This window comes from Mytilus galloprovincialis, chromosome 10, assembly GCF_965363235.1.
Source record: "Mytilus galloprovincialis chromosome 10, xbMytGall1.hap1.1, whole genome shotgun sequence".
In the NCBI taxonomy this organism is placed as follows: domain Eukaryota; kingdom Metazoa; phylum Mollusca; class Bivalvia; order Mytilida; family Mytilidae; genus Mytilus; species Mytilus galloprovincialis.
This window is the reverse complement of record NC_134847.1, coordinates 45,868,198-46,145,050: the sequence shown is the minus strand read 5'-3', so window position 1 is coordinate 46,145,050 and position 276,853 is coordinate 45,868,198. Positions and strand designations below refer to the sequence as shown.

The window sequence follows — 276,853 nt, the reverse complement described above, 5'->3', positions numbered from 1 at the left end:
TGATTGTTATTAAATCAATCTATATATACAATGTGTAAAAGTAAAAACTTGCAGACGGTGAATATGAAACCTTGATTTTAAAATAAACATAACTATGTTCTTAACTATTCTTCAAATAGCATGTCAAATTTCTAACATATCAAGTCGAATGAGATATGTTTTTTTTTATATTTACGTATAATCTTTGGCTGATGTGTTGAAAATCTGCGGGCTGTGCCGCATCTTATTACTTTTTAAGAAAGCCAATAATTGGAAAAAAGAAAATCTGCGAGTGCTGCAATTTTCATGACGATTAATAATAATATGCTGGGGAGAGTTTTAAGGCCGCTGATTATGTATTTTTTCATGCAATGTTTTAAAGTAATAATAATAATAATCGTGGGTTCACTATGGCTTTCCATACAAGAATGACTGATTTTCAATGTCTAAAATTTCGATAAGCCCGTCATCCTTTATTTTTTTCTAACAGTATGATATTCATTTAGGTGTCAACGCCCACAAAGATTTTTTAACGTTTTGAAATGAGAATTTAGTATATATAATGTTGATGGCGGTGACATAACCAATTTAACAAAACAGAAAGTTGCACTTCCAGACGAATCCATTTTATTTTCACATTAAAAGTCATTAGAGGCATATGATATATACGTCTCTGATATAATCAAATAATCATACAAATTTAATCGTTTTGTCAATAAATGCTTAATTTTCATTTCCAGAAGACTTTTACAACAGGGATTTCAGTATCAACATTAAGATTGATTGCACTGCCAGGAATTCAAAAACAGTAGTTATTTCACACATACATTTTTTTTGTTATATTGTTTATAGGGCAAAGATCATGAAAAATTGTTCTAATATGTCTTCATGGCTTAATAGACAATTGAGAAAGGTTCTTCCTCTATTTTTCATGAAATCAATGCATGAAATTTACCCTGAAGTACGCCCGTCGGTATAAGGGTGTACTGGAGTAAAACTGTTCCTTTGTCGTCAGGTTACTATCTGCCGTGAGTTAGTTTGCTGTCTTTGGTGTAGTTGTTTTTCGAATTGCTTTTACTTTTTCTTTGCTTTTTGGATCAAAGGCAAAGTTTAAAGGGTGTTTATGGAAAACTGTTGGAGTTACACATGACCTCTATATAAAGCAATCAATGACAAAAATGACCAAAAAAAGGGCGACACATGGGAAACCTGAGAAAAAATTGTATCGATGCTGTCAAAAATAAACTATGCACATCTTTATAGTTTGATCAATCAGTATGCAAAGCTTGGGGAAATGCCGATGGTACACTGTTAGTGCTATAAGTCGAAACAAGCGCCTGGCACATATTCAATAATCCAAGCCTGATATCTATGATGAGTTTATATGCATGACTCAAACTTTGCAAAGACTGTATAAGACAAATGTATTTTTTTTACAAAAAATCGATAAAAGTTTGAAAAAATACAATAAGTAGAAGTTCACTTTAAAAATACCGCTCCCAGATTCAAGATAAATATTTAGATTTTTTGTGGATGGGCCTCACTAGCAAAATAAGTATTTTTGAGATGGACGTCCACGGTAAAGGGATTATTATGATCTGGTCCCTGGTTACGCAGGTTTGGATTATATCTTAAAATTGGGAAAATTTCAATTTTGTGAATGTTGGTCGATTGTTAAAGGTGCAGCTAATCGAAACTTTAATTATCATCTTGAACTTTTCCATAGTAAACTCAGAATCATTAAGACCTTTCTCTCCTTACATGTGACCATATTTCATACAGAGGTAGCAATCAAATGTGCAGTATTATATTTACAATGCAGGCACTGGTCTGCACTGCCTTGACCTTTGATGCATCGATTTTCAAATCAATCGGTATTTTCCACTGATTATATGCGACCATACATCTCAGAAATAGACTAAGAGACGGACTATACTTCAAGAATATTAAAATCATAAGGGATATTTCTCTATTCAAATATGGTGATTATATCAAATAAAGATTTCAATCCTAGACACATGAAAGTGTATGTTACAACATATTTGATTTTAACGAAAGAATTCTCTGCATTACTAAAATATCAAAAGACCAGAGTTTTTCGATTTCACAATCTAGTAAAAAAATTTACTAAATTTTATTATCGATCAAGAACATCATTTGTAAATATAAATCAATATTCAGACATATTATGCGTTCAGGTATTTCACAGCGAATGTTTTATGTTAATATTCCTTAAAAATGTCATTATTCACCTCAAAACTAACCAAACCTTTAAACACTCATTTAGAAGTGGCATAGATAAGAAACTGTTGTCAGATGATTGAAGATGGCATACTTTGGTACTACAATTGATTCACTCAAAGGATGATGTCTTTGCATTGGAAATAAAAATAAATTTTGTTACCTTTTCTGACATCGTACTCAAGACTTCTTTTCAACTGTGTTTTACTGCACATACTGCTGTGTATTTGATTTTTCTACATTGACTAGATATATAAGGGAGAATTTGAGACCTCACAAAACATGTGTAGGGACTAGCTAGCTGTGTTGAAGACCAATTGGTGCCCTTGTGCTGTTTTATGTTTTTTGGTAGGGTTATGGTCATATTGACACAATTTTTTATTGTCAATTTTAATAAAAGTTCCCAACATGACAAAATGTGAAACAATTAAGGAAAAAAAATGTCCTAATTTATATGCAAAACAATAAATGACATACAAACATGACCAATAGCTGCCATCAACAACATCCTCTGAATGAACCCCTGTTCTCACTCTTATCATACGGTTTTATCTCCCATGTTTAAGTCAGTATCAACACAGACTTGGTATTTTTCAAAGACAAAATAAAACTTGAGTGGAGAAAATGCATAAATCTAAGTACATTTTGCTGAAAAAATAACAAGATGTTTATCAATTTTTAATATATTTTTAATTCATAAAGTACTATTACATGACAGAGGGATAATGCCAATGATCCTTTAATTCTTTAAGCATACCTGCCATCATTCAAGAGTTGCATTAAAAATTTTCTTTATCAGCTTTCCTTTGGACGACAATTTGTGCAATGATCTTTTTAGACAAACTTGTATTTTACTAAAAAAATATTTAAGAGTATAGTATTTTATAGCCAAAACCTATAGTGTAACACTTTCTTTCCTATGTCCTATAGATATAAGATATTATATGAGTGCCAATGAGACAACTCTCCATCCAAGTCACATTTGTAAAAGTAACCATTAAAATTCAAAGTATGACTTCAATACTATGCCTAGTTGCAAAAAACCTGTTTTTTTTTTTTTATACAATGACAACATGGTATTATTGTTAAAGTTGTTTATCTCCTTTCCCTAGAGGTTCAAACTTTAGATGAGATTAATTCTGTTAGTTTTCGATAAAATGACAACATGTTGGTGCTTATTGTTTAAGCTGTTAATCCCATTTCTTTTGAAGTTCAAACTTTGGAGGAGATAATACTCATTTCTGAAGTCTCGCTCAAGATAAGACAGTGATAGCAGGCATGTTTAAAGAAGTAAGGCTAACAAATCTGTAAATCTCAAAGCAAAAAGAGGTATTCCAAGCAATGAATGTAATACTAAAACATGAATGCTCACTATGTGCAAACTTTTATGAAAACTAAAAGATATCTGATTATTTTTCTAATTATAATCAAACTGTCTGGATCTCAAAAACAAGCATATTATTTTTCCATTATCTTAATGTAGTATGCTTACTCTTGTGAAAAGTATGCCTTTGGCAAAAATATTGCTATTTGAACTATGGCTTCGAAAACATCTAAATATTCTTACAATTGAACAAAAATCCTGATAGATATGAGATCTAACACCTCCAATAAAAAACATCAACAAAACAAGTTATTATTCAAAACAAAAACAATATATTGTCAACAGTCTTAAAAACAAAAATAACTGATTCTAAATGATGAACAGTTATTACAATTCTTCATTGTCATATCTCTATAAAAGACATTTAATCAATAGATCATAATAACTAGAGGCTCTAAAGAGCCTGTGTCGCTCACCTTGGTCTATGTGAATATTAAACAAAGGAAGCAGATGGATTCATGACACAATTGTGTTTTGGTGATGGCGATGCGTTTGTACATCTTACTTTACTAAACAGTCTTGCTGCTTACAATTATCTCTATCTATAATGAACTTGGCCCAGTAGTTTCAGGGGAAAATGTTAATAAAAATTTACAAATTTTATGAAAATTATTTAGTTAGTTTTATAACGTGAATGCATAAAGAAATTAAAAATCGACAATACTATATGTATTCATAAAGCCGATAAAAATAACACGACTGTAATACAGAATAAACGTGATTATCTTAATGAAGGCGAATCCCAATTAAATGACGGTATTCACTATACTAAAATAATAAATATTGACATAGAAAACACCAGAAAAATAGTCAATAAATTGATATACCGTATGAAAGAAAATGATGAAATAGACGAAATGTCTTTCAAATTCTTACGAGAAGGTAAAACTTTTAAAACTCCAAAAGCCTACTTCCTTCCTAAGATTCACAAACTTAGTACGGAAACATTACAAATGTACCAAAACACATGTATGAATAAAGAAAAAGTACATGTACCAGGTCGACCGATTATTAGCCAATGCTCGGGACCATTATTAAATATTGGAAAATACCTAGATTATTTTCTTCTTCCACTGGTGAAGACACAAGATACATATCTATCAGATACTAGCGATTTTATCAGATACATAGAAAATATTCACACGAAACAGAGTGATTTACTTGTTTCATATGATATAAGATCGCTATATACTAATCTTAATTTCAATGAAATTAATACGGCTATAGCAAATACGCTGAAAGACAATGTAAATCTAGAATATGAAATTAAAAGACCATCTACAGAAAGTCTTCTTGATATTCTCAGTATTTTACTGACAAAAAATGAATTTAATTTTAATGAAAACGCATATAAACAAATCGTTGGCGTTTCAATGGGCGGAGTTGCTTCCCCGGAAATATCTGATATTGCTATATTTGACCATATAAATAATATTATAGAACAATATCCATACAAAGATAATATCAAATTTCATAAAGGAATGAGAGATGATGGCTTTATTATATTTAATGGAAGCAGTGAGCAAATTAAACAACTATTTGAAATAGCAAATAAGAAACATAACCTGCTGAAATTTGGTTTGGATTATATCTTAAAATTGGGAAAATTTCAATTTTGTGAATGTTGGTCGATTGTTTAAGTGCAGCTAATCGAAACTTTAATTATCATCTTGAACTTTTACATAGTAAACTCAGAATCATTAAGATCTTTCTCTCCTTACATGTGACCATACTTCATATAGAGGTAGCAATCAAATATGCAGTATTATATTTACAATGCAGGCACTGGTCTGCACTGCCTTGACCTTTGATGCATCGATTTTCAAATCAATCGGTATTTTCCACTGATTATATGCGACCATACATCTCAGAAATAGACTAAGAGACGGACTATACTTCAAGAATATTAAAATCATAAGGGATATTCCTCTATTCAAATATGGTGATTATATCAAATAAAGATTTCAATCCTAGACACATGAAAGTGTATGTTACAACATATTTGATTTTAACGAAAGAATTCTCTGCATTACTAAAATATCAAAAGACCAGAGTTTTTCGATTTCACAATCTAGTAAAAAAATTTACTAAATTTTATTATCGATCAAGAACATCATTTGTAAATATAAATCAACATTCAGACATATTATGCGTTCAGGTATTTCACAGCGACTGTTTTATGTTAATATTCCTTAAAAATGTCATTATTCACCTCAAAACTAACCAAACCTTTAAACACTCATTTAGAAGTGGCATAGATAAGAAACTGTTGTCAGATGATTGAAGATGGCATACTTTGGTACTACAATTGATTCACTCAAAGGATGACGTCTTTGCATTGGAAATAAAAATAAATTTTGTTACCTTTTCTGACAACGTACTCAAGACTTCTTTTCAACTGTGTTTTACTGCACATACTGCTGTGTATTTGATTTTTCTACATTGACTAGATATATAAGGGAGAGTTTGAGACCTCACAAAACATGTGTAGGGACTAGCTAGCTGTGTTGAAGACCAATTGGTGCCCTTGTGCTGTTTTATGTTTTTTGGTAGGGTTATGGTCATATTGACACAATTTTTTATTGTCAATTTTAATAAAAGTTCCCAACATGACAAAATGTGAAACAATTAAGAAAAAAACAATGTCCTAATTTATATGCAAAACAATAAATGACATACAAACATGACCAATAGCTGCCATCAACAACATCCTCTGAATGAACCCCTGTTCTCACTCTTATCATACGGTTTTATCTCCCATGTTTAAGTCAGTATCAACACAGACTTGGTATTTTTCAAAGACAAAATAAAACTTGAGTGGAGAAAATGAATAAATCTAAGTACATTTTGCTGAAAAAATAACAAGATGTTTATCAATTTTTAATATATTTTTAATTCATAAAGTACTATTACATGACAGAGGGATAATGCCAATGATCCTTTAATTCTTTAAGCATACCTGCCATCATTCAAGAGTTGCATTAAAAATTTTCTTTATCAGCTTTCCTTTGGACGACAATTTGTGCAATGATCTTTTTTAGACAAACTTGTATTTTACTAAAAAAATATTTAAGAGTATAGTATTTTATAGCCAAAACCTATAGTGTAACACTTTCTTTCCTATGTCCTATAGATATAAGATATTATATGAGTGCCAATGAGACAACTCTCCATCCAAGTCACATTTGTAAAAGTAACCATTAAAATTCAAAGTATGACTTCAATACTATGCCTAGTTGCAAAAAACCTGGTTTTTTTTTTATACAATGACAACATGGTATTATTGTTAAAGTTGTTTATCTCCTTTCCTTAGAGGTTCAAACTTTAGATGAGATTAATTCTGTTAGTTTTCGATAAAATGACAACATGTTGGTGCTTATTGTTTAAGCTGTTAATCCCATTTCTTTTGAAGTCCAAACTTTGGAGGAGATAATACTCATTTCTGAAGTCTCGCTCAAGATAAGACAGTGATAGCAGGTATGTTTAAAGAAGTAAAGCTAACAAATCTGTAAATCTCAAAGCAAAAAGAGGTATTCCAAGCAATGAATGTAATACTTAAACATGAATGCTCACTATGTGCAAACTTTTATGAAAACTAAAAGATATCTGATCATTTTTCTAATTACAAACTGTCTGGATCTCAAAAACAAGCATATTATTTTTCCATTATCTTAATGTAGTATGCTTACTCTTGTGAAAAGTATGCCTTTGGCAAAAATATTGCTATTTGAACTATAGCTTCGAAAACATTTAAATATTCTCATAATTGAAAAAAAATCCTGATAGATATGAGATCTAACACCTCCAACAAAAAACATCAACAAAACAACAGTTATTATTCAAAACAAAAACTATATATTGTCAACAGTCTTAAAAACAAAAATAACTCATTCTAAATGATGAACAGTTATTACAATTCTTCATTGTCATATCTCTATAAAAGACATTTAATCAATAGATCATAAAAAAAAAAAGTCATGCATGATGTAAAGCAATAAGGTTTTGAAACAATTTTTAACAATATTCACATTCTATTTCTAAGTTTAGTGTTATATGTTTTGAAATAGTGCTGGTCATTGTGAGATTTATTGAAGGGGTAAATGTAAAACATCTTGTTAAAGAACATGGTAAGCTTCTTAAAAAAAAAACACTACCCGTTAAGCAAAATCTAAATAGTGGTCTGAAGAAAACTCAATAATGCATTTTTTAATGTCATTGTGTGCAGTGATCAGGACTATGGGTTGGAGTTTTCTACAGGAAGAAACTCAATGTAATAATCAATTTTGATAAAGAAGCAATGCATTTGATTGAAAATATAATATGAAGGAAGAAACCTGTTTTACAATGAAAAAGATAATGTTACGGTCGCTTATAAAGAGAAAATATTTTGCTATGGTAGTTGTTATTATGACAAGTACAGATATGTAATAAAGATTATTACTTATTCAAATAATTGCAGAATATATTTTGACAATCATGTAGTACCAACAATTACTTTAAAATACCCTGTTGATTTTAATGAACAAATGTTCTGTTTAAAATGGTTTCAATGCTCTTTCCAAGAAATAGTTCATCTGAAAGTTGTAATGAGGGACACACCTATATTGCTATTGTAATAAAGCACATCCTTTGTAAAACGGTCTTACAATTATATAGAATATTATCTACACAAAAAGGTCAAAAATTTGGTCAATTTATATGTTTAGGCTTCCTTCCAAAAAATAATCACAAGGTAGATAGGTCAGGGTTATTTTTTTAGTAACTAAATGGAAAATATCCTATCATAGCAATATTTACACAGCACACTGTTTATAAAGTAGTGTAGTATAGAGCTAAACATTTATCCAATAACTCTTCTGACAAACACATTGTTATATTTGCTTTTTGTATACCTAATCGACTAAATAAATTATTCATCAATACCTTCATTTATCATATGTTCTCCAGAGAATACTAAACCAAGCTTCAACAAATTTTCTAAAAGCTGTGTACAAATAAAAGCTGATAAAATTTCAATCATTTTTAAACCCTTACAATATAAAAACAGTCATTAACGCAATAACAATTATAAACTATAAATGTGCATCTATGCTCAAATATAATAACAAATCACAGAATTGACAAATGATATGACACAAAGTAATAAGTGACCTAGTTGTTGGTGAAACTAGGTCAAAACTTTAGTATTATGTTAACTCATATCCTTTTAAGTATAGTAAAGTTGTTCAATATGAGTCACCATTGAACACTATTTGATTAACAAATCCATTTTACATTGAACAAAACATAACACCAAGCCATGTTCTTTAGAATGCTCCAATGTTCTGAAGTCACAGATGCACCAGTCCTGTGTATTCAAATGCACATCAAATGTGCATCATTAGTTGTAAGTTGATCTTTTAAATTAATCCTCTGGTTGATAAACTATACCACCTGGACCAGCTAGAGAAGAATGTCCCATCAAATCAAAATCTATCTGCCTAGCAGCCTGTCGACCTTCAGTTATTGCCCATACAACCAGTGACTGCCCTCTTCTACAATCTATTAATAGAACAAAAAATTAGTCAAAAAAAAAGGAAATATCAATTTGGTATTTATTCTACAGTCCATTAATAGACCAAATAATTAGTCAAAAAGGAAATATCAATTTCATATTTATTCTACAATCTATTACTAGACCAAATAATTAGTCATTAAAAGGAGATATCAATATGATATTTATTCTACAATCTATAACTTGTAATAGACAAAATAGTTAGTCATAAGAAGAAAATATCAATCTGAAATTCTTATCCTAGAAAAATGTTTTGAAATATATATATATATACAAACTAGTATCAATTGTTGTACCTCAAAGAAAAATATATATATATGCAAACTAGTATCAATTGTTGTACCTCAAAGAAAAATCTAGTTTTTATTTTAAAATAAACCAAGTATGTCAGTATGTCATGGATTATTCATCTAAAATATCTGTAAGAAAAACAATTCCCTTGAGCTAAAATTTACTATATCTACTGTTATTGGGTCATTTGGTTAATCATAGCATAACAGCTGAGATGAAGAAATGTTAAAAGAATTGAGGTCACTTGATATAAAACCTAACGATATCTATAACATTAAATATTTAATCTCACTTTCACAAATTAAAGATTATTTGAGCTCTCAATATCAGGTAATGTGATGTATGTGTGAATTATATGACAATAAAATCTTAATTCAAATGAATAGTACATTCATGATTATATATTCTATTAGTACTAACTTTATTCAAGGTTATCTAATAATAATAACGAAACTGAACTTGTTCCACATACATTCAAATACTGCAAAGAAAGTCTATCTTTTATTGAAAGCCTAAAAGGTCCATCTGAAAAGGCATGTTGACCAATTCTTTTGTTTTTTGTCCCTAATGTCAACCAACTGTACAGACAGTAATACTAACCTCCAGCAGCATATAACCTGGGTACACTAGTGGCATATTTGTTCTTTGGAGTCTGGAAGTTTCCTCTTGCGTCAAGCTTTGCTGCTAATTCATCAGCAATCTTCTTCTCTGGTCCCAAAAATCCCATAGCTAACATTACCATATCACATTTAATTAATTTCTCTGATCCTAAAAAATATTATGGTAGATTATCAATGTCCAGATGGAATGTGGTATAAGAAGAGTTCTCTTTCCTTACACTATTTATCCCTCTTTTCTTGACATGTTGATTATTTTTATTTAATCAAAGTGGTCTGTTTGATCTCAGTTGTTCATTGGTCAAAATCTGATTATGACGTCAAGGTTTATTGCTTTCCTCTGAATTTCTTATTGTTATGTCATGAAACTAGAGGCTCTTAAGAGCCTGTGTCGCTCACCTTGGTCTATGTGAATATCAAACAAAGGAAGCAGATGGATTCATGACAAAATTGTGCTTTGGTGATGGTGATGTGTTTGAAGTTCTTACTTTACTGAACGTTCTTGCTACTTACAATTATCTCTATCTATAATGACATTTGCCCATTAGTAACTGAGGAAATTATTTTTTAAAAATTTAACAAAAATTAACCAAATTAATGAAAATTGTTTAAAAATTGACTATAAAGGGCAATAACTCCCTTAAGGGGTCAACTGACCATTTTGGTCCTGTTGACTTATTTGTAGATCTTACTTTGCTGAACATTATTGCTGTTTACAGTTTATCTCTATCTATAATAGTATTCAAGATAATAACCAAAAATGGCAAAATTTCATAAAAAATTACCAATTTGGGGGGCAGCAACCTAACATCCAGATGTCCAATTCATCTGAAAATTTTAGAGCAGATAGATCTTGACATAAGAAACAATTTCACACCCTGTCAGATTTGCTCTAAATGCTTTGGTTTTTGAGTTATAAGCCAAAAACTGAATTTTACCCCTATGTTCTATGTTTAGCCATGACAGCCATCTTGATTGGTTGGCCAGGTCACCGGACACATTTTTTAAATTGGATACCCCAATGATGATTGTGGCCAAGTTTGGATTAATTTGGCCCAGTAGTTTCAGAGGAGAAGATTTTTGTAAAAGTTAACGACGACAGACGACGGACGACGACTGAAGCCAAGTGATGAGAAAAGCTCACTTGGCCCTTTGGGCCAGGTGAGCTAAAAAGGCCACCATGTCTGATGAAGTTTCATAGAAAAAAAAGTACTCTTTTTCCAGATCAATTGAAAGGAAGGATTGAGTTTGTCTGCCTGCACATCATTTAAAAATCATTAGAGAAACAGATTCCACCAAAGAATTTTGTGCAATACAATATTTATTGACTCTCTACAGTTAAATTTTAAACCTTTAAAACACTCAGCAAGCCTCGTGTTTTAATTTTACAAATTTAACTGTCTCAAAAGAATAATTATTGTATGATTATCTATACAGTGGTATAATCTATATATACACAGCACCGTTTGTCTGTATATTGATCTCTAGATGTTTATTTTGTTTGTTTTTGTTGGTAGTTGCTGTCTCATTGACATATATTACACATCAGATTTAGATCATCAGGAAAGTTTCTGTAAATACAAACTTAAAGAGATTCAAGTGTCCCTCTGGTTACTTTATCAAAACCTTAAAAAGTTGTACCTCTAAAATTGAATCATCAAATTACATACAATCTTGACAATAATATTTGTATACCTTCAACATCTTTCATGTTCCAGCGACCAGCATCATCCTTTACCCATTCTACCAATGCAGTATTTATACCACAAACATTTCCATTTCCATCATCAACAAAATTCTAAAATTACACAATAGAATATCTTTTCACATTAACATAATTCAAACATGAAATATTGACAGGTCATATCCATAAAAGGGGTGGTTCTCCAGAGGTAAAACTAATTCATTAACAAGAATGTGTCATCAGTACACGGATGCCCCATCCGCACTATCATTTACTGGAAATAAGAAAAAATCTCTAATTTGGCATTAAAATTAGAAAGATCATATCATAAGGAACATGTTTACCAAGATTCAAGTTGATTGGACTTCAACTTCATCAAAAACTACTTTAACCAAAAACTTTAACCTGAACTTAACACTATTATTTTTTATGTTCAGTGGACTGCAAAAAAGGGATAAAATCTCTTTTTTGGCATTAAAATTAGAAAGATCACATCATAGGGAACATGTTTACTAAGTTTCAAGATGATTGGACTTCAACTTCATCAAAAACTACCTCGATCAAAACGGGATGAACGGACGGGCAGAGGCACAGACCAGAAAACATAATGCCCATAAATGGGGCCTAAAAACAACATTAGCTTTGATTACACAAATGATATCACAAAACAAACCTTATAAGTTTACTTTTAAATAAAAAAAAGTATGTTAAATAAGGCAAAAAAAATAATAAAAAAATGTGACCCCTATTTTTCAAAAATAATTCAACTGCACGTGTAAAATGCTCATTAAATGTAATTTACGTAATCTGAATGGTTATTCAACTTTAAAAATAGCCAAACCTTGATACAAGTGTATAAACAATGTACTTATTGTGTTTTATTTTTGTACTATCAATTCCAAGTCTACTTTCCACAGCAGTCACTGAGAGTGAGAGAAGGTATTTCACTTCGTACCGTATCGCCTATTTTCCTATGTGAATTCTATAGTCGCTGTCAAGTCAAGAAAACTATATGCATGCGCATAATTACCTAAACAAACCCTAGACTTTTGATTTGTAACAAGGACGTATATTAAATGTTATTTAAACGACCTCCATTTCTTTATGGAAGTACAATATCAAATATCAGTTTCATAATGGTGACATATAAGATACTCCACTTCTGTTCTTATATGACAGAAATAGATTTATCGATCGTAATTCAGAGAACTCTCCCATGTTATCAAAACTGGGGGATTCCCTCTGACGTGTTTCTAAATTTATAAAAACACTAAATATAAATACTGCTGAATTCTGATTTTCCGTGTTGTTAAAAACATGCATACAAGTCAAGAGAAATAGCGAAACATGAAGATTATGAGAAGAACATTAAAGGACAGTTGTTTAAATTCAATCCTTTTGTTTTTATACCATTTAAAGCAAGACAATCTCAAGAATCTAAGGTGTTCCATGATGTTTAGAATAAAAAGGTTGACATGAGGGCATGGCCCCGAGTCAATGGTATAAGTCCACAGATTGCTTAAAAGCAATCGTATCCCAAAAATAGCCTAAACAATTGCAGGAAATAGTTCATTCAAATTTCAAGCATTGACACTTTAAGAACCATGTTGGTATTACTCTTTAAGAATGAGATAAGAAGATCTACAGTTAACAAATACCATAATATCTTCAACTGATCATACTGAACACTTACAGAACTCTTGATATTGAAGATTCTTGGGTCTCTACCAAACTTAAGTTCCACTTCTTCATGTCCATAGTCCATCTTGAAGACTTTGGGCCATGTAGGCCAAGGATTGTTAGGTGCTCTGCTAGGAGGTGGTGGTGGCAAGATTTCAAATGATGTAATGCTTTTAGCACCCTAAAAATATAACAGTAAAACATTATACAATTTGGATTATAACTTTGTTAAATGAAATTTCATAAAACAATATAAATCAAAATAAGAAATCTAAGATTAGAGGGTTCACCTCATTATGGACAATGTTTAAATGATTGAATGTCAGAAAGCTTAGGAAATAGGTAAGAGAGATCTACTTCTGCCTTGATGTTGACCTTCTTTCCTAAGATGCTTTTCTACACAAGCATGGACGAGGTAAAGAGATTTAAACTCATCACTAAAAACTTCAAACGTAATCAAGGTTAATGTTCATAAAATCTAGGTCATATTGACCTTTTTTGCTGAAGCTAACCTACTTTCCAAGATACATCTCAGCACAAGTTCAGACAATCCAACTACTTACAGTTACAAAGACATTAACTCAACACAAAATTTAACCCAGTTCAATATCGGAAAGATAATAGGTCACAACAACCTACTTTTGAAGGCATGGTGACCTTCTATCCAAAATGCATATCATATATGGGGTTAAATACTGTAAATTCAAAAATTATTGCAAGATTTTTATTATTGTGAAAAATGCAACAGAGTTTTAAACGCAATAATTTAGACTTGTAACTTGAAATATTTCATATGAATTAAACAGGATATTTCTCAAAATCGTAAAAATTAAATTGCATTTCAGCCTTTGATGACAAAATCGCAGTAATAAATGCACGCAATAATTTCTGAATTAACAGTATTCCTATTGTTATGCACACATTGGACTCTACTTACATGTCTCAGGGAAGTGGCAATACAATCACAACCTGTGTCCCCTCCCCCAATAATGACCACATCCTTGTCCTTGGCTAACATCTTAGCATATTCTATATCATTTCCTTCTTGCTTCTTCTGCCATGTCTCAAGGAAACTCATGGCATAATGGATTCCATTTAAGTTCCTGCCTGAAAACAAATGTGATAATATTGATATAAACATACATCCTAGTAACTGTTAAGTCTGTAATTCAGTGGTTGTTGTTTAATGCTGTATATCATATTGGTTTGTTTTTTTTACTAATTTAAAAAAAAACTAGATGTGTCAAAGCGACACAAATGGCCCCGTCTCAAAACGTTGAAAAATCTGCAATTTCAAAAACATATGTGGACAGAAACATGATGGTAGTCTCACATATCAAAAATCAGCTCAAAGTCTGGAGGCGTGTAAAAAAAAAACAACCTATAACTGTGATTTTCAACAATTCACAAAGTTGTAAACCCTTAATTTTGGCAAAAATTAGCAGAAGGGAATGAAACTTGAACTTGATCTGTAACTCTGTCACGGAAAAGAAGTTCTTTCATAATATATAAGTTCCAAATGGAAACAATATTCTGGAATTTTATTTCCACTGGAATAAATATTACAGTAAATGTTCCTAACAGAATAAATGGTATAGAATATTTGTTCCAACAGGAACAGATATTATGACATTGTTTATAACAAAGTTTCCATTGGAACTTCTGTTAGGTGGAACAAATATACGTTGACAACTCATCATGGTTAGCTCACATACCAAAAATCAGCCCAATATCTGAACGCATTTAAAAAAAAATGTCCGTATAACTGTGATTTTCAAAAATTTATCAAAGTCCAAAGCCCGAAATTACAGCAAAAATTAGCCGAGCAGAACGAAACTTAAACTTGATCTGTAACTCATCATGAGTAACTCACATACCAAAAAATCAGCCCAATATCTGAAAGAGTTTAGAAAAAAAGTCTCTATAACTGTGATTTTCAACAATTTATCAAAGTCTTTAGCTCCTTAATTAGGCAAAAATTAGCCGAGCAGAACAAAACTTAAACTTGATCTGTAACTCATCTTGGTTAACTCACATGCCAAAAATCATCCCAATATCTGAAAGCCTTTAGAAAAAAGTCCGTATAACTGATTTTCAACAACTTATCTAAGTCCAAAGCCAGTAATTTTGGCAAAAAATAATAGAGCAGAACGAAACGTAAACTTGATCTGTAACTCATCATGGTTAACTCACATACCAAAAATCAGTCCATTATCTGAAGGCTTTCAGAAAAAAAATCTGTGTAATGGTTTGTTGCCGAATGACGGAATGACAGAATAAGGAATTATGGAATTTCGGACAAGGGTAAAACTATATGGCACCGACAACTTCATTGCGGGGCCATAAAAATCAGTTGATAGTTTATTCTTTCGAATTCATTTACATTTGATAATGAAGATTAAATACTCAACTGGTACAGGAAGGTTTTTAAAATATACCCCATGGTCAGGTATCACATACAGCATACAGTTAAATTCCTTGAATGGGTAATATAAAAGTTTGGTATTAAACACTTACCTGTTTTATTTTACCATATATGTGTTAGTATTGTCTTTATGTATTGTATATATTGTGTATTATAGATATAAATATGCTTGATATTTTATTGAATAAAATATTATTAATATTATTATATTATTATATTACCTGGTATAGGTAAATCTCTAGGGTGGGTAGCTCCTAGACACAGCAGTACACTGTCATATTTGTTCATCAGATCTTCAGCAGACATATTCTTTCCTACTTCAAAATTACACTGGAATTCTATTCCCTCTTGTTCCATTAGGTCTACTCTTCTCTGCACAACCTGAAGTTAAAAAGTTAAGTGAAACAGACTGAAATCAATTTTATAGCAGGAAAATGGTAAATGATGAGTTTTCTAAAAAGTAAGCACTTAGTTGAAATCCAAGTTGTTTTCTTAAACTCATTCAAGAACAAGCGATATAAAATCAATTTGTTGATGACCTATGTTGACCTCAAGTTGTCTTTTAAATTTGTGTCAAAGATCCAGATCCAGATCCCAGATTCCGCTTACTGTTTGTCAGATTCCTGTATCCTGCTTACACTATGTACGTAAGCAATTCTAATTTTTTTGTAATTTCCCATGTCCTGCTATACTTTATTTCCCGTTTTCAGGGCACAATAGTTTGTGACTTTCACATGTCACGCTTACAAAAAATTAGCAATTCTGCGTCACGCTTAGGCCCCAATGAGACCCACTATAATGTGGCCTGTATTTCTTTTATGTGGAAACAGTTTTCCAGTTAGCTATTTTAGTTTCCACGGCTCAGTTCTGTAACAAAAACTAAGCAAGTTCTGTAGACCAAATTATCTTAATGGATACTTTTTAAAGTCCTTTCAATCTGGCTTAAATAGCAGCAACTTATTTTCACAACTTTTTAACTTTCTTTGTGTATTTTTATTAGAGAACCTAGTTTTAAACATTCATGATCATTTATTCACATTTTTTTCTACTGGCAAAGTCTCAAAAATTTGTTGTTTTACAGTAAATTAATTGTCTCATTATGATTCAATTTCATATAGCATTAGCTGAGTATTAATATTAAAAAGCATACCAGAACAAAATGTCCTTGTACTTACATCTTTGCCTAACTTCATGGTTGGTATACCATATCTCATTAATCCTCCAACACGATCATTCCTCTCAAATACTGTCACAGTGTGTCCGGCCTAAAATTATAAAAGTTTTGAAGTGATGGTCACTACATGAATCAGAAGTTATCCGTTATTGCAAAATAAATCGGGAGAATATCCCAGGACAGGGGCAGACCATGATGGCAGTTCAAGGAGTTGGAACCTCCATTTGTTCTCAATAGGTTTTAATTATGGGAAAATAGGGCTAAAACCCTTTTCTGGGTACAACAACCTAGAATACCCTTTATAGGTTGCACTTTGTAAATACAGCTGTTTCTCAAAACACGCCTCTTTTGGGGAGTAATTGAATATTCATAGAAAATTGATTTTGTTTACATACTGGTTCCCAGTTATGCTCTCTGTGTTCCATATCGCAGAGACAGAACTTGGGAATGTTACCAGTAAATAAACACGTGCATATTGTTTACATTGAAATCTGTGGTAACCTTTCATTCGAAGTAGGGGTAGTTAAGAAAATTAGTGTAAGTTTAAACTCTGAGAAGTTCAGGGCATATAAACGTTGAAAATATGCCGCACAGCCCTATATTTTGACCTTTGAAAAAAATTGGGAAATTTGTTCTCAAATTTTAATTTTATGATAGAATAATACTTACGTAATTGGAAATTACATTATCTCCCCCTAATTAGTATTCACACCGCCGATCGCGCTTTAAAATATCAATAAAGCGCTCAGGTATATCGACTCCCACCACGCATGCGTGATTCCCCAGTCTCTCTCGGCGAAAAGTGTTCACCAAAAAAGATTCAAAAGGGGAGGTGGGTGGGAGCCAATTACGTAAGTATCATTCTATCATAAAATTAAAATTTGAGAACAAATTTCCCAATTTTATATTAATTCATAATACTTACGTAATTGGAAATTACATTAGGAGATTTCTAAGCTATCCACAGCTGAAGAATCTTTCTGTACTTTGTATACTGTATTTTCTTCACATCAGTTCAGATATAAATAACACAACACTATACAGTTAAAATTTTTTTCTTCCATTTTCTATAAATTTTTCTCCTTTTTTTTTTCTTTTTTCAGAATTTTCTTCCATATATATACAAAATTCTTATTTACACAGAATTTAAAACTTCAACATCTATGTGACGTAAATAAAAACGAGTAAAGGTTGATTCCTTTGTCCAGTCTGCTGTGTCCATAATAGACTTCACAGATGCGCCGTTAAAAAGTGCCCAAGATGGGCCCAAGGCTCTTGTAGAATGAGCACGAAATTTTTTGTCTTTTTCATTGTAAGCACATTTAATTGCATTAACAATCCAAGACGAAATAGTCTGTGATGTAACCGGTTTATGCGGTTCAATAAAAGATAAAAACAACTTGTTCTCAAACTCACTGTCAGAGTTTCTAAAAGGTGCAGTTTTCTTCAAATAATAATAAATAGAACGCTTCGGATCTAATAATTTATCTGATTGATAAGACGGAATAAAAATCTTGCTGCCAAAATGTTTTGGTCTATCCTGTTTTGATAGTCCATGACGAACAAAAGTCACTCCTTTCTTCTGCACAACAATCGACTCTTCTCCAATACACAAAGATTGTAAGTCACTGCATCTCCTGAAAGAAGTAATTGCAATTAAAAATGCAGTTTTCCAAGAAATAAACTTCAAATGAGCATGTTTCATTGGTTCAAAAGGTGCTTGTTTTAATTTTTTTAAAACTAAGGGTAAGTCCCATTCAGGTAAAAGCACTACTTTTGGAGGTCTCGAGTTAAAAACACCCTTTATAAGACGAGTTATATAAGGATGTTGTCCTACTGGAATTTTCCCAATTGGAGCTAGGAATGAGGATAACATAGATCTATAACCAGCTATGGTTCTATACTGAAGACCTTCTGAGAATAAATATGTCAAAAACTCAGCCGCCTCCGTCAAAGAGGCACTATAGGGATCAATTTCCCGTCTACTACACCAGCTATTGAATTTTCGAAATTTGACAGAGTAATCTTTTTGAGTCCCAGAGCGCCATGAGGCTCTGAGTAATTTTCTAGTTTCTTTAGAAAAACCTTTCTCTTTAAACTGTTTGTCGATAAAAACCATGCAGTCAGATTGAATACTGCTGGATTTGGATGAAATATGTTTGTTTTTGGCTGGTGTAATAGATCCTCCCTGACTGGCAGGCTCCTTGGATAATCTATTATGTACTTCAGAAGATTTGTGTACCAATGTCTGCGCGGCCAATGTGGGGCTATTAGAATTAACTGACAATTGTACTTTGTCATGTGTTGTAGTATTTTTGGTATTAGACAAATTGGAGGGTAAGCATATGCATACATGTTGTTCCAAGGAATTGTTAGAGCATCTATTGCATAAGCCTGAGGGTCTGGGTTCCAGGAGCAATAGATCTGTGTTTGTTGATTTTTCGCAGAGGCGAAAAGATCTATGTGAGGTGTCTCCCAAATCTGAAACATTGCATGTGTTATCTCTTTGTTTAATGACCATTCCGTTGGTTGAATTTTTACCCTGCTTAAATGGTCTGCTAGAATGTTCTTTTTTCCTGCAATGTGTGCAGCTTTCAGAAAAATTTGATTTTGAAATTGGTATGTGGAAATAAGCATCTTTCAGATCTAGAGAAATTGCCCAATCTCCTTTTTGTACTAAGTTTAAGACACTGTTTAGAGAATCCATTTTGAAGTGTTTTTTCTGGAGACACTTGTTCAGAGGTTTTAAATTTATGACAGGTCTCAAATCGCCTGTTTTTTTTGGTACTAGAAAAAACGTACTGTAAAAACCGTAGTTTTTTTCTTTTACAGGTACATTTTCTATAGCGTTTTTTCCAAAAAAGTTGATCTATTTCTGTTAACAGAATAGGTAAATCTTTCGCAGGAACATTTGTTTTCTTTATTCCTGTTTGTGGGATTTTCCCCGAAAATTCCAATTTGTAACCCTCTTTTATTATTTTTAAAACCCAACTGTCGTTTGTTATTTTTGCCCAATTTTGCCAAAAAAGTTTTAAACGACCTCCTACAGGTATCTCTGGATTCTGACATAAAATATTTACCTGCTTTTTGTAGTCATTTAGATCTACCATTGCCACGAAAAGAACCTTTCTTTTCACCATCAGCCTCTTTTCTACCAGAACCAAAGCGTCTGAAATTAGGTTTAAATCCACCTTTGTTTTCACTAGGTTTAGCTGCTACCTTAGGAATACGAAAATTGGAAAAGTCATTTTTAGCTACTTTAGGACCATTAGTGTCTTGGCTAGTATGAATGATAGCACTCTTCCTCTTAAAACTTGAAGTTGAGGTAGCTGATTTACGAGTTAACTCTGGTAGTAAATCTTTGATTTGTTTGTTTGTCTCTGAACGATTTTTCAGTTTCTCTTCAAAATCTTTCCCAAGAACACCATCACTTGACAATTTAAGAGATAAAAACTTATCATTAAGCTCAGTTATGTCCTCTAGACCTGTATCTAACAAAGTAGCTTTCCTACGGATCAGATGATGAAATGCACCTGTTCTAGCTGTTTGATCCATAGATTTCACTGACATGGCAAAAATGTCTTTGACCATTTGTACAAGTAAATCAATATTTGGTTCAGAATCATTGAGTTTTTCCATTAATGAACCCAAGGCTTGTTGCATGTATGCCGTTATAATCAAACCCATTCTAGCTGCTGACTGACCTTTGAAAGCCATATTTTCAAAAATTTTCTCGGGTTTAGAAAAAAGTTTATTATGAGCTTTACCAGCATTAGGACCATGTCGTTTACACAGTAAAGTTTGAGTAATGTCATCTAGTTTTGGTAAGTTAAGAATATCAGCTGATTTATCACTCACTGGAAAACTAGCCCTATATTCCTCTTTATAAGTTGACAATAATAAAGGATTATCACAGTGCCATGATTGATTCAAAATATTAATCTGACTTTGATCCAGAACAATACCAGCTTCAGATTTGTCTGGTTTAGTTTTGGCATCTTCACCAAAAATGTCACCAAGGATATCTCTACTGACATTTTCAGTATCAAGAGAGTCCTTATCAACTACCGAATATCTCTGAAAACGGTTGTGTGTACTGTTTTTCACAGAAGAATGTTGGGATTCATTGTCAGAATCTAAATCTAAATCAAGACCCCTTCTTTCGTCTCTATCTGGTTGAAGGGAAATTGCATCATCAATGTCATTATCATGATTTGCAACACTAGCATGTCTGAGAGAATTTTGCCCACCTGACGTGGCAATGTCCCTCGAGTCCTGAGAAATGTTCTGCCCACCTGAAGTGGCAATTTCTCTGTCCGTTTCTATTTGTCCACCTGAAGTGACAGTTTGAGAAATGAACTTCTCGAAAAGAGGTAGAAAAATGTCCATTCGAGAATTCACCGAATTAACAGTCTCTTTGACACTAGAAATTTCTGCCCTCAATTCATTTTCTATGTTTACAGACAAACCTGTTGTTGACATTGTCTCCGGTTCCTCTGATACTTCTTTAGCACACGTGCTGCTAGCTTTACGAGACTTACTTGTCGTCTTTTTACGACTTCCGGTCTGTTTACCTGACGATTTCTCGTTTTTATTATCAGAGCGAGACGGAGTAGCTTTAGGAGAATTTGCTTCTTCACTTGCCGAATTAATGGCCGTAATGAAAGCTTCTGCCATGTTGACAATGAAAAGCGTCTATCTCAAAAACTTAAAATTAAACTATGAAAATACACGATATATAAATCAAAAAAGTTACATTTCCGTGAGGAAAAAATAAAGCGTGTGAACACTTTTCGCCGAAGAAGAAGACTGGGGAATCACGCATGCGTGGTGGGAGTCGATATACCTGAGCGCTTTATTGATATTTTAAAGCGCGATCGGCGGTGTGAATACTAATTAGGGGGAGATAATGTAATTTCCAATTACGTAAGTATTATGAATTAATATAAAATTGTGGTGCATATGAACTTTCAATTCTAGGATAAGATTTTTTTCAAAACTTCATAGTAAAAGTGGTACAGTTTTAGCCGTAAAAGGAGTTCCTATGGAAAAATTGCATTGTCAATATTTACAGAAATGCAACCTAAAAATTTTCTGTGTCTAGATCTGTAGCACTTATGAATTTACATTGTAGGTCAATTTTTTCAACTATTTTCTGTTCACCTAATGTCTTAATAATTAAATTTTGCGACTATGAGTGGTTGTCTGTCAACCCAACATTTCTTTTTAGGTTTCAAAATATTCCTAAAACCAAAAACCAACAATTATTAATTAGATAATTTTGCAAAATGGTAAAAGACGCATACAGAAAAGACCAATGACCCACATTCAATATTAAAATTTTCTTCCTACCTTTCCCCCTTCTAACATTTTAATGGAATAGCCCTAACCATTCTTAAAATGCACAGGAGGGTTCTTACCTTGTTAAGTTGAGCCGCAGCTGCCAATCCTGAAGGTCCACTTCCTACAATAGCCACTGTTTTACCAGTTCTAGTTACAGGAGGCTCAGGCTTGATCCAACCTTTCTCAAAGGCATGGTCAATGATAGCACATTCAATGTTCTTTATGGTTACAGCTGGAGCATTGATTCCTAATACACAAGCTCCCTGGAACAAAGTAATTACTCAAACTAAAGAAATATTATATCTTAAATATACATTGATTCCTAATACACAAGCTCCCTGGAACAAAGTAATTACTCAAACTAAAGAAATATTATATCTAAAATATACATTAACATAAAAGGGAAGTTATTTTATTCAATTTGACCAATAAAGATATTTGATGTATTCTCAATATATATTGGCTGTATCCATGTAGTTAAACCTACATGGGATCTTTCCATATCTTGATTTGGACAATAGTTGTAATATTTCAATGGACTCTTAAATACGTAAATAAAGCCATCCGTGAAATTCAACAAAATTGGTACCACACAAATAAAAGTACTTTCATAGTATTTAGATCAACTCACAAAATTTACTGCCACAAAATGTTAACAGCTAAAATCAAACAAGATAGTAAAGACTTACCTCACAAGGGGCGGGACAAACTCTACCAGTGAATTCTGGGAAGTTGTTTGTCTGCAGCAGCTGATTAAGAGCTTCTTTCCAATTGTTCTAAAAAAAATACATAAAATTCAAGAGACTGTAAATATTCATTAACATAAAGCACTCAATATCTTTCATACTAAAATATAACAAGAGTTTACATGGTGAAGTGTCTTGCCTTCTTTACTGACCATTGATTTTATGTTTGGAGTTTTATATATAAAGCTTTACTACAACTATCATATAAACTTAACACGATCCGAGAAAATAATGTATCACATGCACATTCAGTTGAGAACATATGAATATATCTTGCTTTGCAACTGGCAAACAGGTTCAGTTGGCTATTTCTACTTTTTAATAGACTTTTTGTGTACCCACCTTGAATACTAGATCATTCCATTTAGGAATAATATTACTGAGTGGACATCCATGATCTGATTGGCAAAAAGGTACACCACATTCCATACATCTATAAAACAAAAAATTGGTATTACCTACAAAATCTAACAAGACATTTAAAATAGATTATCATCCCATAATAATTGGCTTACAGAACTTATGAGCAAGGTTGTAGGTGCATAATTCAATTGAGGTGGTACCCAACACTTTCACTAAAATCAATTTCACTCATTTAATTTTCATAAAATTTTGAAAAAGTATTTACTTTGACCCTTTAACAAATTATAAAAATTTCAAAAATTTTGAACCAACCACTTTATCAGAAAAAATACACTGGTTATATAGCAGTTTGACAAACACCAATTTTGATCATCGAGAAGCTTAATATTTCCTTAACAACACAATGTAATTAAAACGTTTAGCTGACTTTATGGAATTATCTCCCTGTAGTGTTAGGTACTACCTTAAGTGTTAAATTTTTAATTTCAAACATTTATCAAGCAGAATACTGAAATAATATTACACTATTAGCAGTAACTTTTATACAAATTTGTCGAAATAAACTCTAAAACAATGGTGATGTAATACTAGCTTGCAAATCAGTAAATTAACCTCACTTGAACTGTATTTATGCAACCTTTGATTTAACCTTATTTGGAGATGGTGTGCACATATGACATGCACGTGCAGTGATTAAAACAAATGTCAACTGAAAAGACTAGAGAAGGCATCAGCAGAAAAAAGAAATCTTATTCAGGTTATGAATAAATGATTCACTTTAATTTATGTTTTTATCTATGTAATGGAACTATGTTGCAAGTGCTTACTGTCTATATTCATGATTTATGTTAACCAGCTGGTTTACATTTATAATTATAACAAGGTCAACCAGTTTCATGGGTAATGTTTTCTATAGAAATTTGGCATATTTGATTTACTCTTAAGTTTATAATCAATTCAAATTCTGAATGAACTTTGTGAGCATAAATTTGGCCGCTGATGGCCCATAAAAGCAAATTTGGAAAACGATCATAAAATGTTTTACCTTGCTGCCTGTACTTTTAGACCTGCCTTGACACCTTTATGATTGTAGATCTCTTTCCAGTCTTTCTGTCTTGTATTCACTTCCCTGTACTGATTTGATGATCTTGGATACTTCATAAAACCTCTAAAACATATAAATTCCCATTAAACCTCTAAAACATATAAATTCCCAATAAATCTCTAAAACATATTAACTCCCATAAAACCTCTAAAACATATAAATTCCTGTAAAACCTCTACATCATAAATTCTCATTAAATCTCAAAATATTTATGTCTCACATTTAAACTTAGCTTAATAATACTTGCAGAACATATGTAGACGACACTGAGGATGACGATGACGACGACGACAACGTTATACCAATATATGACCTCAAAGTTGTATAAAAAGTCTGTATGCTTGAGGAACATAAGAAAATTAAAGAACAGATGGAATAAAAACTATTTTATAAAAATTATTTCATCTGAAACTGTATACAATACACTGTGAATTTATTTAGTTTTTGTATGTACTAATTTGTGGATTAAGGGGAAAAAAAAATTTTTTTTTTTAAATTTCATTTTGTAGTTTTACAATATCTTAAATAAAAGCAACAGAAAATTTGGGGTTCATTGGTACCCATTAAATTCACAAAAATTGGTATCCCAGTAATAATAATGATTTGACAGGATGTATATTGTTATTTCAGAGTAATACTTGCCTTAACTTATCAAGCTTCTTTTTATTCATTTCGCCATCAGGGATTGCATCTTCTATATCTACAACTTTCTTGGCTTCTGGTTTTACCTGAAATTTAAAGTATGATCATGCTGTAAAAAAATTTAGTTCTCAAGATATTTTTTCAGGTATGCAAAATCTTTCGTTCTAATCTACAATATTCACCATGGAAAAGAATCATATTTTCATACTAATCTTCCCCATCTATAGGGCAAACATAACTTTAGAGGTTTAGGCACTCTAACATTTCATTAATATAATTTCACCATAAAATATTCTTTTTAAAAATAAATAAAAATGTTGTCAAAATCAAAATTCTCATGGAGTTATAACTTTGAAGATTATGAAAATAGTGCTGTAATCATACTGAATGTGTACCCCTTTATAAAATACTGTAAATTCAGAAATTATTGTGTTGTGTTTATTATTGCAAAAAGTGCAACAGAGTTATAATTGCAATAATTTAATCTTTTTGAATTATACAGGATTTTTCTCAATATCTCAAAAATTAAAATCGCGTTTTAGTCTAAAAATAAATTGCAATAATAAATGCAGGCTATAATTTTTGCATTTACAGAAGAATTGCGATTATAACCCTCTCGCATTTTTTCGCAATAATAAAACATCACAATAATTTCTAAATTTACAGTATGTAATTTGGTGTAGTTAGATTAAAAATAAAGGAAATGAGGAATGTGTCAGACAACAACCCGACCAAAAAGCAGCTGAAGGCCACCAATGGGTCTTCAACAATAATTGAAGCTTTGAATGATTATTTTGAACGCAGAGTTCTCGCTAGGGAATATACCACCAAAATTTGCAAGAACCAACACAATTTTAGTATTTTGCAATAGAAATAATAGTGAGGACCACCAGGGGGAAAAGATTTCAAGCATTCTGTGAATTAAATACCTTGCTTTCCCCTTCATCATCTTCCTCTATTGTATTTATCATATCCTCATCGTATTCCTTTTCATCTTCCTCTCCATTCACCAATCCATCCTTCATTTCTTGTTCCTTTTTCAACTTTTCAGCCGCCTCATCTGCAGCTTTCTCTTCTACAACTCTTCTGTATTCATGTGGATATACCTGGTTAAGTAAATGGTAATAAAAATATTTCATTCAATTTGATATATCATTTCAGATTAGATTTAATCTAGAATTAATTTTTTTCTAAATAAACCAGATAATTAAATCTAACAGACAACACCTTATTATTGCATATAGGGTAAGGAATAACGGGGGAATAACCAATTTTAATACATTTTGTTTGTAATACTTTAGTACATTTTGAGCTATACAAAAGTAAATGATTTCAAGGTCACAATATCAGTTTACTAATCTGAGATATTTTTACCTTAACAAAACATTTTCTTTCTGTTTCCCAGTTTTCTAGTATGAATGCTGCAACATCTGACCCTGTTTTACCCTTGAACTCTGCCAGAAGGTCCTTCACAAAGGTCAAATCTCTCTGAAGATCTAAAGGATTCAGGCTGACAGATTCCATATTACATTTTTTGGCAAACACTTGTGTTCTGAAAAAGCAAATATGACTCTACTAGTAGTACCCTTATAAATTAAACTATTTTAAATTTATCGTAATAATGTAGTTATGATAAAAATATGTAGTTTTGATGTGAAAATGTCTCTGCCATAGTCAGTGCCTAAAATAACTATGAGAATCCAGCAAATTTCTTCAAAATGTCTTAACAATTATCCAGGAACAGGTCCAGATGTATTTCAATTGGTCTTGAAAGACTTAGTCTAATATCATTCTGGAACTCTTTCCAAAATAAATGCAGCATAAGAAATGAAGACCAATCCTAGATAAGGTCTATTTGTATATATTTTCAAAGTCTATCTATGAATAAATTACTTTCCTGACATGAAAATCACATAACCAAATAAAATCCCCTAACACTGAAAAGTAAAATCTGAAAAATATAAAAATCAAAAGGGAGCTCACATCAATAGATATAAACAATTCACCAAAGTTTAATACAAACTGGTTAAAGCATTTTTGAGTTATTGTTGATGACAGTCATTTAACAGGTAAACAGGCATTTATAAATGAGTTGTTAACATTTAGTACTTACTTATCATATATATAGGCAATTCCACCAGACATTCCAGCAGCAAAGTTACGTCCAGTCAGACCAAGGATGACCACTCTACCACCGGTCATGTATTCACATCCATGATCTCCACATCCCTGACAAATAGATAACACAATTAATTCATCTGTTATATATATCTCAAAGTTGACTAATATAATTCTACAGCTACTTTTTATCATGTCTGTTAGTTGTTCAATCTTAAAAGACTACTTTTCAAAAATTGTATGATTTCTTCCTACTCATAAAAGACTAGGAATTCAAAGTGTTTTAATAAAGAATAATGTGGAATCATTATTACTAGAACACACCCGCGAAATCACGGGTAAATAGAGCGCAAGTATTATATAAAATGTATCAGTGACCGCCGTGAATAGTCAATTTTAAAACAGGCCTAAAGAGCAGCGGAAGTCTTTTATATTACTCAAAAAGTCAGTCCGATAAAGGAAACAATACCTTATTATCATATTCCTCCCAAAACATACAAAATAACCGAAACTGAAATACGTTAAGTAAGGATGATAAATGCTAGAACACACCCGTTAAATCGCGGACATTCAGAACGTGGTTGAAAGTATGTTAAGTGTTGTAGGATGAATTTTTGTAAAAGATTTAATGAATTGAGAATTTCAGGAAAGGTATCAAAAGTCATAGGTACTTTGGGACAGGACAATTGTTTTTCTACCCCTCTTCCTATTTTCCCAAATTCCCATTTTTTTCTGTGTATTTCAATTTGAACATACATTTACAATATAATGAACATGCATTACTATAAATAAAGTGTGTTTGCTTTTTACTATTAATTCTCAGTTTACTAATCAATCCATGGCGGTCATTGATATATTATATAGACCCACTCTATTTAATATACTTGGTGAATGGATGAATTTTTGTAAAATATTTTATGATTGGAGAATTTTAGAAAAGGTATCAACAGTCATAAGTACTTTGAGACATGACAATTGTTATTCTAACCCGGCTCCTCATTTTTTGGCTCCGAAATTCCCATTTTTTTCTATTAATTTCAATAATGTTAGTGCTTATCTGTACATTATGAACATTGAAGGCCATACATTGACCTATAATGGTTTACTTTTATAAATTTGTTATTTGGATGGAGAGTTGTCTCATTGGCACTCCCACCACATATTCCTATATCTATTCATTAATTATAAATAGAGTGTCTCAGGTTAGGGGGAGGGTTGGGTTCCGCTAACATGTTTTACCCCACCACATTACTTATATACGTGCCTGTCCCAAGTCAGGAGCCTGTAATTCAGTGGTTGTCGTTTGTTTTATGTGTTATATATTTGTTTTTCGTTTTTTTTTTATATGAATAAGGCTGTTAGTTTTCTCGTATGAATTGTTTTACATTGTCATATCGGGCCTTATATAGCGGACTATGCAGTATGGGCTTTGCTCATTGTTGAAGGCCGTATGGTGACCTATAGTTGTTAATGTCTGTGTCATTTTGGTCTCTTGTGGACAGTTGTCTCATTGGCAATCATACCACATTTTCTTTTTTTTTATATGTATTTGCTTTTTACTATCAATCCTCATGCAGTTAACAAATCGATCCACAGCGGTCATTGACATATTATATAAACACTCTCTATTAAATAAACTCTGTGGCCGCCGTGGATAGTAAACATGAAAATAATAGCAGATAGCAAATACACTTTATTCATAGTCTTTGTATGCTCAAAGTACCGTGACAAAATTGCAAACCGGAAGTCTAGTCTGACTTAAAATTTCGTCCAATGACAGAAAAATATCCGGACGCATTTTTTTTCGTTTTTCTCCCAAAATAACCCAAACTGAAAAATTATAAGAATGGATGACAAATGCGACTATACGTGATACCTATAGGACACAGAAGTACATTATGATGATTAATTTGTTGTGGAAGGAAGAGAAGCGACACACAAAATGAGGTCTTCTCGTTTAATAGTATAGATTCCTAGGATACCTATTTTTGTGGGTTTCATTGGTATAGGTGAACCACAAATTAAAATGTTCAATGAAATACAAATTTCTATCAGGTTGTATGCAGACTTTGGTAAGACCATAAAATCACATATCCACAAAAAAGGGCAAGCGTTACGCACTATACCAAAATTAGCATCCACGAAACTAAACTAATCCACAGTATATAAGATTCTAATCAGGGGGTATCATTGGGGGTTCTGATCCTAGATCCCGCTTACACTATGTACTTAAGCAATTCTCATTTTTTTGTCATTTCTGGGGTCCCGCTTAACCTCATTTCCCGTTTTCAAGACACAATAATTTGACTTTCACGTGTCCCGCTTACAAAAAATCAGCAATCCCGTGTCACGCTTAGACCCCAATGAGACCCACTAACAAAATCTTTAGGCAAATTAAGCTTACAGTAAGTAAAGATGTTTTTTAACTTCAAAATACCTCACTGACAGCTGTAACTCCAGAATTCCTGACACAGAATCTCTCTGCAGTCTGTCCCCTGAAGAATGCCCTGCCAGATGTGGCTCCATACAACACTACATTACCAACTATAATGTTATTGACAGATTGAAATCCTTCTGATATATTCTTTGGTGGATAGATCACAATCTCTCCTCCAGACAGGCCCTGTAATATATCAATATTGTGCATTGATGTCATTATAGATTATCGTTTATCATCTCAATGAGATTGATTTTCTGGCTGAGCCAGGACGGCAAAAGCGAGAAAGGCAATCGAGTTGAGATGACCAATGATAATCTGTTTATCGCTATTTTACCTATGCCGACCTTGTCAATTTCATGTCAATTTCATTAGCAACGCCACGTGCCTGCTTAGTTTCTAGCGATAATTTTCCATCTCAAGCTAGTGGCATGATATGAAAAATTATCACAAAAAAAGATCAAAGGAAAAATGCACAAAATAGCGATAATACTATTTAAAGTAGAAGTCTTCTTGAATGAATAGAGTAACATTTAACAGTTGTAAGAATACTACAAAGAAATTATTTATTGTAATAATATAGCAGCAGTGTTTTTGTTTGTATTCTTTTAAATTTACAATAGATCTTTGGTATCTGTCTTTGCCTTAAAAGAAATTATTTATTTAAAGTATACAGCATGTTATGTTTGTGTTTACCATCTTCAGTATGGATTCAATATGCATTTTTTTAAACTTAGCTTGTCATTATTTTTTGGGTGAAAATTTTGACATATAAATCACTTGTTTATTTTCAAATTGGTATAACTATGTTAATATTTGCCTCATTCATAGCACAAATAGTTCTTATATCATCACTATCATCACAGTAACTCCAACTTTACCTAAACTGTATTATGTATAAAGACATGTGCCATTTTAAAAGAAAAATCAATATGTGTTTTTTTTTCTGTTGGTGCTGTGTTTGAAGCTTTTAGACAATATATAAATAACATATAGCTGAGACTGAGAGGGTGATAGAGCAGATTGTTACCCCGAGAAAACATTTTGGACTGTGGTGAAGCCATGGTTGACAATGCTTTTTCGAGGGTACCAATATGCTCTATCACCCTATCAGCTATGTGTTATTTAACTTATTACACTGAATGTCCTATCATTAATGTCTTCCAATGATGAATTGAATATAAAAGTATTTTCTATGACATCACGTACATAACCTTACAGGTATTAGAAAAATCAACAGAAGTTAAGCAAAATGTTTTATTTTTTTTTTCATTTTGACAGTCAAATAATAAAATCTGAACAAAAACATAGACCTTAAGCATTGTCTTTAATTATTTGATGTAAATTCAATTCATTGTTCTTTGAATTGTCAATTTTTGATAGGTATGGACGAGAGGGTGACATTCAAATAAATTGTCACCCGCTCAGCCATGTGATGGAGTAAATTAACACCCTCGTATTAGTCAATTCAAATATAGCATTTTAAAGTGAAGAAGATTAATATAAAATCCTACCTTTCCAACATAATCATTGGCATCTCCTTCAAGTTCAACATAAACACCTTTGGCTAGGAAAGCACAGAAACTTTGACCTCCTGACCCCTTCATTTTCAGAACAATACTCTTATCAGGGAGACCTGCTTCTACAGTTTTTCTGAAAAAAAGAATATCAACATGTGAATGTTAAGCAACATTCATTTTCAGAAACTTTAACCAACTCAAGAACCATAAACTTATGCAAAAATCTAACATTTTGATAAGACATGAGGACACGTAGTGAATATGTACAATCAGCCATAGATATTTATCAATTAAAATCTAAACTACCAATAATTAAATCAATTGACAGAAACACTGAATTCTGAACTAGTAAAATAGATTCATTTAACAGAAATATTATTTTGTTGGGTGCAGTATAACACATACTAAAAGCACAAAAAAATACAAAGTTGCAAAATAATTAGGTCAGAAAAGATTTCATTTTCCCAAATTAATAACCAAAGAAAGAATAACTTCGGCAAATCAATGAAACTAGCGTTTCATTATAAACAATAAATTTTAAGTGTTTTCTAAAGTTGCTTATGTTCACAAAAATCCTTTATTTCTTGTAAATAACCTTACTTAGATATGTAGTAACTGAGAGTAGAACCAAATGTTCTATCTTCATTGGTAATATTCATCTCTATTTCAACATTTTTCTTCAGTCCTTCTATCACATCCTTGGCTTGTGCATATACTTTATAGTCCTGGAATCAATCAAACATTGAAAATGTGTGAGGCACAGTTTTCAACAATATTACTTTTAAATCTATATTTTGACTTGAAGGAGAAAATAGATCAAATTTAAACTGAATTTCACAATAGGGATTATCAAGCAGAAATTAAGAACTTATTTTCATTTAACAGAAATGTTATTTTGTTGGGTGCAGTATAACACATACTAAAAGCACTCAAAAATACAAAGTTGCAAAATATATCATAATATAATATCTTATTTTCTTAAGATTTACAATAACACAAAAAGAGTATCATCTTGCATTGCTAAATGATTTGTATGGCTGATTTTGTTTCTCTCCTGATTGTTCATATATAAATTACCTGAGATTCAAGCTCTCACCATAGCCAAACTCTCCACATACTACTTTCAATGACTGCTTAAAATTGAACAACTTATGCTATCATTTACACCTGATGGCAATATGTTCACAAGGGCATGATTTGTTTAATCTACATCCAAAAGTTTATAAGACTTTAAAAAGAAAGCTGTGTTAACCATTTAATTTTAACAGTAAATCATACCAATCGTTTCTCTAGTTCAAAGAGCTGTGGTATACTGCCTCCTTTAATGTTGATTCCGGGTCTCATATCTAATGCATTCTTTAAGATCTTACTGAAATCCAGCAATTTAGCCTTATGATTTTCTGGGTCTGGTGCAAATTTCAATCTATCGGTTTTGCCAATCAAGTCCTGTAACCTTCTAAATCCCATCTTTGCCAGTATACTTCTTACCTTTAATTGATAAAAAGAATTAAAATAGTGCTAAACTTCATGTTAGTTTCTTTTATAAAGTATATATGCTTTGAAGCATAACTATTTGAAACCAATAAAGTCAACTTAGAAGAGGAAAAGGTCATATCTTCTACAACCAAAGTGGCAAGATATCCAGTGTATTATAATTGGACAAGAATTCAATATATAGTTTAGGACATAAGAATATTTGATAAGCAACCCATCTGAAAACAGTATTTGATCATTTTTGTGTCGTCTGGTGAATTTAAAACATGAAAACACTTCACTTACAAAATTTGTATCAACTTGTCTATATCTAGTTACTGAAAATTACTTTCAAAGTTAAGATATAGTTTTATGTTATGAAGTTTAAATATTATTATCAACCAGAAGTACTACTAGCAGTGGTGAAATATGATATAAACAGCTTTAAAAATTTTCATTTGACAATTTATAAAGTATTTACATCTTCTGCAATCAGGAACAAATAGTTGACAACATATTCTGGTTTTCCTGCAAACTTCTTTCTCAATTCAGGATCCTGAAATATATGAATAATGTACTGATACTGAAATATCTTGTTATTATCTTTAAAGCTAAAAGAAATGATATGAAGAAAAGTTTTCATATAACAGGAAACAGAACTGCACCATTTAGACATCTATCAAAGATATAAAAAATATCCTATACAAACAATGAAGTACGCCTCCTGGTGCTGGATTTTCTCACTGTGTTGAAGACCCATTGATGGCTTTCACTTTTTTCTGCTCTTTGGTCGGGTTGTTGTCACTTTACACACTTCCCAGTTCCATTCTCAATTTTAATTTGTTTTCAATGCATAAATATAAACAAACTTAACAAGGACATACAAAAAACTTTATACAGAGACCTGTAAAATATCAAGTTGTTTTCAATGGATAAATAAACAAACCTTAACAAGGACATACTAAAAACTGTATACAGAGACCAGAAAAAATATCAAGTTGAGTCTAGGATTTTGTGTTTACCTGAGTTGCTACGCCGACAGGACAGGTATTGAGGTGACATTTTCTCATCATTGTACATCCCATAGCTATCAATGGTGCTGTACTGAATCCCATCTCATCTGCTCCCAACATGGCAGCTATCACTACATCTTTACCTGTTAAAATTTAATCAAACCATTACTTCTTTTTAATCAAATCATAAATATTTTAAACACATAGTTCATCACCTTAATTGTATTAAAGCTGCCACAGAAAAAATCTTGATTATACATACAAATGGGTGATTTTGAACTACAAAGAAATCAGACCCCAAAACCTAATTTTAAAATTGCTCGCACAATTTTTATACAATATTCTACTATTACCCCCCCTATCAGAGTTACTTTGCAAGGTTTATTGTTACAATGATGATTTAATCTCTCATACTATTATAATTTAATTTAATTTGTAAATATATGAACAAATGACCACAATCAAATGATAATAAAATCCTTTATTAAGTAATCTTGAAATATAATTTTTTCATCTACACCCAATTGTTTTGTTTATTGACTCAATGTCTACAAAAAATACATATTTGGTCTGAAGAATAATTTTTACCAGTTCTGATCTGACCATCAGCCTGTAGCACAACTCTGGATCTGAGATCACTCATGACAAGGGTCTGATGTGTCTCACTGATTCCTAGTTCCCATGGTAACCCAGCATTCTTTATCCCTGTCCAACTACTGGCACCAGTACCACCATCGTGACCAGATATTGTTATGTGCTCAGATTTACCCTATCATAATTAGAAATTAAAACATATTGCAAATGAACTGTATCAATGAAAGAATACAACAAATTTTAATGAATATGCTATTGTAATCTGCAAATAAACTGAAATACTTGAAATATAACTTAATAAATTTGAGATTTTCTTTTTCCGCTTTTTTTACTTTCATCAGGAATATTCAAATAAAACCTATGAAAAATTAAACATAAAAAAAAAAATAGCATTTTGTGTTAAGTTTGCTTAAAATCTTAAAAAGACAATTTAAAAAAAAAAATCTATATTTGCATCCTGTCTTTGAACGTATTCGCCACAATGTTACACAATAACTGAAACTGTAAAACTTTCTGACCAGCTTACATTTGTCAACAACAATTTATTCTCATAATATTCCTCAACTAAAAACGAGTTACAAGATGATGGAAGTTTTTGACGACCCTGACTGGCTAAACAACTCTCATACAAGAGTTACAAGGTCACAAAATAAATTCTTTTTATAGACCAGTACTAACCTTGGCTACACCAGCTGCAATGATTCCTACACCCACTTCTGATACCAACTTCACACTTATACGTGCTTCAGGGTTAGAACATTTCAGATCATAAATTAGCTGTAAAATAAGAATTGTTCTGTTCAGGATACACTTGATGGTAGTATTACAATTATTTTTGAAGGATTTAATAAATCCTACATTTGTATCTGTTTTTTCTGTTTCTTTTTTTTTTTATTAATTTAATTTAGAATTTTCAGGTTGGTTTTATTGGTGCTAATAATTTCATCTTATGATTTTTTCTAAGATTTTTAGGATTGTGGAATCCTTATTACTGTTCAATTTTGCATTCTTATCATAAATTAAATTTTCCAGTTAAAAACCATGCTATTTCATATCATTTTTCTCAAGATTTTGGTAAAATTTGTTCAATTCATTTAAAGAATATAATGTTTTCTCTTACATGCCACCATTAAAAATCAAAAAGGTAGATAAATGTAAAGTGGGCATATGTAAAGGCTATCATTGACATATGCAGACTCTTAAAGAACTGTTAAAAGTATTGTAAACTATTGTAATTCTCACTGCTGAAAACATTAAATGGAATATTTTTTAAATCATTTTTGTAGCTTACATGCCTCAATTGTAGTGGAGTATTTTCAAAATATGACTAAATGTGTTGGTATAGTGCCAAAAGATGATACCATGTTATCATCCAGAATATACTTGTTATATTTGCTGATGAGCATTATTTTGCCATCAATCAATCCATTAATCGTTTATTATACATTTAGCTGGGCTGATTAAAATAAATCCATTTTTTCGCTACCTCCACTGAAACCTCTTGTATTGTTTGTGTTTATTTATGTTATAGCAGTAAAACAAAATTACCTCTGCCAGATCTTCAATGGAATAAATATCATGATGTGGTGGAGGGCTGATAAGTCCTACTCCTGGTATGGAGTGTCTTGTTGTGGCTATTTCCTTTGACACCTGAAATTAAAAAGGTGAGTTAAATCAAATCAATAGTAAACAATATCTTGACTTCACTATAATTATGGACATGTTCATGTTTTAATAAGAAATTTCAAGAAAGCTGCTGTGAAAAGCTTTATTTTTTTAATCCTCCCTCTTCCCTGAAATCCATTACTATTCTCTGGTGTCATTCTACTATCTATCTTCAACCCATGTGTACAATTTTTTTCATTATACATATGTCCTTGTTTTCCTTATGCCATCTTACCTAATTTTTTGGTTCTCCCCTTTTCTTAAGATATCTATCAATCCCTATGCTTTTAAGCTTAACACCCCAAGTGTTTTTACCTTATGTCCAGGTAATTCTCCTCCCTCTCCTGGCTTAGCTCCTTGTGCCATCTTTATTTGTAGTTCATCAGCATTTGCTAGGTAAGAACTGGTAACTCCAAACCTTCCAGAGGCTACCTGTTAAGGTAAAACAAAAAAGTATGTTTTTAAATCTGTTGGAGGAAGGATCAAATTTTTCTGTTAAAGTCATATGAAACGAGTGATCGGTGAAAAATAATGTTATTCCAATTCTTGAACCAATGCATACAAACATCATAAACTTAGTCTTCTGTGCACGATTTTATCATTTTTTTCGCATTTTTTTCGTATAATCATCAATTTTTTTTTTTATTCGGTCAGTGCTGTTGTGAAAATATGGCAGGTAATTAAAGTTCGTGTTTTGAAGACGAAGTTTAACGATTGTCCCCTGTTTGTCAACAATCAACAAAAAAGCATGGATATTGAGCACGTGTTTAACATGTACAATCAGATAATAGTTTATTTTAAGGACATCCATGCTTGTTGTGATCACCGGATTTTTACGAGATGAGTCACACTGAGGTCGCTTTGCATACGGAAAATATGTCGGGAAATTGCTTCCTGGAAAGGAAGCATTAAAATAAAGTAAACTTCTTCTAAATATGAACAAATTAAAGAATTTTCCTCAGAAAAAAGTATATGTACATAAGTTTTATAATGTAAACTATCCATTGAGTTATAAAAAAACGTATGCATTATTTTTTTTAATTTCAGGTTTCTTATGACTTGAAATGAGCTAAGAAAACTGAATTGATAAGTCCTCCCCACCTTCCCCTGTGTTTGATTTCTACCTTTATATCATGTGTTCCTCACCTGTTTGATCTTTGACCTTTTGTTAAACATCGGGTCTTCATTGAGATATCTTTCAGCGTCCTCCCCACCTTCCCCTGTGTTTGATTTCTACCTTTATATCATGTGTTACTTACCTGTTTGATCTTTGACCTTTTGTTAAACATAGGGTCTTCATTTAGATATCTTTCCGCGTCCTCCCCACCTTCACCAGTGTTTGATTTCCCTCCAGCTCTGTTCATAGCTATTGCTAAAGTGGTGTGAGCCTCTATAGATAAACTACCAAAACTCATGGCACCTATAAAATAAAAAAAACATAATAAGCTGAAAATACAAATTTTTCAAATCACAAACTAAATACTGTAAATTCAGAAAATGTTCAACAGTTGACTAACATGCAAGATGCACGATTTCATCAAATAATTATATTAAAATTTAAAATGAATTTTTATTTTTTCAAAACTAATACTTATGTTTGTTGACATAAAGTTTCCCTAAAATAACAAATTTCTGTTAGTTTACAATACAACCTCCACCCCCACCCCCCAAAAAAAAAATCAATAATTTCATGGACTATATTTATCATTATCTATCAAGGAATTAGAGGTTAATTAGCTAAATAGTCCTGAATATAAATGACATGTAGCAAACAATAATATATTGACATTAAAAGTTTGTGCATAAAAAATGTGTATATATTGATTGTGAAATAACTTTACCTGTACAGAATCGTTTAACTATTTCTTTGGCTTCTTCCACCTCTGATATATCTATGGGATTATCACCAAATATAAAGTCCATCTGTCCTCTTAAGGAACATTTCTGGGTACTCTCCTGAGAAGATTCTTTAAATCTATCATAAGCATCTGTGTTATTGTTCTTGGCAGCATCCTTAAAGTAGAAATTTAATTAAACTCAACACAGATACCAGGATTTCGTCTACAAAAGACTCATCAGTGACACTTGAATAAAAAAATGTTCAAATTGCCAAATAAAGTACGAAGTTGAAGAGTATTGAGAACCAAAAATTCATAAAAGTTTTGCCAAATACAGCTAAGGTAATCTATTCCTGAGGTAACTGACATTAACAAAAGTAAATCTTATAACCAGTGGACAGACCAAAATTAATTAAACATATTTGGAATATTCTTTTGAGTATTTTTTTTTTCAAAATTAACATGTATCTTTGGTTTTTCCTAAATTGGAAATGGGGAATATTCAAAAACTATATCAAATTACACTGTGTGTTTAGCCAGTTCTAATTTCTGACAAAAAAGAAATGCTCGTTTTACCGATTAATTATATACAGCAGAGTACTGCTTACAGCTATATTTCAGGGCCTTTTATAGCTGACTATGTGGTATAGGCTTTGCCACTTGTTGAAGGGCATACAGTCATCTATAGCTATTAATTTCTGTGTCATTTGGTCTCTTGTGAAGAGTTGTCTCATTGGCTATCATACCACATCTTCTTTTTTTTTATATATGTTGATTCTGACACTTCAAAATACAGTATCTTTGAGCATTTGGATATCTTTGATTATATTGTAAAATCTGACCAATGGCAAACCTTACCTGTAGATTGGATATAGTCATGTGCTTTTCTCCTCAATAATCCTTACCTGTAGATTGGCTATAGTCATATGGTCATTCATGTGCTTTTCTCCTCAATAATCCTTACCTGTAGATTGGCTATAGTCATAGGGTCATTCATGTGCTTTTCTCCTCCATCTCTCCAATGGTAAAGTCCTGGATTCATCACAACTTGATTGTCACAATTTCTCTCTTCATATGCCAACTGATGTCTGTTGAATGTCTGAAAATAAAAATAAAATTATTATTCATTTTTCTTATATTTCAGAGGGCTTCTTTTCTTTAAAAAAATATTTGTTTTCGATTCTCATGCATTTCTATCTCTGTTTTTAATCCTGGATACAGAAAAACTTTTCTTAGTTTCTTTTTTAATTTTGTAAATAAATTATTCCCAAGAACAGAGTTAAACTTTAAGTTTGCCTTGTGTACCCATAGAAAGCACTGAAGTTTTACTATAAACTGTGGATTCATTTATTTTCGTGGGTATCAATTTTCAGGTATTGAGGAAAACTTGCATTTTCAAGGATATTTGATTTCCAGGTTTTGCCATTCAATAAAATTGAGAATGAAAATGGGGAATGTGCCAAAGAGACAACAACCCTACCATAGAGCAGACAACAGCAGAAGGTCACCAACAGGTCTTCAATGCAACGAGAAATTCTCGCACCCGGAGGCGTCCTTCAGCTGGCCCCTAAACAAATATATACTGGTTCAGTGATAATGAACACTGCATACACAGCCTATTGAAAACATGTTATTTGTTGAACATTAAGGTGAACCACAGAAACCCACAAAAAATAGTATCCATAGAAAAATAATGTATCCACAGTAGGCAAAAACACAAGCTGAAAGATGAAATCAATAGTTCATTCTAAAACTATTTTTGTAATAGCAATGTTCAATACCTCCTTTGCCAATTCTTTGAAAGTGCAACCTCCTATGCGAGATGCTGTCCCCTCAAAACACAAATCAATAACTTCCTTGTGTAGACCAACTGCTTCAAATATCTGAGCTCCCTACAAATAGAAAAACAAACTTTTAACCCAATATATTTATCATTTTCTGTTAAATCTAAGAAAAAAGCTTTGAACATTGTCAAATTTTCTATAAATGATAATTATGATAAGAAAATGTCAAATTTTCTATAAATGATAATTATGATAAGAAAATCTTGTTTTAACAACTAATCCACCTTATACATATTATTATTTCACTTAATTTTCTTTTCATGTATGATGTTTCACTAGAAGCTCAGCCAAAGTAAAGTCACTTAAAAAATTTAAGGTTTATAATACTTATATACCTTGTAACTGTGAAGCGTTGAGATTCCCATTTTAGCCATGACCTTTGATATTCCCCTAGCACAAGCATCTCTGTAGTTGGTATAGATTTCATGATCAGATAATGGAGGGTCTAGAAGTCCATCTTCTCTTACTCGTTTTATTGTCTCAAATACAAGGTAAGGACAAATAGCATCTAATCCATAACCCAGAAGGGTACACAAGTGGTGAACCTCTCTGAAAAAGTAATAACAAAAGAAATAAAATAGTAATACACATTTATAGAATACAATGACTTGTATGGCATCTTCAATATATTCATCTTATACAAAAGATACAAGCACAAAATTAATTCTATGACTTTGGCAAGTTTGACTTTATCACCAATTACGAAAAAAAACTAATCGCAGTATAAAGAAACAAAGCTTTTCAATTTACTGTGGATTCATTATTATTCGTTGGATATCAATTTTTGTGTATTTTGAGGGTATAGGTAAACCTTGAAATTAAATGTTCAACAAATTACAAATTTCCTATAGGCTTGTATGCAAATTTTGGCAAAACCGCGAAATTAAATATCCATGAATAAGTAATGTTTCCTTAATCCACAAATTTGTTATCCATGAAAATAAGTGAGTCCACAGTTTAGAACTATGTTGATATACATTTACAACAATCCTACTTATGAATATCAGCTGCAACATGTTAGACAGATATTTTGGTGTTAAGACCATTTCCATTTTCTTTTTTCTAACATGATTAAAGGCAGATAATTTTTGTGAAGTTTTGGTTTAACATTTTTTTTTTCAGGTTTCAAATATGAATAAAGTGTGGCAAAATTTCAGTTGTAATTGGTGCATGGATTTTGAAAGAATACACATTTTTTCAGACCTGCATATAGAAAAGACAATGTTTGAAAACTATAGTTGTAGAAATCCTAAATGTTTATTCTTACCTAGCTTCTCCTGTCTCCATTATAATTCCAACCTTTAACCTCAGAGTCTTTTCAATCAGGTAATGGTGAACAGCACCAACAGCTAACAAACTCCTGTAAAATATATTTGAAAATAAGGAAGATGATGTTTTAATTCATGGCATAAATATTTCATTGGGTTTGTGTTTTCTTAAGTTATGTAGCTAATTTTTCATATCTTACCCCAAAAAATTAATCAATAAAAAAAAATTAATCACAATATGGCCCAAGAACACAGTTGTTTCATAATGCATTTCTTTTAGACAATAAATTCAAATTAAAACAAGAATGTGTCGAAAGTACACGGATGCCCACCCGCACTATCATTTCTATGTTTAGTGGAACGTAAAAATGGGATAAAATCTCTAATTTGGAATTAAATTAGAAAGATCATATCATAGGGAACATGTTTACTAAGTTTCAAGTTGATCAGACTTCAACTTCATCAAAAACTACCTCGACCAAAAGCACCTGCTCTTTCTCAAAAAGATTTTTACAGTGTAGTGGGACAAATAATATCAAAATTATAGAAACTTCTACCAGCTCTGACTCAAAATATTGACAATTCTGTGATAAGGGGGTCTAAAATTCAGTTTGACAGCTAATCAGACGTACTAAAATTTGACCTTTTTTTAACTGGACCAAATCACCACTTAACATAAAGATTCAGCACCCAAATATTTTTAACATGTAATTTCATCCCCCTTCTTAATATTTCATGCATTAAATATCAAGAAATTTATTGGGAAAGTGTATCAAAAAAAAATTGCAAGTTACACACTGTTCACACTAAGGACTTTATTCGTAGACAACGAAAACCAAAGGACGATAACTGTGTCCTTTGACCATAAAGAATTTTCATTGAAACTATAAATAGCCCTAATAGTACTTACGGTACAGGCACATGGTCCTTAGACGTCTTCCTGTCTGACAACAAGATAAGTTTGTAACCCTGGCTAGCAGCTTCTTCTGCTTCCTTCATGATTCTAGTTAGACAAGGAACCAGTCCTTCAAATCCAGCAGATACTGGATATACGATGTCTATTACCTTTGTCTGTAAAATAAGTTCTTTCCAATTTTTGATAATTTATGGCAATAAATAACAAATTAAAGAACAAATATTTCCAGCTGTTAAACAATATAGATTTTTTTCAAAACTTTCACCAATTATGGAAGCAAACCAGTATATTTTGTAGACTTACAGAGCTATAAGACACCTGTATCTATTTTGTTGTTCTACAGCAAAGCTAACTTATATTTGTTTTCTGTAATGCTATTTTTATACTTATATATTATTTTTGCTAAATGGTCTCTCATTATATTTACAACTTCTTCTAACAACTGTTGCTTATACTATTAGTTCCAGACCAACAATATGTCAAATCAAAATGAAATAAGCATTTGTGTATATGTTTAATGACATTTGTTCAATGCAAACTAAAGTTAGAGAACTGAAAACAATTTTGAGATGTATGTACAGAAAGACAAGAGTAAACCTTAATGCAGAGGTGGCATAAAAATTAATCATCAGTAGTAACTGTTCAGTACCTTCCATCCATTATGATCCACATATTTAAGAACCTCAAGGTCAGGCAATGACAGAATAGGTTGTTCCAGCCAAATCCTCTGACATTGTTGTTCGCTAGGCTCCAATATATTAGCTTCTGGTCCTATTGGACAAGCCTACAATAAAATATTTGTTTCGATCAAAGCACATAATCTGTAACATGGATGCTTATTTATGTTATAAATTGAAAACATATCCAGCTTTGATTACAGTTAATATTCACTTAGGTTTTTAGTAAAAGTATATTAGCAAGAAAACAAGCTACAATACAATCCTGGTAACATAATTTTTTTTACAATCATTTACAAATTATTTTTCTTGTATTGAAAATTAAATTATAATGCATGTTTTTTTTAAAACTCTTACCAATGACATGACAATCTTCTCTCTGAATGGATCTATAGGTGGATTAGTAACCTGGGCAAACAACTGCTTAAAATAGTCAAATATAAGTGGATTGTACTTGGACAGGCAGGCAAGTGGAGCATCATTACCCATCGATCCTAGTGCTTCTTTCCTGTAATGAATAGCAATGTGTATGTTGTAACTTTATACTGTAGGTTTTTTCTTGTACAGTAACTAATGATATACTGTAGATTATTATTATTTTTATTGGTATCAATTTTCGCGGATTGCAGAAAACTTGTATTTTTAAGGATATTTTATTTCATGGCTTTGCTTATCTCTGCTTGCAAAACCCATAGAAAATTTGTTATTCGCTGAATATATGAATTTCATTGTTCACCTGTATCCACAAAACCCACGAAAATTAGACATGTAACAAATATGTTTTGTATAATTAGTTATCAAAGGTACCAGGATTATAATTTAATACGTCAGACGCGCATTTTGTCTACATAAGACTCATCAGTGACGCTCAGATCAAAACAAGTACAAAGTTGAAGAGCTTTTAGGATCGAATAAATTCCAAAAAAGTTGTGCCAAATAAGGCTAAATGTGATACCAATAATTACTTTACAGCTAAATAATAGACCAAATCTACCAAAGCAATTATCAATTCTAAAATTAACCAGATGCTCCGCAGGGCGTAGCTTTATACAACCGCAGAGGTTGAACCCTGAACGGTTGGGGCAAGTATGGACACAACATTCAAGCTGGATTCAGCTCTAAATTTGGATTGTGATTAAATAGTTGACACAGCATAGGTTTCTGACACAGAATGAATGTGTTCTAATGAACTTAAAATTTTTGTTTTCTCTTAGAGCAATTTACTATGCTGTTGAATATTAATCCTCTCAAAAAAATGTTTGAAGAAATTTTCTTTTTTATTTATGAAATTTCAAATGAGAAAAATTGAACCCAATTTTTTTAATCACATCCCCCTTTCCCTTATTCCAAAACTAATCTCAATTAAAATTTCTAATGGAGTTTGCAACAATAACTACTCATTTAAATACATCATAAAATATTAAGATGTAAAAAAACTGCTTGTTATCACTGAATGGTAAAGATTATTTTAATTTATCAGTTGGTAGTAAAAAGTGAATATACATTGTATATTGTATATAACAAAGATTTAAGTTGATTCTGGACAAAGAAAGATAACTCCAATTAAAAAAAATCTTGCTATTGCACAATATTTTGCAATTAGATATTTCTTGCTTACTATTCTGGACAAAGAAAGATAACTCTAATTAAAAAAGAATTTGCTATTTCACAATATTGTGCAATTAGATGCCATTGCGCAATACTGTGCAATTGAAAAGACTTGCTATTGCACAATACTTAATATAATAATTTTAGATCCTGATTTGGACCAACTTGAAAACTGGGCCCATAATCAAAAATCTAAGTACATTTTTGGATTCAGCATATCAAAGAACCCCAAGATTTCAATTTTTGTTAAAATCAGACTAAGTTTAATTTTGGACCCTTTGGACTTTAGTGTAGACCAATTTGAAAACAGGACCAAAAATGAAGAATCTACATACACAGTTAGATTTGGTATATCAAAGAACCACATTTATTCAATTTTTGATGAAATCAAACAAAGTTTAATTTTGGACCCCGATTTGGACCAACTTGAAAACTGGGCCAATAATCAAGAATCTAAGTACATTTTTAGATTCAGCATATCAAAGAACCTAACTGATTCATTTTTTGTCAAAATCAAACTAAGTTTAATTTTGGACCCTTTGGACCTTAATGTAGACCAATTTGAAAACGGGACCAAAATTTAAGAATCTACATACACAGTCATGACAGTTAGATTCGGCATATCAAAGAACCCCAATTATTCAATTTTGATGAAATCAAACAAAGTTTAATTTTGGACCCTTTGGGCCCCTTATTCTGTTGGGACCAAAACTCCCAAAATCAATACCAACCTTCCTTTTATGGTCATAAACCTTGTGTTTAAATTTCATAGATTTCTATTTACTTATACTAACGTTATGGTGCGAAAACCAAGAAAAATGCTTATTTGGGTCCCTTTTTGGCCCCTAATTCCTAAACTGTTGGGACCTAAACTCCCAAAATCAATACCAACCTTCCTTTTGTAGTCATTAACATTGTGTTTAAATTTCATTGATTTCTATTTACTTAAACTAAAGTTATTGTGCGAAAACCAAGAATAATGCTTATTTGGGCCCTAATTCCTAAACTGTTGAAACCAAAACTCCCAAAATCAATCCCAACCGTTCTTTTGTGGTCATAAACCTTGTGTCAAAATTTCATAGATTTCTATTAACTTAAACTAAAGTTATAGTGTGAAAACCAAGAAAATGCTTATTTGGGCCCTTTTTGGCCCCTAATTCCTAAAATGTTGGGACCAAAACTCCCAAAATCAATACCAACCTTCCTTTTGTGGTCATAAACCTTGTGTTAAAATTTCATAGATTTCCATTCACTTTTACTAAAGTTAGAGTGCGAAAACTAAAAGTATTCGGACGACGACGACGACGCAGACGACGACGACGCAGCCGACGACGCAAACGTGATAGCAATATACGACGAAAAAATTTTCAAATTTTGCGGTCGTATAAAAATTCTACAAAATCAGTATAGTCGACAATGAAAAAACCCAACTTACTTGTCTTTAACCATGGGCAGGATCAGTAAGTTGACAATTTCCACCGAGAATCCATGCAATGATAATCTAGGATCTTCTTCCATCCAGCCACCATGTTCTGACTTAACACGTGTGACTGGTACCCTGACTACTTTCTTCTGATCATGTACAGCTCTCAGTTCTTTTATTGTCACAGTCTGAAATATCCAGGAATAATAATAATTATTCAATTTAAGAAACTTACAAAACAAGCATATCAAAAACAAACATTGTTCAACCATGAAATGGTTACCGGTATATGCTCTTTTGTCTGGTTGTTGTCTCTTTGACACATTCCCCATTTCAATTCTCAATTTTATTCTACCATCATTATTGTGAGCTAAGAATTACAAATATATAAACAATATATTTATCACAGGGATGTTGTCATCAAAAGTTTATACAATATTTAAGATCATTTCACTTATTCATTAATCTATATAGCTAGGTGTTTAGGTTAAATATTTGCCGAAAACAGAATCCAGAATTGCATTTTGATATAAGTGGTTTTTGGTCTGATCAGAACAAAATTATCACTTTCTAAGGGCATATATTACATTTTTCCTGACAAAATTTGATCAATCTGAATCTTTTCAGTTTCAGATAAAAATGTCAAAAGTTTATTGATGTTGTTGGAAAACACATACCTAAAGTTATTTTTAATATCAAGGAGATTGATGAAATACAAAGGAGTAGGTCCGGTAAGGGCCGATTTTGGCCCCAAATTTTAGTTTCATCTAACGAGATATTTAGGACACTTTTTAAACACTTAAGTGTCTATTTCAATTGATTCGATAAGTTTATGTTAAAGATTTTAACTGATTCAGTCAAAACAATGCTCCGATTGAAGCTAAAATATGAAAAATCTATCAAATATGCCAAAAAACGTCACTTTTCAGATGGTTTTCGTCAAAAACGAAAGTGGCCGCATCCGTGTTCATCCTCAACCTTTATATATGTTATGTATTATCATCAAATACAACTTACATTTCAATATTATGAATGAACACGAATGCGGCCACTTTCATTTAAGACGGAAACCGTCTAAAATTTAACTAAAATGCTATAATTGTGAAGATTTCAGTAATTTAGCATGACTTAATGATGCTAGTACACGATATATGTGCATTGTATTGTCAAAAACAGCACATATTTATGTAGCAGAAGCATTCTACTTTCTAAAAAATAGCTAAAAGATTACATTTTCACAATTTTGCAAAACTGCTTAATTTTAGGGCCAAAAAGGGGTCTTACTGAACCTACTCCTTTCTCATTCCCTCCCCTTCGTACCATAAGTTTCAATTTTAAATATCAGCTACACATATTTTCTTTAAAAAGTTGATCAGGAAAAGACAAAGATATTTATTACTCTTGACCATAAGATAATTTCTTGACCATAAGATTATTTGATAGGTACCTGTTGTAACCATTTTGCTACTGGTCTCAGATTTGCCATATCTGCTTTCAGTACATCATCATTCATAAAAACTTTCTTTTTGGTGTCGACCAACAACATCCTGCCAGGTTTAAGACGACCTTTCTGTAGAACCTCTGATGGGTCTATATCAACAACTCCTACTTCACTAGACATGTACATATGGTTTGACTTGGTCACATAAAATCTAGATGGACGTAGACCATTTCTGTCCAGAGTAGCTCCAATAAACCTACCATCAGTAAATGTCAACAAGGCTGAAACAGAATAATTATGTTGACATCCAAAACTTATCTATATATGAATAATACTTCTTACAGTTAAGCTTACATTGAGAAAACATTTGAAGAGGTGCAAGATTTTTTTTTTATATGGGGGGGGGGGGTATACATATTTGTTGAATTTATTTAAAGCAGTCAAATTTATTTCCTTAACAGCTTTATTCATACAATCCTGTTAGTTCTTTTTCTAGAAGCAAGGAAACTTAATTCAGGAAAACATACACTGAATACTGCTAGAAGGCACTTACTCTTGATAAAGTAGTTATTCACATTCCCCATTTCCATTCTCAATTTTAGTTAAAACTCTCATATTAGTGCGATAATATTTTAATGGAACAGAACTCATTGTCATTCATTCATTGATTTATTTAATTTCAAATAACTTAACATTACCTGGTCCATCCCAGGGCTCCATAGCATAGGCACTCCACCTGTAATAGTCCTTCTTCTCCTTGGTCATTATATTGTCATTCTGCCAGGCTTCAGGTACCATAGCCATCACAGCCTAATGATATAAAAAACAATGTTACAATACAAGACACCCTATTTATCTTATGGTTATCCAATCACAGCTTTTCAAGTCACAATAGCTTTGGCAAGTTTTTATTTTGAAACTTTTATAATATTTTAATATGAATTAAATATGGATCCAAACTATTCAACAGATTTTATTTATGTTCTAATTGGTACTAATAAATGTGAAATTTAGCTTAAATGACAACTTTCAAAATATATGCAATACTATTAAAGGAGTCTATCAAGTTTTCTGCACATTAAAAGTCAGATACTTCTACATCTTTTTCTGTTCTAACTGATAAATTCAGGACAGAATTTACCATTTTAGGAATGTTGACATTGATACCAAATTTTATGGTTAAAATCATTTTTCAAAAATATTTTAACAAAATTAAACTATGCGTCCTGTAGTGTTTATCAAAAACACTTTTCGTATCTTTTCACATGGAGTGGCTCATATGCAGGAAATATCCAACATTTGATGTTAACAGAAAAGACATTGATTTTACACAACTCTTATACTTTTCTTCAATAACTTTTTCTTCACTCGATGTCTATCTTTTGTATATTATTTTTAAACGATTGTGTGCAGTTAGATTGTAGACATTTTCCACCTAAGGTATAGTCATCTTCTATTCAGGAGATTGTTAAAGCGAGATTGAGTGGGGTTACCAAGGGGTAATTGCAAATGTTTTTCAGACAAGTAAGTACAGATTTTTATATAAAATTCATTTAAGTACCTCAGGTAGTTCTCTTCCTCCAGCAAAACAAAGGAATTCCAGTACATTGTCCACACAGCCAGAGTCTGACTGGGCCTTTTCTACTACAGGATAGAGCAGATTTAACTTATCTCCAAACTTTTCACTATGCATCACTCCTTCTCTGGCCCTCATTAGATTCCTGTTACCTCTTAGTGTGTTTATTTCTCCATTGTGGGCAAGATATCTGACGAAACATTACACATCATTACAGTTTAGGTGGGGTTCGTGTTGCTTAGTTATCTAGTTTTCTATGTTGTGTTTTGTATACAATTATTTGTCTGTTTGTCTTTGTCTTTTTTTAGCCATGGTGTTGTCAGTTAATTTTTTGATCTATAAGTTTGAATATCCCTCTGGTATCTTTCGCACATCTTTTACAGTAAATTTTAATGAGAATGCAATAAAAAAACTTTACAGTTCAAAGACTGAACATTTACCAAAAGGCCCTGGAATAAATAATTTTTTATCAAACCACAAAAATAGGAATGGTCAAATGTAACTTTCACAGTAACTTTCATTTCCATAAATTATGTTACTTCAAAATAATTCTATTATCAATTAATATTGACAATCATATGCACGGAGGTTCATAGCATAACCTGATTTTTTTAAGGATTACTGGTAAACCACTTTTTTTCATCGCGTGAAATTACACAAACTTAACTGTTCGAAAATGATTAAATTTTAAACAGTTTTTTTTTCAACGTTATCTCCCTTAGACTGTTGATATTTGTACATACCTCATTGGATGGGCTCTTTCCCAGCTTATCTCCCTTAGAGTGTTGATATTTGTACATACCTCATTGGATGGGCTCTTTCCCAGCTTATCTCCCTTAGACTGTTGATATTTGTACATACCTCATTGGATGGGCTCTTTCCCAGCTTATCTCCCTTACACTGTTGATATTTGTACATACCTCATTGGATGGGCTCTTTCCCAGCTTATCTCCCTTAGACTGTTGATATTTGTACATACCTCATTGGATGGGCTCTTTCCCAGCTTATCTCCCTTAGACTGTTGATATTTGTACATACTGTGAAAGTACTTTTATTCGTGGGGTACCAATTTTCGTGGTTTTCGTGGATGACTTTATCCACGAATTGAAGTGTCCAACGAAATAAAACAACCATTGTCCAAATCAAAACATGGGAAGATCCCCTATCGTTAGGTCATTTGACTACTGATATGATCTAGAGATTATATTGAATAACACCAAACCTGAGAATACTTTAATAGCATTCACAGAACTACAACCGCATGCAGGATTATGCCCATTTAATCTTTGATAACATAAACTGTACAACTTTTGATCTTTTAATTCTCTTAAAAAATATTTTTTATCGATGAAAGTCAGATTTCCAGTATTGATATGCTAGTATGATAAATTGTTCATTTTATATCCTCATAGTTCTCGTACATAAGGGGAAATAATGATTTCATGCTGGGCTTGATTTTGATAAGAATTATTTGACAACTCAAGATACGTTTATAGCATTTGTTTATGTTACTGTTTTCTTTAGGTGACATGTTTATGACCTAATTAACACCTTTGATGGTCTTTAATCTGTTGACCACTTTATCATGGGTTAATTAGTGTTATCACTACGATTTACACAGGTCAATGTTTACTTTGCAATTTCCTCCAATCCAGACTATTTGTAACCTTCGTATCTAATTTTTTAATTATTTTTTTTTTAGAAATCCACGAATTAAACAACCCACGAACATGTAAATATTGCTCAAACCACGAAAATTGATACCCAGGAATTAAAGAACTTTCACAGTACCTCATTGGATGGGCTCTTTCCCAGCTTATCTCCCTTAGACTGTTGATATTTGTACATACCTCATTGGATGGGCTCTTTCCCAGCTTATCTCCCTTAGACTGTTGATATTTGTACATACCTCATTGGATGGGCTCTTTCCCAGCTTATCTCCCTTAGACTGTTGATATTTGTACATACCTCATTGGATGGGCTCTTTCCCAGCTTATCTCCCTTACACTGTTGATATTTGTACATACCTCATTGGATGGGCTCTTTCCCAGCTTATCTCCCTTAGACTGTTGATATTTGTAAATACCTCATTGGATGGGCTCTTTCCCAGCTTATCTCCCTTACACTGTTGATATTTGTACATACCTCATTGGATGGGCTCTTTCCCAGCTTATCTCCCTTAGACTGTTGATATTTGTACATACCTCATTGGATGGGCTCTTTCCCAGCTTATCTCCCTTAGACTGTTGATATTTGTACATACCTCATTGGATGGGCTCTTTCCCAGCTGGGAAATGTATTTGTTGAAAACCTGCTGTGAACCAAAGCCAAATGAGTTAAGAACTCTGGATTTATCAGGTCTTTGTAATACTTCCATAGCTGACTGGTGTTGAACAGTCCCTGAAAATAGTTTGTATAATAAATGAATGACTTTGTAAATAAATTCAGATCCTATTCTGACATAAGACTTGGACTTCTTTTAAACTGAGTTTTACTGTGTGTATTTCTAGGTGTTTGTTTTTTCTACATTGGCTGGAGGTAAAGGGGGAAAGTTTAAATCTCAAAATACAAGTTTAACCCCGCAACATTTTTTGCACCTCCAGGTGCAAGATTTTCTCGCTGTATTGAAGACCCATTTAAATTTGTGGCCTTAAGCTGTTTTCTGCTCTTTGGTCACGTTGTTATCTCTTTGATCCAACCTTTTTCCATTCTCAATTTTATCCTTGGCAAATGAATAGCAGTATAAATAAATTACCTTGTAAATAAATTACTTTATAATATAAATGTATAACCCTGTATAACCCAACCCTTTAAATTAATTACTTTGTTTAAGTGAATTACCTTGTAAATGATAGTTTGTGGTGATAGATTACAGAAGTAAAATCTCAATCCACGTTCAGGTATCTGATGAGTACTATACTTGTAAATCATTTACTTTGTAAATGATAGTTTGTGGTAATAGATTACAGAAGTAGAATCTCAATCCACGTTCAGGTATCTGATGAGTACAATTACCTTGTAAATGATAGTTTGTGGTGATAGATTACAGAAGTAAAATCTCAATCCACGTTCAGGTATCTGATGAGTACTATACTTGTAAATCATTTACTTTGTAAATGATAGTTTGTGGTGATAGATTACAGAAGTAGAATCTCAATCCACGTTCAGGTATCTGATGAGTACAATTACCTTGTAAATGATAGTTTGTGGTGATAGATTACAGAAGTAAAATCTCAATCCACGTTCAGGTATCTGATGAGTACTATACTTGTAAATCATTTACTTTGTAAATGATAGTTTGTGGTGATAGATTACAGAAGTAGAATCTCAATCCACGTTCAGGTATCTGATGAGTACAATTACCTTGTAAATGATAGTTTGTGGAGATAGATTACAGAAGTAAAATCTCAATCCATGTTCTGGTATCTGATGAGTACTATACTTGTAAATGAATTACCTTATAGATGATAGTTTGTGGAGATAGATTACAGAAGTAGAATCTCAATCCACATTCTGGTATCTGATGAGTACTATACTTGTAAATGAATTACCTTGTAAATGATAGTTTGTGGAGATAGATTACAGAAGTAGAATCTCAATCCACATTCTGGTATCTGATGAGTACTATACTTGTAAATGAATTACCTTGTAAATGATAGTTTGTGGAGATAGATTACAGAATTACCTTGTAAATGATAGTTTGTGGAGATAGATTAACAGAAGTAGAATCTCAATCCACATTCTGGTATCTGATGAGTACTATACTTGTAAATGAATTTCCTTGTAAATGATAGTTTGTGGTGAAAGATTACATAAGTAGAATCTCAATCCACGTTCTGGTATCTGATGAGTACTATACTTGTAAATTAATTACCTTGTAAATGATAGTTTGTGGAAATAGATTACAGAATTACCTTGTAAATTATAGTTTGTGGAGATAGATTACAGAAGTAGAATCTCAATCCACGTTCAGGTATCTGATGAGTACTATACTTCCTCAGTAGGTACACCTGTAAATACACAGAAAAATATTATTTGATCAGTAAGAAGAGACATGCATAATGTAAACCAACTTAATTGGCGGAGACTTTAATTCGCTTTTACCCCTTATCAGCCAATTTCGCTGTGATTAAATTGCATGATTTTCAAGTTTGACTGATGAAGGTTAATAAGGAAAGATCTATGTTTATCATATTCACAGTAATTTATATTTGAGTTATTTTTCTACTCATGAAAGTCTCAAAATTAAAACTTTCACAAAAATAAGTTGATTTACAGTAATCTTTGAGGCAATATGGAGTTATTCACAACTTGATATCATTTTTGACAATTAAAGTCTCACTCCATGAGGAAATTGAAAATATATTATCAAGATGTTTTGTGTAAATTACATTTATTGTTACAGAAAACTTAATTTACATATAGTTTACTCATAATTCAAAAATAAATTCATACCTGTCTTTCAAATTCTTTTGGATCCTCTTTACCAGTGACAAAAACCTGAAAAAGAAAGATGTTTTAGTTTTCCATTCTCTAGTAGGATAGTAAAGCCATCAAACAGCATTCATAACAAATAGTCCTCATCAAATCAAATTAATATAAACTTTGGTTTTCTATAATTCTTTTTTAAATAATACGTGTTTGTCTCACAACATTAAATAATACACTGATGTGCATACATAAGTTTTAATAAGTTTCAATTTTTGAATGTGACCTACATTACATTGCTAGCAATATATAACAATTCTTACTCAATATTGGAGTGTTTGTATTTTTCATGTCACAGGGTGTTTGCTGGTGTTGATGTTTTTATGTTGTGGTTTTAGTAAATCGTATATACTTTATTAAACAACATATAAAAAGATTTCCAGCGACTCAAATTAAGCCAGAGTTACTTCCCTTTTATCAGAATGATGGAATGTTTAACTTAAGGGTGCAAATTCTTTCATAAATAAGCCAAATTCAACCTGTACTGACCACAATAGTTTAGAAAAAAGACTTTTCAAAACAATTTTCATTTCTTTAAGCCTTTGTCAATTTTAAGTAGGGATCTCCAGTCAGATGTGTGTGTATTGCCTGTTTCAATTTGGTTAAACAAATAAGACATCAACATCTCCAAAATGGTGGCTAAGAGAATTATATCAAACTCAAATTATCTCTTTTGAAACCTATCTATAAATGTTCACATTTGGGCATAATCAATATTTAGGATATGTAAACACAAAAATCTGTTTTTTTTTTTCATATTGCTAGGCAACATGATAATATATCCATGTATATTTTCTATCATTTCTAAAACACCTTCACCAAATTATATTGGACAATGATTTTACACACACACAGTGAAGGACAGACAGACAAGGTAACAAAACCACAGACTTTGTGTTTGTTATTAACAAATTAAAACCTTTTTTTTACATAGACAGTGGATTCACTTATTTTCATGGGTACTAATTTTCGTGGATGAAGGAAACCTTACATTTTCATGGATATTTATTTTCGTGGTTTTGCGGAAGTTTGCATTTATGCCTACAAGAATTTGGTTGTTTCTTAGACATTGAATTTCATGGGTCATCTGTACCCTCAAAATCCACGAAAATTGGTATCCAACAAATAATAATGAATCTACAGTATATGTTTAAGTCATTCATGGTGAATTTGAAACTAAATATAAAATGATGCTGTATCTAACCCAGAATAAGTGTGTAGAGCTTAGATTAATGATATGCATTGCATGATGTCAAATAGAAGAAAAGTTAGTGCAATATATATACTGATCCTCATTCAGATATTTTTATGCCTAAAAGTAAGGTAAGTGAAAGACAAAATTACATACTGTTTAGGCTGTTTCTCATTTGAATTGTTTTACATTTGTCTTTTCTCTGCTTTTCATATCTGTCTATGTGGTACGACTTTGCTCATTGTTGAAGACTGTATGGTGACATACAGTTGTTAATTTCTGTGTCATTTGGTCCCTTGTTGAGAGTTGTCTCATTGGTAAACATACCACATCTTCTTATTTCTATATTTACAAAATGATTGACAGATGAAATGAACAAGAATGTGTCCATAGTACACGAATGCCCCACTCACACTATCATTTTCTATGTTCAGTGGACCGTGAAATTGGGGTCAAAACTTTAATTTGGAATTAAAATTAGAAAGATCATATCATAGGGAACATGTGTACTAAGTTTCAAGTTGATGTAACTTTAACTTCATCAAAAACTACCTTGACCAAAAACTTTAACCTGAACTTCGCACTATCATTTTCTATGTTCAGTGGACCATGAAATTGGGGTCAAAACTATAATTTGGCATTAAAATTAGAAAGATCATATCATGGGGAACAAGTGTACTAAGTTTCAAGTTGATTGGACTTCAACTTCTTCAAAAACTACCTTGACCAAAAACTTTAACCTGAAGCGGACGGACGAACGGAGGCACAGACAGACGGACGGACGAATGGAGGCACAGACCAGAAAACATAATGCCCCTCTACTATCGTAGGTGGGGCATAAAAATGATAATTTAGTTTTGACAACTTTATAATATTTTCTTTGAAATGATTGGTTAACAATTATAAATATACATTAATTTACTATGCCAGTTTTTTTAATTTAAAAAGTATTACAACAGGTTTTATAATAGTAATGATTTATTCATCAAAATTGAAGAGCGACCTTGATCTGGCTGTCTTTTTAGTAAATGTTTTGCTTCTAAAACATACAATTGCCTTTTACTACCTTTTTATTCTCAAATTTGAATTTCACTGAATGAGGATTGCAGCAACATTTATATCATTATGTTTCCATTTTAAATAAATCTATTATGTTTTTTTCTCTTCAAAATGTAAATCTGTTTTAAGTGTTTATGTGTATTTAATACAAAGTCCTTGTTTATACATTTATGCTGCAATAGAAAAGTATGGTCATTATTCATTTACTTAGTAAACACTTATTTCTGAGTTGCCTCCCTTCCTTGGAACTCTTCACCGCCAGATATGATGGCTGGCTACTCCTACAAAGAAACTTTTCATGTGCTAAGGGCATATCTCAACAAAAATGAACATGTAGAACACAATTATCAGATAGCAGTACATAATAACTTCAATAAAACACTTTAAATGTGTGAAATATGGACATTTAATAAGGATGCTCATATTTTCAAATCAGTAGATGAAAACTATATCGTAGATGATTGTTGCATTTTGCATAGTAAACAATTTTTAGCTTTAATTTGCATCAAATAAGACAACAACTGGTTCCTTGCATATGCAAGGGCAATGGAAGGAATTCAATTTCTGTAAATTGTTTCTAGATATTCTTAAAAGATTGAAACTGTGCAATGTCTTTTTCACTACAAAACATTGCTCGTTCAAATATTTTCATTTAAAATAAGTTTAAAGAGAAAATAGTGTTCTTTCCATAGCTCTTCCTGGACAGGGATCAAGTTGCCAATACTTCAAAGAAAATAATTTGGTTATCCTAATATTTTAGAATCAAGTCCATTTCAGATAGATGGATTTTCCTTTTATATCAGCATACTTAATGTCCAAATTATTAACAATAAACAGATCCAGAATATATTTTGTACTTTCAGAATAACAGAAAAACATCAATATAATCTATTGTTAACAGTAATGATTAATAAAAGAAGAATTCAATAACACAATTTAGACCACAAGATTGCTTTCATAATTAAACAAGTTCATGTCAGAAGTATTCGAAATATTTCAAAAATCCAATGGAAAACAGCCTGAATATTTTCTTTACTGGAATAAATAAAATTAATTTTTCCCTTATAATTTGGAAATATTGTTACACATGTTAATACAGAAAAAAAAAATCATTTGCAGATAAAAAAAATGGAGGTTACACAACTCAGAAACAGTGTGCTCTAGTAGTAACTTTCTAAAGTTTTAGTCTAGTTATTTTTATGTAATAGTGGATTGAACATCATTGATATGTTTGCAGTGGAAAATTTATATCACCTATGTATAACATTAAAATCATGACTGCAACAGCTTGTATGTTTAATTTACTTTGTACATTCTTCATAGGGATACAACATATTTTATTGAGATTTAAGGCAGATAAGGGCAAAGTGGAAAGCTTATGAATACAAGGTTTCTTTTAACATACAATATTATGATACAAATTAATGCAAGTTTTGCTAACTAATAGGAATAAAAAGTTATGAAAAAATTAAAACTTTAGATGTTGAGGTAAATGAAGATGCTAAATGCAGTTTTATGAAAATGAAATGAATGAACATACAAATTATTTTAATGGTCCATGTATTATACTTTAGATATAAATCTGGAGTATTAACATGAGGTCAAGAGTTCAAAACATTAACAAGTGTATCATTTTTCAGACAGACATATATTGTTCATAATTAACCAAATGGTGTTGACACATCATTGTATCATGTTTAAGTTACAAAAGGGACCTACATGTAATTGTTAAACAGAACCTGACCAGGAGAGCATGATAATTGATAGTTTAGTCTTAGATCCATGATTTTTTTTATTAGTGGCTTTGAACTAGCTGTCAAATAACTGCGAGTACTCTCAGATCTGTTCATTGTGTCTTTTTGTATCAGGATGTATCAGTACCCGGCCACGTCCACTTGTCTTTTTGTCCATCTGATGAGTGAAGCCTTTTTCAACTGATTTTTATAGTTCGTTCTTATGTTGTACTGTTGTACTGTTATACCACTGTCCCAGGTTAGGGGAGGGTTGGGATCCCGCTAACATGTTTAACCCTGCCACATTATTCATGTATGTGCCTGTCCCAAGTCAGGAGCCTGTAATTCAGTGGTTGTCGTTTGTTTATGTGTTACATATTTGTTTTTCGTCCATTTTTTTATATGGGTATACATTTACAATTAATTCTCCATAGGCCGTAATGGTAACGTTTTCCTCCGTTGCTCAGTCCATATCGTTTACTTGAACATGTATGATGGCTCATATCGAAGCTGATACATTTATACATGTCTGGTTAAATTTTCGGGGTGGCAAGTGAGATTACTTTTTTCGCAAATTGCTGGACCCCGGAAGATGGTGAAAAATGTCACTCTCCTCATGAAATAATCCCAAAATTCTGATCATAAAATTCAATAAAAAAATTGTCCTTTCTAATAATTTATTTCAGGTCAAATCTACATCTTTCTTTTCTCATCACATCAGCTCTATAAAACAGTTCTTATTGTTCATTTATGTCCATTTTTAAAATCACAGCATCCACAATTGTATTGCGGACTAATATTTTTTTTTAATTACGTCATCTGAGTTCCTCATCTCAAGGTCTATTAGGGATCCTGACCCATATTGAAATCAATACTTCTGATTTTTCCAAATATTTTTATGTGATCTTCATCGGTATAACATTCTGAATAAATCTGTGTATTTTTGTCCATTTCTGAAAAAAAATAAAGTTGTTTTAGCACTATAAGGCAATGACACTTTCGTCGCTATATTCATTTATTTTGAATACAATGTGTATGTATAATTAATTTCTTCCAGAATACATTCACTAGTCAAAACAAGGACAAAACTTCTGATTATAACCTTTAATTACAACACACAGACCCTGTTAAAGCATTCTATAAAATTTTCTTGTGTCTTAAAGTGCATTTTGGCAGAGAAATTATGCAAAAATGAAGATTTTATAAAAAAAACCAACACCAAAATAATTATTCTTACTAGTGGAAATCTTGTATTTAAAACTGTGGAAAGCACTCTAAACTACTGGGAAAGTCATCCTTATCATATAATTAGAGTGCAATATAGTGCAAATTTTCAAAACTTGTCCTTTCACATAATTCTATTTGAGAAAAAATGTTTTTAACATGTATTTCAGTGAAAACCTTTTATCAGTGAGAAATCCACATGAGGTTTTAAAGGAAACATTGTGACATCACATGTATTATGGCGTCATTAAATAACGACAGATCAAAATAGTGCTAAATATAGTTTGCAGTGTTACGTGAGAAACAGTTGCCGCAAGATTTAACTCGAAATATTGAGTCGAAACGATCTGTAACTAAGCCTTTCCATTCGATATCAAGACCATAGCAACAGTTTTCATATTTGCATATTTTTAACATACCGACTGTAATTTCAATTGCATAAATACCATAAATAAACAATTTAGAGCTTGCCTAACAAAACAAAATGCTTACCAGTTATTCAGGACTTTTTAAAACCTCTAGTTTGCCATCTCAGGTTAAAAAGTAATGATATGTCTGGAACTGAAATAAGACAAAAAAAAATTACTCAGGCTGTGTTATCATTTGATTTAAATACATAAGTATTATTGAGAGAGAAAAATCTATTTCTTGAAAGTTTAATTACAAAGAAAGACAAATGCTTCTCCCTTGTGGCTTAGTAACCTTCATTTAAACCTTTTATATTAGAAGCAATGGGTAGTAGCTTACTAGCTTAATAGTTGAATCGGTGCAGAAATATTGTTTTCAAAAAGGTTTGACCCTCCCCCTTTTTCACTGAGAAATGACAATATCTTTTGTTTTGCTCAAGTGCATTAAAAATAATAATTCATGATTTTCTTAAAACATGTACATGTGTTTTCTGTTTTTTTGCATATATCTACTGACCAGGGGTCAAATCATTGGATAAAAGCACATGCGATGATGTATCTCACTTTACTCGTATGAAGTGTGTTATCTCCCATGATTATCAGGTATTCCTGTAGACCGAAGTGATAATTACATAACAAAGACTATATTGTGTCATGTTTACTTACAATTTAATAATATTTAAAAGTTATTTCTTGCCTTTTTCAATATAGTAAACAAATTCCTTTCGGATATCGCGGAAGTAAACAAAGTTATGATTGTGCCTAAAAAAAGTGTTCAGCCCCGTGCCAGTAATGCATTTTAAAAGCGAAAATTTCATTGAGTTTTTGCTGATCTTTATCAATAATATTTATCTTAAACCATTTATAATAACTAGGTATAAATAAAAAACTACTAACCATCATTTTCGGTGGTGTACAAGGTGAAATCATCCATAAATCAGCCTGAAAACTTCTGGAATTAAGCTTCTAATTTGGGTATACATTTACAATTAATTCTCCATAGGCCGTAATGGTAACGTTTTCCTCCGTTGCTCAGTCCATATCGTTTACTTGAACATGTATGATGGCTCATATCGAAGCTGATACATTTATACATGTCTGGTTAAATTTTCGGGGTGGCAAGTGAGATTACTTTTTTCGCAAATTGCTGGACCCCGGAAGATGGTGAAAAATGTCACTCTCCTCATGAAATAATCCCAAAATTCTGATCATAAAATTCAATAAAAAAATTGTCCTTTCTAATAATTTATTTCAGGTCAAATCTACATCTTTCTTTTCTCATCACATCAGCTCTATAAAACAGTTCTTATTGTTCATTTATGTCCATTTTTAAAATCACAGCATCCACAATTGTATGGCGGACTAATATTTTTTTTTAATTACGTCATCTGAGTTCCTCATCTCAAGGTCTATTAGGGATCCTGACCCATATAAATAAGGCCGTTAGTTTTCTCGTTTGAATTGTTTGACATTGTCTTATTGGGGCCTTTTATAGCTGACTATGCGGTATGGGCTTTGCTCATTGTTGAAGGCCATACAGTGACCTATAGTTGTTAATGTCTGTGGTCTTTTGGTGGTCTTTTAGTCTCTTGTGGACAGTTTTCTCATTGGCAATCATACCACATCTTCTTTTTTATATGAACTTCAAAACTGACCAAAACCAAATATCATTGACCAACGTTGACCAATCATGTAAAGATACTGAGAAATCCTCATAACTTATTCTGACCTCTAGGTATGAAAATTAGGTCAAGGTTGTATGACAAGGTGTCATATTACACCAATAATATTTTGTTAATCTTAGGTGAAAGTTTGTCTTAAAAAGTTATATATGTTTTAGGAATTTTCTACATCACGAGGCTAAAGAATGCAGACAGACATGATATAGACAGTCATTCATACCTGCCAACACACCATTTCTATGAGGAAGACATCCTCTTTTTCCCCTTAAAAAACCTGGATATCTCCCCCTATGGACATGCTTTATTTGAGTGAGATAGAAAAATATAGCCCTTGGCAATAAATCTGCCTTTCATCACAGGAGTTGTTGAAATAGTCTTTTCTGTTATTGACTTTTCCCTGTTATGTTAAAATACTGCTTATTTGCATAGTAAAAAGTCTTCCAAGGCCATCAATAATGTTTTTATAACTAATTAAATCTAGGGATAGATAATTGAATTGTATATGTTTCTCTTTGCAAAAATACAAAATTTAGAATGAAAATGTTATCTATTATGCATAATTCCCCCCCCCTCCAACCCCCTTAGTGGAGATGGAAAGGGTTGGCAGTACATTTAAAATGAGTATGGGATATTACTGTATCAGTATAGGGACTCAATCAAACAAAACTTGCATAAATAATCCCATACTTTTGTCTGGAAAAGTTTTAACTTGGTAATAATTTATGCCTCTTTCATTTTTTTAACAAACTATTAAACTACATTAAGATTATTTTGGTCATGATTTCAACATGATCTAATGCATGTACACAGATCGTGTATTTAAAGTTTACATGTAATATTTCTCTAAAACCAGGTATTTTATAATCAATAAAACTTTGAACAATACCACAATGTTTAAGGTATAAAATATTCATGTTAGCATTCAATAATTCAGACAGGACGAAGATCAAAGGCTCTTTTAACCTTATACAATGATTGTTAATTTGGTTATAATTGTGACCTACAAATATCTTTTAAAGGGCAAACAAATATTTAAAGTTTTTGAATGATGTTATTTTAACTTTATAAACATGAAATGGATATGGGGACACTAAATTTGTATGCTATATCTATGATCTACAAGTTCAATGTGAAGGTTTATGCAAAAGTGCAAATTTTGGATACACCTGAATTATTCATTGATAAACTGAGTGATAAACAAATTCAAAGCCTAATAATGTGTTGCATGTAGGTAAACCGACCGTGCAAGGGCTGTGTAGCCAGTCAAGGTCGTTAAAAACTTCCATCATGTAGCTAAATAACAAGCAATGTACTTTTCAAATCTTCATGCCTACTTGTGATGTTTAATATCTAAGAATTTTGAAATTGAAACAATAGGTATAAACTTTATTCAATTTTTTTTTTAGTTCAAATATTCATTTCAGTAAGAAAATAATCTTCAGGTTTTCTGTTTTCCATTTGAAAATGGTATCATTTATTCAAGGTTGTTTTTTAACCTAGTCTATATATCCTACAAAGTTGCTTCAGTAAAATGTCTATCTTTTTTTTAACACTGGCTATTGATAATGAACACCTATAACCAAAGCTTTTTCATCCATAACAATCAATGCTTTGTTTAATAGATGCACCATTTCTTCATTGTAAAGAGATTTGAATCGCTCACCATAATACTGAATCATGCTAGATGCCCAAATATGAGACAAAGTTTAATTCATAAATATCAATCAAAATGAAATCCGAAGGACAGACTAAAATGTCTTGCCTGCTTTATTGACTATCTATATAATTGAATGATATGTTGACATTATTGGAGATAAAAGGCCTGTCTGCATGACTGCATCTATAGTGAAAATCTAAAATTAGGTAAAGGTCAGATAAATATATACATGTGTACCCTAAAATTGATATTTATACACCAAATATAGTTGACCTCCTTAATACTACTTGTACATGATAAAATTGATCAGATAATAATGAAAATTTGGTCAAACACTGGTAAAAACTGAAAGCTGGACATGGCCACCGAACAATGATTTTATACACCTGAAATTTATCATAGAAATTGAGAAAACAAAATAAGCTCAAAATAAAAGTTGACCATTCAATTTTTAACTCAGAAATATTAGACATATTACAGTGATTCCATAGACCAACTTCTAAACAAAAATGACATAAATTTAACACTAACATAAATAAGTGTTCATGAGGTCATAGTTGACATAATTTTTATGCCAGAATATAGTTAATGACAAAAAGACATTTGCACTCATAATAGGAGGATCTGTATTTTAAACCTTCTAGAGTTTGTTTCACAAAATAACTTACGACTAAGATTGATTGTAAGTGATGAACAATTCAGCATAGATCAATCTTAGTCCTTTTTTTTTGTGAAAAAGACTCCTGAAATGCAAAGCTTTAAATCACTTTCTATGTTTGCCCCTGCCATATTAGAATTTCATAAAAGACAAAAAACTAAACAAGCCATTGCTTATGACAAATACCAAGTGATGGCTTCAATCAAATGTCCTTAATAATGATAAGTCCTAAAACATCATCTTACTCAAAAATTTAAATTAAGTTCATATTAGAACTGACATAACATCTTTTTTTAAATTATCTTTGCATTTAACTTTTTCTTAAATTCACACTATTTGTTAATTCTATTGTTGTATATTTACCTGTAATATTAATGGTTCTGTGGTCTGAGCAATACTCCCAATAGCAGATCTATCCACTGGTGGGCTTCTCCATCCTATTACCTACATTGTCAATTTATATTAACAAATGATTAATGTGAATAATAATTAACGGTGAATTGTTGATTGTATTCCTTTTAGTTCTGTTTATTGTTTCAAATAGAGGATATATTTTTCAATATAAATGTAGTATTTGTAATGCTTGTTTATTTCAGTCTACACTGTTTTCCCCAAGATTAGTAAAATTTTATTTGGACTAGTAAGTATTTGAAAAAAATTATTCAGACACATGAGAAAAATCTCAGAATATAGGTGTTGGGACTAGTAGTTTAAAAAGTTTTAAGTGCAGAAAATTTTCACTTTCAGAATGTATCTATATTATCCTAATAGCATGATGGCTTTCAAATAGCACTGTTTCCTTTAAATTATAGCTCCACATTTGTAATACATGTACTGTCAATTCAGAAAATACTGCGTGCATTTATTATAGTGATTATTGAAGAAAGGACAATAATGCGAGATTAATTATTATTGCAATTTAATAAATATCGGCATACTGTTATATGTATTTGATATTAGAATGCAAGGTCTTATAATTGCAATACTCGACCAGTCCCATTGTTGGCATCAATAAAAACCTTGCAGTAATTTCTGACAGTACAATCTTTTATCAAATCTATTGAGATAGCACCATCATGTCCTTGATGCGATAAGTCCTTGGGGTGAACACTCGAGAAAATTGAATGATCAAAAATTGATGTATCACACCTTTCAGATGAGAATCAACAGTGACAGTGTGCGTCTATTTACAATATTTGTTATTTAGCCAGACTGTACTTGTTGTACACTGAAATTCATCTTTTTTCTAAATTAAATATGTTTTTATATTGTTTGAAGGCAGATTTTTAATGGTTTCTGTATTTGTTTGTGTACTGCTTTCTTAAAAGATTTGGACTTTGATATTTGTGCATTAGAAAACTTTAGGTTGACCTCTAGAACTTTAGGTTGACCTCTAGAACTTTAGATTGACCTCTAGAACTTTAGGTTGACTCTAGAACTTTAGGTTGACCTCTAGAACTCTCAATTATTTGTGTCATTGCTTTGCTGTTTCATTGAATTATACCTCATGATCATATCCCTTTTTTATTAATATTTAGTTCAATATTAATCCAATTAAGCTATTAACATGGACCCGTTGTATTCCACAGAGCACTAAATTACATGAACATTTCATCAATGGCAAAAAAAAACTCTACAAGAAATTTACAAAGACTTATCTTTCTGAAAAAAGACGAAACTAATGAAAAGTCACAACTAAATCAAATTCAAAGCCACAAAAAAATATTCTTAAACCAAGAAAAAAAATTTATACCTTCAATTCAAAGTTCTCGGCAAATTTCACAAAAATAGATTTGATTTCTGGACCTTTATCCTTGTCTATAAACATCATTCCTGTGGCATAGCTCCCAGCTTCTGGTAACTCAATACTCTGTTCTGATCTGTAAATATATGTTAAATTAATTGGATTTTTAAGGCACTGTCAACATCCTAGGATAAATTGTAGTGGGCTGTTTTTATTGGTGGGGGAAACCAGAGTACATTGAGAGAAACTGGCTTTCCCCTTCAGATGTTCAATTAAGATGTGAGAGAAAATGTACAAATTTCAGTTGTATTATTATCACATATTCCTACACATGTGTAAGCAAAAAAACCCAGAATTATGAGTACATGTTATGATGAACTACACTATGTATATGTTTATTTGATGCAGTCAGTTAAACCCCTACCCCTTTAAAATGTTGGGTTTACGTTATACTATATTTTTTTCTACTCTTTTTTTGCAGGTTTATACACTTTTTGTTATGTCCATGGTCTAGCCATCAAGCAACACAGAGTAAACCTTTAAGTTGTCCTAGAATATCTTGTACATGTATCATCATTTGAATATGATAAGTACAAGTGCCTACTTCAAAACCAAGTCTCATTTGCATGCACCAACTGTATTTTCCATTTTATTTTCTATAATTACTTGAGTTCCTTAGCATAGAGGTCATGGGGTATGGCTGTGATGACACCGGCGCCATCTCCAGTATCGTTGTCACACCCACAGGCTCCCCTGTGCTCCATACGCTGAAGCATAATCTGGGCATCTCGTAATATCTGAAAATGAAAACAAATACTTAATCAATAAAGCTCATCAAATAAGTTTATTTCTATCTTATATTAAATCTATATTGTGTAGAGATGTGCTGGAATATCTCCACTGTCTATAACTAGTTTCCAATTGCAATAGAATCAAAGAAACATTTCTGATCAATATAACTATAATCAATTCTAATGGCTAATGGGATGAAAATTTACTCATTCCACTCCAAGTTTTTTTCCTAAAAATGTAATCTTCCTTGCCTAGAAGCCAAACTCAGGTATTAATTCATAATTTTTCAAAGCTGACCAGTGAATTCGGTAATCTGGAACTGTATAAGACGATGTCCATTTGGTGATTTTTTACTTAAATATGCTTTAAGTTGGGATTTGAAAATATTCAAAAGAGAATTTTAGACAAGGTCTTTTAAAACTATTAAAAATAAAATTACACTGAGGCAAACTTAAGTTAGAGAAGCAAAACAAAAAATTCAGCAATGTTTCCATTTGCAAAGGGGCACAACTCTCTACGGTTAAAGTGATGCCACCAAAATTCAACTTTGATTTGTGTTTTGGGGTAATAAGCATTTTCATAAAGTTTCCAACTTTGCAACGTATGGATTTATGGATGTAGGGACGGACAAGGGTAAAACCTAATGCCTCCTCTTGCACAGCGAGCATAAAAATGAATGGGGCTAATATGCAAGTTTTTAAATTCAGAAGTGCCTATGAATTATCCATAGGGGTTACAAAATATTATTAAGGAAAAGTAGAAAACTTTCCTAACCCATTAATATGATTTAAACCTAAATGACTCTGTAAACACTATCTTCAGCAAACCTTTCAATTAAACATGTAACTTAGCAAGGCAAAGTATTGATTTCACTAGCTTTAAAGTCAATGAAGCATGAAATGTAGCTAGATGGAGCACTATTAGTAGAAGTTTGCCTGTCATATATTTGCACTTCAAGATTGATCCTCATAAAATAACAGATTACATAATATAAAATTTCTATCTGAGAGTTCTTATTAAAATGCTCAGAAAAGACTAAGTACTTTAAATTTTTTTGTAGTGTCAGTAATAGTTATACACCGAGGGAAAAGTGTGTCTGGATAAAAATAGAAACTATGAAGTATAACAATAGAACTGGGGTGTAACCCAAAATACCCTTCCATAACAATACTGATTCATATGCATTGATATGCATGCAATACTAACTAAAAAAATTATCTGAAAATGTTAAATTGCTCAGAAAAGATCTAAAATCAAAACTAAGTACTTTAAAAAATATTGCAGTGTCAGCAAAAATACCCTTTCATAACAATACATTTATGTGCATGTAATACTAACATGACCATAGCATGCCATATTTCTGAACTTTTCAAATCACTTCCATGTTTATAAATACATGTAAACATACTCTATGACCATTTATAGATGAAGGAAGAAATAGGTTATCATATTGAGTAAAAGTAGGTATGTCATTCACACAACTGGCAGTTTACCTACATACCTGATTAATTTAAGTGATATCATTATCAATTGTAACAATGTACATGTATCTGTGCTTCACTAGGTACAGAAAGAGCACTCTTAGAGTGCATTTGTTTCTAACACGAAATTTTGTCATCGATGACTATCGTTTAGTAAACGTTAAGCTGCTAGAAACAAATACATCGTTTAATAAACTTTAACGACCCCACGTAGTCAGACAGAAATAGATTACATTCACGCACAGTAAACAAACAGGTAAAAGTGCGTGAAATAAATAACCAGGACTTTGCGAAAACAACACGTGCTCGTAATTATTTAAACGACAGATGCAGAAACAAATTTATCGTTTACATGTCTCAACGATAAACGATCAACGACTACGCGAATATTTTGCGCGTACATCATTTATGTGAACGATGTCAACGTTGACCAAAAAATGTAAGAAACAAATGGATTAAACGACTACGCGCGTAATCGTTTACATCGTTTATGTTAAAAACAAATGCGCTCTTAATATAAATCAGTTTGTTTTGTCTTTAAACATTTTTATCTGTACAACACATCTTTTGTGTGTTAGTTGTTATATAAATTCCTCATAATTGGGATTATGCACACATCACACTTTGATCAAAAGTGGTGGAAGAATTGGTATTAGCAGAATGCCAAAATCAATCTTGTATAAAAATTGGAAGTGCATATTTGTTATATGTCCTTAAGTCATCTTTGTGTTTGAGAATCCATTCAATGCTCTATGAGTTGCAGCCTCATTCTCGCATCTTCAATCAATAAAATTTGACAGGCACGTAATAGCACAATAGTGCTGAAAGTGATGATTAACACCAATCAATCAATCAATCAATGAATTATGGCCTTAACCCCCATAATCATTCCAAACCTTCCTTTTTTTTGGTAAGGAACCTTGTGGTACAATTTCAAAGAGATCCATACACATGTACACTAGTTATTGACCTTGAACAAGAAAAATGCTTGTTTTAGAATTCTTTCTCATCCCCTTCTTCCTAAACACATTTTTGTGGTCGTATATATAAAAATAGTTGATTTTCAAGAAGTATTCATGGAAGGGTGGTAAATTATTTTTTCAGGTTTTTAAAATTTGGAGCAACGATTCTAAGGAACTATGCACAAATTTGATGTGGCCTTATTTTTCAACTTAACAAACTTCTTCATGTGGCCTTATCCTTTACATAACATGAAATGAAAGAAGGTAAACAACTCCAGGCTACCGCTAAGTGAACTTCTATTTATCTTTGTGAGAATACTTGTTTTCTACAACAAATATACATTTTTTCATGTTTATAAGTGGTTATTGCACCTAATGTTATGAACCTACATGTACCTGTACCACTGACCTAGCTTCAAATGAAAATAGCTTCATAGAATACTCGTTTACCTATCATTCAATCTACAAAGTCTTGTTGATAACTTTAATTTGAGAGAGGATTCCTACTCTAAATTTAGTGAATCAGAATAAAATTGACTCTCCAGTGAAATTCAGCATTAATCATGTAAATAAAAGATTTATTCAAGAAAAAAATAAGAGAACTTTTTTAATGAACGAAGTTTGAAGGTAATTAAGGGGAATAACTCTTGAACAGTAAATTTCAAAACCATTAAAATTTATTTTGACCTGTAATATTGTATTACGAAAAATCCAAAATCTATAGAAATTTCAAAAGATTTGGTCAACTGGTATATACTTAAATTATGGATAAAGGACAGAGGGAGTTGCTATTGGATGAAGGCACTTACAAATATGTGCATCACAATAGATATGTGTGTGGGGGGAGGGGTATCACAATATGAGTGTGGAGCAATATTTTTTTTCACATACTGCTACGGATGATACTTTACTAGTGAACTCTATTTGACCTTCAATAGAGCAAAGGAGGTTCAACACTAAAATCTGAGAAACTTCGATTTATGAATTACCGGTAATGGTAATGATCCCAATAACTCTGTCAGTTATTAAATCTATTAATGTAAAGCCACCAGAGAACAAAGTCATTCTATCTTTCTTTCTATATCTATCAATGTTATTTCATTTAGTCAGTGAAGCAAAAATCAATACATGTACATTATTTTTATACTAATTATAGAAGACTTGTTTCATCTATCCTGAGTGGGACAAAACACGTTCCTTAATAGTCTTAGAACCAATGATAAAAAAGTTCTACAAATTCATTTTAGAAAGAAGCTATTATTGATTGTGGAAAGGCATTAAAACTCCTCCACATACTTGTATATCTACGTCAGAATTGGTATTTATGTTTTATATCAAGTATTGATTATATATAGAATTTGATAATAAAGTGATTTTCTTTCACTTTATAATCAAATTTTAGCATGTTTAGTAAATGTATTATGTAACATTTTAAAATTAAATCTTTCTTGCTTCATAATATTACTGTCCCTCAACCAGTTCTACTTGCTACCAGGCAGTGCAATGATACTAAGGATGACTAGAAAGTCTAGATTGAAAATACAGCTATTTCAAAAATCACACCTCTTTAGGGAGATATGTATTAAATATTCATCATGTTCATAGATATTTGTTTTGTTTAGGTACTGGTTTTCAGATATGATCTCTATGTTTCATCTCATACAAGTAATTTGGAAATGTTACCAGTATAAAAACAGATGGATAGCGGCAAAATTGAATTTTCAGGAAGACCCAGAGTGAAGGGAGGGGTAGTACAGAATTTTAATATAAGTTTAACCTCTTACAAATTTGGGGCATACAAATACTGAAAATATGCTGCACAGCCCTTTTTTTTTTACTTTTGAATAAAAGAGTGTCTAAGTGCATATCAACTTTCCATTCTAGGATATTTTTTTTAAGAAACTTCATTGTAAAAGTTGCACAGTTTTTGCCATAAAGGGAGTTCCTATGTGAAATTAGATTGTCTTTATTTACAGAAGTGCAACCTCCATCTTCACATTTTTTCAATCTGGTAGTAATGATAAAGTATGATGTCTCTTATTCATCTGTGAAGATATTCATTATGACTTCAATTAGACTAGAAGTAATACACATTATTGCCATCATGTTATACAACATTTCAAACAGAACCTGATGAACACATGGTACTGCCTTTTTTCACAAATGTTTTATCAACTATTTGAAAATGAAGTCTTTTAATGATTTAATTTAATGATATCTTATCAGTACTGACTGCATGAGAAAATTACATTCACCACATCATGTGTATTAACACCAGATATCTGTAACATGTGTAACTTTTACTGATATATTTAATTCACTTGAATAAACTCAATAAATACAATGATAACTTTGTGACAAAGTAACAGATGAGAAAGCTTATGCATTCAAATTTTAAATTAGTAAATAACCATTTCATTGTTTTCCCCTTAAAAATGTGTACCCTTTTCACAATGGAAAATATGAACTCTTGATGCATAACATATCCTAAAAAAAAATGTTAAGATACACTCTGCTTTATTTCTTAGGTTTTAAGAACTAATACTCCCCACCTCTTCTGTTCAAAAATTCTAAACATTACCTGCCTGACGTTCAAATTGGTTAGGGGCAAAAATAAGTCAGTCAGGTAACCAGAAATAAAGGTATACTTTTTTTAACATGAGTATCACTTTAGTTAACAGCTATATTCATAACTTAAGTAATATCATATCTGTCAACTTGTTTTCCACGTAATTACTTATTGTCAGAAGCTGAATGACATATGATATTTCTTTTCTTAACTATGACTTATACAGATTTATCACTTTTCTAAATACATGTACCTATGTAATCTGTAATTCCCCACTATAAAAACTTAGCTTTGGCCAAAAAAAAAAGTATGTGTGTTTACTGTACCCCTACCTACCCTGATTTTTAACCCCTAACCTAAAGGGTTTTTTTCCATTTTTGATTAAGCACTGTTTATAAAGTCACAATGTTGCTCCCATAGACACAATGTATAAGAAAAAAAAAAGAAAAAAATACCTACATGTACCCTTTTTTTTTCAGCATGTGACAGTAAACACACATACTTTTTTGTTTGGCCTTAAAAGTCAAGTGTAAATATGTCTAGCACTTAAAGGTAACTTAAATTACAAAGAAGGAAATAAAGAATTTATCTGACACAACTATTAAGTAAATATCCTTCTTAAGATTAGGATTAATTAATCTTAAAAAACAACAAACCTAGTGTGTCCACATCTGTAACCTACATGTATCAGGGTTTAAATTAGCAGGGAATCAAACGGCCCCTAAATATCATAGGGAACATGTGTTCTTAGTTTCAAATTGATTGTATTTCAACTTATTTAAAACTTCTATGACGAAAAACTTTAACCTGAAGCAGGACAGACAGACAGACAAATGAATGGACGGACAGACTGAAAAACATAATGCCCATAAATGGGTCCTTAAAACAGATTTTTCTAGCATGCTTTGTTTTACTGGTATGATTCAAGAAACCTATAACAGTGACGTATAGATGTATATATCTACACTATCATGTCAATCGCACAGAGTTTTTCATTTGGCATCTCTTTTTCAACTAAAAGGTTCTGCTACATTGTCATTCTTTTGGAAGTCTGTTTGTTTTCTTGGTTTATGAATGTCATAACAGAACATGAAATGAAATATTTATACCATCTTTGGCAATAAGTTGCACTCTCAACATTCACTCTTTCATGTTAAATGTGCATTTTATGACTTGAAATGTAATTATAGGACTATTGATCATTCCTCAGGTCAAAAAAGTAAAATATGACCTTATGGCTTGAACATTTCATATATTACCAGCTTAATTTTTCAAAATGTATCATCATTATAGGCCTTTTATATTTGAAAAAGAATGTGTTTATAGAACACAGATGCCCCTGGCATCTGCACTACCATTTTCTATGTTCAGTGGACACCCTTTTTTACTGATAATCTTTTCAGTGGCGGATCCAGGTGGGGGGTTCAGGGGGTTGTAAGTCCCCCTATTTTTTTATGATCAATGCATTTGAATGGGGACATAAAATTGGAACACCCCACCCCCTTTATCCTGGGTCGGGAACCCCTTTTAAAAATGGCTGGATGCGCCCCTGCCATTCTACCAAAAACATAGGACTACTACAACACCAAATGTTCAAATTTGTTTTCTATAAGTTAACCAGCATTTCAAATTTTAATTAAAATCTAACATTTGTTGAATGTCAAATATATTGCATAATAGTTTTCTTCTAAAGTCACCTTGTAAATCTGTATAATCCAAGTAAAAAGCTCAAATTGAATTCAAAAAATCAATATCTATTGGTAAAACAAGTTTTGTAAAGCAAGTTGCAAACATTCAAAGTTTAAAAACAAAATGTCAAAAAAGAGAAATAGAAAGGAATTATGATTCATCTTTTATGAACTAACACCTTAATTATATAAAATGTTAGACATACACTAATGTACACTATGCACTAAGATCTTATACACCATGTACATATATATCTTGTATTTATTTATCACTAATCTTTTACATGTACAATACTGTGGTAACTGGGTTGTGTACTGTGGTTAACTAGATATTCATATTCTTGTGATATTTTCCAAAAATCATGCGAAATATTTAAAAGTCCAGTGACAAATATAAGTATGAAAAGTATGCATATAAGGACAAGGCGAAGCCTACCATACGAGGGCTGTATAGCCAGTCACGGTCTTTAAAAACTTCGATCATCATATAAGGACAAGAACATATGATGTGAATATTGTTTTTTATTAGGGGATCTATCATAATAAGCAGCAGATAACCAGAAATCAGAAAGAGGCTGAGCAAAGGGACATTCAATAAATCTTTAATCTGATGCTTTAACCCTTGTACAAATCGGCGTACAGTGACCTATAGTTGTTAATGTCTGTGTCATTTTTGTCTCTTGTGGACAGTTGTCTCATTGGCAATCATACCACATCTTCTTTTTTATATTTACATACAAAATGTATATACAAATGTACATGTAAGAAGTGAAGATTAGTCTTTTCAATTTCGATGATCTTTCCTTACCTTATGTGACTTGACTCCATCTATACTGACAATATATCCTACACCACATGCATCACTTTCATATTCTGGATTATACAGTCCCTGGGCTTGTGGAATTCCAGGAATATCACCCGGTACTGCTGGCATTCTGAATAGCTATGGCCTTGTTAAATGCAGAGAAAAATCAGTCTTCAGTTAATTAATCTGAAAAAAAAAATTTGTTCAACTATAACGCCATTGGAAATTGAAGTTCCAAATGTTGATTTCCCCTTTAATACCCAAGAAAATTTTACAGGGATGGCAGACAGTGATTTTTTTTTATTGTTGTTGCGAAAAATAACACAAGGTTCATGCAATTTTGCTCTTAGTACAGAGTTTTTTTCCTTAAATCACAAATATTTATTAAACTCTAGCAAAAAACTTGTTTGGCAATATATCTTGATCTACATTTGTGATATACCGGTAAGCTATTTTCAACTTTAAGAAGGATAAATGAAATGTTCTATAATACATAATTAGACAATATTAAACTACAGCATTAGCATCATTGATTATAGCTGAAAAAGAAACCTGCTGGTTTATTGTCAGCTGTTTAAAATAAGAAAAGAAGGTTGACACAAAGGTAAAACAGACCCGGCTGCAGGGTGAGGGAAAACCATTCTATAATAGTAATAACACTTGTTGTTAAACAAATGTTATTAAAGAGAAAATAAACTTTCTATTTGTTTTACAGTTAGAGAAAATCCATTTTTTTTTTACAAATATCAGAACTTGATTTATACATGTACAGAATATGTGTCACAGCAGACCATGTTCTATTCGTAGGTATCCTGTATCACATCCTCTCTATGTTTATATGGTACATTGAACTGAACATTAAATTCATCACTGGATTTTCAAAATAGTATTGATGCCACCAGTAATGTGACAGTTAATACATTAAAATAATAGCATCTGTACATGGAGTGTTGTTTGTTTAACAGGAACTGTTTACCCTTTCTAAGACTGTTGTTTTGTTTCATGATAATTTTTAGTTTTCTTTTGCAAAAAAATCAATTTAGGCAAACTAAAGTTAGAGAACAGATACCAATGTAGAATACCAACCAACAATGTACTAACTGACAAGGGTAAACTAAATTCACCCTCCATTACAGCAGGGGCATAAAAATAATAAATGATATGTTGACTTTATTAATTTATATTTTACAAAGATTGTACTTACATAAATAAGTGGGAATAATTTTGTTGATTTTTAATAGGGAATCACTGAAGCATGAATAGAACCCCCTTCCCCCCTTAGGTCAGTCAGTCGGCCCCCCTTATACATTGTACATTTATACAAAGTTCTGGATCAGTAACCGACTTGCATACAAATAAATAAATAAAAATAATGTTTGAATGACTATTGAGGCGGGGATGTGCAACGAAATTGTTTTCTTTAGTATATGTAGATAAATTTTACATTGCCAGCCCCAGAATGGTTGAGCTAAGGAAGTAAATGCAACATACATGTATTGTCCTTTGACAATTGTGTATTTCCATTTGTGTTGTCTACATGCAATTTCATTTAGGTACATGTATAAACCACATCTAGTTGTTTTTATTTATTATGATTCCTTATACTTTTCTATGTTGACAATCGTTGTTGCCAGTTGTTAAAAACAGGGACAGTCTATACTTATACACAAAACTGTCTGGTAAAATTAGCAAGTTCATTTTTTGCAAATTTATAAGTTATCTCCCTTATTGTGCTTTTTTTATGAAGACGTCTGCAAATAAGGAAATGTTTGATCAAGGGTTTATTATTTTACTTGCAAAATCTAAATAAAACAGTTACTGAATTAAATACAATTCATTTAAACACTGGCTGTTCTCCGTCATATGCACTGCTGCGCAGGTAGAAATGTGAATGTGTCTTATAACAAATTTAAACTGTCAAATGCACACATTGCATAAACACCAGACGCTGCATCATGTTCTATAAAATATCAATTAGCAGGTGCGCGGTAATTATAATGAAAATACTGAGAAATATTTACCAAACTTTTCCGTCTGTTATCTTGTCGCTGTCGTAAAATTTGATACTGTCTGCTTCCCAAAATTGTATTAATAATAAGATTATATGTTTTCCTTAACCAATTTTTAACGGTCTTTCCGGAACTCACCGGTTTTTTCCACTAACTAGAATGGTAAGAAACGGCATGTGAAGAGAGCATGATACAGCGACATTTGATTGGTTGTTCAAGTTATTCACTAGTTCACGGTTGAGACATTTGATTGTTTGTAAATATAAATTTGGTGAATTCCATCTAGTTTCAATTTAGGATTTTGTTTTCTGACAGATTTGTTTATCGTGTTAAAACCGGCAGTGGATTACAAGATATTTATGTAAACAAAAAAAATTGACAAATATTTTTTTTTATGAATGAGCTGGGAACAGTATATCTAACATAATATAATATATATGTTCCTGGAATGAGCTAGTAATAGTATTATACTCTTGACCCCAATATCCCACATAGTGAAATTACTATAATTATAGACGTCACAATAGACAATAGACAATATTTTATTGGCACAAACGCATTTACAATAAATGGTAATGACCGAATGGATAAAAATTTGCTATACATGGTAGTAAAATACAAACAATTATATATATGGATTGAATAAACGATTAAAGGTATAATGAAAATCTATTACAATAGATTACTTCTTGCATTTAAACAATTTGTTACGAAAGAGGATATTATATACACATACACATATATGTCTCAGTGGCGGATCCAGGAGGGGGGGGTCCGGGGGTTGGAACCCCCCTTTTTTGGCCGATCAATGCATTTGAATGGGTACATATAGTTGGAACCCCCCCTTTTTGTCCTGGGTTGGGAACCCCCCCCCTTTTTTTTTAAATGGCTGGATCCGCCACTGTGTCTACTTTAACACTGTATTGTAATAGTTGCTTTGACCTTATCAGTATTGCAAGTTATATCATATTTAAGCAGAGACATATATATGTCTCTGATTTAAGTGATCTTAAGTCTTTCTCCTTTTATCTTTGAGTATGGGACCACTGTCTGGGAGTCGTTACATTTCGGTAGCTATGTTCTATTTCTTTCATAAGAATAAGAATATTTTATTATTCCAATCAAGGGCCCTTGATGGGCAGCATAGCATGTACACATAGAACAATACATCATGATTTGTAACAGAAAAACATTTTTACATAATAAAATGAAACATTAAAAAAGTTCAGATAGGTGTTATTATCTTCATTCTATAAAAATCAATTACATTTAGTTAATAGGCAGGATGAGAACCATAAAATCATTACAATTATCATTGTTATTACATACATTAATTAACATTTCGTCTAACATCTAGACATGTAATAATATAGCTCCCTAAATATTTAAGTACAGACAAATTTTCATTAGTAAATAACCAAACAAATTTTGCCTCATTTGAAAGATGTATAAAATTAGGACAAATACAGTTGATCTCCTTGAAAAATATCTCCCTATCATTTTTGTATGCTGGACAACTAGTTATAAAATGTAGTTCATCTTCAACCAGATTTAGAGTACATTTCTTACAAAGCCTTTGATTTCTTTCTATATATAATGTTTTATACCTGTCTCTTTCTATTTTGAGATCATGTGCACTGATTCTAATTTTACATATATGGCACTTCTCAATTGAAAATTGTTTAAGGATAGATACATTTCTTTCGAAAAACAAGTTTTAAGTTTGAAATAAGTATCTAATTTACTACTCTGTGTATCTGTTCTTTTTGTGTTCCAAAATTTTATAAAACTATTACAAAGTTTTTGCTTAACTGACTTGATAAAAAAGTTGAGCTTCACTTCCAAATTATGAATATTCATCTTTTTAAAAATGAAATGTATGGATGAATACCAGCATTCAATATTATTATTAAACATGTTTTTGTTACACATATAGGTATCATACAGTAAACCATCTTTCATATTCTTTATTCTAAACCAATATTTTAGCATTGATAATACAATTGAAAAATATAAAGGGATTCGGGAATCTACCAAGCTCTCCTAGCACAGCTAGGTTAGAAGACTTTTTGTTTACACCTAATATATACTTCATATATCTTAAATTGGATTTATCTAAAAAATCATTCATATAAATGTGCTGTAATAAATATTCACTTTCTTTCTGGCATGCTGCAGAGCTAGTTTCTTTCATATTATTAAAACGTACCATTTTTTTTTCATTCATGGTGTCATAAGAATCTGGATGGGGGGAGGGACCATCATTACTGTATTCATTAATTTTAAGGCTATTTTTCTCTATTATTTATATTTTAGCCTCGAAATTTTGGCATTTCAGTGGGGATCATTATTCTTTCTTTTTCTTTTTTTCTGAGACTACTATGTTATATAGTAGTCTCATTTTTTTTGTCCATTTTTCTCTTATTCTTTATAATTGTTTCCGATTATTATCCGTATTGTGTAAACCCCACGTCTTACCCACTTATATATACGATATAGAAAAAGAAGAAGTTTACCATATTTTTTAATATCATATATTGTCTCTTGTCATAATGACTTCTAATCGAAACAAAGAACAAAACAGAAATTTTCAACAAAAGACTGAAAAAAAACAGAAGGAGTATTCAAACTTAGAAAGACAAATAAAAATCAACCGTATACCAAAAGACATCGACGCCGACTTGAGACTGAGTAACGCAGACTCTTTCGAAACCCGGGGGTGATGATAACCGGGGAGCACACGTCGGCACCCGTCGAGTTACTCATGTAAGACGTACAAAACAGGTGATAAGTCCAATCGTGTTTCGGTAGGTCAAATTCGGGGAAAGTTATTTCAAGGTAGATGGGATAGATGCTTTCAACATAGTCAACTAACTTTGAAATATTAAGTGAGTCAACATCATCTTTTTAGTGGATAGTGAAGTTAAAGAATAATGCTAGCCTCTTTTAAATTTTTTAGAAGCTCCTTTATTAATTTAGCCTAGTATGAACTAAGTCGAAATGAAGAGTCGGTCATTGGTAATATCAAAGGCACTCGTCTTCTATATTCCTATATACCTTTTTATAACTGACTATAAAGGTATATAGGGGAAAAAATCTGAGACGAGTGCCTGTGGGTAATACTGATTGTTTGTTGAAAAAACAAGTCCTGCAAATGTAGCAAAATATAGAAATAAATCAAGCATCTTGTTAATATCAGTTTCAGGCGTTTGTTTAAAAAGAATTTATTTTTATAAAATAAGATTTAGCCCTCCACTAGGCAATACATTTGTATTATTTATTCATTATAGTGGTGTGTAATACGGTAAATTCATTATAGTGGTAAGTAACACGGTGAATTCATTATAGTGGTGAGTAAAATGGTGCATTTATTATAGTGGAGAGTAATACGATGAATTCATTATAGAGTCATTATAGTGTTGAGTAATAAGGTGAATTCATTATAGTGGTGAGTAATACGATGAATTCATTATAGAGTCATTATAGTGTTGAGTAATAAGGTGAATTCATTATAGTGGTGAGTAATACGACGATTCATTATAGTGGTGAGTGATACGGTGAATTTATTATAGTGTTTAGTAATACGGAGAATTTATTATAGTGGTGAGTAATAAAGTGAATTTATTATAGTAGTGTATAATACGGCTAATAAATTCATTAGTGGTGAGTAATACGGTTAATTCATTATAATGCTGAGTAATGCGGTGAATTCATTATAGTGGTGAGTAAAACGGAGAATTTATTATAGAAGTGAGTAATACGGTGAATTCATTAAAGTGGCGTGTAATATGGTGAATTCATAATAGTTTTGTGTAATACGGTTATTTCATTATAGTAGCGTAGAACGGTGAATTTTGTACAGTGGTGTGTATTACAGTGAATTCATTAGTGGTGTGTAATACGGTGAATTCATAAAAGTGGTGAGTAATACGGAGAATTTATTATAGTGGTGAGTTAGACATTGAATTCATTATAATGGTGAGTAATACGGAAAATTTATTATAGTGGTGAGTAAGAAAGTGATTTTGTTATCATGGTAATGTATAATACGGCAAATTCATAATAGTGGCGGGTCATACGGTGAATTAATCATTGTGGTGTGTAATACGGTGAATTCAGTACAGTGGTGTGTAATACGGTGAATTCATTATAGTGGTGTGTAATACTGTAATTTCATTGTAGTGGTGTTAAAGCGGTGAATTCAGTATAGTGGTGTGTAATACAGTAAACTCATTAGTGGTGTGTTATACCGAGAATTCATTATAGTGGTGAGTAAAACGGTGAATTTATGATAGTGAGGAGAAATACGATCAATTCATTATAGTGGTGATTAATACGGTGAATTCATTAAAGTGGTGAGTAATAAGGAGAATTCAGTATAGTGGTGTTAAAACAGTTAATTCAGTACAGTGGTGTGTAATAAGGTGAATTTATTTTAGTGGTGAGTAATACGGTGATTTTTTTTATATAGTGGTGAGTTAAACGGAGAATTCATTATAGAAGAGAGTAATACTGTGAATTCATTAAAATGTTGTGTAGTATGGTGAATTCATAATAGTTTTGTGTAATACGGTTATTTCATTATAGAGGCCATTATAGTAGTGTTTAAACGTTGAATTTTGTACAGTGGTGTGTATTACAGTGAATTCATTAGTGATGTGTAATACGGTGAATTATTATAGTAGTGTGTAACGCTGATTTCATTATAGTGGTGTAAAAACGTTGAATTCAGTATTATGATTGTAATACGATGAATTCAGTATTATGGTTTTAATACGATGAATTCAGTATTATGGTTGTAATACGATGAATTCAGTATTATGGTTGTAATACGGTGAATTCATTATAGTGGTGATTTATACGGTGAATTCATTATAGTGGTGAGTTATACGATGAGTTCATTATATAGTTGAGTGATACGGTGAATTTGTTATAGAAGTGAGTAATACGGGGAATTTATAATACTGGTGTGTCATTCGGTGAATTTTTGATAGTGGTGTGTAATATGGTTTATTCATTATAATGGTGAATTCATTATAGTGGTGTGTTGTACATTGAATTCAGTACAGTGGTGTGTAATACGGTGAATGTACTATAGTGGTAAGTAATACGGTGAATTTATTAAAGTGGTGAGTAATATGGTGAAATTATTAATCAGGTGAGTAATACGGTGATTTCATTCTTGAGATGTGTAATACGGAGAATTCATTATAGTGGTGTGTAATACGGCGAATTCATCACAGTGGTGAGTAATGCGATGAATTCGTTATAGTGGTGAGCAATATGGTGAATTCATCATAGTGGTGAGTAATACTTTGAATTTATTGTAGTAGTGAGTAAAACGGTGAATTCATTAAAGTGGTGAGTAATACGGTGAATTCTTTGTTGTAGTGTGTAATACAGTGATTTCATTATAGTGGTGTTAAAACGGTGAATTAATAACAGTGGTGTGTAATACAGTAAATTTATAAGTGGTGTGTAATACGGTGAATTTTGTAAAAGTGGTGAGTAATACGGAGAATTCATATAATGGTTCGTAATACGGTGAATTTATTGTATAGGTGAGTAATACGAAGAATTCATTATATAGTTGAGTAATTCGGTGAAATTGTTATAGTAGTTAGTAAAACAATGAATTCAGTACAGTGGTTCGAATACTGTGATTTCATTATAGTGGTGTTAAAACGATGAATTCACTACAGTGGTGTGAAATACAATAAATTCCTTCTAATGGTGTGTAATCCGATGAATTCATTATGGTGGTAAGCAATACGGTGAATTCAATATAGTGGTGTGTTATACGGTGAATTCATTATAGTGGTGTGTAATACTTTGATTTCAATATAGTGGTGTCAAAACAGTGAAATCAGTACAGTGGTGTGTAATACAGTGAATTCATTCTAGTGGTGTGTAATACGGAGAATTCATTAAAGTGGTGAGTAATACGGTGAATTCATCATTTTTCTCGTGGTGTGTAATACTGTAATTTCATTGTAGTTGTGTTGTGTGATACAGTGAATTCATTTTAGTGGTGTGTAATACGATGAATTCATTAAAGTGGTGTGTTACACTGTGATTGCATTATAGTGGTATTAAAACTGAATTCCATGCAGTGGTGTGTAATACGGATAATTCATTATAGTGGTAAGTAATACGGTGAATTTATTATATTGGTGAGTAGTACAGTGAATTAATTATAGTGGGGCGTATTACGGTGAATTTATCATAGTGGTGAGTTATACTGAAAATTCACTATAGTGGTGAGAATTATGAAGAATTCATTAGTGGTGAATTAATTATATTGGTGAGTAGTACAGTGAATTTATCATAGTGGTGAGTTATACTGAAAATTCATTATAGTGGTGAGAATTATGGAGAATTCATTAGTGGTGAGTAATATTGTGAATTTATCATAGTGGGGAGTAAATACAGTGAATTTATAATTGTGGTGTGCAATACAGTGAATTGATAATAATGGTGAGTAATACGGTGAAATCATTATTGAGGTGTGTAATACGGTGAATTCATTATAGTTGTAATACGGTGAAATCATTTTTGAGGTGTGTAATATAATGAATCATTATAGTGTTGAGTAAAACGGTGAATTCATTATAGTGACGAGTAATACGATGAAATCATTATTGAGGTGAGTAAAACAGTGAATTCATTTTAGTGGTGAGTAATTCTGTGATTTCATTATAGTGGTATTAAAACGGTTAATTCAGAACATTGGTGTGTAATACAGTAAATTCATTTGTGATGTGTAATACAGTGAATTATTTATATTGGCAAGTAATATGGAGAATTCATTTTAGTGGTGAATAATACGGTGAATTTATTATAGTGGTGTGAAAAAGGGTAATTCAGTACAGTGGTGTGTAATACACTGAATTCATGACTGGTGTGATATACGGTGAATTTATAGAAGTGGTGAGATATACAGTGAATTCATTATATTGGTGAGTATTACAGTGAAGTCATTATAGTGGTGTGGTCACTGATTAGTCTTTTGTAGACGAAACGCACATCTGGCTAACATAAAATTTAATCCTGGTATCTATGATGAATTTATTCTTTATATTGTAGAGTTATAATAACTCATTATACTACATCATGCTGATACTGTTTTATATTTTGGCATTGCACAAGATCACGCTTTTCTCTTACTGTTTATAGCGGCTATGAACTAAATCAGTTGGATGTGTACAGATTGTTAGATTGATACTTTAGTGTGCGAGAACATGATTTAGTTATTAGTTAAAATTTGTTTTTGAACAAGCTTTCAGTTACTGATATTATTTGGCTGCTTTGTTTCTATTGGTGTTTTTTTTTTAAGTTAGTCCTTTTAGTCCCAGCTTGAACCCATCTCTTAAGTAAAGCCAATTGATACTGATTTCTAGCTTGTTTTGCTGTCTAATCAAGGTAGCAGATTAAGGGAGGGTTGAGTACTTACAACTATTTCAACCCTGCCAAATTCTGTATGTGCCTGTCACAAGTCAGGAGCCTGTAGTTCAGCAGTTGTTTTTGGTTCATGTCTGTCATATTTGTTTTTCTAAAATTGTTTTATTATGAATTAGATCATTTAGTGTTTTTGTTATAATTATTCCACATTTTTCTTGTCTGTGCAGACTATACGGTATGGAGTTTTTCTCATTGTTGAAGGCTGTACTGCTAACATCTACTTCCTTTGAACTCTAGTGGATATATGTCTATACAGCAATCATACCATCACTCCTTATATTTACATGTCATTGTCATTTTTAATAAGGGCTATTCCAGAAAAAAATGTATGGGGGGGTTGGAAGGCAGTTTTTGTCAGCACCCGCCACCCAGACAATTGTAATTGAGAATTATAGTGCATTATAGTATGAAAAGTTGCTATGATACCCATCACCCATGTATTATTAAAATAATGTGCCTTCCAACCCCCCCATACATTTTTTTCTGGAATAGCCCTAAGTTGTCTGGTCTTCTCACTTAATTTATGCATAAAGTAATAAGAGCTCTTAAAATATTTCTTTTATCTCGGCAACAAAATAAAATGCCACATCAACATGATCAAAAGTATAACATTGATTCAAGAGAACCCTTCACTAAATTAAAGTGAATAGTAATATAAACCACAGAAATTATATATTATGTGAATTCAGAAATTATTGGGATGATATTTCTAAATGCAGTGGTCAGAAAGAAAGTTCATTGCAATAATTAAAATCGCATCTTACTTTGGCATTGCACAAGGTGATGCATTTCTTATACTGTTTATGGTGTCTTTATACTAAATCCGTTGGATGTATACAGATTGAATTAAAATCACAGTTTAAATTTTTCAGTAATTTTCTATTTTACTACAACACATACAGAAGTGTCATTAAGAAATCTCTAAATATTGTTGGCTGTAGAATATTTGCCATTTATTTACCATTTTCTGAATATAAATATTCTTTGCTTTTTTATTTCAAATACTGTTAATTTTGAAATTATCAGTGGCAGATACAGAACTTTTTATAATGAGGGCGGTGTCCAGTCATGCATCAGTCATTCCCTATATAATCACTAAAGGGGGCCCCAAGCCCTCCAGGACCCCCAGTATCCTATGATTATTGAGGTTTTCATGAATGCAAATAATGCGATTGGGAATGTACAGCAATGACAAGAATTTGATTAGCGGTATCTGTTATGAAATCTTTTTTCAGACTTTTCTAAATTGTGATAATAAGTCTCACTGTTTTGTCCATTTTTCAAAAATCACAATAAAAGATGCACCTGATAATTTCTGAATTACAGCATATACATTATTATAACATATCGGATATGAAATAAAAACATAAATTTACCAAATAAACATGTATATAATTGTAATATATTAAAGTAGAGGTCCAAATAATTTGCTCTGCCACTTTATAATCTTAAATTTGAAGGGCCTGCCTGAATTTAAATTTACAAAACGACTTTGGTAGTCCATTCTCTAAATATCCAAGTAGGAAAATCATAGAGGGTAAGTTAAGGGATTAATGAGTTGGACAGAATGTATTACTTTTACACTTGGAGTAAATATTCTAGTTGACAAAATATCATCTTTCCTTCATGCAGAACTGTTTTAATATCTTATAATGCCCTTTACTTGAATCTTTATGAGTTACATAAAAAAACTACTTGGTAATTTCTGGAGAATATTTTTCAAGTATTCATAAATGATTGTCTAACATACCGACACATTTATTATATTATACATATTAAATCTCTTAATGCAAGTTTTTAATAAATCAAATTGAAACCAGTATATCAAATTAAAGGTTTACATTCAAAGAATCTGAAGAATACTGTAGATCATTTAATTTCTTGGGTATCAAATTTTCATGGATTGAGGAAAACTTGCAATTTTCATGGATATTTGATTTCATTGTTTTGTAAATCTTCGCATACACAGCCTATTGAAAATTTGTAATTCTTGAACATTTGAATTTACGGTTCACCTGTACCCACGAAAATTGGTATCCAATGAAAAATATTTAATCCACAATGGTCGTCAAAAAAAACAAAAATGACAAAATATTTTTTCTTTCATATTGAAGAACCATTTTTGAAAACACCTTGTTATTAAGAATTGAATGCTTCTTTTTGTAACTTTATTTGGGTGTAAAAGCGTTGACCAAAGTACATTTTGTATGGAGCTTCATTCTAAAAATGTGAGCGCGGCCAACACTTTTACAACTCTATGAAGTTACAAAAAAGAAGCATTCAATACTTATACATGTAATTACATTTTTTAGCTATGATCATGAAAACACGAATTTTATAATTTGTTTATTTAATTCACCTGTGCACTTTATTGTGGGACCACATGCTATCATGAATGATCAGTTTCATTGAGTAATGCAATAGCTTTAGGAATAACACGTGATGTGCAGTAAGTCAATCGGAATAAAGTATTATAATGAAACATACATCTAATGTAATTATTTACTGTTGAATTGCAAATTTTTAGTGGGAAAACTGACCAATTGGATCAATTCCTTGTAGACATTCATTTGTAGGTCCTATTTCATATTGAATAAAAGAGGATTGAAAATAGTTGAATACATGTATCTTTTACATGAAAAAAATCATAAAAATTAAAAGGAAGCATACTGATTGATTGTTTGCTCCAGTGGCAAATATTTCAAGAATATTGAGGATGACATAAAACAACAAGTTACGATTTCCCTCTTACTGAAATGTCAAACAAAAATTGGATTAAGAAGTGAATTTAAGATATCTTTCATTAATTAGTTATCTGTTTGAAATAGAAAATTGATACTTGACCACTGATTACAATTAGACATGAAAATAACATAAAAATGGCAAATAATGAGCAAAAACAATTTCTGCAACTTTATGTAGACACCCGATATAATTAAAATGAACAAAAACAAAATCATTTCAGATTGCAGGTAAATAACAACAACTCAAAAATGCTGAAAATAATAATATAATAAAATATCACATATTGTATTTCTATATACAATTATAAGGTACCGGTAACACTAAATTCTGATAACTTATAAACCAATACATATGTGCCCGATTTTTGGCAATAATACTTTTAGGATTCTGTATTTGCTTAGATCAGACAACCCTTAAACTAATTAACTTCTTTTCTCTGTATCTAAATTAAGGTAAGCATTTCATTTTACCCTCGTTCTTTTTCTCAATTTTTTTGTTTTTTGGTATTGATTTTTTTTTATTTAATCTTGGTTAAATTTTACAAATTGAACATTGCAAGGGTTATTTGTAATGCTTTAATGCAAACAGAAATAATAAAGTCTAGCCTGGGTAACAATAGTTTTTAGCCTGGGTACTAACAATAGTTTTAACAATAGCTGAAGAATAATACTGATTGTTCATCATAAATTTGAAAATGAAGATGAATGAAACGTGCTATCTTTGGAATCGGCATCCAACAGGAATGTAATAGGATCAACAGATGATTCCATTGATGATGGCATAATGTCAAGGTCAGAGAATGACGGATGTGTCAACATGTCAACTGCCGTATGATCATAACCTGTTGACATCACAGGGAATGTGGAATTATGACACGTTGTTGATGCCGTTGTTATACAGGAAGGAAATAACTCATGTGTTATATCTGACAAGTCATGAAGAGGCTGTACCTGCATCAGATCATGTGACGAAGAAAATACTGAGCTTACACATTCACTTTGTCTGAAAGAGTTAAGAATCGAATCATATAATATGTTTTCTTCAGCGCTTGTATAAACCATATCCACAAGAGAAGAGGAGGAATCAACTGACGGAAGTTTAGACGGGATATCCCACAGATCAAATGATGTCATAGGAACATCATGAGAATGATCATTTGTTATCTCCCCTGTGGCGAGTCCTGAGTTAGTGCTCATTATTTCGTTTGGCAGACTTGCATCATACGATGACTGCACATGTGCATCATGATGGAAAATTGTAGAGGGCGTCGTCAATGATGATTGTAAATTAGAATCTCCATGGTTGAATTTATTGTCCGATCCTACTTGTGGAGAACTTGTACTTAAAGTGAGGTTTGGTGACAAGGTCAGATGATGATATGGTGCAGAAGATATAACAGGATTACTCTGCTCTTTTGGAAGTTGTTGTGTTTTAAGATATGTATTTGTAGATCTCAGCTCTGCGTCCTTTTCTGAAGAATCATTACCATTCACGTCACCTAAATGTGTTATAATCTCCTCCACATTTCTCTTAAATTCCTCTGGTTTGTCCATTATTTTGGTTTTTGTGCTGACCTTCCTCAGGGCTGACAAAACAGCTAAAAAATACAAGACCTTTAATCTTTTTATAAAATTTAATAGTTCAGATCTAAATATAATAAAAAATTCTTTAAGTCAGGGGTTATTGATATAATAATTGGGTTTCTGAAGAAATGTTACACAATGCAAGTAAATTAAACAGTTGACAGGGAAAATAGATATATTTACTTGTGAGTTAGTTGTCCTCCTCCTTAAATTTACATTTTCATAATTCAAAATGTTTTTTCTTTTGTTTTAGCCTGTTATTTAGTGGTTGCCGTTTGTAGTTGCCTTCTTATCTACATTTAGCATACATTTCTTTTTTGAATTGTTTCACATTTTGTATAATGAGGTCTTGTAATGATTAGTATGTAGTATGTCTAATAGATGAAGATTGTAAATGTTTACAAATCCTCAACTTTTGGTGTCTTTAGAGGATAGTTGCCTCCATGGTAAGCATACATTGTACCAGTTCAACAACAATGAGCAATAACTAATTTGTCAACTAAGGAGGTTATATCTCATTGATCAACTGACAATTTCAGTCTTAATATGCTGTGTTAACTAATTTGTAAATAATTTTATCTATAATAGACTTGTAGTTTTTATATACATATACATAATTCTATCTTGACTATATAGAATTGTGGCACAGTCTGAAGCAATTTATATATGATGCAGATTTAATTTTCTTGTGGTGGCCATGTTTTTCATCTGTTAGGAACAAAATGAAGCGCATTTTTAGACGACAATCTCTACTTTGTAGTTTTGTTAATTTTAAAGTTTAGTATCATCTGTATAAAGTAAAGAACTATTACTATATTATATATATTAATTTTTACCTGGTCGGAGATTTATAAGGGACATATTTTCTTCGACCCACTTTCCAACTGAATTCACAAACATCTCCCTGGTCACACCTTCCATAGCTTTTTTATAAGCCTCAAACAATGGTTTCAACAAAAAGCGGAACTGACAACATGTTAAGGAATTCATTTTTATCTAAGTTAATTAGAGTTGTTTCCCTTGTTACAAAATTTTAACATTGCAAGGGAAGCAACTCAAATTGTCATGCAACAGGTTCATGTAAATAAAATATAATGAAAGCTGGATAAAAGTAATTTGGGCTTTTAGACAAAATAAAAGTACAGAATGGAGAGAAAGGGCATTAAAAATAATCAACATAAATGTTAAATAACAAAAGGGAGGGAAGAGCTGCTAGCAAATGCAACTTGTGGTTTATAAAGTCACTAATGAATTAGAAGAAAGCTTATTCTACACTTATTTCAAAATATACTTTTACAATGTATTGAATTTTCTATTAGTAAAAGGCAATAACCACCTGCTTTAAGTTTAATCAAATGATATCTTATTTCACTCTAATTCCAAATTACAAGGTTTCTATTATATCTTTAATTTAAAGGGGGAGATAATTTGATACTTTAGTTTCAAAAATTATGAATAACTTAATTTTATACGTTTATTAAAAAATATATAGTAAAGTTGTACTTTTGCTTGACTGGTGTGTGTAAAATCTTTTTTTTTCAGTAGGAAGCCAGAGAACCTTAAAAGAAACAAAACCTTTGACAGGAAATAGGCAATTCTCATGATTGGGTTCAAACTCTCAAACTCTGCGATTAAAGGCTAGTGATTACTGAAGACGAACTATTGGAAAACTTCCCAACTGAGGCTTCCTTTTAGCTTTAAAGAACTAATAAAAACTTACTACTTCCTGACTTTGCATAATGTCAGAAACGATAGGCATATACAAAATATGGAGTAACTACCTCTTCCTCTTTTTGAAATCTAAAGATTTATACAAATGTTGACACTTAAATCAATGCCTGATTACTCTCTATGTATCTCAGGAGAGACAATAACAACACGCTGCATAACAGATAAAAACCAAAGGATACCATCCAGAATTTCCAGTTTTCTTGTGTTTTCTGCTTCACATACTTGTCAAACATTGCATCAAGGTCAGTGCTGGACTTCTCTTGTAGTTTTATACCAACAGCAGGCAATTCCATTTGTAGAATACTAAAAAATAAGTAGTACACAAAATGAGAAGACGTTCACATGAAATATACCTGGAAAAAAGGTAAGGTAATTCATTTCAAGAGACAAATGCATTCTCATCAAAAATGAAAAGTTTAGAATTTATACAAGTATGGATTATTTCTGTAAAGATCATTGGAAATAACATATAAAATTTCCATTGGTAAAAATTCTTATAATAGTATATCAAGTTTTGTTAATCTAAAGATAGACACATACAAAATATGTTCAAGAACTTTTTATTTTTAAAATATCTGTTCTAAAAAAAAATCTAAAGCAAGGCCTTTTTTTTTGAAAAATATTTTCAATGCATTTGTCTCCTTTTTAAAGCAATGGACATTTCTGACACCCAAAGCAGAGAATTTGTTTAAAATAAAATAAAAGCAAGAGTGAATATTCACTTTCCAATTCTACTCTTCTTGAATAACAAATCTTTAAAAAAATTATCAAACACACATGAACTTTTTGGTCAGAAATGTGTTGTATACTAAACTGCTAGAATTTTGTGCATCACAAACTATAAACTTAAATGCTTTCATACTTTAAAAAGCATTTATAATTTAGAACATTTATCGTTACTAATTATATATTTGTAAACTATGTAATATATCATATACTCCTGTAAAAAAAAAGAAAATTAGTGTAAATCATCTACAATTAAAACAATAACTATATTAATATAAATATGGACCTGTGCAAAAAAAAAAATCAAAAAATCTACAATATCCATACTAATGGATTCTAAGGGGAAATTGGAGATAAAAAGGTCTCCAATGATACATACATGATTAAATTTTCTTAAATACTTAAAATTTTATCTAATTAAAGAAGCTTACAGTTTGTGATAACTCTTACAAACAGACTGAGTTTCAAACTTGTATTTTTGAAATATAAGTTACTGCAATCTCCCCAAGATGATGTACTAGCTTTCAACCACTTCACAAGTGTAAAACAGTTTTTTTCTGTGAAAGGCAAGATTGACTTATAAACAGAACCTTTATCATGTTTAAATAAGTAAACAACATGCATAATCTCTCATCTGAATAAGATTTCAAGATCTTTTTCCTTTTTTTTTTCCTGTTGCAAGGTTAAGCAAATTCGATACTAATAAAAGTACAAACCTCTGACATAAGGAAAAATCTAGAAACCTGCTTAATATCAGATCTTGAACAGCTCTTGTTTACTGTTAAAGACTGAGCTTCTCCATGTGAAGACATTTGAATAAACTGGCTTAAAATTTGGATAAAATGATTTGATTGGTTGATACAAGCTGGACAAATCAATTCAAGAGGAGATAATGCAGTAATTTTGACTTTTTCTATTTGTCTTCCATTGTCAAACAAATTGAAAATCAAGAAAAATTCTAGCAGTATAGTATGGTATAATATATCTTGCTGCATACAAACATGACAAATAAATACGCTCATCAATGTTTTTAGATTTAAAAACAAAATAATGTATCGTTACATTAGAAACATTACAATTCATTTGCATTAAATTCAACACAAATAATAATTGTTTTTAGACTTACTGAATTTGGTTACCCAGAGCCTCTATTTCATGGTGCAGGGCAAGGGCCTCGTCCTGCTCGGCCTTAGATTCAACCTTAAGTTGGCGACAGTATTCAGCAGCTACAATAGGGAGATTGGTCAGAATTTTTGGGTGAGTGCCCCATTAATTCGGAGGCTTCACAACAAAACTTAAGTAAAAACAAGCGAACAATTTATGTGACAGGTCAACCGATACTTATACAAGTCTCTTGAAAATAATCCAAATTAACTTATGATAGTGAATTTAAAGAAGTCCAAATTCTGTTGTATGGTTAAACAATTTTTACCGAGACTAGTAACTGTATCAATAGACTTGACACAACCCTTAAATACCAATATCTTAACAAGACAGAAAACACATCAAGAGTAACTATAAACTTAAATTTTACATATATTTCATACTAAAATATCTAATACCTACTTTTAAACAACATTGATGACTTGCTTTCTTTAGAGGAAACGTTTTCTAGGGCTGGAACTAGCTCACGTAGAGAATCAAAGCCTTTCTGAAAACAAAATAAGCAACCCAGGCATGAAAAATTGAGATTTTAAATTATTCAAATTTCACTGAAATAAATATATCATTAGAAAAATTAGTTCCTTATTGAGAATAAATATGGTATTAGCTCAAACAATAACTTCAAAATCAAAATATCCCTGCTTTTTGCTTCATCTGCAACAATTGAGTTACTTTCCTTAGATAGGTATTAATTAAGATAAACTTTTGAGTATGGAATTGTCAAATGCTAAATAATTTTGTGTTTGCAGTTATAAACAAAAAGCAGTTTTATATTAATTTTTTGACCCAAAAATATCATAGCTTCTCATCATAGATTTGTAATTTACTAAACATTGAAATTCTTCCCTTTCAGACACACTTTTTTTATGAAAAAGTTTACATTTATAAACATGTTCAAGAGTATAAACTATTTTCAACACAGAAATCAGCTTTTAACAAAATCATTATTCATCTGAAAAGATAGAAGCCTATGATTTTTTTTTTTAATGCCAATACATAAATTCAATAAATAAACAACAATTATAACATTTTACACATATACAGTTACCTTAGATACTTTACCTGACCCTAGAATTATGGGGATCTGGCCCAAATAAGCTTTTAGATTTTTCAAAAGGTCCAAATTCTTTGGTCCCTGATTTTTTACCAACTCAATAAACCTCAATCATTCCGAATCATAAAATATTCATTCATTCTGAAAAAGTGATGCATTGAGTAACACACAGAAATATGCATGCCTTTAAAAGTTTGTGCAAATAAGAATGTATATCATAATCACTTGTATAGTACAAAAAAATAAATCAATAAATGTATATATAGATAATATAGAAATATTCATCTGAACCTCCTCTCTATAAATTTTTTTTAGTGCAAATGTCGTTTTCATTTGCCCAATTTCTTTTTTTTAAGTATCAAATGAATTTAATTTTTATGCAATGAATTTCAGTTACACGATTCAGATTGTATGCCCCTTTTTTCAAATTGGATAAGTGTGGGGGGTTCAGGTGAAATTAAGATATTATTGTAGCTCAGAAAAATATGTGTCTGAAAAAAACATTCGCCAGACACAAGTTTTTCTTATAGCAAATATTCAAATACTGCAATATAAATGCATCACAAAAAAATCATATCATATAATATAAACAAATATAATATAATTTACACCTTAAATACACATTCAACTTTAAAAATAGACTACTCATAAAGTATATGTTACAAGCATAGTAAAAAAAACAAAGAAACAAATTTCCATTTCTATCAAATGGAAAATGTTTCATTCTAAAATGGAAAATTGTTTCAGCATTTTCCTGAACATTTACAAATTTATAAGTGCAAAATTACCAGTGCTGTAAAAATAAAGATATATCTTTGTTTATAAAAGCAAACCTGTATTTTATCCCTCCTTTTATGCTCTGCTTTAATATGGGAATCTCTTTTGTGCCTTGGAATAGGGTTGGATGGTCTACCACATTTTCCATTGCCTTTGCTGGAGTTTGGTGACTTTGCAGCCTCCAAACTGTTCCTTCTTGAACCACTGCCACATACCTGAAATAAAGATTAGAATTGAGAATGGAAAAGTGGAATGTGTCAAAGAGACAACAACCCGCCAAAGAGAAGAAAACAGCGGAAGGCGACCAATGGGTCTTCAATACAGCGAAAAAATCCCACATCTGAAGGCGTGCCTCAGCTGGCCCCTAAATTAATAGGTTTACTCAAAGACCATTCATTACCCCTAAATTTAACTGAAGTCCAGCAATTTTGCATGATGAGGATTTTTCATAATTTCATACTGAAGCCTAGCTTAAAATATTCAAGGTATAATTTGAATAACATTGAAAAATTAGTTGACAGATTTTTGTCAGAACTAGACGTGTCAACTTTCCAGATATAATATGTATGTCTCCTTTACTAAAAGGGTCATATCTCCCAAATGCTGCCAGATGAGATATTAAATATTACACAATATATCTTCCATTTGAAACAAAATATTACGAAAATAAAATGTTTTTTTCATCAAGACATTATAACTATTTTGACTTAAATAGGTTGTGTTTAAATTATTTAAATAACATTGTGTTGTGTTTAAATTATATGAATGTAATTGTTGATTGTGAGAATAAATTCTTTTTACATTTATTTTTCAGCTTTGAAATAAAATAGTATGACAAAAGACATGCCACAATTACTAGGGCAACTATACCATTTCCCTAAAAGATATAAAGAGAATATTATGGAACCCACACAGAAAAAAAATAATTAAAAAAAATAACTTGCAAATGTAGTTGAAAAATGTATATAGTTGCTGGGACTATCATACTAACAGTATAATAGTCCCAGATAGTTGAGAGGATCTAATATTTTATGGGAGATTTCAAAATTTCGATTTCTTAATGTCATATTTAAGTAGTTTGTAAAATTATCTAGGATATTTGTGAAGGATTTAAAAAAACATGTTGTTAACTAATGTACATTGTATAGGGTTTGATAAAATGTAATATTATGATTAGAATTATCAAAATGAAAATAGTGTGAAAGATATATATTACAATTACATCTCAGATTAAAAAATCATTTATAGGTAGGAAAATGTTGATTTCTATTCACTAATAACCACTCCAATATCGTATAATGTTCTCAAGTTATATCATGGAAGGTGAGAATTTTTATTTTACTAATTGAAAAAAATCAATCAGGAGACGATACCATTTTAATTATCCAATCACAGTCGATTAAAAAAGAATTGAGAAATGGACTATATAAAATTCCTGTTTACGTCAACAATTTTTCTGGACTGGTCCATTTAAGCGAATCTCATTGGTTGCTGAAAATCAGGTGACAAGTCGTAAAATTGGAGTATATAAACCGATTCTCTCCGAAATCCCGTTTCTGCTACGCGCAGCATTTGACAGGACAACAACTCACGTCAGTTTTAACTGAAAATTTTGTGAATGGATTTTAAAACATTTCTACACCGGTTAAAAACCGCATTTGATAATGCCACGGAGCCTGACATACCAAGTCAACATGAGATTAGCAGTAGTTTACAGTATATATCGTCGAAATCAACGAATATTATTCAACAAGGACTTGAATGAGAATCGAAATTTAACAAGAGAAAATATACAATAAAATAAAATAGACCAGCAATGTAAACAAAATTCCTACCTTTAACTTGGTTATATTCTCGTCAAGCTTTTTTATTTCTTCGTCTGAGTTAAATGACAAGTCCTTAATGGTCAATTGATTATCCTCGGCAAACTTCATTGTTAACCCACGCTAAAGTTTAACACGACCCGCGGTTTATATAGTTGTATCCCACAATGCAATAGTAAAATCTCTAAACAAACGATCACCTCATATTTGAAGAGAATTTGTTTTGACTATTTTGTCAAAATTTTAGAAACTGCTTTTAATTATCCGTAATTTGTTATGACAGAAAATTTCAGAATTGGATCGTGATGTAAATTGTTATCGTTTAATAGCTATTCCAAGTATTCAGTAATTGTATACCTAGTCAACTAGCCGGTTTTAACTGGTTTATGTATAACTAACTTGTATGTTTTAATGTTCACTTGCAAAATTGAAATGACCAACAACTCGTAGGGATTTTTAACAAGACGGAAAAATAATTGATGGTGTCTTCTAAGACGTCCGCGCTTAATGCCGTTACACTCGAAAAATATTAGCTTTTCAAAAAGCTTGTTTATTTGCATGATCCAATTGAATTCTGTCTAGACGTTAGATATAGATTAAGATGTGACTGTCCGACTACATAATTCCTCAGCATATTTCTAATAGAGGACCCACAAGGGCAAAATCGGTACAATAATTAGCAAAATGAACATATTTACTTTGTAACTGTAAATACTAAACAAGAAAACAATTCAAATGTGAAATATAAATGACTCGAGATGACAAAATAAATATATACACCATAATGTTCGCTTTACAATGCATTTAATATTTAAGAAAATGAAATGTATACATATTCTGGGTATGACTGAAAAAAGGCGAGTGACCGGAAAGCCAAACTGACATATTTAATCACGGTTAATATAGTGCTTATAGCAGATAACTGCACAATTAAAACAATTGCTGTGACGAAGATTTGAAAATAAGGAGATATGGTATGATTGCCAATGACACCACTAACTATCCATCAAACATAAAACGAAGTGGATGTAATATGGCCATTCTTATTTATTCGTATAGTAGTTTCATTTTTTTTTATATACTGAACGCTGTGGGTAATTTACAACTATTTTATGAACAGTAATACGCGCCCCGGGTTTTGTGAAATTTCAAAGAACTTGGCAGACAAACCTTTGTGTAACTTTATCGGACTTTTACTCCCTCAAAAGACTGACGACATTTGGTTGACTATGACAACCGATAACTGCACATTTGCTGTGATGGAGATGTCCATTAATTTTTATACGACCGCAAAAATTTTAATTTTTTGGTCGTATATTGCTATCACGTTGGCGTCGTCGTCGTCGTCGTCGTCCGAATACTTTTAGTTTTCGCACTCTTACTTTAGTAAAAGTGAATAGAAATCAATGAAATTTTAACACAAGGTTTATGACCACAAAAGGAAGGTTGGGATTGATTTTAGGAGTTTTGGTCCCAACATTTTAGGAATTAGGGGCCAAAAAGGGCCCAAATAAGCATTTTCTTGGTTTTCGCACTATAACTTTAGTTTAAGTGAATAGAAATCTATGAAATTTTGACACAAAGTTTATGACCACAAAAGTAAGGTTGGGATTGATTTTGGGAGTTTTGGTTCCAACAGTTTAGGAATTAAGGGCCAAAAAAGGGCTCAAATAAGCATTATTCTTGGTTTTCGCACAATAACTTTAGTATAAGTTAATAGAAATCAATGAAATTTTAACACAAGGTTTATGACCACAAAAGGAAGGTTGGGATTGATTTTTGGAGTTGAGGTCACAACAGTTTATGAATTAGGGGCCAAAAAGGGGCCCAAATAAGCATTATTTTTGGTTTTTGCACCATAACTTTAGTATAAGTGAATAGAAATCTATGAAATTTAAACACAAGGTTTATGACCATAAAAGGAAGGTTGGGTTTGATTTTGGGAGTTTTGGTCCTAACAGTTTAGGAATAAGGGGCCCAAAGGGTCCAAAATTGAACTTTGTGTGATTTCATCAAAAATTGAATAATTGGGGTTCTTTGATATGCCGAATCTAACTATGTATGTAGATTCTTAATTTTTGGTCCCGTTTTCAAATTGGTCTACATTAAGGTCCAAAGGGTCCAATATTAAACTTAGTTTGATTTTAACAAAAATTGAATACTTGGGGTTCTTTGATATGCTGAATTTAAAAATGTACTTAGATTATTAATTATTGGCCTAGTTTTCAAATTGGTCCAAATGGGGGTCCAAAATTAAACTTTGTTTGATTTCATCAAAAATTGAATAAATGGGTTCTTTGATATGCCAAATCTAACTGTGTATGTAGATTCTTAATTTTTGGTCCAGTTTTCAAATTGGTCTACATTAAGGTCCAAAGGGTCCAAAATTAAGCTAAGTTTGATTTTAACAAAAATTAAATTCTTGTGCTTATTTGATATGCTTTATCTAAATATGTACTTTGATTTTTGATTATGGGCCCAGTTTTCAAGTTGGTCCAAATCAGGATTCCATATCAAGTATTGTGCAATAGCAAGAAATTTTCAATTGCACAGTATTGCACAATAGCAAGAAATATCTAATTGCACAATATTGTGCAATAGCAATTAATTTTCAATTGGAGTTATCTTTCTTTGTATAGAATAGTAGTCTATAATATATGTTGGACATTTGCCAGACATGACTATGATGTCATTTTCTATTTTTATTTGCCAATAACTTTATGTAAATAACTTCATTGGAAATTTGCCAATATAAAATGTTGCTGATGAAGTTTTTTTTTTATTGTTTTATACAATAAACAATGTATATTCACTTTTACTACCAACCAATCTTTACCATTCAGTGATAACAAGCACTTTATTTTACATTTTAATATTTTATGATGTATTTAAAAGAGTAGTTATTGTTGCAAAATCCATTAGAAATCTGAATTGATATCAGTTTTGGAAAAAGGAAAACGGGGATGTGAAAAAAAGGGGGGGGGTTAAATTTTTCTCATTTCAGATTTCATAAATAAAAAGAAAATTTCTTCAAACATTTTTTTGAGAGGATTAATATTCAACAGCATAGTGAATTGCTCAAAGGCAAAAAAAAACTTTTAAGTTCATTAGACCACATTCATTCTGTGTCAGAAACCTATGCTGTGTCAACTATTTAATTTTAGATTTAAAAAGTTTGAAGAAGAAATCTTTAATTGATTTGTAAAATCTTGACATTTGTTTTGTGTAAAAAAAAACCCATGTAATGTCAAAAATTTGATCACAATCCAAATTCAGAGCTGTATCACGCTTGAATGTTTTGTCCATACTTGCCCCAACTGTTCAGGGTTCGACCTCTGCGGTCGTATAAAGCTGCGCCCTGCGGAGCACCTGGTTATTCTTATAGTGATTGCAATTTGTTTTCTTCATACTAAAAAAACAGTTAAGGCCACCAACGGGTCTTCAACACAGCGTGAAAATCCCACAGGTGGATGTGGGCATCAATTGCCCGGCCTCAAACAAAAATGTGTAGTTCAGTGAAAATGCGCAAATGGAGTTTCAGTAACGTATGTGCTTACTTTAGGACTTTTTGCATCTCATTGTATACTTTAAATATTAATATGGAACTTGGTAAACTTTAAAATTAAAGACAAATTTTCACAAAACAGTAAATTATCAAGGTGCAAATACATTAATTACGTACAAACTGTATATTTGTTCTGCCTGACAGAAGTTCCCCTGGAATCTTTGTTATAAACAATGTCATATTATTGTCCAGTGGCGGATCCAGAAATGTTCATAAAGAGGGGGATGGGCACTGACTGCCGTCCGTAAAAGGGGACCCGCTACAGTCGTGCTTCAATGATTCTCTATATAAGCAACCAAACCCCAAATAAGGGCATCTTCGCTAGCCAAGGGTTACGATCCACTTCCCTCCTCTCTGGATCGGAACCATGCATTGACTAGCGAAGATGAAATATAAGGGGGGGGGCTCTTTTTTTTCTTTTCTTTTTTCTCTCGCAAATTTCACGTGAACACAATCGAATAATAATGTCTAGTCTACTTTAGGCCTGAAACTACGAAAAATGAAGGTTGATTAGTATTTGATACATTCGTATACCCCCGCCAACACTTTTGAGGCTTCTCATGGGGGGTCCTGGTAATCACATAATCACCATTTTTTTGCCAATATAATCACATAATCATTAAATATTTGCTTATCTTTAGTAATCAAATAATCATAAACTGAAAATACAGTCCTAGGTAATCAAATAATCATGAAATATTTGGCTTAATAATCAAATAATCATTAAAAAAACGGCCAAGTAATCACATAATCAAAAACCCCATGAGGGCCCTCACTTTTGCGAGAATAAATATTTCTTAGTATCTCTATTCCTTACATTTTAAGCTTGAGAAGTCTTTTATACTATTCCATCTATGATAACTGCTGGACAGATCAAATGTACAATGTAGATAAACTACAGGTGTAACCCACCATTGATTTCACCTATTAGTCTTGTCCAGAACTAAAGACAAAATTTCACGTAACATTTAATTGCATATAAGAAAATAACCATCACTGGAAGTTAACCAATTTTCACTCCTTTTTCCCTGTGCACAAGCATAGCAACCATAACCTCAAGTGTCCTAAATTTTCTATAGAAATGCCAAATAAAAAATAATGATGGGTTAAAACACCAAAGATATATGTTTATGAATCAGATTGTTTTTACTGCAATGAAATGTAGTTTCCTACAACTGTCAAATTCAAGGGAATATTTTTTTTCGATCTTCATCATTAATGGGATGAGAAAATTGTTATGAAATCAAAGTCCAACTTCATTTTCTCTTGGAAATGTTTGCGTGCAGTGAAACATGACAGTCAATGTGGGCTTTATCTAACTTTATAGGCCACCATAGAGCCTAAACAAAACCTATAAAAGACTGGAAAATCTGTGAAACATTTACAACGACAAATAAGAGTGCACACAGAAATGTCTGGCCTGCTTTATTAACATTAATTTTATGTTGATAGTCCTAAATGTAAAGCTCCACAACAAATATCACATTAACTTAACATGATCAAATAAAATAAGGTCAAGGTCAGATAAACCACACCAGAAATACAGGTACACCTAATAATCATTCCAAACACCAAACATAGTTAATCAATTGCTTACAATTTCTTAGACACGAACCCAACCACGAAAATTTAACATTGGCCTATGAACTATGAAAATGATGTCAAGGTCAGGGCATGTACACCTTACAATATCAATCTATGCATAAAATATAGTTCACATCTTTCTTATAGTATTAAAGAAACAAACTTGACAATGGAAACTAAAACATTAAGCAATGGACCATGAAAATGTGGTCAAGGTCAGATGATACCTGCCAAACAGCAGGCTGGTTCGATTCCTGTTCCGGGATGAAAATTTCAGGGACTGAATTTTCGGCTCTCTCTTGACACCATTTGCGAGTATGGTCTTGAGGAAACGATGATAGTCCGTCGGTAGGGGACGATAAATGGTTGACCCGTGTTAAGAGAGAGCCATATCTCTTGTACGTTAAAGACACCCTTGTAGATTTCGAAAAAGTGTAGGCTAATGCCGCATCCGCAAAGTGGAAATGAATTAATATAAGCTGCAAAACTTGCTTCGGGGGAATCCCAATCCACTACAAATAAATATTTTAAAACTAAACAATGATATACACCTTACAATCATTCCATAAACCAAATATAGTTAATCTATTGCTTTTCTATAGGTTGAGAAAAACAGACCAAAACATAACAAGAGTGCACACGCTGAAATGTCTCGCCTTCTATACAATCATTGATATTATGTTGATAGTCCTAAGTATAAAGCTAAGCTTTATTACATCTGTCACATAAACTTAACATTAATCAAGATAACTAAACAAAGACCAATGAACCTTGAAAAAGAGGTCCAGGTCAGATGAACCATGCCAGGCAGACAGGTACAGCTAACAATGCTTCTATACAACATATATAGTTGACACATTACTTATAGTTTAAGAAAAAAAGACCAAAACACAAAAACTTAACACTGTGCAATGAACCGTGAAAATGAGGTCACGGTTAAATAAACCCTGCTCGACTGACATAAAGATCATAAACTATTTCCATACACCAAATATAGTTGACCTATGGCATATAGCATTAGATAAAAAAAACCTCAAAAACTTAACTTTGACCACTGAACCATGAAAATGAGGTCAATGTCACATGACATCTGCCCGCTAGACATGTACACTTAACAATCATTCCATACAACAAATATAGTAGACCTATTGCATATGGTATGAGAAAAACAGACCAAAACACAAAAATTTAACTATAACCACTGAACCATGAAAATGAGGTCAAGGTCAGATGACACCTGCCATTTGGACATGTACACCTTACAGTCCTTCCATACACCGAATATACTAGCCCTATTGCTTATAGTATCTGAGATATGGACTTGACCACCAAAACTTAACCTTGTTCATTGATCCATGAAATGAGGTCGAGGTCAAGTGAAAACTGTCTGACAGACACGAGGACCTTGCAAGGTACGCACATATCAAATATAGTTATCCTATTACTTATAATAAGAAAGAATTCAACATTACAAAAAATTTGAACTTTTTTTTCAAGTGGTCACTGAACCATGAAAATGAGGTCAAGGACATTGGACATGTGACTGACGGAAACTTCGTAACATGAAGCATCTATATACAAAGTATGAAGCATCCAGGTCTACCACCTTCTAAAATATAAAGCTTTTTTAAAGAAGTGAGCTTACGCCGTAGCCGCTGCCGCCGGATCACTATCCCTATGTCGAGCTTTCTGCAACAAAAGTTGCAGGCTCGACAAAAACTTAACACTAAGTAATGAACGGTGAAAATCAAGGACAAATAATACCCGACAGACTGACAAGAACATCGTAAAATGTTCCCCTACACCAAATATGGTTGAACTTTTCATATAGTACTAGTATTAGAAAGAAAAAAACACAAACACTTATGTTTAAACACTGAACCATGAAAATAAGGTCATGATGACACCCGCCAGATGGACATGTACACCTTACAATCATTCCAAACACCAAATAAAGTAGAGCTGTTGCTGCTAGTATCCGACTTGATATTGACTTGACCGCGAATGCTAAACTGTGTTCACTGATCCATGAAATGAGGTCGGGGTCATATGAAAACTGTCTGACAGGTGCGAGGACTTTGCAAGGTAGCAACGAAAATCACTGAATAACAAATAAATATAGAATGCGACGGGGTAAAATATGGTTGTGAGCAATCATATTCCCTCCAAAAGAAAATGATCAAAGCAAAAAAAAGTAACAGCACACCATTTTAGAGAAATCTGAGTTAGTTTAATGGGATACATAAAATTAATTGTTGTGCCTGTCCCAAGTCAGGAGTCTCTAGCCTTTGTTTTTTTTAATTTTAATTTAATTATTTGTTTTGGAGTTTAGTATGACGTCCATTTTTTCACTGAACTAGTACACTTTTTTATTGAGGGGGGCAGCTGAGGCCCACCTCTGTGTGCAGGATTTTCTCGCTGCATTGAAGACTCATTCGTGGCCTTCGTCTGTTATCTGTTCTTTGTAGGGTTGTTGCCTCTTTGACATATTCCCCATTTCCATTCTCAATTTTCTAACTTCTTCAAAGTTTGTTCGCAATTATCTGTAGACAGACTTTTTAATCACTTTTTCGTGAAAACTGTTGGTAGATTTTTTTCTCAGTATTTTAGACGCGCCATGTGTGATGTCTGCTTAAGTTGTCACAGCCTTGGAATAGCATCACATATGTCACATTAGGTAATATTAAACATGTTGATTGCGTATTTTAATTTTTATAAGTTCATTGATTTAAAAAAAAAACTAGACGAGACGAGACCTTTCATCATGTTATCTTTTTAACTTTTAAATAGTGTTGTTTCACTTATTTTTAACGGAAGCCCTTCATGATCTTTAAATGAGCTTTGAGGGAGGAGAATCTTTCATTTTGATGATATATTATCTATTAAGTATTTTTTATAACCATAACACATTTTGAAAGAGTTTACAGTGACTGGTGACATATTAAAAAAAAAAGTGAAAGATAAGGTGATGTGGTATAATTGCCAATAAAACAACAATCCACCAAAGTTAAAATGAAGTGAATGTAAGCATTTAAAGGCAACCGTTTGGCCTTCAAACCATGAGGCTGTTTCACTCTGATTTATATTGTAACCAGTTGGTAGCTGTCAAAAACTGTCCCCTGCATCATACATTTATTTACACAAATAAAAATGAGGGGTTATAACAAGTAATCATGACATTTTTTTTTTAACTCAATACTACTATGGAACAACTTTATAATTGTGTTTCCGTTTAAAAGTTTTTTTATCAATCATATAACTGAATAAAACAGAAAATAAACTCAACATAGAAAGGACGCGTTATTGTCTTACCTTTTTCTTTCCTGTTATATCCGAGTGGTAGAAAAATAAAAGAAGAAAAGAAAAGGCGATACATATTTATTCATATTTTTTTGTGGAGAACGAGTAGATTCAAACGAAAACCGGTGTTTACTCGTCAAGCACACATGAAAAGAAGATTAGTATTTTGGCATTCACAATATACAATCATTTCTCCACTATATTTATCACTTGTGCATGTAGTTTCGTCACTTATGGGTCCTGGTTAAAAGTCATGTTTAGGTTTAAAGTATATTCTATTTCCTATCTTTTGATTTGTAGACCCTGTGGGTGGTGCTTTACATTCTATAATATCATGTTTCCTTACATAGTTAACTTCTTATTGTTACCTCTATTTACTATTATTATGTATACACCACTCCGAACGGTTAAATGTTTTAAAATTTATGGTCCTCGTCGAGGGGGAAAAACCCTGGAGAAACTGACATATTTTCCGGATTTATCAATCCACTACAATTGTATATTATGAAATATACTCCTGTTCCCCTTTTGAAAAACTATAATTATTCGCAGTTTTCATTTACAGAGTAATGTGTTGTTTACCGAAAACAATAATTTCCACGAAACATTTTTTCCCGGCCAGTTCGCATTCGTTCATAACGTCATACATATGAAAATGTATATTAAAGCTAGCCATGTCTTGAATAAAACTTCAAGTTATGTGGTTTATATAATATATGGAAATACGTATAGGTATAACACATGTTTAATCCCACCGCATTGTTGCGCCTTTCCCTAGTCAGGAGCCTCTGGCCTTTGTTAGTCTTGTATGATTTTCAATTTTAGTTTCTTGTGTATAATTTGGAGTTTAGTATGGCGTCCATTATCAATGTACTAGTATAGATATTTGTTTAGGGACCAGCTGAAGGACGCCTCTGGGTGCGGGAGTTTCTCGCTGCACTGAAGACCTATTTGTGACCTTCTGCATGCTGTTATCTGTTTTATGGTATAGGGTTGTTGTATCTTTGACACATTCCCCATTTCCATTCTCAATTTTATAAAATATATGAACAGTTATTTGTTCATAGCAGCGTTTGGAAATGTAATTTTTTGGGATACGATTGCTGTCAAGCAATCTGTAGACTTTTACCGTTGACTCATGATACATTCCCTCACGTCATTCGTTTTATTCTAAACATTCAGCAACATCTCAGATTCTTATGATTGTCTTGCTTTAAAAGGTAAAAACAAGCAAAAGGATTGAACATAAACAACTTTCCTGTAATGTTCTTCTCAAAATCTTCATGTGCGATATTTTCCTTGACTTATATGCGTGTTTTTAACAACACGGAAAATCAGAATTAAACAGTATTTATATTTAGTGTTTTTATAAATTTAGAAACACGTCAGAGGGAATACCCCAGTTTTGATAACTTGCGAGAGTTCTCTGAATTCCGATCGATAATTCTATTTCTGTCATAGGAACTGAAGTGGAGTATTTCTATATTTTACCATTATGAAACTGATATTTGATACTGTACTCTCATGAAGAAATGGAGAACCATTCATCATATCATTTAATAAACGTTCTTGTTCCAAATCGCAAGTCGCGGTTTGTTTATGTATTAATGCGCATGCGTATAGTTTTCCTGATTTCAAGGGGTATCAGATTGAGTGACTCCCCGCTTCATTGATTAATTTGAAACTCATGGGATTCTTTCTATGTCTGTCTGCTATTGAGGGTTATTGTTGATGCATAATTTTAAATCATATGCATAATTTAAATTAAAATAAATGCTTCATCGGAAAAATTACCTATAACACCCCTTCAGCCGAAATGGAGTCTTCCATATTATCGTTTCGAGTTGTCTCCCTTTCTCCGGAAGTATTCGTCAAGAAAAATTAACTCGTTAATGCCGATAAACGTCGTATTATATTAAGAACGATCTCAATTTAAACAGAGGAGTGTGTACGGAAAGGAGTCATGCCCACTGACCCAAAGGAACTTCAATATTTAAAGAGTAAGAAATGGGGTTCCTCCTAAACTGGTCCGCCGTTCTATATATAGCTTCGCACTGAAGGTCAGTGTACCGATAAGTGAACACAACAGGGGTCCAGTTTAGGGTTCCTCCTAGAATTACGGTGATAAGATACGGAAGCAAGTTAACTCGTACCACGCCATTCGTACCAAAAAAGTTAACTTGTACCACTGGGAAGTCGTACCATTCAGAAAAATATATTAAAAAATATGATGGATGTTTTATGGGTTTTTGTTTGTAAACTTAATAAAAATAAAGTTGAATTACTTGAATTTTATATTACCGGATTTGTTAGGCAGCAACCATTTGATTTTCTGGGGGGGGTCTATGGTTTTTTTTTTTGGGACAAATTTTTTTTTCCGCCTGCGGCGAAAAACAATCCATTTTTTTTGCGACAAGTCAAAAACATTTTTTTTCTTCTTTCAATTTTAGCATTACATATAGTGGCAGCTGAGGGTGAAACAAACAATTTTTTTTTCTCAGAATCAAAAACAAATTATTTTTTTCTCCAAAAACTGGAAACAAACTTTTTTTTCCAAAAAAAACCATTTAGACAAAAATAAAGAATGTTTTTAAGCATTATTGTTTAAACTGATCTTTCAAACTAGAACATAGGCGGATCAAGGCCCCCCCCCCCTTTTCGTGGGAAAAATTTGGTTGATTTTAAAGGGAATCATTGAAGCATGACTGGAGCGGCCCTCTCTTAGGTCAGTCAGCGGGCCCCCCTGAGGAAAAGTTCTAGATCCGCCACTGTAGAACATTATCCAGAAGAAAGTTAAAACATTGCTTTAACTGTACCTTAAATTGAATATATATTTAAGTTAATTAAAAGTTAATTAAAAATATTGTCTATTGTCTATTAAAGCTGTAATCCATGATCGCAAATTGAATGCCATGTTTACAATTGTTGAAAGCCATGTGCTTTTTTGGCGGGAAAATTCCGGACCCCTTAACAGGAATCAGTTACATTTCATTGTTATTTATAGACAGTAAAAATAATTTTGGCAATCATTTTGTCTAACTGCTAAGATTTAATTATTCATGAAAAATTAATATTATTATGAATCTGCCACAGTATTTTCTATCCTATAGACAAGGAACATTAGCTACAAATTGGTCATTGTACTTTCAAATTATATACATTTTACAGACTTAAGAGGTATTGAGTGAACGTAACGTATATCATGTATATTCATCATTTAACACCATTTAAATGCATTTAAATAAGTTGGTAAGTGTTAGCAGTGGTACGACCCCGGCGAGAAGAAATTCATGACTTCATGAACTATCATGAATGGTTCGTGAATGTTCATGAATGGTACATGAAAATTCATAAATAATTCATAAATGAAGGTTCATGAATTTAATTCATGAACTGTTCATTAAAAGTATTTTATGAATGTTCATGAAGTTTTGATGAATCACTAGCTGCTCATAAAAATTCATGAAATGTTCATTAAAAGTATTTTATGAATGTTCATGAAGTTTTGATGAATCACTAGCTGCTCATAAAAATTCATGAAATGTTCATTAAAAGTATTTTATGAATGTTCATGAAGTTTTGATGAATCAGTAGCTGCTCATAAAAATTCATGAAATGTTCATTAAAAGTATTTTATGAATGTTCATGAAGTTTTGATGAATCACGAGCTGATCATTGAAATTCTTGAAATGTTCATCTGTCATATGCATGTGTTATGAATAATAGATGATTTAGTAACTGGTAACACTGCGTGTGGGACTGTCACTGCTGTTACTGGTTTGCTGCAAGAAGGTTTTTTTTACTCTTCCTTTCCCTAAACTGCTAAAGATGTAAATTCTGATTTTCTCCAAGTTCACATATGTGCCTTTCTATTAATTGTCGTCCGGCATATAAATAACTTAGAAAAATATCAGATCAATGATAGATAGGCCCAACGACAGACGTTTCTCAACGTATGTACAATGTAAACAAACCTTGACCTCGTGGTTTTAATCGTACTGAACAGTTCGGCCCTAAAAATACCTTCCAAGTGAGTCCACTTGTTTATTCACATGCACCATGTGCCGTTTAAACTAAAGATTTTTTTTTTATTATACTTAATAAAACTGCATATTAATAAATATTTGTTTGCGACACCCTTGATTTATTTTCATACTTCCGTTACGGCACAGATCAACTTCTGGCCGATATTATCTGGGGCGAGATTGTCACAGTCTCAACGTCAGCATAAGTGCACTCTTGGGTAATACGTCACCAAAATGGAGATTACGCTGATGGAAACACGGAAAAGACATTTCCAGTCAGAAAGATTTCAGATAAGTGCATTACAAATTTAATTTAACATGACAGACATGTGTATATTATTATAAAATATAATTTGTTGAGGAAATATAATTTTTTTATGGTTTCTTTGAGCAAAGCAACATCAGAAAGTCTGAAAGCATATTTGAAAATTTATTTTTAATTATATAAACAAAATGAATAATTGTTTCCACATATGATTATTGGTAGTTACCTAAAATTTATAGTTTTTGAATTGTTTGAATTGTTCTTTTGTGAAAATAATAAGTAGCCAGTTTTTATAATCTTCAGGGGATAAAAAGGGGGAGGGTTTTGAAATGAATTTGATTCATTAACAGCTTCAGATGTAAGTGTGTAAACAGGCAACAACATTTCAATTGAATTTTATTGCTTTAAAACATCTAGAACAATTGATTCTTTGTGGATTTTTTTTATACTTTTAGGGGATTGAATGATTAAATATCAAAATGGAGCTGCCAGTTTTGATAGTAAAACAGATTCCGTGGAGATTTTAGTTACATTTATTCAGCGATTCTACTTGGAAGAACAGAGACAACAAAATATTACAGAAAGAAGTAGAAACTTTACATGTATCCTTTTATATTATTATATCTGACGCATAGTTACTTTAGTTTTAATATTGGGTGGGTACAGGTGCAGATCCAGCCATTTTAAAAAAGGTGTGGGGTTCAAACTATGTACTATAAACCCTTTCATATGCATTGATCTTGCTAAAAAAGGGTGGGTTCCAATCCCCCCCAGAATCCTCTCCTTGACAGTAAATTACCCCTGTGAGATGATAATGAATAATTCATGAATATGCATGAACATTTCATGAACTGTTCATGAACAGATTTCATGAACAGTTCATCATATCTTCATGAACATTTGATGAGCAATTCATGAACTGAAAATCGACAGTAATGTTCATGAACTTTAATGTTCATGAACAATTCATGAACAAGAAAGGTTCATGAACATTTAAATTCAACAATGATCATGAACCCTTTCTTGTTCATGAATTGTTCATGAACATTAAAGTTCATGAACATTACTGTCGATTTTCAGTTCATGAATTGCTCATCAAATGTTCATGAAGATATGATGAACTGTTCATGAAATCTGTTCATGAACAGTTCATGAAATGTTCATGCATATTCATGAATTATTCATTATCATCTCACAGGGGGAGTTTGCATTGGTACAAGCTTTTTTTTTAGTGGTACGAGTTTACAATGGTACGGGATAACTATAATTCGATAAAACACAATAAGTACATGGCTCATACACTTGTAACCGGGATTGGCTATTTTTAAAGTTGAGTGACTATTCAGATTATAACATTTTGCATGTGCAGTTGAATTAGTTTTGAAAATAATACTATCCAGCTGTACCAGGGTTGCCGGCCAAAAATGCTTGACACTCACGCATGTTCATGTTTTTTGCGGCAGTATCCTTGTATCTATTTTTTTCCTCTTTAATCTTTTCAATTTTGACCAAATCTCACGCATTTGCTTAATGAAAATTTGGCAGAACTGCTATACATGTGTCAATGAAAACTGTGGCAATCGTATCCCTCAGAGCATTCTGCTCTTTGATTATTCTTTAAATTTGAATTATGAATAATAAAGTATAGTATATTCCTTATTCTATTCTCTTTCCGACCGCGCGAAACTCTCATGGGAAGTCAAGGTTGGTATCTGTAGTACTCATCTATTTTTGCTTATTCCTAAATCTTTCTGTCAAACGGTTAAAACACATCTCAGATAATTTATAAGACAATAGTGTGGGAGGTATTAGAACCTGAGACATCCAATAGACCACCATTTTTATAAATTTTTATCAACAGAATATAGTGTGAACAATTTAGAATTGAATGTTACCCTTTTTGTAATTTTATTTGGGTATAAATCCGTTGACCAAAGCACATTTTGTATGAAGCGCGGAACTTAAAATGTGCACACGATTAACACTTTTGTGACATTTTATTAGGTCTTTCCACTTTTCTGTGGAAAGACCTATTGTTTTTCTTACGATTATTTTTTTTTTCTTCCGCCTAATTTTCTTCTTGCGATAAATATTTATTTCACAATATGTCACTTAGATATTTGGTATATGATATCGAACAGTTTATGCGCTTTTGAAATTTACCCTGCGTAACCAAATACTTTTCTTTGTAGGAGTTATCTCCCCAAACACTGTTTTCCTTGTGTCCACAACTCCTTGGCAACTGTAAAAGATTACGACAAATTTATTTTATAAAATTGCTCGTTATATCATTCGCATGATTTGTCCAATTTCGACCGAAGCAATATGAACCCTCCATATGAGAGTTATTTCCCCTTTTGTATTTGAAATTTTGAAATGTATTTTAAACTGGAACACCATAAGTGATAGAGACCTAGGATCTTTTGATTTGAGGTCCTTGGTCCAAAAAAATGAAAATCAGGTCAAGGTCAAAGGTCAAGGTCATATTCTAATTTTTGAATTAGGCTTATTTCCACTCATTTCCAGAAACCGTATAAGATATCGACAAATTATTTTGACTAAATTGTTAGCTGCGACATGTCGTAACTTAATAATTTTAGTTGAAAGGGTGCGTAGACAATGAATGGGAGTTTTTGCCCCTATCATATCTAAAATTATGTGTTAAGTGATATAACTTATTAACCATACACATTAGAGACCTAGGGTCTTTTGATTTGAGATCCTCAGTTTGTGACCTTGAAATTGAGGTCAAGATCATAGGTTAATTTGATGTTCTAGATTTTGACCTTTGCTATAAATTCATATCTATACATCATAAAGCCATATGAACTGACATTTTAGACTGATTTTTAATATTTTAATATCAAAATAGATATTAACTGGTGGAAAGACCTTCAATTGTTCTCTGAACAATTGGTTTTTTATTCTTATAACTATTTTCTTATTATATCCCCACGAAATGATGAGCTCATGCTGAGTTCACACGTAATTCGAATTCGATTCGCATTAACTAATTCAAATTAGTTTAATTCACATTCAAAACGTTTTAGGTCCTAACGTCAATTAGAATTCGAATTACAATGCGCGTCAAATTCGCTTTACTGTCCAAACGACGTTAACTTTTAATTCGTATTGACAAAAGCGTATTTCTAATGCGAATTAGATAATTCAAATTAGCCAATTCGAATCAATTCGAATTAAAAAAGAAGAGTTTGTGAACGCAATTTGGCCTTTCGTTTGTTTTCCTGAATATTGATGAAAAGTTGCTATGGAGAACACTGCAGGTATAGATGTGTTATTTGCTTCTCGATTGTTGTAATCCAATCAAAATCGTCTTCATCGATTTACATTTTAAACTTAATTTTCAGTTTCTTTTTTCATATGTAACAGAAAAAAAAACAAAAGAAACTAACAATACATGGGCTAGATAAAAGGCTGCATGAATACGGATTCTGATAATTTGAATTATTGACTTGCAAGTCAATAATACAGACAGAGCACTCACGAGTATGTAAACATATTGACAGGGGCGGATCAAGCCATTTGAAAAAGGGGGGGTCCCAACCCAGAGTAAAAGGGGGGTCCAACTATATGCTCCCATTCAAATGCATTGATCGGCCAAAAAAAAGGGGGGTTTCAACCCCTGGACCCCCCACACCCCTGGCTCCGCCAATGATTGACTTGCAAGTTAATAATACACCAGTGATGTTTTTAGTCTGATTTGACAAAATTGAACCAAATAGACTGCTCAGTGATAGCAAAATTTTATTTATTTATTACGATTTTATTAAATTAAAAAATAAAATCATAATAATTTTTTTTTTTTTACGAATTCGTAGCTAATGCTATTTAATATTTACATGTGAAATCCAACGTACCAGTTCTTTCACAAAAACACTTAACATTCAATTTTGAAACATGTATCTTTTATCCACCACACAAGGAACATAATCATAAATTGGCTAACGTGTTTAATATTCAATCTCTTTTTCAATTTTCTTTGGACAATATAAATCATGTAAATACGTAGAAATATTATTACAAATTCAGTTTGTCGTACAGGTCGTGACCAACTTCTGTATGTCTCATAGGTTAAAATGAATTGTCATTCTAATGTTTACATACTCGTGACTGCTCTGTCTATCTCAAGGACACTTAGGTCAGGGTCAAGTTCTTTGGGAATTTATTATTCATAATAAAATGCATACTTGATTAAACATAAAAAAATACTAGACTATTCATTTCTTACTTATGCAAACAACTTAAAAATCTGTGCATGCATATTTTGTTATCATCGTTTAAATAAATCTTGAGTATATTCCTCTTCAATGAATGAATTTTAAAATCAAACTGCTATATAATATCTTCCCGCAGACAGTGTTTATGTCAGGGGAATGTTGGAATCCTACTTACATGTTTAATACTACCACATCTTGTATGTATGTGCCTGTCCCATGTCAGGAGCCTGTAATTCAGTGGTTGTCATTTTTTGCTGTAACATATTTGTTTCATAGCCCTGAACATTTATGAAATATTTGCCATTAGACATTAAGCAACCAACCAACAAAAAGGTGTTGATTGATTAATTGATGGTTGATCATCATCCAGTGACAAATATTTCATGAATATTAAAGGTGTCAACTGACAATTTTAATCATATTGACATATTAGTAGATTTTGTTTTCTTGATCAAGTTTTTGTGAAAAATTGTATCCCAGAACGGAAATTTGATAAGCACTATTTTATTAAAAGGTCAACATATAAGGCTGTGCAGTATATTTCAAACATTTATATACCCTGAACTTCTAAGAGTTTAAACTTATACTAAAATCATAAACTACCCCTACCTCATCTTTTGGACCTCTTAAGAATTAAATTTCAGGTGCTACCATGATTTTCTATACTGGTAATGTTCCCAAGTTATGTCTCTGAGATGAAACACAGAGACCATATCTGGGAACCAGTACATTAACAAATTAGTATATCTATGAACATTATATATCTTCCCAAAAGATGTGTGGCTTTTGAAACAGCAAAGTGCAACCTATAGAAGTTTTAAAGACAATATATAAAATTGTATTTTCCCCCCAATGTTCTATTTTTAGCCTTGTTGGCCATGTTTGTTGGCGACATGGTCATCCAATGCATGTTTTAAACTAGATAGATCTAGATACCATGATTGCATAAACATTATTGTCAATATTTGGCTTGATAAATGACCAATGTTGCCAAGTTTTGTTTTTGTTATGTCCAGTATTGTCAGAGAAGATGTCTTTGTAAAGTTAACAGATGACAGACGCCAAGTGATGGCAAAAGCTCACATGGACTCTTTCTGAAGGTCCGAGCCGAATTGCTGTGCAACAAACATGAACACATGTACAGTTTCAGGTTACCAGATTTTAGTAATTTCAATGTTCTATAAATTTTTCTTTGTGATAGCATTGAGTTTTGTGAATTCATACTTTTAGATATATGTGTAAGGAAATTAAAATCACTAGTACTGTAAATGTCAACGACAGCTCCCTATTGCAACAAAAATAAAATCAAGACACCTAAGACTTCAAATTGAAATATTATATATGATTCATAGACATATATAGTACTGTATATACATGTACTTCTGTGTTAGAACTTTGACATCAAACTTCTCTTTGACAATCATTTATATTACAAAAAAAATCTGTCAACATATTTATATGAGTTTGAATTTAGAAGAAATTTCACACAAAAGTGAACTGACATTTAAAATTGTATATACAGCATAAAATCTATCAATTGACCATATGGTACTTAATATATGTGTTTACTATTAGAATAATTGATCTACAGGTCCAGTAAACCATGCTTTATTAACAATTATTGTTTGTATGATGACTTGGCATATGGTATAGGCATTTTTTGTTTACTGTTGATCTTAAGGTGGTATTTTTGTTTATGGTTGATCTTAAGGTGGTTTTACAATTTTTGTGGTGGGAGTTTGATGATTTCTAATTGACATATGCCCACATATCTTTATTGGTAATTTAATACAACAAAAATGTCTTTGAATGAAATTGGATACCATGTATTTATCATGCTTTTCTAAAACATATGGTCAAAGTGATTAAAGACCCCTCCCCCAAAATTATTGGAAACTATCTTTCTGCATTGACAATAATATTTTTGTGTAAATTAGATACACCAACTTGGACTAACAACATTAAGGTGTATGGTATACATACTGAGAGAAATATGTCTTTTGATTTATTGTGTTGTTAACTTTGCAAGAAACCCATTTATTGTATAGCAATATAATATTTCCCACAGAACGTAACCAAAAGTTAGCGTGCAATAAATTCTAATATTGCACTAGTGCAATAAATCTTCAAAATTCATGACGTCATCAACGTTTAAATCTTAGTTTAAACCAATTTTTACTTTCAAATATTATATTGCTATACAATAAAAGGGTTATTGCATGAATATTGGGGAATATTGTCCCTCGTAGAACATATATTGCCTCGCAAACTCGTGCAATATAAAATTCTACTCGGGACAATATTCCCCAATATTCATGCAATAACCCTACAATATTAATAATTGTTGTCCTATTACTTAGTAGGTATTATAATGAGTGAAAAATTCACATGACAAAAAAAAAACACACATTTTTTAAAGTAGTCGTAGTCTCAGTCCTATAAAATGAGGACAAGGACAAAGAACATCATATTCACTTGCCTAGGATTATGATCCTGTGGTTGGGAGGGGACTAGATTGTAATATATTAATCCTTGCCTATCGAAGATGAAAGAAAATATGACAGATACTCAGTACTATAAGCCTTCTGTATAGTATGTCTGAAGCCTCCAGGTCTTATAAATATAAAGTTTTATAAAAAATTATACTGTATACCTCCATACTGTATTCCCTTTGTACTGCATTCTGTGGTTTTGGTTACAGGCAGGCAAAACTAATCATAAGAATCCTACTGCATTATCATGAAAAGTGATATATGAGCCATGTTTAAGAATTTAAGAGGTACAAATATCATTTACTACATGAGGGACCTGATGGGTTATTTTTGTTCTTCGTGATCGGCACATTTTTGCTATCGTGATCCGTTTTTCTACAGATTTTTTTTTATATATATTTTCGTGATCTGTGATCATGGAAATTTATTTTCTGTGAATCATGATTGACAAAAAAATCAACCTGTGAATCGTGATGAGGCCCCCCATCAGGCCCATTCTACATGAAAACAATAGCATATATTCCTAAGACATGTAAGATGTTTTTGTGTAAGCTAATATGATTTTGTATGGCAAAAATATGAAAAAGTATCAACTGTACTTTTATGAAATACATGTATATAACGGAAAAATTAGCTACAAATGTTTCTAAGTTTGACAGTATAATCTCAATATTTCACCAAATTATTGTCTCTGATGACTTTGATCGAGTCAGTGACTTCTTTTTTTCTTCTGGTGGATTGACTGTGTCAATGTCAGTTTCAAGCACATTTTGACTAGGATCAACTTTTGTGCTGATTCTGACATCCATTTTATCTGTGGTATATTTTCCAGAATGATTCTCATTTGTAAACGCTTCTGGAACATTGTTATGAGTTTCATCTTTAAACTGATTTATGTTACAATGTTTATTTCTCTCAAGATCAGAGCTATCAACAGTGTCATTTATTGCACTTGTATCTGTACACCCGCCGAGCACATCTGAACACCCTTTACCTGATGTTCTGAATATAAATGGTTCAGTTTTCTCACTTTGTTCAATCTGATCATTCTGTGGAAGACTTGATCTTACTCCAAAATTATCCTCGCTATCCACAGAGACACTATATTTTTTCTGTAGTTCACATGTACCCTCACTGTCTTCCCCTTTTTCATTGGCTTGTCTATTTATATCATTGCTATCTGGTTCCCTGTTGAAGTCACTTGCTATGACATCAGCTGGTACTGCATAATCTGAGTATAGTACAGGTGGCTCATTATTATCTCTCTCAATTTGTACAGGATTACTGTTCATTGCAACATACATATCTTCCTCTGATTTATACAATGAATCAAAAAACATTTTCCGTTTTGGTTTAGGGGCCACAGGGGGAGGAATTTCTGAGTATATCCTCTCTTTTGACGTAGACTTTGTAAGTTTAAACTTTCTCGGGCTGTAAACTTTTGCTGCAGACGGGGGCTTCCATTCTCCTTCATCTGGTAAATCAGGATCGTCATCAAGGCATCCAATTTCAGCATATCCTGGAGGTGATGGTAAAGTCTCATTTATAAAAGAATCTTCTCCGGACTGATACACTGGAGGAGGAGGAGGCAAGGTTGCATTTAACTGTGAATCATCACTGGACTGATCCATTGGAGGTGGTGGGGGTGGTAAGTCAGTTGAGTCCATGTCCACAGATTTATAGTGGACATCATCTGAACTAAAGTTCTCGGTTTCAAAATAATCTCCACATAGTTTTGGGGGCGGAGGTATTGGAGGTGGGGAGTTTTGACTAGGAATAGATATCTCTGACTTCTTTACAACTGGTATCTTATTTTGTTTCACAATTTGGGCATACACAGGAAAGACGTCACTCTGACTGCTAAGACTCGATGATGATGAGAAATGGTCAGACGACGTCTCTGTATCTTTCCTTTCTCCTCCGCTAGCCCATGAGTATGGTGTCACATAATAAGGCTCAACAATCCTGAAAATGAAAAAGTTAACATTCTTTTATACATGTAGTTAAAATCATAAATACTGCTGTATGAATATTCTTCCTAATTTTTCTTAGTAAAATTGGTTTCCATTATTGGTGCATATAGTACACAATAAGTTATAATTTTTTTGTATATGAATTATCTGCTCAATTTATGGGCAAATTTGTTCTCATCTTAATTTTGTTGTTGCTTTGACTACAAAAATTATTGCCAACAAGAATGTGTCCAAAGTACACGGATGCCCCACTCCCACTATCATTTTCCATGTTCAATGGACCGTGAAATTGGATAAAAAATATAATTAGGCATTAAAATTAGAAAGATAATATCATAGGGAACATTTGTACTAAGTTTCAAGTTGATTGGACTTCAACTTCATCAAAAACTACCTTGACCAAAAACTTTAACCTGAAACATGCACTTTCATTTTCTATGTTCAGTGGACCGTGAAATTGGGGTCAAAAGTTTAATTTGGCTTTAAAATTAGAAAGATCATATCATAAGGAACATGTGTACTAAGTTTCAAGTTGATTGGACTTCAACTTCATCAAAAACTACCTTGACCAAAAACTTTAACCTGAAGCGGGACAGACGGACGAACGAACGAACAGACGGACGGACGAATGAACGGACGCACAGACCAGAAAACATAATGCCCCTCTACTATCGTAGGTGGGGCATAAAAACATGCTTAAAAGTCTAATAAACAAAAATGTGTTCCAAGTATACGGATGCCCTATCCGCACTATCATTTTCAATGTTCAGTGGACCGTGAAAATGGGATAAAATCTCTAATTTGGCATTAAAAATTAAAATAAAGATCATATCATAGGGAACATGTATACTAAGTTTCAAGTTTATTGGACTTCAACTTCATCAAAAAATACATCAACCAATAACTTTAACCTGAAGCAGGACAGACGGACGAACGAATGAACACACAGACCAGCAAACATTATGCCCATAAATGGGGCATAAAAACCAAATGTTGTTTAAGTTCAATTATTATTGAATGAATGGACAATAAACCATGCCCCAAAGCAACATGATTTTCTCCGACATACATAAATTTCACTAACATAAACTTTAAGTATCATGTGATTCTGTATGTGACTATGGTATTTTGTTTCGTGTCAGTTATGACTGAGATGTGAGTTCATTGGCAGGTGTTTTAGACTCCAATCTTAATTGATGACTAGGAAAGCCAGTTTTTGTGCTAAAATTCAGTGGTTCTTTGTGGGAACTCCTGCTTCCTCAACAATAAAGCCAAAAGTGCTGAAAGTTGCGTTAACAATCAACCAATCAATTCTTTTCAGTTTAGCACATAAGTATTTTAACAATCACTACTATATTATGGGTTTTTTTCAATGTCCGACTACCTGAGGTAGCAACAAATCAAAAGGGATATAGTACTAGAGAATGTAAGGTCAATTCGCTCACCCTTTCTGATTTTAAAAGTCAGCAACAGTTTTATACATAAAAACATTTATATATTTGGGTATTTTGTTGTTTAGTTTCACATTTGTTTAAGGCAGCCAACGTTCTTGCAAAAACCAAAATGCCATTAATCTACAGCCTTGACAAAATGCCATTAATCTACAGCCTTGACAAAATGCCATTAATCTACAGCCTTGACAAAAATGTAATTTATTACACAAAATGCATAATGTCTTATAAAATTGAAATAAGGAGGAATAAAAAATTTCAGTAAAATGTGTAATTTGGCTACAGTTCTTCACACATTTCATTTAACAAAAAACAATATGAAAAATCACCGTTTTAGGTAAAATTTGTCAATTTTGACATGTTTATGACAACACAGTGACATATGTCTGAACTTATAACCAGACCACATTATCCTACTCATTTATCAATCAAATTTACAAAATTTTGAAATGACAAAGCATTTCAACTTTTTTTGCAATTATATGGACCAAATCATACATCTTTTTAAATTAAGTCCTTTAAAATGAAGAATTTAAGTGTAAAACCATGGCTCTTATTAAATACAGTCCTTTAAAACAAAAACCACCAACAAAAAAAATCCATCTAAGTTAAATAGTCCATGTATTTTCTGACTATTCAATACAATGTAGTTGCAGTAGATTTTAGGCTAGCAGATATAATTGACATAAATACCTATGTGCGTTTTCCTTGTTACTATCCTGATCAGAATCAATCCTGCTCTGTTTTACTGGTACCTGATATTGACTTAGAATCTAGAAAAAAATCAAAATAATTCATAAGAATCTAAAAAGAGTCAAATTATAATTTGTTACCAGTGATGATCTTTAGCCATTCAAATTGGACAGTGCACATGGAAATATCTAATGGTTTGTTATTCTGTGACATTAGGTCAAGACAAAAGTTAATAGTCTGTTATATGTGTGTATAATATCTCTGTTACTTTTATAAATACATAGATGCCTTTGGGGGAATAATACATGACATTGTACAGAAAAATTGCAATACACATTGAACATGTCGAACAATTCTTTTTTTGAATATTTTTACAGGAAATTGATACATGTACTGCAAAATTAACAGGCTATTATTTGAACTTGGAATTATTTTTAATTATGGAATTTGCTTGATTTCTTGTTATTGAAATTTTTAATAAATTCCATGTTTATTCTGTACTGAAATGTTCTGTGCTGCACACAACACTTTCTATTACAAAGAAAATAGTATATTTTTCAATAGAATGTACTGTGCCGCGCACAACACTATCTAACCAAAATACATTGTATAGAAAGTGTTATTAACCGCTCAAAAGATAATGATACCAAATAAACATGGAATTTGTTAAAAATTTTAAACACAAGAAATTATGCATATTCCATAATTGAAAATAATTCCAAGTTCAAATAATAGCCTGTTAAAAGAAAAACTGAAGTTCAGTGAACTTTGTGACCCACTAAAACTTTTTTATGGTTGGTTTATGTAAATATTTCATAGTGTTAAAACAAATTATATGAAGGCAAGATTGATAGATCAGTCCACAATAACCCGTAACTGTCCTAAATCCAGATATTCACCAACTTCTCTTTTGCACAGAATAATAGTAATAATTTATCTATATGGCTTTATGACCCTCCTCTTACAAGCTTGCAGATAAATTTTTCCTGCAAGTACTTGCTTAAACCTCAAGTTTATGAATATTATAATAATTAAATATACAACTTATCCTTTTTATTCTTTCATTATTATAAAAAAAAAAAGAATAAACAATCGTAAAATGTTGCTGACAAATCTTTATAAACAGTAATTTGTATTTTTCAAAGTAAATTCAATTGTGTTTACTCCAGTTCACTTCATTTCATAAAAAAGATTAAATGTATATAAACAAAATCATGTTACAATGCATGATTTGAATGACATATGCTGTTACCAGAAATGTTGTTTTTTAATCTTTATAACCCCCATAATATCATAGAAATATAGATAATTCAGACTAATATCTTACTTTACTATGAATAACAGAAATTGTTAGGTGTCAATGAGACAGCAACCCAAAGACAAATATAGCTTAAAACATCTCAAGGTAACAAACAGTCTTCAACATTAGCACTTTTTATCAAACTCAGGGACTAAATGGAGGATGTACAAAGTTATGACTCAATGACTACTGTAAATTCAGAAATAATTGTGATGTTTTTACTATTGCAAAAACTGCGACAGGGTTCAGCCGGAAACCCGGTTGAAATAGAACAAAAGAATCGAAGCTCTTTGTTAGAGAAGGCGATAAATTCTTACTGTAATGTTTACTATAGTGACAACATTTTTAAAAGTTAATAGAAACAAATAAAATGACAATTTTCTTCTCAATTACGAAGTGTTTTATTTTAAAAACACCATTTGCACAAGTTTTCAATTTATCTAGTATATAGTTACCGGTAAGCAGAACAATTAGATATCAAGTCGACGACATGGGTATCTTTCAAGTTGGATGTAGAAAATGCATATCCTCCGATTTATTTTTTTTAAATTACCACGGACAGAAAACATATCAATCTATTAGTTTAGGTATTTTCGTGTCTGCACTCTCATTATGTGACTCAAGAAAAAGTTCCAAAAATGGGTAACAATTGTATGGAAAAGAGAAAATCGAGTGCACCTTTTTATGTTAGGGCTAGTTTGAGTTCAGTATTTTGTCTTGAAATCGCACAAAGCAAGAATATTTCATACATCGTCTCGCTTCAGATTCTATCATTTTTATATATCAAAGCTACAGGTTGACTTTATAACATAAAAAAATCACAGTACTAAAAGATGAAATGTATGGGTCAAGTGAAATACCTATCTAATGAATCACAAAAACAGAGTAGGTGTGTTCGAATAGCTATTTTTTTACTGAAAGTACTTGACGACAGTCTTTCAAGTTGGATGATGAAAATGCATCTCTTCAAAAAATTATATTGTGTGTGATAACTAGGGTTTATAGTCTTCAACCACTAAAAAAATCTAGTCTGCCCTTCCACGAAATATTTAATTAGAATTTTTTTTAATGTTTATGAATTTTTGAAAATTCCACCTGACAACCGATCAGACAATAATTTCAAGTTGAATCAATGCAGACAAGATCATTAACTGATGCTCATTAGCTAGTTGATACATTTGTCTTTTAAAATACAACTGACATATAAGGATCATAATGATGCAATTTGGATAAATTTATCGGTTTCAATGAGCAAAATTGGCAGCACGTCATCCCCACAATGGCTTCCATTTCTACGATTGTGAAAATGAACTGGCGTAATGGGGAGATAATTTTGACGAAGTAGAATCCTGGTTATAATCGCAATAATCTAAACTGGCATATTGAAATTTTTTTAAAGTGATCAAACAGGTTTTTTCTCAATATCACAAAAATTTTATTGCATGACAAAATCTAAGAAAATTGTGGTTGGTGTGTGCTACCTTTCCATGAAATAATAATGCTTTACTGCTATAATTGTACTCTTGTAACTTGTTTTATAACACATATGACATCAGCTGATTGATGCATAAACAAAGGTCAACCTGATCGGTCAAAATATAGGAACATGTACCATGCTGGTTTAATACTGAATGGTTCATTACGGTACAAAATACATGTATAAAAGTACCTACCTACTAATAATAATATTACATTGTTTATATACTATTACATAATCTGTCAGATATAACAAAAAGAATAAATCCTTACCTATGGTGTAAATAAAACATAGACACAATATCAGATTATTGAAGTAAAACTTTGACCAAAACAAAGTCTTAATGTTATCTTACTATGACTCAGATAAGAAACTGTTCAATTATCAGGTTTTTTTAGTTTTAACAATATTTCATTTTATTTGATGTGTAAACATCCTAAACAGATATTATCATGATTATAGGGTTAAATTAGTTTTGGTATTGATTATTTTATCAGATTCAATATTACAAATGACCAGATGACCCTTGAATAAAATGTTAAGTTCCCCTTAGAAGTCAATGTAAGGTCAATAAAATTGAGAATGGAAAAGGGGAATGTGTCAAAGAGACAACAACCAGACCAAAGAGCAGATAACAGCCAAAGGCCACCAATGAGTCACCAATGCATTGAGATATCCTGCACCCTGAGGTGGGCCTCAGCTGGCCCCTAAATAAAAATGTGTACTCCACTACTGAAAGTACCTAAATTAATGATTTTACATTACAGAGCAAACTCGTAAACAAAATTAAAATGTTTACCCTACTTTTACTGACCATATAATATCAGCCCTATAATAAAATTCGAACTTTATTATTATTACTATAATTTAACTAATTCTGCCAATCACATTATCACAATAAGACTAAGCAGCTAGAGCCTATTACATCTTCACTAGCCAAGGGTTATGTGGAGAGGAGGGGTATGGATCGAAAACCATGGCTAGTGAAGTTGAGGCCATCAAGTTTAATCTCCCCAGAAGTTAACTATTTGCATTCAAAATTATCTGAGAAACTGCATGGACAAAAAAATATATTTTTAGTTTAAGCAAACAAAATAATAGTACTTCAGAACTGATAGCTCTTATTTTCTTTTTCTTTTTTAGAGGGTGGTTGGAACCTTTATCTTTTTTCTTCCTAAAAAAAATTATATTTTCTTTGAATTCCTAATCAGAAATATTTTAAAAGTTGTTACATTTTTGGAACCTAAGCTTACTGTGTGAATCATCAATTATTTTAACTTATCTAAGAGTTCTTATAATTTAGAGGAATATCAACCATATAGTAACACAGATATGTATAATGAAATTGTAAGTTCAGAACTTAATGGTGCAACTATTTGGCAATAAAGCAAGATTTATCAGTGAAATCATGCATATGTTTGGTATCAAGTATCAAAAGCAAAAATCAAAATGTGAGTTTAAATCATTGCAAAATTTATTTGATTTTATGCCATTAAAAAAAATCATTGAAATTGATTTCTAAATTTGCAGTAGTACCTGCATGTATGTACCAAAGGGTAGATAAAATTAATATCTATATAATTTTTTTCATTTTTTTAAAAATACCAATTAGATATTACGATCTTTAGTTCAATCAAAAACTTGTTACATAATCTTCAACAAGTCAAAGCTCCTTCTGAATAAAGTATTGATATAATTTACAATTCTATTGTTATTATATTCAGTGGCGTAGCCAGGGTTCAAATGATGTGGATGTTTCGCCGAGCGGAGCGAGTCGAAAAAATTTTTGGACCTTTTTATGCAGAAAATTATTTTTTATTTAAGCACATGTACTCCCCCAGAATCCGACACTAGTTAGATTTTTGTTTAAATTCAAAATACCAACCAATATATATATTTATATTTTCAACCAAATTTTATTGTTTCCTTGAAACTATCGTCATTCAATTCATAAATATTTGATGTAAAGTTTCCCACCCAATCCTATATTTGACATATCAAAAAACGGACCTCATTACAGCGGCACTTCTGTATAATTTAGGAACCTCGGAATATAGGAACTGAAGTGACTTCTCTTTCCAGGAATTTGAGTCTTCAACCTTGGGTTTTTGATTTTTGATTACTGAGCTGAACGTGTTGCAGGAGACATAAAAATACCGGGCGTCCGATCGTCCGGTCTTTTGAGCACTCTTATGTGTACAATTCTCGTCAGATTAAGTGAAAATCATATCATAAGCACTGTCTTTGACAATTTGGAAAATAAGTCGTGATCAAATATTTTTAACCAGTTATGACCCTTTGAAATATAAATTTTAATGGAAATCTAATTCCATTTGCTGTGAAGCTTTTATCTCTTAAGATATTGAAAATGAAAAAGAAAAAGAAAAAAGTGCTTTTTTAGTTATTCCCTTGATAGATAAAATATGACATGAAATGCGCATGCCGGGAAACATTGGATCTTTGTTCTTTACTAATTGAAAATAAAATTAGTATTTGAACCTAGAAAGAAACGGGAATTCATAAGCCTAAGAATTATCCCGATATGTTACAAGTTTATTTTTTTATCACGTCGTTTACAATGTCGCAAGAAACGATATCAGGATATGATGTTTTAGTTGTTAGTTGCTATAGTCAAATGAGAAGGCATCACTCCACTAGGTTCAATTTCAGATGAAAGCATGTCCACGGGTCTGCGTATCAGTCTTCTCTGCTTGCCTTAGGCAGCAGCCATTTGATTTTCTGGGAGGGGGCTATGGATTTTTTTGGAAAAAAAGTTTGTTTCCAGTTTTTAGAGAAAAAAAAATTTGTTTTTGATCCTCCCCCCCTTCCCCGAAAATCAAATGCAAATGGTTGCTGCCTTAGCCGATGACGCAGACTTTTTTTTAAGAACAAAAGTTAACTTGAAACACTATTCTGCGATTCAACTATCTTGTTTACTTCAACTAAATTATCCTTAATGAAAGACCAGGCATACTGCTTCGAAAATGACTGGACATTATCCTCATATCCTCCTTACATTTGGATACTTCCGAGTTAAACTGCTGCTATTTTTTTTATTTTTTTTTTTTTTTTTGTCAAAATGATGTGGATGCTTGAGCATCTGAGCATACATGCAAGCTACGCCACTGATATTATGTAAAGCACTAATCCACTAAAGTATTTATTTACAATAAAGCATTAATTTAACTTCTTCAAACTTTAAGTATAACACATTCTCTTTGCAAACTATCAGAGACTAATGAATAGACATAATACATTTTGTTCTTTCATATTCTGATTAGATAAATACTTTGGATTTATAATTTGAATATTCAATTAAAGTTACTTTTTTATGGCTGCTATGACGTCACATGACATATATATTCTACAAATCTCATATGTGTCAATGTTATGTAATCAGACCTCCACCCACATTATCAAATATAACGGATCAGTAGTGTAGATTTAAATCTACTTGTCATATTTTATATAAAGACAAAGATGTAACCATGACTTAATTAGAGTTTATTTAGAGTAGAGCATTATAGTCCATGCTTTAATACATGGAATGTTAAAGTAACCTTGAAAATCCAAGTGCAAGGTCGCAGATGATCATATGTTCTAACTTGAACCAAAATCAATATCTACATCTGACGTTTATTACTTCAGTGTACTGCCTTGTTTTGATTTGGCATTTAAGATGCACTAGGTTCTTATATTTTTACATTAAACATGACATTTACTCTGTGTGTGTGTAAGCTTCTCTTACATCATAGATGTGTAAACATTATATATTTATGTCATAATGATTACATCAAATTGTTTTGATTGTTACCATGGTAACATGATTTATACATGACTTTGTTAACTAGTTTTGTTGGGGGTGCTGTCTCAAAGAATTTTATCTCACTTTAATTTATTCATGAAGCCTTGGTAGCCACTCTGATATCTTTTGACTAAGACTGCTAGTTTTGCTGAAAAGGTGAGAGGTTATCTCCTGGTATCCCATGTTATCAAAGTTGGTCATTCACCTTGTTCAGTCAATTGACATTTTTGTATTACAAAAATTTACATGAATAAAATTTAACTCGCTTTAAGTTCATCAGTATAAAAAAAAAACCAGCCTAGATCTAAACTCATACTTTCAATAAATCTTTCACATATACTTTTCTTATTTTATCTGTCAAATCAGAGAACAGTTTAATAGTTATAAAAAATAATGAAACAGATATCATGTGACAACGTTATTCTCCATGATTTATTTTTATGTATCTAAATAGCACACAAAGCCTTGCGTTTAAAATTTAAAATTAAACTGTTTTGAGATTTGAAATATCAAATCACACTCAATGCAATTGTCATAATATAATCTGTCTAGAACTAATTGTATTAAGGTGTACATAACAGCTTCTCTATCTTCATGCTAAAATATAGTATTACTTAATCTATTTACTATAACTAGTATAGCCCCGGTCTTTAAACATTTCTTTTAGAAACACAGTAACCTTGGATTTAAATAATGAGTATTGTTTCATTTAAACATATAATATATGACTAAATGTTAAAATTTTGAACATAAGCCACCAACATTTTTGTTCTAAAAATCTGTTTAATCCTGATAACTAGTCCATCATAGTTCAGGGTTTTAAATTCACACTGTAAAAAAATAGATTTGACAGACAGAAAGGGTGATTTCTGTATAACCTTCAAACATTGTTTGTGGGGTTGATGTTGGTGAATGATTTATATAATATAACAACGTTTGTCTTTGTGTAAGGTTCTGATTTAAAAAAAAGATTCTCTTCTCAAGTTACCTTAAAAAAATACCTTTTGTAATGAATGAATGCACCTTTCAAATGATATAAAAATAACAACATTTTTTAACCAAATGTCATTCTATAATTGGGTGCTGTGACCTTGATCTTTGACCAAGTGATCCAAAAATAAACAAGAGGCTCTCAAGAGCCTGAATCGCTCACTTTAATTCTTTTGGTTAAATCTCTCATCAATGATTATTTTGGCTTTTCAATTTATTTAAATGATTTTTGGATCGTCCTATTTTCTTCAAAAGCCAAAAAAATTAATCATTTTCTCCTATGTTCTATTTTAGCCATAGGAGCTATGTTTCTTGACATACAAGGAAATAAAATATAAAATTTATACTAGATACTCTGAAACTCATTTAGCCTAAGTTTGGCTGAAATTGATACAGCAGTTTCAAAGGAGAAGATTTTTTAAAGTAAGTCAACATGATGAACAAATTGTGAAAAAAGTCTTTAAAGGGCAATAACTCCTTAAGGGGTCAATTGACAATTTTGGTCAAATTGACTTAATTGAAGATCTTACTTTGCTGAACATTATTGCTGTTTACAGTTTATTTCTATCTATAATTATATTCAAGATAATAAACAAAAACAGCAAAATTTCCTTAAAATTATCAATTCAGGGGCAGCAACTCAACAACAGGTTGTCTGAATCATCTGAAAATTTCAGGGCAGATAGATCTTGACCTGATAAACAATATTACCCCATGTCAGATTTGCTCTAAATGCTTTGGTTTTTGAGTTATAAGCCAAAAACTGCATTTGACCCCTATGTTCTATTTTTAGCAATGGCGACCATGTTTGTTGATAGATCATAACTTCGGATACAATTTACAAACTAGATACCCTAAGGAACATTCAGTTGAAGTTTGGAAGTATTTGGCCCAGTAGTTTCAGAGGAGAAGATTTTTGTAAAAGATTACTAAGATTTACGAAAAATGGTTAAAAATTGACTATAAAGGGCTATAACTCCTAAAGGGGTCAACTGACCATTTCCGTCATGTTGACTTATTTGTAAATCTTACTTTGCTGAACATTATTGCTGTTTACAGTTTATCTCTATCTATAATAATATTCAAGATAATAACCAAAAACAGCAAAATTTCTTTAAAATTACCAATTCAGGGGCAGTAACCCAACAACAGGTTGTCTGATTCATCTGAAAATTTCAGGGCAGATAGATCTTGACCTGATAAACAATATTATCTCATGTCAGATTTGCTCTAAATGCTTTGGTTTTTGAGTTATAAGCCAAAAACTGCATTTGACCCCTATGTTCTATTTTTAGCAATGGCGACCATGTTTGTTGATAGATCACAACTTCTGATACAATTTACAAACTAGATACCCTAAGGAACATTCAGTTAAAGTTTGGAAGTATTTGGCCCAGTAGTTTCAGAGGAGAAGATTTTTGTAAAAGATTACTAAGATTTACGAAAAATGGTTAAAAATTGACTATAAAGGGCAATAACTCCTAAAGTGGTCAACTGACCATTTCCGTCATATTGACTTATTTGTAAATCTTACTTTGCTGAACATTATTCCTGTTTAGAGTTTATCTCTATCTATAATAATATTCAAGATAATAACCAAAAACAGCAAAATTTCCTTAAAATTACCAATTCAGGGGCAGCAACCCAACAACAGGTTGTCTGATTCATCTGAAAATTTCAGGGCAGATAGATCTTGACCTGATTAACAATATTACCCCTGTCAGATTTGCTCTAAATGCTTTGGTTTTTGAGTTATAAGCCAAAAACTGCATTTGACCCCTATGTTCTATTTTTAGCAATGGCGACCATGTTTGTTGATAGATCATAACCGGATACAATTTACAAACTAGATACCCTAAGGAACATTCAATTAAAGTTTGGAAGTATTTGGCCCAGTAGTTTCAGAGGAGAAGATTTTTGTAAAAGATTACTAAGATTTACGAAAAATGGTTAAAAATTGACTATAAAGGGCAATAACTCCTAAAGGGGTCAACTGACCATTTCCGTCATGTTGACTTATTTGTAAATCTTACTTTGCTGAACATTATTCCTGTTTACAGTTTATCTCTATTTATAATAATATTCAAGATAATAACCAAAAACAGCAAAATTTCCTTACAAGAGGCTGTCACAACGACAGCAAACCGGATTTATTAACATTTATTTGTGTCCTGGCAATATCTTAAGAACCATTACTGATGAATGGTGAAAGTGAAAATCGTCAATATCAAATTTGACCTCCATTTTGTCATCAGTATCAACATATTAAAATTTGAAAAGCTTAGATTGAATGGTTCATGAGTAAATGCAACAACGTGAATGGAAACGCCATTTTACGATCTTTCAAGAACCATAACTCCTGAACGGTAAAAGTCAAAATCGTCATTATTGAACTTGACCTTTATTTTGTCATCAGTAACAACATATTAAAATTTCAAAAGCTTTGGTTGAATGGTTCATGAGAAAATGCACGGACAGGACGGGAAACACCATTTTTCAATCTTTCAAGAACCATAACTCCTGAACGGTAAAAGTCAAATTCGTCATTATTGAACTTGACCTCCATTCTGTCATTAGTAACAACATATTAAAATTTGGGAAGCTTTGGTAGAACAGTTCATGCGTAACTGCACGGACACGACTGGAAACTCCATTTTTCAATCTTTCAAGAACCATAACTCCTGAATGGTAAAAGTCAAAATGGCCATTATTGAACTTGACCTTCATATAGTTGTCAGTAATAACATATTAATATTTTAAAAGCTTTGGTTGAACGGTTCATGAGTTAATGCACGGACAACATTTGATTGCCGCCCGCCTGCCGTACATCCCCAAATCAATAACCAACATTTTTGTCACAAAAATCCGGTTAAAAATTACCAATTCAGGGGCAGCAACCCAACAACGGGTTGTCTGATTCATCTGAAAATTTCAGGGCAGATAGATCTTGACCTGATAAACAATATTATCTCATGTCAGATTTGCTCTAAATGCTTTGGTTTTTGAGTTATAAGCCAAAAACTGCATTTGACCCCTATGTTCTATTTTTAGCAATGGCGACCATGTTTGTTGATAGATCAAAACTTCGGATACAATTTATAAATAAGATACCCTAAGGAACATTCAGTTAAAGTTTGGAAGTATTTGGCCCAGTAGTTTCAGAGGAGAAGATTCTTGAAATAGTTTACGACGACAGACGATGACAGACGACGACAGACGACGGACGACGACGACGGACGCCAAGTGATGGCATAAGCTCACTTGTCCCTTCAATCTAAAAATGCATTATCCACCGCAGATTAATGGTGAAAAAACAAACCTTTTCCCTAAATTTCAGGCTTATTATGGGCAATGTGACCTTATCCTTTGACATACTGAATCACAAGAGTGCACACACTGAAATGTCTTGCATTCTTTACTAATCACTGATATTATGTTGATAGTCCTAAGTATAAAGCTTTATTACAACTATCCCATAAACTTAACATTAACCAAGAAAACTAAACATTAACCAATGAATCATGAAAATGAGGTCAAGGTCAGATGAACCGTGCCAGGTGGACATATACAGCTAACAATTCTTCTATACAACAAATATAGTTGACCTATTGCTTATAGTTAAAGAAAAAGATATCAAAACACAAAAATGTAACACTGAGCAATGAACCGTAAAAATTAGGTAAAGGTCAATTAAACCTGCACAACTGACATATAGATCATAAAATATTTCTATACACCAAATATAGTTGACTTATTGCATACAGTATAAGAAAAACAGACCAAAACACAAAAACTTAACCATAACCACTGAACCATTAAAATGAGGTCAAGATCAGATGACACCTGCCAGTTGGACATGTACACCTTACAGTCCTTCCATACACCAAATATACTAGACCTATTGCTTATAGTATCTGAGATATGGACTTGACCACCAAAACTTAACCTTGTTCACTGATCCATGAAATGAGGTCGCGGTCAAGTGAAAACTATCCGACAGGCATGAGAACCTCGTGAGGTACACACACACCAAATGAAGTTTATCCTATTACTTATAATAAGAGAGAATTTAACATTTCAAAAAATCTTTAATTTTTTTTTCAAGTAGTTACTGAACAAATGAAAAATGAGGTCAAGGACATTGGTCATGAGACTGATTGAAACTTCATTAAACAAGGCATCTATATACAAAGTATGAAGCATCCAGGTCTTCCACCTTCTAAATTATAAAGCTTTTAAGAAGTTAGCTAACACCGCCACTGTAGCCCCTGAACCCACCGGATCACTATCCAAAGGAATTATCCACCCAAATTTTGGACTATTAATGTGAACTGTGACCTTAACTTTTAACCACTATTATTGTTTTTTCCAAAAAGATGACATATAGAATCCAAAATTTTGCAAAACAATTGCTGTCTTCAAAATCATTTTGGAAATTCTTAAAACCATTGTCATTACCAAAAACTTACAAATCATAATGTTTATGTCTGGACCACATTCATCCTATCATAAGCTAAGTTTGACTATGTTGCAATTTTGTATAAAATATGTTTTATAAGTACATCAGTTTACAAAACTGTTAAAAACGCTAAAAAATAAGAAAAGTTCACTCCTTAAATAAAATAAATTCTGGGATAATTTGTATCTTATGCTTCAAATATAGTCCTCTACAGACATATTTTCTACACATAGCATTCCAAAGACCAATCTTGAGTTGTTTGTTAATAATAAAGTAAATGAGTTACACTGGTTGAAGGTCAACCGCTGTAAATTACATCAAGTAACAATCGGTCCTTACTGTGACATAAAAACAAAAGCACAATGACTAAGGTAGCGGTAAAGGAAAGTGCACAAATTCAAAAGGTCTATATATACCGGTAGACAGAAGATTGATATTATTGCACCTCTTCACCATAAAAAGTTTTTGTCAAACTTTGATTTTTTAACACTTTCAGAGACAACAAAACCAACTGAGCTACTTACAACTACTTGAGATATGCTTCAACATTTGACAACTCCATTACTCAATTAAGGTTATTAGAGAGAGAAAAAAAACATGTCTTCTTATTTTTACCGTGTGTTTGTAAACCTGACATACCGACTACAATCTATTAAATAATTCATGGTAATTAATCATATACCTTAAATAGGTCAAGGTTTGCTTTCCTATCCATTGATTAATGTAAATACAATGTAAAAAAAAGTATATAAATTATTCAGATGGAAGAATTTGATTTGATTTTTTGTGTTTTTAACACCACTTTTAGGCTATTTCAGTGTTTATTGTCAGAGAAAACAGGAGTCCCCGGAGAAAACCACCGACCTTCAATTGGAAAAATGACACTTCTCTAATCAATTAAGATTTGAGTCAAGTACACCCAATTACTTAGACCACTCGGCCACCAAGGCCCCTCAGATTGAAGAAAACTACACTTCCGTCAAAGAAGTACAGGATTTTGTACATTTACATGTTATTCTAATAAGTCAAAGGAAACAGTTATGACAAAATATTCCCTTAACTTCAAGTCCACCTATTACAAAAACTTTGTCATGCAGTGAAAATGCATGTATAGTCTTTGTGTCAAACTTCTCTTTATCTCAAGTAACAAAATTAAATAAAATCTGATGTGTCATTCAAATATTATTTTCATGCCAATTTTCAGCTTCATCAAAAACAGAAAAATTGAATCTTACAATGTACAAAACTTTGAAAAGACTAAATTTGATAGCTGCACCAAGAAGACATGATATTGTATGTCTTTTTCATATTGAAAAAATTTCAAAATCAAACGATATCTTTCTTTCACCAATTCCAATAATTATGTTAAGTTGTGTTTAAACAATAACAAATCAAGCATATACTTAAGTTATGGTACAACATGCAAAAATTTAACTTCAATTTGAGAGTTAAAGTTGCATAATTCTGGTATGTCAAACAAGAAAATTTGCAAAATCGAATCAACACTTAAATGGTTAAGTCAAATCAAACTTCCATGAATTATAGAGTGAAATGTAAAAAAAAACAAGAATGTGTCCCCAGTACACGAATGCCCCACTCGCACTATCATTTTCTATGTTCAGTGGACCGTGAAATTGGGGTAAACCCTGTAATTTGGCATTAAAATTAAAAAGATCATATCATAGGGAACTTGTATACTAAGTTTGAAGTCGATTGGACTTCAACTTCATCAAAAACTACCTTGACCAAAAACTTTAACCTGAAGGTGAACAGACGGACAAACAAACGGACGGATGAACGAACAAACAGACAGACCATTGATGGACTGACCAAAAGAAGGACAACAGTTTACCAAAATATGTTCCATGCATGACTGTCATATAAAAACTATTCTACTATTGATTGCCCTCCATTAGCTTTGTGTTTGTCCTATTTGTATAGGTTTACCAAGACTCTATAAACCCAAACTGCTCTTTATCACAATAAACGCAATTGAAACGAGATTTGCTAATGCTCATACATCTGCATACTTAATATTATTGATCTATCACTAATGGTTCTCCTTAAACTGTCCTAATCACAAAATAATTCATGTAAAATAAGCAAAGGTTTCAAAGTCAATAGACCATGACTTTGGAAGCAGGCCAAATAATCTCCATGGAAATAAGATGTGCCAATGCTTATAACTGCATATCGGTGTGAGCCATGGCTCCATGTTGAAGGCACATTTGGGTGGAATCAGAAAAAATGAAGATTTTAACATATTGGGGCATATTGTTTCCCCCATTATATTTAGGAAAGTAAATTAAATGTCAAACCAACAAGTTCAATACCAGCTAACTTGTAGCCAAATTTCATTTAGATATCTTGTACCAGCCAAAAGTTTTATTAAAAAAACATGTCAAATTTGTCAGTAGTGTGACGCTTTTTGTGTGACAGGATTTTTTTTTAATAATTTACATGTTGAGTAAAAATTATTATGATGAATGCATGTATATGAAGATGGTTTATAATCATTCTTCAATACTAGGTTTTGTAGATTATAGATTGGTGTTATCATTGCACAAATATTATGTAAATAAATATACATTGTGAAAAGGTATGTACCAAAAATTAATATTGGCAAAATTTGATAATTTCTAAATTAAAGTGTTATGGTTGTATTTTAAAGGAGTATTTGTGTGTAAAACTGGTAAGTATTTATTGTATTCATGTATAAGCTATCCATAAAAGGCTATACAGACATCCTGAGGTGCATAATTCACATATTGGATTAACTTCTATACAAGCACCCAAAAATGTCAGGAGTGTGACAACTGTCTTTAAACATGTACCAAAGAATACATAGGACTTAAATATGTTCTTCTTCTTTATTTTTCAGTAGTGGCTATTCCAAAGAGAAGAAAAAAATTTATTACAGCTGTGATATGTTTATATCATAGATGTGGGAGTGCATTATATATGTCAGGAGTGTGACGCTTTTTTTAAGGCATTTTCTGTCAATTCATAATTTCACAAGGACAAGTTCAACAGGTTTCTTTTTATTAGAAATGTTAAAACAAAGTTATATTCCTATCATTTACCTCTTAAATGTGTTATTTATCATGATTGTTTTGACACAATAAGTTTTAATTAGTCATTTTTCTATTTTTTGTGCACAGTAATGCAAATTTATCAAAGGAAATAAGTGTGTACAACTATAAAATCATATAGGAAAGTGAGGAAATGAATTTTGTACAAAATAGAACAATCATTTTGAATTTAAATGGTATATTTAAAGATGTTTCAAGGATTAACCATTCAGATGTAATTCGTCACACTCCTGACATGAATTTAACAATTTAAGAAAAATATGAAAATTAGCTTTATTTTTAGGACAGATAGTTGAAAGACAGCTAGTAATTTAGAAACTTTTGGTAAATCTTCCATTCCTTAAAACATCCACTAGACTTGCTGACATAAGCCAGGCAAAATTATCTGGAAGAAATGATTCAAAGAAAGAGGGAAAGAGAAAACCCGCAAATATTGGCTGATTATAAAATTAAAAAATTATCAGAGGAAGTTGGACAATCTTAAACAAAATAAAAAACTACAAAACCATGCTAACAAAAAAAGGCTTAAAGAAAGAAGAACTTTGAATTCCAAATTTGATAAACAATATAAAGAAAAACAAAGGCAGTAGCAGAAAAACAGTAGAAAAAAAGGAAGAAAGATAAAAAAGAAGTTGGGTTGAATAAGGACTTAGAATCGAACAAAAACAGCTCAAAAATTCAAATGAGAACAGATCTGTAACTGTGTCAGATTCCAGATCTACAGTGAGAAAACCTGCACAACACACAAGAAAACAACTGCCACAAAACCCAAATGCTTGGACGAGTTCTTTGAAACACATCATAAAAAATGCTACACCCAGAAGGGCCTTCTAGAAGGGATCATTTATAAGCATTTTTGTTTTGTGGCAATTGTTTTCTTGTTTGTTGTGCAGGTTTTCTCACTGTAGATCTGGAATCTGACACAGTCACAGATCTGTTCTCATTTTAATTTTTGAGCTGTTTTTGTTCGATTCTAAGTCCTTATTCAACCCAACTTCTTTTTTATCTTTCTTCCTTTTTTTCTACTGTTTCTCTGCCACTGCCTTTGTTTTTCTTTATATTGTTTATAAAATTTGGAATTTGAAGTTCTTCTTTCTTTAAGCTTTTTTTTGTTAGCTTGGTTTTATAGGTTTTTATTTTAAGATGGTCCAACTTCCGCTGATCAATTTTTAATTTCAGATTCAGCCAGTATTTGCGAGTTCTCTCATTCGAAGTCTCTTTCTTTGAATCATTTCTTCTAGAAAATTTTGCCCTGCTTATTTCAGCAAATCTGGTAGATGTTTTAAGGAATGGAAGGTTTACCAAAAGTTTCTTCATTTTACTAGCTGTCTTTCAATTATCTGTCCTAAAAATAAAGCTAATTTTCATATTTTTCTTAAATTGTTAAATTCATGTCAGGAGTGTGACGAATTACATCTGAATGGTTAATCCTTGAAACATCTTTAAATATACCATTTTAAATCAAAATAATTGTTCTATTTTGTACAAAATTCATTTCCTCACTTTCCTATATGATATTATAGTTGTACACACTTATTTCCTTTGATAAATTTGCATTACTCAGTGCACAAAAAATAGAAAAATGACTAATTAAAACTGATTATGCCAAAACAATCATGATAAATAACACATTTAAGAGGTAAATGATATGAATATTACTTGGTTTTAACATTTCTTACACAAAGAAACTTGTGGAACTTGTTCTTGTGAAATTATGAATTGACAGAAAATGCCTTAAAAAAGCGTCACACTCCTGACATATATAATGCACTCCCACATTTATGATATAAACATATCACAGTGGTAATGATTTTTTTCTTCTCTTTGGAATAGCCACTTCTGAAAAATAAAAAAAATAAAACATTTAAGTCCTTTGTATTCTTTGGTAGATGTTTAAAGACAGTTGTCACACTCCTGACATTTTGGGGTGCCTCTCTTTGTGTTTTTTTTAAATGGTCCTAAAAAGAAAGTCCTGTTCTATGGGTAAAGATATCAGAAATTGAAATCAATGATATAGCAATGTGTTTAGTGATTTTTTGTGAAAGTTTAAAGCATTTTTCAATCTTTATAAAATATGTCAGGAGTGTGACAAAATACTGAAAATAGAAGGCTTTTTCTACATACAATTACATTAAAACGGTACAATGAAATGACATTTTGTTTTTTGCAAATGATCACAAAATCTCAGGGCTTTCAAAGTTTACTATTGTAACTGAAATATATTAAGATTCTTTTTATTGGCAAAAACTTCAATCACTAGTTACTATTATTTTTTTCAAATTAAGCTATTCAATTTGATTGTTATTATATGATTTAGCAGAAAAGATGGAAATTTTGGTTTTAAAATTTTCCTTTTTATATTGACTTTCATTTGGAAAAGGTCTGAGCAATGTTTTCTTGACTGTTTTATTACCAAACTTGTTTTTAAGTAGTATGGTTTCTGTTAAATATTTTGGAGATGTATGCTATTAAAATTTAAGATTATTCAATGTGTCTGTTTCGTTCGGCCTGAAACTTTGGAATTATAAAATTTAAAGTATTGGTAATAGGGCAAGACAAAAAGAAATACAAAATATTAAGTTTGAAATTGGACCCCCCATGTCACACTTTTGCTTCATTTTTTCTGATTCCACCCATTTACCTATAATGGTTTACTGTTATAATTGTTTTTTGGATGGAGAGTTGTCTCATTGGCACTCACACCACATCTTCCTTTATCTATATCAAATATCATTGACCTACCACAAGTGGTTGCCCATAAACTGACCTAATCCCAAACGAATATAATGTACATTTTTGAAGCTGCAGCTGAAAAACAGCATGCCTAAAACTCAATTTAACAATCTTTTTGAAGCGAGACAAAAACTAGCTACATATATTCAGAGAAGCACAATGAGCAAGTTTATACTAGACAGACAATGGTATACCATAATATGTCCTTGTTGTCTGGTATATAAAAATATATCATTCAAGCAAATTTTGGTTTCGGAGAAGTTGAATATGGACCATAATTTGGTATTCGGCCTTTGGTTTCTTTTTGTATCCTTTTTTATAAGTTCTAAAACTTTAACTTTTATTCTGTGGGTTGTGTTGGTGTTAGAATAGTATTAATGGAACAATTGAGTTTTTCAAGAAAAAAAATAATACATTTTGATTCACCGTTTACGTGACAGGAAACCAAACAGGAAACCAATCTTTATTTTCTTTATATTGCACAATATATTTCAAAAGACATAAATGAACACCATTACTAGTGTTACTTGCTTCATGTTAATATTTAAAACCTATTTTCAATGTTAAATTAAAGTTTTTTTTAAACGCGACAGGAAACCATAAGAAACCGAAAGCATTTTTTTAGTTTTATTTTATTGCAAAATCTGCTTAAAATAATCTGAACAGTATACTTTTTCTTAAAATCCATCTTAAATGTAACAGTATTATAAAACTCCTAAATATGTGCTTGTTTTGAAATTAATTAGTACAATTTATTCAGAAATTTCCATATTTTCTTCATTGATACAGGATACCATAATCGTTGTATCTTGATGTTTTAGCCAAAAAAATGTATTTATATTTGGTTTTGAAATTCCAGTTATATACAATTTATTCCAAATCATTGGCAATGTAAAATTCTTTAAATCCAGTAAAGAAAAAAACTTTTAACTTGGAATTAAAATCTTTAAAATAGGCACCATGTGATATTTGTGACCTGTACACCATCTACATGGTTTCCACATTTTAACCTACTTTAGTGGGCTAAAATCAATAAAATACTTCCTTTCAAGTCATGCATGGTAAAAGTTTACTTCTCCTTTGACAAGTTTATTGCGTTTCTGAAAAGTGTTTACAGAACATGAATAAAAAAAAATAATTAAAAATTGTGACAAAGATACCAACTTTGTACGTTCCAAGTGTAACGGTATATTAACATGTATTTTTTATTAAATTATCTTGATTCACCTAAAATATCCAGTAATATTTACTGCTGAAGCAAAATCAATCTAACGAGCATCGGCACAATGATAAGAGACGTAATGTCTATTGAATTTTCCAAGGACCCTTTACATCGTTATCAGGAAACAAAGTGTGTTATAACGTCTGTCAAATCTGAAATCGATTTTGTCAAGTCATTGGGCATTTATTTTCACACAAGATAGTATGTAACATTATGCACATAGGAAAAATAATAGACCCCCGGCGCAATCTCTTTGAAAATTGTATTTTCCTTTTTTAAACAAGACGAAACAAGTCTACAGATTATGTTTGCTAACATCCCGTTGGAAACAAAAACAATGTTTAGACCTAGTATATCATACATCCAGCCGTAAGGGCGTGATCACATGTGAGTCACATGTTTCACGTATGACCGGAAATGATTAGAACTTAACGACAAAAACAATTTTAATAAAAAAAAGGAAATAAATGGACTTCTGTTTCGTTTGAAATGTAAAGCATAACGATAACGTCATTTTCTAACTTAATTATTACGAAGAACAAAACTAGAATGTAAATCATCTCTGATTTACCTGTTTGAACATCTCGCGAGAGTTCATATTTGCATATTGTTATAAAGAATTCTATTACAACAAAGCAGATTACATCATCTAAAATGTGCGTTACGAAATTGGAAACCAAAGTAACGCTAGTGTTCTTACACCTGCTACAGAAATACTTATAGTTCTCGGCATTTTCTTCTGACTATTCTTATTGGTCGATGTTCTTTATTATTTGAAAGCAAAAGTTACGAATTTGCCGGTGACGATTATCTATAAAAATCAGTCAGCGTTATGCACTTCGGAAGCGAAAAGTAACGCGAGAAACGACACAAAAATACGGTCGTATAATCTTTAAAATTTGTTAATTTCAATTTTTTTTCTAGGGAAGAGTAGCATACACTTGTATGTTGATAAAAATAAAGGCATCTTTAGATGTAGTTACAACTTTTCTTACAGTAATACACATTTTTATCACTTTTCTATAGTTATAGGAAACGAGCCCAATAGCAAATTATGGTCCATATATTGTAAAACTAGAGGCTCTTAAAAGACTATATATGCTGCTCAGATAAGTCTCTGTGCATCTTCAACAATGGACTTGATTCAACAGTTTGGACTAAAATAGAATTTATTATAAAAGTATATATTTTGTTAATCTAGATCTTGTATTATTGATAATTTTGTTCTGTTCAGATTCTATCTTCTTAAATTGTGCCATTCATAAAAAAACACATCATTCTTAAACTATTTATCAGGAGCCTCTGGCCTTAGTTAGTCTTGTATGATTTTTAATTTTAGTTTCTTGTGTATAATTCGGAGTTTAGTATGACGTCCATTATCACTGTACTAGTATACATATTTTTTAAGGGGCCAGCTAAAGGACACCTACAGGTGCGGGAGTTTCTCGCTACATTGAAGACCCATTGGTGGCCTTCGGCTGTTGTCTGCTCTATGGTCGGGTTGTTGTCACTTTGACACATTCCCCATTTCCTTTCTCAATTTTATATTGAAATCTTACCTGCTCCTTTATTTCTTCTGCTGGACTGTTTAAAGAAGCATATCCTCTCTGTGAATATAAAATCATTTTTTCAATAGGTGAAATCGTTTTTCTTCATGGGACCATTTACCACTGACCTGAATTTTGTACCAGTTAACCAAATTATTTTTTTTGTAAAATTTAAACTGTTTTCTGACACCAACCAATTAATGGGAAAACATATCTTTGGATTACAGACATACTCAAGAAGTATGTATTACTGGGATGGCCAATTTGTTAAAATTCATAACTCTTCATATTTTTAATTTACAATAGCCACAACATCTATGCATAGTTGTGTCCCTAAAATAACAATACTTCAACAGTTTAGAAATAAAATTCTTGTTATAAAATGCCACTTAAGACAGATTCATCCTAAACTAGTTTTCATCAAACTAGTCTTGCAAGTATAAAAATTGCTTGAAAGTAATTTTGTAATTTGCTTTCAGATTGAACAGATTTTTTAAGGTCCAAGTTGAAAGTAACCATTTCATAGGCTAGTACTATATCTTTTTACATTCAAACAAGTATATCAATGTCTCAATGAATTATTGGTTAATAAAGTTTGATGATGATCAAGGGGAGGTAATCTTGATAATTTTTAACTCTATTTAATGGCATCAATTTAAATAGAAAACTATGAGAAACGAGCACTCTATTGGGAGTACCATGTAATTTAAAAGAGTTGGGATGACCAAGGGAAGAATACCTGCATTAATTTAAACACTTAATGGCCAGTTTATTTTCTTTAAAAATTAAATATGGAGTACTGTTAGATGTCAATTATTACAGCAAATAAATTTTGAATTTTTACTGTTGTAAACTTTAAATGCTTATACTGTAAATTCAGAAATTAGTACTATGTTTTTATTATTGCGAATAACAACAGGGTTATGATCGCAATAATTTAAACTCGCATTTTTTATTTTTTTAAATGAATTAAACAGGACTTTTTCAATATTGCAAAAATTAAAATTGCATTTTAGTCAAAATGACAAAATCGCAATAATAAATGCAAGCAATAATTTCTGAATTTACAGTACATAAAACAGCAACAACTCAAAAGAGTTTACCTGTGTTTCAAGTTCATGATGAGTTTCAAGTTTCTGTAGACTTGTCATTGCAGGTAATCGTTTTGGTGGTGTTTTCCCAAATGTTGAAAATGGTGAATCAAGGACATTGTGTGTCTCAATTGAAAGTCTCTTCTTTGGTCTACAGAGTTGTTTTCTGGAATCGAAGACCACTTCCTCATCGAAACTAAATCCTCTGGCAATATAAGTAGGACAGGGACTCTCCGAGTCTGTCGAACCTCTGTAATATTTCTGAAATAACAGAAAAACATATGGTAAGTAAATTGCGTTTTTAAGACACACAAATTTTACAAATAAGCAATATTTTATTTTTGTTCAATAAGGCTGAATGACATGCATGAAAGTAGCAATAAAATTCTTTGCTTCATATCAATAAAGGCAATGTTGGTCATTAACCAGTTAGAAATGCAGTTGGGAAAGCAAAACAATAAACCTCGAGTTTCTGAGGATCAAAGTTAAATGGCATATCAAACTTTTACTATAAACAATGTCTGTGTCATTTGGTCTCAGGTGGAGAGTTGTCTCATTGGCAATCATATCACATCTTCTTTTTTATATTATATTCAGTGTACATGTAGATTGCAGGAACAACGAGTGACATATCATATATGAAACTAAGTCTGGTAACCATGACGTTTGATCTTTAAATAACTGTTCATCATCTTTTCTTTTTCAAATAATGTCAAAAACTTTGGTTATAGTATCCCTTCTTAAAACTATATGTTTTTAGGGTGATTAATTTTGTTAATTTCCCTTTTTCAGTAAAGGTTGCCACCATGTTTGATGATGTATTATTGCTCAAAGGTTAAAAGATGTTTGCCCTTAACAGGATACATGTATCTGACTAGTTGATTCATAGGAGTAGTGCAAACAAGACACATTGATTGATTGACAAACAGTGTGATTCTTATATCTTTTTGGCAGTTTTGACTGCTTTACTCTAAATGTGAGATCTCTGAAGCCTTAATTCTAATATGACGAAATTCAAAAATCAGTAAGGATGTTATTTGGTAGTTTTATAATACTTTTTTGATTTTCAAATTCAAGGGGCCTAAATGCTAATCCTTACACTGATCATATTACATTAAAAAAAATTAAAGTCTACAGACATTAAATAATCCACTCCTGCACAGAAACATACAAATCAACAGTAAAGAGACCATCAAAACATCAAAAGTTTTCAATTGTTTCTATAACAATTTTCTTGAATTTGAAGCTGTGTATGTAAGAGTATGTTCATTTTGTAAGATTCTAATAGATTTAAATGAAATATAATAGTGCTACCAATATATTTGATCATACCACACAACCTGATTAAAATTAGTGTCAACACTTTGCTTATCAGAATATAACAACGTGCCTACCGGTATCTACTTTATGTTCTGGTGATTTTTATATCAGCCAATGAATTTTCAGCCTTTAAATTTTTGATGTTGTGTATCATTAGGGCAAATCTATAGGATCCGGAAAGAAAAATGAAGAGTTGTCAGATCTATAAGCAATGCATGGACACATGATCTGTATTTTAATCAGAATTATCATACCCCAGGCAACTTTCTCTTGTTCCACAACTTCATAAAATCTTTGAAGTATGCCTTTAACTTTGGAGATGTCATATTCTTTGTACATTTATGTTTCTGAAAAATAAATCCTTAGAATGTACAAAGTTCCTTCTTTATAATATATCAAAAGCAACTTTGAATCAATTAAAAAGAACTTGAAATTTGGTAAAATATTGATAAATTTGGAAACATGTCCCTGATTAAAATTCAATAAATTTCAGACATTTTCAAGCTTTTTAACATTGGTGTTTTCAAGAGATTTTTTCATTGGTTGATAGATATTTGGCTGTTTGCAATGAAAGTAAAAATTGGACCAAATTGAGCAATCTGTATAAGACAAACCTCTCGGAGCTCTGAATAAATACCTATGTTTAAAATTTCAAGAAATCTGGATACAGATGAGATATATACGTATCAGATATCAGAATACAAGTTTTCAATATTTGTGTTAATCACCTGATTGCATTATCAAAAACCTCATAAAAATTCCTGAATATACAGTCCTGATATCTGAGCTATTATTTTTCAAATATTGTGCATCTATGAATATGAAAATTAATTATACATGGCTAAATCTATTTGTTACCTCTTCTTCTATCCATGTAGAGAACTCTCCATGCTTATTGAGAAAATCATCCATTGATATAATATCTGTAATATAACAAGAGTGCACACGCTGAAATGTCTCGCCTTCTATACTAATCATTGATATTATGTTGATAGTCCTAAGTATAAAGCTAAGCTTTATTACAACTGTCACATAAACTTAACATTAACCAAGATAACTAAACAAAGACCAATGAACCTTGAAAAAGAGGTCCAGGTCAGATGAACCATGCCAGGCAGACAGGTACAGCTAACAATGCTTCTATACAACATATATAGTTGAAACATTACTTATAGTTTAAGAAAAATAGACCAAAACATAAAAACTTAACACTGTGCAATGAACCGTAAAAATGAGGTCACGGTTAAATAAAACCTGCTCGACTGACATAAAGATCATAAAATATTTCCATACACCAAATATAGTTGACCTATGGCATATAGCATTAGATAAAAAGACCAAAACTCAAAAACTTAACTTTGACCACTGAACCATGAAAATGAGGTCAAGGTCACATGACATCTGCCCGCTTGACATGTACACTTAACAATCATTCCATACAACAAATATAGTAGACCTATTGCATATGGTATGAGAAAAACAGAGCAAAACACAAAAATTTAACTATAACCACTGAACCATGAAAATGAGGTCAAGGTCAGATGACACCTGCCAGTTGGACATGTACACCTTACAGTCCTTCCATACACTGAATATACTAGCCCTATTGCTTATAGTATCTGAGATATGGACTTGACCACCAAAACTTAACCTTGTTCACTGATCCATGAAATGAGGTTGAGGTCAAGTGAAAACTGTCTGACAGACATGAGGACCTTGCAAGGTACGCACATATCAAATATAGTTATCCTATTACTTATAATAAGAGAGAATTCAACATTACAAAAAATTTGAACTTTTTTTTCAAGTGGTCACTGAACCATGAAAATGAGGTCAAGGACATTGGACATGTGACTGACGGAAACTTCGTAACATGAAGAATCTATATACAAAGTATGAAGCATCCAGGTCTTCCACCTTCTAAAATATAAAGTTTTTAAGAAGTGAGCTAACGCCAGCCGCCGCCGTAGCCGCCGCCGGATCACTATCCCTATGTCGAGCTTTCTGCAACAAAAGTTGCAGGCTCGACAAAAAATGGTTATACTTTACATACCCTATGATACCCTTTTATAAATGTAAAAGAACAACACCCAAGATATAATTCTTAATTTTCTAGTTTATAAGGGAGTTATCCACAAGAGTATATTTCACTCAATTTTGATCCCTATTAAATCTATTAGTAGAAAACTGATTTTACTTATTTGAATTGTTTCAGTATCAACCTAAAAGACATCTAAATACAAAATGGAAGACTATTCAATTTAGAATTCATAATTACATTAGATGTAGGTTTCATTATAAAACGTTATTCTGATTGGCCAACTGCACATCTCGTGCTATTCCTGAAACAATTGTATTAGACAATAACATTTATCATTAATGATGACACGAGGTCCCACAATAAAGTGCACAGGTAAATTAAATGAAAACTTGATAAAAATCGTGTTTTCATGATTCTAGCTAAAAAAATGTAATTATAAGTATTGAATGCTCCTTTTTGTAACTTTATAGGGTTGTAAAAGCGTTGACCGTGCGCACATTTTTAGTATGAAGCGCTTCCGCGCTTCATACAAAATGTACTTCGGTCAACGCTTTTACACCCCAATAAATTTACAAAAAGCAGCATTCAATTCTTAAATGTTTGGACTTTTTTGTTTGCTTTTTGGCCTTGAATGTTTGTCCCTAATATTCTTTTAACTGTGCATTTGCATTTAGGTATCGCAGATCAAATTTATTTGTTCATAGTGTGTTAATTTACAGTTTTTTATTGAGTTAAGCCTTCCAATTGATATTTTATCGTGTTTTTCTATGTTGTGATGTTATGCTATTGATTCAGAAAAAGGAAGAAGGTTTGGTACCATTAAAACTTTTAATCCCACTGCAAATGTTTGCACTTGTCCTAAGTCAGGAATCTGATGTACAGTAGTTGTCATTTGTTTATGTAATTTATACGTTTTTCTATTTCTTGTTTTTAATATAGATCAGACAGTTGATTTTCCCGTTTGAATGGTTTTACACGAGTAATTTTGGGGCCCTTTATAGCTTTTTGTTCGGCGTGAGCCAAGGCTCCGTATTGAAGGCCGTACATTGACCTATAATGGTTTACTTTTATAAATTGTTATTTGGATTGAGAGTTGTCTCATTGGCACTCACACCATATCTTCCTATATCTATATGTAATTAAAGCCATTATGATCAAACAGTACAAATTCTACAGGTATAACTCAATAACAGAACATATTTTTTACTTTATATCAGACCAAACATTACTTTTATCTAGTTTTTCTCTCTTTTCTTGATCCTTCTTTTTATCCCTTCTAACAGACATCTTAGCAAAGGTTCTCTGTTTCCTACTGATCTTGTTAACATCATCACATGATGAACCTGTTTTAATATACATATACAGTAAAACATGACTTAACAGAATACTGTATAAACCAAACATGTTCGTGAGCACAGTCATATCAAATTATGTGTGTTGTACATGTGAACCTGATAAAACCGAATATTGGCCCAAACCGAACACAATCTTAAGTCCTGAAGAGGTTCGTTTTAAACAGGTTTCACTGTATATGTAGAAATACATTGTGTTAATTTATGAATGTTTCTAAGCTGAAAGGAAAAGAATATGTCACATCATGTCTGTTTATTTCATGACTTTAATGACACTAGATTGTAACTTTATATGGCAACTCAGATACTTGAAAATCCCACAATGAATTCTAAAACTATTGTGAAATATCAAACTTGTGTGGTAGAAAATGCTTTACTAACAATTTTCTAACAAAATATTTGATGTTAGTATTTTCCCTCTGATTGAAACAAGAACCTTTTTGCTTAATATCATGATGCATAATGAGTTTTTTTACATGTGGTCACAAAATCAAAACTTTAAAGTTAAATCCATTTAAAACCTAGCTAGATAACCAGTAGCGGATCCAGAAATTTTCATACATTCACTGACTGCGGAAGAGGGGGCCCGCTCCAGTCATGCTTCAGTGATTTCCTATATAAGCAACCAAATTTTTTCCCAAAAAAAAATCCGCCTCTGATAACATGGATAATCAACACATAATAAAAAATAATAAAAAATAAAACTGTCGGAGAGAAATAGTTGTTGACCTGTTTCCCCTGTGTCTGTTGTACTATTTTCTGTTGACGTGTGATCAGAGATATCCATTTCCTCTTCAGATGTTTCTGAAATCTTTTTTCCGTCATCCCCATTCTGAATGTCCTTTTTCTTCTTTCCATGGAAATTTGTCAATTCTGATAGAGCAGGCAAAATTCCTCTTTTTTTGGATCTGAAAAAAAAATTCATAAGTTGAATCAAAATTGTGCAAGTTAGTGTACGCATGTTAATAAAATACAGCTACATGTATATAGTACTTATTGTTATGTCAGATTTCTGTATCCAGCTTATCATTGTAATAATAATGCTTGTACAATTTGTAATTTCAAGTGTCTCGTCTGACCTCATTTTCCATTTTCATATTTAATAATAAATCCTGAGTAACACTAACCCCCTATGAGACCCACCTTAATGATCAGGGCTTAAATGTTACAGGAATAAAATAAACATATTCCAATAATACGCAAGATACATGTATATCAAATTCTAATTATTTCTAATATCAGAATCCTTGGGTATAAAGACCAATAGGGTTATTTTACCTTGCAACTTGAATAAACAATAACAATGTAAGAACTACCTGATGTTTGGTCCAATATTTTAAGATCCAACAACTTGATTTCATCAGTGTTCAGTTATTATGGTTATCAAGAATCTGGGTCTGTTCGCACCCAATCAGGTTCACGTCCATTAACGGTCGCCCCCTTTCACTTTGGCACCCTACATGTTCGCGCCCAATAATTTCTAATCGAGTTTTGGTAAGTGTATAGCTATAAATATTTTTTTTTCATTGCTTCTAAATACAAGAGTGCACACGCTGAAATGTCTCGCCTTCTATACTAATCATTGATATTATGTTGATAGTCCTAAGTATAAAGCTAAGCTTTAATACAACTGTCACATAAACTTAACATTAACCAAGATAACTAAACAAAGACGAATGAACCATGCCAGGCAGACATGTTCAGCTAACAATGCTTCTATACAACATATATAGTTGACCTACTACTTATAGTTTAAGAAAAATAGACCAAAACACAAAAACTTAACACTGTGCAATGAACTGTGAAAATGAGGTCACGGTCAAATAAAACCTGCGCGACTGACATAAAGATCATAAAATATTTCCATACACCAAATATAGATGACCTATGGCATATAGTTTTAGATAAAAAGACCAAAACTCAAAAACTTAACTTTGACCACTGAACCATGAAAATGAGGTCAAGGTCACATGACATCTGCCCGCTAGATAGGTACACCTTACAATCATTCCATACAACAAATATAGTAGACCTATTGCATATAGTATGAGAAAAACAGACCAAAATACAAAAAAATTTAACTATAACTACTGAACCATGAAAATGAGGTCAAGGTCAGATGACACCTGCCAGTTGGACATGTACACCTTACAGTCCTTCCATACACCAAATATACTAGCCCTATTGCTTGTAGTATCTGAGATATGGACTTGACCACCAAAACTTAACCTTGTTCACTGATCCATGAAATGAGGTCGAGGTCAAGTGAAAACTGTCTGACAGACATGAGGACCTTTCAAGGTACGCACATATCAAATATAGTTATCCTATTACTTATAATAAGAGAGAATTCAACATTACAAAAAATCTGAACTTTTTTTTCAAGTGGTCACTGAACCATGAAAATGAGGTCAAGGACATTGGACATGTGACTGACGGAAACTTCGTAACATGAGGCATCTATATACAAAGTATGAAGCATCCAGGTCTTCCACCTTCTAAAATATAAAGCTTTTAAGAAGTTACATGTAGCTAACACCGCCGCCGTAGCCGCCGCCGGATCACTATCCCTATGTCGAGCTTTCTGCAACAAAAGTTGCAGGCTCGACAAAAATGAGATTCTGCTGATGTTTGTTTGGTGTTGAATATATGGTAAGAATTGTAAGTGTATTGCTTTAAATATATTTTTTTCCATTGTTTCTGCATAATAAGTGAGATTCTGAAAACATTTATTTAATGTGTTCAATAAATCTTAATCATGTGTAGGCAAGTGTACATGCATGACATGTATTGCTCTATATAAATATGTTTTTTTTCATTGTTTCTAATTATATAACAAAGTGAGATTCAGACAATGTTTTTTTTCATGTGTTAAAATAATTATGATCAATTATCTTTCAAATCTTTTTTATTTCAAATCTTCAAAGTATTACTCCTACCACTGGTGGTAAGCGGATGGTCGTAACTAAAAGTTACGACCATCCGAAGATGGGAGACAACTCTAGGTATAAGTTTTTCTTTTCCGATTTTCGTGCACTAAAAGGTTCATTTGAACCAAACCGCTTGTCTCGTACATACTAGTCGGCAGTCCGGTGATATTAAAACCAAATTTGATGCCTTAAAACATTCCAATTTTCGTAAAATAGTCATTCAAAAATTCAAGCATGATGGTCGTAACTTTAAATGTGTGATGGTCGTAACTTCAACTATAACATTTTGGATGATGGTCGTAACCGACACAAGATGGTCGTAACTTTGAAAGATGACCGTAACTCGAGTATTTAGACAAACTTTTATTAATGTATTTTAATTGTAAAGGTAATAGACTCAGATGTAATATATGATTTGCTACAAACAATCTTATTTGTTACTCTGGTAATGATATGCAGAAATTAAGCGAGAGAATTAATAAACATACACATTTCTGATGGATTTCAAACGCTCATCATTTAGGAGCAACAGTGAAAACTAATCAACTCGCATTAAGCCAAACAGTATGTTAGGGTTGAGAATTAATTTTTTTTTCTGTACGTTAAGGCATGAAATTATTAAATGCACAATGCACGTCTACTCCCTTATATTTGTTTTTAGTGTTTTTTTTATTTACGACTTTTTTTTTTTATCTCCAATCATGTCGGCAGATGAAATTATTAAACGCACAATTCTGAACAATCATCTTTAAATCATCTATTGCAGCTCTTATAAGTCTTTGAGTCTTTGAGTCTTTTTTACTCCTTGACTTTAAATTGTTATTGTCTTATAAACTATTGGCCTTCAAATATTCGTCTTTTGATCGTTCATGAGGAAATAGAATCCACAAATGCACTTCTGAGTCAGGGTTGAGTTCAATATCGTAGCTGCTACGTAGTGCTACGTAGATTTTGACTTTTGAGCATGTAGCTATAGACTAGTTGTTACATAGACATTGATAGCGGCTACGTAGCTGCTACGATTTTGAACTCAACCCAGGAATATTGTTGATATATACTTTACACTGCTACATGCACTGAATTTAAGAGTAAAATAAAATACTAGTTTTCATATAGTAAAAGAAACGTTTAAAACTCTTGACTTGCCTTATTCGGTCTTATTTATCTTAGTTACGACCATCACAAATTTACGTTACGACCATCCTCAATATTTTTGTTTTTGTAGTTACGACCATCATGCTTGAATTTTTGAATGACTATTTTACGAAAATTGGAATGTTTTAAGGCATCAAATATGGTTTTAATATCACCGGACTGCCGAATAGTATGTACGAGACAAGCGGTTTGGTTCAAATGAACCTTTTAGTGCACGAAAATCGGAAAAGAAAAACTTATCCCTAGAGTTGTCTCCCATCTCCGGATGGTCGTAACTTTTAGTTACGACCATCCGCTTACCACCAGTGTCCTACCAAGCTAAATACATGCAGTATTTAAATCAAAGCAAGTTAAAACAACAATTATGATTTTTAAACAATAAACAATAACACCAAAGGAGTAGGTCTGGTAAGGACCGATTTTGGCCTCAAATTTCAGTTTCATCTTACGAAAGATTTTGACCACTTTTTAAACACTTAAGTGTCTATTTTATATGATTCAATTAATTTATGTGAAAGATTTTAACTTATTTCGTCATTAAAAACGATCCGATTCAAGCTCAAATATGAAAAATGTACCAAATATGCGAAAAAATGTCACTTTTCAGATGGTTTTTGTCAAAAACGAAAGTGGCCGCATCCGTGTTCATCCTTAATCTTTATATGTTATGTATTATCATCAAATACAACTTCCATTTCAATATTTTGGATGAACACGAATGCGACCACTTTCGTTTTACACGGAAACCGTCTAAAATTTAAGTGAAATGCTGGAATTGTTAAGATTTCAGTAATTTAGCATGACTTAAGGTGGTACCCAACACTTTCACTTAAATGAATTTGGCTCGTTTAATTTTCATAAAATTTTGTCAAAGTATTAACTTTGACCTTTTAACAAAAATATAAAAAATTCAAAAATTTTGAACCAACCGTTTTGTCAGAAAAAATATACTGGTTATATAGCAGTTTGACAAACACCAATTTTGATCATTGAGAAGCTTAATATTCCTTTTACAACACAACGTAATTAAAACGTTTAGCTGACTTTACAGAGTTATCTCCCTGTAGTGTTAGGTACCACCTTAATGGTGCTAGTATCCAATATATGTGCATTGTATTGTCAAAACAGCCCGTATTTATGTAGCAGAACCATTCTACTATCCAATAAATAACTAAAAGTTTACATTTTAATAATTTTGTAAAACTGCCATATTTTGGGGCCAAAAAGGAGTCTTACTGGACCTACTCATTTAGCAGAGTATAAATACCAATTAGCAGTAATCATACATTGAACATGACTAACATTTAATAAGTTATCATCAAATGTATAAAAAAAATCTATATCATAATATAATTCCTCAAATTTTATAGAATTCACTTGAATTATTTGGTATTTATATATAAACATATAAAAAAAAATTATAAATCAACTGAAATTCGAATAAAAATTGGGCGCCAACGTGTAGCTATATAGGGTACGAACAGACTTCGGGGGCGTACATGTAAGGCGAGAACGTGTAGGGTGTGAACGTGTATTGGGCGCGATCAGCCCTGATACTGGTTATCAATATCATATGCCCACAGGAATAAGAAATTCTATCGATAAAATCCTGTAAATAATAAAGTCGACTGTCAGTAGAGCTTCTCTCAAAATTGTGTTGCATTCCAGTCTCTTCTCTACGAGAAACACTACTGATAGTTGACTTTACTTTACTTTATTCACAGAATTTTATTGATAGAATGATTCCCGTGATATGCCACAAGGTGTTCAACAAATGTTCAACAGAAACGGGTGAAATTTGGCAAATACATTTTGTACCATCACACGCAGGGAATGTAGGTGCAACTACTATGGCAGTTTTATAAATCTCAGGATAGTGAGCTTCTTCTTCTTCTGGTATTCTTTTTCCGTCCACGTTGGGACAACCTCAATTGAGTATAGTTTTCCTTCTTCACTATCTACAGACAACAGTAATCCGTCATCACAATAATGTCAATAATATCCATCACCACATTTATATACACTATATATATACAACATATATATATACACAATATCGATCACGGTAAAATTAGCACTAAATGTTCCCGGCACACTAACAATATACTTATTTCCTGTTAAAGACGCACAATTATCTCTTCTTAATGTCCAACGTTCTATATCTAGCAACGTGAAGAGCATAAATCAACTGCCTTGATAAATCTTCTATCCTTTGAAGTACTGTATTATCATTTGTATACCGAGAAAGTAACACGGTGCAGTCCAAGATAATTTGTAGTTGGTCATCAGTTGGTATGTCCCTCATTCTAAAGTTCAAGAAATCAGAGATAATTTCATCGATTTGGTTAAGATATCTTTCTCTAATGCATTGGAGTATTTTACATGTAAGCAAAAAATGAGAACGATCTTCGATATCTGTATCACATAATTTACAAGTAGGAGTCTCATTTAGATTATATCTTGATCTATGAGATTGTAAAATGTACGTATCAGTAATAACCTTTAGTTTCACAGATATTCGGACAGCTTCTCTCGTTGGGTCACTTGTATTTCCAATGGATAATAATGTATGGCATTTTCCTGGTGAAATGTTCGAGGTCCCAAGATATTTCAGAGATTTATAAGTACAGCTCTTTTGTATTAATGCATTTTTCCAGTAATTGTCAATTGCTAAACGAACGGATTTCTTCCAAGAATATTTTGTTGGTGGGTCGTTTAGAAGTACGATTGGTGATTGTAGATCGTATTTGAATAGTACCCTCTTGATCGCTATGAACCAGCTATTACCATGATTACTTTCTTGATTTTTTGCTATTAATTGCCTCCTTGCTATTTTCTTTTCTAAATGGTTTTCATTTTGGTTACAGATGTTGTTGAATAAATTTAATGATTTTTGATCAATTTGAGCTTCTATAGGTAAAATGCCAGACATGATGTAAACACTAGGATCAGGAGCTGATATAGGAACGGATAAAATTTGTTTTAATATTTTCTTCTGAAATGTTTCTAATTTAAGTAGGTTTTTTGAAGTTGGTAGTATGACTTCGAGACCATAGGTTAAGATGGGTTGTACGAAGGTTTTGAATAGAAAACATTTTTGACATATGATATATTTTTGAAACTGGAAAACAACTCATACGTCTGAACTGATTGTGGCAAATTTTAGATATTAGCGCATATGGACGTAGCTATTCTAAATTGAATATTATATATTGGTGTATAGTTAGAATGAAAGTTATTATATATATATATTTTGACGTACACTTTGAAAACTTCCATTTCATTTTTTACCGCTCTAAATCAAACAAACGTTTATGTAATATAACAGATTTTCAAACGAAACGAATTTATAAAGTGCTTTCGGCGACGTCCGCGTTTAGTAAATGGACTATGTCTTTTTATTACTGTCATCAAGGATTTGTATAGTCTTACTATACAAATCCTTGCTGTCATAGCGCACTACATTTACTTTAAATAAGATAAGATATCTTTGGATTAACTTATTACAAGATGTTTACTACAAGCTCACGATAAAAAGTAGAGGAATCAGTGCACATGCACATAAAGGCCATGAACATTCATTAACCTATATTTTAGCCTGGCTGTCACGAATATATAAGTTATTCATAATATAAGTTCTAAATAGAAAAAAACATTCTGGAATATTATTTCCAGTGGAAAAAATATTACAATATATGTTCGTAACGGAATAAATAGTATAGAACATTTGTTCCGACAGGAACATAGATCTAGCATAATATTGTTGGGTTTATGTTTAGACGAGTTATATATACATTATATATATACTAGTATGATATTGTTTATAACAAAGTTTCTAGTAAAAAATCTGTTAAGTGGAACAAATAAACATTGACATGTCAACTTAAAATCATATCTTTATTTTAAGTTAATTAATGAGTGAAAAAAAACTTGCCGAATCAAATAAAAATAAATAAAATAACTTGAAGGACTTAATATTCAAAGACTGATAACATATAATATCTCATGTCTCTGCAGATAACTTTATAAAAGTAATATATTTTAAACACGAATAAATAACATTTTGTTCTAGATTCAATCTAAAAGAAACGGAATCAATTCAACTCAGAGTTAAGACGAATATTTCTTACTCCTATCACAGTGATATTGTTTGCCCTAAATTACCGGAGAATAAAGGTATTCCCCTGGAGAAGATCCCAATTTTAAAAAATGGCTTAAAATTATTCCCAAAAAGATAATCCCCCCCCCCCCAAAAAAAAAAAAAAAAACAGTGCAGTCTCAGTAGTAATTGTGCATGAATACAAACTGGAAAACACTCATTTAAACATTTGTCATGCATACAAATGACTATGTGCAGATTTGACGGTTTATTTATGCATCATCACTGACAATAAGGGGTCATATTTCAAAGTAAGGGTTTACCTCTTGAAAGGGGGTATGGAAACTGAAGTTCAAGTCAAATTCATGGTTTATTATAAATTTCCCAATTTGATAAAAATTGGCACTTGATTTCATTTGCACCAAAACAAGATATTTCATTTGTGACACAAATATAAAACAAACTTAGAAGATGTGGTATGGTTGCGAATGAGACTACTCTCCACAAGAGGCCATAATAACACAAAAATTGACAACCATAGGTCACCGTAAGGCCTTCAACAACGAACAAAGTCCATACCGCATAGTCAGCTATAAAAGGCCCCGAAATGACAATGTAAAACAATTCAAACGAGAAAACTAACGGCCTAATTTACTATATTTCATATGTGCCAAACGATAAACCTTTCATTTGCAAACATATTTTAGGCAAATACAGGTAAATAGTATAAAAATCCAGTGGTTATCATGGTTATGCCACTATGTGTACACGATAAATATAGGGTGGGAATGTAGCAAATACTCTTAACACTCAGGCCCCGGTTATTCAACTTGTCGTCAGCTTCTTTTAACGACAGCGTTAGACTTAACGACAAGTTGAACAAGCGGCCCCAGGGGATTTTATCACGTCGCTGAGGTGCGATGGTTTTGACGCTCAGTGAAGTTCAATACTTTTGATCAACTTGAAGAGTGATGGTGGCGCTGTGACGCTTATTTGTTGATAGCTTCGCTGAAGTGCGTTGGTGGTAACGCTGAAGTGCGGTGGATTACTTTAACAATATTTTCAATGCTTTTCATGCTGACATGTTGATATAGACGTCAATTAGTTTGTTAAAGCAAATTTTCGGTTTTTAAGTATATGTATACAGTAATAGTAAATCATCGAGAAATAGCAACAAAATTGAATAGGACGATCCCTCATTTAGTAAGATACCGTATATAATACGAAATACAATGTAAACTCTTTTATTTCAAATGTTGCAGCATAGTTTAAAACGGTATACATTTAAAGTATAAAAGAACGGTATATATAGTTGAAAATTTAGCATTAGCAGGGAAGGGGGCGGATCGAGCCAATTTTAAAGGGGCCCATCCTTAGATAACTTGCGGGGGGTCCAACCCCAGGACCTTGGGCCCGTTGGATCCACTGGCGCACTGTGCGCAGTGTACCTACAGGTGATATATATATAAATAATCCCTTGCAATATTGAAAAAAATGATTTTAGTTAAAATCATAGGACATTTTTTTGAATGGGAACTAACTTTTGTCCAATGACTGTACATTATACCGAATATTACCAAATTCAAAGGCATTTTCTGGTTGATATTCAGAAACAAATGGGATAATATTCACAATCGAATGAAAATACAGAACATGTTACAACTTGATTCAAAATTAAATGATGTAACGCTACACTGATATACACTGATCCGGTACATAGTAAATTTTCTGGTTGGTCCTTTTTTATAGACTTTTATATATATATTATACCAATTTGCTACTATACACTATATATAGTGACAAAAAAAATAAACATGCGAATTAACAAATAAAGAAAACCATTAGATATATAGAAAACGACACAAAAAAAACCTACAAAACAGCAAAATAAAAAAGTAGTTAACCCCCAAAATATATGACAAAAATTTAGAAGGTAAAATCAGTCAGACAGGCTTGTTTAAAACCTAGTATAAACAAGTTACGATTAAGTTCACTGATTTCTGCATTATACTGGTTTCAGTTGGTTTCAAGAAAACAAATATTTATTTAAAGCGAACTGAGAAATATGAAATAGATTAATTACTAAACAAGAAAAGAGTTGTTGATTTTAGCGCGCAAATACTTAATTTTATTTTTTTGTTTTTCAAAAACTCACACTCTGGTGTGTTTAAATTCGTGCCACAAAATAAAGTCATAAAATTACAAAATAGTGATCGACTGGTTTGCTGTTTACTATCAATGGTAATTACATATTATTACTAATTTTTTCAGTTGAAGAAATGGGATTTACTTTGTGTGACTGAGATTCGGATTAGAGGTAAACAGCGAACAAACAAAGTGAATTGAAACACTAATAGTGTTAATTATTAAATCGCTGTAATTATGAACGTTTATTTTCCTCGTTTGATAAAACATGGCGTGATTAAATTTGGAATGCATCTTGGAAATGGACCTAAATTATCCGGAAATTTGTTATGTAAAATTGGTAGTGTACATGTTATGCAAACTGACAAGAAGATAACAAACCAGACTCACACGTATACAACAATGGCGAGTGAACCAAAAGTTTTGGATAAAGGCAATTTGTCTGAATTTCTACAGTCTTATGATACATTTATGTTGGATTGTGATGGCACTCTTTGGGAAGTTGATCATATTACAGCAATCCCTGGAATTGACAAAGTTATACACATGCTTAATAAACTAGGAAAAAGGATTCTATTTGTGACAAATAACAGCGTGCATTCGAATCTCAATTATAAACTGAAATTTCAAAGTTTTGGATTTGATGCATCAGAGGACCACATCTTTGGTGTTGCTTATGCAACAGCTGTTTATCTAAAAGACATCGCTAAAATGGATGGTTTAGTTTATTTAGTGGGAAGTCCGGGAATGGCATCTGAATTTTCTAAAGCTGGAATTAATTACTTTGGATTTGGAGCGGATCCGGACAAAGCTTCATGGGATCCAAAGGATTTATTAGAAATGGAGTTCAGACCAAACGTCAAGGCAGTTGTTGTTGGATACGACGAACATTTTCATTACAACAAAATCTATAAGGCAGCAAGTTATCTTCAAGATTCAGAATGCATGTATGTAGCATCAAATGATGTTGAAATAAGTTTCCCATTAGGCCCTGGAAGAATGCAGCCAGTAACTGGTACTCTAGTCAAAACAGTATCAATCGCTGCTAGGAGGGAACCAATTGTAGTTGGAAAGCCTCATCCGTTGTTTCTAGATTGTGTTATGAAAAAGCACCCAGAAATTGTAAAGGAGCGGACGGTATTCATTGGAGATAGTTTAAAAGCAGATATAGGATTTGCAAATAATGTTGGTATTGACTCGGCGTTTGTTTTGACAGGGACTCATAATCTTAATGATATGAATTCGGGCGAGTTTACGAAGCCTACTTACGTTATGCAATCACTAGCAGATATCTTAGATATATGAAAGGCAGCAGAATAAAATATTCATTAGAATTAATAGCCTTATCCTTTATACTATATGATTTATGCAGCTGAATTTTCATCTTTATTGCTTTTGTTTGACATTCAGCTCGTTAAAAAATCAAAAGATTTGTTCATAATTTTATTCAAAGAGGTATTGCTTATTTCCTTTTTATTTGATTCACTTATATGGTCAAAATCTGAAAGTTGTCAAATCCAACTTGAAATTGTATTTTTGAGTCTTATAATACAGTTTTTTGTTGGTATAATTTCGAAACGAAGGACGTCTCAAATGTAATTATTTAATGTTTTACTTTATCCGAATGGCATACACAGCAGCTTTACTACATGACTACCAGCATACTTTTGTCTTTGGTATATAAGATAAGTTGTCAAAATCTTTCAAAATGCGGTTTTTGTTATCTTCGATATACATGATATAAGTTGGTGATATGTTAAGAAATCACTCATTTAAATACTGTTCATGCTGTTAAGACTTTAAAAAAAAACCCACACAATAATAATACTGATAAACGAAAAGAAATGTAGAGTATCAGGGTATTCATCATTAGACGGCAACCCAACAAGAAAACAAATCAAATATATCCTATATCTCAAGCTACGAAGCGTTCATGAGTAGAGAATACATTTAACAGAAACAATGACCAAGCATCTACCGTTAACATCCAATTTTCCAAATAACAAGAAAAAAAATAAGATAGGATATACGATGTTCCTGATCTTTAACATTTGATGACTTATTCTTCTAGAGGAAAACAAGAAATAACAATTTCAGCATTGTTCAGTGCGGCGAGGAAATAAAAATAAGGAGTTATCTTTGCACCAATATTTTGATTAGAAAGGAATAATTTTTACCATGGTGACGTCTACCCTGCATCTCATTCATTTTTATTCATTTACTTCATTTTATATTATTCTTCTTTTTGAAATATTATTTCATACTTTGAAAAACTATAGACGCCAAACCTTTTGTAAATACGGGTAGCATTACCTGGTCGTTCGGTTCATTTTAATTCCCGTTCGTTGTTATTAGTTGCTTTTAATTTGAATGTGAGAACTCAGGGGATAGGTTCGTTGGCGTGATATATGCGTTGGTTGCAGAGAAAGGATATCGAAAACAATCATTTAAATGTCTGATAAAATAGTTATTAGACATAAATAACATATAGTTCGGAAGGGTGCAAATGCACTAAAAAAATGTTTAATTTAGAGTTCAATGCATTTTTATCGTCTTTTAGAGATTCTACAGAACAGTAGTTTTGCCCAGTAGACGTCATTTTGTTCTTAAAGGACGTAACAAACATTATTAAAGTATCATCTCGTCTGTACATTTTCAGGAAAGAAAATTAGACAGAATTAATACACTTGGAAATACACTATTATAACCTTTATTAGATTTGTACAGAGATCACTGCCACCATTGTTTCATAGGAGACTGAAAAAGCGTTGAAGTTGCAGAGTATATTTTTAATCTGCTGAACAGAATATTACACCACAAGACTTTTAGATAAACTGTTTGTTGGTTAGTTTTCGACTGGAATAACACGATTTTCAGTAGATGATGCGAAAGATAAGTTCTTGCTTGTTATATTTTAGAGCCATACCTCTTACTTTATATATACCTAGGTATATGTATTAAACAATCGCACCTGATACCTTTTTGATAGTATTCTAAGCATAGAATATCTACACACTCTTTTATTTGAGAGACTATTTCAATTGTTAACAACTATAGCTCAGCTGCAGTAGTTCATTAAATTATTTACTAATATATATTGTGATTGTGGTAAAAGCACATATTTTTTTTATATCATTTCTGTTATAAATATTAACAGTGCCACAAGAACAATAATGAAGTAGATCAGCTGCAACAGATGTATGACCTATAGACATTAGCATAACGACCTAAAGGTAATTCAATGTATCATTTCTGGGTATCATTTGTCAACACATTAAGGCTTTGACTTAGTTGATGTCACTTTTCTAAAACTGTTTGTCATTGTTGGCCTACAGTAAAATTGCCAGATGCCAACTACGATTTCAGTAAAAGCAACATTTTCATCATGATTAATAAATAAAACCTAAACCTTTGTATAGACAAAACCAGTAGTTTTTTTTAGCACATCGTTGTTACGTATTATAGATAATTCAAGTATGTTTTTGCCATCATAATTATTATAAAACTGAGATTACTATAACAATCATGTTAAGGTTATAGCATTCTCAGTTGTTAACAGCAATACCGATAAACTATAGCCTTTAACGAAGAGGGGTCATCACTTCCTGCTTATTAACTTGATAAACATTTAGTGTGAAGTCTTTCCTTTAAAATACTGGTAAATTCAGCCAAAGGGGGTAAATATTAATTCAACTTGATTTTGAAAACACCTTTAATTTGGATGTTAATTCGGAAACAATGCGTTTCGTTACGAACATGTAGCTGGTTCGGCCTTCCGCGGCCTTTTATTTGTCATTTTTCGCATGTTTTGATTATGGTCCTCATAACACCTTTAGAATGTGTTTTTGTCTGTACAATGAAACGTAGGGATAGAAATTCCATGATCAGAATAACACATGATCTCTGAAGATTTAGACCATTCTTAAAGAGACAACGATATCATATCAAACACCTTGAAATGTTTCATTTGATTCCATTAAACAATTCTGAAAGACACTATCATGACAGAAAAAAGCACAATTTTGAATTCTAAAATATATTAATTTTCAACATGCTGGATGTAACATGTGTAATTAATATCCCTAAAACTATTTATCTAAAATGTACAATTTTGCCTTCAGCTCTTCCAGAAATCGAAGTTGCCTGACCAAAATACCGTTGAAACAAATGTAATTCCTTGCAGCAACTTTGATAACTTAATTAACAAGTTTGGTGCCAAAAAGTATATAAACTAGACATATTGTTTTTCGTTGCATTGAGATTTTAGCATATCAGGTATTTTGTTATATCAGTTATTTTTATATATTTTAATTTAATAAGATATAACTTGTGTATTGTTCTTTTATTCTTTTAAGCCAGGAATTAAATTTATATGCACCTTCATGGTTGTCAGTACTAAAGAGGGCCCTCATGGGGTTTTTGATTATGTGATTACTTGGCCGTTTTTTTTAATGATTATTTGATTATTAAGCCAAATATTTCATGATTATTTGATTACCTAGGACTGTATTTTTAGTTTATGATCATTTGATTACTAAAGATAAGCAAATATTTAATGATTATGTGATTATATTGGCAAAAAAATGGTGATTATGTGATTACTAGGACCCCCCCATGAGGGGCCTCACTAAAGTAATTAAAATCATGTTTTTCCATAAAATATTATCATATACTACAGTTACTACATGTCTGTCACAAATAATTACGAATACTTTCCAACCGTCGTACGTAAATTCACTGATTGCTTCTGATTGCCGTATTATTCCATTCTACGAACAACACGAGGGTTGACACAAGTGGATTCGGAACTACGTTACCCTTCGATTTTATGGCACTTGTTTTTCAGTATTTGTGTGTAAGCTGTTTTGCCTTTTTTGTCGTTTTTCTCTTGACCATGCTGTTATGAATATAAAAATATGTGGTATGCTTTATGAAGGTATTCGACTTATTATCATTTTTTATTGACGTGGTCCTTTTGGTATCTTCTCCATTCTGGTACAGGATTGTGTAAATGTTCGCTAACGTCGCCAACGTCGCCAACATTTACCAAATCATTACTGTTCGCCAACGTCGCCAACGTCGCCAACATTTATGAAATCAATACTGTTCACCAACGACGCCAACGTCGCCAACATTTATGAAATCAATACTGTTCGCCAACGTCGCCAACGTCGCCAAAATTTATGAAATCAATACTGTTCGCCAACGTCGCCAACGTCGCCAACATTTACAAACTCATTACTGTTCGCCAACGTCGCCAACATTTATGAAATCAATACTGTTCCCCAACGTCGCCAACGTCGCCAACATTTACAAACTCATTACTGTTCGCCGACGTCAACAACATTTTTTACGAACTCATTACTGTTCGCCAACGTCTCCAACGTCGCCAACATTTATGAAATCAATACTGTTCGCCAACGTCGCCAATGTCGCCAACATTTACAAACTCATTACTGTTCATCAATGTCGCCAACGTCGCCAACGTTACCAACATTTATGAAATCAACACTGTTCGCCAACATCGCCAACGTCGCCAACATTTACAAACTCATTACTGTTCGTTATTGTCGCAAACGTCGTTAACATTTACGAAATCATTACTAATGACTGTTCGCCAATGTCGCCAACATTCAGGAAAACATTACTGTTCACCAGTGTCGCTATCATTGCCAACCTTTACCAAAACCTGTACTGTTCACTAACATTTACTGTTCGCCAAGTGTGCGTCAACTTCATTGTTCGCCAACCTTAACATAATAATTATTGTTTACCAAGTTCGCCAACATTGTTTTAAATGTAATGTTGGCCAACTTACTGAAGTTTGCCAACTTTAGCCAAGTTCGCCAACATTTATTTTTCTATCTTTTTATATTCACCAACATTTCCAACATTATTCTTTATTTACTGTTTGCACAGTTTGCAAAAAATAGCATGATTGAAAACATTAAATTTACTGTAGATATAAATATATTATTATAACTTTATGGCGAAAAATTAAATTCGGATTTTGGCCTTATGTATCCGTCCTTGTCTCTGGAAATACACAAGTTGTCAACATCCGTTTTCTCTAACTTTCCCTGGAAATTGGCCGTTTCAGAATCTAAAGCATCATGGGTAATTTCATTGTTCGTACCCCAAAGTGAAAATAACGTTACGTCATTGGTTGAATTTCCATTGTTTATAACGTTTTAAACCAATCAAAACGCTTTGGTGTACGCTTTTGTAAATATTACCCAGGATGCATTAGATTCTGAAACGGCGAATTGACCGCTAACTTTTTAATGAGTATTACTTGGTCATGTTGGTGCTATAGAACATTATAATGCTGTGAAATGGTATACAGTATGTCCCTTAAGTTATTTTTGTAAGTTTCAAACATTAAATACCTACTAAAAAATTGAATTAAATTTTAGTACAAAGGTGATCACAAATTTGACACATACTGTATTTTTAATTTAAATTATTTGCGAATATCCATGACCAGCAAATTCAAATTCAAATATATGTTATTGCTAATCAAAGCGCCCACCAGGAACAGAACAATCAACATTAATTACATACAAATGATTACAAGTGATTCAATATGATTAAGACACAATGTTATAAAAAAAAAAAAAAAAAAAATATTAAGTAGAAGAATACAACAAGCACAGTGTTTAATAATATAATTAGGTTAAAAAAGGGGGGTCACTGTACATTACTATATATATATATCATTTAAGGAAACTTTCCTATATGAGGATAAATTTTCCAATAATTCTCTGAGTTTCTGGAGTATGAAAATATCTTCAGAGGACATTAGCAAAATAAATTGTGATTTAATATCTATTAAAACCAATAAAATTTTTAAACTGTAGTTTTATTTTATTTAAAAGTTGAAACGAATATTTGAATGTTTTTGGCACTGAAGAAGAAAATGAATTTCATCCTCAACCTCAGTACCACACAATTTACAGATACGTTCTGACACTGTTAGATTTTTGTACCTTCCCCTCTCAATTTCTAAATCGTGAGCACTGATACGGAATTTCGTTAAATAATGTCTATATCTAAAAATTTTCCTGCAAAAGGTAATTTTATAAGTAAAATCTGCTTTTAATAAGTCTATAAGTTCTAAGCTTGTTACCATATAATTTATTGCCTCTGAAATCATTATTAAGCTCAGTTTGCCATATTAAATCATATTTTGATTGCATCTTTTTGCATAAATAGTTTTTTTAACTTCGTCTTTAAATGAAGTGTATTATTTTCATTTATGCTAATCTAAAGTATTTAAAAAAAGTTTGAATACTGGTATACCAGCTCTTTTTCTGCTCATTATGTAGAGATATTGAGAGGTTGAAACCCTCTTTTAATAATAAATCATCGGATTTTTTTAAGCGTATATAGTATTTAAACATATTTAATAAAACCTTCAAAAATAGAGTATATATCTGCCCAATTCACCCATAACTGCAATATTGTTGCTTTTTTACTTACTCCAAGTATAAATTTACAAAAGCTTAAATGAGCGTTCTTTACTGCCAGGTCTCCACATAGTTTTTTTGAAATAGTTATCCCCTTGAGTGTTTAGTTTGTGAAAGTTAATGTCACCCCATATTTCACTGCCATACAATAAGACTGATTTAACTGTATGGTCAAAAACATGAAGTTAGTGTTTTTAGCATGTTTTAACTTATAAGAATATTCCTTTTTACTTCTATTACTGTCAGACCACTCAGGAACAAATGAGACATTTTTAAAAGAGGAGTTCCAGCCTTCACCTGTTCACGCTTAACTTTTGAGTCCACAAGCCAGACACTCAATTTTTTGAAAATTTTAGTTGGATTCTGTTGGCTTGTAGAGAGAATTTTACAAGCCCGAGAGCAATTTTACAACCAATGCCGTAGGACTTGTGGTTAAGCTTGAAGACTGGGGATGCCAACCTAGGATAAAAGGGGGAGGGTCCAACTAAATGTTCCCATTTTAATGCATAGTTTGTAAATTTAAAACCCCCACCCCCCCCCCTTGACGCCAGTAAACTGGTTAATATAAAATAAATTAATGTTTTTGTTTTAAAATTATTATTTATTCCTTTTCTTATTTTGCTAGTATTTTTTGGCTTTTAAACTAGCCTAGAAACATGAGGTTTAATCTTTAATCTTCAGTGGCGGATCCAGAACTTTTCCTAAGGGGGGGGAGGGTCCTGCTCCAGTCATGCTTCAATGATTCCCTATATAATCAACCTAATTTTTCCCACAAAAGGGAATGATTCACAGTGGACAGGTGTAGTTACTGATAGTGTCAGAGCTACTAAGTATAACAACTCAATATACATTAGGATTAAGACTAAGTTTAGTAAAATGGGGGAAACAGTTAAAGAATTGTGATATATTACTCTTTTTAAGGGTAAATGATATTTATGTAAAACAAAATTATATTCGGGTGAAATTTGATCCGGTGGAAAAAATGTCACAGTAGTTGTTCTTATTTTTTTATCCGGAGGAAAATATTTTCCTGGGATATTTTTTCCTTTTTAATTCTATCTGGGTAGTTAACTTATAGAATAGTTATTAGAAAAAACTTTTCCTTTAAAAATACTATGAAATAATAATAGTGTATTTGAAATAAAGCGAAATTGTTAAAAAAAAATGTATTATAATGGGAAATAATTTCACAAATTATCCTTGAAAAAATTTCATGAACATAAGGAAGAAAACCAGAAGTTATTTCAAAGATCGTAATTGTGAAAATAATATCATGATTAAATAAGGTTAGTGAAATACATGTAAAAGTGAGTTGTTTTCAGATCTTAGTACAAATATAAATTTAAAAGTAAGGTAGAAATATAGTTGCATTACTACTGTAAACAGTAATAGAAGAATTTGCTTATGATGATATTTTTAACTATATAAATAGTTTTGTCTGGGGACAGAGATGTAGTTGTTGATTATATGGAAATCAGATAAATCATAGCAGAACAATATATTGGAACAGAAGCATGTTTAACAGCTGGATAGTTTTTACCTGTGAAATGTTATCTGTCTTATTAAATCAAGTTTTAAGTTATCTTTTTATATAAATGAATATATAAAAAATAAGATTCAATGAAAAATTTCACTATAAAATAGATTTAGAAATATATTATATTAATATCTTTAAAATTTAAATAGCTCACAATTACCTCCCTTTGATAAATTATGCAAATTTGGTCTACCTTTGTGAAACATTTTATAATTATAGTCAGGTATATATTGATTGTGAATAACTTACATAGTAGTTAATGGAACTCTATTTTACACAATTCTGTGATATTTTTTTCCTTGCTGTTTTTTTTGTTTCGCAAGATGTCGCTTAGATTTTTGGAATATCATATCGAACAGTTTATACGCTTTTGAAACTGACCCTGCTTAACCGAACACTTTCTCATATAAGAGTTATCTCCCCAAACACTGTTTTTCTTGTTATCGCTTAATATTTGCAACCATATTTATTTTACCAAATTGTTCGTTATATCCTCAGGATGATTTGATTAATTTTGACCGAAGCTATCCGGAGACTCTATATGAGAGTTATTTCCCCTTTTATATTTGATATTAGTGATATGCATTTTTAACTGGAAAACCATAAGTGTTAGAGGCCTAGGGTCTTTTGATTTGAGGTCCTTGGTCCCAAAAAATGAAAATGAGGTAAAGGTCAAAGGTCAAGGTCATGATTAAAATTTTGATTTTGGCTTGTTATCTCTTATTTTCAGAAATCATATGAGATATCGACAAAATATTTTCACAAAATTGTTAGTTACGACATGTCCTAACACATTAATCTTAGTCGAAAGGGTACGTAGACATTTGGCGCGAGTTTTCCCCCTTTTTATATCTAATATCATATGTATGGCAATATAACTCATTAACAATATAAAGTAGAGGACTAGAGTCTTTTTATTTGAGGTCCTTGGTTTATGACCTTAAAATTGAGCTCAAGGTCATATGCTTATTTAACGCTCTAGATTTTGACCTTTGCTTTTACCTCATATGTACGCATGATAAAGCCATGGGACTTTTTGCATTAGGTTGTAAGCAATGTGACCTTTAAAAAAACAACCGGAAGTGACATTTTGTCAACCGGAAGTAGCTATTTTTTGTACTAAATCAATGTAAAAGTATATAGAACCATATATTTTTGGAATCAGTATCAAGTAAACTATCAAACAATACCAGAAGTAAACTTTTTAAACCGGAAGTAAAAGATTATCTCCCTTTTTAGCTCACCTGACCTGAAAGGTCAAGTGAGTTTTTCTCATCACTTGGCGTCCGTCGTCCTGCGTCCGTCGTCCGTAAACTTTTACAAAAATCTTCTCCTCTGAAACTACTGGGCCAAATTCTACCAAACTTGGCCACAATCATCCTTGGGATATCTAGTTTAAAAAATGTGTGGCGTGACCCGTCAAACCAACCAAGATGGCCGCCATGGCTAAAAATAGAACATAGGGGTAAAATGCAGTTTTTGGCTTATAACTCAAAAAACCAAAGCATTTAGAGCAAATCTGACATGGGAGTTAAATTGTTTATCAGGTGAAGATCTATCTGCCCTGAAATTTTCAGACGAATCGGATAACCTGTTGTTGGGTTGCTGCCCCTGAAATGGTTATTTTAAGGAAATTTTGCAGTTTTTGGTTATTATCTTGAATACTATTATAGATAGAGATAAACTGTAAACAGCAATAATGTTCAGCAGAGTAAGACCTACAAATAAGTCAACATGACCAAAATTGCCAGTCGACCCCTTAAGGAGTTATTGCCCTTTATAGTCAATTTTTAACAACTTTTCATCATTTTTTGTAACTTTTCTAAAAATCTTCTTCTCTAAAACTACTTTGCCAAATTTAATCAAACTAGGCGACAATTATCATTGTGGTTTATAGTTTAAAAAATGTGTCCGATGACCCAGCCTACCAAACAAAATGGCCGATATGGCTAAAATTAGAACATAGTGGTAAAATACAGTTTTTGCTTTATATCTTTGAAACCAAGACATTTAGGGCAAATCTTTCAAGATTTTAATGTCCATCAGAATAAGATATATCCCCTCACAAATTTTCAGTTGAATCGGACAACCTATTATCTTGAATACTATTATAGATAGAGATAAACTGTAAACAGCAATAATGTTCAGCAAAGTAAGATCTACAAATAAGTCAGAATGATCAAAATTGTTAGAGAACCCCCTAAGGAGTTATTGCCCTTTAGAGTCAATATTAAACAACTTTTCCTCATTTTTGTAACTTGTATAAAAATCTTTTCTAAAACTACTTGGCCAATTTAACCAAACTTGGCCACAATCATAATACTAGGGTATCTATTTTTAAAAAGAGTGTCTAATGACCCCGTCTACCAACAAAGATGGCCAACATCAGTAAACACATTAACAGGTGAGCGACACAGGCTCTTGAGAGCCTCTAGTTTATATATTTTTCTATATAGAAACCATATATTTTTGGAGTCAGCGTAGAATAAGCTGTCATTTGATACTGAAACTGACATTTAAAATCAAATTTTAATATTTTCATTTTTAAATAGATTCTTACTGGTGGAAAGACCTTCAATTGTTCTCTGAACAATTGGTTTTTAATTGTATCATGTTATGGTGTTTTAATGGAGATGAAATTATAAAACAAATATTTGATTACATGTGTATTCATTGGTCTACACTATATTTTAATTTTTATCATTATCCGCATGATTTTGATTTTTCTTTTAATCTGATGTTCAGTAATTGTCGTTTGTTTATGTGGTTCATAGGTGTTTCTCGTTTTTTATGTAGATTAGACCATTAGTTTTCCTGTTTGATTGTTTTTTTCACTAGTAATTCTTGGGGCCCTTTATAGCTTGCTGTTTAGTGTGAGCCAAGGCTCTGTGTTGACAACCGTACTTTTACCTATAATGGTTTACTTTTATGAATTGTGACTTGGATGGAAAGTTGTGTCATTGTAACTGATACCACATCTTCTTCTATCTATCATGTCTATGACATCCTGTTTGATATAAAGTTAAAAAAAGGATAGAAATATATGTTTTCTTGAATTTGACAGTTATATATGCATATGATGTCAAGATAAACCTGCTTTTCATTTAAGATTTTTTTTTTTAACATATATCTTGGGAGTTTTATAGCACTATTTTATTTTTATTAAGTTTTTTTATAAAATTATAAAATATTTTTGAAATTTGAGGATACATGGTTAAATTAATTTTAAAAGCTTGTAAACAGGAGAAAATGTGTTTACCTCCACTCTTCCAGCTTTGTGCAGTGATGGTTATTTTTTTTTAAATACAATGAAATCTTATGTGAAATTTTGCTGATTTACTGGACAGGATAAAACTTTATTCATATCAAGTATTTTTTTATTTGAATATGTTGACACAAATAAATTATGCACACTTTAAAAATTTTTTTTTTACAAAGACTGATATCATAAATATATAGGAAAACAATGGTGGTATTAATTCAATAATAATACAATAGTAAACATGGTAAAGTTAAATATATGCATTGAAATTTTGACAATTTTTATTTTTGACTTATAGTTCTCTATAGATTGGAAATTTGCACTTTATGTTGTTTTTATGCAATTTACTAATGAACTTATAAGCCAATGCTTTATTATGTTTATTGATATGCTTTAACCATTGTTACTGCATTACAAAATAGTGATCAATTTAAATATTTGTAATATATTTATTTTTCTGTTTAAGAATTATGGTACTTTATAAATATGAAAGTAGGCATAGAATGTTGATGGTTATAAATGCCTGAAAACGCGAAACCCAATTTGATGTTAATTAAATTTTACAACTTAATTCTTGTTACCTTTTAATGTATTACAATGTACCTTAACATTTGTCATAAATGTACAACATGTACATAGATAAAAACTTTAATAAAGAAAAATTATGAGTAGGAATAGTTAATTTCCGTACATAACTTTAGTTTAAGTGAATGGATCTGTATGAAATTTAAACTCAAGGATGGAAACTTGAAAAGTAAAGTTGGGATTGATTTTGGGGGTTATGTTCCAAACAGTTTAGGAATTAAGGTCCTAAAAAGGGGTCCAAATAAGCATTTTTTTTGAAGATATTAATTTGATGTTTGGTTTTTTATTTTATCATTGCAAGTTACAAAGAAGTTTGAATTTTGTTGCAGTGTAATGATTTTGGGCAGAGTTATGGTCCCTTTACTTTTGAAAATTCACTAAAATAATCAGTTTTCCCAGGAACATATATATTAACGTTAGATATACTGTTCCCAGGTTTTCCTCACCTTTTTTGTCATTTTTGAATATATGGATTTGATAATTAGTATATAAATTTATCATAACAAGTAACAGTTCAAGTTTAAATTTTTTATTTGGTCTGATAATTTTGTGCAGAGTAATGGTTGTTGGGATTAGAAAATTATCTGAAATAATCAGTTTTAAACACTTTTTTTGTCATGCTTAGATACATTGACTTGATATTTGTTTTAATGTTTACAATCACAAGTTATAAATCAAGTTACAATTTTGTTCCAATACAATGATTTTTTTTAATTTGTAGGGGATTTTGCATTGCCATGCAATACTCACAGAATGTTTGTTGTACGCCCGTTTACAGTCAGGGGTACTACTTGTACAATTTATTTTTATTTACTTGAAGAAGTAAAAAAAATAAGTAAATAAATAATTTTTGAATAATCTCCCCTTAATTTTCTTAAAAATTTACTTGTATAAGTAAATTTTTCTTACAATCCCACAAAAGTCATTAAGTTTTGAGATGTAAATTTATGCCTTTCATGATTTTTCCCTGGTTTACTGATTTTTAGCTCACCTGGCCCGAAGGGCCAAGTGAGCTTTTCTCATCACTTGGCGTCCGGCGTCCGTCGTCGTTAACTTTTACAAAAATCTTCTCCTCTGAAACTACTGGGCCAAATCAAACCAAACTTGGCCACAATCATCATTGGGGTATCTAGTTTAAAAAATGTGTGGCGTGACCCGGTCAACCAACCAAGATGGCCGCCACGGCTAAAAATAGAACATAGGGGTAAAATGCAGTTTTTGGCTTATAACTCAAAAACCAAAGCATTTAGAGCAAATCTGACATGGGGTAAAAATGTTTATCAGGTCAAGATCTATCTGCCCTGAAATTTTCAGATGAATCGGTCAATCAGTTGTTGGGTTGCTGCCCCTGAATTGGTAATTTTGAAGAAATTTTGCTGTTTTTGGTTATTATCTTGAATATTATTATAGTTAGAGATAAACTGTAAACAGCAATAATGTTCAGCAAAGTAAGATCTACAAATAAGTCAACATGACCAAAATGGTCAGTTGACCCGTTTAGGAGTTATTGCCCTTTATAGTCAATTTTTAACCATTTTTCGTTAATTAAAGTAATCTTTTACAAAAATCTTCTCCTCTGAAACTACTGGGCCAAATCAAACCAAACTTGGCCACAATCATCATTGGGGTATCTAGTTTAAAAAATGTGTGGCGTGACCCGGTCAACCAACCAAGATGGCCGCCACGGCTAAAAATAGAACATAGGGGTAAAATGCAGTTTTTGGCTTATAACTCAAAAACCAAAGCATTTAGAGCAAATCTGACATGGGGTAAAAATGTTTATCAGGTCAAGATCTATCTGCCCTGAAATTTTCAGATGAATCGGTCAATCAGTTGTTGGGTTGCTGCCCCTGAATTGGTAATTTTGAAGAAATTTTGCTGTTTTTGGTTATTATCTTGAATATTATTATAGTTAGAGATAAACTGTAAACAGCAATAATGTTCAGCAAAGTAAGATCTACAAATAAGTCAACATGACCAAAATGGTCAGTTGACCCGTTTAGGAGTTATTGCCCTTTATAGTCAATTTTTAACCATTTTTCGTTAAAGTAATCTTTTACAAAAATCTTCTCCTCTGAAACTACTGGGCCAAATCAAACCAAACTTGGCCACAATCATCATTGGGGTATCTAGTTTAAAAAATGTGTGGCGTGACCCGGTCAACCAACCAAGATGGCCGCCACGGCTAAAAATAGAACATAGGGGTAAAATGCAGTTTTTGGCTTATAACTCAAAAACCAAAGCATTTAGAGCAAATCTGACATGGGGTAAAAATGTTTATCAGGTCAAGATCTATCTGCCCTGAAATTTTCAGATGAATCGGTCAATCGGTTGTTGGGTTGCTGCCCCTGAATTGGTAATTTTGAAGAAATTTTGCTGTTTTTGGTTATTATCTTGAATATTATTATAGTTAGAGATAAACTGTAAACAGCAATAATGTTCAGCAAAGTAAGATCTACAAATAAGTCAACATGACCAAAATGGTCAGTTGACCCGTTTAGGAGTTATTGCCCTTTATAGTCAATTTTTAACCATTTTTCGTAAATTAAAGTAATCTTTTACAAAAATCTTCTCCTCTGAAACTACTTGGCCAAATTAATCCAAACTTGGCCACAATCATCTTTGGGGTATCTAGTTTAAAAAATATGTGGCGTGACCTGGTCAACCAACCAAGATGGCCGCCACCGCTAAAAATAGAACATAGGGGTAAAATGCAGTTTTTGGCTTATAACTCAAAAACCAAAGCATTTTGAGGAAATATGACAGTGAATAAAAATGTTTATCAGGTCAAGAACTATCTGCCCTGAAATTTTCAGATGAATCGGTCAATCGGTTGTTGGGTTGCTGCCCCTGAATTGGTAATTTTGAAGAAATTTTGCTGTTTTTGGTTATTATCTTGAATATTATTATAGTTAGAGATAAACTGTAAACAGCAATAATGTTCAGCAAAGTAAGATCTACAAATAAGTCAACATGACCTAAATGGTCAATTGACCCCTTAAGGAGTTATTGCCCTTTATAGTCAATTTTTAACAATTTTCATTAATTTGGTAAATTTATGTAAATTTTTACCAAATATAGTTCTCTGTTACTAATGGGCAAAGTTCATGATAGATATAATTGTAAGAAGCAAAATCGTTCAGTAAAGTAAGAACTTCAAACACATCACCATCACCAAAATACAATTTTGTCATGAATCCATTTGTGTCCTTTGTTTAATATGCACATAGACCAAGGTGAGCGACACAGGCTCTTTAGAGCCTCTAGTTTTTTTTATTAGAGTTCAATGTTTCATCTCATTAGTTCAACAAAGAAACTGATTGCGCAAAGATCTTAAGGGGGCTCCTGGGTATAAATGAATTTTTTTTTTCTAATATAGGATTTCGCTATATTTTTTCATAAATGAACTTTATCATATACTTAAAAGAAAAATGAAATAAAAAAATGGGGTCACCGTTCATTTAAGCTAAAATCTGCCTCTAGAAGAAGCATACATTTTTGTTAATGTCCTTTTTTTCTGTTGAACTAATAGGAGAAAAAGAGGAAATATCGAAATAAAAAAATAACCTAATATAAAAAATCGCTTAAATTTAACAATTATTTAGTTTATGTACAGCTTATTTGAAAACAATAATAAAAAATATAGGTCACCGATGAGTTAAAAAAGATAGTTCAAATTTAAGGCCAAAAAATGGCATTTTTGCACCAAAGGGAGATAATTTGGAGCTTTTTCAATTTTTAAAGTCATCTGGGGCCAAACCAAATATTTTTTTTGGGTTGTTTTTTGTACCATATCATAAAGTAACAACTAATAGTGTAATAAATAAAATTTGTAATGAAAAAAATAAAGGTTTAATTTTTTGCTAAAATTTTTGTACCCATGAGCCACCTTAAGTAATTGCGCAAGGCCTTCAAAAATTGCTCCTTGGGAGCATGTAAATGAGCAGTGTTCTGAAGATAACAGACAAATGAGATTTTCATTGTCTATTAAATTACACTTAAATGATTAGTAAAGACATCTGCAAAGGGCAGATAATTTAAAATTCTATTACAGCAAAGAAATTATAAAAATTTAATAAAAGAAGATAGGATGACTTTTTTACTTTCAAAAGTAAAAAAATCTGAATGTTTAAGGGACATAACTCAGCCAATATTATTTTAAAAATATATTTAAATTAATATTACTTCTGCAAGTAATTAAAAATAACTTGTACAAGTAATACTCCTGACTGACGTATTATGGTTTATCATTGAAAGTTTGTCCGTCTGTGTGTTCGTTCGTTTTTAACATGTTGGACATTAACTGAAAAACGCTTTAACTAATATGCATAAAACTTTGGTAAATCGTTTATATCTATTGACGTGAGTTGCTTTTCTTTTTTATAATGATATACTGGATTTACCGTTTCCTACTTTTATTTATTAAAAAAGGGGAGATTCTCCAGTTTACAGACAATAACCTTAAAAATAATTTCACCAACTTGCAAGAAACTGTGGTGAATTGTTAAATTCTATTTACATGAGCTTCCTTTTGATTTTTATAAATTTTATACTATACCTTTTTTGATTTATGGGGTTTAATTCTATACAAAAAGGGGGATTTTCCAGTTTTCGGACAGTAACTTAAAAATGTCAATTTAATTTGTTTATATCTATATTGTTGTAAGCTTTCTTTTGGTTTTTATAAATTGAAGATTTTACGTTTCCGAGTTTGGACAATATCCTTAAAGTGCTTAAAGCAGTTTTTATTAAGATTTGATGACTTATTTTTATTTATTAAGATAACCTCCCTTTAGTTTTTTTTATAAATTTTTGATGAAACATTGAGAAGTTATTGAATAAAATTGAGAAAGGAAATGGGGAATGTGTCAAACTGACAAAAGATTTACTAAGTATTGCCCAACAGCATACTAAGTATTGCCCAACAGCATACTTAGTATTGCGCAACAGCACAGTGTATTACACAACAGCAAGAAATCTTTAGTTGAATATAAATTGAATTTATACAATGTTCATTTAAAATTGTCTATTTACATGGTTTACTTTAACAAAAATATAATCTGAAACTTGTAGGTAAAATTTTACCAGACATGGCTACAATAATAATTGGAGTATGTATTTTTTTTGTAAAATATGTACTCTGACCCTGTCCGCCCGCCAATGAAGATGGCAGACATGGTAAAAAAAAATAACACAGTGTAAAATGCAATTTTGTCTATTATTTAGTTATTAAATGTAATGAATTGAGATAATCTGACAAGAGCAATGTTGGAGAGTATGTGTCCTCTGTAGAATATGCACTTAGACTAAGGTCAACAACACAGGCTCTTTAGAGCCTATAGTTATTTTAAAGTTAAAGAATTGAATGCTTTTTAAAAAAAAATTTATGCAGATATATAATGTTACAAAGTTTTAAATGTCTGTCATATGTACATGTCATTGACCTGATTTTCACTGTTGAGTTACTGCTTTTTATTTTAAAAGCACTTGTTACATTTTATAATGATGTTTAAATGGCTGTTAGCAGGCTGGTAAGTCTTTTTTGAAGATTTTTGTATTCCTTTTTGGAAACTATTTATGGGCTATAGCTATTTAATTATAAATAATGTAGCACTATTTAGTTTCTGGATAGGTTGCAATTGTTCAACTTGATTAAAGGTTTTAATACCAATACCCCTGTTACAGGGGTACTGTTAAGAATGTTGGCGACAGGGGTATGGGTTAGAATGTTGGCAAACAGGGGTACTGTTCAGAATGTTAGCGACGTTGCCGAACAGGGGTACTGGTTAGAATGTTGGCGACGTTGGCGACGTTGGCGAACAGGGGTACTGGTTAGAATGTTGGCGACGTTGGCGAACAGGGATACTGGTAAGAATGTTGGCGAACAGGGGTACTGGTTAAAATGTTGGCGACGTTGGCGACGTTGGCAAACAGGGGTTCTGGTTAGAATGTTGGCGATGTTAGCGACGTTGGCGAACAGGGGTACTGGTTAGAATGTTGGCGACGTTGGCGACGTTGGCGAACAGGGGTACTGGTTAGAATGTTGGCGACGTTGGCGACGTTGGCGAACAGGGATACTGGTAAGAATGTTGGCGACGTTGGCGAACAGGGGTACTGGTTAAAATGTTGGCGACGTTGGCGACGTTGGCGAACAGGGGTTCTGGTTATAATGTTGGCGACGTTGGCGAACAGGGGTTCTGGTTAGAATGTTGGCGACGTTGGCGACGTTGGCGAACAGGGGTACTGGTTAGAATGTTGGCGACGTTGGCGACGTTGGCGAACAGGGGTACTGGTTAGAATGTTGGCGAAGTTGGCGAACAGGGGTTCTGGTTGGCGACGTTGGCGACGTTGGCGAACAGGGGTACTGGTTAGAATGTTGGCGACGAATTGGTGAACAGGTTAGAATGTTGGCGACGTTGGCGAACAGGGGTACTGTTCAAAATGTTGGCGACGTTGGCGACGTTGGCGAACCGGGTACTGTTCAGAATGTTGGCGACGTTGGCGACATTTACGAACATTTCCCCAATCCTGTACCAGCCTGATCTTCTCATATAAAGGATGTTTTTTTTTCTCCGAAGCAAGTTACATGTATCATAATTTGATTTAATCAAATTTAGAAAATAATTCATTTTATGCTTTAATCTTCTTTAATCTTAAAAAAATATACAATATTCCAAGCACTTATAAGTCAGCAGATATGAATAGTTGATGGTCTAGATGAGAGTCATTCATTTCTGTATTCTTTAATATTTTTGGGTCGTTTTTCTCTATTCTTTATATTTTTTGCCCATTATTCTCTATTCTGTATAATTTTACAACCCCTTGTTCTCTATCTTTTTAACCTATTTTCCCGAATTCTTTATATTTTTTGCCAATTATTCTGCACCAGTTGCGCATTCTTCTCTATTCTGTAACCCCTTCTAGACCCTCATAATTTCCTACTCTACAAATATAAACAATATTAAAGGTATTTTAGGTAATAGGTTGCTGTCAACCTGACGAGCAATCGGATATCTTTGACAACATGGAAAATGGCTTCCGTTACCGGCAACCGACGGTCATATAATCTAATATAAACATAAATAGAGATATACATAGATAGGAAACACGTGCAATTGTATTTTGTTAGTTTTGGTTTGAGTTCATATTATAGCCTAAAGAAATATGTTAATCGTCGTATTTACCTGTATAAGAATGGTTTTTTTTGTGGATCAAATCAATGAACCAAATGGTTAACCCTTGTTTCACTTTCAGTGTTGACATTCATTTTCTTTTAGTAGCTGAAAACACATACTCCATGCGTAACCCATCTGAACCAAGGAGGTGATTAGAACATTGTAGAAGTCACATGAATACGGATTTCATGAGGTCGAATTATTCACTTGCAAGTAAATAATTCATCAGCAATGTTTCTTGGCTTACATCGAAAAAAAATTAACCAAAATGGTTGCTAAAAACGAAAGATTATTTCACTTTTTCATTTTAAATGATTTTTTATATTTTCCTTTTAAGGATTTTTATATAAGGTTTTAGTTAACTTCATGTCAGAAATATGAAAATAACAGAATTATGATATCATTTACTTTTAACATTTTGTGGTTATATTGTTAAACACCAGACTGGCAGTATAAATTTATAGGTACCTATTATCATACGTTTATTACAGAATGTTATGAATTTTAGCTAAAAAATTCTGACATATCAATGTGAAATGATAAATGCTATTTTTAGAATAATACCTGATTATTTTAGGAATAGAAATGAAATCTGTAACATTTGTTTGCTTACTACTGATGTCTACAGTGTACATTTATAGTGACGAAGATATTGGAGGTAAATTGAACAATTCTCTTATGTTAATCGATGAACCAGCATACAGTTATTTCAAGTTGTACCACGCCATCATAGAATCTAAATTGAGACAAATGTTGTAATCATGTCCTACAAGCTTTGAAAAAATTATATTAAAATTGGTTGTGTCCTGGAAGCACCGTTTGGGATTTACAGTCACTATGAATATCCAAAATATTGAAAAGGAACTCATCATAGATACTTTAATTGAAATGTTGTACAATAAAGGCAACAGTAGTATACCGCTGTTTAATAGTCATTCGATTACCTTAAGCAAATACAAATGCAGGTAACAAACTAAAAGCGAAGGAAACGTCGACTATAAGTGGAAAACAACGGAAAAACAGCACTCTGAAATACACATTAAGTAAACGCAAATATGAAAAGAAACGGACTGTTAATAACAACGACTTCTGAACATTTAAAAAAAAATGGTTGGTTGAACCTGTACGTCAGACGCATGTTTCGTTTACAAAAGAGACACCAGTGACGCTGGAATCAAAAAATTAAAAACACCAAATAAAGTATGAGGTCACGGTTAAAAAAAACTACCTTAACATATGAAAACAATGTTGAAGAGGGTCATACTGATTAAATTCTTGTCCATACCTTTAACAAGTTAACCCCACATGTATTTTTTTGTTATGTAAGTTTTATGTTACTATGTAAGCTAAAATATCAACAATCAACCAGTTATTTGGATGCCCAGGATGTAAATGTTTTGTTATATGAAGATTTACTATATGGAGTCTTGAAGACGATACTTCTGTTTGTCACACTATTGAAAGACGGCCAGATTGTATTTGCAGCAGTAGTAACCAATCGGTCTTAGAGGATTTAACTGATCCCTTGAACATTAGTACAGGTTATTTACAAGACTAGCTTGTTTCAACGTTCACATATTTGTCCAGTTTGTATATCAAACAGGAGACAGCAGTTAACAAGGCAATAATTTATGAATAACAAAAAAACAAGTGTGTTTTTCGAGGGGTAACATTCTGCGCTGTCGTTATCTTAGCAGGGACCAATAAATGAATGTATTTATTAGTCTCAGCTCTCAGCTATGCGTTAGTTATGAATTTAACACACACAATCTTCTGTTATTGACGTCGTGTAACAACCCTCCGTATTTAAAAAGCACTCAAATGATAAAGCGTCTCCTTGCAGTGCAATATAATGAACGCCATGTTAAACTACCTAGTATTTACCAATCACAATATGACATTTTGCGTGAACCCTGGTAAAAAAATGATAAGTAAAAAAAAATTTAGACAATATCTAACCACCCCAAAAATAAACAACGAAAAGACAAACACCAGTCTATGAAATAATTAAGCGAAACCCTGTGTTCTGTTGTAAAGGAATTATTCATAAATACTATTCTTATCATATTTTCAGTTTGTTTCGTTATTCCTGGACCTGGATCCTGTTACAAAGAAAGCAATATCATGGAAACTAAAATCCGATATTCCACTGTACTTGGACGTTGTATATCATTTCTCAGATCGCCTTGTCCTGGAGACGACAACCGTAATGTGTTCAATGATGAAGATTCCTGTATGAAAGCATGTGAACATGTGGGAAAAGTATAAACTTGAATATAATATGTGAATTCTATCATTTATTGAAGGGACAAAATCAAATAAATTGAAGAACACTAAAATGCAAAAGTAATTGTGGTTTTACTTCTGGGTTCGATGCACAATACAATACTTGTCTTTTCGTTCGTTCTACAAATATATTTCCTGTCCCTGCCCCAAGGTTACATATATTAAATGTGCATAGATGGCGACTTACACATATTGAAGTTATTTTCCTTTCCAGTTGTCTTAGTTTTGAATGAAATAAAACTTCTTACTAGTATTCCAACGTTTTCTTTAGAGATGATATTTATATATCACTGTTAAATATTGGATGTCAGATTATGACGCCGTTTGATATGATTGGTGTTCTTTTTAACTGGATTCCGCTTGTATTACTAAACACTCAAACAAACAAAGTAAAGTTGTCAGCCGAGAACCTGCTTAGTGTTAATTTTCACATCTTATTTTAGGAAGACGAATGTATTCGTGTTGTCACCATTTATATGTATCTTTTTAAACTATAGAAGTAATATAGAATAGATAGTACCAGGCTTGAACAAACCTGATCATCGGTATGTATACAGTATACGAAATAAGACAGTCTCCGAAATCAATTGAACGATGTTTTCTTTACCATAACTTTTATAACAACTGCTGTCATTCTTCTGTTTTAACAACAGTTATTTTTGTGAAGTATTTGCATTTTAGTTTGAGGTAGAAGATTTCTTACTATGACATTGAAGACAGTCTAATATAACAATTACAGAGAAACACATGGTCATTATGACAACTCCAGCCAAACCAATTTGTTTACTTGAAGGTCGGGGATCGTACGCACTAATCTTACGTCTTCTATAGGATGATATTGTCTTTTTGTCTACTTGTAGTTCTTTTTCAATTGAAATCTGAAGTTCTGTTACTTCTTTTTTAGTTAGCATTTCTGAAATAAAAATAGACATACAAATCTTTATGAAATTACTTTCATCTGGAATGCTGAATTCATTAAAAAACCAGAAATGAAAAATACCAAAAAAACACCTATATATGCTTTAGAATCAAAAAGTACAAAAGGAATGGTTAAATTAATCTCGGCTCCACTTTGTCTGAAAACATTCTTAATTATATTAACCATGCTGGCTTTTGCAGTTTTAATCAAATATAAATGTTTTTTTCCCCTCTGAAATTGATTAAAAATGATGAGAGTATGCTTGCTAATCGTAGAATAAGTAAAAGATGTCTAGAATGGAAAATTGATTGATATAGTCATATTACAATGAAAATAGTATCAAAATTTAATGTTGAGTTATTATTTTAGGAGAATGATTTTTTTATATATATTTTGTGTTAAGGTGGTACCCAACACTTTCACTAAAATTAATTTGGCTCGTTTAATTTTCATAAAACTTTGACAAATTATTTACTTTGACCCTTTTACAAAAATATCAAAAAATCAAAAAAATTTGAACCAAGCGTTTTATCAGAAAAATTACACTGGTTTTATAGCAGTTTGACAAAGACTAATTTTGATCATTGTGAAGCTTTATATTGCCTTCACAAGGCAACGTAATTAAAACGTTTAGTTGATATTACAGAGTTATCTCCCTGTAGTGTAAGGTACCACCTTAATTCCTCCTTAAAAATAAAACATATACTAAGTGCTGAATCAATTCAATAAGAGAAGTCAAAGTCAAAGCAAATATATAAAAATAAAAAGATGTGGTATGATTGTCAATGAAAACCATTCTCCACCAGAGACCTTATGACATATTTGTACATTACAAACAGTTGGTTACTTTATCAAAACATGTGCCAAATACAATACACAAAAATATGCTTTAAGAAATATTTTAAAAGATGTAATTAAAGACTAATAGTTCAAGATTTTCGTCCGTCTACTTAACTTTTATACCTCTACAAACAACAGGTACTCCAATCCAGTTTGGTAGCAAACAGTGATGCCTTACATCTCCAGAAACATGAAAATGTCCATTATTACAAGTATACTCTGCTATACTTCCATCGGTTATACCGTTGAACATGTATGTTGTGTTGTTGTATTCCGGTGGCATATCACAAATACCTGAAGTATAATTAAATAAGGAACATTTCTTGAAAAAAATACTTATCTCCCGACTTCAAATGCATTTAAATTTAATCCCAGAAAACGTAGAACAAGAGTTATCAAAGGTACCAGGCTTATAATTTGATCGCCAAACGCGCTTTTCGTCTTCATCAAACTCATTAGTGACGCTCAGATCAAAATAGTTAGGAAGCCAAACAAGTTTAAAGTTGACGAGCATTGAAACTAGAAATTAGAAGTTGTACCAAATACGTCTAAGGTTGCCTGGGACAGTTTTTCGAATAATTCGTACTTTTGAAAACAGTAAATTTATCAAAATGACCATATAATTGATATTCATGTCAACCCCGGAATTATTGACTACTAGGCTGATGATTCCCTCGGGGACGAAACGTCCACCAGCAGTGGCATCGAACAAGTGGTGTTAATAGTAATCAAACATACCACGCTTATAAGTTGATACGCCAGACGCGCGTTTCGTCTTCATAAGACTCATCAGTGACGCTCAGATCAAAATAGTTAGAAAGCTAACCAAGTATAAAGTTGAAGAGCATTTAGACCAAAAGTTCTAAAAAGTTCTGCAAAAGAAAAGTAAAATCACAAAAATACTGAACTGAAGTAAATTGAAAACGGAAAGTCAAGTTCAAAGGGCAAAATCAAATGATAAAACACATCAAACGAATGGACAACAACTGTCATATTCCTGACATGGTACAGGCATTTTCAAATGTAGAAAATGGTGAATTGAATCTGGTTTAATAGCGCTACACCTCTCACTTGTATGACAGTCGCATCAAATTCCATTATTTTTAAAACGATGCGTGAACAAAACAGACATAATAGGTAAAATAGTCAAAATATGGGTACAGCCATCATCACTGTGACGCAATCTCAAAACAAACAACTATTTAACAAAAAAAAACACCTATCAAATTTAGAAACTAGATTCAATGCATGTTTAACATCAGAAAATGCATACGTCACTTAGGAAAAAATGTAAAATAATTTTGTCGTTCAAAGTATTTCCAAACAAATATTATTTCACATGGGGAATGTTGGTATACAGGGTTAAATCATCAAACGTTATGTCAGATCTAATTTCAGAAACAGACCGAGATTAACCCAAGCATCGTAAATAGCAGAAAACAAGAATACTTACTAGAATTTTCTTTTTCGTAAAAGTTGAAAGTGACATATTTGATAAGCCTTGTAGGACTGTGTAAAAAAAGGAAAGACTAGTGGAACAATTCAAATAGCGAGTATAACGTTCAAGTATTTTTTTTAATCCTGACCAAAATTCCTATTGACTAAATAGTTAAGCTATCTTGCGGAATTTTAAGTTAAGGACATTACAGCTACTACGTCCAGGTTACACCTAGACATCGACAATAAGAATCGGTTTAGAACTAAAATTTACCAAATATGTAATTATTTTCCTCGAATGTATTACTCGATTTATTTACTTGACTGGGCGAGGTTTAACCGGTTCGCTTATCAAAGACCAGTCTATCTATAGACAGGTGTTTTGGAATAAAATCATCAATCATGTGTTCAGTTATTCATCCCATATCATACGCTCAGTTCTTTTGTATATTTGTTTGGTGACACTGATAGGTGATTAGAAATCCCTAATTATTATAACCTCAATCATCCTAATCACACACATCTTCTTATAAACAGTCCGTATGCAAATTAAAATGTAAGTTCCGCCCGATCAGTTGAAATAACATTAGTAATAACATCACAGAATGTATTCGTGTCATGAGAAACACGACGAGGGTCACATCATGAACATGTTGAGAACAATCTGATTATATTGAAAACAGAGCATAACATTATCTTTCCACTGAGTAAATCAACTTCTGTAAAGTTTCAAACAAATGAAGGAACCATATACCTCAGCTCGTTTAGAAGATTGTTTAATATGCTTTTGTCTCAGATAGATGATTAATTGGAGATATGTAAATGGTCTTGACGTACATGATGGAATAGGTCAATAAATTTGGAAATTAAGATGAAAGAAGCAACAGATTTATAGCTGTTTTTTACCCTTATAATTTTATAACTCACCTTGGCATACAGGGGAATTTCCAACCCAATGTGTAGAGTTACATATTTGTACAAAATTTCCTGATGAAGCAATGAATCCTTCTGCACAAGTATAAGTCACAACGCTCCCATTAGTAAGTCCATCGTATAATCTTGAAGTATTTTGGAACAATGTTGGGATGGCACATGTTTCTGAAAACAATATATTTGTTATATTAAAACTTAGTCTTTGGTAATTTATAATTTTACTATATAACACATTTAAGAAATTTTAATTCTCTAGATTGATATGGAACTGAAATTCAACATAGTTATTATTCTTCAAAATACACAAATGCATATTAATCTTTAATGTTACCAGTAAATAAAAACAAACGACGATGCCGTGTCGCTTATCTGTCAAAACGTCACTACAATATAATGGATCGAATCTGCTTCATGCAGATTCCTGATTCAGTGACTGTCAAAGAGAAAACATTAAGTACAGCTATGACTTAAAACTGTAGTTCATCAATAGAAGGGGATATTGGTGGTCGACATACCTTGACATAATGGACTATTTCCAACCCAGTTAGATGAGTCACATATATGCACAAAGTCTCCAGACAATCTATCGTAACCAGGTTCACAGGCATACACCGTCAAACTTCCTTGTATGGTTCCACTGTAAGTTCTTGTAGAATGTATATATGATGATGGTATCGGACATGTGCCTTAGATTATAGAACGTCGACATGTTTATCATGATTATACGATAAGAGTTATATGTCACTTCAAGATTGTGTTTATATAATTTTTGTTTAATAATCAACCAGGAAAACTTAAATTATTTCTAAAATTGAGATTCCCTAATCAAATAAGAATATGTAAGAATCAAAGACTGAAAAAAAAACGGTAGAAAAAGGTTGAAAGTCTTAAAAAAAAATCACTGATTCTTCTGTGCCTAGAAAACCCCCACTATCTCGACATATTTTTTCCATTAGGATTTCATTTCACGCTATCATTCGTGCCTGTCCATTTGCTCGTGTCATATAGGTTCATAGGTTTTTTTTTCTAATCACCCATTTATGGACATTTTTTTATGGTCTGTGTGTCAGTTCAAACGAAATTTCATTGTCGAACCGGATTGATTTACCGGTCGTTGTTAGCAATTTAAAAGAAAGAGAACTTTACCAATGTTAAAATATTAATGATATTTTTCAGTAAACAAACCAAATTGAGACAAATCCTATGGAAATCACATAGCTACTATATTTAAGCTTCTGAAATTGTCAAACCTATCTTACAATGTTAAACGCTCTCAGCGTCATATACCATTGCAAGTTATTTTTTAAAGGGAAAATAGTAACGAGATAAAGAAAAAAAAAAGAATATGATTTTGCTTTTTCAGTCATTAATGCAAGTGAAATATTGAAAAAGTGAATAATTTTTCTCTTATATCAGCCGGTTTGTATTACTTTTGTCAAAAGAAACATCGATTATGAATTATTGACTTGCAAGTGAATAATTCGACCTTATCATATCCGTATTTGTGTGTATTTTAGCTCGAGACAGATTACGCATAAAATAGACGTGTTAATTTATTAAAAGGAAAAGTATGTCAACATTAAAGTGAAACAAGGGTAAACCATTTGATTGACTGATTCCATGTTCATAAACTGATTCTGATACAAGTTAAAACGATGATTAACATATATTTAAAGCTTTTAAATCAAACAGTCCTAATTGCACGAGTTCGCCTTTTGTTTATATCTTTATTAATGTTAATGTCAGGTTATGTGACCGTAAGCAGTTTTCGGAGGTACACTCGTTAGTTTATTAAAATTTTAGACTGAAATACACGAAATGCTGAAACATTTTGTCGACCGCATGCATTGTAAATTGTTTATTTTAGACGTTTTATAATTTGGATGTACGTTTTCGTATGTTATAAATCAAATATACTAATTTGTGAATTTAAGTCAAATCGAAGAATGCAATTTTAACAGCTAATGCCTCTTTTAATATTACTGCTGTTCATGAGTTGGTGCAAACACACTTTCTACGGAAATTTCATTGTCATGAACACACTTAATCTAATTATGACTAATCTAACGATAGTGTATGCATTTATTTTATTTTGTTTAAATGTCATGAAAACTTACGAATGCAAACCACTGATTGTCCAATCCAACCGGGTAAATCACAGTAATGTACAAAATCACCAGAATCAATAGTAAACCCTTTATTACATTGATAAACGGCTAAGCTACCATTTGTCATCTCATTATATATCACGTGTGAATTTTCGTACTTCGGAGGATCATTACACGTGGCTAAAATGGACAGAACTTCTTTATTTTACGTGTATAAAAAAAAATCAGAACACATTCAGAACCTTTGACTATTGTCAATAAAAATTGTCAACCATAATGATATATCTAGTAAGTATGATCATGTTATCATTATAAGCTTTGGTGGGAAAAAAATTAACCTTGAAATATCATATGATTCTTTTAACTTTTGAACTATATATGTCGTCATTAATATACGTCTTATGTCGAACATTATTAGTTACATAGTGTGCTAGTGACCTAATACGGTATATATGGGGTCAGTAAATTCCATATGGGGTGAGAGCGAAGCTCGAATCCCCATATGGAATTTACTGACCCCATATATACCGTATTAGGTCACTAGCACACTATGTAACGAATTTATCTTACCGACTATCTTAACGTGTGAAATTAAGACTAGTGATTCTCAAAATGAGCAAGTCTTCAATACTGTTAGCACTAAGAAAATACTTCCATTGATCCTACAAAAACAGATGCCAACAATAACGACTTGTAAGGTTTAAATGTGTTTTTATTTCAATCTTAATCATCAATTTATTCGTCTGTTGGAACTTTAAAGATTTTTTCTCAGTACCGTTTTGTTTTTTATAAAGGGACATAACACCATTACTAACCGTGTATGAAATAAGCCCCGCCCCCTTCTTACCTAATAAGGAATATAAAGGGACGTAACTCCACTACTAACCGTGTATGAGATAAGCCCCGCCTCCCTACTAACCTAATATCAAATATACACGGTTTGCACGCGGACGCTTTTAACCAATCATATTCCTGGAAATGTATAGGAGGTAAGATAAATAATGTTGTCTTCAAACTATACAAATATTATACACGAAACATGAAATATCATTTGAATCGAAGATGAAAATATAAAATTCATAAAAGAGGGACGAAAGATACAAGAGGGACAGTCAAACTCATAAATCGAAAATAAACTGACAACGCCTGGGTAAAAATGAAACTGTATCCAGTTGGTTTTAATACTTTTCCCTTGCGTTAATTTGTCTGATATAACTATCATTTTCATCATTATCAGAAAAGTACAATCAGATGACAACAAAATCAAACACCAACCTATTTTCATTTTTAACAGGCAAATGACTGTGAATGAACCACTCGTAAAATATATTAAAAAGGAATAATTATAACCACAGAAAAGATTTTTACGAATGGCAATGATTTAATTTGCCTATATTTTTTGTCTCTTATTTTTGTATGTGTCCGTTTCTATGGTATGTTAGCGTTTGTTTTGGTTGAATCTCAGTGTTTCTGTTGTTCGGTTGTTTTCTTCTTAAAGTTCATGTGTTTAACTCGGGTTTAGTCAGTAACACGGATTTGATTTCTCTAAACCAATTTATCACTTTTGAACAGCGGTATCATAATGTTGACTTTATTTTTTTTCTTTGTTTGTTATTTACTTACAGGCTCAGTATCGGTCTGACGAATGTGAAGGCTAGTTTATGTACGTTGATATTTATATTTAAGTATACCTAGTTAATAACATTGACTTACGAGTTTGACAGAATTCTCCGATGTAATTGATATTTGAACAGTTACATTCAACGGCTATTAGATCATCACTGTCATATGTAGGAGAACACGTTCCATCATTACAGTTTATTCTCTCTACAAGTTTTATAAAACATATTTAATTCATATATTATATATAAGTTAGATCAATCAAAAGTTATTTCAGGTGCAACTATATCCATCGAACAGAAAAAGTTAGACATATATCTAAACAGTGCAAACAGAACTCGTAACGCGCAACTGTAACTAATGACTTGTAGAACACTGTATGAATTGAGAATCACATAATAATTATCAATAAAATCCGGATTTTTTAAAAAAGCGATTCTTTTTATATATTTAATTTATACAGTTCTGTCATATGGTCTTACAATATTCAAAGTCTTAGCAAATAACTCTTGCAACCGCACAAAAACATTTGAAAACTTTTAGTGCTATAAACCGTGATGAAATATCGACTCTTTCAGTGCTCATTGTAGCATTGGAAGTGGCATTACACGAAAAAAATATCGATGAAGGATTAAAAGGTTTAATATCAATCTTGTTAGAAATTAACACGACTGGTTATAATGATATATTAAGTAGTAGATGAAATAAAATATAAATGCAATGTATGTGTTTACTCCTAGAACATTCAAATAAAAGTATACGATGCACTTTCACTGTTTTTTTTTATATAGATTAGACCGTTGGTTTCCTCAGTTCATGGTTTAACACTAGTAACTTTTGGGCCCTTTATAGGTTGCTGTTCGGTGTGAGCCAAGGCTCCGTTTCGAAGACCGTGCTTTGACCTATAATGGTTCATTTTTATAAATGTGACTTGGAATGAGAGTTGTCTCATTATCACTCATACCACATCTTCTTAAATCTATTCATTTTCAACATAAATATATCTAGCAATAATATAAAAAAAAAATACACACATCAACCCACAAGAAAGTAGGAAGTGTACAAACAATATCTCACCATACTGTCTAAATCCGAACTGCTTTACCCTGATCCTCCCAGTTTCGTCATTGTAGCTATATTCGCCATTTCCCCAGAGGTTGTCTACATATATTATATTACCATGCAAACTTGGAACCCAGAATTCTATACTACTGTTAGTATAAACGTAAACAATCCCTCCATAGAAGGTATCATAGTTTGTCATGGCTGATCCTGCACCAGGAAACCGGAAACCATCAACATTTGATTCTACCTGAAAATTTGGGAGCTTTGAAACACATTCAAACTACACAATAAGAACTTTATTCAGATAGAATATGAAAAAATATAATGTTAGCTTCTATTACGAATGAATTGGTAGAGTAGCAGTCACGTCACTTAGCTTGATTAAAAGATACATTTTAATCGGAGGTTTCCTGGTAACACGATTATATAACTGTACTAAAATAACGGTTCAATTACAGGAAAAAAGTTAAATCCAAAAATTCTGTACTACGAGTAAAATTCAATCCCTAATCAAATGGCAAAAATAAATGACAAAACACATCAAACGAATCGACAACTGCCATATTCCTGACTTGGTACAGGCATTTTCAAATGTAGAAATGGTGGATTGAACCTGGTTGTATAGCGCTAAACCTCTCACTTGTATGACTGTCGCATAAAATTCCTAAATTTAAAAAAACTACCACGAAAATTTGGTTGTTTCGGTTACCCTTGGTACTTAATGTTTTAAATAATTTATTCATTTGACTACTTAAAATTTCAAAGTTACATGTTTAATATTATTCAGTTAATATATCATGTGTGAAACCTTATTGTATGATACGTTTTCATTTTATCTTTATGTCTAATAAAAATGGAAAAATAGAACTAAAAATGTCAACGCCCTTTTCGCATATTGATTGAATTTTTCGAAAAACTAAGAACTTTCTGGTCCTCAATGCTCTTCAACTTTGTTCTTGTTTGGCTTCATAACTATTTTGATATGAGCGTCACTGATAAGTCTTATGTAGACGAAACGCGCGTCTGGCGTATTAAATTAAAATTCTGATACCTTTAATAACAATTGTATTTTTGTCGAAATCTAAGTTTTGCGGTTAGAAATCCAAATGGAATCAAAACCAAAAATGAAGTCGCATAGTGTTAATAGATTTTGGGGATTCTAGAAAAGAGTTCGAATAAAATCAAGTTAGTGGTTAAAGCAAATATGTCATATATGTGTTTAGTTAAATTTCATGTTTGCTACATACCACCCCATTTTTGGTACACTAAAAATATTGAAAAAAACATTTTAAAGGAAGCCATGAAAAGTTGAACAATGGTGAGTCGAATGGAAGATAACTAGAAGGGAAGATGTTCAACGATAGCATAGGAACGGTCAATGGACATACATAACGTCTGAATCAAAGAATGCCTTTACAAATAATAATTTTGTTTATAATTGTGGAGGTTAAAAGTATCATATTTTCGCTAATATAAACAAAGACGTCTGTTCAGCCATAACTTTTAATAACAACTCAAAGAGCCTACGGTGACGTCACTGAAGTCGCCAACGTCGCCAATGGTAATGTACAAACTTAGGAACGTCGTAATCCCGCGGTAATCTCGACAATAATTATACACCATTCAATGCTTGTTTACTATTTGAAAATAATAAAAAATGTAGCACCAGAGAGTGACTTGGGTAGTATAAAGGTAAAAATAATGAGAGGTGTTATGATTAGCATTAACATTTTGTTAGGGAAGCAAGATTTATAACTTTTTTTCACGGTACTATGCTACTCAAGAAGGATATTTGTTTATATACAAAATATTAATGGTTTGTTGCGGGTATTTTTTTTTTATCTTTTCTGATAAATTTACATACTTTCTTGTGTAACACAATATACATGACAAAATACGGCAAACTTTTTAAAAGCCTTTAGTTGCTTCCAACTGTTATTTTTTTCTAAGGATAATTTAACTTTTCTGTTGTATATTTAATTGTATGTCAGGATCACATTTTTCATGATCAAGTTTTTCATCAGTTTCATCAACCATTGTAACTGGTCAAATCTATTGAAATTGTTGGACGCTTTTAATAGGTTTGTTTGATTTATTTTAACGTATATATAAATTGGTAGATAATAAAAGCGGATCAATACATATCTTTTACAATATAAGTTGATAATTGCCAGAAAACTTTTCAACACATTGCATTGGTTATACTTTTGCCAAAAACAAAACATGATCTAACATTACAATAGTATCATACCTCTACCACCACATAGAACTCTGAAAGATACCAGGGAGAAAATATAACATGTTGTGCTGCGGAGAATGTATCGATCTCTCGGTGTGCTTTGACAAAACTATATGTCGTATCAAATTTCCAAAACAAAATGTGCACAATCCCACTTCTTCTATTCAGTTTACTACTCCAGTCTTCAAATGTACAGCAAACCAAAGCTGGAATAATTAGTAGATGATTATATCAATGGCACCGTAACTGATAAAAAGTCATACGCACACAAACACAAATGTTTATAAGTACCGAGCAACTTACCCTCACATGTGCCCTGTCCTGAAAAGTATTGAGGAATCCAAATACGTACATACGTCTGATTGTAACCATAAATTAATCCAGAAAAACAATTGTCTTGTGTAGGAGGGATGCCATTGAATACCGCTCCTAAAACATGAAAGATGTATAAAGTTAAACTGCAAGACAAGAGAAATATCCTATTGTAAAGCATAAGACTTGTTGTTGAATCTGTTCCTCTAATGATGTATAGATGTTATGCACACCAACTTAATCCTTTTTTCAATGATATGCATGAAGAAGTGTTCTTTCTATGTAATGTTATCAAACTTTTGTTTCGTTATGTCACTATATGATTGGATTTGATTGGATTTTTTTGTGTTTTAACGATACTTTTAAGCACCGCTTTTGGGCTATTTCGTGGCGGCCAGTTTTATTGGTGAAGGATGCCGGAGTGTCCGGAGAAACCCACCGTCCTTCGATAAGAAAACTGACAATCCTAGTCAATTAAAATTGAAGTCGAGTGTACCCGACGAAATAAAAAGGGTTTGACAAATATTTTGGCGCAAAAAATGCGCTTCATCAGTGTCATTTTCTTTTTAAAAAATGTGATAATACAATACGTTCTTTGTATATTAAAAGAGCTTCATTCATGTGATATTGTGCATTATATAGTTTAAAAGAAGAAGAGAATGTTTTGCAATACTAAGTAGACATGATTGCTCATGTTTAAATCTATATATTTGTATATACAGCAATCACAAATGTTCTCTTTTATTTGTTAAAAGACTAAAAATTAAGTCTGTCATATGCTTTCATATCGTATGAAAAACAACCCCAAAACCGTATAAAAGCAACGAAAAAGCTCTGTCTGCATAATAAAATCAACATCATATTTTCATATTGTTCGTGTTCTTCGTACACATGATTATATTTTTATCACAATCGAAAATATTACAAATTTGAAAAAAAAAGTTATAAACATTTTATCTTGTAAATATGGATAATTTTTATAAAGATATTGTAATAAATTATTATCCCATGATGAAATGAATTCAAAATATAAATTGCAATACTGAATTCACAGAGGATTTTGTTTCCATTCTGTGATCTCACAAAAATAGAATACGTCTTGAAATATCTCCAAATGGAGAACAGGATTCCTCTAAACGATTAGAAGGTCATATATATAGTTCTTTATATAAAAAAAACCCAAGGCTATGGATTCTGAAAAGAAATTCCTACTTACACAAACGCTTAAAATATTTCAAACTGTGAAAGATGAAAACGATGATATGTAAAATTGCTAAAACTACTTAGACATCCATCTCTAATCCTGTACTTGTATTGTTGAGACATGAGGGAGTTCATAAATTATTATCTAATATCTTTGTGGTGTACACAGGTCGCCTAAATGTAAACTAAAAGTTTATATTTAAGAGTTGAATGCTTCTTTTTGTAACTTCATTGGGGTGTAAAAGCGTTGACCGAAGCCCATTATGCTTCATTCTAAAAATGTGCACACGGTCAACGCTTTTACAACCCTATGAAGTTACAAAAAGAAGCATTTGATACTTAAAATTACATGTTTTAGCTAGGATCATGAAAACACAATTTTCATAAAGTTTTTATATAATTTACCTGTGCACTTTAATGTGGGACCTCGTGTGTGTCATCATGAGTGGTAAATTTTATTGTGTAATGAAGTTGCTTAAGGAATAACGCGTGATTGCAGTGTAGCCAATCAGAATAACGTATAATAATGCAACATACATCACATGTAATTATATATATATCCATACAAAACTTTTTTGTCATTCTAGAAGTTAATTCCTTTCTTACCTTGACCGTCAGACATGAAGCCATTATCTAACATTATCCGGACAGAAACCAAGTCAGGATAGTAATCAAGTCCGTGTTCCAGTTGAAAGAAGGAAGCATTCAGTGCTGTAGAAGAGATCAGAAAATGGGGTTAATGGATGAAAATATAGATAGAGCACATAACAAAACTGTTTCAGGTAAAAGAATGTAAATTTTCAATTTCAGTTTAAAGTTTTGCAGTTGACATCATGGTTTATTGGCAGTTTTTAATATCTGTCTCATGAACCATCAATTGTCACAACCATTACATCGTCCTTTAATGTCGATTGTACACAGTACCGAAGGGAAAACAATGAAATGAAGAAGTGGAGTTATTTGTTTTTAATTTTTATTCTTTCTTACTTTTGGCAGGGGTCCATGTTGCCTAATTTTCTTTTTTTCTATGTAATATTTTGCAATTGTTGTTATTTTTGTCTACAACGATGTTGTCTGTTTTAATTGGGCTTTGATATTGGTATCTGATGTTCCTATCACCAATTTAAGTTAGATCAACATCTGTTCCCAGAAAAGATATTTACTTATGTATCTGGTTATATTGTTTATTTTTTTGTATTCATAAATTCAGCCATTGACACATTTTGCTCAAATTTGTATTGCTGGTGTATATTATATATATATATATATATATAACAAGTCAAAAAGGGTTAAATAACTATAAAATGAACAAATATTAGATATTTCGGATAACAGACATCCTTCTTCGGAAATAGCTGGATGTCAAATGAATCATATCAATATATTCAAATTGAGACACTATCAAAATCTTGAAAGTTGATACAATTTTAGCGTACATCACAGACGCTGGTACAATTTTGAAATTTCCAAACACGGCGCAAAGATAACAAAGATATGCCAAATACAAATAGTTATTTGCGATGTGAACTAGCACAACTCTAAATTTCCAAAGGTTGTGACAGTTGATATGTTATAACTGCATGGAGAGCAGTCCCCATATAAAAAAAATATGCCCTAAACGATCCAAGTTGGTATAATATTTCAAATTTGACAACGGTAGAGCAATTGCAACAGAAACTACATTGTTACGCCTCCCAAACGAATAGCAGTTTAATAATGATTAGAAAAATAAGTTTTATTTAATAAGGTGAAATAATTGAACGTGGCTATGTACTTGTACATCCAACCCAAATGAATGGAGCCCTATGATCTAAACTGGTATTTAAACAAATCTTCAAACTGTAAAGCCAGTCCGGAAACCGGAGTTACTGGAAGCAAGTGATGACAGGAAAATGAGTGACTCAATCTATGTTTTTTTTCATTTATGCCCTCTGGGGAAACTGTCCTTAACTTTCTTACCCAAAATCTTTCCCGAGCGACTCTGTCGACCTTCGACCAATCCTCTTTGTGGTTTATGTTTGTGATGCTAAGGTTTTTGAGATCAGCGTGGGCATGTCCAGGTGATCTTAAATGACGACTTACGGGTATGTCGGGCTTGCAAGTGTAGTCACTTCGATGACCATTCATGCGTTTGTTGAATGGCTGCTCTGTCTCACCAACATACTGCATGCCACATCGACACTGAAGGAGGTATACAACATTCTGGGTTTTGCATGTTACATTGCAAAAATATAGTGTACACAGACCTAGTCAAGTGGCAATTAAATGTTTGAGGATTTAGTATTTGTTGACAAGTCAGACATCGTCTGTTACCACAGGACTTGAACCATCCTGCAGTTGAACAGCTTTTATTTGAGGAGACGTCAGCTCTTACAAATAAGTCTTTCAGATTTGCTGGTCTCCGAAAAGCTAAGACAGGAGGATTGGGAAAGATCTTGGATAATTTAGGAGTGCTGTACAACTTTGTACTTTTTTCACTTTCGATCTTTTATATCTGGGCGTCACTGGTGAGTCTTGTGTGGGCAAGGCGCGTTTTTGGCGTATTGAATTTTAAACCTGATACTTTTTGTTATCTATTAATCATGTTTTTCTGTGTCTAATATGTTCTCCTATTTATTTGTATTGTAGTCCTGTAATATTATGTTGTCATTTCAATGTTATATTTAACTTTGCCATTAAAGTGCGAGGTTTGGCATGCCTTAAAACCAGGTTCAACCCACCACTTTTATTCCCCTTTAAAAGTGTCCTGTACCAAGTCAGGAAGATGGTCATTGTTATATATTGTTCGTTTCTCTTTGTGTTGCATTTTAACGTTGAGTCGTTTGTGTTTTCTCTTATTTTTGAGATATTGAGATAAGACGTGGTACGGTACTTGTCTATCCCAAATTCATGTATTTGGTTTTCATGTTACATTTGTTATTCTCGTGGTGTTTTGTCTGATGATTGGTCTGTTTCTGTGTGTGTTGCGTTTCGATGTTGTGTCGTTGTTCTCCTCTTATATTTAATGCGTTTCGCTCGGTTTTGGTTTGTTACCCCGATTTTGTTTTTTGTCCATGGATTTATGAGTTTTGAACAGCGGTATACTACTGTTGCCTTTATTTAGGGTGTTTGGTAATAATTTGCCAATTGGCACGGATCAAACGTGAAAGGTTAGTAACAAAAGGGACTATTTTGCTGCGACTCTTCCTTTTGTACTGTAACAGGTATTTGCGGCTGTTATTGTTAGCGCGCGCAAACCCCTTATCTATGTCCAATTTCTTACAGCCTCGTTTAGTCAAAAATCCGCGAAGTTTCTGTAACCGTTTCGTGACAGCCTCCTCAGAGGAGCAAATCCGATTTACCCTGTGAGCTTGACTGTACGGGATACTTTTGGTACAGTGTTTGGGGTGACAGCTTTGGGGAGAAATGTACTGATGTTTATCGGTAGATTTACAGTAGAGGTCTGTTCATATGACACCGTTCTTTATAGATGTGGTTGTGTCTAGGAAAGATATTTTAGGGTCGGAAATTTCATACGTAGATTTAATTGACTGATGGGCGTTGTCTGATGAAATCATCCAGTTTTTGTTGGGATTCAATCCATTTCATGTCAATACATCAATGAAACGGAACCAAGCCAGAGGTGTGGATAAAGATGTTGAAATAATTTATTTTTCTAATTTGCCCATGAAAATGTTGGCGTAAGACGGTGCCATTTTCGTCCCCATCGATGTCCCGTTTATTTGAAGGTAATGATCACCATTAAAGGTGAAATTGTTGTATTAAATCCAGAGTAAATAAACTCATCATAGATACCAGGATTTAGTATTAAATTTAGTATATACGCCAGACGCGCGTTTCGTCTACAAAAGACTCATCAGTGACGCCCGAATCCAAAAAAGTTAAAAAGGCCAAATAAAGTACGAAGTTGAAGAGCATTGAGGACTAAAATTCCTAAAAGTGTTGCCAACTACAGCTGAGGTAGAAAAGCCTTAGTATTTCAAAAAATTCAAAAATTTGTAAACAGTAAATTTATAAATATAACCATATCAATGACAATTCATGTCAGCATGAAAAGTACTGACTACTGGGATTGTGATACCCTCGGGGAAATAAATCTCCACCAGCAGTGGCATCGACCCAGTGGTTGTAAATAAACTCATCATAGATACCAGGACTAAATTTAGTATATACGCCAGACGCGCGTGTCGTCTACAAAAGACTTATCAGTGACGCTCGAATCCAAAAAAGTTAAAAAGGCCAAATAAAGTACAAAGTTGAAGAGCATTGAGGACTTAAATTTCTAAAAGTTTTGCCAAATACAGCTTTGGTAATCTATGCCTGAGGTAGAAAAGCCTTAGTATTTAAAAAAAATCAAAAATTTGTAAACAGTAAATTTATAAATATAACCATATCAATGACAATTCATGTCAGCATAAAAAGTGCTGACTACTGGGCTTGTGATACCCTCGGGGAAATAACATCATGAGGTATGTTGGTATACAATGAGGTGACATCTAAAGTGACAAGGAGGGTTTCCGAAGAAAGAGGGTTCATGGATTCCATTTTACGAAGACAATCTGTAGTGTCTTGAATGTGAGAAGGAAGATTTTCTACATGAAATCTTAAATGAAAATCTACGAATTCCGAGATTTTCTCAATCGGATGGGCGTTTGCGGATACAAGGGGTCTACCAGGGCTGTTTACCTTGTGTATTTTGGGAAGAAGATACAATCGACCAGGCTTGGCGTTCTCTGGTTTTAAATAACCGATTGTATCCTCATCTATGTGACCGTCATCGTACATGGTTTGTAACGCAGTGATAATTTTGGAACTAAACTCGGAAGTAGGGTCATAGTCTAGCTTCTTCTAAAATCTCTCATCAGAGAGCTGACGCACTGCTTCCGCGATGTTGTTAGCTTTGTCCATTACAACAACGGCACTGCCCTTGTCTGCTGGTTTTATCACAATATCATCCCGGTTTCTCAGCGATTGTATGGCTTTTTTTCTCGTCAGGAGAGGTATATTAAAATGACGAGTACTTGTTGCTAGCTAGATGAACAACATCTGATTTGATTTTGTCGATAACATCTTCCAGTGTAGCAGATTTATTAGGTTTTGGAATCCATGAACTCTTCTTTTTAAAATGCAGAATTCTGATTCCTTCCTCCGAGTCAGAAGGGTCTGAGTCTTTCTCTTTATTCTTATTACCAAAATATTCTTTGATTCTGAGGATTCTGGCAAAGTTATCAAGGTCATCTCCCAGTTTCATATTTTCTATGTTATTGGGAGTAGGGCAAAAATTCAAACCCTTAGACAAGACTTTAATTTTGTCCTCAGATAAAGAGACTGTGGATAAATTGTCAACCGTGTTGTTGGGATTGGTCGGAACTCGATTTTTTCTTTGAAATCTACGGTTTCGAGGCTTTTTATTTGCATTTTTTGAAGGTCTGATTAAAGGGTGGTTAATTTGTACACCATCACGTTTTTTGTTAATCTGTTTGACGTGGAGCTTATGTGATTCAATGCAGTTGATATCACCAAGACGTACTTGAATTTTGTCAAGTTCAGGATCAGACAATTGTTCACGAGATCGGCAGTGCAAATTACCACGTAGTTTATATAAATAATTTACTTGATGAATTGCTTTTCGGCGTAAAAGATCCATCATACTAAAAGAACTGTTGTATCGAATGTTATTCCATCTATGGAAAAATCTGTTTTACTTTTCTCCTGTTGTAAGTGGGGATGCTTTTAAAACAAATCCTTTCGGAATAATTACTTGATCAATGTAGGTTTCTAAATTTGAAATGTGATGTTCTGTTTTGATAATTTTGATAGTAGAAGATCTTAATTTCTTAAAATAAAATTGCAAATGCATGATGGAATATGCAGTAAGAAATCGGATCGGATGAACACACTCGATGCAGACTACCAAAAAAGGTAATATATATATATATAGCTATTTTTTTTTATCTTGTGTAAAGTAGTAGCTGTTACCTCATGAAGTAGTGGGCTTTATTACCTATGATTTATTTCAAAAACAAACAATGATCACAGTTTTCATTCAGAAAATACAAACATTAAAAAAAAATATCATAGTTATTGAGAGCAGTAACATGTGCATCATTAAAAGAATAGTGGATTTTGTGTTATACATACAAAGATTAATGACTAATAATATAATTACCGTTCATGCTAGTGTTATGTGTAAATACAGGGACTGGAAGGTCACATGCTGTCCAAAGTCTGGCTCGCACTTTACCTGAGGTGAAAAACATCGAAGTCCGTCCCGCATAGTGTTCTCCACTACCTAGAAAGAATTATAGAATAAGATTAAAAGGGCAACAACAGCACAATGATGAAGCTGATGGAGATATTGAGACATCAACGTTTGTGTTTATAACTAATTTACGGTAATTATCATATAAAGAGTAATTAATTACTTAAAATATGATAAACACTATACAAATTTACAAGGCTTCTGTTTATGTTCGTCAGACGCACGTGTGTATTGACTACAGACGACATCAGACGCACGTGTGTATTGACTACAGACGACATCAGACGCACGTATGTATTAGCTACAGACGACATCAGACGCACGTATGTATTGGCTACAGACGACATCAGACGCACGTATGTATTGGCTACAGACGACATCAGACGCACGTATGTATTGGCTACAGACGACATCAGACGCACGTGTGTATTGACTACAGACGACATCAGACGCACGTGTGTATTGACTACAGACGACATCAGACGCACGTATGTATTAGCTACAGACGACATCAGACGCACGTATGTATTGGCTACAGACGACATCAGACGCACGTATGTATTGGCTACAGACGACATCAGACGCACGTATGTATTGGCTACAGACGACATCAGACGCACGTGTGTGTTGACTACAGACGACATCAGACGCACGTATGTATTAGCTACAGACGACATCAGACGCACGTATGTATTGGCTACAGACGACATCAGACGCACGTATGTATTGGCTACAGACGACATCAGACGCACGTATGTATTGGCTACAGACGACATCAGACGCACGTGTGTATTGACTACAGACGACATCAGACGCACGTGTGTATTGACTACAGACGACATATCAGCAGAGATAAAACATAACATATGATAGGTCTAATCAAATCATAAACGAATGTGTTGAGAATAAGATACCAAAAATTCCTAAAAGTTGTACCAAATACGGCCACGGTAATATGTATCCGGGGGTAAGAGATAAATTTTAGTGTTTCGAATTATTCAACATTTTATATAGTTAATTTAAAGAAAATGACCATATTAATGATATGTCATGTCAACACCAAAGGGATGACTACTAGGCTGGTGATACCCTAGAGATAAAATGTTCACCGACATATTTTTATGTAGAAAATGATGAATTCAACCTGGTTTTATAGCGAGATTAACCTCTTGCTGGTACGACAGTTGAATACAATTCCATTATATTGACAACAATGTGTGAACAAAACAAACAGACATAATAGGTGAAAACTGTACCTGTGTATGCAATACCAGCATAAATAGAAGTTGTCTGTGGTACAATTATTTGTACAATATCTGTGTTATATATATAAACAAGTCCACCATAGAAATATTCGTTGTCATCGTTTCTCTGAGCGGCTCCAGTTGCAGTGAATATATAATCTTCACCGTTTTCATTCACTAAAATCTGGACATCAACTTTGACCGGATAAACTCCTAGACTGTGAAGTATATCTATAGAACTATTTCCAACCGACACATCAAACCAGTTACTTACAAAGGAAGGTTTGCTAAACGCATCTATGGTTGCAACTGAAAAAATAATAAAAGACAGTATCAATTACTTATTTCTTCTTTTTTAATGTGTCGTTTGTCTTCGATTATTGTTTGTTACTTTTATTTGTCTCTTCCTAGTCGCTATACATTAATTGAACATCGGTTAACTACTCTCGCCTTATTTTATCTTTCATTTGATGGTGAGTTTCTGCCATTTTCCCATAGCGAAAGAAAACAATTTCAAAGTTACCATCCTATTTATCAAAATATCGGGCGAAACGTTTAAAATTCGTTTTCATAAAACCTAAAAGTTGTGAATTTTGAATTGTATTGAGTGAAAATATATAGTACTTACAATAACACAAAATGAAAATAATCAAGATCTGTGTAATCATTTGTGCAATTTTCTGAATCATGTTAGACAAATTTATGAAAATGAATAAGAATAAACCCAGAAATGCTATGTTCAAAACAAAGTTTAGTATATAAACATTCAAACGGAAATACTTTCAGCATCGCATTTTATTTCAAAAACAACACTGAAACCATTAACCCGAAAAGGAAGCATCTATTTACATAACTAATGGGAATGATTGATATAAAGGAAAACGTAAGTGGAAGTAAATAGAAATTTAAAAAGGACACAATGGCACTATAGACATTTAAGTGAACCTTAAACATGTATTGTAATACAAAATGTATAAACATGACATCTTTTTGATTTATATGTAGTATATTCGAGAGAAAAAATCACGGTAGAGATGATAGCAAACAGCCCAAATGCTACTAGTTGTTCTCTTAAATTCAAACAGAAGGAATATCATCAATATTCAATATTGTTAAACAGTAAGAACAATCGCGATATATACAATAATAATAAAAGAATCTCTAAAAAAAATGGAAGACATATTAAACAACACATCACATACAAAACTGATATGTAAAATATTTTATTGTGAAGCTAAAGACATGAATTACCGTTTTTCCTGAAAAAATTGTGTTGCAGATTTTGATAGGTTATAAAATAAGACCAAAATGTGTTTCAACCGATACATATTTCTCATTGTTTTTTGGGAAATGTCATTTAGTATTTCCTGTAGGGTGTTTTCCAACAGTTCATATCCTAACATTTTCTAAAGATTTTCGTGCAAACTGACAAAGAATAATGGCAGAAATTACAGACCATTTTAAAATTTATTGCTCAATAATCTTTAATAACATTGGAATAAAAGAAAGTAAAGTTAAAGTTAATTAAAATTTGGTGTTGAGCCTTCCAGGTGACTATTAATCCAATAATCCGAAAAACGCACTTCGTTATTCAAATTATTCATTTTAAATATGTACAATCAAACTTATCACCCAACATTTCAAATGATTGGTTTCGAAAATAAGCTTTTCAGTCTAAATAAAAGCAGCAGTAGTATACTGCTGTTCAAAGGTAATACATCCATTGACAGAAAACAAATCTGGGCTACAAACCAAAATCGAAGGAAACACATAAACTATAAGAGGAAAACAAAGGAACAACAGAAACACTCAATTGCAACATTCATAGAAAAAAACTACTGCTATGCAAAAGAGTAAACAATTTCAATGCAATGTATTTTTATATTCCTAGAAGGATAATTGTTTGTTTTGCAAATGAGACAACTATCAACTGCAACAGAAAGCCTTCTACAACAGCAAACCCATACTAAATCCATACAGTAAAGTAAGCTATAAAAGTCCCTGGAATAACAAGATGTGAATCAATTCAATAAAAGACGACTGCCCGATTATAAAATTTCATAAGACAAACATTTAAAATAGCACATAATGATAACCACTGAACTTCAGTCTCAAGACCTCAAAACATGTAATAGGCAAATAAAGAATTTGGTAAGTTTTCGTGTTGTCAACGCGCAATCGTCCTGAACTTTATATGATTGTACTGATTGTACTGAGACTAAGAACAGAATAACAAAAAAAAACACTTAGAATCGTTCCAGTATTTGCCATTACTAAATAATATTTTTTCTAAACATAAAAAATGAGACAACTCTCAACACGATGACCAAAATGACACAAAAACTATAGGTTGCCGTACAGCCTTTTTTAATCATATTTATTATTCATTTTTTTTCAAGAGAACATATCAATCATTTCATCAAAATCGATTTTATTGTAGAGACAGCATACGCCGTCTGGAAAAAAAGTAGGGTATTGTAAATAAAAGAAACACATATCAACATGATGATGAACGGTAAGTATTATCCATTGGATTTCAATTTTGAGTGATTGTGTATGAAATTATTGCGCTTAAAATCAAGTTAGAACCAAGAACGACAATATCCAAAAGATGCAACGTAAAATTTAAACAGCGAAAAGGACGCTAGCACTTGGTAGGTATCCCTGCTGTTGGAACGTAAGTATATATCTCCCAATCGATACGATATTCCCGTGATTGTATTTTCTATCATAATGTCCTTGATAGTGGGTTGCTGATCACAAGGAAGCTTTTTGCTTAGTCTTTAGTTTTCTATGTTTTGTCATGTGTACTATTATTTGTCTGTTTGTCTTTTTCATTTTAAGCCATTGCGTTGTCAGTTCATTGTCGATCTATGTTTTTGACTGTCCCTCTGGTATCTTTCACCCCTCTTTCCTTACTTAAGAACAAGTCCAGTAGTCAGTGGTTCCCCACTGACATGATTTAGTACATTTCTTAAGTTTCCTTTGCTATCCTCAGAAATTTAAAGAGGCTGTTTGGCTCTTCTTTGCCTTTCTATATAGCTCATATACCCCGTAAAGTATCAATACACCCTTGTTTTCAAATACTTGGATTTGAACGATCCTGTTAAAGGCAGATCTTTATGAATTTATAACGTGTTATTTTTCTCCCTAGCTTTGAATTGAGCATGATTTAGTACAACACAGTCAGGGTTTGACTGAAAACGTTAATTAACAAACAGATCGAACTCCGTGGAAAATTCAGAACGGAAAATCCCTAAACAAATGGCAAAATTATAAGCTCAAACACATCAGAAGAATTTTAAAAAAACCTGTCCTATTCCTTCCACGGCACATGCATTTTCTTATATAGAAAAAGGAAGAATAAACCTGTTTTTATAGTTTGCTGCTTAAGCTCTCACTTGTATGACAGTCGCCTAAAATTCCATTATATTGACAACAATGTGTGAAAAAAAGCATAGATAATAGAAAATTGGGCAAGCCAACATTGTGTTAATCGTAACCAATTTAAAAACAAATAAATAGTAAACAAAGAAAAACTAAAAAGATTGTAGACACTTTATAGATAAGCAAGAATGTGTTCATAGTAGACGGATGTCCCACTCGCACTATCATTTTCTATGTTTCCTACGAACGGACGGACGGACGGACAGGCAAAGGAACTGGCGGACCTACAGACGAACAGACGAACGGACCCACAGACCAGAAAACATTATGCCACTTCTATCGTAGGTGTGGCATAATAAAACATAACCAAAAAGAAAACAATACTACCAATTCTACGCCAAAAATGGCTTAACTTTACATGTTGAAAATATACAAAGACAAATAAGAATTATAATTGATCGTTTTAAGATGATAAATTGCGTCAGTGCCTAGAATCAACACTCTTAGACCATCGTGTATTATTTGTCAAGTTGATACGGACTATTTTTCAACAATGTCGTGTTATCTTCCGATGAACTGTTTTAGAAGAAGGCCGATACGTTCTTTGACATAATCCTGGTTCTTGGACACTGTGAACGTGTTATAAATTCTTAGTATCAGCTGCAAACTCTTGAATAAGGAATGAGTAGGGAAATGTATATTCCAAATGCCGGTAAAGTTGATTTAGCTTCCATTTTTTAATTGTCCGTATTCATTTGATATTAAAGAAAAATCGAGTTAGAAACTAACAAACTTTACTTGAAAACCGTGAGAATAAAATCAGCGCCTAATGAAGTAATAATGGGTTCACGGTCAGGTGATCATTTACTGTTATCAATCGTCAAACGACTCATTAGTGATTAGGTCATCAAAACTGATGAACCATGGTAAACATGCCAAATCTTTGACTAAGTTTATAAGACGTAACGGATGATATAATTAACGTGGGTACAAACATGCGTTTCTCGAATACCTTTCATCAAGTACGCAAACACTTGAAAAAGATTTTGAAAACTTAACGGTCTTTTATTGAACGATCAAAACCAAGAAAAGTGAATTTCGGAAGAGATAGCTGCTAAAATAAAGTTGACATATTATATGAAATGGAACTTAACAAAAAAAATTATATCATATGAATCTTGAAAATACGGAGGCACTGGCTACTGGACTACTGGTATCCTAAGAAACTAATAATCAACGTACACCGGTACATGGTTACTAGTAAATTTAGCATTGACACTGTACTAAACAACTAATTGATAATGGCGATCGAAGAAATTAGAAACGAAAACTTGTATTCACTTCTGCTTTGTTTTGATTTTTGAAATGATATTAAAAGCGACAATAATTTGTTTGCGAAGTGTTGATCTAATGGCGGAGTGCATGAAAAATTTTCAGCTGCTGAATTGAGTATTTGAAAAATATTCTAGTCATATTCCTACTTTTGTTTTGACCCTTTTGACCCTTTTGACCTAAATATTGTATTATAAAACAAAAAGTTGTCGACACATTATTAGAAACACAATTCATATATACCTACACAAGTCTTTGTCTTTTATCTCACTATAAATACAAACGATTTTTATCTGAATTATTATAACATATTAGCAATTGGACGCAAGAAAACATTAAACATCTAATTAGATTGGTGAATAGTCGCCTAATAATAGTAGGCGACAACCATTCCAATGTTGAGAATTTTAAGATGTGTACTTTTTTTGTGTTAGATCGCACCAAGCTAATATGCCGAGTAATAACTTAGGTTCAGGTAGAACATCGACATGGACCAACACATAGGTGTATGAAAAATTCCTGGTCTTTTATCTTGATTCTTCAATTATCAAGTCCTTACTAAGAAGGCTTTTGTCTTTAACAATGAGAATGATTGTTGGATTTTGAGACATGCAGGGAGTTTAGTCTTATATACCAACACATGAATTGGTGTGTTAGCAGCATTATCACGAACTTTGGTTAAAATGTACATCTTGATATCCTTGTCCTGTTTCTTAAAATCTAATCATATTAAATAGATGTATGTATTTTTTGGTTGAGTAAAATCCACTGTTAATCTACTCACTCCAGTGTATGAGAGAGAAAAGAAAACACACCAAAGTTGTGATTAATGAGATGAATATATTTTTGCGGTATGTTAAGTACATTAAAAACCTTAATTCCATTGATATTTTGTTTACTAACTGAATTTCGCTAATTGAAGTGTGTTTGTTTGTTTTTAGAGAAAGATATGGAGAGGTGAGATCTCAAAAGAACTGTTTAACCCCGCTATATTTGTACCTGTCCTAAGTCAGGTATGTCTAGACTTCGTTGGTTTTTGTGTTGCTTCTTTCTCAATTTTAGTTCATTTGTATGCTTGCTCTTCAACTTTGTACTTGTTTGGCTTTATAAATATTTTGATATGAGCGTCACTGATGAGTCTTATGTAGATGAAACGCGCGTCTGGCTTACAAAATTATAATCCTGGTACCTTTGATAACTATTGAGAGTTTCGCGTGGAGTCTGGACTAGATCACAATATTATTCAGACGTCAGCTAAATAGTTATCAAAGGTACCAGGATTATAATTTATTACGCCAGACGCGCGTTTCGTGTACATAAGACTCATCAGTGATATATTTATAAAGCAAAACAAGTACAAAGTTAAAGAGCATTGAGGACCCAACATTCCGTAAAAAGTTTTGCATTACTCCAGATTGCGTTTATTTTAGCTGCGTTGGAGACACATCGCCAGTTGCGGCCTTGGGCTGTTTTTTTTTGCGGTTTTGTGGGATCGGTGTCTCTTTGGAATATTTCCAGTATTCAATTTTTAATTCTAGTATCAAACTTTCGATTTTTTTAAGAACATCGCATATATTTGCAAAGACTTACAAAATAAATACTAAAACAAGTAATTAATTATTTTGTGATCAGTAAATAAATCAATAGTTGTAAACATAATTTCAGATACATGCATGTAAAAGGTATTCAAATGCGAAACATTTATAATTGCATTTGTTTAATTACTATATACATGTACTAGTATTGAATTTTGGCTGATTGATTGTTCAATTGATTCGGTCTACTCTATAACATGATCAGTGCAAAAGGTTACATCGTTTTGACATAGACATTTGCGAAAGGCAATAGTCATCTGACAGCAAGTAAAGGGGTTTTCTTTAAATAACAAATACTTGTAATCTTCTTTTTTTCACTTGTGAAACATTCACCAATGGATTAAAGGGGGAGGAAATTCAATAAGGTGGACAAACCCATTTATTAATTTTGCAAAAAATATGTTACAGTTAAACAATTTGAACATGAAAAGGGAATAATCTATCAGAATGAAATGACCATTTACAAATTTTCTACAAGGTGATCAAGTGCTCTGCAAGGAGGTTTTTGTCGTCAATCTTATTAACTACATTACGTAAATAAAATCATCACCGAAGCATAGAAAACAGGTTGTCATTTGGTAGAAGATACTGAAATTGCACTTATTACTGTTTCAGTCTATTATCTTCTAAACGGCCGTATACTTTCTTCCACATCCAATGCAGTCTAGTATCTTCTAAGCAGTCATTTCTTTCTACCGCTTCCAATGCAATCCAATATTAGAATCAAAGAAAAATAAACTGTCATGATAAACATGCCTATCAAACCAATTTGTTTACTGGATGGCCGTGGATCTTCAGCACAATGTTTACGTCTGTGAAATGCAGAAGTTGTCTTTTTGTCGACAGTTAGTTCTTTTTCTATCTTGTTTATCATTTCTGTTACTTCTTCGGTTGAAAGCACATCTATAAATAATAATCAAAACTTAATTAACTAGCTATATTTGAAACATGGAATCAAGTTTTCCCATTGGTAGATTAATGTCACAGGTAAATTTTACAATATCTGAGTTGCGACTGAGGAACATTGCAACTGTTGTCGTTGAGGTTTTGTTTTGCTATTGGTATCTTCTAACCTTTAATTAGATATATGAAGATGTGGTGTGAGTGCCAATGAGACAACTCTCCATCCAAATAACAATTTATAAAAGTAAACCATTATAGGTTAATGTACGGCCTTCAACACGAAGCCTTGGCTTACTTACATCAAACGAAAAGCTATAAAGGGCCCCACAATTACTAGTGTAAAACCCTTCAAACGGTAAAACCAACGGTTTAATGTATAAACTAACGGTTTAACTTTGTATATGTTTTTCTCCATGACATGTACAGTTGTACTTTAGTAAGATAATGCTTCTACGTCAATGCTTGTTTGAGCGACAAATGAATAGAACACTATTTCATTCATGTTGATTTCTACAATGGGTAAATGATACATAGAAGAAGACGCATATCTTTTCCATGCAAATGGACTTACTTCAAATAAAGTTCATGCAATTTCCTGAGTTTTTGTTTTTTAATTTGATTTGTATCATCTCAATTATTAAAGAATTTTTGAACATGTTATTTAATCTACTGTTGTTTATAATAGTGGCGGTAGTAGGGGTCAGCCTCAATAATTTAAAAAAAAAAAGCAATATTTACCGGTTCCCGAAAAAAAGAATTATTTAATTCCGAGTACCCATTTGGTATCAAAATCCCGAAATCCCGCGAAAATAAAAGCAATTCCCCAAATTCCCACAAAGACAAATGCCTTATCCTGACGTCACAAAAAGTGTCCTTCCATCCCTCTTCTAAGCCTTAATAAATCAATACACAATGTAAAAGTTTTCAGAAAATCGGCAAAACATTATAATAAAATTTAAGACAAACCAACTAAATTTTTAATTAATAAATTTTAAGATGGGTTGACATCACTTCAAAACAATAATAACATGACCTTAAAGATGTTCTCGCAGCTGGGATTCAAAATAACGTATTATGAAAAGTCGTATTCAACAGAAAAGGTTTCAGATTATCCATATAGCAGACAAATAAGAAAACAAAAGCGTCTGCCTTTTTGTACATTCATTCATTTGAAGAACTACTCTTTTGGCTGGAAAAGGGATATCTGGATTTTATTAATTAATATGTAAGTGGAAAATGAATATGGAGTCTGTATTTTAGTGGTTGTCGTTTGTTTATGTGTTACATATTTGTTTTTCGTTCATTTTTGTCGAGCCTTCGACTTTAGTCGAAAAAGCGAGACTAAGCGATCTTACATTCCGTTGTCGTTGGTGTCGTCGTCGTCGTCGGCGGCGTCCACAAATATTCACTCTGTGGTTAAAGTTTTTAAAATTTTAATAACTTTCTTAAACTATACTGGATTTCTACCAAACTTGGACAGAAGCTTGTTTTTGATCATAAGATAGTATCCAGAAGTAAATTTTGTAAAAAAAAATTCCATTTTTTCCGTATTTTACTTATAAATGGACTAAGTTTTTTTCTGCGGGGAAACATTACATTCACTCTGTGGTTATAGTTTCTAAAATTTTAATAACTTTCTTAAACTATCCTGGGTTTGTACCAAACTTGGACAGAAGCTTATTTATGATCATAATATAGTATCCAGAAGTAAATTTTGTAACATTTCAGTATTTTACTTTTAAACGGACATAGATTTTCTTCCAGTTAAAATTACATACTGTCTACAGTTAAAGTTTTAAAAACATTTATTAGATTCATAAACTGTCCTGTATTTTTACCAAACTTGGACAGAAGCTTCTTACAATCGAAAGATAGTATCAAGAGGAATATTTTTATTGATCTTTTTCCTCTTTTTTGTTGAGCCTACGATTTACAGAAAAAGTAGGTGAGACACTGGGTTCCGCGGAACCCTTACAATGATTTTTTTATATAAATAAGGCCGTTAGTTTTCTCGTTTGAATTGTTTTACATTATCTTATCGGGGCCTTTTATAGCTGACAATGCGGTATGGGCTTTGCTCATTGTTGAAGGCCGTACGGTGACCTATAGTTGTTAATGTCTGTGTCATTTTGGTCTCTTGTGGACAGTTGTCTCATTGGCAATCATACCACATCTTCTTTTTTATATGACATCGTAATTTTGACAAGACAGGGGATTAATATTTCAATGTACTGTTATCAAGGAAAATACTTTATATCAAGTTGCTTTTGAAAATGCGAAGAACAAACATCACACAAATGTATCTTTCAATTTTCGTTATTGATATTTAAATTCGGGAATTAATTTGAGAGTGTAAGTGTTTTACCTTTACACACAATAGGGTTTCCTATCCAGTTTGGTGGAAAACACTGGTGCTGGATACTTCCAGAAGCAAATGCATATCCAAAGTTGCATTTAAACTGTGCGATACTCCCGCTTGTCACGCCAGTGTAGGTCTGTGTTGTATAATTATATGTAAGAGGTAATCCACACGTACCTACAACAACATGAACAGTTTCTGATCAAGTCCGCCAACTGCTTAGTGACAACTATTTATGAAAATATTCTATCAGTAAATCATCACTAAATTTCGTTTTGCAGAAAAATGAGATATAAATTTTTTAAATTGTTCTTGTAACTTTTTATTATGATTATAAAACACATTATTTTTTGCACCATTTCAAATGAACTTATGTGCTGATTAAGTCTTGATATCACACACTCACATAAAAACAAATCGACAAATTGATACCGCCATTGCATAAAAAGAGACAGACCAAAGAAATTAAGATAATAAAACACTACACAGAAAACCAAAGACTGAACAACAGCTTCCCTACCAGACCCTAGAGTGGATATAAGAAATGGTAAGGAGAACCTTTGTTGTGGCATCCGTTTTGTTGCTCATATTTATAAACTCATATAGGAATCCATTGACATGTGAAATTTTAACCTATTTGCAGGAATTGAGTGAAAAGTGGTGCATCACACTTTTATCTTGAAATCTACATAAAACTCGAAGAAAGGAATTCGGTGTTGATGACAGTTTCTCACTCAAAAATCTTCGAATGCAGATATGTTCCTTTACTGATATTTGGCCTAAAATGTGCATGAGTTTGAAAAAAAATGGTGGTTTTAATATCATTTAAAATAGTGACAAATGTGTATAGTACGTTACTTTATGTACCTGTACATACAGGAGGAACACCATCCCATGTTCCATCAGACTGACAGGTGCGTGTCAGAAATCCTGCTTCGTACATATACCCTGTGTTACATGCATATGTTACTGTTGATCCTTCGGATTGACCATGCAAGGTATATGTGGCATTAGCAACTGCTCCTGGGTCATGACACTGCATTGGTGTTGCTTGAAAATATGCATTATTCAAGTAAATTATGTTAAACTGTTGTTAGTATCTACCAATGCAATGTTTCTCACTCAAAATCTTCGAATGCAGATATGTTCCTTTACTGATATTTGGCCTAAAATTTGCATGAGTTTGAAAAAAAATGTAGGTTTTAATATCATTTAAAATAGTGACAAATGTGTATAGTACGTTACTTTATGTACCTGTACATACAGGAGGAACACCATCCCATGTTCCATCAGACTGACAGGTGCGTGTCAGAAATCCTGCTTCGTACATATACCCTGGGTTACATGCATATGTTACTGTTGATCCTTCGGATTGACCATGCAAGGTATATGTGGCATTAGCAACTGCTCCTGGGTCATGACACTGCATTGGTGTTGCTTGAAAATATGCATTATTCAAGTAAATTATGTTAAACTGTTGTTAATATCTACCAATGCAATGTTTCTCACTCAAAAATCTTCGAATGCAGATAAGTTCCTTTACTGATATTTGGCCTAAAATTTGCATGAGTTTGAAAAAAAATGTAGGTTTTAATATCATTTAAAATAGTGACAAATGTGTATAGTACGTTACTTTATGTACCTGTACATACAGGAGGAACACCATCCCATGTTCCATCAGACTGACAGGTGCGTGTCAGAAATCCTGCTTCGTACATATACCCTGGGTTACATGCATATGTTACTGTTGATCCTTCGGATTGACCATGCAAGGTACATGTGGCATTAGCAACTGCTCCTGGGTCATGACACTGCATTGTTGTTACTTGAAAATATGCATTATTCAAGTAAATTATGTTAAACTGTTGTTTTTTAATATCTATCAATACAATGTCTCATTTGCAAAAATAATCTCAAAGAATACGAAGGTTATATTGTCAGAATATATAAGTCTACCTACTTGAGATGTAATACCAATAAATCATAATACGTCACTTTCGGTTGCATACGAAAAATAGTTAAAAAAATATAGTGATGCCCGAACCTAAAGAAAAGTCTGAAAGGCCAAATAAAGAAGGAACTTCGAAGTTCGAAGAGCATTGAGGACCAACAAATTATGAAAAGTTTTAAATTCTGGCGTATAAAATTATAAGCCTAGTACCTTTGGTAACTATTGCAAAATACAGCTAAGGAAATTTATTCCTGAGATAGAAAGGCGTTAGTAATTCCAAAATTTAAAGTTTTGTAATCAGTTAATTTATAAATATGACCATATCAAATAATAATCATGTCAAAACAGAAGTGCTGACTACTGGGCTGATGATACCTTCGGGGAATAAAAAGTATACCAGCAGTGGCATCGACCCAGTGATTGTAAATAAACTCATCATAGCTATCAGGATTGAAATTTTGTAATTGCGACAGACACGAGTTCCGTTTTAAAAAGACTCATCATGGAAGCTCAAACCTGAAAAAGTTTAAAAGGAAATTGATACTACATTTCATTGCAGTAAAACATGTCTGGTTCATAAACATTTATCTTGGGTGTTTCAAAACACCATTACTTTTTTTATTTGGTGTTTCTTTAGAATACTTTGGAAACTTGAGGGTTACATGGTTACCAAAGCTTGTACACAGATAAAAAAAAAGAGATGAACATTTGATTGGTTAACTTCCAGTGATGGTTATTTTCTTATATGCCATGAAATGTGATGTGAATTTTGTCTATAGTACTAGACAGGAGGAAAATTTACTCATGCCAATCTTTCTTTATTTGAAACAACAACAAAAATCTGCACACATTTTTGAAAAGTGCAAATTTAACAAAAGCTAACAGGGAAAAAACAATGGTGGTATTACACCTTGAACAAACAGGAGGAACACTATGATCTGTTCAATCAGTTCAATGACATATTGTGTATTACCTTTTGGCGGAGTGCTGAGAAAATGAAGCTTTTGTACAAGTGAGAGGTTTAAATATTTACAAAATCAGGTTTAATCTTCTCTTCTCTACTTAAGGAAATGCCTGTACCAAGTCAGGTATATGACAGTTGTTTTCCATATGTTTAATGTGTTTGAGCTTTTGATTTTGCCTTTGGATAACGGTTTTTCCTTTTAGAAATTTTCCTTTGAATTCTGTATTTTTGTTATTTCAATTGTTGTGCAATACTAACAATTTCTTTTCGGTATCATTTACAGCAATATAGTCAAGTCAAAGACGAAAAAACAAACTGTCAATAGGAGGGACACCGAATACCAACTCATTTAACGGTAAAGTTAGTCTGATAAATGTTAAAATAAATTGTCTTTCTTCAATGAAACCTTTACCTGTGCATACTGGAGGAAAACCATTCCATGTGCCATTAGACTGACATGTACGGGTTAAATTTCCTGTCTCATGTGTGTATCCAGGATGACAATCATATGTTACTTTAGAACCATTCATCGTGAAAAAGGCATTTGCCACTGTGACAGGATCTTCACATTCTACTGAAATTGTTTCACAAACTATCTTTTCAAAGACATATTGTGTATTGCCTTTTGACGGGATGTTAAAGAAATGAAGATTTGTACAAGTGAGAGTTTCGTCTAGTTTCAAAACCAGGTTTAATCTACCCTTTTCTATATAAAATGCCTGTACCAAGTCAGGAATATGAAAGTTGTTTGATGTGTTTGGGCTTTTGGTCTTGCCTTTGGATAAGGATTTTTCCTTTTTAAATTTTCCTTGGAATCGTTTTTTGTTGTTATTTTAGTTCTTGTGCAATACTCACAATTTCTTTCCGTATCATGTACAGCAATATGGTCAAGTCATAGAAGAATAGAAAAAAAATCAATAGTAGAGAGACCGAATACCAACTCATTTAACGGTAAAGTTAGTTTTGATAAATGTTAAAATAAATTGTCTTTCTTAAATGAAACCTTTACCTGTGCATACTGGAGGAAAACCATTCCATGTGCCATTAGACTGACATGCACGGGTTAAATTTCCTGTCTCATGTGTGTATCCAAGATGACAAGTATATGTTACTTTAGAACCATTCATCGTAAAAAAGGCATTTGCCACTGTGACAGGATCTTCACATTCTACTGAAATTGTTTCAAAAACTATCTGTTCAATATAATTTAATGGTATAAGAACTGGAAGAAATTTTCATTTACAAAATTGCTTTTCAATAATTGCATTAATCCTCTAGCATAGGGAGATGCATAAATAGAAAATTACAACATGTAAACCATAGAAAAAATGAACGACAGCACTGGACACCACAGTATCGTTTTTTCAATATATATAATCTTGAAAATAGCTTTTAAAATTTGAGCTGAAATGTAAAAGTTTTTTTTTATCTCAATCGTTAAACTTGTTTTTTTTGAATGACATTGACAACACTTAAAGGCTGAACGAAAAAAATGAGGACCGCAAATTAAATGTGATATAAACAATAATTTAAACACTTCTCTCGCAACAGAAGCAGGTCAAAGTAGACTGAACGTAAAGTATCTGTTGATCGCTTCGTAGTAAACTACAACTGTCACAGGATACAAAAAATTGTTGGATAATTTTATTTGTAAAATTATTAAGCTTGTATTTAGCATTTGAAATTTGTAAAAAATTTTATATTGATTGTGTTGGTAAGACAATAATGAAGTATTTGTATTGTTTTTGTTCGTAAGACAACAATGAAGTATATTTACATTTTTTTAATGTTGTATATATGCGATTTGAAATGTATAGCTAGATTAATAAGTTACTCACTAAAATCCCGAAAAGTATACACTTTAACAATTAGTTGTCCATCATCGCATCTACTATCCTGTATTTTATTACCCCATCGTCCTCCTACGAATTGCACATGACCTCCGTTATATGCATTTGGTATCCAAACCATCACACTATTATTTGTATAAATATAGATTAGTCCACCATAATCACCACCTTCAGTTCCTAGCATGGCTGAACCAGCTGCGCCAAATATATATCCTGCGTTATCACCATGACCAGTGTTTACCTTAAAGTGTTATATATCAAAAGGTTCAACAAAAATACAGAACGCCAATGTAAACTAAAAAGAGGGACGAAAGATACCAGAGGGAGAGTCAAACTCATAGATAGAAAATAAACTGACAACGCCATGGCTAATAAACAGCTGCGCCATGAGCGCATGATACGCCCGACGTCTTGTGTGGAAGTTTTTTTGCTATAATCATAAATAGTTTCTGAGAAAGTTTTAAGCAATAACCATATATTGTTTTTGAGACACGGCGGGACATGTGAAACCCCTATCCCTGTTTTTTTTCTTCGAAAAACTAAATATCACTAAAATAAAATTTTGAATAAAACCAAAAAGTATACAGATCTTTAAATTAATATAACAAAGAAGTGTGTAAAGTTTTAAGCAATAATCATAAATTATTTTTGAGATACGGCGCGACATGTAAAAAAAAACCTCCCCTGTTTAACAAAATACTCAATAACTCCAAAATAAAGTTTTGAATCATCAACAAAAAGTATACAGATCTTTAGATTAATATAACAAAGAAGTTTGTAAAGTTTTAAACAAGAATCATAAATTGTTTTTGAGATACGGCCCAACATGTAAAAAAAAACCTCCCCCTTTTTTACAAAATACTCAATAACTCAAAAATGAAATTTTGAATCATCACCAAGAAGTATACAGATCTTTAGATTAATTAAACAAAGACATGTGTAAAGTTTTAAGCAATAATCATAAATCGTTTATGAGATATGGTGCGACATGTAAAAAACCCCTCCCCCTTTTTTACAAAATACTCAATAACTCAAAAATAAAATTTTGAATCATCACCAAAAAGTATACAGATATTAAGATTAATATAACTAAGAAGTGTTTAAAGTTTTAAGCCATAATCAAGAATCGTTTTTGAGATACGGTGCGACATGTGAAAAAAAAACACACCCCTGTTTTAGTTACAAAGTGCCGTAACTCAAAATGTTTTAATCTTAATTTTAACAAAAAGTATACAGATCATTTGACCATCATAAGAAACAACTATGTTAAGTTTCATGAAATTTGGATAAGTCGTTCTCGAGTTACGGTGCGACATGTTTACGCCGGACAGACAGACGGACAGACGGACAGACGGACGGACAGACGGACGGACGGACAGACAGACGGACGGACGGACACCGGACATTTGTATACCATAATACGTCCCGTCAAATTTTTGCCAGGCGTATAAAAATAAAAAGTAAAACAGAAAAATAACAGCACAGAAGACACCACATAGAAAACTAAAGACTATGCAACCCGAACCCCACCAAACACTTGGAGTGAGCTCAGGTGCTCCGGAAGGGTAGGCAGCTCCTGCTCCACATGTGGCACCCGTCGTGTGGCTTATTTTTATTACAAATCCGGTAAATAGTCTAATTCGGTAGCTCACATTCGTGAAAAGAGAAAGGGTATTTTAGATATGATATAAGGAACTTATCCGATATCATCTGTGAAACGATTATTCCATAACGGTCAACCAACTTGTGATGGCGTCCGTAAAATTTACGAAGGGATCATTTCAACTTCACCATTTGGAATTCTTGGTTTAATAGCTTCCTTGCGAGTAGCAATCCTCTATGAAGGAAATATTGATAGGAAATACAAGCCCGGGGGTATTGTATCAATTGGGAGATATATACTCCGTATGCAGGCGCTGCTAGAATGTTGCTACATAGAAATGGAAATTTCACCATTGGGAAGCTGAAATCATTTCTTTTGTCGTAAAGTTTTGTTTTAAAAAGGTGAGGTCAGTAACAATTAACAAAATCGAGTGATGCGAGAAAGGAAAAAAAAAACAACTGAAATATTGTCATTTTAAATTGTTTCATTTTAATCAACAACGAGAAATTTTCGTTTCTTCATAAAGGGCCATATTAACATAGAAATTTAAGACACACAATTTGTTTTAGTTTTTTTTTTTTTTTTTTTTTTTTTTTAATCAATGATGATACTTCGCTCTTAGCAACCAGTTTGAATAATTTTGTTAAAATAAGCTAAGAAACATCGCCGATGAATTATTTTATGCAAATAAATAATTCCATTTCATTGTATTTGTCTTCATGTTTCACTTAAATACTCTAATAAAGGCACTGGTAATGATAAGACAATAACAACCCAAGTTTTGTTATAAAAAAAACCCAAAAGGAATGCAAATACTTTTTTTCCTTTACCTCAACATTGATATAGAAATCTGAAAAATCCATTACAGGAAATAATATTGGACTAGCTCCACTGAATCTGTAAACCTCTTGAGTGGCAACTGTGAAATCATGAAAATTATGGTCAAGTAACCAAGCATGGATGTGAATTGTGCCATTACTCTTAACTATAGCTTTGCTCCAACCATCAATGCAACAACAAACAAATCCTGTGAAAAAACTGATTCATTATTCATGTTTATCAAACACCTTTTAGGCTTTAGTAAAATCTTACTATGAATTGCCTATTATTAAACACTGCATATGTAAATTATCACATGTTATCCCTTTATCGATTCGTGAATTACCAATTATTCATCTTCTATGCAAATTTTAACATGTATTTCAAGAAAATAAGTGCTGGCGTTAAGTTAGATATTTTCATTCCTTTTTGATGAATTTTATTTTGTTGCTCCTTCAAGTATTTGCAGTGAAATTTCTTACGTATTATAGGTCAAACACAACATTAACGATACTTCTGTAAGCCAGAAATGCGTTTCGTTTTCATAAGACCCATTAATTGCGCTTGAATTAAAGCACTTGCAAAAGAAAATCTAGTGTAACGAGTTTGAAAAGCATTAATAACGAAACATTAGAAAATGGTATGGTTAATCATTACTTTGGGTAGGAAAACCCTAGAATCAACCTATTGATATTGATTTCGAACAATTATCCCTAAAACGCATTGAAATATTTTTTCTTTCTTTTATAAATTTTGTAGCAACGTGAGCGTTAATGATTTGCAAATGTACTTACCAAAACCAGGAGAATCCCCTAAGAGTCTATGTGGTATCCATACTCGTACATTTTCGTTATTATATCCATATAATACTCCGGATAGAGAGTTCGAGAAAACGGGTAAGCTATGAAACACTACTCCTGTAATTTAAGGTTAAACATTCAAGTTATTTTTTTAACGGTTTTTGCACTCTTTAGCCAATTAAACCGCTTTAATTTCTATTCATCGGAAACATTTGTAAAACTAGATATCCCAACGACGATTGTGTCTACGCTGAGTAGTTTCAGAGGAGAATATGTTTGTTAAAGTTAATGGACGCTCTGTGATGAGTAAAGCTCACTTGGCACTTTTGGCCAGGTGAGCTTACTAGAGGCTCCCAAAGAGCCTGTGTCGCTTACCTGTGTTTACTGTTGTTTTCAAAAGCATGAAAATAAGGTTAAAACCATAATTAATAGTATGAAATACGCTACTAATGATGCGGCCAAAAGGTTTAATTTGACCAAGTAGTTAAATTAAGGTAAGTGTTTGATATTTTCCATTCAGAGCTCATCATTTTCTATCCAACATACACCAGGGATATCGTTACTATAAATTATTTAAAACCTTTACAAAATTGTTCCATAGATATAAAGATTTGGTTTTGAAGTTTGGTTGTACCTGTAGAAAACTTATTTCAAACGGGATAGCACATCCTCATTTTTACGGAAATGTTGTTAACCGTGTCTGGAAATTTAGAAATAATCCATGTAAACTTGTCGCTCCTTTAAATAAACTTATTCTAAAAGGTTACCTATTCAACACTGTAATAAGATCATTGAATATTGTTTTTATTGGTATAAATATTGATTTTGTTATCAGTAAATTAAAAGTTAACTAAATATTCCCAGTATGTTATATACATATACATATTCATGGATCTGCAATCTGACGATACCTGTAACTTGGCATTGCACAAGGGTCATGTTTTTCTCTGGCTGTTTATGACGTCTTTACACTAAATCCATTGGATGTTGGATGTGTACGGATTGATAGTTTAGTCTTAGATGCATGATTTTTTTATTAGTTGTTAGTGGCTTTGAACTAGCTGTCAGATAACTGCGAGTACTCTCAGATCTGTTCATTGTGTCTTTTTGTGTCGGGATGTATAAGTACCCGTCCACGTCCACTTGTATTTTTGTCCATCTGATGAGTTAAGCCTTTTTCAACTGATTTTTATAGTTCGTTCTTATGTTGTACTGTTATACCACTGTCCCAGGTTAGGGGAGGGTTGGGATCCCGCTAACACGTTTAACCCCGCCACATTATTTATGTATGTGCCTGTCCCAAGTCAGGAGCCTGTAATTCAGTAGTTGTCATTTGTTTATGTGTTACATATTTGTTTTTCGTTCATTTTTTTTACATAAATAAGGCCGTTAGTTTTCTCGTTTGAATTGTTTTACATTGTCTTATCGGGGCCTTTTATAGCTGACTATGCGGTATGGGCTTTGCTCATTGTTGAAGTCCGTACGGTGACCTATAGTTGTTAATGTCTGTGTCATTTTGGTCTTTTGTGGATAGTTGTCTCATTGGCAATCATATCACATCTTCTTTTTTATATCCAGATTGAATCTTCATATTCTGGATTTGTCTATTAGTTGGTACAAATGTATATGTATTCAAGGGCTGGCGTTACTAACCAGGATGACTTTAATTTGGTTGCTAGTTTCATAAACCAAGGGATTACATGGTAAAGTTTTATTCATCTTTTCGAAAGCTTTACAAATTCCATAATTTACTTGACCATTCTTGATTGTCCGTTTCATATTTCTTTTCCCGTTTGTGACATCATAGAATGCTACTGTGGAATGAAACTCGGAATGTGTCAAAGAGACAACAACCCGACCAAAGAGCAGAAAACAGCCGAAAGCCACCAATGAGTCTCCAACACAGCGAGAAAATCCTGCACCCGGAGTCGTGCTTCAGCTGGCTTTTATCTGTATGATTAACACATTGGGGGCTATTTATTTAAAACAAAATGCTTATTATCTCGAGACTTCTTCACTTTTTTGCGTAGTTTCTTAGTCTTAACGTAACTATTATTACTTCCTACCTTGACCATCTGACATAAAGCCATTATCAAGTTGTATTCGAACTGATACCATATCTGGATATTTTCCTAGTCCATGCGAAACTTCTTTGAAAATCTTGTCTTTATCTGTAATATTTGATTTGATTTGATTCTGGTGTTTAACGCCACTTTTAAGCACCGTATTTAGGCTATTTCGTGGCGGCCAAATTGTATTGGGCGAGGAAGCCGCCCGGTGAAAATCACCGACATTCGATAGGAAAACTGACAATCCTAGTCAATTAAGTTTGGAGCCGAGTTCGAACTCACAACCTCAGTGTTCACTGGCTAATACTTACAGTAGAAACTACTTAGACCACTCGGCCACCGAGGCCCCTCTTATCTGTATGAAAACCGGGATACGCATTGCACAACAAACTAGAGACTCTAAAGAGCCTGTGTCGCTCACCTTGGTCTATGTGCATATTAAACAAAGGACACAGGGAGATTCATGACAAAATTGTGTTTTGGTGATGATGTGTTTGTACATCTTACTTTACTGAACATTCTTGCTGCTTACAATTATCTCTATCTATAATGAACTTGTCCCAGTAGTTTCAGTGGAAAATGTTAGTAAAAATATACAAATTTTATGAAAATTGTTAAAAATTGACTCTAAAGGACAAAAGCTCCTTAGAGGGTCAACTGATCGTTTTGGTCATATTGACTTATTTGTAAATAAAATTGAGAATGGAAATGGGGAATGTGTCAAAGAGACAACAACCCGACCAAATAAAAAACAACAGCAGAGGGTCACCAACAGGTCTTCAATGTAGCGAGAAATTCCCGCACCCGGAGGCGTCCTTCAGATGGCCCCATAAACAAATATATACTATATATATACTAGTCCAGTGATAATGAACGCCATACTAATTTCCAAATTGTACACAAGAAACTAAAATTAAAATAATACAAGTCTAACAAAGGCCAGAGGCTCCTGACTTGGGACAGGCGCAAAAATGCGGCGGGGTTAAACATGTTTGTGAGATCTCAACCCTCCCCCTATACCTCTAACCAATGTAGTAAAGTAAACGCATAACAATACGCACATTAAAATTCAGTTCAAGAGAAATCCGAGTCTGATGTCAGAAGATGTAACCAAAGAGAAGAAAACAAAATGACAATAATACATAAATAACAACAGACTACTTACTTTGCTGAACATTATTGCTGATTACAGTTTATCTATATCTATAATAATATTCAAGATAGATCTTGACCGGATAAACAATTTTATCCCATGACAGATTTGCTGTAAATGCTTTGGTTTTTTGAGATATAAGCCAAAAACTGCATTTTACCCTTATGATGATTGTGGCCAAGTTTGGTTTAATTTGACCCGGTAGTTTCAGAGGAGAAGATTTTTGTAAAAGTTAACGACGACGGACGCCACCGACGACGACGACGGACGACGGACGACGGACGCAGAGTGAGCTGAAAAGGAAATAAATTTATCATTTTCATGCGTCCGAAGTGTCTGTATGGATTCTCCTTCATCGGGAACGCTCTTAGTCGATTATTTGAAAGGCAATCGATATAAGAAGATATGGTATGAGTGCTAATGTCATCTCACAATTTGTAAAAGTAACCGATTATAGTGATTATAGGGGTGAATAAACAAAGGCAACATCATCATACCGCTGTGAGATGTTTAACAGTTTAAAAAAAAACAATAACATTGAACATAAAGCCGCCAAATACAATAATATTCACAGGTATATGAAATAATTTTATTGTAAGTTATGCAGTTTAAATGGAGATCGGAAATGTATATAGTATGGACATTTGTAATACTGAAGAAAGAAATGTTTAATGTTTAGAATGTACTTGCATACTAACTAAAGAAAGAAAGCAGTCTGTGTCCACGGCCGACACTCGGCTAACCGAGAGATTGGTCGGTTAATCTATATTGAGTATGCGGCTATATCGGCGGTTGGTCTGTTAATCGGGTTGGCTAAAGTCTGTTAATCAGGTGTTATCGAGAAAATCATTGAAAGTTCAGCATGTTTCATTGTATAACTTTTTAAAAATAAATGTTCATCATAAAAAGTATTCATGTCTAACAAAACAATTCAATGTACTGAATTCAGTGGTGTAATTATTATTTTTCTAGCTTCTATGTACGATCTATAAAATGAAAAGGCGGGTTACTCATCAATAAATTTATACACATTTTACACACATAAAATGTACACGTCAAGATGACACATTGGTTAAATTTACTTGCATTCAATATTTTGAACATCGAAAAAAGAAAGGCATTATGTTTGTTAACCATATTGATATCATTGTGTGTAAAATCTACACGAAAATCTGTATTTTGGTGACATAAATCAATCTTTATTTAAAACCTGGTCTGTTAATGGGTCGGATGTATAAAACCCGGTTTGTTAATTGGTCTGTTAAGAGTTATGAATGGCAATAACAGTATAATTTTATTGCTGTATGTGGTGTTATCGGATCAAATGAGTAGGCTCGAGAAGAGCGGCTTAAATATACGAAAACAACACATGAGCAATGAAACACAACATATACGGAAACAACACATGAAATTGAAAATTGATAAAAATGGTTTCAAAAAAGTGTAATATTAAAGTAATATTAATTTCATCCAAGAATGATCGCATATATCATGTTGATGCTGTTTAATGGTCATGAATGACACAAATTTGTCATCTACATTGGTAACCAGTAAATAAATCAGAGATAAACGTCGTAATGTAACTAAACATCAGTAAGTAAAATATATTGGGATGACAAAATATGAAAAATAAAGAAAGAATAATGAATAAGATAAAAAATGTAGAAAAAATGACATAACAATTTAAAGAATACAGAAATAAACAATACCCCCAATCTGGACCCTCATGGTATACACGAGAATCTGGATGGAAACGCAGAATATAGAATAATATATAAGGACAGTAGAGAGTGATACATTGCTAAAAACGAGAGAAAAAAATACTTGTTTAAGAATACACCCATGAAACACCGGTGGCTGTTGAAACAGTAACGGAATGCTGTGTACCTATATTGGTGACAAATTCTAGAAGTTTACATGCGGACAACTATGGTGGCAGATTAATGCCATTTTGCGTTTTAAATAGCGCTTTAGCGTTTTCGCCTTACATATTCAATAGGGCGAAAACGCGAAATTGCGAAGTCGAAAACGCGAAAACGCGAGACCGATTTCTCGTTTTCGACTTCGCGTTGTCGCGTTTTTGACCTCGCGATTTCGCCTTTTCGCGATTTCGCCTTTTCGCGATTTCGTGTTTTCGCCCTATAGAATATGAAAGGCGAAATCGCGAAAAAGCGAAATGGACTTCACCGGCCACCATAGACAACTGTAGTTCTCCTCTGCACTTATGTAGAAAGGAACTAAACGGAATAAAATGAATTAAAACTTAAAATAACCAAATGCAGCTGCATTCGCTCCTTTCCGTTTACTTTTTTACTAGAGTGATTTGTAAACAACATATGATTAAGTAATAGAAGAAAAGAACCAATTGAATAATGCTGACGAATTAGGGTTTAACGTCCAGTGACAAATATCATGTTCATATGTGAACGAGAACACGTTATATGTACCCTGTGTTGTATTAGAAAGACACTTTCGGAATTGAGAACGTGCTACTTCGCGATCGAACAGACACAAAAATAAGGGCTGATTGAAAACGTCGATAAAAAATTCATGCATATTCCAGAGGCCAACCCATATCACGCTATATTGAAGTGACACATCCTTCAATAAAATGCAAAGAAAGTCAAATTAAAAATGCTATTTCTAGGATACTGTGGCACCGTATTGTCATTTTTGTTTACTCAGGAACATCTCATTCTTAAATTTTTCAAGGGGAAAATATAAAGGTAGCAAAATTATTGTCGTGGCTAAATAACTCTTAACTGACACAATTTCAATTGTCCAACCCATTAACAGACTTTATTCCCATAATTTTCACTAAAACGTGGTATTATTCACGTTATTTTACAATTATGAAATATTTACTAATGTCAATTTATTTTTTAGAACCACAGTACTATTTTTTGTCCTTTAAATGATATCTAAATTTGTTTGTTTCGCCTTTTATTAAAAAAATTGCTATGCGTATAAGCATAAATACTACATACCTGCACGACGCCTTTTAGTTTTACTGAAAACTGCGCAGACTAAGAAATGTTTTTACAAGTGCAAAATGTTCTATGATAGATATCATTTTGTCAGACACTTTTCTTTTTTTGATTTGGTTCTTATAACATGCCACAAATCTGTATATTTAATAGAGTTTAACATTAAATTAAGCGTTTTACTCTTAACAGACATATAACCAACCCGATTAACAGACCAATCGCCCATATAGCCGCATACTCAATATAGATTAACCGACCAATCTCTCGGTTAGCCGAGTGTCGTTATTTGATAATTTTGATAACAGTTGAAATACTTAAGATCGTTATTGGACACCTTGTAATTTAATCATGAATGTTTTTAAATTAGATGAATGACAAATTTTATGCATGTTTTTATTCTTCTTTTAATTTTGATACGTAATTCTAATGTACGACATAACTAGTCGATATTATTGTTTGTTAATTGTGTACACAAATATTCTATTTATGAAATTAATATAATTTTATATTGTTGATACTATAAAGCAGAATCTAAATCACAATTTCTATATGTCAAAGAAAATACAACGTGTCCATGTATTCTTTGAACAGACGATGCTTTCTTGATTCAAAAATTGAAAACAATATGATAACATGTAAATAAAAAAATAGGAAACGATTAAATAAGAATATTATTCACTTCTAAATACATTTCCTAGTAACGACATTCTGTACCTACATGTGTTTACTTCATATTCATTTAAGCAGTTAACCTTTTATGTACAGCATCTGATGTTAAACTGTTCCCAGAAATGATTAATTGCTTTTCTTGTGTTTTGAGCAAATTAATAGAAACATTCTCCAAATCAAAACATTTAGGATTGTTGTTAACAAAAATTAACCTTCTTTGTGATATAGATTAAAGTGTTTATATTTTACAATTATTTAAATCTGGCAAAAAAAATATCTTGATCTGAGAAGTCTTCTTTTAAAATCTAGAGATTAAATCTGTCGGTTTTTAATTCAAAATTTAATGATAAATATTTCCATCAATTGAACTCTGCTGTGATTTTTTATTAATGTCGAAAACTTAAGCATAGGATACACAATTTTATATCGCATTGGAATACCGGTAGTGTAAACAATAGTTTGTTTTTAGCTCACCTGGCCCAAAGGGCCAAGTGAGCTTTTCCCATCACTTGGCGTCCGTCGTCCGTCGTCCGTCGTCTGTCGTCCGTCGTCGTCTGGCGTCGTTAACTTTTACAAAAATCTTCTCCTCTGAAACTACTGGGCCAAATTACACCAAACTTGGCCAAAATCATCATTGGGGTATCTAGTTTAAAAATTGTGTCCGGTGACCCGGCCAACCATCCAAGATGGCCGCCATGGCTAAAAATAGAACATAGGGGTAAAATGCAGTTTTTGGCTTATAACTCAAAAACCAAAGCATTTAGAGCAAATCTGACATGGAGTAAACTTGTGTAACAGGTCAAGATCTATCTGCCCTGAAATTTTCAGATAAATCGGATAACCTGTTGTTGGGTTGCTGCCCCTGAATTAGTAATTTTAAGGAAATTTTGCTGTTTTTGGTTATTATCTTGAATATTATTATAGATAGAGATAAACTGTAAACAGCAATAATGTTCAGCAAAGTAATATTTACAAATAAGTCAACATGACCGAAATGGTCAGTTGACCCCTTTGGGAGTTATTGCCCTTTATAGTCAATTTTTAACCATTTTTCGTAAATCTTAGTAATCTTTTACAAAAATCTTCTCCTCTGAAACTACTTGGCCAAATCAATCCAAACTTGGCCACAACCATCTTTGGGGTATGTAGTTTGAAAAATGTGTCCAGTGACCCAGCCATCCAATCAAGATGGCCGCCATGGCTAAAAATAGAACCTTGGGTAAAATGCAGTTTTTGGCTTATAACTCAAAAACCAAAGCATTTAGAGTAAATCTGACAGAGGTAAATTTGTTTATCAGGTCAAGATCTACCTGCCCTGAAATTTTCAGATGAATTGGACAACCCGGTTTTGGGTTGCTGCCCCAGAATAAGTAATTTTAATGAAATTTTGCTGTTTTTTGGTTATTATCTTGAATATTATTATAGATAGAGATAAACTGTAAACAGCAATAATGTTCAGCAAAAAAAGATTTACAAATAAGTTAACATGACCGAAATGGTCAGTTGACCCCTTTAGGAGTTATTGCCCTTAATAGTCAATTTTTAACCATTTTTCGTAAATCTTAGTAATCTTTTACATCTTCTCCTCTGAAACTACTTGGCCAAATTACACCAAACTTGGCCAAAATCATCATTGGGATATCTTGTTTAAAAAATGTGTCCGGTGACCCGGCCAACCATCCAAGATGGCCGCCATGGCTAAAAATAGAACATAGGGGTAAAATGCAGTTTTAGGGTTGTAACTCAAAAACCAAAGCATTTAGAGTAAATCTGACAAGGGGTAAAATTGTGTAACAGGTCAAGATCTATCTATCTATCTTTTTTAACAATTTTCACTAATTTGGTAAATTTTTGTAAATTTTTACAAAATATTTTTCACTGTATCTAAAGGTCCAAGTTTATTATAGATAGAGAAAATTCTAAGTACCAAGAATGTTCAGTAAAGTAAGATCTACAAACACATCACTATCAGCAAAACACAATTTTGTCATGAATCCATCTGTGTCCTTTGTTTAATATGCACATAGACCAAGGCAAGGTGAGCGACACAGGCTCTTTAGAGCCTCTAGTTATTGGAAGCCTAAAATATAGAGCAATACATCTATTATCTTCTAAAGATTCTATAAAAACCGGCAACCATTTATTAGTTTGATTATGGACTTTCCGATTGGATTCTCCTGTGGGTTCAGTATTTTTGTGATTTTAATTTTATTTTTTAATAGATGAGCAATTTCTTACGATCGAAGTGTACTAATATCGGAGTGAAAGCTACACCGTTAAAGCATCAACAAAATAGAACCTTCTTTTGTTTTACTTTTCACGGCCTTAACATTACAGTTTTAAAAAAATACTGTACAGATTACATATATTATTACGATTTGTTTTCCATGTTTAAGTGAATGAATAAAAAAAACACTATACGAGGCTCAAGAACTCATATCAAAATACTAACCACGAAGGTCCGTATATTCTATATAATCATTATAATGATATAGAATATTGATCGAGTAATGCAATAATTACCCGTTGTGTCCATACTAAATGTGGTCGAAAAATTTGGTTTAGGAAGATCGTTGGCCGTCCACAGTCTAACTCGAACTTGTCCACTTGTGGCCAAGATTGTTGGTCCTCCATTGTAGTATCGATCAGACCCTAAAAAGTCAAACATCGCCTGGTAATATCAATGTGTATTTGTATTCATTTCAATAAATACAGTGAAACATGATGAATCTGATAAAAAATCACTACGTCTTTATTTTTACTTCAATAAATGTATGAATTTTGTAGATATTTGCATATCAAATTAAAAAGAAATGAAAATCTGAAACGTCAAATTCGGATAGCTCTGTGCCTTCGTAAAGTTCAATACAGCAGCTGACAATGTGGTAGTGGTAATACGTAAATTTATTATACGTATATATGTTACAGTGAATTTGTATAATTAGGGATTATGTAGAATCCCTGATTTTTCAGGGAATCTGTAGAATCACTAAAATCATTACTAATTATATATAATCCCTGAAAATGACCAGTGATTTTACATAAACACTGAACATTTTAATAATTATTCTACAAATTCCCTAATATAATTTCAGGGATTATGAATAATTAATGGATCCTTTGTCTGATAAAAAAAATATATAGACAAATTATCATGTTTTACTTTCATATTCCTTGCCAGATGAAATAATTTTGCTTTAAAACACAGAGGATGATCTTAAAGATATAACCAACACAGGGTTTCGAGATAAAGTTGAAGACTTCAAAATTAATAATATCAAGATTCCCTTTATAGCGATAAATTTACATGTATTGTTTGTTTATTAAAAGCCAGCGTCAAATGGATATTCATGTTCTATTTGTAAATCCACAGAGCATGTTATTTATGGTACATGTACATGTAAAACAAATAATGAAGAAAATTATGGAATATCTGTTGTTTTTTTTTTGTTTTTTTTTTTTTGTTCAAATAAACAAGAAATTCAAACCAAGAAAACTTATGCATCTAAATGTGTAGAAAAACTAAGGATTGACAATTAGAACAAAATTTTAGAGGAAATATAAAAAAGAAGATGTGGTATGATTGCCAATGAGACAACTAGCCACAAAAGACCAAAATGACACAGACATTAACAACTATAGAGCTGACATTTGGTGTAATATTCTCATAATTCCACATGATAAAAAAGGAAAGGGAATCACAAAAAAAACAATGGTAATTGTTCACCAAAAGTCTGAAAAAGGATATCGCCTGGCCAAAAAAATATTGTATCTTGCTCTAACCAGTTCAAGGTTGCTAATTCCCTTTATTGGGGGTACCTACAGATGTTTTTACTGAATACTTTATTTTTCTTAGGGGGGGGGGGTCATAAAATCTGATTCAATATGTGAAGGAAAATGTTTTCTAAAATGTGAATATTGTGGTAAAAACAGATGTGAAGCATATCATAAATAGGGTTATGATTTTGATATTTTGTGCTTAACATTTTTCAATTTATGTTTATACAGTATAAAGCTGTTTTAATATGATTTTAAAACATAAATTATTTGACTTTTATTCATTTTCCTTATGAATTAAACTATTTCTTCATTTCAGTTATTATGTATAATCCCTGACCTTTTTTCTAGTGATTATACATAATCCCTGAAAATGTTAGTGATTATATATAACCCCTTAACTGGCCAGTGATTCTACATAATCCCTAAAAATTTCAGGGATTCTACATAATCACTGATTATACAAATTCACTGAAACATATACAATTTTCTGTGACTGCCATACAACTGAGAGGTTTGGTTAGATTTAGTTTCTTGTGTATAATTTTAGTTTAGTATGGCGTTCATTATCACTGAACTAGTATATATACGTATTTAGGGGCCAGCTGAAGGACGCCTCCGGGTGCGGGAATTTCTCGCTGCATTGAAAACCTATTGGTGACCTTCTGCTGTTGTCTGTTATATGGTCGGGTTGTTGTCTCTTTGACACATTCCCCATTTCCATTCTCAATTTCATATAAGCAAAAATAAACATAAAAATACAAAAATATCATACAACATTGACGGGATGTATATGTTACGCCAATTTAGTAATCACATGTATTTACTGGTTGTTTCAGTGATTACTGGTATTCACTGACTTTTTTTGTCATTTTTACAGCTATTTACTTAACTTTAATAGTAAAGACATAATTCAAGATAATTTTGTTAAATTAAAATCTCAAACAGGCGCACTTTGCAAATCAACTTGCCAAATGACATGAGTTAAATGACATTTACAAAATAGGTTCTACGACTTCTTTTGCGAGACATTTGCGATGAAGCTGACATTCTTCACAAACAAATTTATACAAATTGACGGCGTTGAGTAACATATCAGAACATTGTTTTAACAGTTAGTTAATAGGTGTAAAAATTCATTTTTAAAATTAGTAATTACTGGTAATAACTGGGCCATTTCAGGAGTTACTTGTATTTACAAAGTGCATCGGGAATTACATGTAATTCCTAATTTCACCTATTTACTATAACATATACATACAGAGCCACGTCATTGTAACAAAGAAAAACTAATAGACATGGAGACAAAGCATATTATCAAAAACGAAAGACAAGAATACAAAAATTATCATTGAACAATAACACAATGACTGAATGTATAAATACAGAGCCACGCAATTTGGATACCACCCAAAACAGACTAAACAGACTAAACAGAAGAAACCCTTGTAGCTCGGTAAATCGGTTATTTTACTTTTAAGTAAATGTGAGAACTTAAAGGTTACCGACATTTATTTATGCTTTAATTTTCCATATGTGTACACTGGGCATTGCGTTAACTGAGAACCTATCTAGTGAACTCTTCAAACAGAAAATGTAAAACACGTTTTGGTGGGTCAACCTGTTAAAAATGAACGTCTGTGTGAACATAAAATATTTATCACTCTGTAAGACAATAGTTTTTATAGGTTACACGCAACATTGAAATTTATATATCATAAAATATGATTGTGTTTTCTAGAAGTTTAAAGCCGTCTTTCAGAAAAAAAATATTTGAAAAGAATATATGACAAGCTTCCAATTTTAAAGTTAGCACAAATTATAATACCAAACCTGTATGAGCAACTCCAGTATAATATGAGTCCGAATCGTCCCATTCCCCATCCGGTGTGATTATCCTGACGATCTCTGTGTCATATATATAAACAACCCCTCCGTATAGTATTTTCAAATCATTGTCCCTCTGAGCAGCTCCACTTCCGGTAAAAATATAATCTACTCCTTCTTTAGTTACACGTATTTGAACATCAACCTTAGCTGGATACACTCCGAGGTTGTGTGGTATATCTATAGTTCTACTTTCTATTGAAATGAATTTCCAACTGCTCTCAAAAGTTGGTCTATTGAAAGCTTTGATGATAGGAACTTGAAGATAAAAGCAAGAAGACTTATAAGTTTTTGGTTTTCTTTATCTAATTACAAAGACTGTTTATCGTTAATTTATCTAGCTAATTTAACGTATGTGACATTGTAAACAAACTATTTGAGTTGAATTGCCGCAGTAATTTCATCAAAGATTTAGCAAAATGTTAATGTATACAATACACTAGACATGGATCATCCGGAAACCAAATGAGACATCCATATTCAAACGGTCTTCAATGATATTCAAACTGACAAGAAAATATCAGCCATCATCCCAAAAATCTTAAAGACACGTGAAAATGACTGACAAATATATTTCTGATTTGGGACAAACATTACTAAACTCTCACAAGAACAAATAAATGATGATATAAACAGTAATAAAGAGACATACAGTGTAACACGTTTAATAAACACATCTTACTAGTAATCTAATATAAATAATGATTCGATGTAATACCAGTATCAACATGGACAAATAATCACTGGGGTAAAGCTGATGACCGTAACTGCATTCACGGTCATCCCAAGATGTCGGATGAAAAATTAGGCCAGTATCTGTATTGTCTGTTTAAGTGTTTCTATATCATTTTATTAAAAAAACATACATTGATTCGATGTAAATTTATAAAAGATTCACACGGAAATCACTAATTACTACCGAGAAATGTGCATGAAACAGGAATTTCAATTGGAAAAAATCGCTCAGATGACCGTAAATCACAATCGAGATGATCGTAATAGAATCAGCGATTCATAACAAGGGTGACCGTAATTGGTTTTAAGATGACCGTAATTTGTAGGGAAAACGTTACTATTACATTTTCCAAGCATTAGGTTGGCCTTTTGTGTACCCAAGACAGGTGAAAGAAGTTGACCTAGGAGCGCTGTGATTGGATGTAAGGGTACAATATATTTTTTCATTTATCTATGAATAACTGCTGTGTATGTTTACTATATAAATTTTGAAACCTATTGAAATATTTTCTAGAGAATTATTCGAAAAGACTTCTAAAATTTCATATTTTTTTTGTAAAATGACGGTGGGCATGGATAACATAAACAAGCTCCGTTGGAAATTGGTCATGATACTATTTGGCTTCAATTTTTAAAATAGAGTAATAAAGTACTAACACCACACATAACTGTTTTATCCAGGTTTTTATTATAAAAACTGGTAAATTTAGAAAATGTTAGTATTGTCGCCTATGGCAGAATAAATAGTACCGTTTTCCCCGTAAATGATGACCGTAACTTTTAAAGGATGACCGTCAATTCTAACAAATGATATCCGTATTTATATAACGACTTTTGTTGTATCAAACGATTAATCGTGTTGGTATAAACGTATTTATATGAGAGTATAATTCTATAGGTAGATGATAATAAGACGTGCTTCAAATGCATAGTTCACCATATGTATATTTTTTTTACAGTAGAGGGCTTAATTTTTAAAATATGAATTTGCAACAAGACATGCACATGAACAATTGGGGAAAACATGAAACAAAAAAGCAATAAAATGACACCTTACAGGAAAATTTTAAAAAATGCGGTGCACAGTCTTAAATTACAAGTCAAAAGATTTTTTTTTTATTTCTGGGATTCCTTTTAATGACATATAATAAATACACCTTTTTATGCCCCACCTACGATAGATATCAGATATACCAATGTTTTCTGTTCTGTGCGTCCGTCCTTCCGTGCGTCCGTCCGTCCGTCTGTCCCACTTCAGGTTAAAGTTTTTGGTCAAGGTGGTTTGTGATGAAGCTGAAGTCTAATCAACTTGAAACTTAGTACACATGTTCCCTATTGTATGATCTTTCAACTTTTAATGCCAAATTAGATTTTTTTACCCAATTTCACGGTCCATTGCACATGGAAAATGATAGTGCGAGTGGGGCATCCGTGTATTTTGGACACATTCTTGTTAAAAATAAATGCCAACGCATGTACATCCATTGATATTACATTGTCTTTGATTGGTCTCCCATTTTGTCTTGCAAATAAAATAATAGAAAATGCTTTTTTAAAATAATACGACCAAACGAGTGAAGGTGAGCTCCAGCAAAATAGATCCTTAAAATAGTCTTGTAAGAATAGTGTATTACAAGGGGGAACCTTGTCAATTTGTATATTTATACAGAAATGTCATTCATATATCAAGACAAATTAAGATTTTAATCTGCTTCTTCTGGAACCATACACATGGGCTCGAGTACCGGATATTCATATATTTAATGTTTTTTTATGCTCGATGTATGGGCATTATATTTTCTGGTCTGTGCGTCCCTTCGTCCGTTCGTCTGTCCGTCGGTCCAGCTTCAGGTTAAAGTTTTTGGTCGAGGAAGTTTTTGATAACGTGAAAGTCCAATCAAATTGAAACTTAGTACACATTTTCCCTATGATATATGACAGTTTATCCCATTTTCACGGTCCATTGAACATAGACAATGATGGTGTCGATGAGCGGACATCCGTGTACCAGGGACACATCCTTGTTTCTTCAACATTTCGTCGTATCGCTGTCAATTTTTTTGTCATGAACCCAAAATACGGCAAATAGTTAAAAAGAAATTTATGAAACATATCTATATTCGCTAACCAAGCCCCTAATTAGACAAATTCAACAAAAACTATTATTTACTTATATGTAATATAAGTATTGTTTATACAAACAGAAAAGCCATTTCAGTTTACAAGTAATTAATTTTATGATAAAGATGCTGACATCATGGATGCAATTAATTAACATACACAGACCACTTGTTATATCTTGAGGTTGATTAGTCTAACATTTGACACCTTGAAGTTACAATTGGAATCTCACTAGGAGGCACACTAATCTTTTCTTAATCAGATACATGTCACAAACAATCACTGTAGGAGAGGAAAGCAGAATATGATACCAGATCTCTTTAATACTGATTACACAATAAATAGTATATTATTTGAGGGTCAGTAGGTCAGTCTCCTCCCCCTGGATGTTAGATGTACCCAATCTGTGTGTAAAACCATTTGCATGGTCTTTGTATAATCAGTTTCTTGGTTCATAGCAGCCTGACTAGTTGGTGGAGTTTTACAGTGCTATTATTCAATTTATTCAACTGGACTTCATAACTTTTACCATTAACTTTTACCATTATATGTCGACAATCACAATGTGGCTGCATTATTTTTGAACTGCTACCATACTAATTTTAGATATCTACTTCTTGCGACATGAACTTATCTTGTTTATTTCACCTTTGGATTACACACAGCTGAGTTTATATGTTTGCAAACTTGTGTAGTTTTTCATGTGAAGTTTTTAACCATGTTACTGTGTTAGAGAGTATTATGTGATCGAGCAGAATCTATATATCATCAGATCCTTCTATATTTGTGACCATACAGAGATTTCCATGAGTGTTATATATTGAACAGGCTTTACATTCTACACAACTGTTCTAGGCAAGTATATTGGTTTGGACTTTTATTTCTTATATACAGATGTATGGTGCTTGGAGTTTTCTTTGCATTATTATTATCTGAAGGCAACTAGAGACGAGATTGAAAAAAATAATCACTTCTTCAATTTAGATATTATTTAGAAAACAGCCACTTGGAATTTTACCTATCCTGATTTTTATTTCTTTTTATTATTGGATTAGTATATAGTGATCAATGTTTTATTTTATTCTTATTTCCTATTTTAAATTAATTATTTTTACTTGCTGTCTTCATATATACCCTGCATGCCTTTCATGCATTCTGCAAAATAATTATTTAGTAGTTTCATGATCTTAGATAAATAAGATAAAGATACTTTTAGTATAATTTTATTCAGTTTTTGAATTATTCTAAATAAATCAAACAGTTATTTTCTTGTTATACTGTTTACATTTATAGGATTATTACACACAAGTACAGATTTTGATATTGCCTTAAAAAATATTATTACTGACACCTTTCTTCATTTCTTATATTGCAAATTTTAACACTGAGGAAATGGAGACAGACACGTCCTGTATGCACTTTGGTTTCACCAGATTTACAACAAAAGGATTAGACATTATCAACATGATCAAGTTCTTCATTTTACTTTGGATGTGGCATTACAGCTTGACTTACTTGGCATGGACAAATAATTTCCACTATTGTTTATTAAACTTTACATTTATTCAACTGTACTCCAGTCGTACCTACATATTATTCAGAGCATGAACATTGCCAGTATTCTTATCATAGTATCACCAACTTATCAGTGGTTTAAAGCACATTCAGCAACTGGTTCTCACATTTATCAAGTTCAGAATGATCCCATGTTTTCAAACAGGATTACATTACAGACATGGCATATTTTCACTTTTTTTAAATGAGACTCAATGCTTTTCAACATGGACATAAGTGTATATATCAGTTCCTTTATCTGTGTGGACATATTATTTCTCCAACCTATCAATCAGATCATGTAGCACAATTAGCTTATTGACTACAGGCAGTATTACAGCCTCATCAGTGCCCGTGCAAACATTCCAGAAGTATGTTACTGATTGTGAACCAAAATTGTAAACCTACGCCGTAAATCGTGATGTACCATAAAGGACACATACAGCTTCATCAGTGCCCAAGCAGTCCAGAAGTATGTTATAGCGAACATGATTGTAAACCTACTCCATAACTCGGGATGTAGCTAATTCCAGCAACTTGAATCCTTAAATTGGACAACATACACTTTTTAAATAGACAACTTTACATTTAAAATATGTCAAAACCAAGAATCTATACAGTTTTATTAATTAATTTAGATATTATAGAGATTGTTTATATCTTCTTATTGATGTTAAAGATATTAATATTTTGGGATATAGTGATGTTTACTGTAGAGTATATGTATTTTAAACTTTTTTTTACTCACACAATGTTTAAATTGCAGATGGCAGTATACATAGCATTTAATACTACATCTACCCAAGAATCTAACAGTACTTTAAAGCTGTGAAATTTGACAAACACCTCGAAAAAATTATTGATTATATAGCTGCATATTATAACATCGTATTCAATGATGAGAGCTTTTAAGCCTGAAAAGTATTATTTTATAATTGCCTCAACTGAACAGAGGCATTTTCTTCACAAATTTGTTTAGGAAAATTTATCATGTTTGAATATGAATTTATAGTTCTCATGCCTGTATGGTAATCTACTAGCACATGGGATATCCCCATGCATACCTTGCATACAAACATCTACAAATGAGATGCCAAGTATAATAATAATAATAATAATAATTCTTTATTTAAAGAGGGTTACACAGTTAGCTGTAAAGCTAATCTTCCCCGAGGCCCTCATAAAATACAATGAAATATAACAAACAATTACAAAATATCAAACAGACACACATACATGAATAATGAAATAAAAAATTGTTATGAAATATACAATTTTCAAAACAGGTAAAAGTTACAAATTCATATATGACATGTATAGTATTGGCATCAACAATATCATAAGTTTGAGTAAGTGTGTGAAACTTATTATGCATATAAAAAATGCACAGCTTCTTAATGTTCCATCAAGTAATTTTTTAAATCTTTTTTGAATGAGCTTGTACTTGAGGTTGACTTTTTCAGGGATATTGGTAAGTTATTCCATAAAATAGATCCTGAATATATAAAAAATTTCTTATAAAGCTCTGTTTTGGCTTTTGGAACTTGTAAATTTTTGCAAGAGGCATTTCTCAAACGATATTGGTTTATTTCTGGCATTTCTTTAAACTTTTCAGTGAGATATACAGGGGCTTCATTCTTAAGGCATTTATGCATCAAAACAGATTTGTGGTATGAGATTCTGTTCTCTACTGTCATCCATCCAAGCTGTTTAAACAGTGGAGCGGATGATGAAAGTGGATCAGCATCTAAAATAAGTCTTGCAGCCCTCTTTTGTAATTTTATTATTCTGACTAGCTCATTTTTAGCACAACCACTCCAAATAATACAACAATAATCTATCAGTGGGAGAATATAACCATTATAAAATAATTTTCTTAGATCAATATTTAGAAATTTCTTGATTTTAGAGAGTAAAAAAATTCTTGATGAAATTGATGAACATAAGTAATTAATATGGCCTGTCCAGGACAGATTAGAGTCAATTCTAACACCTAAAAGTTTTTCAATTGATGATTTTTGAAGAATATTATTCTCAATAGTTAGAACTGGATCTGCTTGATTTAAACGCAGCCTTTGTCTTGTACCTATAACCATACATTTCGTCTTATCTGAATTTATGAACATGCTATTTTCATGACACCATTTTTCAACACATTGGAGATCATCTTGTACTTTTAATTGCATGTCACCAATAGTCTTTCCTGATGTATGTATAGTTGTGTCATCAGCATACAAGTCTATATGGCAGTTTTTGATGTGTAATGGAAGGTCATTTATGAACAAAACAAACAAAATGGGACCAAGTATTGAGCCCTGTGGAACACCAAAATTTATAAACTTTTTATTAGAAAACTGATTATTTATATGGACTTGCTGTGTTCTTTCACTCAAATATGATTTTAAAAAATCAACTGTATCTTCATGGAAGCCATAAATCAGAAGTTTTTTACATAGAATTTCATGATCAACAACATCAAAAGCTTTCTTAAAATCCAAGAGGACTGCCAAATTGATATTTCCATTATTCATTTCGTGTAGCCATTTATCAATAATATTAATGAGGGCAGTTTGACATGAATGGTTGGGTCTAAAACCAGATTGGGAAGGATGTAAAATATCAAACTTTGTCAAATATTTATACAGATGTTTAGATACATGTCTCTCAATTAATTTTGATAATGTTGGCAAAACAGATATTGGTCTGTAATTGCTAGCTACATTTTTTTCACCAGATTTGAAAATTGGAGCTACTTTGGCATTTTTTAAAACAGATGGATAAATACCAGTATCAATCATTCGATTAAAAATGTATGTTAAGGAAGATGCTATGAAAGGAGCACTAAGTTTTAAAATCTTAGGACCTATATTGTCAGTACCAGAAGATGTCTTAACATCTAGTTTAGTTATTTCAGCAAATAGTTCTGAAACTTTTACTGGAGGAATGATGAATTTATTATGCCTTTTTTTCAAGAATTTCATTTGTACATAGTTTGTCAGAGTATTAAAATTTGAGTTGATTGGTGCCCTACTATGCCTTAATTTTTCAACACATGAGGTGAAATAATTATTGAACGTATTAGCAATTTCTTTATGATCGGTTGTTTTATGGTCTCCAGTTGTAATAAGTTCATGTGGTTTTGATGGATTAGATGGATTTAGGCTGTGAATACATTTCCATAGTGTTTTAGAATCTTTTGAGTCTTTTATCATATCATTATAATATTTCTGTTTAGATTTATCAATAATATGTTTTGTTCTGTTTCTCCAGAATCTATATTCAGCCCACATTCCCAGTGAGTGATATTTATCTCTCATTTTTCTTGCATATGAGATTTCTTTATTGTACCATTCAGGCTGTCTGTCTTTTTTTACCCTCTTTTTCACAATAGGGGCATGTTTATTTAAAATGTTATTAAAAATGTTGTACCACATTTCAATACAAACAGATGGGTCATTTTCAAATTCAATATGTTGAAAAGGTGCACTTTTTAAATCTTTTAAATAATTTTGCTCATTAAAAGTCTTAGAATTTCTATAAGTGATTGTTGAATGAGAATGTTTTTTATCATACAATTTCTCTTGTCTTGTCATACATATTGGATAGTGATCACTAATAGAATATTTAGAAACATGAGCCTCTTTAACCATGCTTAAACTAGTGACATATATATGGTCAATCAAAGTTTTTGATTCATTTGTTACTCTAGTTGGTTCCTTAATTACCTGTTGAAAGTTATAAGTTTCTAGAGCAGTTAACCATCTTTGTGGAATTTTATTGGGTTGTAAACAATTTATGTTAAAATCTCCCATAAGTATTACATCTGAATTATATTTCATTGCAATCTTAATCTCATCCTCAAACTTATCTATCCAACCAATTAGTGACTTGGGTGGCCTATAAACAAAGCACAATAAAAAAGATTTCTTATAGCTGGGTTTAACTTCAAACCACATAGTTTCAATATTACTTATTTCAAAATCATTTTTTCTAGAAAAGGAGGTGGTTTCTGTTAAATAGACAGCCCAGCCACCCCCACCATCGGATTGTCTATCTTTCCTTTGTAAAATATATCCAGGTATATCTATTTCTCTATCAGAAGTATTTTTACCCAAAAAAGTTTCACAATAACCAATTATATCTGGGGGATTTGGAGTGGACATTAGATTGTATCTAATCTCATCAAACTTGCATTCCAATCTATTAACATTGTGGGAACATATTTTAAGACCTTTGCATTTGTTAAATCCATATGTTACAAGATCATCATTTTCTGTATCCTTATCAATAAGATAAGTATTGTCAATACCTCATAAACATGATACACATATTATATAATAAGTAAATAAAAATATAAAAAAATCCTCAATACTAAAAGTGTCCTCAGTGACTTGTATTACAAAAGTATTTGTTTTGTACATTATGTCTTGAGAAACTTGAGATGGCAAAGATAGGGATAGGTCTGGTACCTGCTGAGAGGTTGTATCAAATTGATTTAATGCTGATGTCATTTTATCAGAGTTATTAATTACATCCTTATGCTTAGATAATTGGTAAAAAGATTTTGAACAGCTGGTTTCAATTTTCTGATAAACTAAATCCTTAATACAATAGAGACATGTGCAGGAAATATTATTACATTCTTGACATATGTGGTTTAAAATTTCAAAAGAATTTTTCAAAATTTGATTGTGTAGGGCTTTGTCTTCTTTGCCATCACCCTAATTATAAAATTCACAGAATTTTTCTTTGTGACCAAAATTGTTACAAGAGTGACAAAGAACCTTTCTACCATGTCTACATGATTTTGAATTATGATTTGGTTCACCACAGTGAACACAATACCTATCTGATTGATCTGTATGCTTTAATATACTAACATGCATGTTGACTGATCTTAGGAACGCTGATGTCCCTTTTTTTGACAAATGAATTCCATCATGATGAAAAAAAGAATAAGAAAGATTGTAATTCTTATCATAAAACATGTTTGTATGATCAATAAATTGTAAGTTAAACTGTTCACATAGGTCTTTCAGCATTTCATTCGGGTTATGCATATTAAGTCCTTTTCTGGGTAGAATTCCAGAAACTACAAATTTACAATATGGGTGACATTTGAAATTCAGTAAATATAAAAGAGCTTCGTAATTATCTTTTATGCTTTGGAGATTGTCACCATTATCTAAGTCATTTCCACCAATATGGATAATAATTGTTCTGTATGTTGACATATCCTTCTTTTGTAGTACATCTATCAGTCTATCTATGTTGGCGCCTCTGTTGGTACATACCTCAGTGTTTTGTAGTCCACGGGGTTGAATACCCTTTAAAATGGAACTCCCAATTATTAGTGTGGTTTTGTTGTTTTCACCAGTGAAACGACTGGGAATGGGAACAGTATTGTCATTTGAGTAATCTGTTGGTCCGAATTCTGTTTTACTTGATTCAGGTTTTTGAGGTTTTGGTTTTGGTTGGTAGTCTACTACATTATGTGGAGGAGGGTCAAAACGTTTTTCTTCAGATCCAATGGGTTGGTAGATCTGTGTGGAAATAGTTCTATATTCAATGTGCATCGAAGTATGCCGGGTCTTCAGTGTCTTTTCCTGTTCTTCTGTCTGAGTACTAACAGTTTGTGTTGACGAATTAACAGTTTTTGAAAGAGGGAGACTTTGATCCTGCTTGTTTGAATGGATTGTTTTGATAATTGATTCAACCATTTGTTTTAAATCGATTACTTTTTGTTGCAAATCTAGGTTGTAATGATCTAGATTTTGAAGATTACGAAAAGTACTGTTTATAGACGAGTTTCTAATTGGGGTTGATGTTATCAGCGTGTTTGACATATCTGTTACTAATAACTTTGGGTCTGTTACTGAACTGTCAAAGCTTATCATTGACTCTAATAAAAGGTTTCCAGTAGACATCTGGTCAGCATTATTTTCTATTAAAGAAGTTTGGAAATATGTTACCTCAATGTGTAATTGTTTTCCTAAAACACTAAATTCTTCATTGAACCAATTCCCACATCCTTTTCCTTGAATATGAAGTGTTGCAGACGAACTGTATAGTGTAATCACAACTTTATTCCCTTCATAAATGAAATTATATACAAATCCGTTCCTGTCTTTCTGAATGAACAAATTTCTGTCATAATTTTGAAAAATAATGTTTTCAAAAATAAAGTATATTTTCTCACTGCTAAAATTGACAACAATTGACAATGTTCTATCTGTACAGTCCTCAATTGAGTATAGATCACAGTTGTTTAGGTAGCATTTATAGTAATCACTTTCAAATCCAGAAAATTCACCAGAAAAAGATGTAAATAAGTTGTTCACAAATGTAGAATTGAAATCCATTTTGTCTTAATATCTAATAATTCCAATAAACAATGTTGATATGATTTTGAATCACATATACAACAAGAAATTTAGCTCCATTTTGTTAACGAGATGGAGCTCATGAAAACACATCTGTTCACCTCAGTGTCTTATCAGTGTCTCCACGAAGAGTATCACCTCTTCGTGGAGAATCCTCGCTCCACATTCCCTAAACTAGCAGATTGTTATACAGGCAGTTTCTCCCCCACTCTGAATACTGAATGCATTTCTTCTAATGTTCAAATCTATTACCAACCAATCTGGTGCAGTTGTTGCATTTCAGAAACTGATACTGAAACACTCTATCATTGATATACTGAATATCATTTTTATAGCATTCTCATCATTGAATATACTGAATATCATTTTTATAGCATTCTAATCATTGAATATACTGAATATCATTTTTATAGCATTCTAATCATTGAATATACTGAATATCTTTTTTTTTTAGCATTCTTATTATTGAATATACTGAATATCATTTTTATAAATTCTCATTATTGAATACTGAATATCCTTTTTATATCATTCTCATCATTGAATTACAGTTTACTGACTTAATAATGATAGTATTCTCATGTTTGAATCTTTAAACATGTAAAATTTTGAATTAATCTTGTTTAGATACTGGATATCATTTTTGTATAGTATTTTTAAAAATTGGACTACTGAATATCATTTTTTATTACATTTTCAAAATTGGGATACTGAATTCTATTTTAATAGCATTTATGTTTTGAATACTGGATACCATTGTTTATAAAATTCTCATGTTTGCTTTCCCAACAGTATGCAGTTTTGCTAAGAAATTTTAACATTAACTTCTACTCTTTAAATACTAAATATCATTAGTAATACATGTAGTAACATTATTATGAATCAGTATGTAACATTATTTTCATTATTTTTTTTCTTTCTTTCTCATGACTTTATTGAAGGTGAATAAATTCAAACTCCTAAATCCTTGGGGGCACTCATCTGTTTCCATCTGAGTTTTTGGACCTTAATGGAATTTTATCACTGGTCATTTCTAAAATTTCATTCATCCCCAAGCATTTCGGGGACAAATTTTATCAAATTTATTCCAGTGCCAGTTTGATAGACCCCTGCTACTTCACTAGTACATGGGCTATCCCCCAGGCAGACCCTTGCACTACCTGGCTGCCGATGAGACGCCTAGTCTCATCACCTAAGTGGAGAACCCTCGCTTCACATTCCCCGGCTGGCGCATTGTCGGGCAGGCAGGTTCTTCCTTACACTGAAGGTTGCAAGCTGACTTGCTCAGGCAGGAACTCAAAATTCCGTTTGTATGCTGAGTGTTTCTCAAGGGCCAAAATTAAATGATTTTTTAATAAATATTATTATTTATTCTAACTGTCTTTCTGCTTTAAGCCGGTATGATTTGCTGAGACTATGTTTTGGTTTACACACTGAAACCCCTTATATTTGCCTTGTTTGCATTTTGTTTTGGAGCAGTTATTTGGTCCTTTTTGCTCATTTATGTGGGCTAGCTATCAAATTGCCATGCTGACTTTAATTGAGATTTGCTATATCAGGATCCCTCAACAGTTACACAAACAAAAGATTACACAACCTCCTACTGAAACTGCAGAAATAATATTCCCACTATGAGACTACAAGATATATATAATAAGAGTCTACAAGAAAATACAATAGAACATTACAAGAAAATACAATATGAGATAGCAGAATACAAACACCTTTGAAGTTTTGTATAAAGAATACAAATATTTCATAGAATTGAAGGTCATCCTTTAAAAGTTACAGTCATTCTTTATTAAAATTACAGTCAACCCTTTACAAATTACGGTCATCCTTTACAAGTTACTGTCATCTGTTTACCAATCACGGTCATCCTTGTTATATGTTACGGTCATCTTGAAAATATTTTGATTATTATTTACGGTCATCTTAACGAATTTTTCAAATCGAATTTCCCGTTTCATGCACATTTCTTGCTAGTAATTAGTGATTTCCGTGTGAATTTTTTTTATAAATTTACATCGTATCAATGTATGCTTTATAAAGAAAATGATATAGAAACACTTTAACATACAATACAGAAACTGACCTAATTTTTTATCCGACATCTTGGGATGACCGTGAATGCAGTTACGGTCATCAGCTTTACCGCAGTGAATAATATAACGTGTTTTGTGCTTCCATGATGTACACAGGTGAGGTTTTTGGAATTTGTGTCAGATGTTCAGTCCCCCCCTTTCGATACGAGGTAAATATTTTGCCCAATAACACCCAGTTATCTGTTCATATAAGACTTAATAGCTTGTAAAAGGTCATTTACCAAAATTTAAGCAGATTCTAGTTTTTTTTCCTTTTTACATCAGAGGCCCCTGAGGGGCCTCGGGTGTATTGCCATCGCCTACTTTTCAATTCGCGCAAAGATCAAAGAGATGCATATATAATTAGTTTTGGAATGATAACCGACATTATAGACCCGCGGACCTATATAGTGCAGAATAAAATTCCGTATCACTTCTTTTAAATTCATGATTTCAATGGATACTCATTTTTTTTTTATTTTTCTTAATGCAAAATTTATAATATGAAAATGTTTTGTCGTTAGAAATATTTGTATTTTAATCAAACGATCTTCAATATCAAAAAAATTGTTGTTGCGGATGAATACCACGAGTGCGCAAGAGGGCAAGAGCGAGTGTGTAGAAAATCGAGAGGAAATTATTTCACACATTTATACACAGAAAGGTAATTATATTTCAATTATTTGATTTGGAGTAACCTTTTTAAACCGTTTGTAGCATATATTTGTCTATAATATTAACGTAGCAAAACCAGGAAAATTTAATCTGTCATAATTTTAAAATAAATTATCAGGTCACGTCCCCCGCAGCCATTTTGAAAATACCAGCAGACTGGGTAGGAGTAACAAGAACCTGCAAGGCCTTTAAAGATAAGGTTACTATTTGTGTATTTTTTATAACAACAATTTGTTTTTATAAAGATCTCAACAATTTTTTGAGTTAAATTTCTTTTCTTCGTAAATAACAAGTAGATTGATCAGTTGGACACACACACGGAACTATTTTCTGTTTTTTAAGATACTGTTTCGGATCTTCGCTCCTTCTCCGACTTAGTTTGTTGCATTAGTATATGTGAATATGTCCTCTTGACTGGAAAATACGCGGAAGTTGTAATGACTTTGACTATGTCTATGTAAGTAATTCTAATATATAATTATTGGTTGAATTTATTGTTTATATAATATTCAGAGAAGACTTTTTCTTCTTCCTATAGAGTTGGACTCTTTTTGAGTGTATAAAGACTCTTGCTCGTAAAATCAAGAGTCTTACTTTACACTGAAATGTCAGAATTTGGGTTATTTACATTTAATGAATTACTATAGATATATTGGGAGAAACCTTACAGTTTTGGAGATATAAATATAGATTAACTGTCCAGTGGCGGATCCAGGGGGGGGGGGTTCCGGGGGTGCGCACCCCCCTTTATTTTTGCCGATCAATGCATTTGTATCGGGACATATGTTTTGCACCCCCCCCCCCCCTGCACCCCCCTTTGCCCTGGGTTAGCACCCCCCTTTCGAAAATTCCTGCATCCGCCCTTGCTGTCCTGGTTTGTCTTCCTTAGCTTGTAGTATTGTATTATTTTGACCATATATGACATGTATCGCCAAAATTATATGATAATTTGATGACATACTTGTGCTTATCATTCTCTACAGCATTATTTAATTTAAATGTGTAACCATATCCATGTCAAATTTTAGTAACTTATATTAGACATTTGTTCACACATACATGCATATGTGCATATGAGAACTTGAATTGAGCAAATATGATTAGTTATATCTATGAGAAATACAATCAGTTAACTTATCTATGAGCACCCATGAGATCTTAAATTGAGCAAATATGATCAGTTATATGTTGAGTAAAATTTGAGCTAGATCTACTCAATTGAGTTAGATATATATCAATATTGAGACTAATCTAAATGGTTGTTTGAGCACACATGAGCCTATTTATACTATTGAGAGCAATATTGGGATACTGCATTCATGAGCAAACTAAGCAAATCTTTATTGAAACAAACCTATGAGCGCTGTATAATATTTTTAATTTGTTCTTGACAATTTTTTGTTTATTTAAAAAAAAAATATAGGGACAACAGAGTTGGTGTATGTGGGTTCGATTCCCACCCTAGGCATTCATTTATATTGGCTGGTGCAAAGCGGGCAGTTTAGCTTAGTGGCCCCACACTGACTCTGTTGTTCATATGTTACTTAAAAAAATTAGGCGGCATCGTTCAGGTCTTGCCATCTTTATTTTTCTATTCGAATATCAGACACAACAAAACCATTGAATAATTGTGAAAATTATACCACAGATAACTATGGTAAAACTTTAATTGTTTTTGGCATAATTAAACTTGGCTGCCATCCAAGATCTAAAACGTTTTTATATTGATGAATTATATATATCAGATTTGGATTCTTTTGGTTACAAAACATTTTGGATGGTACATGTAGGTAGCGGCCAAATCTTTATTCCTAAAGGCTTAAAGCTTTCAGGTCTGAAAATTGCCCAAAATCATCACATTTTGACAAATTTGGAACATAAAATGTACTTTTATGAAAAGAACTGATTTATTGAGTGTTAAGACTTTTGAAATAGACCCAAATTACGAACCAAATTGAGAACTTTTTGGAGTTTTATAGTTTAGGCTATTTTGGGCAATAAGTGAAACTTGTCCTTTGAATCAGTGGTTTCACAATAACCATTACATACTAAGTATCTGTTAAAAGATAGCTCTTTCACAGTACATTGTTAAACTTAAAGATAAATATATACCGACAATGACCAATATTAATGATGGAATGAGATTATACATGTATATATACTGTTTTATATTGTTACATGTACATACATAAATGAAAATTAAAACCAAACTGTCGTCATTATTCATAAAAAAAGAAAAGGGAGGTATGATTGGTATAAATCAGACACCAGCTCTAGACAAAATGATGAAAAAGAAATAAAGCTTATAACCATACAACATTTTTACAATCAGAAAAAAACTATATATAAATCAGTTAGAAATACAAATGTAGCCATGAAATGTCAAATGTTAAACAATATATACAAGAAAACTAATGGCCACATCAATGTACAATCGGGAAATCAAGATATACACCAAAAAATTACAAGGCCTGTTTTACAGGTTTCTTACAAAGGACCGACACATTCATATGGTAGTTGTGTGTTATATGTATAGTGCAAAATGTTCTCATTGCTAAACCAGTGGTATCCAAAGTATTAAATCCAGAACAAAGTAAAAAAAACCTAACAGTTGAAAAACTATCCAAATGTTGTGATATTCAATTAACAAAAATACCATCATTAGCAAATGGCTATCTACATATAATACATTGTAATATTTACAATGAACCATTTAATAATTAAAAACCAATTGTTCAAAGAACAATTGAAGGTCTTTCCACAAGTGAAGATCTATTTTATTATCAAAATATTAAAAATCAATCTAAAATGTCAGTTCCTATGGCTTTTATAAAGTTTATAATATATAAATATGAATTTAAAGCAAAGGTCAAAATCTAGAACGTGTAAATTACCTATGACCTTGACCTCAATTTCAAGGTCATAAACCAAGGATCTCAAATCAAAAGACCCTAGGTCTTTATTATGTATGGTTAATGAGTTATATGACTTTACGCATAATTCTAAATATAAGATGGGCAAAAACTCCTATTTATTGTTTACGCACCCTTTCAACAAAAATTTATAAGTAACGGCATGTCGCAACTAACAATTTAGTGAAAATAAGATGTAGATATGTTATAAGGTTTTGAAAATAAGTAAAAATAAGCCAAAATAAAAAAATTTAGAATATGACCTTGACCATTGACCTTGACCTAATTTTCATTTTTTTGGGACCAAGGATCTCAAATTAAAAGACCCTAGGTCTCTATCACTTATGGTTTACCAGTTAGAAATGCAAATCACTTATATCAAATACATAAGGGGGAATAACTCTCATATGGAGTATCAGGATAGCTTCGGTTAAAACTAAACTCCGAATCCTGAAGATGTAACGAGCAATTTGGTAAAATAAATTTGTCGTAATCTTTTACGGTTGCGAAGGAGTAGTGGCCACAAGAAAAACAGTGTTTGGGGAGATAACTCTTACTGCGCGGTTGTCAGTTTTAAAGCGTATAAACTATACGATATCATATTCCAAATATCTAAGCGACATCTTTTGAAACAACAAAATTACGCAAGAAAAAAAATTAGGCGGAAGAAAAAAAAAATAATAATCAGAACAAAATCAATAGGTCTTTCCACGGAAAGGTGGAAAGACCTAATTAGAAAACAGAACCTACAATGTACATGTATAGCTGCTAATTTAAAAAAAAAATATAATGGATAAATGATTGACTGTGTTACAATAAAACCAAGATACAAATGTAACTCAGTGAAGCTATTTATGAACATTTAAAGAGTTTGTGTTGACTGCAACAAAAATCTAGAATAAGGGATAGTAATCTTGCTGTGTTAACATCCATTTAATTAGCAATTGAACCAAAAGCTAAATGTTTCAGAAAAAAGACCTGGATACTACAAGTACAAACATTGTTAATTAATGCCATTTGTAGAGCAGGATCTGCTTACCCATCCGGAGCACTGAAATCACCTGTTTTGGTGGGGTTCGTGTTGGTCAGTCTTTAGTTTTCTATGTTGTTTCTAGTGTACTTTTATTTGTATGCATGTCTTTTTCAGTTTTAGTCTTGGAATTGTAAGTTTATTTTCCATTTATGAGTTTGCTGTTCATCTGGTATCTTTAGCCCCAAAGTTTCCCCTGGGTCAATTATTTTTTTCGCCACCTCTTTCGCCAAAACAATATATTTTCCCCCACTTTATTTTTTAATTAGCCACAATATTACAATTTATCTGTTTTGATATGATTGTCTTGAACCTCTTTTTCATAGTTCAGTGAGTGACTATATAACTACTAGAAGAATTGTTTGCTATGTTGATTCTCTATTATAAGTTATACGCTAACGATTTTTGTATGTGTGCAACTATATGGTCATAATGCCAATCTAACAGTTCTCATTTGACCAAGTAATCATCGATAATTCACAAAGTTAAGTTTCCTAGTTCAAGTCAGTATCTCAGATATGATAGCATATTATATTTAATATTTGTACTATATTGTATGGTGAACATATCTGTCTGGTAGGTATAATATAAACACCTGTCATTTATCAATAATTCAACACAACTTGAGGTCCTCTGATGTTCAGTACTTCAGTACTTTGATTATTATTGGAGACCCAAATAGTACCAAAGCAAATATAATTTAAAAAATCAATATTTTTTAGCTTATTGTGTTCCTTAACTAACGCTCTTCCGACTAATAGTAACAATGTTAAATTCTTGATTTTTTTAAATTTCAACTTAGTAAATCTTTAAAAAAAAAATATTTTTACGGCAAAAATGCTGAAAACGAATTTAAATACTAACATTTATGTGTGTTGGTTTTTTAATTTTAGCTGTCTTCTAATTATTTGACTATTTTGCACTGTTGTCCCCTTATATGATATCTTCTGACCAATAGTCAGCACTTCTGTGTTGACATGAACTATCATTGATATGGATATAATTATGAATTCACTGTTTACAAAACTGTTTTGAAATACTATATATATTTAGGCTTTTCTACCTCAGGAATAGATTACCTTAGCTACATTAGGCAAAAATTTAAGGAATTTTTTGTCCTCAATGCTCTTCAACTTTGCACTTTATTTTGGCCTTTTTAACTTTTTTGTCATGCGAGCGTCACTAATGAGTCTTTTGAAGACGAAACGAGCGCAAGTACAAAATTTTAATCCTAACATATAGGATGGGTTTATTCTGAATAAGATGAACTACACGTGTATACTCTGTTATACGATCGACAAAGTACGATAACTGTTCATAAATGTCTGATTATAGTTGAACTTATGTCATTAGGCGTGTATCATAAGACATAGTAAAGTTTGAGTAACGCTGAAATTGGAATTGAAATAGATTTTAACTTTAAAATATAGATTTACCATTGTTGAACCGAATTTTAATCTTAAAAAATGTATAAACCTAAAAGATATTTTTATTATTTTTCGTTTTTGCCTAATTTATTTGTTGTAAAGTTATTGTGACATGTCTGGAAGTCGGTGTAAGAAATCAAAATCGTTTCATAGTGTCCCAAACATAAAAGGTCCCTTGTCCTGTGTATCGGTTTATGGTCCCGACACTGTTCTCAATTATGGATCTTGATCCTTATCAAAGTTGTAAAAGCAAATAAAGTGTATCTCTAGATAAAAATAAAAATTTAAGGACATGCAAGAATATTTTTTGTTTTATGATTTTAAGTAATTTTGCATTTCAACAACGCAAAGTTGATATCAGTGAATTGGTTAGAGAAATACAAGATCACTACCAAGTTATTTAATACTCAGAAAGAAATAACTTTGATATCTAAAAACATTTCAGTAGACGATATGGTATTCAATTTTATTCAAATCTAAAAAAAAAAAATATAGTTCTTGAGCAGGTTTTTGAATTTGTTTAGATTTTCTTTTAATCTCTTTTCATTTACAATGTTATTATTTTAGCAAAGTAACAAAATGAAGAAAAATGTGTGAGATAGGAATTGATGCACACAATGTATTTCGGTAATAAAGAGAAACTCACAAATCATTTAAAGGGAAGTGACAAGAACAAATATTTTAGTTACGAAAAATATGATTTTGAATTTTGTGGCAGATGTTGGTCGTCTTTTGGTCGTTGTGGTGCTTCATTGACACATTTCTACACATAAATACGTGAAAGAGTCTATTGAAATAACGGCGAAACTTTAAAAAAAAAAGATGAGGATCCTTTGCATAAACCAAGAAAAACTTACCACGCAGAGTTCACAATTGCATACATCTGCTCCATTTAAACTATACATTGCAAAATATCTTTACAGTGTTTTAATATAAATTTTTCAAAAATTAGAAAATTATATTTATTGAACACATCAAAACTTTAACTGTAAATCAAATATGTATATAATATTATATGTTATATAAGCATTATTGTAATTGAAAAAGTAGAAGTCTTTCTATCTTTCAATATATAAAGATAGATTACAAGTTTTATAAAATAAATGCTCACCACAGTATATAATGTACGCATAAACAACTACTGTTAATCCACACGTCCTCTTCATCACTTGTCGAATGCTGAGACATGTATCATAAAACTGTATAAACGATGAAGATACTGGTATCTGTAGACCAAGAGCTTCTAAAAGACACAAACTCAAAAAAGTCAGTGTGCATATTTATCTTTTTAAATATGAAAAACAATGAAAATACGCATTTCAATTTATAATCAACAAAAAATACTTAAGTTAAAAATTTGGTCCAAAACCAGGAGAACGAAGTTAATAGCGAATGTATTTACAGTGATAATGGTACCATTGATTTTAAGTAAAATTGAAAACGAAGTTTTCCTTAAACACTCAAAAACATGTTCTGATAATAAAAAGTATTTAATAGAAACTCTACTGTACATATTTATTTAATGTTGCTGCACTTATGATCCTTTAAAACATATATTTTATATAAGTTCTTGATAAAAGCGTACCAATAACTTTTATGCGTCTTTAGTATTTATAACTTCAAAACTCATTATTTAGATATTTTAGGACATTTAAGGGACAAAAGTTACGAGATATTATATATAAAAAAAATCAAAAAAAATATGATTATTTTTGTTCTATAATAAATTAATGTGAAATAGTGAAATATATTTGCTTTTAGCAGCCAGTTAAGTTCAATTTTGTCCAAATAAGCTAAGAACCATTGCTTGTGAATTAATGGAAGTTTAAGCCGTGTTCGGACATCAAAAGGATAGATGTCAACATTGAAAGTGAAACAAAAGTGAACAATTTCGTTGACTGATTCAATCCAGAAAATAACATTCTTATACAGTTAAAACGATAATTAACTTACTTTCTTAAACTATAACATTAAATCAAACAGACCTAGACAAATCCAATTACAAGAGGTCGCTATCTATTTTGGGTCAAATCGTTGAAAATCAATTTCACAGTTTATGGCCCATTTCGGGCAATGAAAATTGTTTTGTTAATCAACATTTGTATCATCCTAACATGGTATCGTTTAAATGCGAGTTTGCATCATCGAAATAATATGCAACAGAAACCTTGTAACACCTCTCTTTGGACAAAAACCTGCAGCTATCATCTCGGATATTGCCCTTCACTAACTATTAAGACCGGTTAAAATTAGAAAACATACTAGTATTATATATACTCCGAATGCAGAGGCTGCTGAAATAATGCTACATAGAAATGGAAAGTTCCCAATTGGGAAGCTGAAATCATCTCTTTTGTCGTAGAGTTTTGTTTTCAACCGACCCTAATTACCAATTTCTAGATGTAGTTCAAGATATGAGGCAGACTTAACTGTTTCTGTTGTATCCTTTATCTCTAGTTCGATGGGATAGATGCCAAATTATGAACTATTTAGTGAAAGAACATAATCTAAAAAAAAGCGGAGAGTAAAGTTAAAGGATATTGCTAACTTCTTTTCTTTCTTCCTAAGAACTTCCTGTATAAAGTCATCCTCATCAGAATAAAGGAACAAGTCACAAGAAGATGAATACAATTGATTCCCACGTGAATGCCGACAATTGGTTGAAAACACGTCCTCAAAACGTAACAAATATGTTGTCAATCAAGAAATCAAGCATTTTGATAATGTCAGTTACAGAGAATTTTTGGTTTGAATTAGAGTGATTTTTTACAAGGAAGAATTCATCCCTCCCTACGACAAGATACTTGTATCTACGTTGGCCATTCTTTTGTATGCAAAAAAGCAATATCAACTCTCTCAATTTTTCTTTTAGTTTAGAATGGGGAATACTTGTGTAAAGTGAAGAAAAGTCAAACATTTTAATACTAATGCAAGATAAGAGTCATAGATTGTATGTGCTATAAAAGATCTTTGGATGTTTTTAGTATCAACATCTAATTCAGAAAGAAGTTTGGTGGAGCATTTGGAAGACCCAGCAATATACCGTAGTTTGTAAGGACACTTGTTTAGTTTAGGGATTGAACATCCAGTTCTTCGTCTTTGGTTGAAATTCCAAAGACTTGTGATTATCTAGGATTTTCTCTTTAGTAAGTGTCGTGGGGTATATGTTGAGTTTCCAAGTGAATTGCCAATACCTAGTTCATTTATCAAGCAGTTTATGTAATGAGATTTACACAACAAAACTCTGTTGTTTTTTTGCCTTATCTGCAGGGACAACAACATATTGTCATGGAGGTAGGACAAGTGTTTTGCCACATTTGGTTTTTTTTTAAAGATTAACGTAGTATGCATGCGCTGCAAAACGCCTGCTTTACCTCCAGGACAAATGTAATGATGTCCACTCTATTAAAGATTCTAACGTTTTTTGCTTTTGTTTGTTAACCACGTTATGTTAACTGCTTAGTAAAATAATAAAATATTAACAACCTTTTTCCAAATAAGTAACTATTCTATCACTAATCATGGCCGGGATTCCGAACCAGCTGTGGATTCCTGGATGGTAGCTTGTAGCTTTTTGGATGTTACACAAACACTATTTTGTTCCCCTATTAAAGTTATAAGAATTTTACTTAGCAGTTTTTATTTGATAACTTCAATGAACAACCATCCAATTCATTATTTTAAGAAAGGAAATCAAAAACTTCAAACCGTTCAATACTAAACACATCCTGTTTTAAAAGCAGTTTATTGATTGCACCATTTGTTTAGAAACGTTTGTTTTCCTTTGTTAATTAACATAAGTGTCGTTTAAATAGCCTATATTCATGTAGTCTTTCTATATTGATAATTTAATGCTTTCGATGTTATGAAAAAAAAAAAGAGCAACTTCAACATTCTATTTGATTTCACTCAGACTCATCTTTGATTCGTTTTGTCTAAATTTCATTACAAATTTCAAAATACAAAATTCATGTCATAGAAATGTATTTTAGGTATTGAGCGAACTTTCCATATTTGTACAATAGACAAAGACATATACAACATTCTAGTCAATGAATTAAAAGAGATGTGGGACATACGTCATTTAGAATTTAGATAATAAAATCAGGTTGATACAACAACCTAACAAACAAAACGAATCAATGCATTGTCGACACTGTCATTCAGCTATTTTTTTGCTATGGTAGGTAGACACCCATTTTCTGGTCTCATTTAAAAAAAAAATAATAATAAAAAGCACATGTTCCTGTAGGACATTTTGAGACAATGGTGTATAAAGTTTCTGCAAATCATAAAATCACATAACAAGTTTCATTGTATGTTTTGAACTTGTATTCTGTACCATTTTCATATTCGGATTGATCACAAAGCATGGCTGAATCAAAAACCATGACAGCTAAAAGTCAGCATATCATTGTCTTCAACAAAAAGTTAGTGATAACATGATGTGTTGAGGTTATAGTCGCCAAGACTAAACTGATTCCAATAAATATAACAGAGACTACCAAAGATCTGCTGGTATATACCAATACCGAATTTTACAAAAGACAACCACTTATAAGGTTCTTTTACTAAGACAGACACATGAACATATGGATGGTTTTAAGAAATATGGAAAGCCTAGATGAAAAAGTTGATGAAAAACAGACAGAAACATGTCTTCAAGAGTCAAAGAGATTGAAATCACTGGTGGAAAGATTGGAAGAGTTGTGTGCCTAATTTCAAATATATTTAAAGTCATAAGAAACCTCAAATTAAAAAAAATAATGCATATGGATAGTTTTCATTATAAAACTTATGTAATATACTGTTTTCTGAAGAAAATTCTTTAATATATTCATATTTAGAAGACGTTTACTTTATTTTAATTGCTTCCTTCCAGGACATATTTTCCGTATGCAAAGTGACCTCAGTGTGACCCATCCCGTAAAAATCCGATGATCGCAATACGCATGGATGTCCTTAAAATAAACTATTATCTGAATTCACATGTTAAACACGTGCTCAATTTCCATGCTTTTTTGTTGATTTTTTGTTGATTGTTGACAAACAGGTGACAATCGATAAACTTCGGCTTCAAAACATGAACTTTAATTACCTGCCATATTTTCACAACAACACTGACCAATTGAAAAAAAAATTGACGATTATACGAAATTTATGCGAAAAAAATGATAAATGCTCGTCAACTTCGTACTTTATTTGGCCTTTTTAACTTTTTTGGATTCGAGCGTCACTGATGAGTCTTTTGTAGACGAAACGCGCGTCTGGCGTATATACTTAATTTAATCCTGGTATCTATGATGAGTTTATTTATGATGTTTGTATGCATTGGTTCAAGAATTGGAAGAACATTATTTTTCACCGGTCACTCGTTTCTTATGACTTGAAACTTCCACTGAGAACAGTGGATGTCAAAAATCTTATTACCAAGTATATTGCTATGGCATTTTCGGTTGCTATGTTTTTCAACATTTTTGGTGTTTTCGTTGAAGAACATACATCTGATTAATCCTTAATCACTCATCTTTGAGACAGAATTTACTTATTATTCTGTGCATGTGTAAATCGAAAGTGATGGGTAAATAATTAAATCTATTATTTCTATGTATCAAACCCCTTAAATATGCCTTTGAGATCATGAATTTGTGTATAATATTGAGAACTGAGTTTTGCAATTAAGTTTAAACAAATATAAAATTTCAAACCTGGTATATGTGTATCTATGATGAGTTTGTGTAGTTATAAAATTCAAAGGCAAAGTAACTTGGTCAACTAAGATTGCCTTTTAAGATAAGGGGATTCCAAATAATACATTTCCTTGGGTCCAACTGTCTCCAGAACATGACAGTTGCCAATCTTACTGGTATTGTATCAGTATTCTGATTACTCTGATTGAATATATAAGTCCAAAATAGTCAGTAAATTGACCAAGCTAATGAATTTAATACTATAATAAACTGCCCCATTGGTCCTCAATGCTCTTCAACTTCATACTTTATTTGGCCTTTTTAACATTTTTGGATTCGAGGGTCACTGATGAGTCTTTTGTAGACGAAATGCGCGTCTGGCCTATATACAAAATTTAGTCCTGGTATCTATGATGAGTTTATTTACAACCACTAGGTTGATGCCACTGCTGGCAGAGATTTATTTCCACGAAGGTATTACAAGCCCAGTAGTCAGCACTTTTTTGTGCTGACATGAATTATCATTGATATGGTTATATTTATAAATTAACTGTTAACAAAATTTGGATTTTTTTGAAATACTAAGGCTTTTCTACCTCAGGCATAGATTACCTTAGCTGTATTTGGCATAACTTTTAGGAATTTTGGTCCTCAATGCTCTAGATCTTGAACTTCGTACTTTATTTTGCCTTTTTAACTTTTTTGGATTCGAGTGTCATTGCTGAGTCCAGATGAAACGCGCGTCTGGCGTATATACAAAATTTAGTCCTGGTATCTATGATGAGTTAATATACACAGATTTAACCCACATTTTTCACAATTTATTTGTGCAAATCACAATAACATGAGAAGTATTTGGAGCTATAATTCAGTGTGTATACATTTTATGGCTTACATGGCTAATGGAATAATTTAACACATATGTATCAAAACAAAAAATAACTCCTAATAATGAAAAGTCTTTAAAAAAGTACAAATATTTAATTGAAACAAATTGTTTCATATATTGTTGATACTTTTGTTCATTGATCACAGTTTTGTTTCATAAGAAATTACATCTTCTAAGATCCACTAACATCAACTTTCTTTGTTCCTGTAAAATAGCAAAATTAACTTAAGTTATGGTAGTAAAAAATTGTCATAGGTAATATAAACATTTTTAAATCTTGTAAAACAATTCAATAAATAATAAGGCATAAACTGCTTTGGAAATATTTTCCAAATAATGTAGACTCTTAATAGAGAGCATCTTCGCTAGCCAAGGGTTACGATCCACTCCCGCTCTCTTCACCCTTGGCGGATTGAGATAATATTTCGGAGACACAAGGTAATGATTTTTATTGGTTGCAGTAGAAACTCGCTGCATCCAATCAAAAAGCGCCTATAACATGATCACGTGTAAATGTAGAAAGTGTTTGTAAACAATTGCCACGTGTTTATTGTGCAACAAGTCTTTACATCACTAAACATACGACTATATTTAGTGACAACTTGAATGTTTTTAATCAACAAATAGAAGTTCCTGTGTATGTTTCATGCACAAATGCATGGATGTTGACGTATATTTTCGTTTACGGCTTTACCAAGTGGGTAGAATCTAGACACTACCGTGTTTTTACCTCCAAATTGAAGAGTTCAAGTGCTACCATTGGTCAAGAATAATGTATTCGGAATGGGTGTGTCTTTAATCTTCCGATAGATGGCGCGACATTGATATCACAAATGTTGGCTCAATCTGCCAAGGGTGAAGAGAGCGGGAGTGGATCGTAACCCTTGGCTAGCGAAGATGAATAGAGAGTAAAAACACAAAAATACTGAACTCTGAGGAAAATTCAAAAAGGAAAGTCCCAAATCAAATGGCAAAAAAAAGTTCAAACACATCAAACGAATGGATAACAACTGTCATATTCCTGACTTGGAACAGGCATTTTCTTATGTAGAAAATGGTGGATTGAACCTGGTTTTATAGCTAGCTAAACCTCTCACTTGTATGACAGTTGCATCAAATTCCAATAGAATAATAGAATACTGTCAGAGGAAGATAAATAGACAGATCTGTAGTTCTACACATGGCTAATTTAAAACAATGATCAGGTCAATCATTGTAACATTACTTCTGGTTAACAGTAGTAAGCGCAAAATATGTATTTCATGGTTCTATTTCATGTAAATACTTGTCCTAAAGACTGCACACTTGCTTTCTAAACATGTCGACCAATTAAACTAGTAACATACTGTAAAATTTAAATGTTGTTGTCTTTCATGTTAACATCATCTTATTTATTACAACTGTGAATAAGTAGAGATATCAACTCCTTTTTACTTTATAACTACCACTCCAGTTTGTTCACTTGTAGAATTACAATAACAAAGTAAAGTGACTGAGAAATTGACCAGAACTCAAAAAATCATGAAAATAATGTAAACATCAGTTGACTCATGTCTAGAACTGGCATATACACTATATAGTTATATTTATATCATATACTGTAAACCAACTTATTTACACAGATATTTTATTTTGGGGTCAGACCTTTCTTTTTTGAGGATGCTTCTATCCTTAACAATATGCATCATTTCAGTTATATGAATACAAGTCCCTCTGTAGTCTTTTCTTTACTTCTGAACCTTTACATCTAAGTCTGTTAATATTTTATATAAGACCAATTACACAACTTCAAACTTGTGTTTGTTGACAAACTTATGATTGTTGACTAGCTAGCTGCTACCTAATTACATGGTTTCTAGTCTTTAAAGATGCATTTTAGGAAATTTTGATAAATATGTACCGATTATCAGGTTGTCTGCATGTTGATATTGTAAATAAACTCATCATAGTTACCAGGACTAAAATATCAGCTGCGAGTCACAATAAAAAGTTTTTTGTCAAGTGAGCGCAGCGAAAGAGATCAAAAAGTCTTCATATTGTGTCGATCAGCTAATATTTTTAAATCAGTCTGTATTTGTGTCATTTTGAAGTGTTTTCTTTGATTCAACAGCACCCAGAAGTTGACTTGATAAGTTTGGTTAAAGTTTGGTTAAACTTATCAACATCGGTTCAAACATTATGATGTCGCTGATATTTCGGATCAACATACTTTACGTCACAAAGCCTTGATAATATTAAGAGCTGAGCAGAGTGATATAGACAGTGGGACGACCGATAATATAGATTACCTGTAATCCCATTCACTTATACCCCATCCCTTCTGTCCATTCACATCATATGTACTAAATCTTTCATGTATTTTAGCATCTCTACCTTCTCCTATATAAAATATAGGTGCTTCAAGAACTGTTATCTTCATGTTATATGTTTCATCACCTGAAACCAAATCATATATTGCTACTTTTAGTGACAGTTGTTTTATGAAGATGTTCTTTTTAAGTAAGTTTAGATCACAATTATTACTGTTCTAATAAATACTGACATATACTTTATGAAGGTGTTCTTTTAAAGTAAGTTCAGATCACAATTATGACTGTTCCAATAAGTACTGACAAACATTTTATGAAGGTATTCTTTTTCAGTAAATTCAGATCCCAATTATTACTGTTTTAATAAATATTGATATATATTTTATGGAGGTGTTCTTTTAAAGTAAGTTCAGATCACAATTATTACGGTTCTAATAAATACTGACATATATTTTATGAAGGTGTTCTTTTTCAGTAAATTCAAATCACAATTATTACTGTTCTAATAAATATTGATATATATTTTATGAAGGTGTTCTTTTTTAGCAAGTTTAGATCACAATTATTACTGTTCTAATAAATACTGACATATATTTTATGAAGGTGTTCTTTTTCAGTAAATGCAAATCACAATTATTACTGTTCTGATAAATATTGATATATATATTTTATGAAGGTGTTCTTTTAAAGTAAGTTCAGATCACAATCATTACTGTTCTAATAAATACTGACATATATTTTATGAAGGTGTTCTTTTTCAGTAAATTCAGATCACAATTGTTACTGTTCTAATAAATATTGATATATATCTTATGAAGGTGTTCTTTTTCAGTAAGTTCAGATCACAATTATTACTGCTCTAATAAATACTGACATATATTTTATGAAGGTGTTCTTTTTCAGTAAATTCAGTTCACAATTATTATTGTTCTAATAAATACTGACAAATATTTTATGAAGGTGTTCTTTTTCAGTAAGTTCAGATCACAATTATTACTGTTCTAATAAATACTGACATGAATTTTATGAAGGTGTTCTTTTAAAGTAAGTTCAGATCACAATTATTACTGTTCTAATAAATACTGACATGAATTTTATGAAGGTGTTCTTTTAAGGTAAGTTCGGATTACAATTATTACTGTTCTAATAAATACTGACATATATTTTATGAAGGTGTTCTTTTTAAGTAAATTCAGATCACAATCATTACTGTTCTAATGAATACTGACATATATTTTATGAAGGTGTTCTTTTAAAGTAAATTCAGATCACAATTCTTACTGTTCTAATAAATACTGACATATATTTTATGAAGGTGTTCTTTTTGAGTGAGTTCAAATCATAATTATTACTGTTCTAATAAATACTGACATATATTTTATATAAACGTGTTCTTTTAAAGTAAGTTCAGATCACAATTATTACTGTTCTAATAAATACTGACATATATTTTATGAAGGTGTTCTTTTTTAGTAAGTTCAGATTACCGTTATGACTGTTCTAATAAATACTGACATATATTTGATAAAGGTGTTCTTTTTCAGTAAATTCAGATGACAATCATTACTGTTCTAATGAATACTGACATATATTTTATGAAGGTGTTCTTTTAAAGTAAATTCAGATCACAATTCTTACTGTTCTAATAAATACTGACATATATTTTATGAAGGTGTTCTTTTTGAGTGAGTTCAAATCACAATTATTACTGTTCTAATAAATACTGACATATATTTTATATAAACGTGTTCTTTTAAAGTAAGTTCAGATCACAATTATTACTGTTCTAATAAATACTGACATATATTTTATGAAGGTGTTCTTTTTTAGTAAGTTCAGATTACCATTATGACTGTTCTAATAAATACTGACATATATTTGATAAAGGTGTTCTTTTTCAGTAAATTCAGATGACAATTATGACTGTTCTAATAAATACTGACATATATTTCATAAAGGTGTTCTTTTTCAGTAAATTCAGATCACAATGATTACTGTTTTAATAATTACTGACATATTTTATGAAGGTGTTCTTTTTCGGAAAATTCAGTTCACAATTATTACTGTTCTAACAAATATTTTATGAAGGTGTTCTTTAAAAGTAAGTTCAGATCATAATGATTACTGTTCTAATGAATACTGACATATATTTTATGAAGGTGTTCTTTTAAAGTTAGTTCAGATCACAATTATTACTGTTCTAATAATACCGACATATATTCCATAAAGGTGTTTTTTTCAGTAAATTCAGATCACAATGATTACTGTTCTAATAAATACTGACATATTTTATGAAGGTGTTCTTTTTCAGTAAATTCAGTTCACAATTTTTACTGTTCTAACAAATACTGACAAATATTTTATGAAGGTGTTCTTTAAAAGTAAGTTCAGATCACAATTATTACTGTTCTAATAAAAATGACAAATATTTTATGAAGGTGTTCTTTTCCGGTAAGTTCAGATCATAATGATTACTGTTATAATGAATACTGACATATATTTTATGAAGGTGTTCCTTTTAAGTAAGTTCAGATCACAATTATTACTGATCTAATCAATACTGATATATTTTATGAAGGTGTTCTTTTTCAGTAAATTCAGTTCACAATTATTATTGTTCTAATAAATACTGACAAATATTTTATGAAGGTGTTCTTTTAAAGTAAGTTCAGATCACAATTATTACTGTTCTAATAAATACTGACATATATTTTATGAAGGTGTTCTTTTTAAGTAAGTTCAGAATATCATTATGACTGTTCTAATAAATATTGACATATATTTTATGAAGGTGTTAATTTAAAGTAAGTTCAGATCACAATTATTACTGTTCTAATTAATACTGACATATATTTTATGAAGGTGTTCTTTTTTAGTAAGTTCAGATCATAATTATGACTGTTCTAACCAATACTGACATATATCTTACGAAGGTGTTCTTTTTCCGTAAGTTCAGATCCTATTTAATACTGTTCTAATAAATACTGACATATATTTTATGAAGGTGTTCTTTTTCAGCAAGTTCAGATCACAATTAATATTGTTTTAATAAATACTGATATATTTTTTATGATTCAGTAATTTCAGATCACAATTATTATTGTTCTAATAAATACTGACAAATATTTATGAAGGTGTTCTTTTAAAGTAAGTTCAGATCACAATTATTACTGTTCTAATAAATACTGACATATATTATATGAAGGTCTTCTTTTTCAGTAAGTTCAGATCACAATTATTACTGTTCTAATAAATACTGATATATATTTTATGAAGGTGTTCTTTTTCAGTAAGTTCAGATCACAATTATTACTGTTCTAATAAATTCTGATATATACTTTATACAGGTGTTTCTTTTTCAGTAAGCTCAGATCAAAATTATGACTGTTCTAATAAATACTGACATACATTTTATGCAGGTGGTTTTTAAATGTAAGTTCAGATCACAATTATTACTGTTCTAATAAATACTGACATATATTTCATGAAGTGTTCTTTTATAGTTAGTTCAGATCACAATTACGACTGTTCTAATAAATACTAGGGTTTTGCAGATGATCATGGAAAAGATTTCTAACTTCTTAAACAAATTGCTATTCTAATTTAAAGTCAAAATCAAATGTTTTATTAAAGTCAATGTGCAAAATTAACAAATAACAGTAGCTATGTAAAGCTTCTGCATCAACTTCATAAAACAAAACAACACACATAATGTTAAAATGAAAAAAAGTAATTCAGACAACAATAAATTGTTAATGTGCCTGGTGCAGTAGAATAACAGATTGTTATAACAAAGCAGCAATATATACCTGCAGTAAATTTTAGGGTCATTTCCTTTGGAGGTTTGCCATCTTCTCCATAGTCGTAGAATTCAAAATCGCACCAAGATACAGAATCCATTTTACCATCAGGATGCAAAACATAACCAACTAATAATCTGATAATAAAAGGAAATAAATAAAAACTACAGGCTCTCAAGAGCCTAAATTGCTCACCTTGATGTTTTGGCATTTATCTTTTGTTTAATAGTTTAAGTGTTCAATTTCATCATAGTTTATTTTTTTGGTTTAATGTAGATCTTACTTTGCTGAAAATTTTTGTTGTTTATAGTTTATCATTATCATTAATAATATTCAAGATGATAACCAAAAACTGCAAAATTTCCTTAAAATTACCAATTTAGTGGCATAAGTAGCCATGGCGGCCATGTTTTTTCAAGAAACAGAAAATAAAACACAAACTTTATTCTACATACCCTAAGGATCATTCAGCTTAAATTTGAGTGAAATTGGTTCAGTAGTTTTAGAGGAGAAGATTTTTTAAAGTTAGAAAACATGATAAACAAATTGTGTAAAATTGTCCTTAAAGGGCAATAACTCTTTGAGGGGTCAATTGACAAAAGAGGGATGAAAGATACCAAAGGGACAGTCAAACTCATAAATCTAAAACAAACTGACAACGCCATGGCTAAAAATGAAAAAGACAAACAGAAAAACAATAGTACACATGACACAACATAGAAAACTAAAGAATAAACAACACGAACCCCACCAAAAACTAGGGGTGATCTCAGGTGCTCCGGAAGGGTAAGCAGATCCTGCTCCACATGTGGCACCGGTCGTGTTGCTTATGTGATTACAAATCCGGTAAATAGTCTAATTCGGTAGGTCACATTCATGAAAGGGAAGGGGATTGTAGTTACGACGTAAGGAACATATCCGATATCATTTGTGAAACGGTTATTCCATAACGGTCAACCAACTCGTGATGGCGTCCGTAAAATTTACGAAGGGATGATTTCAACTTCACCATTTGGAACTCTTGGTTTAATAGCTTCCTTGTGAGCAGTAACCCTCTATCAAGAAAATCATGACAGGAAATGCAAGCATAGGAATATCGTATCAATTGGGAGATATATACCCCGTATGCAGGTGCTGCTGGAATGTTGCTACTTAGAAATGGAAAGTTCGCAATTGGAAAGCTGAAATCATCTCTTTTGTCGTAAAGTTTTGTTTTCAACCGACCCTCATTGTCAATTTCTAGATGTAAGTCAAGAAATGAAGCCGACTTAACTGTATCTGTAGTATCCTTTATCTCCAAATCGATGGGATAGATGTGTTCCACATAGTCACCAAATTTTGAATTGTTTAGTGAAAGAACGTCATCTATATAGCGGAAAGTAGAGTAAAAGGATATTGCTAACTTCTTATCGTTCTTCCTAAGAAGTTTCTGCATGAAGTCGATTTGGTCATATGAACTTATTTGTAGATCTTACTTTGCTGAACATATTTGCTGTTTGCAGTTTATCTTTATCATAAATACTATTCAAGATAACCAAAATAATAATTTTAAAATTAAAGTCAAGACCTCTCATGGGGAATATCCCCCATAAAGCAGGATAGTTGACAAGTCTGTCTTCTTATTTGTTACTTATTTTACCATTTATAGTTTCTCCTTGTAAAAATAGTTTCCCTTAATGGTGCCTTGTGAATGACATATTGCAGGATCTGAAGCAAATCAGATTAGGGTCAGGAATCTGCATTAGTAAAGGTGGAAAAGACTTTTTTTTTAAATTGAGTTGTCTTTCTTTTACAACAAAATAAATTCACAAGTTCTTTTTACATTTGTTCAGTATGATTTTGGATAACTATTTGCTTAGTTCTATGAGGCACTAAAATAATAATACTAATAAATTTCAGCAAATTATTGCTTTAGACAATTTGGGGTAAACAGTTCAGTTAACAAGATATGACAGCCACGGATCAAATATACCTAGACATGGTTATTGGCATACAAATGGTTCCAACACAAATTGCCGTCCTATCTTCTAATGTACAATACTGTAAAGCATATCTATGGAAGTACTTCCAGTCTCTTATATTACCTAAAATCAAAAGAAAATACATATGTGAGTACCGGTACTACTCCTATTTAGAACGTAACAAGGCATCATTTTAAATAACACTAAATGTTTGTAGTTTATACTTTGTCATGTAACTGATAACATCGCAATTAACATACATTTATTTAATATCATACTTATTCTTCTAGACTCTCATAAGCCATCAAATTTCTTTGGTATGTACATATTTCAATACTAATTTTTGTGAAGAATTTGTTTAAGGGGTAATTGACTTGTTTTACAAGAATTTTATTTTTTTTCCATACACGTAATGTATCAATACTGTTTGCACTAATACTAAATTTCTTTGTCAGTCTTCTTTAAAAATATTTGTGACTGTTTTCACGTCTTTTTTGTGGACAATTTTTGTAATGACAAAACAACCATAACATAATTTCTTATTCTATTCAATGAACACTTTCAAGATGAGTTATGAGTCAGATTAAGCAAATGCTTCTCTAATAATGGTTACTTCCCTTTGAATCTGTTTAAATTTAATTTCTTTATCTTCAATTTACAAAAACAAAATCATGCTTTGTAGACACAGTTTAAAGTCTCACTGTTTTCAGTATAGCTCCATATATATTTACAATTCAGAAGTGTGGACTTATCAAAATAATTCCCACGTCTAAAAGTACTGCAAGTTGTTTAACGATCTCGACTTTCCATACGGATCTAACAATTTGGCCATGGTTATATGTGTACTTTTTCTCTAAAACTACTTAGGCACAGAATGCATTTTAAAACTATATGGACAGTCCATTCATTTCAATAACCAATTTAAGTCCTTATATATATTCTATCGTCAAATCTTCCTTCCTTATATTGAAGTCTTTGATAACTCCTGCCCAGTGCCTTCAAGAAAATCTGCTCATAAAATAAAACCAATAATCTTCCCAATTTTGTTGAACTATACTCAGTAAATAAGTACTGTGGATTCATGATTATTTGTTGGATACCAATTTTCATGGAGGTGAACCACCAAATTAAATGCTCAAGGAAAAACCAACTTCCTATAGTCTTATATGCAGAATTTGGCAAAACCACTAAATCAAATATCCCCAAATATGTAAGTTTTCCTCAAACCACAAAAAAATTGGTACCCACGAAAATAAATTAATCTACAGTATGTAAGAAAAGAGAGACGTGCCAATGAGAAAATTATCCAGCACTGACCAAACGACAAAGAGATATATAACTAAAGGGCACTGTTGAGTACCTAATATAACTTACCATAAGAATGATCACGAACACCATCTATTTTGATAAACTTCTCTTCCCCAGATATATTAACTGTTCCTGAAATCTCTCCAAATTGTTCATAATGAGTCTGGTGAACACTGTTATATATAATGTATACATTGTAAAATTGTAAATCAAAGTACCTTATTGTAAACAGATGGGTTTTTTTTCTCAAGATTTTTTATTTTTATATTGCATCAAGATAAGATCATAAAAATTTCCCCCTCATGTAAATTTGATCATAAAGAAAATCTGAAAACTTCTATGGTTTTATAATTGATAAATCTAAAAAAAAACTGAAAAATTAAAAACCCTTTTTGCCAGGTGCAATATTTATATAATTACAAAACAAAACAATATTTAAATTACAATCCTACCTTTTCAATACATCAAAATATTTTCTTGACCATTTCTCTCTGGCAATTGCATCAGCCATAGCATTAGGGTGAAGGTCAGTGTCAAAGTCAAAATACTTTGTAAAGGCTATCCATTCAAGGTCAAAGGTTACATCTACTAATTTATCTGTTGTCCTATTTCTGTAAAAGTCAAAAAATTATTCATATTAATTTGAGATAAATTTCAAACTACTACTTGAAAAAAAATGAACAAGACGACCACCTACTGGTATCTCCAGAAACAACACTATTCTCACCTTGCCATTTTCTATAGGACTTCCCTCCTCTAGCCGGAAAGGGAGTCTTCTTGTAACCAGTGTCTGGTTTGGAGAATTTTCCATCATCTATACTACTATACATTGGGTAAATTTGACAGAATAAAATTTAATAAGAGTCTGTCAAAATCATGGGTTTTTTTTACATTTTTTGGTGTCTTTTTTTAAGCAATCAAGGGCCACAACTCACAAACAGCATTAGTTGAGATTGTCAAAATCAAATTTCAAGTTTAAAATTAAAACGTATTTGTTAAACGGTTGTCTAGTTATTGTACAGAAACAATTTCTAGCACCATTTTCCAATCAATCAAGGACCCTATAACTCAACTCCTGGGTGATAAAAGGGAAATTCACAAAAACAAGCTTGTCTCCATTTTGTCATGAGAAACAACATATTGAAATTTAACTTGGAAAGATTAATTTGATTAACAAATAAAAAATCTTATTATTTATTCATGGTGGTACCTGATGTATAGTGTTTAGCCCTGTTTAAACATTTGAAGACCATCTTCTTCAAGCAACAATTCATCATTCATAAAACAATGCTCGAAACTATGTTTAAAAGTATTCTATAAAAAAATAACCTCATTTTGCCATTATATGATAATTTCCATTTTTTCATTGGCTCCACAACATCAAATTTAAGACCACCAGCAGCAAAAGCATTCTTCTCTGTTCCTCGTAACCTTGTATCAGGCAAAGAAGGTATCTCAAGAAAGCCAATCTCTGGTATCTATAAAATCAAAACATTGAAAATTGTATCAGGCAAAAAAGATATCTCAAGAAAGCCAATCTTTGGTATCTATAAAATCAAAACATTGTATTCTGTATCAGACAAGAAGATATCTCAATAAAGCCAATCTCTGGTATCTGTTAACAAACAAAGCAAAGTAACCTTGTATCAGTCAATGAAGGCATCTCTAGAAAGCCAATCTTTGGTATCTATAAACAAGAATGTGTCCAACTCACACTATAATTTTCTATGTAAGTGGACTGTGAAATAGCTATAGGGGTCAAAACTATAAAAACCTCCAGGAAACGTGTACTAAGTTTCAAGATAATTTGACTTCAACTTTATTATAATCTAACTTGACCAAAAACTTAAACCTGAAGCGGGACAAATGTACCAACAAACAGACGAACAAAACACAGATGCATAGACAGAAAAACATGATGCCCCTAAGTGGGGCAAAAAAAACACACATGAAAAAAAAGATTTAAAACTGACCCTTGTGTAATCATAACTGGCATACATGAAATCCCAAAAATGTTTTCTTAACAAAATAACAGGATCATCATTGGTTGAAGAAAAAGGAAAAAAAGAGACTTCAAAATTGAAGCACAGCTGAAAATTCTAATTAACATAGATTTCAAGAGTCAAAGCAGGAAATGATTTATAAATTGTTTATATGATTGACTTCCAGTGGCAAATATTTCATTCACATAAAATACAACAACAGGATTATACTCAAATGCTTAGAAGAAACTCACAAACAGGATGTAAAAAAAACTTTTTTCACTTAAAAATTCTTTTCATCTGAGAGTTCTACAATTTTAATGATTAAAATATCAATGTTGGGTTTCTTTACTTCTAAAATGGAATTTTCCATATATATAGCTCATACAGGAACTAAACATAAATCCATATTACATGTAGGTGTTAAATATAGCCAATAATACACAATGTACTTATCAACCTCAGTTAAGTCATCTTAAACTGTGAAGGATAGTCTTGACTATTGTATAATGTAACCCAAATATAAATCATTAAAATATATTTAGAATTATTTACATTGACTTCATTGTATTAATAATTTCAGAAAGGATGCAATTATCAAATGATGTGAATTATTAGTCATATAATGTATTTAAAACATTTAAATGCAACAGAGACTAACAGATATAAAATATATATATATTCTATACGTATTACATAAAACTAGGAACGGCTTTTGATTGTAAGTAAATGTTAGTAGTTATACCTCAGAGTTATACATTGTACTAGTAAGTACTCTATGAAAATTCTTTCTACAGGTACCATAAATTATAAATGCCTTAAGTAACAACATCAGTCAACAATTATTTCTTGATCAATTATATTGTATGCCTGTAAAATTCAATAAAGAATAATCCGTTTTCCAAAAAGGGAGATTATCTTAACTTGATATACAATTATTTTAAATTCTCATTACATAATTATTCTAGGTGACAAATTTCTTAGTTAGAGATAAAATTTGCTGAAACAGTGATATACAATATTAGGTCAATGTCAGAAAAATATCGACTTTTTTGTATGAGGCTGAGAAACTGGGGAAGAGCGAGGTTCTACCGAGGCCAGTTTTGCGCCGAGTACAAAAAAGTTGATATTTTTCTGACATTGACCTAATATTGTTTTTATACTGCAACTTAAATAAATAAATTCATAACTTTTTAAATTGTTACACAAATTTCAAACTTATTTTCATCCCTTAATGAACCCTGACTGTGGAAAAAGTGTTCCATGATGAAATTGACATTGCACACAATATAGCTGTGTTACTATATTTAGGAAATAATCACAACTAGTTGCAGTATAAATACATGGAATTGTATTTTGGTAGGCATAACAGTATACTGTGGAATCATTATTATTCGTTGGATACCAATTTTCGTTGGTTTCGTGGATACAGGTGAACCAAGAATTCAAATGTTCAACGAAGATGAAAATGAAAGTTTTCAGCGATTCACAAACATCGATACCCACGAAAATAAATGAATCCACAGTATAGCATAAGTTGCCTATGAGTCTTTTTATTTGTAACTTTTCTATATGAAAGTTATGTAGAACACTAAAACATGAATGTCACATAATTCACCCTGTCTCCTGAATGATACAATATGTATTTTTAAAATGCAGTATGGGTCTTTTTTTCTTTCTATTTCAGTATATTCTATTATATTTGTTATACCCATATACATTCAAATTGTTCAGTTGAATTTTGTTTTCTTACTTACTTTTTAAATGAAGACCTTTTATGTGTTTTTTAAAGATAAAATAGTCAGGGTCATGAGGGTTGCAATCTCACATACACTGTTCATTTAACTCACCAAAAATGTATATCTATATTAGAGCGCATTTGTTTCTAACCTAAACGATGTAAACGATTATGCGCGTAGTCGTTTAATCCATTTGTTTCTTACATTTTTTGGTCAACGTTGACATCGTTGACATAAACGATGTACACACAAAATAGTCGCGAAGTCGTTGATCGTTTATCGTTGAGACGTGTAAACGATAAATTTGTTTCTGCATCTGTCGTTTAAATAATTACTAGCACGTGTTGTTTTCGCAAAGTCCTGGTTATTTATTTCCTGCACTTTTACCTGTTTGTTTACAGTGCGTGAGTGTAATCTATTTCTGTCTAACTACGTGGGGTCGATAAAGTTTATTAAACGATGTATTTGTTTCTAGCAGCTTAACATTTACTAAACGATAGTCATCGATGACAAAATTTCGGGTTAGAAATAAATGCACTCTTATTCTGTCTTCTTACTTTAACATAACATACCCTTAGATAAAGTATAGTCTGGACAATATTATTCTGTCTACGTGCTGTAGCTGCCACCAAATACTGTCCGTCTTTATTACCACCATTGAAATAAACAGCATCAACTGCCTGAAATCAGATATGATGAAAATAAGAAAACTAATCATTGCTTGTATATTGGCAGTTTACACTAACACATGTACATGTTCTGGGAAGTCATTGTAAGGAAGTATTTGCTATTTATAAATTTCTTATTTGTAATATGCAACAAGGACAAATAACTAACATGCAATTACTTAATTTGTAACATGCAATTACTTAACTTGTAACACGCAATTACTTAATTTGTAACATGCAGTTACTTAATTTGTAAAATGTATTTTCTAAATTTGTAAAATATTATTACTTAATTTGTAAAATGCATTTTCTTATAATTTGTCAAATGCAATTTCTTGATTTGTGAAATGTAACTTCTTAATATGTAAGACTCATGCCAGTCATGGTCCTAAGGATATTGCTTTTAATAAAAAAAATTAAAACTTATATATTTATACTAACAAGAGGTTTCTCGTTGGGCAAAGTTTGTGCTTTATCCATATCTTCTGGTGAATTTCTTGATCTCATTCCATAGCCTGCATTACTTCCTGATGCAACTTTTGCATTTTGATTTCGTCTTTTTCTCAAATACAGCATAAACCTCAGAAACCAAAACTTCACGAAATACCATTTGTTTTTCTGGTTATAAATGCCACACACTGGAGGTGGATCTTTTGCTCTCAACCATTTTATAAGAAATATAGCAGAAATCGAACCTATTATATAAATAATCATCGCGAGTTTTTAGAGTTAAACCTGGGGCATCTACATCTGCATCTACATCGTACGACGATCCATCAGCACATAAGGATAACAAAACCAAAGGTCAAGAATTATGTTGCAAGGGAAGTAACTCTAAAATAAACCGCGGGAAATTAAAAGGAAGAAAAATATTTAAAACGATTAATACTAATTAAGCAAAACTTGTTTCAGTATGTTTCTTTAATAGTATTGTGTTTACAAATTCAAAAATCATCTTTATAGTCATAGGTGTTACTGTTTGTAATTATTCAGTCACATATACCTCAGATGGGGTCTAGAGGACTCTTTCAAGAGGGGGGGGCAAGGGGGGTCCCAATAACAGCAAAACAGAAAATTGATTTGGCTTATAACAGATAACAAGGAATTAAAATGGACAAACACAGATAACAGTAAATGAAATATTAAAATAAGTCGAGTCCTTGACAAATCCAGTATTTCTTATTACGGGTATAATCCTTTGTAATGAATTCCATTTTCTATGAACATGGTTTTTAGAATTATGTATCTAGATATGTATTTGGTATATTCTTGTCCGTCTGTCGTCAACATGTCGGACATTAACTCAAACACTCTTTAAACAATTTACATAAAACTTTGGTAAATTGTTTATATCTATTGACGTGAGCTCCCTATCGTTTTTTATAAATTTTAGATATTAAGTTTCTGAGTAATGGGGTTTTATTCAATAAAAATGGTGTTTTTTTTCAGTTTTCTGCTAATATCTCAAAAATCCTTTCACAAAATTGCAAGGAATTTTGGTGAATTGTTTATATCTATTGACATGAGCTCCCTTTCAATTTTTATAAATTTTAGATTTTACGTTTCCGAGTTAAGGGGTTTTATTAATTAAAAAGGGGGGATTTTCTAGTTTTCAGACATTAACACAAAAACGTGTTCAGCAGTTCTCATGAAATTTTTCTGAATTGTTTATATCTATTGTTGTAAGCAACCTTTTGATTTTGATTTTTTTTCTTCAATTTTATGTTATTCAGTTAAGGGGTTGATTCATTAAAACAGACGGTATTTTCCAGTTTTCGGACAATAACTCAAAAATGTTTTCAGCAGTTCTCATGAAACTTGGGTGTATTGTTTATATACATGATATATATTGATTTTATAAATATCTGATATGACATTGAGAAGTTCTTGAATATTTCAAAAAGGTGACGGGCGTATCATGTGCTCCTGGCGTAGCTATTTATTTGTTATAGTATACTTTTTTCAGCATTTTTTTTGTACAATTATAGAAACTCACACATGCTTGTAATTTAAATAGTGAGTAATAAAATTGAGAATGAAAATGAGGAATATGTCAAAGAGACAAAAAAAATATCTAGTAAAAATTCAAGGGCAGTTATGGTATCAAGGTAGGTCCAATTGACATAGTTCTTGTGTTTGTTGCTACTAAAAAATGACCTAAAAGAGTTTTAATATATATATTCGCATTCTGACTTTTTTAAATGCCCATTTAATGAGGTGTGTGATTTTTTTCTGAATAAGACTAATAGGCAAAGTTGTATATAGGGTAGAAAAATCAAAAGCCCCAATTATAAGCATGCAATTTATCAAGTATCTCGAACCAATTTTGACACTCCAAAAGTAATTTATTCCTTTATTTTCATAGGCCTTATTTGAACAATTTTTTATCAGGTTTTTGATTGTACCAAGTCTACTAATAAGTAGAATACATACTTTAGTAGTGGAACGATGGCTTGAAGACGAAATAAATCTTTGTTTGTAATGAGTTTTAAAATGCGTATTGTTATGCATTTACTTTTCTACATTGGCTAGAGGTATAGGGGAAGGGTTGAGATCTCATAAACATGTTTATCCCCGCCGCATTTTTGCGCCTGTCCCAAGTCAGGAGCCTCTGACCTTTGTTTGTCTTGTATTTTTTTAACTTTAGTTTCTTGTGTACAATTCGGAAATTAGTATGGCGTTCATTATCACTGAACTAGTATATATTTGTTTAGGGGCCAGCTGAAGGACGCCTCCAGGTGCGGGAATGTCTCGCTACATTGAAGACCTGTTGGTGACCTTCTGCCGTTGTTTTTTTCTATGGTCGGGTTGTTGTCTCTTTGACACATTCCCCATTTCCATTCTCAATTTTATGTGCAGCTTCGGCCTTGGACCCAGTACATGGTGGGAACTTTCATTGTACAATGTTTTTGGTTCTGCTATGAAAAGAGCTGAGTCTATGTACCATATAATATAAAAGGTTAACTGGTTGCAAGGACCTAGTCCTTAATTGAGATCCTTGTAAGATATTCCTGGCCATATGTTTTCCTTTTGTCATATTAAGAATTGTTCTAATTTTATATTTCATTCGTGGCTGTCGAAAAAATGCTAACATTCCAATTTTCGATAACAGTTAACAGCAAATACATTATCACAATAACAGATAACAAAAAAACTAAAAGCCCAATAACAGCTAACAAAGAATAAGTCAATAACAGCTAACAGCAAATATATTTTCAGAATAACAGATAACAAAGAATTAAAATGCCCCATAACAGCATAACAGCTAAACCCCTTGCCCCCCCTCTTTCAATTAACAGCCTCAAAAATAGGTATGCAGTGGTAATGTTACAGGTACCTGCAAAATAGATTATATGCTCATAGGCGGATCCAGAGGGGTAGGGGGGGGGGTGGCCTTTTTGTGGTAAAAAAATTTTGGTAGATTATATAGGGAATCACTGAAGCACGACCGAAAAGTTCTGGATCCGCCACTGATGCTATTTCGCCGGCTCTGATTAAAGTATATAAATTCAAGCCGGCAAAATAGCATATTTCCATATAATTATTATTTTAACACTCCGAGGCTAAATGAGAACCTTACATAGGCGGATCTAGGAGGGGGAGGGCCCCCTCTCGAGTCGTGGGAAAATTTTAGGTGTCAGCGCCCCCTCCCTTTTTATGAAACGTTCTGGATCCCCCACTGCCTTATAGATAATACTTTATGATAAGCACGTTCCCCTAATGAAAGCCAGTATATCTTCACAAGATGCAGTTAAAACAGAAAACAATATAAAGAAGAGATCAGAAATAATTCATCACAGCTATCCCAAAAAAACACTATAACATTCTAACCTCAATTTACTTTTCAAATGTATAATATGTCACAAGGAGTGGGAGAAAAAAACATCTTGTATCGATTCGGTTATTAAAGTTTGAAAAAAGACTGCAATGCATGCTCCTTTGAACAGCTTGTATTTCTAATACTGAAATTTGTACGTATATTTACTTTGCACTGCTGACATGGAATATAAACTTAGAATATTTTTTTTTTTATAATTCAAAAGGACATCGGTACTTTCTGTCTCACAAATTATGTCCTTTTGTAAGTTAACTGAGTTCCAAGACCAATTTTGCTCAGAAAAGTTTTCTTATATAACTGATCTTTGTCGCCACGGTTTGTTTTTATTTTGGTACACCACTGTCTTATGTTAAGGAAAAGTAGTGCGCTAAAAACATGTTTATTCCGCCTCATTCTTTATGTATAGTAAAATAAGGAGATGTGGCATGATTGCTTTAATTAATATAAGACAAATATCCAATGAAGTCCAAATTATTAGGAAAACGAGCAAAACCTATACCGTATAAAGGGTTTGACATGGCAAAATGTGAAATCCAACTCAAACGGGAAAAAAACAATGGCCTGATTTATGATAAACAATAAACGAAAATCGAAAAGAAAAAAAGAAAAAAAAAGACGGACAACACCACTGACGACATCCACTGAATTAGAGATTACTGACTTGGGGAATGGCACATCATAACGTGGCAGGATTACGAGCGCTCAACTTTCCCCTAACCTTACAGTTACACACTGAGTAGTATATTAGAACAACATAAGAAAAACTGTAAAAATTAGTTAAAAATGGCTTGACTTATTTGGCCTTTCGGAGGCCAGGTTCCGCCTGAAGTTCTGTGGTTGCTTTCTGCCATGATTTACTTTTGTTTCATGTTTTGACATAAATCATGTTTTCTCTTTTTAATAGTTTAACATTTATTATCCTGTGTAGTTTAATAGCTAACACTATACGACATGGGTTTTTCTCATGGGAGCTGCAATATAAACTGAAGTAATTTCTATCTTTGTCTTTTGGTCATTGAGTATATTTCAATTTGTCGCATTGGAAATTATACCACATATCCCCACGATTATATGTGATACGGTTATTATTTAGTTGTTTTTTTTCAAAAGTAGTATATTTGATTTTAGCATCCGTGCTACTGAAGTCCGGCATTAGGTTCTTTCAAGTATAGATATATATATAAAAAAAAAACCATCTAGATAAATAAAAGAAAAAATGCGTTTGTTATCATGACAAATAATACCATTTTGTTATGAGGACACAGGAAATTGTCAGTTTGTTTTCACGGAATATATTTGTTTTATCCTTCTAAACAAATAACCATTAATGTTCATATTCTATAGAAAAATGAATGATATTTCCTTAAAAAAATATAGGTCATAGAATACATTTTTAAGATGAGAAAACGGCAATTTTCCCCAAAAGACTAAAACGAACCTTAACTTTCCCCTTATATTAGGCACAAGAACAAGTGGTTGATTTATTTACTCGATATAAATATAGTCGGTGTCCCAGCCATACTTTTTGATAAATATAACGGATAAATAGAATAACACATTTACAACGTTTATTTTCGGATTTTATATTGTCAGGAAACTCGTAGTGGAATAACGAAGCGTTCAAAACAAGAGATACCTCATTAACTATTGTGCATATAGAGATTTGCGTTCATTGCACGAACTAAACACTCGCAAGTCGGTGGAAAAGGAACTGATGAGACATGCAATGCAGCTTGAATACAAATAAAAAGCCATTAAGACAACACAGTAAATTAAGAAAATTGTTTTAAAAGCATGCATCGTGCACGTGCTTTTGTAATCTCAATAGATATGTCACAATGCTCTCCAATTACTAAGGACTTCAAAATTTAGAGTCGAGCATATAACATAATATTTGTTTTGAAAATGTTACAATCTTAATTGTTTTATGATTTACAAAGTACATTTTCTAGAAAAAAAATGATTGAGTCAGAGAAAATAGTGGATATACATTTGCAGGTATAATAATAAAAGAGAAGTGAACCTATAGTGTAAAAATGAATGAAATTTGTTACAAAAATAAACATTTCATGTTTTCTCCCTAGTTCGAGTTATCATCAACAAGGAATGAAGACTTCAAGTTTATATCATCCCTCTGTAATTTCTAAAATTTACCTGATGACTCCTCTTCAGTATTATCATCGGCGTCTCTTAGCATATCTTGTAGTGTTATTTCCATTTCTACCCATGCCTTTGATTTCCCTCTATATATCAGTACCTTCATATAACACTTATACATATATGTTATATTATGGTTTATAGGATTATTTCGGAACCATTTTTTCAGAGACAAGTGCCTGCGCTAAGAACGATGGCTTCTGTGATTTTTTTTTAATAAACCAATTTATGACTCGTATATATATATTGGAAATTTATGTTTTAGCATCGAATACCGTTTTTATTGATATATATATTACATGACAATTTCAAGATACTTTTACATTATTCATCATTTTTTTATATATTTTTTTTTAAATTATTTCAATTGCAAAAATTTTAATATCAGCAGGGTATGACAGCATGCCTGGAATTCTTACTAGTCCACACTTGGATTTTACCTCTGTTTTATTTCAGTGTAAAAGTAGCTGTAATAAACCTTTATAAAATTGTATCAAATAAAGGACTATATGCAAGTATACAGGAACTATCCTCACGTATCGTCGTATGGGTGTCACCGCGTACTCGTGCTGCTGTGATATTTCATGTACCATTTTTTTCAAATATTGGGAAATTAGATACTAGTTTGATGTTTTAAAGCACGGTATCATGACTATCTGACTGAGATACAACTCGAATTGATGGACTAGAAGAGCAACCCTTATCTCCATTGTTTAAAAAAAAAACCGACAAAACTTTAAAAGAAAAGGCATCCCTAACTGGAAATAGAACGCTACAATACATGCCAAAACAAATTTCAACGTCAATTCATTTACCATATTTCTACTGAAGTAAGACATTGTTCAGAGCAAAAATATGTGAAAATTACAGTGGAAAAAATATTGTTCTCTGCTACATACCTGCGAACTGTCACTATTTGCGGGGAATTTCCCTATGGAGGCTCCCAAATTGAAATTTTGAAAGAGCAATTTTGTCCTCAATTTAGACAAAACAATTAATTTTGCAATGACTTTAGGCTTATAACAGTATAAAGAATCCAAAAAACAACGTTAAAATTGTTGCAGGCCCCCTTGAAGGTTTTTTAGGACTATGTCAGCCATCTAGCACGCAACCCCCCCCCCCCCCACCCCCCCATGGGCATTTTGAAAATGTGTTGGCAGGTACGCTGCTATTTCAATTCGAATGCCTTTTTGTTCAACTAGAAGAATAGGATAAACCTACATCTACATGGGAAGTGGGAGATAGACCAATATAGTCTATAAAAAAAACTCGCAAAAAGTGGAAATTTCGTATGGTAGACATTTCCTAGTACTACAGGAAGACAGACTGATGTGTTGTTAATCGTGAATGATTTATAAGTGATCGATCAATTATAAATCAAACACAACCATTGATATTTTGTGTGCTCAGGTGGATTTCAGCACTAAGTTTGACTTTCGTGATGGCCAGGTTTTATTGATGAAGAGAGCCGGAGAGACGGAGAGAACCATCGACCTTCTGTCGGAAAACTGGAAATCCTTGACAGTTACGATTGGAGTCGTACGTATCTGAAAAGAGTTGAACTACTTAGACCACTCGGCCACTGAGGCAATCGTTGGATATGTAATAAACGTCCTGCGTTGCAAGTACCTATTATTAAAGCAAATATATAAATATATCAATAAACTGGTAAAATGAGTTGAACAAGCATATTTTCATTTCCACTTCTTTCAATTTATTATCTAATGATCTAACAATTCATCATCTTTCAGTGTTTTATAAACAACATATTGATTTGACGGTCCACCTTACACACAAGCAAACTTAAGAACACACTCAGACAGAAAAGCTATACTACCATTATAAATGAAACCTTATATATGGACAACCCGAATATGTTCGAAACGGGGACATTATTACTTTGTTAAGGTGAGGGGAGTGTTAACATGTTAAAAACATTTAACAATCTCTTTTTTTAATTCTGATCAAATTTCATAAGAAATGTTGGATTCGAAAATCAGCCATTTCCTTATTCCCTATTTGGGGTTAGTAAGATTTTGATTAGTCCATTCTCTCTACAGTTAGAATATACCCAATATGGCACGCAAACATGATGATTTGGTTATGTGGTTCAGAAGAGAACATCATTATTTTTATGTATATGAAAGAAACTCAATCATAGTTCTTTGTTTCCGTGACTGTAACTTAATTTAGACAAGGAAAACATGAATGATGTTTAATTTGTTCAAGAATCTCCCAATTGATTTTATGTCTACAGGAAAATGTACGATTATTACATGTCTACAGATAAAACAAATGTTACTTAAATTGTAAATTATTTCTCATAATATTTACTTTTGGGATGGCACCGTAAAAAATAATCAGATTAATTTAGGAGAAGAAATGTCTTAACGTTTTACTGTTATATTGTATCGTTTTGCTTGATTTAGACCAGTAACTGTAATTTCAATTATTGTACGGTTAATTTTGAGATTTTGGTGAAATTTGATATAGAAAGAAGATTGTACTACAACATTTGCCATTCGTACAAATCCAAGGTGAAACAGATAAATAATTTTGACACTCTTTGCATGGCCAAACAGATAATTGTAGATATTGACTGAAATTGATCAATTTGAAACAGGTAAGGTAAATTTATTTTATTCTTTTTTACTCTCAAATATATGGGCATAAAAATGCTATGTATAACTTTGATTAAAAAAGGCACGCATGCAATGATTTTGTGTGTGACTTCATTAATCGTGATTTAATTTTAATGAAGTTTTCGTGACAAAAATAAAATAAAATATCCCACTGTTAAAAAATCTGTTACTTTCATCTAAATAATGAAATAAAATCTCTTATTTGGAGACAATATTATATAATAAAAATAATTTATACATAAATTTATTTTTGAACACCTTTAACATTAAAGGACAAAACGGAATGTTAAAACAAACATGGTATATTTCGAAACAGAAAAGTTAGGTAAACTCGGTTCAATATTTTGTAACAGTTGGCCTTTTTTATCCGTCAAAATAGCCCGTTCGTCCAAATAACCAACCAATTCTATACATTTGAACCATAAAAAAACATACATAAATTGAATAAAAACTTAAGTCATCTTACTTTTAAAAATACTTGATTAACGCATTGATAATGTTGGAAATAGTTTTTTAAGTTTCTAGTATCAGTGATAAAAGAACGGATTGTCAGATTTTCCGCACATGATGACACAATCTTTCAGCAAGTTTAACTAAAGTCTGGAGCTAGCATGCAGTCAGTAACACCTAGTTGTCATTTATTATGTTTATACTTGTCATTTTGCTTAGTTGCTTCTGTATCTTTTTAAATATCGGACAAGGACTTATTCTAAACAATAAATTGTCGCACCGCATTTTTGTGCATGCCCCGGCAAGTCAGAAACTTCAAGGCTTGCCTGCGTGGTTTCAATTTTGGCTAATTTGTATGTTTCTGAGTTGAGTTTGTCGCCGACTAGTATGCGATTTTATTTAAGGCCAACTGAAGCCCGTCTATTGGTGCGGGCTTTTCTCCAGAGGCCGGATTTAGGTTTCTGCTCTCAGTTCATCGGGTTTTTGTCTTTTTGACATATACCCCGTTTCCCGATGAGTCCGTAATCTATATCTGGTATCCTATAATATGTCGTGGAGAAGTTCAATTTTACAAAAATACATAATTATTCCCCTATATTTAATGATTAACTATAGGGGTGCAGCTCGGAACCTCTGTGGGAAATCAAGCACACCTACTCGGAATTGTTACATTTTATAATGTATAAACCGCAGGAAGAAGAAATGCAATAGATTAGATATATCAAATCGAATTGTTTCGCTTAAATATTTCTGATATTAGATCTATTTTGATATTTCAATATGTGAAATGAACTGGTTGTGGGATATTTAAAAATAGCAATCGAGTGCTTCATCAAATTAAAGGGAGACAACTTACCAAATGTCAAAGGAAGCTCGAGTTCAACTTTTATACTTACTAAGTCTAAGATGAGATGTATGATTCTTCCTAAAGAATGATTAACTGAACTGATTAAAACACTAACATTGGTTTCATCCATTGTCGATATGTACTGTAATTTCATACAAGGCACAGTGTAGGGTAGCCATGACCACATCGTCATGAATCTTAAATTATTTAGAAAAAAAAAAGAATTATCTCCCCTTTATGGACAGTCTATTTACTTCAGAACGTTGGTAAGGCCTATAGCAACCTGCAAAATAGTTTTCAAAATTTTACCATATAGATGTTTTTTTAATTCAAACTTATTAGAAGATATATAAATTTATATTGTAGTCTGATATAAAGGGGTTTGGTTAATTTTTTTTTTCAATTTTTTTTTATTCTGATCTCAAATTTGAGGAAAAAAATATTCTGGTCAAGCAGATGACAAAAATATGTAATTTTAAACCAGATTTTCCCTTTACCTTATAGTCTTAAATATTGAAAAAAAAAATTATTGATCGAGTTGAGAAACTAAATAAAATTCATCGATTTATTGGGCGTAATAATTTTTCTGACTCGGACAAAAGAAAACCAAAAAAACTCATAAGTTAAATACCTCTCCAAACAGTAGAGAAAAATGGGGCGCCTAATTTATTTTTGTAGCCCTAGAAAGTACATATTTATGTATGGTTAATACCCTTCCTTGACTAACTTTAGTGCAGACACAACATGTTTAAATTGAGGTTTTTGGTAAAGTGATGTTAAATTTGCTTGAGGTTGTTTGGAGGATTAACTTTTATGTTCATGTGTAATCTTTGTTGTTGACTTTTTTGCTAATA

General features: G+C 32.0%; 8 protein-coding genes and 2 long non-coding RNA genes across 11 annotated transcripts; 2 read left to right on the top strand and 8 right to left on the bottom strand.

Moving 5' to 3' along the window:
• Window positions 1–6,473: 6,473 nt before the first annotated feature.
• LOC143047651 (uncharacterized) lies at window positions 6,474–74,948 on the bottom strand. 2 transcript variants are annotated; one of them, XM_076220836.1, is made up of 46 exons: window positions 74,802–74,948; window positions 72,784–72,966; window positions 65,150–65,280; window positions 64,493–64,619; window positions 63,103–63,183; window positions 53,095–53,139; window positions 52,554–52,649; window positions 50,903–51,039; window positions 48,625–48,829; window positions 47,762–47,873; window positions 47,070–47,344; window positions 45,635–45,810; window positions 42,949–43,099; window positions 42,564–42,698; window positions 41,909–42,069; window positions 40,998–41,090; window positions 40,066–40,279; window positions 39,668–39,778; window positions 38,851–38,985; window positions 37,890–38,061; window positions 37,308–37,468; window positions 36,364–36,480; window positions 35,932–36,033; window positions 35,062–35,160; window positions 34,378–34,558; window positions 33,799–33,932; window positions 33,258–33,332; window positions 32,582–32,791; window positions 31,904–32,028; window positions 31,298–31,436; window positions 29,784–29,969; window positions 27,342–27,457; window positions 26,603–26,780; window positions 26,158–26,334; window positions 25,229–25,314; window positions 24,527–24,649; window positions 23,461–23,551; window positions 23,062–23,148; window positions 22,450–22,635; window positions 17,031–17,120; window positions 16,077–16,236; window positions 14,368–14,537; window positions 13,444–13,611; window positions 11,762–11,864; window positions 10,050–10,217; window positions 6,474–9,145 (listed from the first exon to the last, which is right to left on the bottom strand). In XM_076220836.1, the coding sequence occupies exons 2-46, from the start codon at window positions 72,907–72,909 to the stop codon at window positions 9,009–9,011; spliced, it is 6,252 nt and encodes a 2,083-aa protein (XP_076076951.1). In that variant the 5' UTR covers window positions 72,910–72,966; window positions 74,802–74,948; the 3' UTR covers window positions 6,474–9,008. The 2 variants fall into 2 exon arrangements, with proteins under 2 accessions (XP_076076951.1, XP_076076952.1); XM_076220837.1 differs by lacking the exons at window positions 50,903–51,039; window positions 52,554–52,649; window positions 53,095–53,139; ... (3 more) ...; window positions 72,784–72,966; window positions 74,802–74,948 and adding an exon at window positions 49,383–49,406.
• Window positions 18,410–21,810, bottom strand: LOC143047650 (uncharacterized). Its single transcript, XM_076220835.1, has 2 exons — window positions 20,110–21,810; window positions 18,410–18,666 (listed from the first exon to the last, which is right to left on the bottom strand). The coding sequence occupies exon 1, from the start codon at window positions 21,704–21,706 to the stop codon at window positions 20,123–20,125; it is 1,584 nt and encodes a 527-aa protein (XP_076076950.1). The 5' UTR covers window positions 21,707–21,810; the 3' UTR covers window positions 18,410–18,666; window positions 20,110–20,122.
• Window positions 57,772–60,163, bottom strand: LOC143047652 (uncharacterized). Its single transcript, XR_012969623.1, has 3 exons — window positions 59,640–60,163; window positions 58,828–58,896; window positions 57,772–58,064 (listed from the first exon to the last, which is right to left on the bottom strand). It is a non-coding gene; the product is annotated as an uncharacterized LOC143047652 (long non-coding RNA).
• Window positions 74,949–85,150: 10,202 nt separating the features above from the next.
• LOC143047649 (uncharacterized) lies at window positions 85,151–94,109 on the bottom strand. Its single transcript, XM_076220834.1, has 7 exons — window positions 93,866–94,109; window positions 92,087–92,245; window positions 90,602–90,686; window positions 90,162–90,261; window positions 88,489–88,612; window positions 87,415–87,544; window positions 85,151–86,592 (listed from the first exon to the last, which is right to left on the bottom strand). The coding sequence occupies exons 1-7, from the start codon at window positions 93,962–93,964 to the stop codon at window positions 85,676–85,678; spliced, it is 1,614 nt and encodes a 537-aa protein (XP_076076949.1). The 5' UTR covers window positions 93,965–94,109; the 3' UTR covers window positions 85,151–85,675.
• Window positions 94,110–113,911: 19,802 nt separating this feature from the next.
• LOC143047648 (uncharacterized) lies at window positions 113,912–151,281 on the bottom strand. The gene is made up of 9 exons (XM_076220833.1): window positions 151,216–151,281; window positions 144,598–144,776; window positions 143,746–143,859; window positions 141,334–141,398; window positions 140,730–140,822; window positions 139,168–139,416; window positions 138,077–138,124; window positions 117,440–117,519; window positions 113,912–115,287 (listed from the first exon to the last, which is right to left on the bottom strand). The coding sequence occupies exons 1-9, from the start codon at window positions 151,230–151,232 to the stop codon at window positions 113,997–113,999; spliced, it is 2,136 nt and encodes a 711-aa protein (XP_076076948.1). The 5' UTR covers window positions 151,233–151,281; the 3' UTR covers window positions 113,912–113,996.
• A 3,043-nt stretch (window positions 151,282–154,324) lies between these two features.
• LOC143049197 (glycerol-3-phosphate phosphatase-like) lies at window positions 154,325–155,531 on the top strand. The gene has a single exon (XM_076222922.1). The coding sequence runs from the start codon at window positions 154,435–154,437 to the stop codon at window positions 155,500–155,502; it is 1,068 nt and encodes a 355-aa protein (XP_076079037.1). The 5' UTR covers window positions 154,325–154,434; the 3' UTR covers window positions 155,503–155,531.
• Window positions 155,532–158,327: 2,796 nt separating this feature from the next.
• LOC143047647 (uncharacterized) lies at window positions 158,328–176,764 on the top strand. The gene is made up of 3 exons (XR_012969622.1): window positions 158,328–158,472; window positions 174,803–174,883; window positions 176,300–176,764. It is a non-coding gene; the product is annotated as an uncharacterized LOC143047647 (long non-coding RNA).
• Window positions 176,692–185,658, bottom strand: LOC143047646 (C4b-binding protein-like). Its single transcript, XM_076220832.1, has 7 exons — window positions 185,446–185,658; window positions 184,462–184,575; window positions 182,758–182,928; window positions 181,156–181,326; window positions 180,635–180,805; window positions 178,394–178,564; window positions 176,692–177,424 (listed from the first exon to the last, which is right to left on the bottom strand). The coding sequence occupies exons 1-7, from the start codon at window positions 185,630–185,632 to the stop codon at window positions 177,189–177,191; spliced, it is 1,221 nt and encodes a 406-aa protein (XP_076076947.1). The 5' UTR covers window positions 185,633–185,658; the 3' UTR covers window positions 176,692–177,188.
• Window positions 185,659–187,678: 2,020 nt separating this feature from the next.
• LOC143049499 (uncharacterized) lies at window positions 187,679–246,956 on the bottom strand. The gene is made up of 18 exons (XM_076223112.1): window positions 246,831–246,956; window positions 226,745–227,056; window positions 223,658–223,786; window positions 216,323–216,427; window positions 214,251–214,373; window positions 213,468–213,664; window positions 211,023–211,275; window positions 210,194–210,355; window positions 209,597–209,758; window positions 207,524–207,706; window positions 207,137–207,319; window positions 206,276–206,446; window positions 203,773–203,910; window positions 196,706–197,002; window positions 195,357–195,479; window positions 189,794–189,898; window positions 187,976–188,101; window positions 187,679–187,878 (listed from the first exon to the last, which is right to left on the bottom strand). The coding sequence occupies exons 1-18, from the start codon at window positions 246,883–246,885 to the stop codon at window positions 187,679–187,681; spliced, it is 3,024 nt and encodes a 1,007-aa protein (XP_076079227.1). The 5' UTR covers window positions 246,886–246,956.
• Window positions 246,957–252,208: 5,252 nt separating this feature from the next.
• LOC143047645 (uncharacterized) lies at window positions 252,209–266,871 on the bottom strand. Its single transcript, XM_076220830.1, has 9 exons — window positions 266,507–266,871; window positions 265,970–266,077; window positions 263,006–263,154; window positions 262,129–262,287; window positions 261,743–261,849; window positions 260,380–260,491; window positions 258,417–258,544; window positions 254,587–254,734; window positions 252,209–252,502 (listed from the first exon to the last, which is right to left on the bottom strand). The coding sequence occupies exons 1-9, from the start codon at window positions 266,777–266,779 to the stop codon at window positions 252,487–252,489; spliced, it is 1,200 nt and encodes a 399-aa protein (XP_076076945.1). The 5' UTR covers window positions 266,780–266,871; the 3' UTR covers window positions 252,209–252,486.
• Between the last annotated feature and the right edge of the window lie 9,982 nt (window positions 266,872–276,853).

Coding starts and splice junctions, on each gene's coding strand:
- LOC143047650 (XM_076220835.1), bottom strand. CDS start 21,706: ATGGCAGAAGCTTTCATTACGGCCATTAATTCGGCAAGTGAAGAAGCA.
- LOC143047651 (XM_076220836.1), bottom strand. CDS start 72,909: ATGCCAGCAGTACCGGGTGATATTCCTGGAATTCCACAAGCCCAGGGA. Junction 27,458..29,783: donor GAGTTACAGCTGTCAGTGAG/GTATTTTGAAGT, acceptor TCTATTTGTCAG/GGATGTGGAGATCATGGATG. Junction 10,218..11,761: donor GAACATGAAAGATGTTGAAG/GTATACAAATAT, acceptor AATATTTTTTAG/GATCAGAGAAATTAATTAAA.
- LOC143047649 (XM_076220834.1), bottom strand. CDS start 93,964: ATGAAGTTTGCCGAGGATAATCAATTGACCATTAAGGACTTGTCATTT. Junction 88,613..90,161: donor GCTCTGGGTAACCAAATTCA/GTAAGTCTAAAA, acceptor CTTATTTTTTAG/TATTCTACAAATGGAATTGC. Junction 86,593..87,414: donor CCTTATAAATCTCCGACCAG/GTAAAAATTAAT, acceptor TGTATTTTTTAG/CTGTTTTGTCAGCCCTGAGG.
- LOC143047648 (XM_076220833.1), bottom strand. Junction 139,417..140,729: donor ACAAGAGAAAGTTGCCTGGG/GTATGATAATTC, acceptor CTGTTATTTCAG/AAATATTACAGAGGTTCGAC. Junction 138,125..139,167: donor ATCATGAACTTGAAACACAG/GTAAACTCTTTT, acceptor TTATATTCACAG/AGAGGATATGCTTCTTTAAA.
- LOC143049197 (XM_076222922.1), top strand. CDS start 154,435: ATGAACGTTTATTTTCCTCGTTTGATAAAACATGGCGTGATTAAATTT.
- LOC143047646 (XM_076220832.1), bottom strand. CDS start 185,632: ATGACAAACTATGATACCTTCTATGGAGGGATTGTTTACGTTTATACT. Junction 178,565..180,634: donor AAATTCCCCTGTATGCCAAG/GTGAGTTATAAA, acceptor ATTATACTTCAG/GTATTTGTGATATGCCACCG. Junction 177,425..178,393: donor AGTACCTGTTGTTTGTAGAG/GTATAAAAGTTA, acceptor TTTTTATTTCAG/AAATGCTAACTAAAAAAGAA.
- LOC143049499 (XM_076223112.1), bottom strand. CDS start 246,885: ATGAAGAGGACGTGTGGATTAACAGTAGTTGTTTATGCGTACATTATA. Junction 203,911..206,275: donor AAACCCTATTGTGTGTAAAG/GTAAAACACTTA, acceptor TATTATTTATAG/ATGTGCTTTCAACCGAAGAA. Junction 189,899..195,356: donor ACATAACACTAGCATGAACG/GTAATTATATTA, acceptor TCTCTTCTACAG/CACTGAATGCTTCCTTCTTT.
- LOC143047645 (XM_076220830.1), bottom strand. CDS start 266,779: ATGATTATTTATATAATAGGTTCGATTTCTGCTATATTTCTTATAAAA. Junction 266,078..266,506: donor TGCCCAACGAGAAACCTCTT/GTTAGTATAAAT, acceptor ATCTGATTTCAG/GCAGTTGATGCTGTTTATTT. Junction 254,735..258,416: donor GACCCTAAAATTTACTGCAG/GTATATATTGCT, acceptor ATTTGGTTTCAG/GTGATGAAACATATAACATG.